We start from the raw sequence: 212,987 nt of genomic DNA, 5'->3' as shown, positions 1-212,987 counted from the left end.
CACTTTCTGCGCAGCCTACTGTTTGAAATACGGTCAGTCAGCCGGGTATTCAAAATAATCCGTACGCAGTTACTCTGAAAAACACCTAGCAAATCTTCTTACGTTTCCCTAAGCGCTCATTCTTTTGAACCATATTTGACCTCTGTCATCACGGCAGTTTCTAATATTCTAATCTTGGTTCGCAGACTTATCGTCCTATTCTTCCTGGCATTTTCAACTCTGAAGAGTGCTCAGGGTGTTTTTCAACACCCTGAGCCTTGGCTATTCTACTTTTTATATCTTCACTGCTCCCATCGTCTTTGCTAATAATACTGCCAAGGTAAGCGAAGCTGTCCGCTTGATCAATCCGCTACCCAACGTCAGCTTTTCATCTTCACTTATTCCTAGCCTTAGCGATTCACAATTTCACCTAGGATGCTTAAATCGTCAGCATAATCTAATTCTAGGAAAGTTCTTCTTCCCCATTTGATTCCGTATTCTCCCATTGCCTTTCCTATGCTCCTGACTAGATGGTCATTATTCACTGTCAAAAACTACTACTAATAATAACTCATTGTAGCACCAAGCCCCCTGAGGCCGTAGGCACACTCCTCCTTCATCCCAATCCATTCAAAGCATCCCTCTTTGCACCCTCCCAGAAAGTTCCTATTTCTCTTAAATTTTCTTTATGATTTCCTTCCACCCCAACTGTATTTAAAGAAGCAATTATTAAAGATTGTTTTTTAATGTTTGTTTATTTACCTTTAATGAAGGAACTTTAAAAATTTACATAAAGAAAGAAAAACGAGCAAAAATAGGGTTTTTAAAGGCCAAATGAAAATACTGAAAAAACACAACAAAGCGAATATTTCGAGGGGACAAACACCTCTCTTCTTCAGCGCGAAACGAAAAAATATAATCAATGCGAGTGCCGAAGAACAAACCAACAAATAAAACGCGGAAAGTCAATTTCAATGTGAAAAAAAACAATGACAAAAAAAAACCAGTTTCGTTTCAGAGTTCAGTGAGGTAACACCCAAAATTGAATATTATTCCTGTCTGGATTTATTTTGGTGAGGTCATAATTTATTCCAAGTGAGTTGTTGACCTGATTTAGCTTTAAGAGGATTATCAAATGGAATCTACTTTGCTTTTAGTTTGACCTATATTTCGATATTTATTAATTCAGTATTTTTTCTTGAATTAATATTGACTTTTTAATTTGTGTGGTGATTGCAATAGCCATGAAAAGCTCTGACGAAGCGCCTGAACTTGTATATTCTCCGGTTTTGAATTTTATTCAAAGCAATTTGCTAAGCAGAATTGAGGAGGATATTATCAAAAGACATGGTATTGTGTTTTTTGACTTGAATATAGTCAAAGAAGCTAAAAGTTTGGACTGGCAAAAAGTACACCTTAATTAGATTGCCGAGTGCATAAATGGCACAATGTACCTTGAAGTAATTTTAGTGACTTTATTTATTTGTTGAGATCTGTTGAACGTAGCGACACTTATGTGTCTATGTTTGTGATAAACTGACCTAGCGAGGTTCCATGTCTCCCTACCAATTCTTGTGCTTCTTTACTCTCTAAGTTTAATGAGCTACAAAGAGTGGTTGTTGAAATGTCAGGAAAACTTGACAATTATCAGTTGAAATTTCCTCAACTTCCCAAACCTACCACCAAAGCAATAAGTTTCTATAGGAAGAAGAGAATGAAGACTTCAATGAAGTATCTGACAGCCTCGAAAATTATACTTTTACATATATCCTTGGTTTTGCTGTTAAGAAGCTGCTCACTTGGCACAAGTGTCCTGATGTGTGCTGCAAAGCTTATTCAAGGCAATAGTGAAGTTTCCGACGAAACTTATTCTTTTATGGCAGAAAAGGCCTACGAGCAGTCAAGCTTGGATTTACCCAACCTTACAGCTCCTTCGCTAGGTGTTATTTCGTTTCTGCAAGATTGTGGCTCGATTTTCCTCAAACATTACAGAAATTCTTGTTGAAATCCAGTACTAATTCATCGAATTTGGCTTGAGTGCAAAGACCTGAACTTGGAAACTGGCTGCGAGAATTTCCCCCTTGAACAATTTATAGGATATTTTTTGGCGCACACGTGCATATTACGAAGTAAAATTTAAGGATCGGGAAATCAAGAGAGATCGCTATCAAGGAAAATGAACTAGCAAGTAATTATTTTAGCGTTAGTAGTTTAAATATTTGATTATGTCCTTGTTTTAACAAAGAGGCAAGATTTTTGAAAACTAGTGTTTGATTATCTGCTTAATGAGCTCCTCAGTAATACAGACAATAAAAATCAAACCAATATCAATGTAAAATATGTGAAAAAAGCAAGTGACTATATTTAACTTAGCTGCAAGTCTGCATTCATGTCCATCACATAATTTCCCTTTGAGAAAAAATATATGAAACTTTGGAACTGAAATATCAATGCGAAGCGCCTAATTTCCTAATCAAATGTCATCACGTTATGGCATTTTTCAAATAACACTTATTTTTAACTTGATTATCGTTATAAATTCATTCTTTGTTTTTCTTTCCATTCTTAAACCAATATTATCTTACCTTTTGCATTATTACAGCCATACCAATTATTCTCCTTTCCTTTTTTATCTCTTCAACGTATTGCATTCTTCCATATCCCCTAGACGCCCGATTCGTCTTATTTATTTTCCTGGTTTCGAATACCGATGGCACACGTGTGCCTACCCATGAAAATATCTAATGTTGCTTATGTTTCTACTTGTTTATATGTTCTTTGGAGCAGGTGTATAGCTGTCCGGCTTTGGATAATGGTTGAGATAGGGAATGAATATACTGTTTAAATTTATCTACAGTGGGTACACCAAACAAGGATAAGACATTCGCTAAAGCTGTTCTATCTACATAATCAAACGCTTGGATTTTTCTGCGTGAACAGTTTTGGATGATGTATCCATAAGAATTTTGACTTAAAATGTTCCCAGTCTTGTGGTTGGGAACTGTAGCACGCTACGACACGGCAGGGTGCAGCAAAATATCTATTCTATGGATGCTGGGAAGGCAAAAAACTTAAAAGCAGAACAGCCTTCGGGATAAAGTTTTTTTACATTTTAGGGGTTATTTGTCTATCACACTTTAAAGCTTCGGGGTCCTATGTTAGTTGGTTTGCGGATCTGTAAGGTCAGTTTCGCTTTCTTTGTAAATGGTTTTATCAAAAGGGCATGATCTTTTTTTATCACAATCTATCTTGTCCATAATAGCAGTGGTATTTCCCTTATCTGCTTTTGTGGTTATTACTTTTATAAATGACCTAGATATGCATTTACTTTAGTACACTAGCATAAAAAACAAAACGGAGCATACACATAATGTTTTTAACAAAATTGTGGATTGAGGTACGTCTATGGTTGTCCACAGGATATGAGTCAAAATGGCTTCAGCCCTGTAGAAGACCAAAAACTGTTCAAATACTTAATGCATATTATGGAAAATGTCCCTTCCGATCCACCTGGATCTTATGGTATAAATATTATAAAAAAAAAACTATTGCTTCAAACTACAGCTGAGTGAAAATTTCCTCTTAATATTAACATTTGGCCGGAAATTGAAATTAAATTTTGATTTATATTTGATATTAATTTTGATACATTTGATAATACATAATAATTTTATTAAGAAGTGGCTGAGACATATTCTGTCGTATAGTAGCGTTCATTATTTTTTGGGTCCGATACTACCACTTCTAACAACTCATTGTAGCACCAAGCCGCCCGAGGCCAGCACAGCTACGCACGCTCCTCCTTTATCCCAATCTATTTAAAGCTTTCCTTCTTACACCCTCTGAAGAAGTCCCATTTTCTTTAAATCTTTTTTTACGACCTCTTTCTACCCCATTTGCGAACAAGCTGCTTTTCGTTTGGCCCTAAGGGACGGAAAGGACGATCCGAAAAGGATGGCCAAAAAGAATAATCTTTGGCAGCCTGTCTTTGGCTCTTTACAGTAACTTCCCACTTCACTTAAATATTTCCCTACGACACCCTCCCACCCAATTCAGGGACGGTCTGCTTTATGTTTGGCCTTATACGGTTGGCTGACAAGAACAATGTCTTGCGATATGTTATCCTTCACCCGCAGAAAGTGTCCTAGCCATCTCAACCTTTCTCTCATTATAGCCCTAGAAAGCAGGAGTGAGCCTGCTTGAGATACGGTCGGTCAGTCGGGTACCCAAATAGTCCGTAGGCAATTGTTGTTTGGGGATTGACGCGTTAGGCCAATAGGTCATATTTTACGTTGCTAATTTCTCTGGAAAAGATCTAGCAAATCCGCCTCTGCCTTTCGAAGCGCACACGCCTCAGTACTATACTTGACCACCACCTAAACTTTTAGTATTCAAGCGGTAAGTTCTTTTTCAAGGGTATTAAATTGAAATTACTTTTGCTGATTGTTATAAATATTGGCAAGCCTTCATTTATTGTCAAATGAATGACTAGAAAAACCTCACAGCTTTGCTTTATGTCAGGGATTCCAGGCTTCATCAAGGTGCTTAGGCCGAGATATGTTTTTAAGACCGAAGACAGAAGAATGAGTTTTAAATTGTTGTAATTTATTTTAAGGGCTTGTTCATTAACAACATTGGTGTTCAAAATATGGTTTAAAATTTTTCAATTAACACTGGATCAGTTAAAATTTCTTCAATGTGAATTGTCATGAAAATAAACTTTCAACGGAAAGAAAAATAATCCAGTGAAACTTAAAGTCGAATAAATTAACTCTGTTTCATAAGATCGCTCTCTTTGTAGAATTTTTTTTTTTAATATCTGCACGATTTTCGGGATAATTTCAATTTTTCGTATTTAATTTTATAGAATTTCACCATTTCTACTTCCTCTACATGTCATTGCCTATTCCATTTACAAATTGTAATTTTAAACTTGGCTGAAGTAACTGGCTAGTTTCTGACACGGGTGAAAATTCGCCTTGGCAGCTGCAATGAAAGTCTGTCAATGGTTGAAACTTCAACATGTACGCGAATATTTAATTTGCTTCGGTTTTCGATACAAAAAAAAACAATGGAAGTAAAAACTGACGTTGAATCATAAAATGAACAGAAATAATTGTTTCGTAGCACATACAATATACGCCTATAAAAAAGATCGAACTAATTGACTCTTGACATTTGTATATATTCGTATAATTTAGGAAAACTAGACTAAAAAATATAATAGACTAAAAACAAAATTTGTCACCGAACCTAAAGTATGTGTCCCTTATTTAAACAACGGCTTTTCGAGATGAACTGACTTCTACATTTTAAAGAAAGTAATAGAGTCAGGTAAATAAGACTTTCTAGAATTAGCTCAAATGTGATTTCCTTAATACCTCTCAAAGTTTGAACGAATGAACGTTATCACAAATTAGAGGGCTACCGCCTCTTAAAACCCCTAAAAGACTAAAATGTCATTTACGCTTTTCTCGGTTGGATATGAATGATGAATAGTGTTTTTTGTTGGAATATCAACAACGACGAAAAAGTCACAATGCTGATCAAGTTTACAAAAAAAAGTAGTAATTACTAAGAAGTATGATTTATTATGTATTCCTGATAGTTTTATGTTACCTTACTCAACTACTTTACAGATACACATGTCAAATCTTAGATTAAATCCCTCCCTAAAAGATAGATAGACGAATCGATCCACCATTCAGTGCTCTTCCTAAGAGTAAATGTTTGAAACCCCTAAGATCTACATTTTTTAGCCTGTATAATCTTCGAAAATTTCAGATTATCTTTTCCTAAAAGTTGTTTTAATACTTGAGACTATGTAGTTTTCAAAGTCTAGCACGATTTTAAAAAAAAAACAAAGCCCCTCTTTAAAAAAGGGACGCTAAATTCTCCTAAAAAATAAAAAATAATTCTCTAATTATGCTGAAGTCATATTATAGTGTAGTGTCTAACAAGGGTAATCAAAACACAATCTAGTATTCACCAGTATTATTAAAAACAGACACATTTTGAAAAAAAAAGTGTTACAAACATTTAAATCAAAATCAAACGAAGGTTCTGCAACGTAAGGTAGGGCTTCGACGTACCAAGGCTTTTGTTGGGTGGAAAATGGGAGAATTGATAACATAGATGGCAGGAATATTCATAAATCTGAAACTTCAAAACGATGTTTTGAAGTCTACAAATGTCTAAAACTAAAAATTTAAGGGAAGATATTGGACAACAATTAGAGTACACATAAACAGAAGTTGCTGATTCCATGCTAGTTCTTGCCTCATGTCTCCGGCGGTAATTTTCTGAGGGGGTTGGCGCTGATATCCCCTTCTAAAATTCGCATTCCATTCCTGTTTTAGCCAAATCGTTGAAAAAATATTTTTTGGATAAATCAAAATTTTCCGGCTCCATTTGAAAAAGGTTTTGCTTTTTCTCTGACTGACTGCATTTTCAAAATGATTTAGTCTCTAGTCTAGAAATACCTATTATTAAAAACATGGCTTCGAAATTTTGTTTTAGGAAGTACACACCAAAACCAAGGTTATACGAACTTGGAAACTTTTTGCAGCTAAAAGATGGAGCACAAAAAAGGAAAAATAAAACAAAAAAACACAAGACACTAATTCTTCGGACACAAACAAAACCAAAATACAACAACTAGAAACAAATGCCGACTACTGCTGCCAACCCTTGACCCATGGGTGGGGCTTCACTGACAAAGTACAACAATCAAGTTGTGACAGAACCACTTCTTCATGGTACGTAACACGGCGCTGCTGCGTAACTTACCTATTGCTTATGGGGGGGGGGCAAGATGGGTCCATATCTGGATAGTCAAAGGGCATAGGATACAGAATATTTTTTTTCTCTACATTATTGGGGGAGGGGGAAAACTGCCCCCTTGCGACCCCCAAGCGACGCCCCTGGTGGTAAACGTAGCAAAAACTTAATTTTAGTCTCTCTTTAGCCGTAAAAACACGCCAAAATGGGCTAAGGTACATATAATGTGGCAAAACTAGTCTATTGATGATTTAACTGAGTATTTTCCAAAAGAACTCTTCGGTCGTTTTTCTTAAATGCTCTATTTATAGAAATAAATCTTTTAGAGGATATTGTATTTCTAATAGAAGGAACTGTGTCCCTCACAAGGCAGGATTTTTTTTCTATCTACCATTAGAAAATGTTACTTTGCCCTCTTTTAACAGAAATAACTAAAATCAGATATAATGTGAGTATGCTGCAAAGAGCCCAAAATGTTTTGAAATTTAGTACTAAGAGGAGATTTGCTCCTTTGCGTTTTTGGAATTCCAAAGATGTCATCCCTGCCAGCTGCCTGCATTATCTGTAAAATTGAATGCTTTTCTTTCATCTTTTCTAGCTGTTTTAATGTGTAATTTATTAGCTACCGGGGAAATAACTTTCGTAAGCGTTAAAATACAAAAAAAATTCCCCTAAAACAAATTTTAAATAATTACTGCGTAGGTATCTTAGATTGTCAAGATGAGCTATTGAAGACTTTAAAACTATGAGAAAGTAACTGGTTTGGGACTTAGTATTTTCGGGGTGAAGCTATAGGCCTATGTCTTTCTGGTATACGGCGAACTTTGCCGGGCTTCAGTCGGAAGGATACTGTCAAAACTTTGCTTTTCGTATGGCCATGCTGGTCAACAAGTTGAATTATGGTTGCTAAATGCAACACTTTTGGTACTTGTTGTTTTTAGGTGCCATGATGACAAAATTCTGTCAAAAGTGATCTCCTGGAACAGCAATTTTTAGGCCGAAAATGGTAATGCGTTCAGCAAATTTATGTGCAATGATTTTCATGCCGCGGTTTAATTTAATGCAGGAGTAATCTTGTTGAGCAATAAGCCAACTGAATAGGTGATTCATTTTATTAGCTTGCTTTTGTTATTAATACCCATATAAAACCCAGTTAAAGCTTTGATATTTACTGCCCAAAATGTTATTTTTAACAATTTGAATTGAATAATTTTCAACTTAAGTGTTTTGTTTCTTTGTTTATTTTAAAAAGTTACATTTCCTTAATCCATCAATAAGTAATATTTTAATCCAGTTTTTTTGGAAATGTCTTCTTTGGTGAATTTATTTTCGCTGTTTTCTTAATTGATATTAGAAATTGTTTTATATAAGTAAAAATTTATAGAACCGTGACCATGCATGTACGTACAATTTTAGCTTATAGGGGCGTGTATCTAGACGGGACACATAACTTCAAAAATAGTTAAATTGTTTGTTCCAATCGATTGAAAATCACCTTCTTCTAGCTTTTCGCCTGATTAACAAATAACGACCGACGTTGATAGATATCTAGAAAAGGTGTTTCTTGCTATCTTCAAAAGTGGTTAGGTTAGGAAAATAAAACTTTCGGCAATGAATCCAGGGCCAAAAACATACGGGAAAGTACTGCCAAGCTACTATGTTAACCCTCTTCTGATTTCCAAGTCTTAAAAATTTGTCTACTTGACATGTCTATACCTATTGGAATTTTGATAAAACAATATTATTCCTTAATTTACGGATTTCCATTTCTTTTTCCCTTGTTTTAGTTTTTAAAATCCAATTTCTGTTGTTCTTAATAGAATTCTAAGCCATATCAATATATTTTTTTTTTAATTTAGTAAATGTATTTGCAGGTCCTTGGAAACTCGTAAATTGTGATTGAGCAGAGTTATGAAGCTGAAGATACTTTCCTTGTATTTCATTTAAACAGAAGATTTATTTTGCAAGGGTCTACTTTTATAAAACAAAAGATTTTCAAATGTCATTACAGATCAGTGCACTCTAGAGAAAGAAGAAGTGGAGGTGGGTACTTCAAAATACCTTACCGGGACATAGTTTAGTCTGTAGATCTATTGCTGAAAGTTTCATTTTCCTAACCTAACCACTTTCCAAGACAGCAAAAAGTCCCTATATAGAGTTTTATCCATGTTTTTTTCTGCATTGATAAACCAGTTATCGAAGAAAGTAGGCAACTATTACCAAAATTCTGCTTTTGATCTTCTTCTTCTTCTAATTCATAGCAGGCGGGCTATTCAGTTGGTACTATTTAGCCCTCTTCTTTTTGCTTCACTCTGTGGGCTACAGAGCTACTGTCTTGGTTGTCTCTTCTTTTTTAGATACTCTCAGATATCTTTCAGTGAATCTTTTGACTCAAGGACTTCAACTATAATATGATAGATATTAGTTTCTGTGCTCTGTATGCAGGTATAGTTGGCTAGGCTCTTGACAGATAGTGAGATTTTTAGGTGTTTGAAGTATTTTAACAGTTTACAAAGCAAGGTATGTTTCGCAGATATCGGCATATTACATTCAAATAGGCAATGGTCAATTGTTTCATTATTCATATTACAATGCCTGCAAAGAGGGGACAGGGGAATTGAACCACTTGAATTAGAAAGCTTATATGAGAATGCAAGGAAATTTAGTCCATTTGTTCCAGAAAGAATTCTATGATAAATTTTAGAAAGATACTTATTGGGAAAGGGGGAAAGGATAGGATTAATCTTATTAAAATTAATATCTGATAGCCTCAATCGGTAGATATTTCTAATTGGAATTGGTCTTCCACTCGGCGGTCAATATTTATAGAATTTTTTGCAATTTCATCAACCTGATGATTACCACTTATGCCAGAGTGGCTAGGAATTTACTGAAAATAAGTTGTTATGCCACTTGAAGAAAGATTATCAATAATACTGAGACAATGATAAGTGTCAATGTCCAACTTATATTGGGGAGCTGAGGCCAGCAACTCAAGGCTTGATAAAGAGTCGGAATAGATGATAATGTTATTCGAATTTGCAATCAAAGGTTGGTTTTGCTTAAGGTGTTCTAATGCCATGATTATGGCATTTAACTCAGCAGACATTATAGATAAATTATTAAATAGTCTCTCGCCCATTACAATTTTCAGGTGAGGAAGGAAAACACCACTTGCAACCTTCTCATTCATTTTTGACCCATCAACAAATATTTGGAAGTGATTTTTATAGGTAATTGTATTAAGTTCTGCAAATTTTTTCTGGACAAAAGCAATGGGGGTTAAATCTTTATTCCATTTTGAAAATCAGTATTTATTATGGGAAATGACCAATTCCATGGAGGGGATTGGGGTAAAGTAGGTGCAATAGACTTTGCTGGTACAGGGAACTTCTTTTGAATATTGGCATACTCATCTGCAATACCTCTATACATGGCTGGATTTCTTAACCAATTATGTAATGAGTGTGAGCTATTTGATTCAATTTTTGTAAGATATTTTGTCGAGAGAAAGCTATATCTCTCCCTTATTGTTGTCAATCCACTCTCCATAAGCAGAAACTTGGTGCTTGTGGGTTTACTAAAACCAAATATGAGACGTATTATATCATTTTGTGTTGTTTCAACTTTTTGCATCTGGGTCTTTGCACATGCACCATAGACGATGAGCCCATGGTCAATATGGGGTCTTATATGTGATTTATAAAACTAGAGTAAGGTTTTCCCCTTACAACCCCAGGGTGTGGAAAAAAGTCTTTTAAGTATATTTGCTTTTCTATAGCATTTTTTTATTGTGTTTGAAATGTGGAGGTGGAAATTATGTTTTTGGTCAAGCATGAGACCTAGGTAATTAATATAATTATCTTCTGGAATAGTTGTTTTATTTAGAGTTAGTTTTGAATTAACATTGTTTCGCTTACTGTGAAATTGGATTTTTTTTGAAATTGTAGGTGCAATGGGTAAATCTTAATGTTGAGAGAATTTTTCTAACTGGAAAAGTGACTTTTGCAGATTTGACTGTGCTATCTGGAAGGTGTTGCCAGATGACCATAGCACCAGATCATCAGCATATTGTAGATTCGTGTGGGGTAGGTTCATGTCCCAGAGATATAGGGCAAATAGGAGGCAACTGAGGACTGTTCCCTAAGGTAGACCTTTGGTTATTGTCTTTTGGGGTGAAGAGGTTGAACCAACACAGACGATGACACTCTCCACTTGTATGAAGGATTTAATGAAGGATACTAACTTAAGGGGTACTCCAAGGTTTGCAAGTTTATTTAAAAGGATTTGGTGGTTCACATTGTCATATGCCCCTTCAAAATCTGGGGATGCTGTCACTAGGACATTATTTTTTGAGAAATGTTAGCAAAATGAAAGCATCTGTTGAGGTATGGTGTTTCCTAAATCCAGTTTGAGTGTGTGGGATCATATTTTTTTTTTCAACAAACCAGAGGAGTCTTTAATCTATCATTTTCTCCATTATTTTCACCATCACTGGTGTAATCATTTTTGGCCAATAAGACTCATGGTTATCTTTTGGTTTATTTTTCTTTAGGATTGGTAGGAGCGACGAACATTTCCATATATTGGGGAACCTAGAAGATGCCCAAGCGTGATTATAACAATTTAGCAGTTCTTGTTTGTATGAAGATGTGAGATTCTTTATCCATGTAGGGTGTACATTGTCATAGCTGCTGCTAGTTTTGGTCCTACTGTGATGTATTGCATTATTCAATTCCTGGATTGAAAATGGATTGGTTATGTACTCGGATCCTGGGCGTGGTTCGTAACTTGGATTCATTGGAATTTTGGACAGTTTGCTTTGATTATTTGATGTTAGCTTATTAACAAAAAGAGTTGCAAATAGGTTAGCTTTTCCATTATCATTGTCATAATGGGTATTATTATGTATAAGCTCATACAGGAGTGGGTTGGGGGAAGTCTTTTTCCCACAGATGTGGCTTATGACTTTATGTATAATTGGCTCATGTGTTTCTCTGGAGAGATTATTTGCAAAATTATTCCAGTATTTATATTTAGCATCTATTATAGTCCTTTTTACATTAGATTCTGCTTGTAATTTTTTTAAATATGTAGTAGGTGATGGTTTTTTAATGAATTCTGTCCTAGCTGCCTTTTTTATCCTCCATTTATTTAGGCACTCATTTGTCCACCATGCTTTAGGAATTTGTTTAGGCAATGTTTTCTTAGGTGTTGTCTTGGGGATAGCATGATTAGCTGTATTTATTAGTAAAGAATGTCAAGGCTTCAGCATGTGTGTCAACTGTTGTGTTAGAAATGCATGAACTTTGGGTGAAACTTGTAATTTCATCATTTAGCTTATTTTGGAACATAGACCAATTTGCTTTAGTGTTGATATATTTGGAGGTATGAGATAACGTTTCAGCAGGTTCATTTAGGGAGCAAACTATAGCAAAGTGGTCAGTACATAGACTATCAATTTTATTTATGTAAATTTTGTTCAAAAAATTTAATGACACAATTTGTAGGTCAATTGTGGAGAATCTGCCAATTTTTGGGTTGAAATATGTGTTCAGGTTTGGAGGGGTAGCAACAGCTAATTCATTATTATTTGAAGTCATATGCTCAATGAATTTACCAGCTTTATTTGCTGGTTTATTCCCCCACAAAAGGCTCTGGGTATTGAAATCACCACAAATAATGATATTTTTTAACATATTAGAATTATTTACATAATTAAAGAAATCCTTGGCATCTGTAGTTTGGCCATTAGGGTTATAAAAGCTTATTATGTAGGTTTTTAAATTATTCAGCCAAACACTGATACCAATTACATCAACATCATTTGCAAAATCTGGAAAATTGATGCCACAAAATTTTATATTATTATTAACTAATAAAGCTACCCCAACTCCTTTTCTCTCTGAAGATCTATCCTTTCTCAGGATAGTATATCCCGGAGACTTAATTTGTTGATTTTGTGTTAAATGAGTTTCCTGGAGGCAAGTAATATTGATGGAATTATTATTTATAAATGATATTAGTTCATTTAGCTTATTTTCTGTGAGTGCTCTTACATTCCATTTGAGTATTGATATATGTTGTGTTGTTGATTTATTCTTCATGTGACTGTGTATCAATGTTCAGCTTTGTTAAAAGTAAAGCAAGATCTTTTTTTGCTTGAATGAGCATATCATCTGGAATGTAGATTTTTTCCAATCCTGCAATAATTTTTGTTTTCTGTAGTTGATGTATGTTCATGGCCTGAACTGCATTACAGTTTAGAATGAATAAGCATATATTTGGGGATTGCATTTTTGGTTGTGCATCCTGTTTGTTGGTTAAGGGATTGATTCCTGGTAGTGTTTCTGGTTTGTTTCTTCTTGGGAGGGGGGCCAGGCTGACGTCATCTCACCGGACAAGGAGGCTTGTTGGCTTGGTGATTCCTTCTGATAGGGATTTGAGCTAGGGGGCTTAGAAGATGGTGTTTTATATGGGGTGCTTGATGCATTGGGGGCATTTGACTTGGGGGTTTTGTTTGGTTTCATTACAGGCTTTATTTGGTATTGTTGGGCAGCATTTGCTTCCATTGCTGCAAAGGGGTATGGGATGGCCTTCTCTGTTGATATTTGGAGTGTTAGAGCTCTTTTCTTGTATGCAGGGCATAATGATTTATTTGTAGATTCATATGGGCCTTTGCAATTGATGCATGTAGGCTGAGTGTTGTTGCAAGTTGTCAGCTCTTTAGGATGGAAAGATTTACAATTACTACACTCTTGGAGAATTTCATTGCATTTGTTTGTCGTGTGTTCCAGTTTGAAACATTTCTGACACTGGATAGGCTTAGGTTTGTATTCTTTGTGTGGTTTGATTTGCCCAAATAGGAATAATTTTTCTGGGATATCAATTTTATCCTTCATTGTGAATAAGAAGGATCTACTAGTTTTTATGCCATTAGAGTTAGGTTTTCCAAGTTGGGTAACATCCTCAACTGGGATTGTGTTTCCAGCCCTATCTGAGAGGCCTTCTTTTAACTCCTGAGTAGATATCTCTGGGGGAACATTATAAACTACCATTTTTGTTGGTGATTGTTTTGGGTTCCAATTAGATGCAATAATTGGGGTATTCAGAAGGGATTTTAGGTTAATTATTGTACCTGCTGATTTCTGATCTTCTTCAGCTATTAGCAGAGATCCATCACGGTTAATGTTAAGAGAGAACATTGATTTTAGCAATTTAAAAATTGCAACTCTTCTTGCAGTGATCATTTTTATTTCACAGGGGGTAGTGGGAGTAATTTTAAGGTAAATTCCTAAGTTTTTGGAGGGAGGATCTTGGGCAGGAAGAGGGGAAATGCTTTTGATTGGGGAGATTTTTTCCTTTTTTTAGAGCTTCTAGAGAGGACCTCTTGAAACCCATTATCATCATTTATGGTTACATTAGCCCCTACATTTATCATTGTCCTATTCTCCGAATTGGAGCTATCATTAGAACTTTGAGATAGTGTGCTTGACCAGCCAGGATGGGTATCTTTCACTGGAATTTGATTTGGGATCTGGGGGGACTTTTTTTTTGGAGGACTTCTAAACATTGCCTATTGGAAAAAGCTTTAAACACAAAAATAAAATTAAAACAAGAAGGGAAAATAGATGATATCAAACCGTCTGCACTATACAATGGGGAGGATAAACACCACAGTATAGCCCTGAGGATGAGTTGAGCAGGATTGGTTTGGTACAACTGCTGATTAGAAGCGATAATAATTCACAAGAAAATATATTTTGATTGTCTTATGAGGTTGCTGTTAACTTTTGAAATAAAACGTAAAATGGTTACGTTATAACCACAGACAAGAAGTATTATCATATTTTATCATAGAAGTATTATTACATACTTCTTGTCTGTGGACGACACCTAAAGCACTTTTGGAAGAAATTTTGACAAATTCGTACAAGCAAATACTGGCAACTATGCATGAAGCCATACCGGCACTATTCTAATTTGTTTTATGAAGAAGCTGAATATTGCATGTAGGTGAAATGAATTTTCTTTAAGACAAAAGCACTAGTTACAGGATTCTCACTTCCAAACTATATAAAACCGTCTAATTAAGCATATCAAATTCTTAGAGTCATAAGGTAGATTAGCCTACCAGGTAAGTAACATCATCCAGTAAATTTTTACCAAATCATATTAGCCTATTTACTTAGGCTACAAATAAAGTGAAAATTCTACTTTACTTACTTTTGGCTATCTTGGAAAGGGGTTGGGTTGGAAAATGAGACTTTCAGGGATGGATGTACATGCTAAGGTATGTCCCAGGAAGGTACTTTGAAGTACTTACCTCCACTCCTCCCCCCTCTATATAATGGTAAATTACTGCACATTACTAGGCCTAGTTGTTTTAACTCATATTTCATCCAATATTACTATCATAATTATAAATCACTGCTTACCTTACACAACTTCAGCTTTTAACCTTGTTCATTAAAATATATTGCAAAATCCAATTTAAATCCTAAACCATTTAATTTCCTATCATTGCTGACTATTTTTATGGCAAAGTAAAACCAGTTTTGTTGTGATGTCACAACTTTGCTTATTAGAAACCCTTACCCTTGAGGGTAGCAGGCACATGCCAGACATCTCTTTGTTGATAAGACCATTTAAACTGTATTAATTAGGGAAAGGATTTGACAAGAGAGACCAATAAAAATAACCTAATCGTTTTTAGAGGACAAATTATGTCATGGGAAGATGTTTTTGAAATCCCTCTTCCACCCAAACTCAAAATTTTCTAAAATTCTACTTTAGAAGCTTTTAAAGTATTTCTAAAGTACTAAAATAGAGTGCTAAAAACATCAGAATTGACTTCAGAGGACACATTATATCATGGGAAGAGGTTTTTTAAATCCCCCTTCCCCCCAAACTCAAAATTTTCCTAAATTCTACTTTAGAAGCTTACAAAATATTTCTAAAGCACTAATAGATAGAGTGCTAAAAACATCAGAATCAACTTCAGAGGAGACGTTATATCACGGGAAGAGGTTTTTAAAATCCCCCTCCCCCCAAACTCAAAAATTTCCAAAATTTTACTTTAGATGCTTTTTTAAATATTTCTAAAGCACTAATAGATAGAGTGCTACAAATTTCAGAATCAACTTCAGAGGACACGTTATATCACGGGAAGATGTTTTTGAAATCCACCTTCCCCCCAAACTCAAAATTTTCCAAAATTCTACTTCAGAAGCTTTTTTAAATATTTCTAAACCGCTAAGACATAGAACACTACAAACAACAGAATTGACTTTAGAGGACAATTTGTGTCATGGGAAAATGTTTTTGAAATCCCCCTTCGCCCCAAACACTTTGGGGGGAAGGAGGATTTTAAAAACCTCTTCCCGTGATATAAAGTATCCTCTGAAGTCGATTCTGATGTTTTTAGCACTCTATCTATTAGTGCTTTAGAAATATTTAAAATTCTTCTAAAATAAAATTTTGAAAAATTTTGTGTTAGGGGGGAAGGGGGATTTTAAAAACCTCTTCTCGTGATATAACGTGTCCTCTGAAGTCGATTCTGAAATTTGTAGTGCTCTATCTATTAGTGCTTTAGAAATATTTAAAAAAGCTTCTAAAGTAAAATTTTGGAAATTTTTTAGTTTGGGGGGAAGGGGGATTTAAAAACCTCTTCCTGTGATATAACGTGTACTCTGAAGTTGATTCTGATATTTTTAGCACTATCTATTAATGCTTTAGAAATATTTAAAAAGCTTCTAAAGTAGAATTTTGGAAAATTTTGAGTTTGGGGGGAAGGGGGATTCCAAAAACATCTTCCCGTAACATAATTTGTCCTCTGAAGTCGATTCTGATATTTGTAGTGCTCTATCTATTAGTGCTTTTGAAATATTTAAAAAGCTTCTAAAATAGAATTTTGGAAAATTTTGAGTTTGGGTTTAAGGGGGTTTTAAAAACCTCTTCCCGTGATATAACGTGTCCTCTGAAGTCGATTCTTATGTTTTTAGCACTCTATCTATTAGTGCTTTATAAATATTTAAAAAGCTTCTAAAGTAGAATTTTAGAAATTTTTGAATTTGGGCGGAAGGGGGATTCCAAAAACATCTTCCCGTAACAAAATTTGTCCTGTGAAGTAAAGTATGTTTTTTGTAGCGCTCTATCTATTAGTGCTTTTGAAATATTTAAAAAGCTTCTAAAGTAGAATTTTGGAAAATTTTGAGTTTGGGTTTAAGGGGGTTTTAAAAACCTCTTCCCGTGATATAACGTGTCCTCTGAAGTAGATTCTTATGTTTTTAGCACTCTATCTATTATTGCTTTAGAAATATTTAAAAAGCTTCTAAAGTATAATTTTGGAAAATTTTGAGTTTGGGGGGAAGGGGGGTTTTAAAAACCTCTTCCCGTGATATACCGTGTCCCCTGAATTTGATTCTAATGTATTTAGCTCTCTATCTATTAGTGCTTTATAAATATTTAAAAAGCTTCTAAAGTGGAATTTTAGACAATTTTGAGTTTGGGGGGAAGGGGGATTTAAATAACATCTAGCTGTGATATAAGGCGTCCTCTGAAGATAATTCTGATGTTTTTAGCACTCTATCTATTAGTGCTTTAGAAACATTTTAAAAGCTTCTAAAGTAGAATTTTGGAAAATTTTGAGTTTTGGGGGAAGGGGGATTTTAAAAACCGCTTCCCGTGATATAACGTCTCCTTTGAAGTCGATTCTGATGTTTTTAGCACTCTGTCTTTTAGTACTTTAGAAATACTTTAAAAGCTTCTATAGTAGAATTTTAGAAAATTTTGTGTTTGGGTGGAAGAGGGATTTCAAAAACATCTTTCCATGACATAATTTGTCCTCTAAAAACGATTAGGTTATTTCTACTGGTCCCTCTTGTCAAATCCTTTCCCTAATTAATACAGTTTAAATGGTCTTATCAACACAGAGGTGTTTGGCATGTGCCTGCTACCCTCAAGGGTAAGGGTTTCTGATAAGCAAATTTGTGACATCACAACAAAACTGGTTTTATTATACCATAACAATAGTCAGCAAGGATAGGAAATTAAATGGTTTAGGATTTAAATAGGATTTTGGAATATATTTTAATGAACAAGCTTAGAAGCTGAAGTTGTGTAAGGTAAGCAGTGATTTATAATTATGATAGTAATATAGGATGAAATATGAGTTAAAACAACTAATAATGTGCAGTAATTTACCATTATATAGAGGGGGGGAGGAGTGGAGGTAAGTACTTCAAAGTACCTTCCCGGGACATACCTTAGCATGTACATCCATCCCTGAAAGTTTCATTTTCCTAACCCAACTCCTTTCCAAGATAGCCAAAAGTAACTAAAGTAGAATTTTACCGTTTTTTTTTACTTTTCAGACGCTTGATTTGACCTACTCATCTTTCAGTAAAAAATTCAATCTTGGATTGGATTATGTTGTTATTACCTTAATTTTGACTTTGGGGTGAATTGGGATCCTTTTTGATCTGTGAATTGCTCTATAGTTAATGATGTGGTCAGGTCAATGAAACATCATGTGCATCCCACTGGCGCTTCTGGGGAACACCGTTCCACTTGACATCCAGTAATATCTTGAAAGCTTCATCATTGGGGGGCTGAAACTATTGTAAATGAGAGACTGCTCCAATGGCTGACTACATGGCAGGATAAAAACTGTTGACAGTGTTAGGTTTTGACTGATGACTTGGACTGCTTCTTTGAAAGTTCTCTTGCACTAATGTCAATATTTTGGTAAGTTGACAACTGAATCAGAGAGAGTTCCTTGTGAAGTTAGCTTACAGGTCATTAGCATATTGGCTCTTTGTTGTCAGTACGCCAGTGTAGATGATTTCAACTTCAAATGTTCATCATAAAACTTGTCTTTCATCCTTGTTACTACTGTAACAGCTCTCCTATGTGCTCCTTCCAGAAGCTGTACATTACCCCTGTACCCTGGTGATGCTATGCACATTCTAAAGTCAAGCACTGGCCTGACAAGGGCCTTGTATAACTTCACAAAAACTTGGGAGATCTACTGGAAATAATTCTTTTAAGAGGCCAAGGACAGAGTTTGCATGAGACACTGTATTCTTGCAGTTTGAGCAGAATTTATACTGGTTGTTGAAAACAATACCAAAATCCCTTTCTCCATCCACATTTCACAACTCTTGTATTATTTAAAGGTAGATTGAGCATAGTATAGTTTAAACATGAGTTAGACTTGCAAAAATGTATAATGCTATATTTGTCAAAATTGAAACTCATGTGCCATATTGTTGCCCAGTTATGAATATGGTCAAGATCCACTTGTAGTGACTCATGGTTGACTGTACCAAACAACCATTGTCAGAATAGAGGGTGAGACAATTTGTAGCCAATTGAAAAATATCATGAGTAACCATCTGTGCCAGTATTTTATGGAATCCAGCCATGGTTCAAAACAGCCCCTCATATGCAGTCATAGCTAAAAAGATCTTGGAGTCTTGGTTGATGATAAGCTTAAGTTTAATTTTCACACACAGTCTGTAATAGCCAGTGCCAAACAAACTCTTGGTTTAATAAAAAGACCATTCTGCTGAAGATCTCTAGCAGTGATCACCAAGCTCTTACATGGCCTGATCAGACCAAAATTAGAATGTGGGATGTGAATTGCTACTCCAGTCAATAAGGGTGAGATATCAACTCTGAATCAGCACAGCAATTTGCAACTAAGTGCAAAAAGGGATTTTCAACATCTTCCATATCTTACCCAATTACTTAAGCTCAAATTACCATCTCTCACATAGAAGTAGGCAAGGAGATGTATTTATGATATACAAGTTATTATATGGCCAGAGTGTGATCCCCAACCTGTCCAGATAGTAAGTTCATAGAGTACTAGAGGCCACCCCTTGAAGCTTTACCAAAAACATGCTAACACCAGGCTGTGAAATAAATTCTTTTGTAATTGCATAGTCAGCCTATGGAACTTCCTTAGTCAGAATGCAGTTATGTTTCCCAGTATTGAAGCCTTCAAGTCTGCAGTTGACAAAAACTGGTAGAGGAAACCTTGGCTCACAGTATGGGATGCACCTAACAAGTTGAATCATCATCTAGTAATTTAATTTGTTTAAGGATGTTTAGACCATAAATCTCAATAGGCTGCATTGGATGGTGGATTTGTTTGGGTCTAATAGTGGGTAGGTCTATATCTGATGTACTACTAAAACAGACACAAACTGGTGGTTCAGTTCATCTGCAATTTGACATCTGTTAGTTCAGCTTCTGAAGTAGTAGTTAGTTTAGATATCAATCACCAACTAGGTCTTATACTGAAATCATATTGATTCAGATAATCTGTAGTTTCTTTGATGTTTGCTAGTTCAGCTCATGAAGCAGTAGTTAGTTTAGATGTCAATCACAAACCAGGTTCTTTGCTGTAAGTTTACTGCCAAAAAAAATTTTTGGTTATGCTTGCTTTCTTTAGCTAGTATAGCTTCATGATTCTTATAAAGTTTCCTGGTTATATTTCAACTGAAGGATCAGTAGGTTAGCTGTTATTATAGGGTGAGGGATTAAAGGTTGCCTATGATATATTTATATCCTGCTCAGTGGTGGTGTTTGGCATGTGCAAACTGTGCAGCCATACAGGACCTTGCACCACTAGGAACCCCTCATCTTAGTGTAGGTATAGTCTACAAATTCAAGGCTACATGAATACTCTGCCATCTTTCTACAGCATGGTAATACCACAAAAATAGTCCCTCATACTGACAAAAACTTTTGTTGATACTTTCAGAATGGGTAAATTTGGAGACCTTTCCATTACTGAGCTACCATTACTATTAGGTGAATAACACTTGATGCCTATTTTTATGCTTCTTCCAGGTACAATAGTTGCTTTACTTTGATATTCAGTTTTAATTTTTGTTTTTGGCTATGGAAAAGGGTTAAAACATTGTTAAAAACTTACTAATTGATTATAAATCTGGCTTGTTAAAGTTATATTATGCACAGGCATTGATTTATCATGATCCAATTGAATAAACAAGTTTGTATATCTTCTAATTTTGCCATGATTAAAACACCTAATTTAGCCATGCTCAATTATGTTGTTAGCCCTCTTTATCCTATTAAAGGCTGTGTTTTCTGAACACTAAAAATTGTCTAAAATTATCAAAGTCCACAGAAGAAGATGTTGTTAATTTCAAGAGCATAAAATAAACATGGCAAGAGTAGATGATTTATAAGTTCTTTATCCAATTGGATTGTGAAAAATCAATGCCTTTGGACTATATAACTTTAATAAAATGGAATTCTACTCAAATAATAACTTTTTAGCCAATATTTTAACCTCTTTTTGAGCTTAAAAGGAAATTTCTAGGTAAATCAATTATTATATTCAGAAAGAGCATATAAAAGGAATTGAGTGGTATTTTGACCTAATTTGTAGCTCTGTAATGGAAAGGTCTCTAAGTTTACTAGATATAAACTATCAACGAAGATTTGAAGATTGAAAAAGCTTTGAGATTACTTTTGGATTTTTATACAGAATAATAGCACCCTGTCAACAATTACTGATGAAGAACTATCTGGATATTGTATGAATCTTCAAGTGGTTCTTTCAGTAGGAGAAAAACATTACATAGAAAGCATTAAACTGTATAAAGAATTGAAGCATTTTTGTAAGCAATCCAAAAAGCCAAAAAAGAATGATAAAATTAAAGTTGATCAAGACCTACCTGGTGGCAGAGGAGTTTGTCCGGAAGGATGCAAACTTTGTTTGCTGACCATGTGCCACTGGATATGGGGCTTAACTCCCTAACTAATCGCTCCGAACAAGGCTGCCCCAACCTCATGGGCGCGGGTGGAGCCCACCCCAGGGTCTCTCAGTGCCCAGGATTTCCCTGGTGTCAATCAGAACCCAGGCCTAGGGACGGTTGGGCTTGCGACCCTCCTCCTGAAAATAATTGCAATGAAGAGAAATGTTACTCAAGCTTCGGATCCTATTCGTTTTAACTCCTTACGACCTTGGCACGTCCCTGGACGTCTTTTGAACCTTGCTGACCAAGGTGGGCTTAGAATAGCCACCTGGAATGTTTTAACCATGAATAACCCCGGATCCAAAGACCTTCTAGGGCTTGAGATGTTGAGATGTGGAATTGACATACTTGGAATGACAGAAACCCACTTGACAGGATCAGGCAATGAAGAAATTGCCAGTTCTGATCACAGGATGATTTGGTCAGGCCAAACTTCTAGTAGAAACAGTGGCGTAGGCCTGCTTCTAAACAAGAAGGCAAAGAAATTTCTCATATCCCACAACCCAATATCAGATAGACTACTCACTGCCCGCTTCAACCACAAACACGGGAAGATGACGATTGTTGTGTGCTATTCACCAAGAATATCTCTCCAACTGATGAGAAAGACAAATTCTACTTGGTTCTGACAGCTGCTCTCTCTCGGATTTCCCCTCATGATGTTTTGGTCGTGGTAGGCGACTTCAATGCAACTGTATCTGACTTCAGCGGAGCTTTTAAGTCTGTAATTGGTCCAGTTACCCCTGATTCTTTGAACGAAAATGGGACCCGACTCCTCCAGCTGTGTGCCATGCACAAACTGGTCGTTACAAACACCCTGTTTCACAGGAAAGACATTCATAAGTCAACATGGTATAGCAATGACGGGCGCACGCGAAAGATGATTGACTATATTATAGTCAACCAAAGATGGCGGTCATCAGTCACAAACTGCAAATCTATCGCTGCGCCGAGATCCGGAATACTGACCATAGATTAGTTGCTGCGAACTTCCGTCTACGACTCAAAGCCCAGCCTACAGAACGATGCCAACCAAAGTTGGACACTCAGAAACTAAAAACCGAGGAATTCCGCCAAAAGTATTTAGTTGAAGTCCAGAACAGATTTGAATGCCTGAATACCCTTGTTGACCCTGACACGTTTTGGCAGACGTACAAAAACAATATATTAGAGGTCGCCACTGAGACCGTCGGTCGAAAGCTGTACTCAAAAAAGCCCTGGCTGTCGAAAGAAGCTTTGCGAATCATTGAGAAACGCAGAAAAGTGCGGCTGGCCGGAGATATGCCCTCCTACAGACGGTTAAACGGGGTCAGGAAAAAACTTATCCACCAAGACAAGCAACAATTTGTTGACAAAAAAGCTGATGAGCTAGAAGATGCAGCACAAAAAGGTGACATCATGTCGCTTTTCAAGCATATTAGATACCTCAGCGAGGTGAAACCTCCAAAGATAGGAGCAGTTAAATCCACCTCCAGCGTAAAGCTCGAAGATGAAACCGCGCAACTTGATCAATGGAAGGAGCATTTCACAAAGCTGCTGAACGCTGACAGAGTCGACGTCGATCCCGACCTAGTCGCATCCGCTGAGCAAGCAACAAGCGAAAATCTCCCAGAGCCTGAGCCTCCCTCTGTAGAAGAGATACAGAATGCTCTGAGGAGGATGAAAAACAACAAAGCACCAGGAACTTACGGGATCACCGTAGAGCTGCTAAAATTCGCAGGACCGACGATGCTACTATGACTGCACATGCTGTTTTCCCTCGTTTGGACAACTGAACTGATTCCACAAGAATGGAAGGAAGGGATAATCCTCCCTCTATGGAAGTGCAAAAGTAGCCGAAGTGATTGCTTCAACTACAGAGGATTCACCCTCCTGTTGGTTCCCAGCAAATTATTTGCCACGACGTTAATCGATAGAAGTACCCAGTTCATCCGTAAGTGCCGCCGGATTCAGCAAGCAGGTTTCATGCCGAACAGATCCATGACCAAGCAGATCTTCACAGTACGCCAGGTCATTGAGTTCCAGTGTACAGCATACCTCGCCTTTGTTGACTTTAAAGCAGCCTTCGACTCGGTTGACCGTGAGTCTCTCTGGCTGATACTAGATCGAACATGTCTCCCGGATAAATACTGTCGCCTGTTCAAGGCGCTCTACACTGGTACAAAAAGCTCCGTCCAGGTTAATGGTCGTCGAAGCTAACTGTTCGAAATAAATACCGGTGTACGGCAAGGTTGTGCTGCTGCTTCTGAACTGTTCAACGCGGTGATTGATTATGTCATGGATCAAACCACGAACCAGCTCCCCTTCGGACTAAGGTATGGCGACAGAGTTTTAGCCGATTGTGACTTCGCTGATGATATTGCTCTGATATGCACTTCTGCAGCTGAACTCGAAGAAGCCCTTAACACACTGTCGGAAGAAGCCCTGAAAGTGGGACTACACATTAGCTGGCAGAAAACAAAAATAATGATCATTGACTCCGCAGGTAACACCGCCAGCTCGCTTGCATTCAACGTATCAGGGCACACCGTGGAGGTTGTCAAGTCTTTCACCTACCTTGGATCTGTCATCACGGAAAATGGCTCAGTCAAAACTAAAGTTCAGTCGCGCATCGGAAAAGCCGCATCAATTATGGCACAACTATGCCGTTCAGTGTGGTCAAAGCCCAACATCAGCCGAAAAACAAAAATGCGGATCTACAACATCACCGTAACCCAAGTCCGTCTCTACGGTGCTGAGACCTGACAGGCTGCTGCTTCTGGTCGTAATGCGATAGATGTGGCCGAAACAAAGTTCCTGAGACGTATTGAAAGGATCTGATGGGACGACTTCGTCTCGAACACCCGATTGCTGCCACTAACAGATCAGACCCCCAACTCTCGTCAGGTCGCTGCACGAACCCTACGGTGGTTCGGCCATTTGGTCCGCATGCCAGCAGAAACACCCGCCAGCACTCTCTTCAATTTTGATCCCCCTGCACATGGCTGGAAGCGCCCCCGCGGAAGGCCCCGGTTCAGATGGTGGGACAGCCTCACCCAGTACCTCTCAATGATCAGCACTGATATACAAGAAGCAGTCACGCTTGCACAAGACCGTTCCGGATGGAGGCGAAGAGTCACGTGTCTCTCTACGCTGGACCACCAGCAGGAGCATTAAGTCAAGTCAGTAAGTCAAGAGCTACCTAAGTTGTACTATGAGTCATGACTGGGGGCCATCACTTAAAATCCTTTATATTGAGAACAATATAATATCTACTTTGACCACGCCTGCTTAATTGAAGACTTCCCCAGAAAAAAATAAGGAGAGTTCTGTTTTAAGACTCGTTAAGTGATTTAATTAAGTCCATTTATTTTACACTGATCTGAGATTTGGCATATAATGTAACTAAAAAGTGTATCTGCTTAAGTTTAAGTTCTGTTTGGACCCAAATTGCAGAGTTGGACCCAAATATTTCCTGACAGCACTCTGGTAAATATCAATTCAAATGTTAACAAACCAAAATATCTAGTTAATAGTCTCTTAACTTATAGACATTTAAAACTTTACCTTAGTAAAGCAACTTGAAGTATTGTTTTAAATCTTACATGAACTCTTGTGACACACAAGAGTTGACACTTCAAAAATTGATACAGAAAAACTAGTCAACAAACAAATGCAGCCAATGCTGTAAATGTACTGTTTTGATATGAATATATGCTCTGCCAATTTGGTGTAAGAAAGAGGATAGCCATGACTATCTTGAGCTATAATTTTTTAATCACAATAATTTAGTTATGACCAAATCAGTACTTGGTTACAAAATGGTCTACAAGTTAACAGGTTCTAACAAGTTCACTCAAGAGTTAAGTAAAAATGGGTTTTGTTCTGTTTATATGAACTAGTTTTGCAGACTTAGTCCTAAGAAGCATAATAGGTGCTATGGGGGAGCAGGATATTATTGGCATAATTAATAAATTTTGATGGGTTTTAGCTTCAGCATGTGGGGATACGTTTAAGAAGCAATATCAAGAAGGCCCAGTTTCTTAAAGTTAGAAATAAACATGGTTGAAAAGGGGCTTCTAGGTAACAAGAAATTGACAGAGTGTGTTGGTTCTATTTACCTAGGTAGCACTACTAGAAAGGATAGTGCATACAGTGAAGATTTAAATAAAAGGATCATCAAGGTGCATGGTGTTTTCAAATAGTTTTTATGAATCAGAAGATATATTATTAAACCAATATTATAAAACTTGAAGTTATGTTGAGGACCATAGACAAGATGTTTTCTAGAGAGATTATCTAAGGATGGTTTAAGGTAGTGGTTCTCAAACTTACTTAGACACTGTACCCCTTTTTACCCACAAGACATTTTAGGTACCCCTTCTCAGTTATCAGTACTAAGTAAACTGTAGCTAAATTATAAATAAAATTGCCCGTCCTAGAGTTAAAGGGTTGTTTTATTTATTTTTTTTTGGCCAGTCATGTACCCCCCAAAAATTTTTGTGTACCCCCAAGGAGTACTTGTACCACAATTTGAGAACCACTGGTCTAAGGTGTTCTTTTGAATGCTCCTGTTCCAAATAGTGAGCTATACGTAAAGCATGAATTGATCCCAGTTTCTATGCCTATAATGAAAGAAAGCTTTATATGATTAAGATTGGGGAAGATATGTTGCTAAATATTGAGTTTTTGGCAATTCATCTGCCAACAAATGAAAAGCACAACCTCCTCAAACTGGGTAAAATAAGATTGCAGGAGGAATTATTTAAGCTCTAAACCGAATTTGGTGGAGGAGGATCATAGTAATTGTTGCAGTTTAGTGCAATCTTGCTTATTTTTCATTAATACACATAAAATAAAGCACATTGCTTGTCATGATGCTTAATAATGTAATGCTTATTTTTTATCCTTAGATATCTGTAAGGGAGAATGGACCAAAAATGTCCAAGCTGTTTCAGCACAAATGTTTCTTGTGATGGAAAAAGTGGAGAACTAGTATGTGAAGAATGTGGGACTATAATTGATGCTTTTGCTGTTGATGCATCTGTAGAGTTTGTTGAGAATACTACTGGTGGTGCTTCACTTGTGTCCAGATTTGTTACTCATGAGGGAGAGGGTGCAGGTAAACGCTTTATTCTTTTCTTCCTTTAGAAAAACTTGCTTTCTTTAAAAAATTTCCACAAGCAATCTAGTTTTTGGGCACAGAATAAAGCAATAATATTGTAATATAGTTTAGATTATTCATGTAGACCAGTGATTCCCAAAGCGATCCAGGTGGACCCCTAGGGGTTCACGGGAGACTTGACGGAGGTATACGTTGGCACAGCAAAAAATAGGGGCTCACAATTCGTAAACGTGGGTCCACAAAAATTTGTCTGGTTTAGATTGTGAAGAACTAGATTCTTGACTTGACTTCGCCTGTCAGTGTAGGCAGATTATATATTTAGAAGCTCAGTGACTGTTATTTGTAAAAACAGTAATCATAATGTACTGTCATCCACCAACAATTTGCAGATAATTGATTGATTGAACCAATAGCTTTAATTTTTTAATTAATGCAGTCCACAAATAAGAAGCTATGCATTGAATATTCCATTTATTTGCACAATTGTGCAATGAGAATGATGAAGACTTCCAACAATTGCCTTTATATATTGAAGTACAGTGGTTGTTGAAAGGTGCATATTTAAAAAGATTTTATTCAATTTTTGAATTAGTTTAGAATTTCTGGAAAGTGAAGATCCAGATTTAAAAGAAAACCTGATCAATTTGAAAATAGACATCGCATATTTAACAGGTTTGTTAAAAGAATTCAATAACATTAATTTATACTTACAATAGGACAACCTCAGTTTATAAAAGACAAAGGTGTAATTTCAGGTTTTCTTTGAAAATTGAAATATATGAAGCACAATATTATTCGGCGCGAATTTTCCCGGTTTTCAAACTTATGACAGGTAGATTGCCTTGATGGGTATATTCAGACATACGTTCAATATCTAATTATCCTGCATGATGACTTTAAAATCAGATTTGAAGATATTCTCACAGTAGAAATACCACCATGGATCATAAATTCATTTGATAAAATAGAAATGAAGAATGTGATGCTACCAGAGGAGCTAGTCAAGCTTAGCACTAACGAGGATCTGAAGGTAAAATGTAAAAGAGGGTATCAATATGGCTGCAGGCAGAAATACCCAAAAAATATCCTGGACTCTGGGGAATTGCTATAAAGCTTTTGATAGCATTTCCCTTGTCATATCTTGTCGAAAAAAGTTTTATAAAAATTTTATAATCAAGCGTTTGAGATTATTTAAGTTTCCAGCTTATCTGTAACTAAATAAAAATGCAGCTTTGAACCAATGTCAGTATGTTCCGAAGCCGTAATACTCTTTTGAAATTAACAAAATGGTATATAAAAAGGAATAGTCTTGTTGCAGTGAGGCACATTTTTGATGGTTGAAATCTCACCTGAGCAAGGCAAGTGTAATCAGAAACTAGACGAAGGGCTTTTTTGTTTAGTTTGTTATATTTATCCCTGGTTTCCCAGAAATAGTAAATTGATCCCTAATGAATTGAATTTTAAATGGCACATAAGGGTCCTCAGGAACCTTGCTTTAAAACTCCTATTTATTGTACATAGTGAAACTTGTTTAAAAAAGTGCTTCTCAAAATTGCTGTGCATCCAGTTAGAATGAGACTGTTATTATAACGATCTTGATTTTGTTTTTTTACCAAAAATGGAGTATCTGACATTTTCATAATTTAACAAAGAGCGTAAATGATCCCTTGAAATTTTTTGTAGTCAATTCATTTTTCTGATTTGTCGCTAACTTGTGAGACTAGTTTTCTTATTTTTCTTCTCAAAAGCATAATGCTTTTTTTTAATGTAATTTTAGCAATAACTATTTTGACTTTCTGGCTCCTCAAATTTCGTGCAATTCCTGTCACCAATTCTTTAGAACAGCGATAAGCATATTGTACGTTGTTCAAACCGGAATCATTTAAGAATTTTCGATATATTTTGTTGGAGAACCAAATTGATCCAGCGCTTCTCCTCTTCCCCTCCACACCACAAACCTTTTACCAAAAAGGGAGGCATCTTGCATCTTTTTAAAACTGAAATCATGTAGGGAATTTAAAAGTGTCTTGTTTTGAGAACTAAATTGGCCTTCTGGCCCTTCCAACACCATCCCTCATCTACCACCAGCTTTGTAGCAGAAAGGTAGGCATGTTGTACCTTGTTTTAATTGGAAACCATATAGGGTTTTCTGTCCGTTTGATTCGAGGGATTAAGTGGCCCGTTTCCTTTCCAACCCTACCTCCACCGACTACTTTCAGCTGAGAAGCTGAATATATATATATATATATATATATATATATATATATATATATATATATATATATATATATATATATATATATATATATATATATATATATATATATATATATATATATATATATATATATATATATATATAAACAACGCTGTCACGCGTTGCTATGATGTTAAAAGAAAAGAGGTTCAAGAAAATTCACCCCTATGGAAAACTCCCCAGCCGTGGAAAATCCCCCCTGCGTGTATATAACGATTACAGTTTCAAATTTAAAAGTCTTTAAGATATTTCCTCTGCTGAAAATTTTCCCCCTGGAAAATATCCCCCCTCCCCCTCTAAGAAGGTTTCCCCTCTTATGTTTATATTTTCATTTTAACTATTTATATAAGTGTAAAGAAAGTGTTTAAGAAATCATTTTGGGACAGTGGTTGTGCAGCCTTCAAAATTTTAAGAAGTCGGAAGATTCAGACACTTTGTAGTGCTCTTGTGCCTGGGCCAGAAGGATTGATGGTCTCAAATTTATTGGAGAAGTTTCCTTGCTCTTTCATCTTTCATTTTTCTTTCACCTCCATTTCCTTTCTAATTCCTCCTGAACAAGTAGAAATACATCAAACATATCTCATGAAAGAAGATACTCTCTAAATTTTTCCTTTTATGACTTTACTTTTCTCAATAAATTCTAGTTTCAATTGGCAACTATGGATTTTGGTCAACGTGATTCTAATTTAAATTTTGTTAATGGAATTAGCCTTGTCAAGCATCAAAGTAATGTGTATTGTCTCTAGAGATTAAGAAGGCAAACCCTTGATGAGAGTTTGGAAGCAGAAAGTTGTTTGTCACCAATTTAACCAGCTTTGCATCAAGATTTGACGGTCGTCGCCACAACTTGGGCTATAACTGCACTCGAGAGCATTCAGATAGAATCAAAAACTGTCCAACTTAATTTCATGGACTGTATGCCAGAAAGGAATAATGCTATTGAACTAAATGCGCTATAGTTCTTATAGTTGTCTTTTCTATTTAAATTACTTAACAAAATGGGCGGAGTCATTTTATATTATCTCCATTTCACTCTTTTAGTGTTTCGTTTCGTTTTAGGCTCCATTTTTGTTCACGAAATATAAAAGACCAACCTTTGATGAAAATTTCGATCTGTCTACCGAGTTTCAGACGGTAAAATAATCGAAAACGTTGGAATAATGGCGTTGTGCGAGGCCGATGCCCAGAACTATGCGGAACGATTTCACTACAACGCCAAAAGTAGATTTTTTTTTTGCCAAGAGCCGGCCAAGCCCTGGATAGTAGTCCCCAAAGCATGAAACTTTAAAAAGTTCTAGCCCCTGGACTGAAAAAGTTGGCGGATTAAGACCTTGAGAAGGTCTCCTTGGCTGTAGATACATTTTTACAAAATTTCGAGCCGGTCCATACTCCTATGAAAATCCATGCGCTCTGTCCCTTTGCCCATACCTCGTGTCCCGAAATCTTCAAGAAGGTTTGAGTACTTTTGGCCAGAGATTGGAGATGACTATCCTGATAGCCAGCAAAACCAGTTAAATCAGCTGAGTTTCAAAACAAGCTTAGTCCAATCTAAGGATGTTCACAGCATTGGTTTTGACTGAACTGGGGCGCATACAAGTCGAATCCAAGCAGCGAGATCCTATATACATATTAGAGTCAATGCTTTTGAAAGTCGTAGTGTATTTTCTTTCAGCTCACAGTTAGAAAAGGGAAAGTAAACACTTTTGAAAAAGGGAAATGAGATGTTTGCCTCTATGTTTTCCTTTTCTTATTTTGTTTCATTTTCCATTTGAATTGCAAGTAATCCATTGTTATCGAAGCTTCAGCTCAAAATTTATTAATTTAAAAAGAAAATGCTTTCTTTTGAACGATAAATATATTTTTGTGTTTCAGACGTTCTACAGAAGCCACTTTCGTAGCTGGACTAAATTGCTAGAATATCATATATTTTGGTAACAGTTTGCTCTCCTAATCGTGCAAAATCTTCAGAATGTTTTTCACATCTGGGTAGCTGCGCTTAGTTTGTCTATGGATAGTACGTTAGTCGATCAACTCAATTTTGGCAATCCTTTCTTTTGCAATTAAAATCCCGTTCGTTTGCCGTCCTCTGTAAATATTCTATGAACAAAAAGGGGAAATTAATAAAAAGACTGATATAGTTCACAAAATATATGTTCCATTAGTACAGAGTAGCCTAAACTGACATATTCTCAACATGGAAGAAGAGTCTCACAACCGCTGTTTTGCGTGAGCTACATTTTAAGGAAGTTTGTTTAATTGTAATGCAATTAGGAGATCTAACACTCTACTCAATCTATTGCCTAAGTAAAAAACGATGTTGGCACAGTGTAGGACCTATTTTTTTTTTATTTTTTTTCTAGACCAGGGCACGTCGTATAGAGAGTTGTTGTAGAAACTTCGAAAAGGGCTCATTCGATTGGAAATTGGAATGGCTAGTGCCCTTTTTAATAGACGAAAGTGATTGGAAGGCAACTAACACCCCTTCTACGTCCCCCATTTCCTAAGAGACATCCAATCAATTTTTTGAGATAGCCATTTTGTTCAGCATAGTTAATTTCCCCATAGAAATTATGTTTTGAGTAGGACACTCCCCCCACTGCCGCCAAGACACGGTTTACAATTTCAGTCCTGGGGGCAGAGGAGCATTTCGGGGAGAGCTTTACCGTAGTAACTTCAAAAAGGGCTCATTCAATTAAAACGTCAATTAATCAATGCTCCTTATAATAGTCAGAAGTGCCTGGAGGGCAACTAACCCCCTTCACGTGCCTAACACTTCCCTCAAAACATACAATAAAAATGTTGAGATATCCATTTTGTTCAACGCAGTCGAAAGTTCTGGAAACTAAGTCTTTGAGGATGACGACCCCCCCTCCCACAGCTCTCAGGGCAAGGGTTGTAAGTTATGCCCAGTGGTATATAAGGTTTTTATAGAAGTTTTTGTAGTAGAAACTTCAAAAAGGGCTCATTCGATTGGAGATTGAAAGGCCTAGTGCCTTTTTAATGGTCGAAAGTGATTGGAGGGCAACTATCCCTCCTCTCACGCCCAAAATTTCTCCAAACACATCCAATCAAAATTTTGAGATAGCCATTTTGTTCAACGCAACTAAAAGTTCTGGAAATTATATCTTTGAGCAGGACATTCCCCCCATAGCCTTTAGGGCAAGGGTTATAAGTTATTCCCTGGGGACATATAAGGTTTTATTGAAAGGTTTGTCATAGAAACTTGAAAAAGGGCTCATTCGATTTTAAATTCGAAGGGCTAGTACCTTTTTCAATAGTCAAAAGTGTTGGGAGGGCAACTAAACCCCCCCACCCTCCCATCTAACGCCCACAATTTCCCCAAATACTTACAAACAAAATTTTGAGATAGCCATTTCTTTAAACGTATTTGATATTTCTGAAATTTGTATGTTTCAGAATGAAAACCACCCCAAAACCCTCATGACAAAAGTTATAAGTTATGCCGTGGGACCATATAAGGTGTCTGTGGAAACTGTTATCGTAGAGACTTGAAAAAGGACTCATTCGATTGGAAATTCAAATGGCTATTGGCATTTTTAATAGTCGAAAGTGATTAGAGAGGAACTGACCCCCCTGTCACACCCACTATTTTCCCAAATACATCCAATCAAAATTTTGAGATAGACATTTTGTTCAACGTAGTTGAAAGGTCCGGAAATTATGTCTTTGAGGACGATCCAGCCCCCACAGCCTTCAAGGCAATGGGTTTAAGATATGCCCTGGGGGCATACAAGGTTTTTTTTTATAGAAAATGTTGTCGTAGAAACTTCAAAAAAGGCTCATTCAATTGAAAATTGAAAGGGTTAATGTCGTTTTTAATAGGCTAGTCGAAACTGATAGGAGGGCAACTAACCCCCTCTCACGCCCACCATTTCCGCAAAAACATCCAATAAAAAGTTTCAGATAGCCATTTTGTGCAACGTAGTTGAAAAGTCCGGAAATTATGTCATTGAGGATGACACTCCCCTCACAGCTCTCAGCGCAAGGGTTGTAAGTTATGCCTTAGGGGCATATAAGGTTTTATAGAAATGAGGGCAATTAACGCCCCTCTCACGCCCACCTTTTCCCCAAACACATGAGGTAGACATTTTGTTCAACGTAGTTGAAAGTTCTGGAAATTAAGTTTTGGCCAGTGTTGTCGTAGAAACTTCAAAAGGGACTCATTCAATTGGGAATTGAGAGGGTTAGTGCCCTTATTAATAGTCAAAAGTGATCGGATGGCGAATGTGGGTTGTAAGTTATGCCCTGGGGACATATAGGGTTTTTTATAGAAAGTTTGGTCATATAAACTTCAAAAGGGGCTCATTGGATTGGAAATTGAAATGGCTAGGGTTCGAAGCCCTATGCATTCTAAAAGTCAGAATATAATTTGTACTTTATTTAAACAAATTCAAATGAATTTACTAAAAAAAATGTGCACTGTTTGTTTAATATACATATGCTGACAATTATTCCTTAAAACCTTAATAACTTTTTGATATCTAAAAGTTATAAAAGTGAAAACATAAAGGAATTTTGTTAATTAAAAATGAAGTTACATTCTGGCTTTCATCAAGCATTGGGTTTTAGAACCCTCCTCGTATTAATTTCTGCTCGTTTTGAGTTTGACTTATTTTAATTTCTGTTTGTTTTGGGTTTCATTTATTTATTGATACTGATTTGTGGTAGTTTTATGCTTGGTAAATTATTTGATTCTATTTTTGTTCATTTTTGGTTTACTGGAGTTCTTTATTTTTTTTTAAGAAAAGCTTATTTTGTGCAAAACGTTTTTTTGATTAATTATATTAATCAGTATATTTTCCCCTTTTAAAGTTAATTCTTTCCTTGACTTGCGCGGGTTGTATACATTATTTACTGTTATACACTGTTATATAGACATTATTTACTGTTATTATGTATCTGATACTTGTTGCAGGTATTGTTGCCTCCAGATCTGTTACATTTAAGAAAGGAGGAGATCGCATCGAAAAGGTTTCCGGACTCTTACGGATAGATGGTGACAGAAATGTTGTAGACTTTGCCAAATCTATATATCAAGATGCTGTTGAGAAAAGATTGACTTATGGCCGATCTGCGGCAATTACTGCGGCTGCTTGCGTATACCTGGCTGCCAGATATAAAAATAAAGAGCTAATGCTAATAGATATAGCTGAGAAGGTGAGATCCCAGTACTGTTGAACCAAAGGATTTTATTTTCCTTCAAATTCTAGAAGAAACAAGTTAAAATACGTCGTTTATTCAGATATTGCATTTCATTCAAACGATAATAACAGTTTTGCTACATCTCTAGATTTTACAACATGGTAATTTTGGTGTTGCTGAATGTAATGTGTATTTTAGAATGTCAAACATTAAAGGGTACTTTTCATTAATTTTCTTACTTCAGATTAAACTCTTAATGGAGTGTCGAACTAATATGCAAAACAGTAACATGAGATTAGGCTATAGATTACATTAGATATTAATTTAAATGGTACTTGGTAAATTGTTCTTCGGAATCAGATCTTTTTTCTTTTTTTTTGATGGTTGTGGTTTAAGCTCCCTGTGATGGCTGTAGATTGTTATTTTCTGTATTTCTATGGTTTTATTGTTTGGCCTATGACGCCAATTCGGCTACCGTTCGATAGCTGAGATTCAGCTTTATATATTTGCCGAATCACATTTCTAAAATTTGCTTTGCATTTATGTAGGTTAAATACGTTGAAACTTGGCTGGAAATTGTTGACGAAGGGATGTTTTCTTATTTTTAAAGAAGTTTAGGTCATTCTCTAAGAAAAGCTGAGCAATGTCACGATTCTGGCCTGATGAATGGATAAGCCTGAAACTATTGAACCTAATTTAATAAGTAGATTGTCCTTTTTGTGAAAGTTACAGCTGTGGGTTAATCGCCAATTTTAATCTTTCGTAGGTAACATAAACCTTGAACTTACGAAATCCTTTGTTCTTAATTGAAGAGAAAGTATTATTTGCTCATGTTGTGTCTTCCTTGTAATTCATAACTGGCTACAGTGGACATGTAAATTTATATTATCAACTTAACCTCTTTAAAATATTTTACATATTTCGGCATTCGAGAATCGAAACCTGTTAGGTAATTTTGTCGCGGACTTTGTATATGTTGCTAATTGGCCCTGTCGCATCAAAATGCCAGATTGGAAAAACCAGTCAATAGCTACATTTCAGTTTGTCCCTACTTAGACCACGATTTATCCCCTCATACCTAGATATAGGAAGGGGGATAGGGGAATTCCCCTAAGAATTTATCAGAAAAAATCTAAGCCCTCCTGAAAAAAATGTTGTCTAATATGCGCAAGGTTTGGACTTCCCTGCTTGTGTGTCAGCTGCTATTATGAAGAAGTAGGCAAATGTATTTTTTGCCCGTTTTTAGCACAAACCAGTCCTTTAGGTAATTCAGTTTAAAATAAAATGAAAAATTATTTTCCTCTGAAACTTTAATCTTTCTCTCCTTTTTTTTTGCTTTTACTAATACGTTTCTTTCTGTCAAATCTGAATTAACTTTGTAAACAGATCTTCGTTTTGTATAAATGCTGTTTTGTGTATGGACTTCAGCAAAAGAGTGTGATTAGGATGGCGAACAGACAACTGAAATATCAAGGGAGATTACCATTTAGTATTATTGAAGATATTTCATCATCTAGTCCTGCAATAAAATTTACCAAACTGTATGCTATATCTGTAATTATGTACAGTGACGCCAGATGACAGAAGACACTTTTCTGTTGATGGACGTTTTTCTGTGCTTGCTAATTTTTGTTTGTTTGTTTGAATTGTCTTCTGGAGAGAGTCGAGACTTTTATGATGTGTCAGTTTTCCTGACATTTGGAGTCCATTTCTTTGATGTCTGCTCTTGGTAATAATCGAATTAATTCGCTCTGTTCCCCGTCTTAATCGGTATATGGGCTTTACTTAATTGGCAAATGACGGTAATAAGGATCCTTTATTTTTGGACCATAACGTGAGTAGGGTGAATTGTGCTATTAACGTGTTTAATGTACGCTATAAGTACTTAAAAATTACTTGTTTTTGATTCAGCAACACAATATATGGTTATACCACATTAAAATTTAATCGAAGACTATTCTTTACTGATTCTAAGTCACAGAACTTTAAAACCACTAAAATTTGCCCATAGTTGTAGTCATTTGTTGATCTAAAATTAACTCTTGATTTTGATGGACTTAATCCGAGAACAAACAAAAAAAGTCTACGGCCACATGCTTGTCCACAGGGGTTCAAGAGAATCCCAACTCTCTCCGTGACTGGTTTCGAAGACTCTTCCCGGGAAAAAGCGACATTAATGCCCTAATAATGCCATTTATTCTCGATCTGATTAAAAGTGTTTACACCAAATTTAAAATACTATGTAAAGTTCAGTTTGCAAGGCCTTTTTTCCTTGAAGAGTGGGGATACTAAATGCAGCCAAAAAATTGATGCAACCTCGCAGTGCTTGCTTCGCTAGCATCAGGTGGCTTTGTGCTATGATCAGCTGTTAGCAGTAGCAGGTGTATCGTGTACAAAATTCATAATTAAGGACTGTTGCTGAACTATTTGCAGTGTTGTTGAGACTTTGGTGGCAACTACTAAACTCTAAACGGTGCTCATTATGAAAATAACACTCATTATTCTGACTCTGTAAATAATGCCGACCCTTTTAGCTCATGCTTTGACCAAGAGGGGTACTTTAAAATTAAGTATAATTTATTGTGAAATCGGATTCAATGCCATCTGTAACATTACCTCTGCGTAGGAGTTTGTAAAAACGCCAAAGTATATCGTTCATAGTTCTTAAAAATCAAGCCCGCGGGAGATAACACCCAAGAAAATTTTGGGCTTTGGAGTCAGATAAAAAATTTTGAAGACAGTTGATACATAGACAAACAAAGATTCTAGTCTTTTGTGGGTCTAAACCCTTCGAGGGTACAGTCTTCTGGCTTCCGTAGCTCATATTTAATTTCCAAAATAAGTGCATAAAGGTTATTCGTCCGGATTTTACTTTTAAGAATTTTTCTTTTCAGTGTCAACTAGATGTCACCAATGTATTCCACGTATTTTCAGATCTGTGTTTCAAACTGAACTTAAAAATACCGTTCCATGATCCTTGTTTGTTTGTTGCTCGGTTTGCTTATGCTCTGGAATTGGGTCAACAAACCAGTGAAGTTATTAAGATATCAACGACGTTCGTAAGACGAATGAAAACTGACTTTATCACTCTTGGAAGGTATCCAACTGGTGTAATAGCTGCTGCCCTGATTTTTGCTTGTAGAAGTGTTGGTAAGTTGTACATTTTTTCTTTGAATAAAACCTATATAATTTGAGAGGAATAAAGTACCCAAAAGGGGAAGGAAAGCACAAATGCAAAATAATGTGTATAGGGGGGTGGTGATTATTTCTTTTTGCTGAGCTGTAGTACTATTTTCATAAAATTAGAGATGAGAACTTGAAGGATTTTAATCGAGAGATGAGAATTATTCCAAATCTCGTGTTTTGTACCTAAAATTTTAATTTGAACCCAAGCTTGAAATCAAAACTATAGGACAGGAATTCCATTACAGCAAATGATATTTTTTCTTATAGCAAGATTTGGGATTCCAGGGCCAATTACTTCCAATTTAATCTTTGTACCACGGATCGTGGCTGATCAAATTAAAAACTCCACCTCTTTCGAGGAATCAATTTATTTTCTTGTTGCTTAGACAAATCCTCTGGTGATTAAGAAAACCCTTTCTACTTTGATTTTAGCAGATGGAATAGTGAAACACTTTTTGGTGATGATAGTGGAGCGAGAGAACTGCTCTTGTAGTCTTTACGAAGCTGAAGTTTGCCCACTTTCCTAGTGTGTCTAATAGATGGTTGAACTTTCTTTATAAGTTCCATTTTTGAGCAAAGCAAACCATCACTTAATGTTTAAAAATTTGAGTCATTGTCAGACATGAGGTCAAATAATCTTGGGGAGACCCCTATCCTATTTCTTGGCAATTTAGGAAAAGATAAGATAAAGCTTTACCGAAGAGGGACTACCACAAGCTACTAAATCCCAATTTGGGTTCCCTCCTCATACTGTATACAAAACGACGAAGCATTAGCATAAAGTAAACAAAAGGGAATTGACAATTAAAAGTTCAAGTTAAAAAAAAATAATAAAAAAGAGTCTTGATAAAAATATAAAACTTAAAGCATATAAAAACATTTAAAACATCAAACCAATTAGTGGGGCAAAACAATAAATGAAACTAAAAAAGTGACAGATAAACCTTATTTATCTAAGGAAACATGTACTTTGTGATAAAGAAGTACTTCGTAATAAAGCGATAAAGGGAATTAGACTCCTTAGAAACCCATCCGTTTAAACGATTGGGGAGACAAACCAGAGGAGACGGGGCCTTGGAGAGTTTCGAAAATTAGAGAAAATATTCGTAGTGCGGGTATTCTTCTCTTTTTTTGTTCTTGGAGCAGGACCACACGTTTTTCCGCCTCACCTGACATCTCTAGGTTGGCTGAGACTATGACAGACCTGCCATCTAGGAATGTAGGTTGGCTGAGAATTCCTACGGTTCGAAATTATACGAGCTCATGACCACAACCCTAGCCGGTTACTTTAAAGGAATACGGCTTCTCACTGGCTCCTTTGTAAGGTAAAGTGTAAGCGTATACGACGGACCTAGGAATAAGCTCGATGCAAACACTATTAATAAATATTTTGCTAGGATCTGCAGAAGCAATCCACCAATTTCCAATGTCCCCCCCTTGGCTGTTCCATCTGAAATACCTGTGATTTTCCCTCACGAAGTTTCAAAGGTTCTTGAGAGACTTGACCCCAATAAGGCAACTTACCCTAGAGACATTCCAGCAACTCTGTATAAACAAAACACAGCCTTTCCAGCTGAACCTCTGACTGCCTTTTTAAACTGATGTCTGTTGAGTGGTACCTTTCCGGATGATTAAAAAAAAAAAAAATAAACAGTTGTAACGCCAGTACCTAAAGTCTTGAATCCAAAAGAGATGAGTGACCTACGACCTATATCTTTGACCCCTATAATAGGGAGGAGTGGGAGCAGGTAGACCTACACAACTGGATTTAGATGAAGAAGTGACACTCACAAAGTGCATCAAAACCATGGACAAGTGGGGTGTTGGACAACTATCCTGAACCGATATAGTCACTCTTGTAGGCGAATATGTGAAGGTGAACAATATGAAAACTACTTTCAAAGACGGTGTTCCTGGTTGGGACTGGTGGAAATACTTCAAACAACGACACGACCAACCGACACAACACAACCTCAAGAAGCCTGAAACCAAAGAGAATTCAAGATACAAACCCGAAAATCCGTTCTTGATCTACGGATTTTTTTATGTTCTCTCAGAGACGTTGAATGAACTTGAACTCCTCGATAATCCCCACTTGGTGTACAACCTGGACAAGACGAGCTTCTGTACTGATCCTTCGAGAACCAAAGTTTTGGTACAGAAGAACTCGCCAAGTTTTCAGCGAACTGCTGGAACAGGGAGAGAAAACACAACAGTTCTCGGTTGCACCAACGCTACAGGGGCAATTCTTCCCCCCTGATCGTATTCAAAGGCAAATCTGTGTGGTCCACTTGGACATCCGATGACGCTTTGCCTGACACTTCATATGCTGCGACAGACAGGGGTTAGATGACGGCTGACGTGTTCTACAACTGGTTCAAAGGCCAGTTCATTCCTAGCGTTGGGCAAGAACGTCCAGTTCTGCTTCTTGTTGACGGTCATGGCTCTCATTTTTCGCTGCAAGTTGTGCAGCATGCAATGAACGAAAACATCACGATTCTGAAGCTGCCATCCTATACGACACAAATGTTTCAACCTTTAGATGTTGGCGTATTCAAGGTTTTTAAAACCACGTATGACCAAAGGCTAACAAACTGGGAAAGGAAAAATGTTTGAGAAACGTAACCGAAAGCAGATTTTGTCAAGAGGATAATTGAAATTTGGAAACAAGCAGATCCAGTTCTAATCTAGAAAGCGTTTGCATCAACTGGAGTTTATGATCCTAGCGTACCAGAGAGAGCCAACCGTGCGAAAATCAACAGAGAGCGGTTTGACCCGCAGAAACTCAGGGCTTACGATGCCTTTCTTGAAGAAAAGAAAGAGAACAAGCAAAGAAACCAGCACGAGAAGTCAACAGCCGATAGGATTAGTGTTAGAGTCCAGAGAGAAAGTGACAATCTGACCGTCAACATCAACATTTCTTCCCCTGAGAAGAATCCACCAACTCCAATGAAGAAGACCTTTGAAGAGCTCCTGTTAGAGAGTGTAAGAAAAGAACCGAGAAGTGAACCAGGCCAGTGGAAAAAGATCACTGAGAAAGCTGCGGAAGTGATCACTTCTAAGGTGTATTTAGAACAACTTTAGAATCACAAGAAGGAAAAGGAAAAGGTAGACAGGAAAAAGGGTGTGGGAGAGAAAACTAAAGCGAAAGAAACCGGTGATACCTAGACCTCTGGTGCCAAAAGCAAAAGATGAAGCTCTTACGAGAAGCGAACTCCCCAGTTCCCTTGTCTGACACTGAAAGCGAGTCCGAGATACCGTACGCTGACACCGATGATGACATTTCTCTTGAAGAGACGTGTGTTCTTGATGACCTCGATCAGCCTGGCCCTAGCAAGAAAAATATCAATACGAATCCCAACCATTATTATGCTGTGTATTACGACGACTCACCTTATTTTGGCAGAATTGTTGACTTTGTTGATGAAGGGGTCGTTAAGATAAAGTTCCTAAAGCTCGACTCAGCAGCGACGTACGAGTTTAGCTGGCCCAAGAACGATGACATCACAGACGTCGCAGAAGAGTTTATCTTGGGAGGGCCCCTCACTCTGAAGGGCACTGGACCCTTCACCATAAGCGAGCCTCGCGAAATGGTGAAACGCCACAAGGAAAGGAAGAAAATCTATGAAAAAAAGCAGTGATCACCTAGTTCTTCTGTGTTTTGCTTTTAAACTTGCTTTTATCAGTATTTGAAGTCGTCGTGTTTATTATTTTTACCTTATTTTTAATATACGAATTTCAAGGAAGTTAGCAGATGGATTCTGTAGTTACAGGAGATGAAGGCCCAGAATTTCAGGTCCCCCAGTCCTCCAGAAGACTATTTAAATGCTGGCTCGTGGTGGTTTAATCACTTTATTATAAAATTATCGTGATAATCCATGGTTTGACAAATTGTAAAAACGAGATTTGTTTTTCATAAAAAAAAAAACCACGACTGCAAAGCTGAATAACTCCGGTAGTTCGGAAGGTAAGCGCATGAAATTTGGAAGAAACATAGATTCTGGGGTGCTTATACCACCAACCAAAGCTAAGATTTTTTACTCCTTCAGGTACAAAGATATTGACCTCGTCTGGAATTGCCCATTTTTTGGTGGCTAATTCTAGACACCATGGAAAAATTTCAAATTAGGTCACCAACCCCCTTTATGGTTCGAATTTCGGAAGTTTCTAGTTCTTCTATGAAAGCTAACAGTCTGAACTTTCATATGAATCTGATTTTACGACAAGATTTTAAGTCTGCTGGCTGGAGGAATTTTTTGAATCCAAAAAAAAAGGTCAAAGTGTCCGGAATTACCCTGTTCACCTTATCTAAAGTTTTCGGACATTTTCTAAAGAAATGGTTACTAGAAGATTTCTGTGATAAAATAGATCCCTGTCAGTATTGATTTATCAAAGAATCTAGCACAGTACATTATATCATCAAAATTGTGGAAGAAGCCCTGGAGCATCTAGAAAATAAAGATGCATTTGTAGAAATATTGCAAGCAGACTTAGAAAAGGCTTTTGACAAATCAAGCCATCCGGATATTCTTGAGTTAATGACAGATTTTAGAGATTTTTTTAATTCGGATAGTTTATAGTTTTTTGCACGGACGGCAACAGTGTGTTAGTGCTGATGGGGTACAATCGGATTTCTTCAGCTTTTCTGTGGAATATCAAAAGGTACCAAAACGGGACCTGTTTTATTTTTAATACTGTGTAACAAAATTGCGACTTGGCTTGAAAACAGAGCGAAGTTTGCAAATGATTTATCATTGCTGATACTTCAGAAGCTAGGATTCATGATTAGTACAGATGGCATGATTCCCCGTTTGGAGGCTGACTGCTAAGAAAAACGGCTTTCAATTAATAGAAAAAAGTCAACACTTATGAGAGTCTCGTTTTTGAAAACAGAAGTTCCTAGTCAAAGTGATATAAATGTAGCAATTGTAAATAATATGACAATTTTCAACCCAAAAATGTCATGGATGGATCATGTAAATAATTGTACTAAGAAGGCGAATATAGCGTTTCGTAATCTAGTTACAATTCGGCGATTCGGTTTTAGTCGTTTTTCACTGTTGAATTTCTATGAACTGTACGTTAGGAGTATTTTAGAGTATGCTTGTCCTGTTTGGCATCTGGGGCTAAGAAAAGAGCAAAGAAATGACCCTGAGAATGTGCATAAATGTGCAGAATCCGTGTGATATTAGGTCCGGAATTCGCGAGTTATGATGATAGCCTTAAAATCTTAGGCCTAGAATGACTTGATGCTAGGCGACACCAGCTTACAATGGCCTTGGACAGAAGGTTTTGGGGTCAAGCTTGCTCCCTGAACCGGCATGAACAGGGTGTAATACAAGGCACCAGAACAAACTGGAGCCTTGTAAGCCCGTTACCAACCGATACAGATTGTCTTTTTGACAATATTTTGTTTCTCATTTTAATAAGTAAGTGACAAGGAAGAGTGAATATATAATTATATTTTGTGTCTCATTTAATTCATGTTATTTGACATAGTAAATTCGTATCGTCTGATAAATGTTTCTTGGGCATTTGTTTAACCGCGAACTCCCTAGAGTCGGTGCGAGTATTGGAAATGGCGGAATTAGCAGATGGCAAGCAAATGCTATTTTACTTTCTTTTAAGTTGGAAGGCAGGGCTTTCAGGACGAATGAGCGTGGGATTTTACTCTATTTGTGAATAATCATGGACAATTAATTTTGGACCAAATCAATTTTACAGCTAAGTTCACTGGAAAGATGCGGATGATAGACCAGACAGACGTATTGCAAATAACGGTATGACAAAAGCAAAAACGGGAGGAATTCATCCTCTCGTACTTATATTTATCCAGAACTTTAGGCAAGGAGAACGACGCATTTGCTCGTTTGTTGATATTTAAAACAGGTATATTTCACTTAAGATTATCGGAAACTGTGACGTCAAGGAGTTTGACATGTTTTCACTAGTATTTCGGGTGGGGTAAGGTCTGACAAATGGGAGCAGATTTCGGGAAGTTCATGGTCCAGATACTTGGCTTAGGAGTATTTACTTTCATGTTAAGACTCTTCGCTTCGTCCGCAGTATGGGTTAGGACTTCAAGGAGATTCCTTTAATATTTCTCTGGCAGACTTCGAGGATCGACAAGCCATCCACGTATTTCTGTCTTGGAAGGAGATTCTTTATTGACCATAAAAGGTACATTTGAACAATTTGAAGGTTGATCCCAGTAAGTTCATAAATGAAACAGCTTAGAAAATTTAAACGCACGTCCATTTCTCATTTTGATTTGAATGGGTCAATCGCCTGAAGTAAAATATCTAGTTATATTTGGTGTTCGAATAGGGAGAATGTTGCTGGATGGCCTCAGTGAAATTGCCCTGTTAAAAAAAATAAACAAATAAAGAGTGTTAGATGGTGAATGGTTTTTCTTTCGATATGTGAGTAATAAATACCCGAAAAATGAGGAATTCCTCCCCGCAGTTGACTGTGCTGATTTCTCTTCGGGTCGGCACCTATGGATTCGCAAGGTGTCTCTAGGTCCAAAATTTGGTGCCAATTAAACTCTCTCGATTTTTGTTAAAAATCAATTTCATCCATATCTTGAGTTAAAAGTAATTTTAGAAGATATTTCAAAAATATTCTCTTTGATGAAGGTGGAGAAATTTGAAGTGGCTTATTTCCGTTTAAAGTCGTTGGTTGAATGCTTTTGTGTCTTGTGTATTTTAAGTTTTATTCACTGTAGCCCAAATTCTCTTTCAGGCATACATAAAAGTGTGGACGATCTGGTAAAAGTCGTTAATTTGCATCATTCAACAATCAGAAAAAGAATGATGGAGTTTGCTCAAACTGAATCTGCCAAATTGACTACAGAAGAACTTAGACGAAGGGATGCGACTGGACAAAATCTACCTGGATCTGATGTGAGCGTCATTATTAAGCATAGTATTGTCAATGTTATAGTTTACTTGCATGTACATAATCAAATTTTCGCTGCAGGGGGTGGGGCTGAAGTGAGCAATTTTTGTTAGAGATTTGCAATACTACCATAAGCTTTTAAACGGCAAGACACCTGGCTGTTGGTTTCATGTTGACTGTTTTTAGTCTGCTTGACAAAAGCATACTTATTTGGGCATTAGTTTTGGTCTCTGTTTATTCGAAAGATAAGTAGAACCTTTAGTTTCCCTTTTCTTTGATTTTTTTTAACGGTACACTAAAAAAAAATTCGTTCGTGTTTTGTTTCAATTTGCTCAAGAAAATGGTGCACAAAGATTTGGTAATACTAACATAAAGGGGTTAAATGGGTTGGAGACGAACAATTTGGCTAATTTTTTTTTCTAAAGATGTATTACTCGTTTTTTTTCCTTTCTATTTTTACTGCAATTTATAACCATCAGTTCCAAATTTGAACTCTTGAAGGACCAGTGATTTGTTTTAATAAGCAGGACTTAGATGTGGGTAGATTAATCTTTCAGGTAATCTAAGGTCAGTGTTGCAGCCCGACTTGACTGACATACAAGCGAATGTCTCAATTTATTATGTAGTTAGCAGTGTTCTGTCAAAATGATTGAAAAGTTTTTGAAACATGGGAAAGAAATGACATAAAAGAAGAATTGGGATGGTTAATATGCAGAAGCACAGAGAAAGCTTAAAGTTTGAAAAAATCTATACTTCAATTAACCCCTTCTCACTGCGTATGACATTAATCGGTTTAGTAGGTTTTTAGGCCCAAATTTTCATTCTTTCATTTGAAAATTATTTAGATCTATTTGTTTGCGGGAACAGAAGTATGGAGCGTACCCAGCATTCAAATTACATATTTCCTACAGTTTTCTTTCTTGTCCATTTTATTTGTCTGTTAGCCTTTTGTACAGATATTATTTGAGGTTGAGAGTTATTAGATAATAAGAAAGTAAATTTCTGTCATGAAATTCAAGGGAAGTTTAAAGTTAAAAAAGAACAGAAATTGCCTCATCTGTGAAGAAGGCTGTGACTCTTGGCCTTTCGTTCTTTATTCTGGTCCCTGGAAAAAGTTTAAGTTAAATTGAGTAAATAAAAGCTAAGTTTTATTGCGAGGAGTGAGAGAGGGGATGGTAGTCCCCTAACATATAGCATGATTCCTGTTTTGTAAAGTATGATCTATCGTAAAAAGATTTGGACCTCCATGTAAGACTTACTTTGTGTGATTTTTGCGCGATAAGACCTGAGCTTTATACGGGATCTAATAAAAACAACAGTATTTTTTTCAAGTGACGTTAAAGAGCAGTATTAAAACTCAATAAATTGAAATTTTCCTTTATTTTGGGGGGGTGGGGGGTTGGCACCCCCTCAACCCTCCGTTCTCTGCGCCGTAGTTTAACTTGTAATTTACTTAAAGCATTTTTTGGTGCCAAAGATATAGCTTGTTGGTTAGTCCATTTGTTTTATTTACCGATTTCCTTTTAAAAAGCTAAAACTTATAGTTTTATTGTTTAAAGCAAATGTGAAATTAAAAAAAAAAAAAATCATTGCCAAGGTAGTGTAAAAAGTAAATAAACTTTTTATGACATTGCTTTTCTGTTAGACCAATTGTTCTTGAAGCATTGGCGGAGACAAGTCAAAATATAATCCAGTATGTAAAAGGGACGGAAGCCTCCTTTTATATGCAGAATAATACCCGTTCATTTTTTATGACCTTCACTTTCATTTAAAAACTCTTTACAAAATTTCTTTTTAATAATTTATATTCGTTTTTAGCATTCTATTCCGGGGTACGTAACCTGGAGAGAAGCTCTCGCCCCAACTGCTCATGACCTTGACACTAGAGTTTAGTTCAACAGTATTTTGAAAATAAGAATTGCCCACAAAAGGGTCGCCTACGAAATCAGAAAATCAAATATTATAATCTGGGATGAATTTACGATTGCGCCCAACACGGCATTTAAAGCTATGGATAAGGTTTTAAAAGAGATCATGAAACTTTCGAAACCATTTGGCGGTAATACATAGCTTATTTGTGGAGATTTTTGTCAATAACTTACTGTAGTGCCGCTTGTCGCTCGAGCTTTGAACTGTAGATGTAAGCATACAGTATAGTGAACATAGGAGGAAGTTTAACTTTACAGAACATAAAAGCAACGTCGAGCTTTATATTCTGAATTTAGTCAGTGGTTAGTTAAATTAGGTAACGGCCCCTTAAATAACAAATATGGTTAAACGTTTATATTAACAGATTATTCAGATCTTACTTACTTGTACTTGGAACAGGACCAGGTATTTCTGCCTCATCCAGCATCTAAACAGAGCTTCTGAATGATGGTCTCCCATGATGAGCAGTCTTGTGCCAGTTCTTCAGCAAACCTCAGCCAGCATTTGTCCCATCTTTCAGGTAGCTATGAAACAAACTTACCTCTATAGTCAGAATTTCATCCTGAATCCAAATTTAATATTCATTTGCGTTGGAAATGAACTTTACCAACATCCCTGTATATACCAATTCAGTGTATATATTTGCACATTAGGGAGGGGGGTGGGGTAAAGTTCAAACTAACCTCTATAGTCAGAATTGCACCCTGAATCCAAATTTAACATTGATTTGCGTCGGAAATAAACTTTACACCCCCCCCCTATTGTGCAAATATATGCAAATATATTCATTTCTGATGCAAATGAATGTTAAATTTGGGTTCAGGATGCAATTCTGACTACAGAGGTAAGTTTGTTTCTTAACTGGCTGAATAATCTGTTAATATAAACCTTTACCCAAGTTGGTCTCCTGATGATGCACTAGAAATTCCTTAAAAATGCTAGGCCAAGATTCTTCAATTCAAGAAAGGATTAACCATTGCGGATACTGAAGGTTATTCCAGTGGAGCTATACTGTGTTGTAGAATTTGTAACTTGAATAAATAATTCGGAAAGTGTTGTAGATACTTGAAGGCCAAGAAGTAACATATCATAGTGCAGCCTCCATTGATGAGGCAAATAATGAAGATAGGTAACATCATCCTATTAAATTTCTTAATGAACAGCTCCTTTGGGAATGCCACGACAAATAATACGGCTAAAATAAATTGCTGATAATGCTTTTATGGAATCTTAATTGAATTGAATTTAGAGCTAGAGATTTAAAATCAAAGTTGATGATTGTACAAATTTTTGAATCGGTCAGACGAAAAAGAAACTGTATTTATTCCTAAAATAGGTTTAGCCTGAATGACCACAGAGCTGCCCTTTGTTCTCTGAAGAAGACAGTTTTCAGTTAAACTGATGACAATGCTAATGAACAAATCGTAAGTGCTATCTTCAAATATGTTTGCTATACATCTATATGTCTTTAGGTATGTGTAGTTATATACAGATGACTGTGCAGATAATTGTAATCTATTAGGGTAGGCCAGATGTAACGAAGGACTATCAGCTGTTCAGGAAGGCCTCAACGAGCTTTTAAGATGATCTGAAGTCTGAGGCCTGCAGTTCAATGCATCCAAATGTAAAGTTCTTCATTGTGTCCGAAATAGGCCCAACCGATCATATACCATCGGGAACGACCAACTCGAGGTGGTACTGGAGAAAAAGACTTAAGCGTTATTATTGACAGGGACCTCAAGTTCTATAGCCGCACACGAGCTCAAGCAGCAAAATCAAACCAGGTTCTTGGGCTCATCAAGAGAACTTTTACTACCAGGAAGCCGTGTGTGGTAAGGAAACTCTATGAGGCATTAGACCGCCCACATTTAGAGATAGGTATGATATTGACGTGTCTCCAGTATAAACTGAATGCCAAGGCACTTGAGAGTGCTCAGCATCTAGCCACCAAGCTCTTACCGCACTTACGAGAAAAAAACTTATGAAGAGCGTCTTAGGTCACTAAAAGTCACAGCGCTGGTATGCAGAAGAAAAAGGGGAGAGGTCATCATGACTCGCAGACTGCTTGAAGACGCATGTCTAAGTTCAGTCGTCTCTCCACCCTCTCCAGTGCCACTAGGGAACACAGACAGAAACTGCAAGTCCCCAGAAGCCAACGACATGTGTGACAGAACTTCTCTGCAATTTGCTCCGTACCCCTGTGGAATTGTCAATCGTGACTGGACGGATGCGGAATGGAAGCTGACCTGGGATGCTGCCAACCATGATGAAGTTCACAACCCCATCAAGACTCTACTTCAATACCACCTCATCTTGCTGGACATTACGGTTTAAGGTAATTAACTTATCTTTTAGAGAATCCTCTTATTTTGAAAGTAGGTGTGGAGCTGTTATGGTTTGTAGCAAAGAATGTGTAAAAATAACTAAAAGGAGCTTTGGCACTCTGACGTAGGTTTAATAAGAATTAAAAAGACAAGCATCATTGACAGTGCAGCGCTACTATGCAGAATGAAAAAGCAAAACAATAATATAACAAAAGAAGCTTAATGTTAATTTGTTGTCTTTTGAACTGAACTGAAGGTCCAAGGCTAATTAGGTTCCAACCTGACATTTCTGGAAGTAGGTAGCTTTCGTTGTTTTTTAAATTGTTTCTTACTGAGCGAGATTTCACCTTTATGGGGGCGTAAATCTATGACTTTTCAAGATAACACTAGATAATGGTAGGTTTTTTTTTCTCGTTGACCTGGTAGGGTTTCTGTCTTTTAAGTTTTTCATTTTCTTTGATATGTACCTGAAAGTTGTTATTTAGGATCTTTCTTTAATTACTTAGAATAGTTCTCTTAATATGGAAACGGATTGACGAAATGAATTCTGAACTCTTTTTAGCTGCCACCTTGTGTTGTGGGGCAAAGAATCAAGGCTAGAATGCCTCAGCCCAAAACCCCATCACCTGAAGAAATCAATGCAGTGGTAAAAGTAATCAATGCAAAGTTAGAGAAAGCTCGAGAACGATATCAACGAATGATCATGGCAAGGTACATGACTGGCAATCTAGGTATGATGTAGCATGTTTTTCTATAGTATGGTAACGTGTCCAGCTAGATCTGCAAAGTGTTGTATTCTCTCATTATTTTTTCTTTAGGGCCATACGATACCTTGAAGAATCACCCTATTTTGTCCATTAAAAAACTTTTTAGTTCGTGTGGCCAAACTGTTTAGAATTGTTCGGGCAGGCTTTCCAGAACTTGTACAGCTTTGATAATAGATCTGGATAAACGACATAAAACTAAAAGCCGACACATTCGCGGAAATCTTAGAAAAATCACCTAACTTCCCTGTTTTGTATCGGAGCTAGAGATGTCCAATTTTGATGAAACTTACATCATCAGAATATATAAATTTGTTTTTGATTAAATAGAGCAGGATTTCTTTTTTAAAATTCAGCAAAGGTCAGTCCCAAAAAATTTTCTAGCATACACGCCTGAAAAATGCTAAAAATCAATCCAAAGGAATTATATATTTGATTAGTGTGGCCGCTTTGGGAGTTCCCTCTGGGAACTTTGAGTGACCGATTTGAGAGTACCCTCTTTGAGTTATAAACTCACCGACAAAAAGAAAAAGAATTTTACTGTCTTTTTAGTCAAATTTGACAGTCAAATCACAGATTCTCGACAGCTTCTGATGATTGCTAGTCCCCTGGGATTATCCCCTTGTCTTTGAGACGGTCAGCCATCGCTGAAGCTTGCAAATATATTTTTAATGTATCACATTCTCTTAACTGTCATGATTATTTTTATTGCAGAAGGCATAGCTATTATTTCGGGGTTTGGTGGAGCAACATATTTTATTGAACGGATTTGATGCTCCAAATGAACTTTGCTTTAAATAACTTTTGATATATATATATATATATATATATATATATATATATATATATATATATATATATATATATATATATATATATATATATATATATATATATATATATATATATATATATATATATATATATAGTCTGATTGCATATAATAAGGAACTATGATAGAATGCCAATTGGACGTCTTTTTATGCGACTTGATCACGTCTTTTTTTTAACCAGAGAATTTTGCCAATTGGTACTAAACTAGTCTAAAAAAATGAAATTTATTAATCGATTTGGTGTCAAAACGACTAAATTGAGTTCAAAGACCACAAATGAGAAACGGCGCAAATTGGCTCCATGGAAATCGATCATTTCGAAATGATCAAATGCGTAACTACCTACTGTACTCTATATTATTCTTATCTACGAGTATAATACTAGAGGTATATTATGTTCAAGTTATAATTTTAGGTGTATTGAGTTTCTTGGAGGCATATTAGTTAGTTTTCTGGTGTATTCAAGGTCAGGCTTTGCATATGAATTGCAGTAAGGAGCTGTATCTCTCTCTTTTTTAAGTTACGTTAAATGTTTTCCACCCCGTGGACAGGCTTTTGCTTTTTGGGTTTGTTATTCATTATGTTGTGTGTTTGATTTAACTGAAGTATTTCACAACAGAACGAAAATGTTGCATCCTAAATAGGTCCCTCATGTCAGTAAACAAATTTCTTAGCCTAGCTTTATTAGGATCCCTCCTATTAGAAACTGAAACCATTAGATGCATTACAGAAAGGATAGCACACTCATGGGAATTGAAAATCATTGGAAAGACAAATCTTGAAATATGCAACAAATATTTCTAAAATTAATCTCTTCTGAATTATGTTCTAAACGTGACTCCTAAAGCTGCATCTTAATTGGTAAAAGTGACTTGTTTTAGTTGTTGAATAACAGCAATAAGGATCCTTCATTTTTGGGTTATAGACGGAGACGAATAGTGTTGAAGCAGTACATGGTTACTGGTTCGGAGTGGCTATTAGTTTGGAACAGGGCTTTGAAGTCGGAGTCCTGGTGTCGGAGTTTTAGTAAATATTTGCTGAGTGAAGTCGTAGTAACAGAAATAATGTAAAGCCCTTGGGAGTTAGTGTTGGACTTGGAGTCATGGAAATACATAAAGGCTGGAGCCAGGCCAAATATTCTTAAATAGTACTAAAAAGTGGCAATAATAAAACTAACATTGTAGGCTAATTATATAGTCAGTGGATTTTTTTTTGCACCATAGTTCTACAGTACTACTGCAGAAATAATCTATTCAATTATTTTATATCACTATTAGAATATACGTATAATATTTGCTAATTCACTGCATATAAAATATAGAAAGTTAAAAAAATACTTAACAGAGATTCACAGAGATACATCTTTTGCACTCTACAACGATTCTGGCAATGCAGAATATATAATTTATAAGATAAATATTAGCTATTAATAGGGTTATTAAAAATTGTATTTAAAAAATAATTTGATGGAGCTATGTACTTTTTACGAAAAGGGAAGAAAAGGAACCTTTACGAAAGGGAAGTATTACAGCTTGGAGTCAGAGCAATTATGTTTAAAGTTTCAGGAGTGGGAGTCAGAGTTGGAGTCGGTATATTAAAAATGACTGGAGTCAGAGTTGGGGCCGTAGCCGGTATAACTTATAACCGACTCCAAAGCCCTGGTTTGGAAGGAGAAGAAGGTGCGCTCTCTTCTAATCGTCTTATACACGCATTAAGACAATGCGCAATCTGTTGGGTGTAATTTGTGTATAAGCTCCCCAAGGTTTAGAATCCTTATGAGTCTTCAATATTTTAAGCCCCTTTGGGACTAGAATCGACGGCCGATAATGTACGGGTGTTGACCGGAAGACACTATCTGTACTCATTTTGTCAAAATAGATTATCTGTATTGTCTCAGGAAAACCCCTATGCCTTCCCAAGGCCAGAACAAAATTTGCACTTTACTGGAAAAATATGAATGTTTTTACTTTTATAACTTTAATAAATCAAATAATATTAACATTTTGATTACTAAATATCAGTATATGTATATTAAACTGACAATGCACATTCATTTGTATTTTTTTTCACTAAAGTGCAAGTTATGTTCTGGCCTTGGGAAGGCATAGGGGTTTTGCGCCTGCTCGTTTTGAATTTGACTCGGTTAATTATTGTAGTTTCTGTTCGTTTTTGGTTTCATTTATTTATCGGTGCTGATTTGTGGTAGTAGTTTCACGCTTGGTAGATTATTTGATTCTTTTTTGCTCATTTTTTGTTTAATGGAGTTCTTTACTTTTCTTTGAAAAACTTATTTTATGGAAAAAGTTTTTTAAATTAATTTCTGTTTGTTTTGAATTTATATGTCTTTTCAGGGAAAAAGAAAATACCACTTTAAATCTGTTCGTTTTTTAAGAATTTATAGTTTGGCCTACTATTTGTATGCTGGAGAAAGATTTTCAGCAATTTTTAATAACATACACCCTTTTAAAAATCTGGTTACAAATAGTACTGTTTAATTTAGATTCCTCCTCTAGTCGACCTGAAATGGAAAACTTGATACCATTTGCAAAACAATCTGTTTACTTTCTTTGATAGCTTGGATACACCTACGCTATTTTGATTCGGTTAAACTTTAAGAGCAGAAATGGGAGGGTTGCCGTGGGAGGGTGGGCGTGGAAGGGGTATTAGTTGCCCTCAAATTACTTTCGACTATTAAAAAGGGCATCAGCTCTTTCTATTTTCAATCGAATGAGTTCTTTTCGAAGTTCCCACGACAACTCCTTCGATACGAAGTGCCCTGGTCTAAACAACAACAACAACAAAAAATAATAAATTATACCCACATCGATCTTTACTATAAAAATGTCAAGCCTTCCAATTACTTTCGACTATTAAAAAGGGCACTAGGCCTTTCGATTTCCAATCGAATGAGCCCTTTTGGAAACGACAACGCTTTCTATAAACACCGTATATGCCCCCTGGGCATAAATTACAACCCTTACCCTAAGGTCTGTTAGGGTGGTTGTCATCCTCTAAGACCGAATTTCCAGAACTTTCAACTATTTTAAACAACATGGCTATCTGAAAATGTTGATTAGATGTGTTTGGGGAAATGGTGAGTGTGAGAGGGGTGTTAGTCGCCTTCAAATCACTTTTGACTATTAAAAAGGGCACAAGCCACTCCAATTTCCAATTTAATGAGCGCTTTTCGGAGTTTCTACGACAACGTCTTCGATACGAAGTGCCCTGCTCTAAAGGAAAAAATTAATAAAAAATACATTGTGCCGACTTGCTTCTTATATGCCCCCATGGCATAACTTCAAACTCTTGCCCTGAGGGTTGTGGGGGAGTGTCTTCCTGTTTAGTTAGTCCCCGTTTCTTGTCTCGTTCTCGAGTGTCCCCGTTCTTTACTTAGGCAGCGCGATCGTGCTGCCTATGAATTATACAACAACTTTCTATATAAACCTTATATGCCCCCAGGGAATAACTTACAACCCTTTGACTGATGGCTCTGAGGGGGTTATCATCCTAAAAGACCTAATTTCCAGAACTTTCAACTACGTTGAACAAAATGGATCTCTCAAACTTTTGATTTGATCTGTTTTGGGAAATGGTGGGCGTGAGAGGGGCGTTAGTCGCTATCCAATCACTTTCAACTATTAAAAAAGGCACTAGCCCTTTCAATTTCCAATTGAATGAGCCTTTTTGAAATTTCTACGACAACGCTTTCAATAAAAACCTTATATGCCCCAGAACTTAACTTAAAACCCTCGCCCTGAAGGCCGTGGGGGGAGGGGTTGTCACCCTTAAAGACCTAATTTTCAATAGTGTCAACTACGTTGAATAATATGGCTATCTACAAATTTTGATTGTATGTGTTTGGGGAATAGGTGGCGTGAGAGGGGGGTTATTTGCCCTCAAGTCACTTTCAACGATTAAAAAGAGCACTATCCCTTTGAGTTTCAATCAAATGAGCCCTTCTTTAAATTTATGCGGCAACGATTTCAATGAAAACCTTATTGCCCCCAAGGCATAGCTTATAATCCTTGCCCTGAGGGTTTTGGGGGAGTGTCCTCCTCGAAAAAATATTTTCTATCTGGAAATCAACTACGCTGAACAAATTGCCTATCTAAAACTTTTGAGTGGATGTGTTTGAGGAAAGGATTGACGTGGGGGGGGGGGCTATTTTCCCTCCAATAACTTTCAACTATTAAAATGGGCACAAGCCCGTTGAATCTAAAATCAAATGAGCTTTTTTTTAATTTTCTACGACAACCCTTTCTATAACAAGCCTTATATACCCCCAGGGAATAACTTAAAACCCTTGCCCTGAGAGCTGTGGGGGAGTGTCCTCCTCAAAACATATTTTCTATCTGGAAATCAACTAGGCTGAACAAAATGGCTGTCTCAAAATTTTGATTGGATGTGTTTGGGGAAATGATGGGCTTGAGGGGGGGGCTAGTTGCCCTCCAATCACTTTCGACTATTAAAAAGAGCACTAGACCTCTCAATTTCCAATCGAATGAGCCTCTTTTGAAGTTTCTACGACGACCCCTTCCATATGAAGTGCACTGCTCTAAAGGACAAAATAAATAGTACATTGTGCCAACATCGTTCTTATATGCCCTCGGGGCATAACTTAAAACTCTTGTCCCGAGGGTTATGGGGGAGTATCCTCTTCAAAAACATATTTTCTATCTGGAAATCACCTATGTTGCACAAAATGGCTATCTCAAAATTTTGATTTGAATGTGTTTGGGGAAATGATGGGAGTGGGGGGGGGGGGGGTTATTTGCCCTCCAATCATTTTCCACTATTAAATCGGGCACTAGCCCTTTGAATTTCCTATTGAATGAGCCTTTTTTGAAGTTTCTGCGACAACGCCTTCTATAAAAACCTTATATGCCCCCAGGGCATAACTTAAAACCCTTGCCCTGAGGGTTGTGGGGGAGTGTCCTACTCAAAAACATATTTTCTATCAGGAAATCAACTATGCTGAACAAAATGGCTATCTCAAAATTTTGATTGAATGTGTTTGGGGAATTGATTGGCGTGGGGGGGGGGGGCTTGTTGCCCTCCAATCACTTTCGACTATTAAATAGGGCACTAGCCCTTTGAATTTACAATCGAATGAGGCTTTTTTGAAGTTTCTAAGACACAGCCTTCAATAAGAACCTTATATGCCTCCAGGCTACAACTTACAACCATTGCCGTGAAGGCTTTGGGGGATTTTCCTACCCAAAAAGATAAATTTTGTTAGGAAATTATCTAAGCTGAACAAAAGGGCTATGTAAAATGTTGTCCGAGCTAGGTTATAGGAACAGATGGGCGTGGGGTGGGGGCGATTGTACCTCAGATTACTTTCGACTATTAAAAAGGGCCCTATAACTTTTGATTTACAGACAACTGAGCTGTTTTTAAAATTCTTATGACACCCCCTTCCATATGAAGGACCTAGCCCTAAAGGTAAAAAAAATAATTCATTATACATTGTGCCAACATATTTTTTATTTGTCTCCTGTGCACAAATTAAAAGCCTTGCCCGGAGGGTCGTGGGAGAGTGTCCACCATAAAAATATGTTGTCCTTGCAGCAGATCACAAACACGTAACACAGTGACTCTCACAATTTTTATTGGAGAAGTTCGGGGGAAGGATGGACGTGGGGGGGGGGGCTAGTTGCCCTCCAATCGCTTTAGACTATTAAAAAGGGCATTAGCCACTCCAATTTCTAATCGAATGAGCCCTTTTCGAAGTTTCTACCACAACTCCTTCGGTACGAATTGCCCGGGTGGAAAAAAAAACACATTGTGCCCACATTGTTCTTTACTTAGGCAGAACTAGCGCGCTGCCTATGATACGCTCAAAAAAGGGTCGACATTTTCAAACAGTTCGTGTTAACGAACTGTAAGTAAGAGGCGACCCGGTTTAATAGTAACCGAAACTAAAAAAAACGGAATTTTGATACCAATAGGTGCATCCAAAGAATTGTATTTTATGCTGATTTTAAACATGTAAGTTTCATTAAATGTAGTCTTACCCATCAAAAGTTACGAGCCGGAGAAATTTTGCCTTGTTTTCGAAAAAAGAGGGAAACACTCCCTAAAAGTCATAGAATCTTAATGGAAGCACACCATCAGATTCATCGTATCAGAGAACCTTATTGTAGAGGTTTCAAGCTCCTATCTGCAAAAATGTGTAATTTTGTATTTTTTTTTTTCCAGAACAAAGATCACAGATGCGTTTATATTTGTTTTTTTGTTGTTTTTTTTCCAGGGGTGATCGTATTGACCCAGTGGTCCTAGATTGTCGGGAGAAGGCTCATTTGGACGGAAGTTAAAAGTTCTAGTGCCTTTTTAATTGAAAAACAAAACAGTTTTTAAAATAGAATAACTTTTTACAAACAAAACTGCATTTTTATGTGCAAGCTTGATATGTCTTTTCATACTGCAGTCTTTTCAAAGATATTTGATTATTCAAGCAAGTCCAATTTCTAGCACCAATTGTCTACTAAGCTTCACAATTTTGGTTTTCTTTTTTAATTATTAATCTAGTTCATCCTAAATGGTACATAAAGGATCAATATAGTTCTTTATAAATGGGGACTATGTCTAGTCTATTTAATCATAAATGGGGATCTGAAACGTAGTAAAGCACAAACCATGGCACATATTGGACTTAGCTAACTGCCTGATTCTTTGAACTTCGTCTCCTACTATTCCAAACCATAGGCTTTTTCCTGTTTTTGTTATATTAAATCTTTGAATAGAAATCAGATGAAAAGACATTAAAATACGTAAACAGGAAAAAACTGTTAATTGCAAAAATATTTTTATATATTTTAACAAGGGATTACAACAATTCAACGACCTTAAAAAAGAAAACCAAAAGTTAGAAGCTTAGTAAAGATTGTTGTTAGAAAAACATCATTGTTTCTAAGACATGAAAAAAAGTTGAAAAATTTTTAAAGTTCAGTTCAAATCAATAAAATTATTATGTAAATTGTAATATTGTTTACGGTGCCTGAGCAATAATTTTAATATTTGAATTCAAATTATCTCCGTGAAAAAAAGCGTACAGACAGGTCAGAGCATATCTGAAACAAATGTGCAAGACACTTCCATAGATGCACCAAAGACTGTCGCAGGTCAAAATGATGAAGATAAAGTAGATAATTGTGTGGATCAATGGAATTTTCAAAACAAAATGAATATTATTTCATCAATAGATAATTTTTTTTTATCAACGGAAGGATGGAGAGTCGGCTGAAAAACAAAAAGAGGAAAACCAACCACACTAAACTGAAGACCAAGATAAAAAGGATGCTTTGACTGAAAGGGAACAGCGAAAAGAACAAAGAAAAACGGAAATTGGACACAAAGAACAAACTAAACAGGAAAACCAAAACGACATCATAAGGAAGACAAAGCAAAAAAAATGCTTTGATTAGGAGTGAACAGCAAAACGAAGAAGGAAAAGGACTAGAATGGTTATGGTGGACTGTTAAAAGGTATCTCCTAGAGACGAATCCCATGGAAAGGGAAGAACATATTGAAAAAGATTTAGAAAATACCCTTAAGATTTTTGTAGAATATCGGAAACAAGTTCGGTATCATTGTCTAATCCGGGTTGTAGCGGTAGCTAACAACCTAGTTAGAGACGATCACGTCCATTGTTAAGAAATATAATAACTCCTAAAAGTAGAGTCAGATAAAAACAAAAAGTACACCATTAGAACCGACTTGTCCGAAACCCCTACATAGGAAACTTTTTGTCCCTTGGCTTGAACAGCAAGGGAAATATATTGGCTTGAAAATCAAGAAAAGTGGCAGCTACTACAGCATTCTGCCTAAACAGAATCTTTTTTTTTCTTTTCTTTTCTTTTCCACAGATAGCATGTCACTGGAACATCGTAGAGAATTTTTCAATGGCTCATTTTAAAAGAAAATTAATGGGGTCAAAAACATTTTGTAATTCAAACAAACTGTTTTAAAACAGAATCAAGTTTGTTACGAAAAACTGCATATTTCATGTTAAAGATTGATCAATGACATCATAATCGTAGGTTGTAGCCAGGTCGTCTCTTACTATTCCAATTAAGAAAGAGCCATAGGCTTTTTCCTGTTTGTAATTTTACATCAAACAATGAACAGATCAGATCAACCCGAGAACAGATCTGATCGGACCGATAACAGATCAGATCAGACCGAGAATGACATAAAGGATAGTCAAACAGTTCGTGGTAACGAACTGTATAGTAAGAGTGACTCGTCTCAATAGTAACCGAAACTCTAAAAAACGGAATTGTGATAGCAATAGATGCAGCAAAAGAATTGGATTTTTATGCTTGTTACATTAACGAGAACATCTTCTAGAACAAATCTACAACTAAAATTTACAGCAGAAATTTAAGAAATTAGAAAAAGGAATGACTTAATCAAACTGTAAGATGCAATAATAAAGTGGGTAATCATAAATGATAAAGTTAAAGGTTTCTGAGACAAGAAGCCATTGAACTCTTCTTTCAGAACGCTCAATATTTGTCAGTTTGTTTGCTAAAAGTTCATTTTGGTATGAGTAACGCTCCTAAATTGCAAAGTTGATGTATGGCAGAATATTGATAAAGATTTGATTCAACCCGCAACACCAGAACAAGAAGATATTCTTCAAGGTTTTGAAGACGTGAGTGGAGAAAGTAATAGTACCACCCAGGTGGATGAAAATATTTATGATTGTATTTTGGAAAATACATACATAAACGCATACAATAAAATTTGTGAATACGTAGATTCTATTGATTTTTTGTTATTCTTTGGACAGGAAGCATGAAGTAGACAAGGGGGGGGGTACCATTTTAAGGCATGATAATGCAAGCGATAGCTCTACTCGAGAAGAACAAAGACGTAATTATAGCAGTACTCCTCAGAAACAGCAATACGAACCACGTGATCATGTTAAACACAGACGACATGGCAAACAGCTTGAGAATGACGACACAATAAAGGTGCATGTTCAAATTAAAAAAGAAATTCTACCTGTGGTAGAAGAAACTGTAGCAATCTATCATCAGCCGGAAAAGGCTCCGTCTTTAACCACCACAGAAACATTGAATTTGCGTACAAGCTGCAAATTTAGGATACTTAGTAATTTTACTAACGTATTTAAAATCATACAGCATAACCATCGCAAATTTCAGAATTGGTCCTGTTTTGAAATGCGACGTTCTTAAAGCTTCAATAATGTCGAAACACGACCGTCGATGTGGAGCTATAATCGCTCTAGATGTTAGCGTTGACCGTGCTGTTCGAAACTACGCTAACTCTACAGGAGTAAAAATTTATCATCTCGAAATGTATTATCTATTGGAGGATGATGTCTGGTTAAACCAGCTATTGGATCTATTCAACAATCGCACATTTGCAGATATAATCAAAGACACCTTGCATATGAATGATATATGTTTTATATTGTAAGTCGATGTCTTAGAGACAAAGATCCACACAAATTTCCTTGCGACAAGTGGGATTGAACTGGTCAACCTTCGGTCAGATGGTGAAGCTTTATCCACTACGTCATCGCAAGGTTATTGACAATAATTCTTCTATAACTTTATTAATTTACTTTAATCAGTAATAATTTAATGGCTAATGTATATAGTTTAAGTAGGATGAACGTGAATACACAACATGATGATTTTTTGCCTCTTTCGTATTTTGATAATTGCTTCTAAGAACATTAAAAATATTGAGCCCCGAATGGGGCCCCAAAAGGTAAAACAGTTCTTAGTAATCCAAAATTTAAAAATAAATTCCTAAAAAAAGTTTAGCATCTTTTTTCTTTAATTTTTTTTTCTCCTCAGATAGTGGGGCACTGGAACATTTTAGAGAGGTGTTTAATAGCTCATTTTAAAGGAAATTGATGGGGTTGAAAACCTTTTGTAATTAAAAAAATTATTTTTTAAATATGATAATTTTTTACGAAATTTTCTTTAAAGCTTGAAACTCATATCCATAAGCTATTCAGTCACAAAAAAAGGTCAGTAGATCCTTTTAAACAAAAACAAAATAACTTGAAAACAAAGATTATTTCGCCGGAAAATGGTCCAGAAACCTTTTCCCGATCAGCTTTGACTCAACATTTTTTGTTTTCAGCCCAGTACCTGACTTTGAATGTTTTAACTTTGAATTTTAGTAATGTTGTCGAACAAGGAAGCTTTAAAAAAAAAAAACTGAAGAGCTTTATTAAAACCTTAGACGAGCAGGAATAAAGTCGTGTAAAAGAATCGAACTTAAAACAATAGAAATTTCTATTAGTGAATAAAGGAAACCCAAAACGCACAGAAATTAAAATGAACGATCACATCTGATACAGCCGATACAACATAACCGATACAGCTATTGATGAAAAGATGAGTCCTAAAAGGAACACAAATTAAAACGGTTCCCAAATAAAGCTTAAAACGAACAGAGGCTATCACAAACAAGAGCAGTGCTACAGCCTGCTTGCCTTCGAAAGGTCAGAGTCTCATTTGCGCTTAATCACGACAAAATATAAGTTTCTCTTTTATAATTATAACGTTGAAAGATTGTAAATTGCTAAGATTTCCATAAATTGATATTGTTATAGAATAAACAACCATTCTAAATTCATTAATTATTTTTAGTAATGTCGATTATTATTATGACTTTCGTATCTTCTCTTGTCAATGTTCAGATGAATGAACATTGACAAATCAGATTGTTAAAAATATATATTGCTTTCAATAGAAAACAAGGGACACTAGCTGTTCAGAAGGTCGTATGGGGTATCACCACCGTTATTTATAAACCCTGATTAGTCATCTGGGGCTATTTTTTCGTTGTGAACGCCAACCACGCTTTGACCTTCAAGAACGTTTATGAATACTGGATTGGTATTCATAAATGACGGCCCTGTGAGTGAAGCGTATAACTGAACAAAAGATGTAACTTTAATGGAAATAAAAAAAAATGATGTTGGTAAAGGAAAAAGTTCTTTTCTTTGTTGGATTCCTATTTTACTAAGATTTTTGGGTAAAATCTTAGTAATCTCTTTCCATGCAAAATAAAGCTAGATTTAACTGAACACAGTAATTTTTACAAATAATTTCTTCTTCAAAAGTTCTAAACGGCCCCAAAAACCTCGGGGAGATGGAAAGTTTTATTCTAAAAATCCATTTCATCATATTATCGCAAGAAATCCTGTTCAATTGGAGTTTGAAATCAAAAAAAGGGAAAGAACAAATACAAATAACTTAAAATATACTGATTAGATAGTGATTTTCAAGACCCGACCAAAAAGAAGAAAAAAACGTATCGAATAGTTTTGTGTAATCGACAGTGTGTAAAACTTTTTTTTTTTCCTTATCACTTTACAGGTTATTATTTTGAAAATTGAGCTTTATATTGACTTAGAACATTAAGCTGAGTTGGTATTCAGAAATGACGGCCCTATGACTTAATGGTCCTGCTGGTGGTCCAGCGTAGAGAGACACGTGACTCTTCGCCTCCATTCGGAACGGTCTTGTGCAAGCGTGACTGCTTCTTGTATATCAGTGCCGATCATTGAGAGGTACTGGGTGAGGTTGTCCCTACATCTGAGCCGGGGCCTTCCGCGGGGGCGCTTCCAGCCATGCGCCAGGGGGATCAAAGTTGAAGAGAGTGCTGGCGGGTGTTTCTGCTGGCATGCGGACCAAATGGCCGAACCACCGTAGGGTTCGTGCAGCGACCTGACGAGAGTTGGGCCTCTGATCTGTTAGTGCCAGCAATCGGGTGTTCGAGACGAAGTCGTCCCATTTGATCCCTTCAATACGTCTCAAGAACTTTGTTTGGGCCACGTCTATGGCATCACGAGCAGAAGCAGCAGCCGGCCAGGTCTCAGTACCGTAGAGAAGGACTTGGGTTACGGTGGTGTTGTCGATCCGCATTTTTGTTTTTCGGCTGATTTTTTTGCTGACTTGTTATTATTTAAATGACTCATACACTTTGTTTTCGTATTAATGTTTAGTTTCTTTTTTATACTATAGATGATAGAGAAGTAGAAAAAGAGACAGAAGAAGTTATTACAGAGGATGTTGACGCTATTCTGAATGAGGCTGTAAGTGATGAAAATGAGGAAGACATTGAACCAGCAATGGAAAGGAAGAAACAAAAGCAATTAGAGTACACATCAACTCTTGTAGGAACCGGTTTTGATGACGCAGATAGAGATCAGGTAGTTTATATCTTTAAAAATATTAATTTGTTTATTGATCAATATCTATTTCTTATCTTAAGTGAAGGAAGTGATGAAAAAGTTAACTTTATTTTTAATACAAAGCATCGTAATTTTCATTTGACCCTAGCTGGAATGGCAAAAAACGAAGATTTTCGGTGGTAACCTATCACCCATAGAACGTGTCTTAACCATCTTAACATTTATTTCATCTTAGCTTTTGAAGATGGTATCCAACCAAGCCGTTTACAGACTTTTGATTTATATATTTAAATTCAAATGATTGCTTAAAACTATCTTTAGACAATTCCTCTGGAAACTGTTTAGCATATCTTTCTCGACTTGTTGAATCACTAATCTTTAAGGGCCACGATTGACCACCATCATTACAGTGGCTTCTAGTGTCCCATTGTTAGTTCTTAAGCTTACCTTACTTATTTTTCAAATTTTTATTTATTGCAAAAACCGTCCTGGCCTTGGTTATTCCACCTTTTAAATCACCACTGTGTCTGTCATCTCTGCTAATCATGCTACCTAGGTGAACGGGGCTATTCACTCAGTTATTTTCATGTTTGCCCAACAAAGCCTCAAGGCACTTAGTCTCTTTGCTTTTTCAAACCAATTCTTGTATCGTTATCCCTCAAATCTTCCAAATTAACTTTGAAACATAGTAATCTCCTTCCCACAACCAGCTCAGGTTTCTCAATGCACAAACCGTCGACTATAATTAAAAACCTTAAAAAATCTTTACTTCTTCAAAAGGAAAAGGAAATTTTGGTGTTCGCATTTTAATTTCAACTTTTGGGGAGTTTTGGATTTAGCTTTTATAAACCAAATCAAGCTAACTGTGGCCCTGAAATTCCGGAGAATTCGCCCTGAAACTTCCAGAATTCTTTTAAGTTCCCAAACATTTTGGCTAGGATAATCAAAGCGCCTGTTGAATCTAAGTCTAAGAGATTTTTACCTAACAACTTAGTAGCATCTTCTTCCATAGCCTTTGCTAAGACTATCTAAATAATCCCTATAAATGGGGATAATGTGCAATCCTACCTCACTCCCGATTCTACAGCGAACTGACTACTATTGTTGCTGTCTACCTTAACCACAGCAATAAGGATTTTCTATCAGCTGGATCAAATGCTTGCTCATAATCGTTGCGTTGATGGAACTATTTGGAAAAACAAGACTGGGCAAATGCACACCCCTCCCCATCTAACCCATCAATACAATCTGTTTTTTAGAAGATTGAAACTATTCGCCCTTTAAATGTCACCTATGGATAAACGTTATTCATGGGAAAGTGCATCTCTTGTTTTTATTCGTGTATGGCTGCCCTATTCTTCATTGACGTTTCGGACATAAATGGCGCTGTTATTTAAGAGATTTTTAGATAAATTTTTGGTTTCTCGAAAAGAATCACACTAAAGTGAGAAACTGACAATTAATGATGTTACAGAAGAATTGGCTGAAAAATTCAAGGTATCATGACTGAGTAATAAACCATTGCCTGTGGCTTGTGCCTGGTCAAGCATATTGAATCTACAGGAAAATAAGTAAATTCCATTTCAAGATCCAAAGATTCAAGATGGAATAAACAAGAATCTTCAAGACTAAAATTTAGGAATTATGGTAGACGGTGAAATTTTAATTTTGTATATCCGACAGAAGTGATGGTAAATCCGTTAATAGATAACTTGAGCTTAAAAGATGTCCGACTTTTATTTAGAAAAAGAACGCTTCTCTAACCATCCTGCCCAATTGTATTTACTTAAATATTCTAATAGTTCTGCTAATTTGTAAAATTAAATATTACTCCGTCATTAATGTACAGCATGGAAGAGGTTTTTCTATTGGCAGAGTATGCTTGAGTTGATAATCTTCCTAGTTCAAACCACTTACGAATGGGATGGTAGTATGTTCATGATTATATACCTACAGTGTCAAAAATTAAGGCACCCAGTTCATTTTTATTTTATTTGTTTATTTGTGTCTTTTTTGTTTATGTGTGCCTTCTTTTTCTTTGTTTGACAATCAGTTCAGTTGTTATTAGCTATACGTCCTTTGGATCAGCTTTTGTGGTTTAGAAATCTTTTCCTTAATTGACGAGAAGCTTTCTTTTTTCCTAATGGAGGAGAGTGGAATCATAGTTGGGGATTTCTGTGAGGATCTTTTTTATGCATTTACAACTGAGTTACCATGCCGGTCTACATCACCTGCATAATTGAGGCCTGTGATAGCACACTTGGGAGAGACATCAATCCCTTGGGATGGCGCCATTGAACGGTTCATTATCCAGTCGATTAGAAAGTTAAAAGTATTGGTAAGAGTACGCGTCCCTGCTTCATTCCCTAGTTGTCGAGGAAGGTCCTGTTGGCATCGCCGTTAACTTGGACCGCTGCAAGCATCTTCTCATGATAAGTCTGGATCTGTTTGAGGAGTCTATCAGGTAATCTGACTTGTTTCATCGCGTTCCAGGTTCCGCTTCTCACTGTGATATGTTGATGTTTAAATAAATGTTTATTTATTTGGTAAACTGTGTATAGCTGATCAGTACAATCCATTTCAGGGCGAAACCTAGCTTGATTTGGTTTATACAAACTAAATGTAAAACCACCCAAAGTTGAAATGAAAATAGGAACATCAAAATTACAAAATTGCCTTTTGCTTTTGAAGAAATAAATATTTCGGAATGTTTTTAATCGGAAATTACGGAATTTCAGATGTGGTTTAGGACCTTGTACCTAGCTTTGGAATTGAAAAACTTGAAGTGGTAGTGGTAAGGGAATTACTGGGTCTTGGAACAACAAGCTGTATCTACTATTTACTTATTGACTTCGAAAAGACATTTGACTCATTCGACTGAGAATGCTTGTGGAGTATTGTGGAGTGCCAGTAAAACTAGCGATTTTGATTTCATTCCTCTATGAATAGACTGAATGTTAAGACCGAAAATGGCAAAAAGATCATGTCTGGTGTCTGTCAGGGATGTGTACTTTCCTAATTTATTTTTTTAGTTATAACAGACTACATATCAAGACAAAACTCTAGATATGGCGTAAAAGCAAGCAGTAAGCAACTCTGATTTAGATTTCACGGACGACATAGTCTTGCTAGAATATTCTAAACAGGGGTTACAGCAACTCCTCGTCGGAATTATAAAAAACTCAGAAAATGTCAGGCTAACCATCAATGTTGACAAATCAAAGAGTATGTCCATCACAAGCTCACCGCTTGCTCTGCAGTGGAAGAAAAAAAAAATAGAAAGAGTTCGGGAGTTAAAATACCTGGGTAGCTGGATCGATTGTGATGGTAAAATAATGATCGAGATCAAACGCAGAAATGGTCTGTCAAACAGATCTTTCAATAGACTAAAGCCCATTTGGAGGAGCAGCAAATATTCCCTGTGACTAAACCTACGTTTCTTCAGTAGCGATGTGCTTTCCATACTCCTCGACGCTAGTGAGTTCGGAAAAATTAACCAAAAGCTTGAAAAGAGAATCCTTGCATTCGAAAATATGTGTCGGAGGAGAATTATAAATTTAATCTTTTTAATAGAAGTCAGTAACATTGAAATCCGCAGTAAAACAGCTCAGCCTTTCATTGCTATTGTTCTAAGAAAAAAGAGGTGGATATATTTAGGACGTGAACTCCGTATGAAAGAACTCGTGATAGCCATGTACTTCGCCTTCCTCGGATAGCCTACGATTGGTAACTAGACGGCAGAGGAAGACGAAATCGTCTAAAAAACATCTTTTGGAGGATTTTTGACCGAGATCTGAGGACGGCTGAAACCTCATTAGTACCTGAATGAGAAAACGTCACCACTTTGGGACAAATGGGGAGGCTTCCTCGACGCCAAATATGCCACGAATCGTTCGAGAGAAACTAAGGTCTAAGGAAGTTACATCAGTTGGCTTTAATCAAGTAGGGTTCAAAAAAGGAATGGGCTATGACCATGCCACTGCAGCATTTGATGCAATTATAATGAGTCAAGGTCTTTTGGCTCCCCTCTTTATACACTTTCGATTGATATAAAAGAATCCTTTGACAACATTTCACATGCTTCCGCTCTTTCAGCTCTAATTAGTGGTGGGATTCCTTTTTCTGTGGTTAGAGTTCTTAGATCCTGGTATCGGGGGCTTAGAATAAAAATTGCTGTTTCTGATTCTGATTCTTTTCCTAATCCAATTCCTGTTGGCTGTTCAGTTAGACAAGATGGAGTTTTATTTCCTTATATTTTAATATATGTTTGGCAGTGTCTTTCTTCTAAAGCTAGTTTAATTGAAAGTTTTTGTACCCTTTCCATTAAGCTTAAAGATAGAGGCCTATATATCCGTGTTAAGAATGTCAATATTTTCCCATCAATGACAATAACCGAGGTGAGGATTTCATTTCTGGCTTCTGATACTGTTCTTACGGCAACGTGGTATCTATCGTTGCGGCATTTTAAGTTCTCTTTTTAATGCAGTTGCTCTCTTGTATGTTTTCTATCCTGCCCTTATTTTTCGAGATTTTCAAATCTGGGATTTGTCTTCAATTCGCGTTTGCTATTTTAAATATTGTAAATTTTTTACTTGGTTTCCAATTTGTTTTAGTAACACTACATTAGTTTTGAGATTTAGAATTAAAGAGCCGTTGTAATTAGCTAGGATTAAGAGGGACAATTTTTATCACAAGTCTGAAACTTTTTTCTTTATGTACAACTTGTCCCCCTTTCCAGATTTTAAGTAATGTTTAATATTTTTTTCCTTATGTATCTTATACAGTTATGTTCTTAAGCCTATTTTAAATCAATTCTTTTTTTCGTTTATGGAGCATATTTTTTTTTTTTTTTTTTTTTTTTTTTTGCAATTGCATTTATATATTTATTATACTCCTCGATTTTGAAGGAAGTTAATAAAGAAAAAAGTATTTAGTATGTCCTTTTTATTCAAAGTATCAGAAGATCCGTCAAGTCTAGTGCTAAAAAGACTGTCCAAAGTAGTAAAAGTTTATTTATCTTTTTGTGTTTTATTAGGCTCCTAGGCTCAAATAAAAACACAGGATGTTTTAAAAAATTATTTATATTCAAAGGTTTTTTTCCATTTTGCAGAGTGGATGTCCAAAATTTCCCAGACTGTGGGAATGGGCCCAAAGAGGTGATAGAAGAACATCCGAAATGTGTGCTAAAGACGATGGAGATCTTGATCTTACCGGTATCAATGATGAGGAATTGTCTAGTTATCTCTGTGCCAGTGATCATGAAGTTCTTAATAGAAAGCGTTGCTTTTGGAATCCAGAATATGATGTTTTCTTGAAAGAAAAAGCTAGTAAATATGCACTTTATCCTTGTCTAAGTTTGAAAGCAGAGAACCTTTTATCATGGGTTCGATATTTCGTAGGCCAAACTCACCCGTGGGTTTTCAAGTTGATTGAAATGTCAGCAGTTACCACTATCTAATTGGCAGCTACCTTATCACAGTAGCAAGCTGCCTGACTGGATACCCTCTTTCTCCACACCATATTATTCAGAGTCACTCCCTTCATTGAAGTTTCTACTTCCTTTAAATCCTTTCTAATGACCTCGTCATGCACATTTGAAGACGTCCAGTTCTTCATGGGGTTCGATGGCTCGATGAAGAGTATAGTTTTCGGTAACCTATGCCATATTGCGTCGTACGTATATGATGCAAAAGTAGTTTCAGCGGCTCCCTAAGAGCCTTCTGCCAATAGTCAACTTTTCTACCCTTCTAAGAAAGAGTGTCTTGATTGTAAAATTTAAATTTTTTGTGTTGTATGTCGTAGCATAACGAAAAAAAAGCCTTACCTCCTTCACAGTTTTACCAGAGAAAGAGAGTAAAGTTCTTAAGCTTTTCGCGGGAATATTTCTTGCTCGTGGGCTTAAATAAGATTAAAGTATTACGATTAACTCAAATAAGGTAGTCATAGTAGTAGTAGCAAAAATTGACAGACGTTTTTTTCTCTGATGCAGCTCAAATTTATATTTTTTTTTTTTTTAAAAAGAAGAAAAAAACTACTTTGGACATAAAGAAAGAATTTAATTAGTAGATTTGGTAAGAAAATTAATTTTGATAAAACCAAAAATAAGCTTTATTTCAGTGTTTATGGGTTTTATTAGAATTTCTTCTTTTAAGTTGTGACCTCTTTTCAGTTGTGACGCTTTTATCTCCATTTATGCTCTATTTGTCATTAAATAGTAATTTAAAACTTACCTAGATATTCTATCTGGGCTTTATGCAGTTTGTGCTTATCGTGGTGAGCTGAAATGATTCAATTTGTATTAGAGTTGAGGAGTACTTCTTCTTTTGCAATTTCTGTCAAAAGTAAAACAATGTAAAGTATTTTACTTTTAAATAAGCTACTCGTATCTACTAGCACCAGCGCCAGTCGGACGACGGCCATTATTCTCTGAGGATATGAGATAAAAGGTTGTGCCCCCTCCCTAGCTTTTAATCGAATATTTAATCCATGTGCGCATGCATTTTTTTTCTAGTATTGATTTTTTTACCCAAAAAACTAACCCAAAAGGAATTTATTTTCAATATTCGTAAGAAAAAGATGTTAAGTTTAGAGCTCTAATCCTCGACCCTATGATTAAGAGATTTGTCGATGTTACGCTCTGTTCTGGCAACTGAACTATTGAGGCTAGTTAGACGATTATACACCTTTGCTGTATTGATAAATAAAAATAAATGGGTGTTCTGTAGAATTATGGGCATAGCTAATTATATAGGTAAAATTGCAATCTTATACGCTTATCGCTGTTGCACTTGATAGGTGGTAGGGAAGAGCTTAAATGTGTGGGACAACTTGCAAAGCAAGTTTTAACTCGCCTAGTTTAACCACTTTTTTAGAGTATAAAAGACCTGTGTATGGAAAACAATAGTTCACTCTGCGACAATATGTCATTTACCTATTCATGTGGAATTTTTCTGTATCTTTTTCACCTATATATAAAGTAGTGTCTTAATTGCTGAATTTCCGCTTCTGTTCTTTCTTTTGCAATTTAACTTGAAAAATGTCAATATTTTGAACAAATACTTTTGCGACGTTTCGTAGCTGCCTCGGTAAAAAAAAAAAAAAAAAAAAAAAAAAAAAAAAACATCTAGAAAATATGACTAGTATGGGTTTCATGACTTGCATTGTTTTTTTCAAGTCTTGTTCTTGATTTGCCGAATAAAATGTAGTTTCCATTGACTATGCATGTATCAACAAATGCAAAAAAAAAAAAATTTCATTCACTGTATCATAATGTAACCAAGTTTTGCTAAGGATTTTCATAACGTTGTTAAGAAAAGAGCACCTCCACACGGCGGAAGGATTTTTCTTCTTTTTTTTTCGCATTTCTAGCAAACCTGTAGAATGACACTAAATATTAGCTTTACATTGATATAGTGAATAGAGACTAATTTTTTTCTTCGTTCAGTCTATAGAAGCTCTATAGTTACTTACTAGCTTACTTACTTAAGCTCTATAGTTACTTACTAGCTTACTTACTTAAGCTCTATAGTTACTTACTAGCTTACTTACTTAAGCTCTATAGTTACTTACTAGCTTACTTACTTTACTATAGTTAGCTCTATAGTAAATCAAGAAAAGGCTTAAATATTAATGTAATAATAAGTCAAGATACCCATACTGAATGTTGGCCAATCTGACGATATGTCTTCATTCTTGGTTACTCTTTAAAAGTCTTTTATTTCCTGGTTAGGGAGATTCATCATACCTATGTAGATTGCTAACAAATTTCTAATGAAACAAGCGTAACTTTTGTAGTGGAGAGGCCGCAGTAATTCAAAAAGATGTCGAGTTATGAAATACCGATTCTTTAGGCGATAGAAGGAAACTAAAAAACCCTTAAGTTGGTAATAATGGCAATTGTTCTTCTTTTTATTCTTAAATAGAAGATTATTTTAAGGTCTTCGGAACGTGGCCAAACAGTTTTTGTATCAAAGCTTCGATAGCTTACTTTAGCCCATGAGTCTAACTTCAAAGGTCGGAAAATCTTCGGTTTGCCTGAATGTTTTAAATACAAAAGTAAGTAGGAAATAATGGAAAAACCCTGGACGCTAAAAATCTATTTACAAGAAATTGCATGTACTACTTTTAGTACACAGGCATGTTAAACCTTTGCAGAAGGCTAATGTTTCAATTTCTAATTTTCAAGCTTTTAGGCTTAATTTCATTTTTGTTTTTTCGGCAAATGTTTCCTTGACAGATGAAATGATTGTTATTATTGGATAATTATTGTTCGAATAATTCGTACTATATAATTATTACTGCATTAAAGCATTCTACTAAATGATTTAGGATAAGCTGGTTGTTATAAAGTTACTTAGCGTCGATTGCCGAAACCCCCATTTAGGCAATAGTAAAAGTTTTCAATGAAGTTGTCGGTCTGGCAATTTTCATGAATATGGTAGTAAAGTTTCTGCAATAATTATGTTTTATTAGCTGTATAACTCTTATATATTATATTGTTTTCGTTTAAGGAAGAAAGATATTACGTCGGAAATTATCAAGCAAGACAAAACAGCGGAAAAAGCGCGTGCCAAAAGCAAAGCAAAGTGAATTGCGTGGCAACACTGCTGCCGAGTCTTTTGAAAAAATGGTGAAAAAAACTTCATTTGGGAAAAAAATTGACAGTGAACATTATAGAAATGTTATGAAATTTTTGGGAGAAGGTGAAGAAGTCACAGAGAAAGATTCTATCCTAGTCAATAAGCAAGGTTAGTTTGCCCCTTTTTTGTTTTCTTTTTAACATCCTTGATGTGTTAGTGGGGGTGAAGTTGGTTTTGAAAGCTGCTTCTCTTCTTTCCGAGACGTCTTCAATTCATACCAAAAACACCGTGTATATTCCATGGAGTAGCGAGCCCGTTAGTGTACTTCGGTTATTACTGCAAACTTCCAAAGTTTCCAGAAATTTTGAACATTTAAACGGGTAATGTTCTCCGATAATCAACTGTTTGATATAATAAATGGTGACCAGCTTATTAGTTGAGGTATTTATATTAATCGTTAACATTTCTGCTCAAGTGCAATTGGTGGTCTATGCTCTGCAATGTTTTAGCACCATTTACTAAAATTCTTTTTAACTTTCTTTTGTGGGCGAGACTGATCTGAACAAATAATAAGGTTTTGTTTTTGACACAGATTAACCATCCCCTAAACCAATTTGTCAATACGAACCATTTTAATAACCTGATTATAGATTTTGGTTTTCTTTCCTTCAATATTTCTTATTTTTCTGAAACAAAATATATTTTGGTAGGTTTGGCATAACGGCAGTTGCGAATGTAACACAGACTATTCTTTAAGAAGAGTTCAAAGCCATCACTCCTGCTTTAGGGTTTCCAATTCCTACATAACTGCTCAGCCTACGATATAACATAACGGCTAAGAAGACCTGTTACGATAATAACGACTCTGTTTCGTCCTAAATCTGCCTTTCAGCTGTTGAGTTAGTGGAGAAACCCAAGGGCAAACGTATTTTTGGCGTTAATCCAGCGCGCTAAAAAGCTCCTTTGTTCACATTTTTATCCTTCTGTATTATTTAGCTTTAATGTATAAGGTTTTTTTAAGGGTTCTGTTTATTTTCAGTTTTTGTTTTTGGATGTATTTTTTTATGACTTCACTGATTTTAGGTTTATGATTTCGTTAGGTTTAAGGTTTTAAGGTTATTTTCAACATACACGTTTATATTCCCCGTGAAACTTGTCATTTTGTGACAACCCTGCAGTTGTTACAGAAGGGGCAATATACTTTAATTATTATTTTCATTAATTCTAGATATGCTTATTCACCGAGCCAGAATTTTGATATTACTTATACTTTTTTCTTAAAAAATGACTTGCGTCAAAAATAGAAACGTAGACCTGTGTCTATTTTGGCATGGTTTTCGTGCCTTTTTAATGAATTTTTCAATCGAGCAAAAATGAGTTAAAAGTTTCAAATGTGATGCGGCCGATGTATCAGCTATCGATTAATAGCCAAATGATCGTCTTACACTCAAACATTCAAGCAAGCGACTGTTGAAAAACAGTATTCCAAGAACTTGCACAGGAAGCATAATCCTTGATATACGATTCATGAAATGTATGTCCCTTTTTCTTTATCTTTTTAATGGTTCTGTATTATTCGATTTCATGGCTTTGACCCTGCATTTGAACAGACATGGCTGACTCAATTAGGGGGGGGGGTATTCTCTTCTGCTCAGACATGATCCTATATTCAAGGTTATGAGAAAGTAAATATTCGAATTGAACATACTGGTGTCTGAATTCAGACTACCTATTCCAAATTTTACTTGAAAAATCAATATTTCGATAATTTCTGCTTGCCATGTATTTCTGAAATCCTTTTGTATTAAAACATTGCATTTCTTCGTCCACTGGGCTTAGTCACGCTTTCTTTCCTATAAATCAGCAATTAGGAAAGGTTCTTTTTTATGCATCATAAACTTCGGAACAGGGAAAGAAATTAAATCCAAAAAACTTATATTTTAGAGGTAGTTAATAAGAAATAAAGATTTCATATGAAGAAAAACGATAAAAAGAAAGCAAAAAAATTGAGTTTTTTAAATCTAGTTGTTATGATGAATAATATTGAATGTGCATATTTTCTAAGGCCGAACTTTTAAATAAATCATAGTAGATAAAAGATAGATAAGATATTTATTTCAAAAAAATCTCTATCACAAGCCCACAAAGGGCCGAATTCGGGCTTTCGAGTCGACAATATTAATGGTTGCACTAAAACTGGCAAAAATGCAAAAAACAACAACAAAAAAGAAAAATTATAATGAACAACCATTTAAAAGTCAATAATTACACTGTAAAAAGTCAAGTAAAAAAGTTAAAAAGATAAAAAATGGTCCAACCGAACTTACAAAAATACAAATCAGAAAAACAATTAAAAGGGACATAAGAAAAGGGGGCAAAATAAGCAACTAAATACAAACAAGAACAAGACATAAATACATATAAATTCAAAAGAGCACTAAACAAGTGTCAATAATTCAACTACACGAAGTCAATATAAGAGCTGAAAAGATAAAAACTGGTCAATAAAGAGGGGGGGGGGACAAAAATAAATAAATAAGCAACAAAAAAAAGAGAACGAAATATAAAATATATAAGAATTACAGGGGGTACTAAAACAAAAAAGAGAAGGGACAAGCAAATGAGTGCAAGAACCTGGGCGGCACCATCAGCTAATAAAAAAAAGAGAGAGAGAGAGAAAAAGAGAAAGTAGTGGGACACTATTAGTTTTTTCTGTGATGAAGGGGACAAAAATTTTTCTATATCTGGACGTAACGCAACTAATAGGGGAAAAAATAGGGAAGGGATCAGAAATAGCACGAGGCGGCCGTAATCTAGATGGGGAGCGACATTTGGGAAAATACTAGACGTCCGAGGGTTTGTTATTGCATTTTTTGCAAAACGGAGGCACAACGAAACCCTTCTTCGCTCAAGGGTTTCCAGACTAGCTTTTTTTTAGGAGCAGAGAGTATGGCACCTTGCCTTCTTTGAAAATTATTTGCAAAGCTCTTTTTTGAATTGATTTTTTCCGATTCTTCGCGAGAGATACCAGGGTGCCAAACTGGACAAGCATATTCTAGATGCGGGTGGACAAAAGACGTGTAAATCCTTAAGGAGTGGGAAGGAGGGACACTAAGTTTATTTACGAGCTTAAGGAGGGAGATAGACACATTACCTCTATGGATGATGACGTGGATATCCCACTTTAAATTTAAAGAAATTGTGACGCCAAGTAGTTTAAATGAGGACACAGAAATTTCAGAAGGGATAGGATTAAGAAAAGAGGGCGAGGATTTGAAGAAACAAATTGGCATTATCATGGACTTAGAGGAGTTTACTATCATGTCTAAGCCCAAGGCCTCGTCTCCAATTTCATTGAGGATACTCATAGGGTCGCTTATTAAATTTCTGAAGCAAGTTTCAACAACCGTTAGGTCATCAACAAATTTCCATCGGTCAGGCAATTCCTTTGTGAGGCTGTTTATCATGACTGAAAAAAGGAGGGGACCTAGGAGAATACCAGTAGTTTCATCTCTAGGTACAGTATTCTGCTAGTGCCCGGAACCCTATTACCCATAGGGTAGGGCTCTAGAAAGTCTGTTTTTTGCCATTACCTAAGGAAATAAGCAAAGAAACCAGAAACAACAGACATGTAGTCAATGGCAAGAGTTGAGGATGTATTTTTACCTCGTATAAGTCTAATTTTTCGAATTTACGTCGTTACATTCTCTCTTTTTTTTTAAATGCTTGTCTAAGAGCATGTCTCTATTATTTCCAGAATGTGTGGACAAACCAATGTCGTCCATGACAGATATGAAGAAAGAATTTACAAAAAAGGAAGATTTGAGCCTGTTAGCAGATGACTATATTGCCCAGGAAGATTTGGGAGAAACTAGTTATGGTCAACCCTTTGCTCCAGATGATATTGTTTTAGATGATGACTATTTTGAGGAAGACGACCATTTGGAAGAAGAGGAAGAAACCTTCGAAGAATATTGACTTCCTCTGTTGTATGCTAAATGTGATAAATCCTTGTTAGGTCATATTTTACCGCACTCTAGCCAATCTCTTATTTATTTTTTTACTCTATTTTAATATTTTGTGTTTTTGAATTTTGCCAAATTCCTAGTAAATCGTAATATACCTTGATTACTTTCATTTTAACTGAGCTCTTAATGCATTTTGCCATTAAATTAGTCATAGAGAAAATTGTACTAGAAGGCAAAAATTATAAATTTGAGGGTGAGTCAATAAGGATTCATCATGAAGGGGTAATTGAATATTCTATATGCATCAATTCTAATCTTATACAGGTCCGCCAGAAATGGGTAGTTAACGGCGAAATCGGTAAACAATTACCGTTTTTTACCTTCTTGTATAATATGAAGGCACGCCCGAACGCATGCTTTCTGATCTTTTAACTCTTTTTGCTGAAATAATATAATGCAACATTGATCCCAGTACTTGCATTATTATTAGCCTCTTTGTAGTTTAAGTTTGATTTTTAATAGAAAATTCGTGCTTTATGGCTTGACCTCTTCTGATTTACCGTAGCCAAGGTCCTTTTCTGAATGACGATTTCTTATCATTTTTCGTAAAGCCAGCTTTGGACAAACAGCTCTTTGTTAGCGACTGTCAAAGAGCCAAAATGCGTTTTTATTCTCCCGCTCGTCGTAAAATTTGTGTTGTGTAACATAACTCTTTTTGATTTATTGTGGTCGATCTCAAGTCTTGCTTTTTTAATTCATTTTCAGTGAAGGATGTCGTATCGGAGATAATCTGTTTACAAAATTTTCTTTGAAATACTGACTTATTTTTTGATAAGATCTTCATAAATAAACAGTGTATGAGCTTTTGGTCGTAGGATTTTGTAACAGATGCTAGCTAGTTTATTTGTCTTGTTCACTTTTAATCTTGAGAACAAACAAACTTTTCCTTTGTTTATTTTTTTGTAAAAATAAATTAAGTATTATCTCCTTGGTTTGTGTTCCCTTTCAATTTTGTCGAATTACTTGTTTTAAATAGCAAAACCATTCTGTAAGAGATTAAAGTAAAAGAATAGGTTTTTTTTAGGAAGTTGATTTGTCTAACCATGGTATCCGAAGGTGCCATTCTGGGAAATCCCGTATTTAATCCGGAAGTGCCATTCTGGGAAATCCCGTATTTTTAATTAAGCATGCATGCACTCTGAGCTTCCTTAATACTAAATTATTGAATAGTACACATGGGCGCCAATATCGGGGGGGGGCGGGAGGCCCCCCCTCGCTGAACGATGCTGCCTTATTTTTATATTTTTGTTCTGAGATTCCTATTATGTAGCATTAAAAGTGCCAATTAGACGAGGTTTGCCCCCTCCCCCCCCAGGAATTCAGCTTATGGGCGCCCATGATAGTACAGGAATATTTATTTTTCACATCAGGCATTTTATTGAAAATAGAATCGCAAGTCTCCTAAAAGTATCTGAAAATTCAGTTTTAGTAGTTGAAAACTTAATTTACAAGTAAAAATTAAAGAGGTTAAAAGCTGTTCAATAACAAAATCATTCATATAGAGTTAATATTTTAACAAAATAAAATTTATTTTGTTTATTTTCTTAATATTTTATTTTATCTGAAAGATTGCATGAAGTTAAGCAGAAACTGAAAACTACACGGAAACCAAGCATGGGCGTCCATAGGCTGAATTTTAGGGGGGGGCTTACCTGGTTTAATTGGCACTTCCAGTGCTGTATAATTGACATCTCAAGACAAAATATCATAGGCAGCGCGATAGCGCTGCCTGAGTAAAGAGCAATGTGGGCAAAATATATTATTTAGTTTTTTAGACCAGGGTACTTCTTATAGAAAAACATCTCATATGACCTTCAAAGAGAGCCCATGGAAGGCAGCAAGCTCCCCCTCCCCCGCGTCAACCGTTTTCCCAAACCTACTAGGTAAAAATTTTTAGATAGCCATTTTGTTCAGTCTAGTTTAAACGCCCGGAAATAATAACTACGAGGGTGACAACCTCTCCCCACAACCCTCAGAACAAGGTTTGTAAGTTATGCCCAGGGGATATAAGGTGTTTATAGAAAGGATGGTCGTATAAACCTCAGAGGGGGGCTCATTTGATTGGTAATCAGAAATTCTACTGGTCTTTTTAACAGTCAAAAGTGATTGGAGGTCAACCAGCCCCCCCCCCCCCGTACACCAATCATTTCCCCAAACACATTCAATCATAATTTTCGAGATAGCCATTTGTTCAGTGTAGTTGAAAGGTTCAGAGACCTTTACCATCTAGGTTGTCAAAGAGCATAAATAGAATCTTTTGGGAATAATAGTAAGTTATGTTTTTGCAGATCGAATTGATGAGGTATAAGATTACATTAAAGAATACAAATTGTCTCAGGATCATAATTTTCTGTAAAGGTTTCTTCCAACATACAAACAACAAGCCAAACTATGGATTCTTATAGAAAAAAAAATCGAAAAGATATAAAATATAATTTTTTCATGAAAAAGAATGTCAATAAAAAACGAATAGAAATTAATCTAATAAAAACTTTTTCCACAAAACAAATTTTTCAAAAAAAAGCAAAAAGTTCCATTAAGCAAAAACTGGGCAGAAATGAGGTCAAATAAACACCCAAGCGTAAAACTATCACAAATCACTATCAATAAATAAATGAGACTCAAAACAGAAATTAGAAAAAATAGTCAAGTCAAACTCAAAACGAGCAAAAATTAACATTAGTATGGCTGATAACCCCCTTGCCTTCTCAAGACTAGAACATAATTTGCGCTTTACTGAAAAAAATATGTTTAAATGTTTTAATTTTTTTTTACTTAAATAAGTAAAAAAACTTTCACTCACTTTTTTACCCTTTTTTTATTTTAAAGAATAAATATCAGTATATTTATATTAAACTGACAATCCACGGTAATTTTATTTTTCAGTAAAGCCTAAGTTGCATTCTGGTCTTGAGAAAGCATGGGGGTTGTCAGCCCTAGTAATGTTAATTTTTGCTCATTTTGAGCTTGACTCGGCTATTTATTATAATTTCTGTTTATTTTGAGTTTCATTAAATTGTTGATAGTGATTTGTGGTAGTTTTACGTTTGGAAGATTATTTTACTTTTTTTTGCCCATTTTTGGCTTAATAGAGCTCTTTACTTTTCTTTGAAAACTTATTCTGGGGAAAAAGTTTTTAAATTAATACAAATATATGACACTGTCATTCAGCCAGGGGGGCTGGCACCCCCCCCCCTTTGCCCCCGTTATGGGCGACCATGAAACCAAGGGAAGAAGAGGTCGACAGATTCATATAAAGGCAAATGAAAACTGTGCTCAAGCCAAGGCCCCTCCCACCGACGTAAGTAAATTTGTCGCTGATATAAGTAAATTTGACAGTAATTATGTGCATTTGGAAACTGATTTTTGACCTCGTTTGTTAGGGCTAATTTCCCTGATCATAGCCATAGATTTTAACGAATTAATGAAGAAGATGCGGTTCAAATTTACTTCGGTGCCTTGATAACAAGTGCAGGGGGAGGTGCAGATAAGTGCAGGGGGAGGTGACAGAATATTTAAGCCTTTATGACTTTTGGTTTTGCACTGAAGCTGCAGAGGATACAATTCACTAAAAAGAAAACATCAGCGTAAAGAGCTAATAACAGAATCACTTTATTCATACAAGCTGTCACAATCGAGAATAATTTCCAACTAAATAATACTGATACTCAATATAAAGAAAAAAAATTACTAGATTTGTACTTATTAAAAACTGACGCATACTAAGGTATAAATGATTTTAAGAATCGTTTTGTTCAAACGATGGGCCGTTTTAATCTATCTTTGCATCTTGTATTTACTTTTTTCATCATACAGGGTGGTAATATATTTTGTTTATCGCTTTTGAGAAAAAAGTGGCCGAATTTTCAGGTCAAACTAAAGCGACGCACATTAGGAGACGATAGTTATAATGGAGATAATGCCCATTTATGGCCTTTATAAACGTCACAGAATTACTTTAGTAGGTCTTTCATGTAATAACTCGAGTTGTTCACTTGAGTAGCCCATGTTACTGACTTGCTTGAAATTGGTCTGATGTATTTAAGCTAAGCCTGTAACAGTTGTGAATGAAAAACCAAATCAACGTATTAAGATAAGAGTATGGATTGCATAGTTTGCCGTTTTAATCGTGCGGCATGATGGAAACAAATTTGTCAGGTTTTCTTGGCTTTAGATTAGTTTGACACTTTTCTGTTCCCTTAATTATATGAGAGATTCCGCCCTATGTTGTAATAATTATTCGATGCTGGTTAAATTTTTAAACACTCATTTAAGATTTATTATAGGACAATTTATTTTTGTGGAGATCAAACTTTTCAGCCAACATTCAATTTCTATTCTTTTTATTACCACTTTTCGCACCTAACTGTTAAAAACCTACAAAATTTGTTTTGATTCTCTGCTTTTGTTTTCCTTCTCGGAAGAAGGCCCTGGTTTCGCACATGATCGATCGTCATGTATTGTTCGCAGTTAAACCGCTCGACTTTGTCCAATTTACTCTTTTTTGCAAGTTGTTACAGCACCAAGTGGTTGAGGTCAGCACAGCTGCGCAAGCTCCTCCTCCGTCTCAAACTATGCTTTCCTCTTTGCACGATCTCATGAAGTTTGAATTTCCTTTAAATCATTTTGTACGAACTCTTTCCACCCCACTTTGGGACGACGTACTTTTTGTTTAGCACAAGATGGGTGCTCGAAAGTACGAATTTTGGCAATATATCTTCCTTCATCCGCAAAACGTGTCCTAACCATCTCAATCTTTCTCTAATTGTACCCCTAAAAAGGGATACAGAACCAAATTTTTCGTACAGATTACTGTTGGAAATGCGGTCAGTCAGACGAGTACCCGAAATAGTCCGTAAATAATTCTTCTGGAAAACATCTAACAAATCCTTCTTCGTCTTTCGGAGCGACCACGATTCAGAGCCACACTTGACCATTGTCATCACTTGTTTCTAATCTTGGTACGTAAATTGTTCTTCCTATTCTCCAAAAAAAATTTCCAGCCCTAGGCCTTGGTTATCCACTTTTTATAAAACCTCCAAACAGTATTCATTTTGTAAATATTTTATCTAAGGTACTCAAATCTTTTGGATCCTCCAATTCTAGGAGAGTTTTACCTTGATATTTAATTCCATACTTTCCCATAGCCTCTACTGTGTTCCTTAAAACATAAACAGACGAGAAAAAACTCTATACAAAAACAAATGAAAACGAAAGAAACGCACATCTGATAAACTATACCCGCTGTCTATTTTTCCTTTAAAATTTTTACTCTAGGATTATAAACAGAACAAAATGCCTCAATCCTATTTTGAAAATTATCAATTATGCAAATTTGGTCTTCATTTCCTATCGGAACAAAGTTCATTTTCATTTATTTATCCATGTTCATCAACAAACAAAGGAATTGCCCTCTAAATTTAGATGTTTATAAAAGAAATTGTCGACTAAAATTAATATTAGTTTCTTCTTGGAGCTTGAATAAAAATGTTGAAACTCTTCCTTCTGCTTTGCGTTTCGTCCCAGGTATTTGATTTTGTTATGATTTTTTTTTTTTTTTTTTTTTTTTTTAGTTCAAAGCACAAACAGACTTTCCAATATACCACTAGTCCTTTAAGTATTTAGTTTTAGACATTTTTGAACCTTCACTTAAAGGCGTGCATAGGTGACTTGATGATCCGAGCCCCTCGGGGGGGTATGCTTCCAGGTAAATGCGTGGCACAAAATAAAGCCATTTCCAAGTTCTCATGCCCAAGATGCTTCTTTATTAAGCAAACTATATATCTATATGTCTTGAAAAACGGTGACAGAAGAGAAAGCTATTCAGAAAACGGTGATGCTTCCAGGTAAATGCGTGGCACAAAATAAAGCCATTTCCAAGTTCTCATGCCCAAGATGCTTCTTTATTAAGCAAACTATATATCTATATGTCTTGAAAAACGGTGACAGAAGATAAAGCTATTCAGAAAACGGTGAGCGGATGTACTTGTAGAAACTGGTCATTTATTAGCTCATGCTGTTAAATATAGAAATTTCTCTTTGGCTGTGCTACAATCAGTTCCGCTAGCTTAGTTCCAGATCTACTGGCGTGGTGTCAACTGCATCTTTAAGAAGCAATGAAATTGATGTCATTGTTATTATTATAGATGCAGTAATAAAAATAAGTCGAGGTTCACCTCAAAGTCACATCAGCCAGTGGCTATTGCCCTCCCCCCCCGGTATATTAATTTAAGGTAGGGCTCGAGTCTCCTTTGGTAGTTTCAAAATGTCCAGCATGGTTTTCTCCATCCCGAGAACAAAACCAACTTTGGGCAGGCTGCACCCGCTTCGCAAAAAGAGGCGAGAATCATCCACTGCTCACCAGCCATCAGTACCAAGTGGCACCTGATCCTCAAAATCAGTCTAGCAAGAGAAATTCCTTGCACAATCAGTTCTTTCTCCCATCTCAGATTGTTCCTCAAAGGATCTTATGTTGCGCCACGGTCGGCGGTTTGTATGTCCGGGGAGATTGACCCTCAATATGATTTTGGCACTGTTACTGGCTTCAATCACATCCATTCTCTGTAGCGGGTTCCATAAAATACCGTGACTCAAAGTCAGGGACGGGGCAAGTTAGCCAGTGGCTGGACTGTGACTAAAATCGGTAGTAGTATGTCCCTTTTAGTGCCTACTGCTCTCAGTGGCACCCCGAGAAGGTTGCCCCACTATCCCCTAAAAATAATGCTGGTAACAGAAAGTTTTAAACATTTTATAACAGAAAGGTTGAGATCCATCAATAGTTCGAGAGGGAGGGAGAGAGAGAGAGGGACAGGAAAGAATAGAACTAAAGCAGATCACTCTAAAAATGTTTATGCTTTTAAAACGATTTGGGCAAATGGGCTAACGTCTTACAGCAGGATTATTAGCCCTATTCTTTTTTGTAAAGATCAGAGGGCATTTGACGTAATCAGGGAATTCTCAGGAACTTATCATCGCGCAAACAAAACTTTCCGATAAAACCTTATTTTCGGGTTTTTGATCTAACGATACTGAAATGCATTTTTTTCTTTCTTTTTTTTTTAAGAAGAAGAATAAGTTTATTTAACAAACAAATTACATGAATAAATAATTTTCTAAACTGGCCGACGGGGAGCAGGGCTCGATTTGTCGGCGAAAAACATAAAAAAAAATATGCCGAAATAACAAATAAAGCATATCAATAATTAAAAAAAAAGACAAACATGTTAGGAGATAACAGAGGAGGCCACCCCAGCGCGAAAACACCACAACAAATTTGCAATGCGAATTTGCAACAAATTGCATTGATAAGCTCATTTGTCGATGAGTCAACAAAACTGACTTGTTTTCTTTTGATTTTCTGTTCTTTTGCCTGTATAACCAAGCAGTGAAAATACATTTCAACATGAAATTTTCTAAAAAAAGAAGAAGGAAAGTAGAGGATTTCCACTAAGATTCTAAAGTTTTGATGCAAAACTTGCATGCCAACATTTGATATTTAGATTCTTCCCCCTCCCCATCGAAAAAAAAATACTGTCAAAGTCTAGGGGGAATTTTTGAGAACAAATAGGAAAAGGTTTTCCGACTGACTTTTTATTTTTATCGACCCCCTCTCCTATCTTTATTAGCTATACGATTAGGGCGGTTTTAATTGACTGAAAAGAACATACGCAGAGAGTAGAACTTTTGGACCTCCTCCGCCCGAAGGTATTCTAACGATCTATTACATTTTTCCTATCATTCGCCTATTTTTGATTATTTTTTTTTTCAAATACTGTATCCCCCACCAGATGTGAATTCACGCTGACGTGCCTGGCTGGTAATACCGCAAGATCTATGGACCGACAATGACATTTTAACAGCTATCAAGTCAATATTTTTATATCCTTAAATCTGTTTCATTTTACGAATAATATTTAGGTATAAGTAAGTAGAAAACAGAGTTGGTGGAGTTAATAGGATTTTAACAGTGATTTTCACCATCGATGCCACGATTGGACTTACTGTATTTTTTTTTATTACTATTATTGTTATTATTATTACTAACAACACACAACGAGAAGGGTAAGGGTGTTTAGGAAGCCACGCCCCTCTACCCTGAACGTTGCACTTCAAGTCATGAAAGTTGAAAAAAGAAATGTTTGCCATGTATACCATCTTAAAAAACAAGATGGTGCACAACAATTCTGCTAAAAGGGATTACATTTCCCTTTCAATTGAACGAGCTTTTGAAACAATTCGCCTATTTTTGTGGGTTTCTTTTTTCAAACTTGTGCACCCTCTCTCCCGAAATAGACTTGTGCGTACGATCCTGATTGGCAGAACTTTTAGATTGACTGACCAAAATTAATAATTTGGTAGATGTCACACCGACAAGGTCATCTTCTTTTACGAATCTCATTCACCTTATTAGTGTCAATTGCTTAATTCTATCACCATCAATAAATATCAATTCTATCAGCGTCAGTAAAATTAGTTTCAGCTTAATAATTTTTAGCATAATCAAGACTGCCCCCCTCCCCCCTTAGGGGCAACCTAGTCGAGACCGAACCCTAACCCATAGTAACCGAAAATCTTGAGAAATGTTTCGAAAAAACTGTGAGGAAGAATCACCATTTGAACTCAATTCAGGAATTTAGAATTATCATTAGAAATTAAACTACACATTTTAAGTTGTATTGTAACAAATATTCTTCTTCCGTTGTTTTTCATGAAGTAGCTATCGTATAGATTGGCTTGATTTTTTTCATTTTGATTCCATTCTTTTTTAAGTTGTTACGGTTTAAATTCTTTCTTTCTTAACATTGAGGACATCTTGTTGTATACAAACGAAATATCCATTTAGTTATTCAATTTTTTCTTCCTATTGGTCATAGATTTATTGTTTTTCAAGATTTTTGTATCGCAGTGCATTGATTAGTTTACATTGATTCTATATATTGGTTCGACTTTAACTTTTGATTCTTTTTTTTATTTTATAGTCCTTTTTTTTAAGCTGGTGTGGTTGAGATTCGTTCTTTTTCGGTGCTGAACTTCCCTTGTTGTCTACAGGGGGGATATTCGTTTGGCTGTTCTTCTTTTTCTTCCTAATGGCCATAGACCCGTTGTTTTTCAAGATTTTTTTTTCTTTGTTAGGGGAGGCCAGTTTGCCTTTAGATCTTTAATGTTCTCCATATTAATCACAATGAATTACAATAGAGAGGCTTACAAAACAGATGAGCTATGGAATATGAACTTTCAACGTCATTGAGAAAATGTCTTCGAAAAATCATCCCTTGCGTGACATTCGCTAAAAAAAGACAAATTAGACTTGTAACATAAAAAGCTTTATTTCGACAAAAATTGCTTCTTTTTTGAATAGGAGGCTGGATAACATAAATAAAAATAATTGTCGACCTCATACCTCACAGTCAACACTTCGAATTCAGATTCGACAGGCATCAGCATTGTTTGTTTATATTTTTTTACCGTAACATCATCACTTATAATACTAAAAAAGCAACATAAAATGAAACAGGTGTTGTTTCAGAAAGTTTCTAATTGGGGTAAGTGCTGACACTGTTTTCAAATCGGTCAAGAGGGAAGTCTACGGTTATCTTTTTTTTTTTTGAGTGGTCATGAAAACCCTAAATTTTGCCTCCAAGCTCAAACTCAAGGGCCTGAAATTCAGAGACCAAATTGACTTATTGAAGATATTAATCATTTCAGACCTAAAAAAAGAAAAGAAAAATGTTATATATAGTTGTTTGCACCTGACCGTTTTTTTAGAGGGGGGGGGGGGGGAGGGTCACGACTAACATGCTTTCAGTTTCAAAATTTTCCATATAAATTTGTGGGGAAATTTGAAAACAAAAGAAATTACGTAATCCCAGCCGCAACGCTAAGCTGAGTACTATCTAATTTAATAAATTGGGTATACCTTTCTGAGAAATAAAACCAAAATCTATGAAATACTTCAATGAGCATACAGACTAGCCCTAAAATAGCTTTCAAACTAATAACTCCATTTTAGGTATTATCTATTTGTATCGATTAGACGATTACCGTCATTTTGATTTCAGGCGTTTGCGAGGGACTTCGATTTTGATTTCGACAAAGTTCCGTCTGTAGAGCCTATTGTTGTTCCGAATTACAACCCAAGTGCTGTATACAATCCCGAAATAAGGAAAGAATCCGTTCCAGAGTATAAGAAAGGAACTAAAAGTTACAGAGGTAGATAACAATTTTCAAAACTAAATTAACAATTTATCGGTTCTTCTATATCTCAAAAGGACTACCTCTTTTTATTTAAGGGGTTTCTCTTTTTATTTAACTTTTAAACATTAGTTTATGTAATAATGCAGTTTCGCTCTGTTCTTAAAAAAATGTAAGAAAAAAACTAGTTCATATTATTAATGTGGCTTCATTTAATGTTAATGTGAAAGTGTTTCAGAATCTAATCTTATTTAATTGGTGAAAATTGGTTTCAAAATTCACTTTTTGCCAATCATTTTCCACGTGTCATGCTTTTAAATAATTTGTTCTGGTGCTTAAAAAAATTTATAAACGACAATCTATGTGGAGAGAAAGGATGAAAAAATTGTGGAAGCTGTGTAATTCCACGATTAGCCAAAACTGTTCAAACAATTCTACAGCCAAATATTTGCGAAAGCCAAATTTAGCCAAAGTTATATAATTAGCCAAAACCAATAAAATTTCGATTACATTAATAAAACCTATAAAAGATTATTAAAAAAATATCTACCGATAAGAAATAAGTAAGAATTAGTTTGTTTTACAAATTGTCTTTAGAGAAGGAAAAGAATAGCATAAATACTGAATCTTTGTATGTGAAGGTGTTCCTTCTACTTTCTCAGGAAAAAATGATAAATTCTTCTTGTAGATTTTTATTCTTGACCACATGCGCAGAGGCAGATTTACTTCATTAGGAGGTGGCAGAAACCAGACATAACGGGAACACCAAATATTTCAGGACCAGTGGCTGAAAACTATTTGGCACTTTATGTAGTCCACTATTTACCGAAACCGAGCCGCATTATTCAGCCACATACTATAATTTTTGTATTAATTTCAAACTTAAATGATTAAACAAAAATTAAATTCATTAAATCTAAATTCAAATCTAAATTTTAAATATGTACTTAAGTTCAATTTAAATTCATTAATTTATTAATCATTAAAAAATACTTAAAAACTACATTTTTACTGTGATACAAGAGTCGGAAAAGCTGATTGAGCGTCTTTATACAAAAGAGAAGTGAATAAAAAGCGGCCAATTGAAATTATTCATTAGCAGGCTGGTTGCCAATAAATTAGAAAGGATACAAAGCTACTAACATATTAAGACGTATACAGAGCTGAGACGATAGAGGACCTGATGCTCATTACCAGAAGTTAGTTTTCAATTGCAGCTTTGAGCTAGAATTTACTTTCTAGAAAATTTACTGTCCAAGCAGAATTTACTTTCGGTTTTCTTACAACGCCTCTAAAAAGTCGAATTTCACAATACGGACTGTACACCAGACGACCTGGAAAAATACTGCTTTTGACTAATTTTTAGCCCCGGTTACATGGAGAGGGGAAATATTGGGATAGATTTTCCAAAAAGGCACCAGCTTTGAGAAATTTTTGTTTTTCGTGCTAATCATATTTTCAGCTGTCTCAAAATTTTGCACTCTTTGTACATTTTGGTCTTTCTGGAAGGCGAGGTCCCAAGATAATTCTCCTTGTGCAAATCCATGACATAAGAACTGTTTATCTCTCATTCTTAATTGGTAATCCATGAGTTGTTACAATATCCCGGTGGCTTCTCTTTAAAACTGAATTAAAAGACGTCACGTTTTTTTTTTTATCAAGTTGTCATCGTGTTCTTAGCCTTATCTGCGCTTTATATCTAGCCTGTGTGGCCTTAGAATTTATGTAAAAAATATTTTTTTAATTTAAATGGAAACTTCGAACTTCTGACAAAAACAGAACCAGGAAGTTAATTCAGGATTTACACAATTTATTCAATTAGTTAGAATTTCCATTTTTTTCAATTGTTTTAATTCAAATGGAAACTTAAAACTCTTGATAAAAAGAAGACAAGGAAGTTAGCTACACATTGTTAGTAAATCTTAAAAAACCTATAAGTCTTCTCCAATCAAATCATAGCCAAATGGCCAATATAGCCAATCATAGCCAATCAAATCATAGCCATAGTAAATCTTAAAAAACCTATAAGTCTTCTCCAATCAAATCATAGCCAAATGGCCAATATAGCCAATCATAGCCAATCAAATCATAGCCATAGTAAATCTTAAAAAACCTATAAGTCTTCTCCAATCAAATCATAGCCACTGACACAATTCTTAAATAAAAACTGTCACTGCCCTGGGAAAAGCCTATTTAAATTACTTAAAAATATTTACTATAGACATCTGTGGCTACCCCAACCTTGAAGGGAGAATTACAAATGGTGAAGAGACCTTGCCACACGAGCTTCCATGGATGGTTGGTATGTTCATGGATGAAGCATATTTCTGTGGTGGTACTTTGATCAGCGAAGAATGGGTTCTTACAGCTGCCCACTGCGTCGATGGGTGAGTTTTTTTTAAAATAAATAATCTCTAGTTTTTGTGCTATAAAGTATTTTAACGGTATAGTCAGGGAAATCTGACCAAACAGTCGTCATATACGCGGGACTAAACTCATCTCTTTAGAAGCCCAAGTTACTTATTTACGGTTAAAAATACTTTTTAATGTTAGGGAAGGTCCTGAAACTAGGGATGAACCATAGAGGTCTCATTCTGTAGGTTGATGATTGGTTTTATTTTTGTGCATGATATTAAGCGCCGTCAATTTTCGTTAATTCCTAGTCTGTAACCAGTGTAGAAGTATAAGTAGTCATTAATCTGTAAACAGCAGTCTGTGATTTGTAATTAGTATGAACAAAATATAACAAAGGATACGCATCAACTTCAGTAGCTCTCAACTTTTCTAGACGGCTAAAACCAAACTCGAGAGTAAAGAACAAAAGTAGTTTGAACGATGAGAACTACTTGATGGAGTAAACTCTAAAATAGAAGTCTCCTGTAAAAGGGAGTTAGGGAAGAGTAGGTGGAACATTTCATAAAATATTTTCAGAATCCTAACTAAATATAAGGGTAGAAGTCTTGTGGTGGCGAAGTGGAATTTATATCTGCTTGGCAATACAGAACCCAAAGTTTGAACTCAGTTGCAGCATTGCTTCTGTAGGGCCCTCAATCTGGTGCCGGTGATGAGATTATGCAAAAAAGCTTCCATAATAATCCAATCAAGAAGAAGAAGAATAAAAAAGGATATATGTCCTACAGTGGTGCAATGGGATTGATCTCTTGTCAGTAATAGGGGGAATAGGAGTTCGAGCCCATTTACAGTATCCCGTCAGCCTAGAATTTGATTTCAGTGATGAGCTAATGCAAACATTTCTCCATAACAGTCCAAACAAAGAAGAAGAAAAAAGAGGATAGCTATTTATGGTAAAAGGAAAAATAAGAATTATTTAAAATTTATGTTAGTAAGAAAGTAACACACATAAGTAATGAATATATTACATTAGTAAAAATCTAGATAAGCAACTTATATTTTTCTTAGTATTTCTCTGGGGCTTGTAGTCCAAACCTGCCGTCGCAAGGGGCTTCTTCCTCGAGAAAAGGAGTCCTCTGAGGTGGGTATAGCGAACAAAGTGATTTAGCTTTGTGGTGATTGACCTTAGTCGGCTGTGTCCTGCAATGAGTTGTTGCTTGTTTGCAAATATTTTCAGTGTCTGTTCTGTTTTATCGTCAGTACTGCATTTAGTTCTTATTATTACCATTACCAATAATTTCCAAATTAACTCTGAACTATTCTAATCAACATATATTCTTAAAATTACGAAATAAGATGGAGGACCAATGACTCAAAACTTATGGGATTCTTCATTAAAAACAAGAAAAAAAGAGATTTCGGCGATAAATTCTAATGTAGTTTTGTAAATGAGTTGCTCATTGAGTTATGACGAGTTACTTGACAGTTATAGTGGGACCATATTCCTCTCATTAACAGAAATAATGCACTGAAGTAAAGATGTGGCAAATGTGACAGTCTTTGGAAAGAAAAAGTGTCTAAAACTGCCGCTCAAAATAAAACAAATCATGAAATTTTTTAAACCTTCATTTCTATTTATTAGAAGTTTCCAGAATTGAAGCCTTTCTGAACAGTAAAACATAAAATACTGACTGATGTAATCGAAACTACAAATTTAATTTAAACCACACAAAAAGAAACAAATTTAATTTAAACCACACAAACAGAAACAAATTCAAAATAATTAAAGAATGCTTTTATGCTGGAATTTAAGAGTGTACGGCTCCACTTTAAACAGTCAACTGCCATTAATGAAAACACAAATTTAGTGTAAACCATTTAAGAGGCACAAACTTCTAAAAGTTTCAAGCATTTGTTTTTTTTCTAATGTTGAAAGTGAACACTCGTACTCGCAGATTTTTATGGTTGTTTTTGGGAAAGCAAGCTTTCTTAAACGGTTTATTTTTAACTCCAGATTTTACAACTGGACCCTTAACATTGGTGCACACAGAATTCGAGATGAAGAAGAAGATGGAAGAGTCATTCAGGTATCTTATTACACTGTTCCTCATTTCGATTGGCGACCACTGCTCATTCAGAATGATATTGCTCTTGTTCGTCTTGTAGAGCCAGTGACATTCAACGGTAAGTATTTTTCCGCTTTCAAACTGAAGGAGCTTTTTACCAACTTTCGAAGCGTAAGCGTGAAACTGACAAGTTGGTCTTTTCAAGGAAGACCATTTTTCTCGCACAACTTTTTTCAGAGACATTTTGAGTAAAAAAGTGAGGCCTCAAAAAAAGAATTTTTAGACACAAATTTTCTAACTGTCCGTAAGTCTTCAGACCAGTACGGAAGGGGGCCAGTTGATCCAAGAGCCTTTGTTCATTTGAAGGAATAAATTTAAATTAAGCGTCCATTATAAGTGGATAGGTGATGGCAGGTATCCCCTCTGAATACTGAAAAACTTAGTTTAGAATCAAAGATAACATACACACGATTACTTAAAAAGAGTATGAAAGCAGTGGAGCATCTCTCTAGAGCAATATCATTCAAATATTTGACATCTAAGGCACCAACCACGGAAACTTGATTTTCAAACCTTGTTTTTCGGAAGTGACTGAATTGAGCTGACTGGTTGTAGAAAATAGGGAAATGGCTTATTGAGACAAGCATATGAATGCTATTACGTAGATAATTTTGGTATTTTCGGAAATATCTGGTATTTTTGTGAATTTCTATCACTGTTATCATCATCACTGTCTATTAAAAGGATTTTATCCCTATTTGAACTTTTATTTATCGTAATGCTATTACTATCATAAGAAGCACAAAACACCACACCTAAATAAAGTACCGTTATCTGACATTCTGGAAAAAAAAGACTCCAAATTCTACAAATTTCCCATAAGACAAAAAAAAATAAAAAATGATGAGATATGTATTTTATTAAGAATATTGAGTGCTTCTTTTGGCTACGCAAGCACAGTAGCGTCAATTCATTAAAATTTAGGGGAGGAAAAAATACATTTGTGAAATCTATGGGAGGGGGGCGGGAGACAAATTTGTCGTTTTTTTTTAATTTTTTAAATGAAAGTACAAAAAGGCAATTCTATTGAAAACAACCCCTCCATTGCCGCCACTGTGCAACAAATATGACGAAATTACCATAACGAGTAGCGTCTCTCATATTTAGAATGCCTTCTGTTTTGTTTTTTTCAAGTTTTAGCATTGTGCTTCAGTTTCATGCGATTTTTTAATTTAACACAGCTAAAGTTTACGAAGTATGGAAAATTTTGCAACAAAAATGTTAATTTAATTGCTGATTATCTAAATGCATTAGAAAAGGTGAAAATTAAATCAAAACAAAGTAAAGAAAATTAATTAAAATAAGTAAACTCCAACGACAAGGATATAAAACGTATTTAAGCTTAGAGGTTAAATAGACAAGGATAGCCACTGAATAAATAACTGAGACCAGAATAAACCCGAAAAACCCACAGAATTTAAGATTGGCAAAATCTGGACTCGCAACCTATAATACATTATTTTAAGGACCCCGCACCGCTGCCTCTCACTTGGGACTTCTTGGAGCCAGTAACTCATCAATTCATGAAATTCATTTCCATTATCGTAAAATGATCTGATAATAACAAACAAGGAATATAAAACATTTTGTTTCGGACCGATGCTCCCGGTCTGGCCGAAAGGCTGGAAAAGAACCAAACACTGAAAAACTTCAAACCGAAATATTAATATTAAAACTGATAAATGAAAAACGAGAAAAAAAAGTACAATTACTTATCTTTACAACTTAAGCCATTCACAACTTACTTATTTCCAAGTAGGTCTATAGGTAACTAAATTAAATCATTGTAGATTATACAGGATTCAAATTTCTTTTTCTGAATGGCTGCTTTATTAGCCCAGTTGAGGAGCAATGGTAATGAACTTGGGGTCCAACACATTCTCAGAAACAAGGGAATCAAATGGGAGGAATTAGTAGATTTACTAGCACATAATGTAGCAAGTATCCCACAGACAGGTCATCCTTGGACGTGGAATATTCAGAACGCTTTTACATAAAACCACAGGGAAAAATTTTGAAAAACAACTGCTCTATGTCCAGTAGGAAGAAAAATAAGAAAAATTAAACGGAGATTTCGTCTGTATACACCAAGACTTACTTAGCGTTGAGATAGAAAGAACCCAAAACTATAACAGCCAAAAAAGGGAGAAATTTAAAATCAAAATAAATATAAAAAAGCATCGAACCATAATTGTGTAGCTACCTCATGAAAACAAAATCATAGAAAAAAACCCAATGTAGCTACTTGTCTTAGTACTTAGTATTGTATCTAATATAATCCGTTGGCGATTTTGCGTGACCGATTTCCAATGTTTGTCAATAGGTTACTATTTTAAAATAATATCATAGATTGAATCGATATTCAAACCAACTGTATCTCTGTTGCAAAATCTGCAAAAGATGTTTTTCTTTTTATTTCTATGGCTTTCATAGCCTATCGTGTAAAACCTTTATCATTGAAAATAGATATCACTTTTACAAACTGTGCCAACACAACTGCGCACGCTCCTCTACAGCAAAACTGCCCTGACGACTACAGATGGGATATAAAAGGTAGGAGATGCTAAGGTGTGGTGAGATGGTTGTGGGTCTCCACTCTACTGTAAGTTCCTTCCTCCGACCCTATTCACGGAAGAGAAAACCTTCTTATGCAGCTTCATAGTAACATCAGAATGGACCTTTCACTCCTTTGGCTAACAAATAGCGTTGACTCTGATCGGTGTTATAAATCTTACATCGTAGTATGATATAAGAAGGAAAAGGTGTTAAATTGTTCAATCGTCTTAACCCCTGATCCGATTTGATTTTTAATTTTGATAAAGCTTGGCTACATATGCAAAATTGTATTATATAAAACGTTATTGTGCATGCTGGTGGGCTTCCCAATTGTAGTTAACATGATTTAATGGTTAATTTTTTCAGATAAGATTCGTCCTTCATGCCTTCCTAGAAGAAGTCAAGCTGACGAAACATTTGCAAGCCTTACTGGTACAGCTAGTGGATGGGGAAAACCAGCAGATAGTAAGTGATTTACTCTAAGCGTTAAGTTCACAAGGAATATGAAAACACATAGTGAAAGTGAGAGAAAGAAAGACAGAGAGAAGGAGAGAGAGAAAGAGACAAAGAGAAAGGAAGAGAGAGAGGGAGAGAGAGAGAGAGAGAGGGAGAGAGAGAGAGAGAGAGAGAGAGAGAGAGAGAGAGAGAGAGAGAGAGAGAGAGAGAGAGAGAGAGAGAGAGAGAGAGAGAGAGAGAGAGAGAGAGAGAGAGAGAGAGAGAGAGAGAGAGAGAGAGAGAGAGAGAGAGAGAGAGAGAGAGAGAGAGAGAGAGAGAGAGAGAGAGAGAGAGAGAGAGAGAGAGAGAGAGAGAGAGAGAGAGAGAGAGAGAGAGAGAGAGAGAGAGAGAGAGAGAGAGAGAGAGAGAGAGAGAGAGAGAGAGAGAGAGAGAGAGAGAGAGAGAGAGAGAGAGAGAGAGAGAGAGAGAGAGAGAGAGAGAGAGAGAGAGAGAGAGAGAGAGAGAGAGAGAGAGAGAGAGAGAGAGAGAGAGAGAGAGAGAGAGAGAGAGAGAGAGAGAGAGAGAGAGAGAGAGAGAGAGAGAGAGAGAGAGAGAGAGAGAGAGAGAGAGAGAGAGAGAGAGAGAGAGAGAGAGAGAGAGAGAGTAGAGAGAGAGAAGAAGAGGAGAGAGAGAAAGAGAGGGAGTAAGAGAAGAGAGAGGGAGAGAGAGAGAGAGAGAGAAGAGAGAGAGGGAGAGACTCCTTACGCTAGATTCAGAAACGTATCGTTTTTTATGGCATGTCACGATTAAAATACAAATTAAAGTATATCTTTTTGTTGTGATATCCTGTCACATATGGTAAACTATTCGACCGTATCATACAAAACTCACCACAGAAGGCATTCAATTTAAAAAAAAACATAGACAAAACTATAAATGTTGGACGTGACGCATCAAACGGCGTTAATAGTCAATTTATAGCAATAGTCAGACTCGTAATTACTGGTCACTTTCATACGTCGAGATTTGATATACTAAAATGAAACTGAAAAATATACTTTGTCATTTTGTATGAACATTGGCGCGTGTTTGGCACATCTCACGTCGAATGATTGGCCCACTAGTGTACCCCGTCAATGCTAGAACACTTTTGCTTTTTTTCTGCAGAAGCAACTGTAATTGCGGCAAAAACAGTAAGATATGTTAAAAATAGGAAATACTTGGGATGTTGTTTCAACCTTCTATTGGCTATAAAGGAAAGTGAGTGAATACAATATTGAAATTTCATTCCCAAATGTACTGTACAGAATATGTTACGTTACTATCTTCATAATCATCTTGACAATTGAGATATTTTTTCTATTTGTGAACAAGTTTTGTACTACCCTCTTCTTAAAATACAACCATCCTGTGTTTAAATTATTAAGACAAGGTAAACTTTATTCATAATTAATTAAACATAAAATGAATACATGGTACTGATCCCCAAAAGGTTCCAAGGTTTGTAAAGTAGGGGTAAGATATAAGATTCATTGAAGCACTAAATCAAAAGGGAAAAAAGAACATAAAAGTTAATTAGCAGATTCTTATTGTCAAATCTTGCAACCTCTAAAGAGAGATTTTCAAAACAGAAGAAAAGGCTTGCTGACTTCAAGAAATTTTCGGATCCATGACAATTGCCTGTCCCCACAGTGCCCATATAATCCAATGAACCCTTAAACATTTTAAACGAAATGTTTTCAATGTCTTAGGGCATAGTCCCTACTTAGATCTCAGTGAATTCAATCTCTTAATGAATTAAGGGTGAATAAGGGTGAATTAAGGGTTTTGTTCGAAATGTAAAAAAGTTCTAAAAAGAAAGTGGCACTGTATAAATATAGATATAGAAAATATATTTCATTGCTGGCTTATATGCTCTTGCAGATGTTACGTCAATCTCTGAAGTTTTAAGGAAAGTGTCAAATCCCATTATGAGCAACGAAGATTGTTTTAGAATTTATCAGGATGTTATCCAGCCAACTAACATCTGCATGAAAACTGTTGGAGGGGGAAGCACCTGTTCAGTAAGTTCCTTTCTTCTATTTGATCAATGAGTAGCAAATACAATAACGTAGATTCAACGTAGTAGAAAATACAATCTTCCTGTCTAAAATGGAAGGATACGTTTTGCACTTTTTTTCGAAATGCGTTGGAAAGTGAAAAAAGTTCTTCTAATAAATGTTTATACATGTATTGGGTGTATAGTACGGGTGTCACCACTTATTAATACAAAAATGGCACAAAAAGGTTGGTTGCTATGCCACTTACTCGAAGGGGAGAACCCCTTGTCGGCCCAAATGTTAGTGGGATTCCCGCTCTTACCCCAACGGTTCCGTAAATAACGGATTTACTGATAGGACCTTTTCTGGCTCCCACCAGTGTTCGTGGTGTTTAGCCGCTGACGGTAATACCGGTAGGCCACAACGCCACTGGCGTAGTAATATACGGGTGTCACCACTTATTGGAGGGGAAAGCCCCGGCCCCAAATTATAATGCTATGCCCGTGTCTACCACACCGGTTCTGCAAATATCGGGTTTGGTCATACCCGATTTACAGTACACCCTATCCCAGGGTATGATAACGCGATCGAGTGGTCAAATGGCCACATTCTAAAGCCAAATGTACCCGCCTTGGGTTACGGCTAGAAAATCTTTTAACTCTCTCTTTGGAGTTAGCAAATCTTCCTGTCAATATAATAATTACGGTACCTCGTATCTCTGTTCCTACCCTGCCTGGGATACGGAAACTAGTACACAGTTTGTAGAAAATACCTTACTTGTATTCTTCCAAAAGGGTCACACATAACAACACAAATATCCTTCCCCAAACGGGGTCTAAGCGCACACTAAAAAATAATAATATTTTTCACACAACTATTCATAGGGGTGGACCTCCACTTGGCCCAGCCAATCAGCTACATCCCCATTCAAAACCAATTCTACCTCTTAGATTTATCTTTCAATGACTCCCAAAGCAGGAAGTATAAAAAAATAAAACTTAGTTCAAAACTTACTTATTGCGACACCTCTAACTTAACAACGAGAATTTAACCAGCCTTTTAAAATTATACTATAGGCAAATGTAATAAAGAAAACGAAAACAGTTCATTCATCTGAAAGGAAAAAAAACAGGGATGGAAACCCAACAACATGTATCAAATTTGAAGTAGTATATTTACTTCATTTAAAGTAAAAAATCCGGCCATATTTTGAACGTACTAAAAGTTGCCCTGGACAAAAAATAAAATGTCGAGGTTACATTTGACAAAAAATGTCAAACGACTTATATTTTGAAAAGAGGACTATAGATTATTCAGCATGAACTATGAGGAGTAAAATTTCTATTAGAATCACGCAGTTATCTTTTTAAAAGACAGAAAGAACTTTTAAAATGTAGATTACTGCGTAGATTACTTTACCTTTTTTTTACCTTGAGAGTCACCATTCATTGACCAACTTTTAAAAGAGAGGTTTTAACTGAAGCTCCAACTATTTCCAGGTGTGGGTTTATCAATTACGCTGTCACTAGCTTTTCGTATGTTTTACTTAACTAAAATTCTTATACATTAAGCTGATGTAACTGTATCTCAATCATTCAAGGACTATTACAGGCCTTAAATGCTACCCTGAATCCATGACTAAGCAGCCTCTATGGAGATTTCCCTTTAACCGAGTTTTACTTTACTTAAGGAAAGCGACGTTAACTAATGATCTCTAAGAAAAATTATAGTGAAATACATTACTAGGATTTTAGATCCTATAGTAAAACATTATTGTTGAAACAAAGTTTAACATATTTACACAACGCTAACTTTGTATTTGTAAAAGAAAATGTAGGATGTTTTCTAGAAACTTAATTTTTTTCTTTTGTATTTTCATTTTTTTAAATGAAACAGATGGGAAATTTAACAAAGGAGTAACTTTCAAAGGGGCAAGGGGGACTGCTTCCCCATAACCCAGTTTACCCCCCCCCCATCTGAAATTTACGTCTCTAAAAATATTGTCTAAACTAAGATACGCCTACATAATTCATGTATCCACAGAAACAGATCAGTTTTCTTTAGTATACCTTCGCCTTAATGGTACTATATGGCTCATTTCTTTTCACTTGTCTTGGGAAAATTGACTCCAAATTTGCCCCCCCCCCCAGGATTTTGACAAAATTGCGCCCCTGAGAAGGAAGTAGACTTTCAACAGTTTCAAAACTTCATAGTCAACAAGCAGCTATGTTTAAAGACACGTCAATAATGTCTACTTGACGCATAAGCTTCTTTTTTATAGATATCTCTATTTATGCGTGCTTAAGAAGGTATGCAAGATTGTACAGTTGAGATTTACTAGGCAAAGTGAAATGCAGTGTATACCCACGGGTGGAGTATACTTTTTCACATTATACTTATTCAGGTCACTTGGAGATTATTAATTTCTTTCATTATTTATCCCCGAGCTTTGCCAAACATGAAGTTTCCTTCGAATATTCTTCAAGTTATCAATTCTTCATTTCACGAGACAAGGTTAATTTAAAAAAAAAGAACAAAATAAAAAACCTCTTGACGCTCCAGAATCAAAAGAATGAATCATGTAACGAAACAAACTAAAATTGATTGTTGTAGACAAAAACTAGACGATTTAGTATCAATTGATTGAATAGGATGAGAGGTGGAAGTAACAAAGTTCATTCAGCCACCCATAGCTATAGTAAGGTGGTTTTCCAACTTACAAAGACCAATCCAAAAACCTCCAATACAGTCACAAAATCTGAAACATAGTATGTTAGAATCATGTGCCTATTTCAAGTAAGGCTATCATGCAACTACCATACGTATGGAGTTTTATCCAGTAAGTTCCATTTTTCTGAACATTTTCCAATACTCTTCATTTACGCTTGTCTTAAACTACGTCAAAACTTCTTAAATTTCTACTACGTCAATCCAACCTTTTTAATCCATTCGGCCTACATTAGTATTACAAATGTTTTAATTTTGCCATTTTGTACAGGGAGATTCTGGTGGACCACTAGCCATCATGGAAGAAAATGGCCAGTACACCCAAGTTGGTGTAACCTCATTTGGCGTTAGCTTTGGCTGTGAAGTGGATGCCCCAGCTGGATTCACAAGAGTGACCTCCTACCTAGACTGGATTGAAACTATAACTGGAATTATGATTGACCCTTGAACAAATTTTTATGCTTAGGCAAATATTGTATAACTTTTTTGAAAGAAGAAAATAAAAATACTTTCAGCTAAAATAAGCGTAATATATGGTAGAGTAGAGAATGTTACGGTGGCTACTTCAAGCACACAGCACTTCAGTTTCAGACACTTCCTAAATTAGAACTATTGCTCCAAAAAGAGAGATAGGTGAGCGGAGAGATACGTTACCACTAGGTGGGTGAGCGGTACAAGACCTCCTCGTAGATTTCAAAATCACAACTTGATTGGTTACAGCAAGCAAACTTATTCTGATCCGTCATATCCTTTCCTAATTTTCGAACCAATTATCTAGAAAGGAGAAAAAAAAAGAACGATTCACACATAAATAAATAAACTACATATAAAATGCAACGGTTGATGATAACAAACAAACAGCAAAGTGAACCATGATCTATGGTAAATAGTCCTTTATAAAAAGGAAGTTCAAAAGTAATATGAACCTTATATCTAAAAAGTATAGAAAATAGTATTTATAAAATGTGTTTTTTCCTTTCCCCAGCGAGATCGTAGCTAATTGGGAATTGGGAGATAACTCATTTTAACATAAACTTTGAGCTCTAGTGATATTTTTCAGTAATACAAAAGATCGCGCTAAAAAAGTGCCTCCTTGAACATTTTGTGATGAAAACTCGCCAATTTAATTCTAATGAGGCAAAAACAGACAGATTGAAAACTGAGACAGTACATGAGTTCAAACCATTAAAAAGCTTCCATGAAGCTTCTTTGTTTTCAAGAATACGCTGCTATGCGGTGGCGCAGGTCGTACCTAAACATATAAGCTGTTCATTAATAATGAACGGTTTCTACAGATGATAATTTTAAAACTTAGAATAGGTGAACGCATACTGTTGCATACATTTACGCATACTGTTGCATATCAAGTTTTGGAAGGAGTTCAGGGAATGTTTTGGCAGAGGGAGGTTGTCTTAAGCTTTAAGAAAAAAATTAGCTGATGGAGGGAGTCCTATGTTAAAAAAAAACTAAGAGCGAGTCATCAAAAGCATAAGTAGGGAATTAAATCCTCGACCGAGTCCGTTGATTTTGAATTGAAGTTATCAAGCATTTTGCAGTAGGTTGCATAGGTTGCATCAAGACAGGGCTAATTGTAGACGAATTGAGAAGCAAATGTTTAAATGGCTGGGGCACGGGTAAATGGCGGGAGTATGCATGAATCTCATTGGACACATACTTGTTTGTTAGTTTTTGGAAAGGCATGCCTTCCTAGAGTCTCAGGCATGTTGACCAAGAATTCAAAATTGACATTGACTTTACATGAGTTTTTTGCAGGGCTGAGACTGCCCAGGCAAATGCAAAATTTTTTATTGGGAATAGAAAGGGCTAAACGTCGATACTAGAGACCGAAATAAAAAAAAAATAACAGGAAAAATTATATGAAACATAAATTAACCTATCAGAAAAATCAATGAATATCAAAACTGTAATGATGTGGTGGGACGAAAGACAGTTTAGTTGGCATATGTGCCTACTATATCAAGCCAATGGTAGCAAAAAATAAAAAGATTGCTCAGATAAAAATGAAAGTTCCTTTCATCAAAAAAACAAACAAACAGACAATATCAAGATAAAAGACGATTTCTCGCAATTCTGGGCTACAAATATTATGTTTAGCCCAAATCAAGACAAATTCGAAGGGAAAAAATGTTGGAAGATATTACGAGATCTTCCAGCCTGCAGCAAAAAGCTACCACTCAGTGGGACATCTTATTACCGAATCTGTGTCATTAAATAAAAATTCAATCAAAATGCTGGTAAATTTGTTATAGAATAGTGATGCATTGAAATTTAGCTTAAAAAAGAAACTGTAATATAAAAACACATAAAATAACGTTAACCAAAAAACAATCGAATAACAAAAATAATAATAATTTTATTTTTGCCTGCTCACAAAAAAAAAAAAAAAAGCGGAGTGATAGAAAATAAGAAAAAGGAAAATAAGAACACTTCAGTAATAAGGAATAAAAAAAACTTCTCCAGTGGCGGTCATAAATCACGTGTAAAAACAAATACGTGAATAATGTTCGAGTAAATACTCGAAACACCTTTTTGGCACTTTTTTCGACAGACGGCACAACAAAAATTGCGTTTACCATATTTTGATATCTTAAAACGAATGTGTTTCTCTCGTATCCGGGGTATCAAAACATAAAACTTGAGGTATTTACTGTAAATAGACTTGAATTTTAGTCTATTAGTCTGCGTAAACCAGTCTTATAACGACATATTTGTAAGCAGGTGAAGGAGAGCAGCAACTGCACAAGGCTTCGCAAGAATCATCCTGTTCAGACTGAATTTTAGAGAGACAAGCTTGTCATAACTTCAGCAAATACTGTTAGTAATTTGTGCAGTTTTCAGTAAACTAGAACTAGATAGCATGACCATGCGCTGTTTCCAGGTTCTTTCTAAATTTTTCAGGATTTTTTTTTGTTATATCAACCCTCACATATGCAAGACTACTCCTTTACTGCTTGCTTGCCGAAGGACTAAATTCCAAGAACCAAATTTTAATGCATGGAGTCTTAGACCGATTGTTTCGTATCCAGTTATCAAGCGGTCAATTTTCTGTTGCAGCTAAACATTCGCAGGTCGTCTGCACACAGAAGCCGACTTAGGTCACATAGATTGATGCTGGATCCTCCATTAAATTTTTTTTGTTAATTCAGGGGTCAGGGTACAAATTATTAATACAAATTATTGCTGAAGACCTTGAATAAATCTAATCGGTCTGCTAAGGCAATCCCCTGTCAGTCTAACTTTTATAAAACTGGTCATCGATCACTGAAAAAGGAGTTCTGAGGGGGAAGTGGTTACTCACAATTCTGTGGCGTTAAGCAAAATGGGCGTAAGTCCACTTTTCTTCCGAAAAAGAATTAAGCGTATGGTTTAAAGGGCTCGAAGAGATCTATCGATTGGTCTACTCAAAATGGGCTTATCTTCAATTCTGACCGAGTAATAAATTGTTCCAAAAGGGCGTAACAAAGAGTGTAAATCTCTTATTGTCCAAGTAATAAGCAATTCAGCAATTTGGACATTTCCAGCGAAATACAAGCAAAAAGTTCACTAGGAATCAATGTTTAAAGTTTCAAGTTTATTAAAATCTGATTTCTGAGTAAGACTTTTTCATTGTGCGTTTTTATTTTCATTTTGCTCTCCGGTAAAATCGTAATAAGTGGACTTACGACCATTTTACTTAAAGCCACAGAATTGCGGTAAAGGTTACATCGATATTAAAAACTAAAATATTTTCTCACGATAATTTTTTCGCCTACTGTTTCATTAGCCTGTTGATTTCAAACCATTTAATAACTGAGAAACAATTAGAAAGCCTAATTTTAGCAAAAATAGCGGGAAGTTCACTGGGATCACAGTTTTGACCCCCACTAATTTGAACCAAACCATTCATTTGAATAAAAAATATAAATAAACCGTTTCAGAAACATCTCAAACTGATAACAAAGCAAAAACATGTTTAAACAAAATATTAGTTTTATATAAAATTGCGGCAGAAAATTAAAAAGGACTAAATATCAAATGAGAGTTGGAACCGCCGTAGTAATCCGCTTTAATTAACGTTCAGACTGTATTGTAATGACTCCTTACTAGAATGCAATAAGCACAGCCAGTCGACAACTACAGGTGATCATGCACTTATTGCCTTTCTAAATATTTAGCCATTTCAGTCCTACCCAGAACCCTAAATCCAATATGTTATCCTAAATAGTCCCGATTAAATGTGGTCATTCTTAAAGTACTGAATGCTGAAAGTAGAGGTTGGCAGCATTGCAATAAAAAAAAAGAGTTTGAAATATTTTCATAAGCCAGAATTCAGACTTAATCGTGAGGAGCACAAGATCAATGGTGACGTCTGCCCCCCTCATATGTCAGCATACTCTGCTCATTATACGTTTTAATACCATCCTTTACTTTCATTAGTCTAAATAATAGTTACGATTCCTGACTTAGATTCAAATGGCGATTCTTTCTCACTATACAGTTTTTTTAAACCTGTTTTTAAATTTTCGGTTACTATTGGCTAGAGCTCGTTCTTTACTAGGCTGCCTTTAAGGGAGCAACCGTGATATATGAAAAAGTAGTAAGCATTACTTCCATTTAATATAAATAACATATAAAACGAGGGTAATCCAAAGTCATGGTGTTATTTTAACGGTAACAACTTTTTGACCCGCATCATAGGCAAATAGTTGATTAACTCGTTCTTTTAGCTCTTCATGCCGCAAACCATTTGCTCCTAGAAAAAAAATAATAAAGAAAGGGTACTAAAAAGATGAATAAATTACTGCTCAAGTCAGGTATAAATAACTTTAGTATTATTAAAAAGTATACTTGTCAAAGCCAGTCCTACAATTATAGGCTATTTACTGTTGGCTATTATACTGTTGGCTATTATACAGTAAATATATGCTTACTGTTGGCTATAGGCTATTACAATTATAGGCTATTGCTGTTGATTAAAGTGAAAAGCTTTAAAAGCACGGAATTAAACAAAACAGATGTAATCGAATTTCAACGCAGTTAATGCAATCGAAGGGGCTTGTTAAGCATATAACACTTAACCTCTGAGCTTAAGTTAATGAGAATACACCTATAGAAAACATTTCTTATTGTTATTCTATAAGAATAACACCCTAAATAAATTGGATGATAAGACACACCATGGTTTGACTGACCACCAAAAAGTTAGTTGATGCTATGTTCCACTAATGCAAAAAAAGTTCACTCATTACACAACCAAATTATATACTAAGATACATAGTTTGAAAGTTAATAGTCTAAAAGTTGAAACGTTATTTTAATTAAAATAGGTAATATCGGTTAAAGGAAATCTTTTTTTACCATATGGCCCACAAGAAAAATATTTAGGAAGGTTTGTCTTTTTGAACAGCACGCGGAGATGCTTAATTTCGTTTCATATGTGGAGATGGTTCATGGAGATACTTCATACTTGAAGGTTTAGTTCATTTTCTTGGTCTTTTACAAGGAGTTAAACGAGTCGGGTGAGTAAATTTTTCCGGGGTGATTTGAAATAGAAGAGTGTGATGGACATTATATTAAGTGATAGAAATTTTCGAGCAGATAAAGAGATTAAGAAGTTTGGCTGGTAGAGACTATTTTCTTCATTAATACATTTAGTGGAAACTAAGGGTGCATTTCCGTTTTTAAATTTATATTGAATGAAAAATTTTAGTAATCATGATCCTTATAGGCTTTTAGTGTTGACAAAAATCACGTCATAATACTTTAGTAGAATTTGGATGGAGGAGTGTGAATCTAAGCTCCGGGTATATATCAAAGAAAAATTGTAGAAACAAATTGGGCCATGCAAATCCTGTCACACTTTGTCTAGCAAAATCTTCTTCTTCTTCTTTTTTTCTTGTCTAGAGCATATAATTTAGTTTAAAGCATATAATTATTATTTAATTATAATTAAATTATAACACTTTGTCTAGCAAAATCTTCTTCTTATTCTTTTTTCTTCTCTAGAGCATATAATATAATTTCAAGCATATAATTATAATTTAATTACAATTAAATTATAAACTTTGTCCAGCAAAATCTTCTTCTTTTTTCTTGTCTAGAGCATATAATTTAGTTTCAAGTATATAATTATACTTTAATTATAATTAAATTATAACACTGTCTAGCAAAATCTTCTTCTTATTCTTTTTTCTTGTCTAGAGCATATAATATAATTTCAAGCATATAATTATAATTTAATTACAATTAAATTATAAACTTTGTCTAGCAAAATCTTCTTCTTTTTTCTTGTCTAGAGCATATAATTTAATTTCAAGCATATAATTATACTTTAATTATAATTAAATTATAAAACTTTGTCTAGCAAAATCTTCTTCTTCTTCTTTTTTCTTGTCTAGAGCATATAATTTAATTTACAATATCCAACGATTCATGAATTAGACAAAAAGGAAAAATTTGTATTTAAAAGATTGGCTTCTTAAAGGCTGTATCATCTTTTAAGAATAATGGTTGCTAATATCCTAAATGGGTTTTCTGCTGGTACTTCCTTTTGCAATTTATCAAGTAAATCCTGCCTAAATTGAACATCAAACCCAGAATTGTAGACGAGAACAATGTATAGTACTACATATATATTGCCTTAAAAAATCGGCGCCAAATTTTATATGATCTAGTGGTCGGTGTGATAATATAATATATTTTCCAAATTTAAATTAAATCTACACCGGTTACTTCAAATAAATTCTAGTCTATAGAAGTAAATAAAGTAAGAATGTAAATAATGCCAGAATCGGCTTTTTTAAACATTAAACTTAGTCCAAGTTATGAATTGGGATGCACGGAAATGTCTATTAGTTTGTCTTCGACAGGTCAATCGAGACGAAAGCCATCGAGACTCAAAGCTTAAAAAATTGCAAAAATTACCCTTGATTTGAATGCTAAAAACAAAACGTATTGCAAAGAAGCTGTTTCCAAGGGCTTCTACTTCAAATTCAACTTTTCATCAACCATATTCATATTCACAAACAAAGTTTAAGCTCAGCACAGTTCAGCCTCTGCAATACACCAGAGAAAGCATTTTACAACAAAGAGACTCAATCTCTCTCTCTTTCTCTAAATAATCAGAATTTATTAGATCAACCAACTCTCTCGATTCAGCAATTGGAGAAAAGCCTCAAGGAGAGAAAGTCGCTCTATTACTAGGTCGTAAACTTTTAAGGTCGGATTACTGTCGAAACAAGAGATGACATATTTCAGCAAAATGGTTAAAGTTTGAAAAGAAATCGATTTGGAAGATCAACATCCTGAAATATTTTCCTAGAAGGATAGAATTATTTTATTTAATGTTGAAATATTATCTAAGTTGAGTCTTGCGGTAGGTAAACTTTATATAAAAATATTGAATAAACACTTAACCGAAATACATTAATTACAGAAACAATTAAAGAGCTGGACAGAGGTAGCCAAAATCTGCGCAAATATTTCTACTTCAGTGTCTAAACAGAATTAAAAGAAACAAAATGTCAGTGTAGCGAACATTAAAAGAAAGACATAAAAAACATCAAAATAGTCATTATAGTGAATAGTGGGTCATTACAATAGCAAAGATCAGCACTGATTTGTCAAATCGAAACAGCGCTGATTTAAAAAGTAGAACATATTTTTGCAAAGAATCTGCACAAGCTTTCTTTCTTGTAATTCTGCGTGTACTTTGAAAATTAGCGCTAATTTTGTCTACATCTGTTCAGCCATTAAAAAAAGATAAGACAACGTTGAAAATCGTGACACATTTTTTGAAAATACATGACTGTTTTATTGTTTACAAGCCATTTCATTTTTTAACGCCTATATTGATTATGATCTTGTAGAGTTTTCAATTTTGGTAAAGCAAGAGTTCATCATTTGCACCTAAGAATTAAATTTTTAACTGAGAAATATATCTTGAGATAGTGCATGTCAAGTGAAAGCAAGACCGAGTTCTCCGCTCCGCTCAGACCAGGTTACATGAGTTGTCCAACTCCTGCTATTATAATTTTTCAGCCATTTCATGCTTTTGCTCTAGTTGACTTTTTTTTGTTTTATTTTGGTTTCTTTTTTTCCTTGTAATTCATTACTCCATTTTTGTATGGTTGTTTATAGTGCGTTAAAAATAAATTGTTGTTATTTATTGTAAAAAACATTTTAATTTAGATGGATATTGTTATTTTACAGTTAAATGTCCGAATTTTCACCAGTCAGGTTATGTTCGTTGTGTTTGACCCCCCAATTTTCATGAATCCAAAACTAACAGTTTCATATGACAATAAGATGGCTTATAATTGGTTGTCACTTTTCTGGTACCATTCCAAGACAGTCCACACCCCACCTTTGTCACACATAGTCAAACAAATTTTTTATTAGCAACAACATAATGAATTTATTAAAATTCAAATCATTTCCTTTTTGTTAGAGATGACTATGCAGTTGTTAATGTCCGTTGTCCATGAACATAAAGCATGCCAAAAAATTGATTATAAGCAATGAAGAGAGAATAGCTGCACCTCTTGCCCTTCATCTCGAGATTTTTGGAAATATTATATTCTATCAGACCCGTTGGAATTATTAGAACTTATCACTAACGTAGCAGCAAACACAAGTACAAATCTCCGTGGAAATAACCATCAATTTCATAAAATTAGTAGACACATTACATTTAGTCAAAATTAGACTGGAATAATATCACAAGCTGTTTATTGACTTCCCTAACTAACTTGGCCTAATTAAAATTCAATTGGAAAAGCAATGGACTTTCATGGTAATTTTTTTTTCCAGAGATGCATCACACTCATTTGTCAAGAGACTGCGATTTAAAGATTATTTCAACTTACTAATAGATGCAAGGAAGGATTGTAGAGTATCTTCATTGCGCACAACACACGAAACAATGGCATATTGTACAGACAAATCCATAAAAAATCGAATTACTCTTAAAAAAGGTCCAATAATTGTTACGTCATAAACAACATCTAAAACAGAATAAGGGAATTAGAAACATACACACACAAAAAGAAAATTAATACCTAGGCTCCTAAGTGTAATAACAAGAGCGAAATACGACTTTCGGTCTGCTAAAAACGATGCTCATTCTTTATATTGATAAGGTTGTGTCATAAAAAATTGGCGTATGGCAAAATAATAACAAACAAATACCCATAGAACAGTATCGTCTATATAAGATATTAAAGACATGTCCGATGATGTTTAAAGAATACCCCCTCAAATAGGAAATTGAAGAATTGTAGATTTTACTTAAAATGCGATAAATAAACTTATTTTAAACGGATTTCATTGGACAGGAAAAAATCAAAAAAGAAAAAGTAAGCGAAAAGAAAAGGGCTAAGTATAAAATAATCTGAAAACTTCAAGGATAGAGAAAATACCAATTTTTTTTCTAGTAACTCAAAATTAATCATTTTAAAATATACAAAAACTATTGAAAATTTTAATGCTAGGTTCACCATTTTATTAAAATTGTGATGTCTTTCTTTTTGCTTAAGCAATAGGGCTTTTTTAAGTATAAAAGTGCACGAAAAGAGCATGAAAAACTATTGAAAATTTTAACACTAGGTCTTTCACAATTTAATTAAAATTGAGAAAACTTTCTTTCTTGCTTAAGAAATAGTGTTTTTTTTTTAAAAAATCAAATAGCGCATGGAAAGATATCGAGAGCAATTACACTTCGCTTAATTTTACCTAATAAGTATATGTAAACATCTCAGTTTAAGTTCAGTAATAAGGATAAGTTGGATATAAGGATATGTTGGGTATAAGGATATGTTGGGTTGGGTATAAGGATAGTTGGTAAATTTTACCTAATAAGGATATGTAACCATCTTAGTTTGAGTTGGGTTGGAAACAGCAGTAATAAATAACTTTCATACATATCCTCTAACAATTTTGAAGATAAAATGAATTCTCTAGAAAATCAGAAAAAAAACTGTCCAGGCACTTATTATACCAGTGTAGGTGAGTAGCACAACGACTATAGGATAGTAAGGAGTATTTCCTTTATTTTTTGCCCAGGTCCCACAGGTTGTAAAAAGAATCTCATATATTGAAGCATTTGGAATCATTTAGTTATAAACTTGTATGAATATTTTTCCTCTTTTAATCGACTAATTATCTGTATGATCATGCATATATTATCATAGTTAAACTACTAAAGATTACTTCTCTAGTAAAACTGGAATTAATATTGATAACCTTTAAAGCTCACCTGAAAACAAACTCTTAGCACCCAAGCATTTCAAGCAATATGTGGTAACTAACTTGTAAGTAAGGAGTGACTCGGCTCAATAATAACCGAAACTCTAAAAAACGAAATTTTGATATCAATAGATGTATAAAAAGAATAGTTTTTATGCTTATTCAAAATATATAAGAATCATTAAGTTTAGTGTTACCCATCGAAGGCCTAAAGCCTGAGGAAATTTGCCTGATTTTTGAAAAAGAGGGAAACAGTCACAAAAAGCCAAGGAACATTAATGATATCGCACCATCAGATTCAGCGTATCAGAGAACCTCATTGTAGAAATTTGAAGCTCCCATCTCGAAAAATGTGGAATTGCGGTATTTAAAATGTGGTATTTTTTGCCAGAACAAAGACCATGGATGCGTGTTTATTTGTCTTTTTTCCCCAGTGTGATCGTATCGAACCAACGATCCCGGAATATCGGGAAAGGACTCATTCTAGCCAAAATTAAAAGTTCTCGTGGCCCTTTTAAGCGATCAAAAAATTAGAGGTCAACTAGCCCCCTCCCATGCCCCTTTTTTCCTCAAAGTCGTCCGATCAAAACTTTAAGATAGCCGTTTATTCAGCATAGTTGAAATGTCCAATAACTATGCCTTTGGGGATAACCTGTCCCCCACAGCCCCTGGGGGAAGGGCTGTAAATTATGAAGTTTGCCCATAGTTTACGTATAGTATTAGTTATTGGGAAGTATACAGACATTTTACGCGGGAGGGGGTGAGAATTTTTCTGAACTGGGAGTTGATGGAGGGGGGCATTTCTACGGGGATATTTTTCCATGGGGAGGGGAGTTTCTGCGGCTAATCTTTCCAGAATTCCTATATGAAATTCTTTTTAGTCGTCTTATTCTGTCTTTGCCGACTCAATTCTACAGGTGGAGATGTTCCGGGGTGATTTTCTGATGAAATTTTCAGTGGAATTGAAATTGTCTTGAGAATTTTTTCATGGAAGGGATTTTCCACGGGAGAATCGTACAAGGGGAAATTTTCTGTGGGAGAAATTCTCCATGGGGGAATTTTATGCGGAAGCACCTGTCCTCGGGGGGGAGGGGAATTTCTGGAAAAAAATCCCACAGAGGGGAGATTTTCGGCATGATTTGAAAAACGGTCAGGAATCACTCTTTTTCAAACGAAAATATGTTAAGGAGAATTTTTCAGGTGGAATTGTATGCAAGAAATTTTCCAGGGAATTTTCGGCGAGGATGGAATTATGCGGGGGGATTTTGCGTGGGAGGAACTCTACGTGGAGCATTTTTTGGGGTGAGAGGGGGAGTTATTTTTTTCATAGAGTGGGAGCAAGATTTTCCAGAATTATTTGAAAACGATCAGAAAAAAACAAACAAGTTTTTTCAACTGAAAGTGAGCAGCAACATTAAAGCTTAAAACTAACAGAAAATTTTCCGTATATGAGAAGGTGACCCCCTCCTAAATACCTAGCTCTTTACGCTAAAGTTTGACTTTTTGTCCCAATTGTTTAAGAACGACTCTTGATACACAAGGACCGTTTAATTAGAATAAGATACTTTCTGTTTGTTTTAAGCTTTAATTTTCTCCTTACTTTCAGTCGAAAACAATATTTTTTTATTTAATCACTCTCATAAGACTTGGTCTATTCTGAGGCCTGAGAAGTAAGAAGTAAGTCCTCTTTCCTCTCCTATAAAAGCCTAACCTTTGAAGAAAACTAACATAGCAGAAAAATATAAGAAGAGACTGACCTAATTTATTTTGCAATGGATTTGATAGCCGTATCTAAGTTGAATTTGGCATTATTACATTTATACTTCAAAATAAAAGCGTGAGTGCCAAAAAAGAAAAGTTTTTCCTTATTCTTCTTTTTTTAATCAGACAATAACCTTAATAGTTTGACGACGGACAGACAAGCTTATCTGCTAACAAGCACCAAATCCACATATTCAACTTTAAAACTAATTATTTTCCTTTTCACTAGATTACCACATTTAAAGGAATTAATGAGTTAAAGCTGTATTAATAACAAAACCCTCTGATTACTCAATACTCCAAGTGGGGGAGATAAAACATTATTTTAACAACAAAGAAATTTTCTAGGCCCTCTTCAGAAAATTGCAGTTCCTTTTCTTCCTAGCCTGAAGTACTATTGCTCAACGAGAGAGTCAAGGGACATTGATAATACTAGAATAAAGCCAAAATACACAGAGAGACTGCATAGGCTCTAAGCTAAAAAAAGGGGCAGATAGGGAGACATTATAATTCTTAGCAAACATCAGCAAAATGTTTAACATACATGATGTTGTCTCTCACAATCGTATATATACGATGCCAATAATTTATGCCTGGGATTGCCTCTTTTCTTTAGCATACCTGAATTTCCCCAAAATACTGAAAAGTACGACCAAGATATAATAAAATCTATTAATTTAATAATTTTTGAGTAATTTAGGAAAATACTAAAATAATAAATATAGTAAAAACACAGTTAAAATAGACATAGTAAAAATAATATAATATGAATACAAAAATACAGTAAAAACTAAAGAATATTTACATATAGTAAAACTCAGTAAATTTTGTAGTAATTTAGGAAAATAGTAATTTTCCAATAATCCAGCTTTTATTAAAAAAAAATTTGAATATTTATATCCTTATTGTTTTAAATATTTATAGCACACATTTTCAAGATATAAAGATTATAAAACACGTTAATTCGGCTGATAAACAAGAATTTTCCATACATGGTTCAATTTAAAACACAGCTTATCAAATTCTTCCATTTACAGAAAAGCTTAATTTCTCTTTTAAACTTGTGTTGTGTTTATTTATACGGTGCTCAGATCTCGCTTATTTCGTTATTAAACAGTTCATCGTAACAAGCTCTCAGTAAGGAATGACAAGGCCCAATAGTAACCGAAACTCTAAAAAAATGAATCTTAATAACAATTAATACATAAAAAATTGGCTTCTAATACTGATTCCGAATATAATAAATTCACTAAGTTTTATGTTACCCATCAAAAACTACGAGCCTAAGAAAATTTTCCTGATTTTTGAAAAAGGAAGGAAAGGGAAGGATGAAAACCACAGCATCAGATTCAGCATACCAAAGAACCCTAATGTAGAGGTTTCAAGCTCCTATCTACAAAATGTGGGATCTTGTATTTTTGCGAGAAGAAAGATCACGGATTCATATTTTTTTTTTTTCCAGGATGACCGTATCGAACCAATAGCCCTAGAAGGTTGGAAAACCTCCTCATCAGCCGAACTCTTTATAATTTATAGCACTATTCCCGGATGCAAAGCAAGGGAGGGTATTTTTGTCCCAGAATTTTGTGCCGTAGTTGAAGAACATAAATAGAAACCTCTCAACAATGATGGAGGAGGTCAACAAAAGAATATATACAGGAAACTAAAAAAAAGCCCCAAATAACACAAGTAGGAAAAACAACGCATATTGAACTTCATTTCATTTCACTGGGATATTACAAATACACCATTTGACAATCTGGATGCACATAGAACCTTAAAGATTTAGTTTTAAACCACCTCAACTTTCCCTGAAAATTATACTTAATACCCTATTATGTTCCGAGGACATGGTATCTATACTATTTTGACAGCATGGATGTGCCTAAGCCCTCCTGGTTTAGTTTAATGGTAGTAGTATAAGTACGAATAGCAGTAGCCCTGTTTCAGTCTAATGCCCTCAACCGTTCTGAAGATACTGCTGATACGTCCTATTGACAACCAGCATGCAAAAAATGCCTTTCAGTTTAGTTTTATACCGACTTCTCCCTAAAAGTTTGTATTTTATACCCTATTCCAGTCCTAAGATATTCTGCCTATGCCAATTTGGACTCCTGGATATATTTATACTATTTTGATTTCGTTCAATAGTAATGGTAGTTGTAGAAATGGTAACAAATTTGGTAGTAGTCCTAGTAGGCCTAGTTGATTTAGCTAAATACCTTGAACTGTAGCTGAGATATTACTGATACATCCTTTTGATAACCCACATGTGAATAGTGTGTTTTGATTCAGTTGAATATCACCCTCAAAATGTACTGAAAGCTCCACCTTAATACCCAAAGCCGTTGTTCAGATATTACTGATACGCACTTTCGACAGCCTGCCTTATCATAATGTGTGTTGATTTAGTTTAACCCTTCCCTTCACCCTACCCTAAAAGTTTTACCTAATACCCTTAGGATTAGCAGTCGTAGTAGTTGTAGTAGCAGACGTATTAGTGGGAGCATTAGGAGGAGTAGTAGCAATAGCAGTTCAGTATCCCATCATCACGCCCCGACAGTTTTGATTTAATACGTTAAGCCGTTCCTGAGATATTACTGACATGGGCGTAGGCAGCATCTTGTGTAGAGGGGGGCAGCCACTTCTGTGATGGAGGGGGAGGGGTCTTACTAATACTTCCCGAGGTCCTTTGAATATAGGTCTTTAGAAACTAGTCATTCTATATTTCGCTAAAACTCGGCCTTTAACATTTTATATGTTCTACTTTTCCTGCAACAGTATAATATAAGAGACCCACTATCCTACTTCCAATTTCCAGAATACATAAACACCACAAAAGCGATTTGACACAAATCAAATTAAGGTTAGATAACAGCTTCTTCTAAGAATTCAACTCAAAAGTTTATAGTTGGGCAAACTTAAATATCAAAATTGGTATAGGGAAGACCGACCCTATAAAAGCTCTGACAGATGGCAGTGTATGTTTTTAAAATGTCTAACCTTAATTAATACTTTTACCAGAAATATCAGATTGGATCACGTTTTATGGTGATTAACTCTGAAATTTTGTTCAATTTTGTCTGAAAGCCTACGCCTAATTACGAATACTAGAAAATTCGCGTTGCAAACTCACATTGTATTCTATTATTATTTGCCAGTTTTTGGCAGCTTCCGAGACGTGCCATCTTCACGAGTTTGCTGTTAGTATTTTTTCACCCAGCGGGATAGCGAACTCCCATGTTCGGCCACAATACCCGGGGCAAATTCAGCTTGCCGTGCCAAGGTGTCCAAAAGTGGGCTATCCTTGTAAAAGCTGTGTAAACAGCATATTTAAATGTTGAAGGCAAGCTCAAAACCCAAAACTGTTTTAATTCTGACGTTGTTTAATCCTGTCAGAACAGTAGGTGAACTGAATTTCTATTTTTTCCTGTTAAATTTCATTCAAGATAAAATGCTTAAAAGTAAATCAGAAGAGAAAAGAAAGGGGGGTGGCTGTGATCCAGAAGAAAATAAAACAGCAGTTTTTTCTGTCTTATTCTACAAGAAGTCAGTTGGATTCTCAGGAAGTGCCATGGGTGTCCCTAGAGGAACGCCACAAGACTACATAAAAAAAATTGAGAAGCTGAATATCCCTCTAAAAAGACTGGACCTGAGTTTCTTTACACCCTGTTACAACACATGATAAATATTTACAGAGGAACAAGAAAAAAGACTAAAAACTTACTTGAAACCAATAGCTGATATGCTTTCGACTGTATTTCTCTAGAAGCGCGTAAACTTGCATACACTTATGCCATTATTAAGAGCTTAAAAGTACCAGATAACGTAAGTGCAAAGGCAGTGGAGACAGTGGAGAAATTACAGGTAAAGATTGGTGCCGTTGTTTTATGGATTGTCTTAAAACTCTATCAGTAAGAACGCCAGAAAGTACAAGCCTATGACGGACAATTGCTTTCAACCGTCACAGTGTAGGAGCTTTCTTTAGCAACCTGGCGCGAGGCCTATATAAACATATGTTCAGACTACAAGACATTTGAAATGTTGACAAATCAGGTTTGATAAAATCCACAAACCTGGGAAAATTATTGCGCAGGGAAGCCTGAAGTAAGTAGGGAGGGTCACGTCAGCAGAAAGAGGTCTTTTGACCACGATTTGTGCTGGTGATAATGCGATGGGGACACAGTCCCTCCTCTACATATTTTCCAACAAAAATAGTGTCCGGAAATTTTACTCAAGGGAGCTGTACCTGGAACCACCATGATCAGCACAGAAAATGCTTCTAGCTGGATGACTTCCTCTCATTCATTGTTTTACTCGCAGCATTTTATCAATCAAGTCAAACTCTCCAAACAGTCACCTCTACTTATGAAAATAGAACACCAGGTCAGCCGATACACCATTGAATTGCTTGGTCTAGCTAAAAATAATGGTGTTGTACTTTTAACTGTCCTTCCCCACACTACTCACAAACTCCAACATCTAGAAATGATAGTCATGGGTGCCTTAAGGACTACTAAAACCAGGAAGCCACAAGTTTTATGACTGCCCACAAATGTAAAACTATATCAGTGTAAAAAATTGTTGAGTAGCTTGGGAAAGCATATCCAAAGGTTTTCACTCCTGAGAATGTAATCAGTGGATTCAGTGTAAGTGGTGTCTACCCCACAAACAAAGATGTTTTCAAGGATTATCAGTTCCTCTCGTTATATGTCTCAGAGAGAATACCTACTACATCTAGTGAAGCACTTACCAGAGAAGTTTCTATGCTCAGCGCAAGTTCTGTGCGACATTTAGACTCCTTTAACATAAACCCTGAAACAGACGCAGAACGGGTTCTGTCTCTAAATGAGAAGCAAAGGTCAACAGATGATTCGTTAAAGAGATCGTCCATGCAAACCCCTTTCCAAAAGGCTCAACACGAAAAATCAACAGGAAATTTTTTTTAAAAAGTCAGAAGTGCTCACTGACACCCCCATGAAAGAATGCATTACTGCTAGGATAAAAACTGTATCTGTCAAAAAGCCTTAGTCCTGGAACGGAAGAAAGTCAGACAAGTGAAAAGACTAAAAAGCAAAAGGCGTGTCTCTCGCAACAAGAGTTACAGTTAGAGTGACGATTCTGACGTAGATGATCCTGTATACATTCACTCTTCAGACCCCAGCATAGACATTGAAGACGAGCCCCCAACCAGCAACTTCTAATTTGACACTGAGAAAGTCAAGGCTGGTGATTACATTCTGATTGAGCTGAAGAGCAAGAAAGGGAATTTTGTTCACAATATTGTCATTATCAAAAAGTAGCAACTGAAGAACTTAAGGTCCACTTTTGGAAGGAGACTAGAGCAAGAGACTTTGCGCTAACTGACGAGATGGATAGTGTCTTAAAGACAGAAATTGAAATAAAACTGCCACCACTGACAGGTAGAACACCAAGATTAGCGTAGCGGCTTACTTTTGGTGTTGATCATTCAATGTATAATTTGAAATTAATACTCTTTAGTTTTTTTTTTAAACTTTAATGATATTCATTTTGTAGTTTTTTATGCTGACCATATTCTTTCTTAATTTTATAGCCGAAAACAAGCTTTAATGTTCCCCTGGTCACTTTTCTTTTTCTTTTGTCCGGTGGCAAAACGTAAGCCAGAGACGGCCGAACAAGTGCCGGGGTGGTCCAGGTTTGGCACTTTTGACCACTTGGATAGAGAGGCATCCAGGTAGAAAAATGGCGGAGTATTTCTAATTGTCTTTTTCAAGGATGGTATTGAATGAGTTACTTTTGCTCTGGCATGCTCAGCAACTTCTTATCGCTTGAATCAATTCATAGAGAATTAAACAAGTCAAAATCAGCCGATCGTGGGCCAGTCTCCTATCTATGTATGAGAACGAAAATGAATATTGAAGATCGAAACGTAAATGTTGATATCGAAATCGATATTTGGAAATTTCTGTTTATTTCCAGCTTTTTTAACCATCTACCAGGTAACATCCAACAAAAAATTCCAACATACGAAAAGTTCTTCTTCTTCTTAAAATGCCAAGCCTTCTGGAGTCAACTTTGGTCTCCTTTTGGCTTCATGACGATTTTCAATCTGCAGGGGGTGATGGGTCAGGAATAAGTCTTGCTACCATCTATGTGAACTACTCGCAGATATTGTTATGTCTTAAGAAATCAAAAGTAATTTTGTATAGATGTCTTTCAGTGTTAGCTGGTAGGTTTGAGAGCAGCAACACGTTCATGTCATATTAACAGTTCTTGTTAATATCTAGCCTAAATTTGGAGTTCTAGGGAGGGGGCAGCTGCCCTGCCCCCCCCCTTCCCTACGACCATGATTACTGATACGCTCTATTGATCGGCTGCATGCAAATAGCTTGTTTCGGTTAACCCAATATCCACCTAATTTTTCCACCTAAAGTTTCCACCTAAAGTTTATCCAAAGTTTATCCACCACCAATATCCACCTAAAGTTTCACCTTATTACCATTAGCCTTAATAATAGTAATACTAGTAGCAGCAGCAGTAGCAGTACTACTACAAGTAGCGGTATTAGTAGTAGTATACACAATATACACATAGTGTTTTTTTTATTAGTTGAGGAACCCCCTCAACATGCCCTGAAAGTTTCAACTTAATACCCTCAGTTGTTCCTGAGATATTGCCAATACGCCCTTTTGGTAGTCTGTTACGTTTGGTATGTTTAAAATTTCAGAGCGTGTTATTAGAAATATTTAACTAAATAAAAATTACTATGACCATCCAAGTTTGTCATAAGAACGTATTTGTGATATCTTAGGAACGAATAAAGGCATTATAACTGGAGGTATTCAGGGCATGTTCAGAGGGATGTTCAACTAAATTTGGATTTTAAAATTACGTATCTACTATATATCTGTAATAGCTAAGGACATTCATTTGAAAATTTCAGGGGATGTTGGGAGGTATGTCGAAAAAAAATTCAAAACATATTATACGCATACAAGTTGTAAAAAGGGTGTATCAGTAATATCTCGGGAACGGATGAGGGCATGAAATTGAACCTTTCAGGACTACTTCTACCACTACTTCTGCTACAACTACTACTTATGCTATTGGTATTACTACTGCTTCTGCGACTATTTGCGACTGTGGCTGCTTGCGTTTGTGACTTAGACTCAAAACAAGCAGAAACTATCACAAAGAGGTGTTGCAGTAGTAATTTGCACTTTACTGAAAACAAAACACATTTTAAACGTTTCTTCTTTTTTAACTTAAATAAATCCAAAATTATTAAGACTGTCAGGAATGAATACCGATATATACATTATACTGTCAATCCTTAATAATTTGTTGTTGTTTTTCAATAATCTTGGGCATGATGCTGATTTTTTAAATTCATATAATGAAACTTCTAAATCGTCTTATTTATATCCTACATTATTATTAAAACAATTAAATCATTGAATAACTTGGAAAAGAACGTGACAAATCTTAAAAACCTTAGTCAATATAAAGAAAAAAGGATACGGTAAGTAGTTTGCTGCTCCTGTGCTGTTTTCTCTTTTATTAGTATAATTATTACTACTCCCTATATTATTAAGCATTATTGTATGTTACTTCTCATAGATACTTTAAGAATACTGAATTGAAACTAATTCTTTCTTTATTCCTCGTAAGTTCAACATTTTGGTTTTGGGTTTGTCTGAAAGATTTAATTTATTTGTATGTAGATATTTCTCTTTTGGTTAAATACAAATATCAAGACGGTTGGTTGTGTTATGTCCATAAGAATGTCAGTTCAAGAATACAAACTGTATTTCTCCAGGAGAATTGAAACTCCAAAATCTAATCGTTGATGAAAAAAGCCTTAAATTTGGATGACTATTCGTATTTATATGATGAAATAGATTTCATTTGTAATGCCTTTTAATATAACTGACAGATTCAGCCTTGTAAATGGTCTATTATAACGATACGTAGTTTTTAAAGAAGGCTTGCTGTAGCAAAAAATGAAAGGGAAGTATTATCCGGGAACAAAGGTAAAGCGAAATCAAGTAGAATATTGGAAATGCCACAATATATGGTCCTTCAATAATAGCTTTCTAGAGAAGTTTTTCTAGTACATATGTTGCAATTTAAAAGTGACTTTTACGTGCGATCAAAGTTATACATATACAAGTCAAATGCAATAAAATACAACTTAACAGATGGGTTCACATAAGAAAGATATGAACCGATTACAAGACGAAAAAGTCGAAACACCGATAAGCATCTGGTAGAAACTAAGTATGTGGTTCTTTACTTTCATTACGACCCCATGTCCCCCTAAAAATGAAGAATAGCATCGAAAAATGAAACAAAATCTTCAGTATCGAACAAAAAAAAGAAGATAACTTGAGCAGTCGGAAGCACCATAACACAAATACAGCTTTAGAAAATATACTTCAATCAGAGACAAGTAATGCACAATGTAGATCTTAATTCTTTGAATTAACACTTAATTGACAAGTGTATCTTAATGAGTGGCCCACATGCAAACATAAAGAGGAATTAAGAAGCTTTTTCAGAGATGTAGCCAATTATGGCTACACCAGCCCACACTACTTCCTCTGAATTTTTTCAGAAGAAGATCCGACAATGATTGTTATTATACTAGAATTTAGAACATATTAAAAACTTAAGCTCCTGACATGTGTACAGAAAATGTAGAGATTTAACCAGCAATATACTTTAATTGATTTATCATATCAGAACTTCGACATCTTCTTCGTCAGATTTACCTTTTCTTTTTTTTATGAAATTAATTAATTTTTAACTGAATGGCTCACCTAAAAACAGATGAGTGGCTCACATGAAAACATAAAGAGGAATTAAGAAGCTTTTTCAGAGACGTAGCCAATTATGGCTACACCAGGCCACACTACTTCCTCTGAATTTTTTCAGAAGAAGATCCGATTATGATTCTCCCATAATTTAGTGTTGCGCCTATCAAAGTTGCTTAAAATGTCTACCTTGAATTGTAGGAATATGTGTAAGTATATTTAATCTGTACTCTCCTTTTTGATTACGAAGCTACGATTTCCGCCACATTAAGGCACTCAAAATACCACTACTACTAACAACTCACTGCAGCACTAATCCACCTGAGGCCAACACAGCTAAACACGCTCCTCCATAATCCCATCTATTTAAAGCCTCCCTCTTTAATCTCTCCCAATAAGTTCCAATTTCCCGTAAATCCTTCCTTACAACCTCTTCCACCCAATTCAAGAACAACCTACTTTTCATTTGGCTCAAGATGGTTGGCCAAAAAGGACAATCTTGGGCAATCTGTCATTCTTCATTCCCAGAACGCATCATAGCCATCTCAACCGTTTTCTCATCATAGCGCTATAAAGCTGAATAGAACTAAATTTTTAGTACAGCTAGCTTTTTGAAATAAGGTCAGTCAAAATTACTCAAAAATCCGTATTCCCTTTTTGATCATCTCCCTTATCATTTCCTGAAAGTTCCCAATTAATATACCTAGTCACCAATGAAAGGCTCATCTGAATTCCCTTCGGCTTTTGCAAAAAAAATCCTGCCTGAAATCCTAAAATCAGGCTCCAAAGTTTCATAACTCTTGCTGAAAAACCTACCTCTGCTAGCGAAGAACACTGTCACGGTTGTCAGACGACTGAAAACGAGTCCATGGCATTTCTCTGAGAAAATATTATCCAGCAGAGGATAGCATTTTTTACTCTCAACTTTCAAAACATTTTGCGCTGCTTGCATTTTCACGGTAATATCACCAATACCAACATGAAAGGACATACCTAGTATATCATTTGTTTTGCAAGCCACTTGTCATTTGTTTTGTTAGGTTAAGTAGGATGCTAAGATCTTACTAGCCTACATCTAGGTCAGTGCAAAATCACGGTAATTGTTGCTATATACTAATGTTAGCTTATTCCAATGGCGATTTCTCATGACAGATTAAAATGACAAAATATGCATCAGGCACTAGAATGTCAAATGATGTGTTGGTTTTCTACAGTCTAATTTGTCCCTAAATCCTGAATTTTTGCTGAAGGCAGCAAAAAATAAAAAAAAAATCCTAAGAATCATGGGATATTTCAGACAAGGGCGGATCCAGGATTTTTTTTTTCGGGGGGGGGGTTTACTAATGTTTGACTCAGTTTTCGACTAATTTTACTGATTTTTACCTAGGTTTTACTAATTTTCAACTTATTTTCGACTCGGTCAAAAATTTCGGGGGGGGGGGGGTTCAAACCGGGTAACCCCCCCCCCCCTGGATACGGCCTTGATTTCAGATTTCAAAATTCTGAAAGAAATCTCAACTAAGTCAAAATTCCCTAATTTCACGGCAAAGCTTGAAAATTGGAAGCACTGGCAGAAATAGAGGCAGTATCTTTGAACACGTGGTGACTAAGAGAAAAACAACTCCCGAATAATTTTGTGGGAAAAACCTTAAAAGTTCAGAACCTAGGTAGATTCAAAGACTTGTAAAGAAGAGACATAATGTTGGTGTGAGGCACTTTAAACAAATTGCCATATGACAATTTTTAAGAAAAGAACAGTACGGTTTTAAGAAGAGAAGAAGATTTGTGGGTCAAATTTCCACTCTTATATTAATATATGAGAAATGCTAAATCATCAAACTCCTTCAGTCCTCATTTTTATGGATTCAGTTAGTAGTAAAGCTTTGGTGAAGGTCCTATACTTGTATGGTGTGCCAAATAACTACATTACACTGAGTAGTGCTATGTACTTAATTAATATTGCTGCGGTTGAAGTAGGAAGTGAGGTTAGAAGTTAGTTCAGTATGGATTCAGGATTTAAACTGGGTTGTGTATTAACAACTTTTGTATGCATTATGTTGATGGACTCTGTCCCAAAGAAAACGACAAGTGCCTTCTGAGAACATGATATCAAATGGGAAGTTAAAACTCTCCTAGACTTAGATTATGTACAGGATTCGAGTGTCCTAGATAAAATATTGGCGAAATGAATTAATTTTTGGAGGCTTTGAAGTTCGGGCTGCAACAATAGGTTTAAAAGTTAATGAAGAAAACGAAGTCGCTTAATAGAAAAAATCTTAGAAACAGCGCTCGGATTGGCTATCTGATTCAATCTGATTCAATCTCTGCCAACTCATGCCATAATCTGATTCAAGTTTGACATCATCTGATTCAAACTCTGCCAACTCATCTCAGAATAATCAATGAACTGGAGTCTTACTAATTTGTCACTCGGTTTTACATTTATATTAAAAGACAATAAACAACCGTATGGTTTAGAGAAAAAAAATGTATTATTTTCGACTTCATTGAGCAGCACAAAAGTAAATTTATCAGCTGTAAGGTCGTCCCTTAAAAGTTTACAAGTTGCTCAAAAGTTTAGCGACCATTGTAGTAAGATATTACACAAGTCTGAAAGGGTTAAAAGACAGTGATTGAAACAAAACGGGGATTTGAGGGCTTCCTGATGGCGTCATGGTAATGATCACCAAGGAAAGATTGGTATTGGTCTATTGTAACCAAAAGCAACATAAAGGAGATCACGAAGAGCACAGTACTGGAAGGTATATTATACATTTTCATATTGATTCTAGATATTCCACTTTAGCTTATGATCTACTGTCTCAATCCCCCTATTTAAAAAATTACATATTATCTAGTCTTTCAGCAGCAAAATCATTCTAAAGGGGGCTTTAATACTTCGGAAACCAGATTCATTGCGGCACCAAATAGCCTACAAGACAACAATATTTTCAGTAAAATTTCAATTGCAACTTTTTTTTTTCAATTTCTGGGAAATTTACTTTATCCCTTCAAAATATATACTTTTTTTTCTCACGTCCAACACTACGATAGAGATTATTGAAAAATGGTAAAAAAAAAGAAAACTTAGACGTACATCAGTGATAGAAGAAGCCAAAAATACCCAGTGTTGGCCAATAAAGCCGGGCTTTCCACAAAAAGAAAAATTTCTCGCGGTGACAATTGCTAGCCGTGAACGCTTGTTCAGCAAGTTAAATTTAATTCTCATATATCTATGATCTACAATGGGACTGAATCGCTTAAATAGTTAAGCATTTTTGAATGTGAGAAAGAGAAAAATTGATCGACTTTGGTGAAGTGACTGATAAATATACTTTGTCAAAGGCCAACAAAAACTTAGGATTTACAATAATGTATTATAATATTACTAATTTGAATTGCACTTACTTCAAAAACCCGCCACAGGAAAAAAAAGATGGAAAAATAAACAAGAAGGAAAAATGATAAGCGAAGACACAAAATTACATTAACACATACTCCCGGCTGAACTTGCCGGACAGTCTAATACAAACTTCAAGTCTAGTGTAGATATCTTTCGAAGGTCTAGCAATCGCACGATTTACTCCCACTTTCATCAATTCCAGCATATTCTGAGAATGAGTGCCTGAATCAAAAGGCAGTCGCACATCACATCCTCTGACAACTAGACTTCCTTTAGAATAATAAGCGTCAAGCAGACCATTTGCTACTTTATGGAGGACAAGAGCAGAGCCTAGGCCAGAGTTGAATTGAATCTGACGGAAGGGTAGTTTACACCAGTTTTTGATATCAAGAACAATTAGCTTTTCAAAAAGTTTACAAAATACAGAAGAGAAGGACTGGTATGTAGGAAGATGAATCATTTAGAGGCTTACCATTTTTCAACAGAATATGCCAGAAACAATACTTTGGATCAGAACAATGTGGTATATGATAGCTAGATGCTGAACAAAAAGCCACCATTCAGCAAGTCAAACGCACAAATTTAATCAGAACCGTTGGATAGCTTTTTTTCAACATTTGGCAAAGGATCATTACTATTAGTAAAAATATATATATGATAGAATACAGGGAGCAGAGCATAAGGGAAAGCATACAGCAAAGCTTTAGCAAAGCATATAAGGAATTTTACGCTTTAAAAAAAATTATACAGAAAAGCAAAACAAATATTATCGTTTAAACGGTTTCTATGGGTACAATATTTTCCACTGGCACTTTATGTTTCCAAATATAATCCTAATTTTGATTTTTTAACTAGCTATATATATATATATATATATATATATATATATATATATATATATATATATATATATATATATATATATATATATATATATATATATATATATATATATATATATATATATATATATACATATATATATATATATCCTATATTCCTATTTTTGGTTCAAGAGGCGGACATAAATAGAGTATCGTAACCCAAGCATCAGTAACATTCGCTACACAAACTACCAAATACCATCATTTTGAATTATAAGTTGCCAAAAAACTTTATGCTTCGGTTTGAATCTTCTGTCTAAATGAGTATATTTATTTTGTTTCTTACCTGTAGCAATAAGAACCTCTGGTTGTAAATCACAAAACTGGTGATACAAGAGGTTTGTCCAATCAATTTTCATGATTTCGACGTCAGTTTTTCCACTCGTATAACCAACCCTGGAATTTCCCTGCCAGAAATACTCCCTTTCACGCCAATTGATTGGTCTGCTAGCAGTTCCAGTCTCTTTTCTTCTGTCATCATTAAAATCTAAGCAATTATAATAAATAGTTAGTGTGACTTTTTGTTAAAAAGTTTGAATAATATTAGATTAAAAACGGGGGTTGCCCTGTAAACCTTTTCTAAAAGGAAGTAAGCATATAAGAGGTAAAGTCATTTTTCTATACGTCCAAAAAATTCCCAAAAGTGTAGTTATTATTGAGAAACCAAAACAATAACAATAGTATCGATGATACTTTGATAATTTACTTTAATTTAATTAGTTTTAATGATACTTTGATTGATACTATGATAACTACAGTATCAATCCCAAAAATTTATGTACCTGCTGTGGGTGTAAACTGTTTGAGTAAGACGCAATATAATATTTAATATTTAATGCGAATTGAACCAAAAATAAGCAATACAACACTACGTTAAATGACTATATCAATAAAAAGTTTGTTTTCATGGAAAGGTTTTAACCGGAAAAACCGCAGGAATGTCGGCTGCATGCTATATTAACCAAGACCAATTATCTTAACCTTTTTGTAACTACAGATTACCAGCAGATTATCCATGGTTGTTAAGAATGGATCATCTTGACCCTGTAGTATTACTGAAAAAAGAGTGTCAATTAAGATTTGTTCAGTTACTACTACTACTACTACAAGGAACTCATTCTTGCACTAAGCCGGCTGAGGCAAACCCAACCACGAACGTTCATCCTAGTCTCTGATGAAAGAGATCACTGCCAAAATTATCGTTCAGGTACTGCTCCGTTCACTAACTACAATATTGAATAGAACAAAAACCAATACCCAGATATCGAGTCACATTTTAGCTCGTATTTGGGTCCCACTGGCATATGGCATAGTTATCCCTGTTTGACAAAAAAAAAAATGAGTAAGGGACAGTTTCAGGCATATACAAATAAAAAAAAGAAACAAACAAGAAGAAAAAGTCAGAAGACGAAAAGCAATTGAACGATAATACACACCAGCAACTTACTTTCATCATGTGTCAGGATTAAGGAGTAATTTTTCATGTTTTGACTTAAATCAAGAATTCGTCCTAGAACCCCCTAATTTTTTCTCGAAGGCTGTTCCTTAGTGTTACACCCAAGGGGCGAAAAACGTGGCCATACCTCACTTTATTTCTTTGCTCATTTAGTAGCATATCCGAGCAAAATCATTAGCTTTTTTAGAATAGCTACTGTCTTTTCTACCTTATTTACATTTCCTTAACCTGTCTTAATTGTTTCAATATTCTTTAATTTAACTTATTTGTAACAGGTGGCATCACTCATTTGAACATATTGGCTTAGGATTTTGCACACAGATATTAAAAACTCATCTAAAAGTAAACATCAAACGTATTTAAATATGCACACTTTTTACAAGGGATTGGATCTAATTTCTCCGATTTCAAGAATATATTTGTTATGTAATGTTTTGATAGTATCTTAAATAATCTTGTATTTTAAATATACCGCCTTTTGCTCCTGGTACACATCACCCTTCCCATCAATTAATGACGTCCCGTCATTAGTAACTGCTCATTAGGAGTGCTTAAAATTTTTCAATTATTTTTCTTATTTTATTCTACATCCCTATCTAAAATTCATCTACAGGACTAAGATTATTTATGGTTCTAGGTTAGCTACTATACTAAGGATTTTCTTTTTTTTTTTTTATATATCTAGCACTGATTACTTTTACATTTCCAACAAAGTTGGGGCTATTCTACTTTTACATTAGTTTTTTTTTTGATTTTGCTGTCTATATGACGTACTACATACTATCTACACAACGTTAAGTGAAAAACTTGATAATATTGCACCTAATTCCACTTGGGATACATACATGAATGATTTATAACATACAGTATTGGGTTCACCATATTCACTGATAACATTAGACTTCTTTCACTGTTGGGACTTTTGAATTGTCAAAGTTATTAGGAATAAACACATGTAGCTTCACATCTATTCATCACCTTTCGTGTCCTTAGTGTACTACACCCTTCTGTTGTAAATTATTGTCCTTCACTCTTTTTGTCTTGGCAAAAATTTAAGTAGCTAACCTAGAACCATAAATAATCTTAGTCCTGTAGATGAATTTTAGATAGGGATGTAGAATAAAATAAGAAAAATAATTGAAAAATTTTAAGCACTCCTAATGAGCAGTTACTAATGACGGGACGTCATTAATTGATGGGAAGGGTGATGTGTACCAGGAGTAAAAGGCGATATATTTAAAATACAAGATTCTTTCCTTCTAAAGATGATTCGGGCAGAAATTAAACGTCCCCTAATTGAGTTAAAATACCTCTTCCAAGATTCTAAATTCTTAATCAGCAAAAATATAAATTGCATTCTAGCTTCAGTCAAACAACGACGCTAGTCGTTCGAATTTCGCTAAGATAATTAGTAGCAAAAAAATGCTATGCACAACATTTCAAAAAAAGTTTAAATGGCAAAAAAACCGTGTGAATGCTTGAATCATCAAAAACATTTAAAAGAGACTATTGGACGAGGATTCGCGTCCTTGTGCCACGTGAGCCAATGGCAAGCAGTCCTTACAGCGCAGGACGAAAGAACTGCGTTTGGAGGTGGGGTAGATGTGTTTTTTAATTAGAATCGCAAGTCTGACTTGAGAAGATCCATTGAGATAGAAGTTTTAACTCTTTCATCTCGGTCACCATTATTGTCAATGAAGTGACCCGTTGCTGTACAACTAAGCATGTAAGTTCAATAAATCTATTGTCTTTCTTATCTGTGTTTATTTCATTTATATGTCTGCGTCTAGTCTAATAATAGGTAATTAGTTCGTAAGTTTTTCTCCAATTTCCGACTCGCGCCATTTGTTATGTAATGTTTTGATAGTAATTAAGGATTATTGAACTATAAGTTTTGACGTCTCAAAGCTTTGTTTCCATGGCACAATCAGATCTGATTTAAGAGATACGAATTCTTATAGGCTAGCAGGGGTTAGAAACATTTTTCTAAGCCGTGGCGATAACAACTTTTGGTGTTTGCAGGGATGAAAAAATGTGGCCTCTTCTTCTCGGGTTATCTGGAGATCAGATTCCTTTGGGAGCATTTACCTTGGAGACTTACGAACTAATTACCTATTATTAGACTAGACGCAGACATATAAATGAAATAAACACAGATAAGAAAGACAATAGATTTATTGAACTTACATGCTTAGTTGTACAGCAACGGGTCACTTCAATGACAATAATGGTGACCGAGATGAAAGAGTTAATACTTCTATCTCAATGGATCTTCTCAAGTCAGACTTACGATTCAAATTAAAAAACACATCTACCCCACCTCCAAAAACAGTTCTTTCGTCCTGCGCTGTAAGGACTGCTCGCCATTGGCTCACATGGCACCAGGACGGGAATCCTCGTCCAAAGGTCTTTTTTAAATGTTTTTGATGATTCAAGCATTCACACGGTTTTTTTGCCATTTAAACTTTTTTTGAAATGTTGTGCATAGCATTTTTTTGCTACTAATTATCTTAGAGAAATTCGAACAACTACGTCGTTGTTTGACTGAAGCTAGAATGCAATTTATCTTTTTGCTGATTAAAATTTTAGACTCTTGGAAGCGGTATTTGAACTCAATTAGGGGACGTTTAATTTCTGCCCGAATCATCTTTAGAAGGAAAGAATCTTGTATTTTAAATATATCGCCTTTTACTCCTGGTACATATTTATTTCATTTGTGCCACTTTTGAAAAATACATTATTGCAATATAAGCCGGTATTTAGCGCAAACTTATGCTATACCCCGGAAGTTATTTTCTCAAATAATAGTAAAAAGTGTTGAAAAGGACATCAGCTTGCTTGATTATAGGGCGATTTCTGTTTGTTCTGAGCTTTAGCATCGCTGTTTAATTTCGTTTGAATATTTTTTTTCTGCACTTTTTTTTATATCATATTCAAGGTTATCATAAACATTAGGGAAACTCAACCACACAGTCGCCTCATTTACACTAAAGGTTTATTTTTTAACAGTAATTAAAATTTCAAACATAAGCTTTTTCGGTTGAAAACTACAATTTTCTCAGTAGGCTAAAGAGGGAGTAGTCGCTCCTTCAGCACAGATATTACACGGTTGGTCTCAATATATTTCTCCAATTAAAACAGAATTGCGAGGTGAATCCTCCCTCCATATTCATCTGAAAGACCTAATAATAAACACCTTTAATTTGACTTGCGCACAAGAGGAAGAACACTAATAGTTTAATATTTTTATATAGGAGGTGAAAATATCAATATATAAGAGAATCCATTCATGACCCATTACTATGTATGTCATTCATTGTCTATGTGCTGGATATACAGATATATTAAAAGGTAACTGTGCCACCACCCGGCAACAAAGTTAATGAATCTAGGAGGTTTTATAAATATTGTTTACATAATAGTAAATATTATACCCAATAAATCAATATCTTTTAATTTTTGTGTTTAGCATTTTGGCACAATTCGGGCCGAAATTTTGTTGTGCAGCCCAACATGGCAGAATCAGTGCTTTGCTATTGTGCGATCACTTAGGATTTGAAATAAGGTGAGTTGCTACCTCGTTTGACTGAGGTATTATTCCCAGTATTTGTTCCGGCAAAGACAATGTATCAAACAGTTCGTGGTAACGAACTGTAATTAAGGAGCGATTCGGCCCAATAGTGATCGAAAATCTAAAAAAAGAAATTTTTATAACACTTGATGCATCAAAAGAATGGATTTTTTTTATGCTGATTCGAAACATGTAAAAAACATTCAGTTTAATGTTACCCTTCAAAAGCTTCGAGCCGAAGAAAATTTGCCCAATTTTCGAAAAAGATAAGAAACATCCCAAAATCCGTAACCAATCTTAACAAACATTACACTATCAGATTCAGCATATAAGAAAACCTTCTTTACGAGGTTTCAAACTCCTATATACCAAAATGTGGAATTTTGCACTTTTTGCCAGAAGAGATATGACAGATGTGTGTTAAGTTATTTTTTTTTTGCCCTCAGAAGCGACCGAATCAAACCAATGTTCCTAGAAGATTGGGAGAGAGCTAACTTGGCGGAATCTAATCAAAATTCTGACATAACCATTTCATTCTACATAGTTGAGGGGTCAAATAACTATGCCTCTGGGGATGACATGACCCCTCGCAGCCCATGGGGAAAGGGCTGTAAGCTATGCAATTTGCCCTTTGTTTGTATATAGTATTTGCCATTGAGAAATACATGGAAATTTTTTGGGGGGAATTTTCTGCGGGGTGAATTCCTACGGCGAGAATTTTCCGTGGGGACAAACGTTTCCGGGTGAATTTTCCACGGGAAACTTTACACGAGGGGGGGGGGGAGGTCTGTAAGTTATGCAATTTGTCCACAGTTTACATATAGCCTTTGTTATTGGGAAATATACTGAACATTTTTCGAGGGAGAGCTCTCAATGGGGGGGGGGGAATCTTCCGAGACAAATTCTCCATGGAGGGGGATTCCTGGCATATTCGAAAAACAACCGGAAATTAAATATAAAAGATAAATAAATGAAAGTAAAGAGAGTTTTGCTTCTCTCCGTTCCTGGTAAACATTTCGCCATGTCACTCCCGGACAGGTGTTCCACCTTTTGGCGTAGAAAAAGAAGAGTCAAGCAAGCCGGATTCACGTTCGGCAGGTCAACAACGGAGAAAATTTTCACTATGCGCCAGTTGATCAAGAAGACGGGAGAGTTCCACCGGAAACTGTGCATTGCATTTGTGAACTTCAAGGTTGCCTTCGATTCTGATGATTATCGTTCATTTTGGCTGATACTGAGATCTACGGGCCTACCCAAGAAACATTGCTTACTTTTTGAAAATCTGTATGAGGATACGGATAGCTGCGTGCAAGTCAATGGAAGACGCGTCAATGGAAGACGCAGTCCCACATTTTCGGTGAAGACTGGCGTCCGGCAAGGTTGCGCCGCCGCTCCCGATCTTTTCAACTGCGTCATAGACCATGTTATGACCAGCACGACGGATCGCCTTCAGTTCGGAGACCGGCTACTCTTTGATACTGACGTCGCCGACGACATAGGGCTAGTTGAGAACACCGTCGAAAAGGTCACCAAAGCTCTCCAGGTTCTCTCAGAAGAAGCCTCGAAAGTTGGACTGAAGATCAACTGGCAGAAAACCAAAGTTATGCTCCTTGAGCCCCCCACGTCCCATTCTACTGTAAAGGAAGTAAACATCGGAAGTAACCAAGAAGATGTGGTTGAAGACTTCACTTACCTGGGATCTATTCTGTCGAAGGATGGCTTGATCACAAAAGAGCTTACATCTCGAATAGCCAAAGCGTCAGCACTTGTTGGGAGGCTTAGCAGCATCTAGCAAAAGCCACACATAACCCGCTTTACCAAAATGCACATTTACAATGCGTCAGTCAGCACCGTGCTGCTGTATGGAGCGGAGACGTGGCCGGCTGCAAAATCTATCCTCAGCTCCGTCGATGTAGCACAGACGAAACATCTCCGAAAAATCGAGGGACTTCACTGGACTGATTTCGTTAGCAGCCAGACCCTCCTGTCACGTACGGCACAAACTCCTTTCTCGACGCAGCTCGCCCAGCGTCCTGTTCGGTGGAACGGCCACCTCCTTCGGATGTGACGCGACGCCCCAGCACGGGTCGCATTCAACTTCGACAGCACCCTACACTGATCGAAACGACCCAGAGGACCCACCCCCCCTAGGTGGAAAGACAAAGCCGATGAATTCCTCACCCAAGCGTACATCCCGGTGGAAGAAGCTGCGAGCCTGGCAAGCGATAGGCCAACCAGGAGGCGTCTCTCCGCCGAACCCTCGGCAGAAGCCTTAAGTAAGTCAAGAGTATTCTAGAGGGAACTGTCTGGGGGAAATATTCAGCGAGGAGGGAATGGTCCAAGAAGAACTTTCCGGATATGAGGAGGGGGGATTTAAACAGAAGTGAATTTTCCACGGGGGAAATTTATCATAGGGGAGGGATTTTCAAAGGAAAGTTTTCCCGGAGAGGGGAGGCGGATTTCCCGGCATGATCTGAAAAACATAAGAAATTAAATAAAAAAATAGTTTTTTCAATTAAAGTCAGAAGCAACATTAAAACATAAAACGAACGGAAATTATTCCGTATATGAGGGGGGCTACCCCTTCCTCAACCCTTGATGTTTACGCTAAAGTTTGACTTTTTGCTCCGATCCTTTAAGAACGACTCCTAAAACCCAAGGGCTGTTTATTGAAATAAGAAGCTTCTTAAAGCACTAAAAAACTTTAGGGTAACGAGCGGGGGTTGAGGAAGGGGCAGCATATATGGAGTAATTTCCGTTCGTTATCAGTTTTAATGTTGGTCCTTATAGTTAAAAAAAAACTTTTTTTTTAAGGAAGCATTCGTTATTTCGTCCAAATTTAAGCCAGGAAAATTTTCTTAATTTGATTGAAATAATACTTAATTAAACAGCATTAGCCAATCTCACGACTTCATTACGTCGAGGATCCAGTTTTTTTTTTACCTTGGGAAACAAATTTATGTGACGATTCTTTTCTCTCTATCTCCAGGTCCTTGTTTTGCGGATGGTTAAGCAAGAAGTTAGTTTCCAACAAGGAGAGAACAGTAGGATGGCAGTCAGAGAATATGTATCCAGCGAGGTGGAAGCCAGCTTTCAAAATTGTGATCCCAAGAAATCCAATTCCGGAGCCAAGTTCTATAACTTTTTTTCCTTCTAGGAATCCAGAATTCTCAGCTAACCACTCATACAAATTGAACGCAGCCTAGAAAGAATACTCTCAATAAGAAAACACAAAAACTTTGAAAATGTCTAAGGATGTCACTTATTCCTCTGAAACAAGATGTAGGAGAGCAATTGAGAAACTAGCTTACATTTAGGAATAAAAAGAAACCAACTGAAGAGAACATATATAACTATACAACTTTAAAAGATGCAATCTTAAATGACAGCCCTTTAAAAGCTCTTATTCAAACTGAGACACTTATCACAACGGTACAAAAGCTTGTTGATAGCTGCTTTTTAGAATTCTGCCATTTGGGACTTAAATTACTTTGTCTTAGCGTAGAGGCTAGAGCGGTTAGCGCTACTTTTTGTGTATGAACCTCTGCCTTAAAAGGTCTATGCTATTTATATTCTCACGTTTGCCAAAATTCCCTTGCTAACAGGGAGGAATTTTGTGACTTCACTTGATAGACATTGCTTGTCGAACATTTTTTAGTACAGGAAAATGAGCTCCAAAAAGAGGTCGACCCGAAACAAATTGCAACAGAAATGATTTTTACACCATCTTGTAGAGAAAAAAAACCTGAACAACATATAAATTTTCGCATATTCTGAGTCGACGCAAAATAACCGTTTTTTGGCTTTTAATGCTATTTTTTTCGTTATTCGAATAAATATCGCAATTTTTGTGGACATCGGTTTTTCTTGAACGGAAGTATGATTCTAACCCAAAATAACATGGCGAGACCGAAAACGAAGTCGGATTTAGCGTAAGAAGCACCATAAAAAAAGTAACTGTATTTTTTCGACTTTTTTCGCCTAAAAAATACAATTTTCGTTGTAGCCCGATTTTCTTGAATGAAAGTGTGGTTCTGACGTAGAATCACGAGCTGAGATCGAAAATAGAATCAAATAGGTTGTTCACTGAACCAGAAAAAAAAAATCGTAATCATTAATGAATGATCTACATTTTTTTAGAAAATAATTAGGGAAAGTGAATTACAAACCGAACTGGTTTTCAGTGGTCAGTATCGTAAATCACACTTAAAACACTCTTCGTATACAATTTAGGGTCAACCCATAGTGTCTAATCTTCACAGTCTATTAAATAGAATCAATCTTATAAAAAATACAAAATAGAGAATCAGATTCCGACTAGTTTCACAACTTTTTCATTTGTAATGGATTAACGACTAGGATTCTAGGTTCTCTTCATCATTGTTGCTGTCGATTTTTGGGGAGTTTGAACACATTGTTCCCTTGCAGGTTCTGCATGCTGAAGTACAAATTAAGCCGTTTTTAAAACAGCTACACCTCGCTGAACTACACAGTACACGACAGGAGCACTTCACGATCTTTAGGAGCATACGCGGGGCTGGTGGGAGGTCAGTTGTTAATGGGTACAAGAAGTCATCTTTATTCTTCCATCCCCATTCCTCGGCTTTCAGTTCCGGATCAGGCTCCCGGTCCATACCTGAACTTGATAAAAAACTCTATAGCTATGAAACTTGGCTGCATCAGAAGTTGGTGGCAGATGTTCTGGGTGAACAAAAGAGTTTGCCGTTGTCACTTTCTTTTCAAAAACTTCTCTGCGGAGTTTGTTCAAGTTCCCTCCTTTCGACGAACCGTATATGATCAGCAGGGCGTCTTCACCAGCGGTCTTGATTTCCTCCTTCGAAGCGGACTTCTGCATGAACACTGCAGCTGATGTTCGGAAATCATTGTCTTCTATCAGCCTCTTCAGTGCAAGACCTTTTCCCACACCGTGGATTCGCGAAGTAGAGTCACAGCCTAACAGGGCGTGAGCAAAAAGGATCAGATGACAAGTATCTTGTCCCAGCTTCTCTTTCAGGGTGTGTATGTCCCATATTCGGGGAGCTTTATTCGACTTTGGCTCAAGTGCGAAGAATAGTTTCTTGCTTGACAAGTCACAGTGGTAGCATAAGAGAACCAATAGATCGGTATCGTCCCCAACTACGGCAGTGTCGTGATACCGTGAAGAGGCAACATCAGCTTCCACAATCGGGACATCTGCGTCACCTGATGCCTGGGAGACAGAGACACCATTTGCACGGAGATGATCAGCCAAAGCGCAGATAAACCTGGCTTTATTTTTCTTGCAAGATAAGAACTCTTCTTTCTTCAGCTTGAGCTGCATATCTGCTGTGAAGAAGATCTCACGGCCAACTGTACGACTCCTCAACGAGTGAGCCATATCTTTTATGGAAGCCCCACCATCGTAGCCGTCGAAAACGATAGTGGCAGAAGGGTACTTTCCTGTCACGTAAGTTGCATAATGGTCTAGAATCTCCAGGTATCTTTCATTTTTTGTCCATGGTATCCTGTGCAGCAGAGCTCCTCCGTCTAGGATATATCGAGTGCCTTCGGGGAGGGGAAATGAATGCTTCTCAAGGTTGCACGCCTGGGCTATGGCCTTCGCAAGTTCTGGTTTGTTCGCAGTCCGGAGCATGCAGGAGCTGTCAAAAAGTGACGCTGGGTAGGAACACAGTTCGTGTTGAAAGTACTCAGTTTCCGTAAGATTGATCCTTTTCGCGATCATGATAAACCTCTGAAAAAGAAGAGTCGGGTCTAGTCGTTTTCCGTCTCCCCTTTGACTTTTCTTTGTGGTAATCTGGTTTGCCAGTTCTTTTAGTCGAAACACAAAGTCAGAGACCACCAGTACAGACATGGCGTCAATGACTTTTAGGCCAACATCTTTGGCAGAATCAACGTTGGCAGACGGATAGGCAGTTAGACCATTTGCTATGCTTCTTAACTGAACATCTCCCTCAAATGGTGAACCCCTTTCCAGAAACTCGATAATCGTCTGCGTATCTTTGCAGTATCTCAGTTGCATCGGCTCTGACATCTCCTTGTGCTGATCGCTTGTAACGTACAGAATTTGTGAGATACGTTCCATCAGAAGGTTTACTGTAGAGCAGACTGGTCGCGACAAAACCCATAAGGACCTCTGAGCCTCTGTCATGCCGCTGCCGTTGGTAAGGCCACCACAGGTTTTAAGAGAGCGCATAAGCTCCTGTTCAATGACAAGATCTGTGGAGAGTCCAGCCCAGAATCTATCAGAACGTCTTACTACATGCATGCCACTCTGGAAAGCCTGGTAGACCGTAGGATGGGTATCGTGGAGCTTGTCCATTCGCTGGAGGTAAAGATGGCATGATTTCGTATAGTGGTTGTGTCCTGCAGCCGCCAGGTAAGGTAACATGTCTGAGGTAGACTTCAAATGGAGCTCCCATGACCCAGATCGTTCTCCTTTTACAAAGTTTCGTAGAATCGCAACCATGTCCAAATACTGGAACCAAAGCTTTGATGTTCGACACTGGAGCAGTTCCAACCCGGCATTCCAACCCGGTCTTGGAGTTTTCAGGTACCAGGAGGAATGCCAGAGGATTTCAAGGGTAGAGTTAACAACTGGTTGAAAATCTCTCAGACCTTCATATCTGATTCGCGAGAGTATGGAATCGTCTGATTTATGGTGCACAATGCGTATCTTTTGAGCATTTCTTATGTCATCGGCAGTGGGATTAATCCTAGGAATGCGTATTCTAGCAGAAGTTGACGCTGGTGTCACAGAGGCAATGATACCCATACCGTGGAAAGTATTGTTGCCATCGAGAGTGCAGATATCATGATCCACGTTGTCGGCAACGTGGTGAATAAACCCGCCAGGGAGAATTTCATCCAGATCCTCAACTGCGCTGATGGCTGAACATCTTTCGAATCGCCGAACTTCATAGTACGACGAACAGAATCCCATTGCGTTCAGAGTGTCGATGAGATATCGCGACGCAAAGTGATGATGCATCTGTACACCCAGACCTATTTGCAGAGGTGCAATTACAGCTTGTGGTCTAGCTGCTTGTATGATCGCATGACCAATACTAGCACTCTTGAGGTCTACGGTCTTCCCAACAAATATTTCCCGAAGAAAAAGTCTGAGGCTGTCAGGTACAAAGTTCACAGTTTCTGAAGTGGTTGACAGTTTTTCTAAAACGTCGTAGTCGTCTTTGTTTGTCTGTAGGCCTTTTATGTCGTTTTTCAACAGTTTCGCTGCAGCGCAAAGCAACTGTGCTTTTTCCTTCTCGGGATCTGCAGATCTTGCTTCCACATGATACTGATTTAAGATTGATGACGCAGTATCCATGAAAGTCACTACATTCGACTTTCCGTCGACAGTCGAGATGAGAATTCTAGTACCGAAGTGCTCGAGAATCTTTTTCTTCATATAAACATTGCTGTAAGGTTCAACATCCACTTCAAGAGCGTCACGCATCTTTTGAACTACATCACTGACTGTTGTCTGTTCTTCGTCATTCCTTTCAAGAAACTGCATCGCTTTTATGAAAGCATCCGTTTTCACCTCGTCCTCTGGTCTGCCTGACCTTCTTCTCTTTTTCTCAGGCTCACAGTTCATGTTCTCGTATTTGAATGGAATCCCTCGGCTTGTCCGAAAGTTATTGCTGCAAAGCTGATGGTACACGGCATCAGCGGCATGAAGGTCTGGGACGGTGCATATCCTTCGGTAAACACTGACTGCCCAGTCATCATTTCTCAGTTCGCATGTTTCTTTAATTGTTTTGTCAAAGTCTATGGTCCGAACGCAGAAAACATCTGAGCCTTTCCGGTGTGAAGCTGAGAGGTCAACAGGGCAGCCACAAAACAAGCAAAACTCGTTAAACCTGAACTGTGAAGTACTCGACCGCAACTCGCACTTGGCAGTGGACATTTTAGCTAGCCACTCATCCTTTCGCCTTTGAGTGTCATTGTCAATGTTACGCCTGTGTGTATAATTTTTTCTGCATAACTCATGGACCTTCTGTCCGGCAGTGACCACAACGGTATCCCTTCGCATCTGACTAGATTGGTTAATTCCGGCATCTCCTTTCTGTGTAATAATCGTGTACTTTTATTCGTAATAGAAATTTATTTTTCATATTATGCATTGCAACCACTGTTTATAAATCTCGCTATAAAAAAAAAAAAAGAGTTATTAATAAAAAAAAATCTTATAGAAATTTTAATATATTTATTTTTTTAAGCCGTTTTTAAAGGTCCAGTAATAATGTATATAGGGATGTCAACGTCCCCAAAGTCTTCAATACAACGGCTATAGGCAAGGCAATTGCTTCATTGTTGCACATGGATACGTTATTGAGAGGGCTATGTTTGTTTGAACTTTACTTTCCAAGAAGACGAGGGATATTCAAATGAGCCTTACAGAGAATGTTGAGGAAAGTGTTGAACTAAATGAAAACACGTTATGTTTACACAGATTGTCAAAAGGGTGAAACACAGGAATAAGTAAGTATATTAATTGGGAAAATTCAGGGAATGATAAGGGATATGATCAAAAGACAATATTTGCATGCTACCAATACTACTTGAGCTACTACTATCATACTTCTCCATTTACAATACTGAGGGGAAAGTTGAACTAAATAGCTCAAGAATTAATTGGGGTATTAAGTTGGAACTTTCAGAGAATGCTTAAAGGGGAAATATCGTCTCATCAAAAGGCAATATGCGCACACTACTGCTAACGCTACTGTTAGTGCAACATTTACTACTACTACTTCTATTGCAACTACTTTTAAAGTTAACCTGTCGTGATGATGAGGTCACCTGTTGGTACAAGGTGTATTTCAGGGGACGATTGTCTTCTCAATAGATGTCGCTGTAAAACAAAAAAAAAAAAACAAAAAACTTAAAATGAAATGAAACAAAAAATAAATTTAAGCAAAGAAGTAAATTAAAAAAATTTATACTTTAAACTTTTAAATTATTCAGTTCCGAACCACCATTATAAAAACCGACTTCTTACATGCGCTAATCATTCATCAGAACACTAGCAGATTCACCGGAAAGTATTACTCGACTGTTAGATGGCGGAATTTCGAATAAAATTTTTTCTCGGGGTAGATGGCGAATTTAAATAAAGGTTATGACTGTCACTGACCGGAACTAGTTTTCTACTCGACTTTCTGGCATTACTTGAGGTCTTCGTCTAATTGATTTCTCAGTCAAATCTTGGGAATAAACTTTGAAATCTTTAAAACACTGAGTGATGAATGTGACGATTTTCATTTTTATTGCATTACGTAGCCTTCGAAGTGTCTTATACTAGTGCCTAGTTCAGGTATTTTTACGAACAACTGATCATTTGTTGAATAACAAGTGCCGATTGATTGTCTTTACAAAAATTACCGCAACGCATATTGATGATAGTGAAACTTTTTTGTTTTGCACCAGACACCCAATCGGACTTCATTTTCTGTCTCAGCTTGTCATTCTGCATCAGAATCATACTTCATTTCAAGAAAAACGGTCGGATACTAAAATTATATTTTTTCCGGAAAACGTAAAAAAAATCGCATTAAAAGCCAAAAAACCGTTATTTTGCGTCGACTCAGAATATGCGAAAATGGATATGTTGTTCAGTTTTTTTCTCTACAAGATGGTGTAAGAATCATTTCTGTTGCAATTTGTTTCGGGTCAAACCTCCATTTGCCTGTACTATTTTTCAAGATTCAAGATTCTTTATTTAGCATAAAATATAGATAAACAAAAAAATTTTCAACTAGAGTCAACAGAGACCTAAGCTCGAATCGAAGGATAACCTATTATCAAAATAAATGTTGTGATACACCAAAAGACACAAATAAATGAAAATAAAGAAGACTAGGGAAAAAGAACAAAAAATGAAAAAAAAACATGACAACTCAGCAGTGGCGGATCCAGGGGAGGGGCGAGGGGGCACCCCCCCCTAAAGTAGTGTAATTTACTTAATTAACGCAAGTTTGCGTCAAATAAACTTACTCCTAACGCAAGTTTATCAGATCAACCAATTTTGCCCCCCTCCCCTAAAAGAAATCCTGGATCCCCCCCTGCAACTTAGAGCAGGAGAGGGACAAGGGAGGCTACCCCGTAACAGCAAATTCACAATATATAATGCAAACAAAATTATAGAATAAGAAGTACCTGTCATGAAGAGTAAATAATATATTCTGTTAACTTTTTCTTTAAAAGAGGTCAGCTATTCAGATTAAAAAAAAAATTATTTAGTTTAAGCCTATTTACTGTAGAAGGGATTTTGAAAATCTCACTAAAAATCTAGTTCTTTCACAATTTACTGAATTAAGAACAGCACAAATATTTTCCTGCCATATCTGGATAATGACTGAACTGGAAAACAATGAGGCACAAAAAACTGCGGTGCTTTTCCAACCGATCGCACCACCCTTCCAAAACAAAGTCTCTGTCGGCAACGTTTTCTCAAGAGGGCCCAGATAAGCTGTTCCAGCGTCAACAGTCCTGATTTCCAACAGGGACTCTAAATTATTATCTAAGGGCAAAGCTTTCAACCGCATAGAATACAAAAAAGTCCCATTCATCCTTTCCTTTTTATGTTAAAATACAAGTTACCTTCTGAGTTGCTTGTTTGGTTATTTTCAAATTGGCATCTCTGCATTTAATGTGCGTAGACACACAATGCGCGGATATAAAACATTTTGAAACATAAGTATTTTACAATAAAGCACAAGTGACAACATACATAGTTCCCATTAGAATGATCCCTCCCACACATTTCACTGACCACTGGTTCAATACAATCATCTCTGCGAAAAACAAACAAACAAAGAAACTTATTCCTGACCATAGTTTTCGGGTATGACGGAATTCGCTTTTTTTCGAGACAGAGGGCTAAAATTTTCGTTAGTAGACATGTTGAACTTGATGGGGTAAGTAAGCCTGTCAAAATTATTCGAAGGGTGAAAAAGGTTAAAAAAACTTTCTACCCTAAAGTTTTATATATATTCCAAACTTTACTTATAGAATACTCTTAAGGTATATGTTCTTTCTGAAAGAAGCAATTTTACGACAAGCCTGCAGCTGTAACTTGCAGCAAAATGACAAGATACTTATATCATTGCATTCATTAGTCACAGATATGTCCATTTTCTTAGCCAGAATTATCACATTATTTAAGATTTTTCTTAAAGACGGATATAAACTAACTTAAAAAACAGGAAAATTTTTTTTTTTTTTTTTTTAGCGATTTCCAACCAATTTTCAGCGTATTTTAATCTAAAAAACTCTGTACACCAAATTTCAAGAATTTACGTCGGTAGATGGATAGAAATGAATCTTAGCAATAGAGAAAACTTTCCTCTTCCGTTGATATAATAAAACTGTAGGAGAGAAGAAAAATAACATACCAAAACTAGCACAGGGAACATAAACCTTAAAGTTTTGCACTGCAAGTGCAAGTGAAATGGAAATGCAAGCTTTGTAAGGTAAGGACCGGCGTTTTTAATTGCATTAAAACAGTTTAGGTATGATGTTTTGTATTTTAATTTATGCTGAAAAAAGCGTGCTATCTTTACAGCATAGAGGTAAAAATGACAACAAAAATTAAGACCATAAATTCTATCCCCTTTGCAAGAGCCGCCAGGGAGCCGTATATCCTATTTAGGATAATACATTTTTATCATCCTTTTTACGGGAAAAGAGCTTGAGAGAAAATTGTCTTTATCACCCAAAGTTAAGACAAACATGAGAGAAAATCTTTAAATATAATTCATCAGACAGAAGAAAAATCCAACAATCATTTCATTTGCAAGCCCAGCGAAGTTTGTACCTTTTAATAGTAAGTGGATTAGAAGAACCTGGACTGATAAAAAATTTTGGATATAAGAAATTTTTTTCTCTTCATAATTGTTGAACGAAATGAACTTAAAGCCAATATTGTAAATAGCTTAAAAACAGGAACAGAAAAATCTTTCTCCCCCTAAGACAAAATGATAAAAAAATTTGGGTTGCTTTAAGAGGAGAAAGAATTTCCCGTTCAAAATCACTTTCTTCAGCTTTTTCATGGATGAATCATTGTAACAAAAAAAGAAGGAAATTTCTAGTCTAAAAGATTCAGATGAATAGGAAGTTCTGATTATTTATGGGTTACAAGTCAAGGTTAGATGACAGGTCACCATGGCTTGGTGATTAAAATGCCAAGACGATCCAGTTCATGGGTCATGACTTCAAAATGTTACTGACGGTGGATTTCTTTCTTCTTTTTTTTTGCAAGTTTAGCTGCAAAAGGTACGCAACTGGCCAAACGTCATGGGGAATCGCCCAAACATCCAAAAATAGGCTTGGATGAGCCAAGCAAACAGGTATCTTAAAGTGATTTAAATATTCTTCATATTGTCAGTCTTTCTGGATTGGCCGGTTTACCATAAGAGCGATGAGGGAGCAATGTCGAGCTGTAATCAACTTATCTCTCGATTTTTTAATTGCTCAAACGAGAAGGAAAGAGAGAGGCATAGGGATCAGAGAGTGAGAAAGAACAAAAGAAATGAATAGAGGGGAAAAGACAGAAGAGGGAAGGGAGAGAAAGAGAGAAGTAGGGAAATATAAAACAGTTTTTACCGTAGGGAAGAAGATTTTATGTGTCATCTATCTGTATGGATTATTACAGATGGTAATATGAATTACCATCTGAAGGGTTAGTTATCCATACAGACCAACGATAATCAACATCAAAAGTAAGATTACAACTTTTGTACTTCAGACCAAGGCCAACCTCAGCACTACCATTTTGGCAATAATATATCGTTTTCTTGACTTCTCTTTTTTTATTTTTTCGCTTCCTGAGCTAGAGCTTAATTGACTCGTGTATCTTATCCCTCCTTTACAGGCCAAAGAGCCATTGTGGGGATTAGTGCCATGTATTTATCTTTTATGGATAAATCTCATCTTATGTCAAGTCCTTGATGCTGCAATTATCTTGATAATTGCTCAGAAAAGTGTTAGTGTAGTTACCACTAGATTGATGAGGACGAGATTTGAAAAAAATAAACACACGCCTAGAGAGTAGTCCCTGAAGCCGCGCCACGCGGACACGACGGCGGCGAATGTGTGATTTAGTATCGGCGGCGGCGCGCTGAAACTTTTTTGGCGGCGCGCCGCCAATTTCTGACCGGCGGCGCGCCACGGCACGCCAATTTTTCTGATTAAAAATAATAATAAAAATTCCACTTCACCAAGCACGTTCAACCTCAACTTTATTCTAGTTAGGATTTTTAATTGGTTGGCTAAAAACATACACGAACAATATCATAAAACAGGAATTTGTTGGGCCGTGCGGAAAGTGTTTATGTTCATCGTCGATCAGACCAAGTAGCATTCTCATTTTTAGCAACTACACCCAGGGAAACCTATGTTGTGTTTATGTTTAACATCGCATTGTTCCTATAAAATCCCGTGTTTAGTCATTTTCTTCCTGTTAGTGATTTAGGCTAATGTGTGTATAACTTTCAAAGTTTGAAGTTCAAACATCTCCTGTTCATCAAATACATACGAAAAGGAAGTGAAAAAAACAAATAAAAACATCGAAAAATACTGTATACAAGTCAGATACCATGGCTTAACAACACCAACAGTTTTAAATCAGCGGTTACATCACTTCAGTTACAATTGATGTAACAAAAGTGAGTTTGTTCACTCTGCCAGGAGCCATTGATCTTTTTGCAGTCACTATCAGTCCTGTCGTGCTAAAAAGCCGTTTAGCTGGGAAACTTGTGGCCAGTACAGCCAGATCGTGACGAGCATAAACTGCCACTGGCGGGATCTGATACTTGTGGCCAGTACAGCCAGATCGTGACGAGCATAAACTGCCACTGGCGGGATCTGATATTAGCATTGGACCTTGGGGTCCCACAGAATGCCGCAAATGGGCTTCTTCTTTGTATCTGCTGAAATAAGTTGTTTTTATTAGGGAGAACTAACCTGCATCTTTACTATAGGGCTCCTGCGCCCTACACTACAGGGGGAACTAAACTGCACCTTTACCCTCTTTTCTTATCAACACGGAATAACCCTCCAAAATTTTTTTCTGAAGGAAGTGGTCAAGTTATGAAGTTCCAAGTCAAAGTTTAAGGCTACTTCAACTTCAGTGTGCACTGCTCACTGTGCAAAAAAAAAAAGAGGGAGATGGCGGCCTCCCTCATCTATAGGATAATTTCTATTGGATCCAAATCTTAACTTCACTTTTAAGTTTCATAAAAAAAAAGTTCTAATTTGTATTCCTTTCGATATCATGTTCGGGATTAAAAACCAGAATGCTACCATCTCCTTGACATTCCAAACTTTACGCTAAAATTTAACTTTTGTGCAGCAAAGCTTCGAGAATAATGGCGCAATTAAGAGTATTTGCTTGACATAATAAAATAAAACTTTTATAAATGTGAGTTAGGGTGTTGCCCCTACGAATGAGGCATATACAGTACCATTTAAAGCAAAAAGAAAAATAAAAACAATAGGGCTAGACAGGAAGGGGAAAGAAAAAAGGGAAGAAAAAAGAGAGAGAGAAAAAGAGAGAGAAAGAGAGAATCAAAATTTTTGATTTTATAGCGAGTCCACGTAAAGTTTGACAATCCAATATCCCAGCAAATAAGCACTACATCCGACTAAATCAACAACCGAGACACAAACCTATTCCACATACTGTTTTCCTACATGTGAGCCATCCCGTGGCGTAATCACAACCAGACGTTGATATTAAGTACACAAGAATAGCTATAAATACATCTAGAATTTTATTTGAGTCTTTTCTCCCTCAACACACTAAAGAGTAGAAAACATTTGTTTTCCTGCTTCCTAGAGACAGTGATTTTTTTCAATGTTAAGAATTAAAGCGTGGGGGAGGGCATGACATAGGAGGTCACCCTTGAATAGCTGCAAGATATGTCTCGATTGCCATAAGCTTCCATTTTAAGTGTTTAAAATGCATTTTTTTCCAGATGGCAGGACAAACAATTTAATTTTTAGTGCATTTGAAAATAAACACCTTAAGCAAATTCTTTTTTAATATTTTCATTTTAACCTTTATCTTTGGAAAATCGTCTAGGATAAAAAACTAAGACCAAACAATATGGAAAGGCAGTGTGGTCTTCGTCAATATTTGTGAAAAACTAAGACGTTTCATATCTCCTCATATTAATGATTCATAGTCTATTTTACGCTAATAAATCATGCTCTCACAACTTCAGAACATGGCTACGGCTACCTCTCCTTCAAACAACCAATAGCCAGAGCATTACTTTTATATGATGGTATTTTTGAATATGACTTTAAGGATTTGATAGTCTGACTAACCAGAAAAAGTTAAATACGAATTGAAAAAGAAGCATAATTAACTCTCTAACACATATATTGTCAAGTACTGAAGAACAAACTTCAGTCTCATTTAGAGTTTACTTTTTTCTTCAATCTTGAAAAATTTATAGATGGCTAAGCTTGAACAAACAAATTTTGATTTTACAACCGTCCCAAATGCTTTTAACAAAACCGATAAGGATTTGGGCATAATATTTACTAAGTTGTGTCAACTAACTTGTGGTGCAGCACATTGATATTTTCCATATTTGATGTCATAGGCAACCCCTTTGAGCAATTTTCGTTAAGGATAGCATTGTAAAGTTAGAAGTCAGAAATCAGAAACCATTCATTTCAGTCTCATTCGGTAGTTGCTGTTTCTCGACTCCGAAAGCTTTCATTTCTCAGAGAGACATCTAATAGAGCCTGCATAAATCTCCAGCACAAGCGGCTAAAATTTCTCCCCATAAATAAAACAGACAAGCTAAAATATCCATGTCCATTCTCTGGTTCACGAGAATACGTCACTGTCGTGGTTATCGCACATCGGATGCAGCAAACAATTAACGCCGTTTACAACTGCTATCATATTATAAATGTGCATCAAAAATGACTTTTAAATTTTTCTTATAATTCTTTACTAATTTTCATAACCAAAAGGTAAAAGCAAAATTTCGCAATGTTTTCCAAAAATAATAAGACCTGTCTAATGGAGTCGTAGATTGACTGTAAAGACAGGATTTGCATGGAATTTTTAAATCTAACATAGAATTTTCATAAGAATGATTTCTACAAATCGAAAGTAGAGCGGGTCTGCATGCCTAATGTGTTAGGTACAATTATTCTGCATATTATGAAATAAGAATTGTTTTCCAATTTAACACTGCCCAAATACTTAACCCCCTCCCCCAATGTGCAAATATATAGCCCAAATTATATATTTCCCATCTATTCTGTCACTTCTCTTTGTCTTGTCTCACGCTAAGTTAAAAGAAACTAACGAAGAAAACCAGTTCTACAATGCGTCAATGGATGCCCAACTTGAGTGTTCGGGGCTATATCATACACGTACCGAAACAATAATCGCGAACAGGTTACAAAAAGAAGAAATTGTCAGTTTTGTTCTCCTTTAGAATTCTTAAAATGACACTCGTTTGCTTTGGGAATTATTAGTTTCCTAAATAAGACTGCTTTTGCTTGCACCTAATTTGCCTGATATCAGGGGAAATAGGGTTCAGGCCGAGCTAAACTACAAAACTATCTTAATTTCATGCAACGACGTTTCTGATTTTTTTTTTTTTTTTTTTACTTTGCTTTGAAAGAGGTAAATAAAATAAGTAAATTGCCATTATACCAAATTTCGGTGCTTTGCATCTACAATTCTCTTTTTTGTGCGTGCGTGGTTAATCTCAATTTTATTTTCGATACTTAATATAAAGAATAAATAGTCTTTTGTCTTTTATCTTTCATTGTCGCTATGCAACGCACCTACTAATATTCTTAATCTTTCAATACTTTTTTTTCTATGAGTTTCTTCACAAAGAGTTTCTTCTGTTTATATCAAAGGATTTTTTTCTAGCGCTGGTTTTCAATGGAGGCAAACAAGTTTTAGCCTTTTTTTTAATTTCCAGCTAAATTTCTTATTAGCATATCCTTTCTTGTATGAGTTGCATTTCCACAAAAACCTCAAGGGAAGACAACAAAGGCAGCCAGATATTGGAAGGAAACCTCCACTTCTCCCAAATAAAATTGTCTCCCCCTCTTTAGAATTCCAATGGATTTTTCATTGCATTTTCAACTTCGATGAAAACGCAAAAAAAATGTGAATTGTATGGAGAATACAAGAAAATATAAGAACAATAGTAAAATTTTGGGATTTCCAAGGAGGTAGAGAGGCACGGGCCAGAAATATCACCCTAGATATGTGCCTGGGCCTTACCTCTAACAGAACGTGACCATTTGATCATAGACCCGATAGCAAGGTATGCATATTCTTGATATCCCCTTCAAAATCAAAGACCATAAATAGCAAAAGAAAGTATGGTACAGCGGAAGAATCCTATACAAATCATAGGCAGCGCAAAAGCGCTGCTTAAGTAAAGAACGATGTTGGCACAATGTATTATTTATCTTTTGGTTTTAGACCAAGGCACTTCGTATCGAAGGAGTTGTCGTAGAAACTTGAAAAAGGGCTCATTCAATTGGAAATTCGAGTGGCTTGTGCCCTTTTTAATAGTCGAAAGTGACTAGAAGGCAACTAATACCCTTCCACACCCACCATAGTTCCAAACACATCCAATCAAAATTTTGAGATAGCCATTTTGTTCAGCGCAGTTGATTTCAAGATAGGAATTATGTTTTTGAGGAGGACACTCCCCCCACAGCCCTCAGGGCAAGAGTTGTAAGTTATACCCTGGGGGCATATAAGGTTTTTATAATAAGCTTTGTCGTAAAAACTTTAAAAAGGGCTTATTCGATAGGAAAGGGCTAGTGCCCTTTTTAATAGTAGAAAGTGATTGGAGGGCAACTAACCCCCCATTTACGCCCACCTTTTCCCCAAACACATCCAATCAAAATTTTGAGATAGCCATTTTGTTCACGTAGTTGAAAGTTCTGGAAATTAGGTATTTGAGGATGACAATCCCCCCACAGCCCTCAGGGCAAGGGTTGTAAGTCATGCCCTGGGGGAATATAAGTTTTTTTTTATAGAAAGTGTTGTCGTAGAAACTTCAAAAAGGGCTCATTCGATTGGAAATTGAAATGGCTAGTGCCCTTTTTAATAGTCCACGCCCACCGTTTATACAAACACATCCAATCAAAGTTTTAAGACAGCCATTTTGTTCAAAGTAGTTGAAAGGTCCGGACCTTATATTTTTGAGGATGACACTCCCCACACAGTCCTCAGGCCAAGCGTTGTAAGTTATGCCCTGAGGGCATATAAGGTTTTTATTGAAAGTTTTGTCGTAGAAACTTGAAAAAGGGCTCATTCGATTGGAAATTCAAAGGGCTAGTGCCCTTTTTAATAGTCGAAAGTGATTGGCGGGCAACTAACCACCCTGTGACGCCCACTTTTTCCCCATACACATCCAATCAAATTTTTAGACAGCCATTTTGTTCAACGTAGCTAAGTTTTGGGAATTAGGTCTTTGAGGATGATACCCCCCTCAGAGCCTTCAGGGCAAGGGCTGTAAGTTATACCCTGAGGGCATATAAGGTGTTTATATACAGCGATGTCGTAGAAACTTCAAAATGGGCTCATTCAATCGCAAATCGAAAGGGCTAGTGCCCTTTTTAATAGTCAAAAGCGATTGAAGGGCAACTAACCCCCCTCTCACATCCACCATTTTCCCAAACACATACAATCAGAAATTTGAGTTAGCCATTTTGTTCAGCGCAGTTGTAAGCTCTAGAAATTAGGTCTTTTAGGATAACAACCCCCCAAAGCCCTCAGGGCAAAGGCTATAAGTTATGCTCTGGGGGCATATAAGGTTTTTTTTATAGAAAATGTTGTTGTAAAAATTTCAGTAAGGGCTCATTCAGTTGGCAATTGAAAGGGCTGCCCTTTTTAATAGGCTAGTCAAAACTGATTGCAGAACAAATAACCTCCCTCTCACACCCAACATTTCCCCAAACACATCCAATAAAATTTTTTAAATAGCCATTTTTTTCAACGTAGTTGAAAGTTTAGGATATTATGCCTATGAGGATGATCAACCCCCCCCCCCCTCCCCAACCACACACACACACATACACCTAAGGGCAAGGGTTGTATATTAGGCCCTGGGGGCATATACAGTTTTATAAAGCGTTGTATAGTAACTTCGAAGGGCTAGTACCCTTTTTAATAGTCAAAAGTGATTGGAGGAAAACTAACACCCCTCCCATGCCCACCATTTCCCCAAAAACATCCAATAAAAATTTTGATATAGCCGTTTTGTTCAAAGTATTTGACAATTCCGGAAATTATGTCTTTGAGGATGACACTCCTCCCACAGCCCTCAGCGCAAGGGTTATAAATTATGTCCTGGGGGCATATAAGGTTTTATAGAAAGCGTTGTCGTAGAAACTTCAAAAAGGGCGCATTCGATTGGAAATTAAAAGTGCTAGTGCCGTATTTTTTTATATATAGTCGAAAGTGATTGGAGGACAACTAACGCTCCTCTCACGTCGATCATTTCCCCAAGCACATCCAATAAAAATTTTGATATTAACATTTTGTTCAACGTAGTTGAAAGTTCTGGAAATTAGGTTTTGGCCAGCGTTGTCGCAGAAAATTCAAAAACCACTCATTCAATTGATAAATGAGATGGCTAGTGCCCTTATTCATAGTCAAAAGCGATCGGAGGGCGAATTCCTCCCCCCCCCCTCATACCCCTCATTTCCCCAAACACTTCCAATCAACATTTTGATATAGTAATATTGTTGAACGTAGTTGAAAAGTCTGGAAATTATGTTTTTGAGTATGACAACCCCCCAACAGCCCTCATGGCTAAGGTTGTAAGTTATGCCCTGGGGGCATATAATGTCATATAGAAAGTGTTGTCGTAAAAACTTCAAAAAGGGCTTTTTCGATTGGAAATTGAGAGGGCTATTACCTTTTTAAATAGTCAAAAGTAATCAGAGGACGAATCGTTCCCTCCCCCCCCCCCCCCAACGCCCAGCATTTCCCCAAACACTTCCGATCAAAATTTTGATACGACAGGTTTGTTCAACGTAGTTGGAAGGTCTGAAAGTTATGTGCTTGAGGATGAAAACCCTCCCCCCATAGCCCTCGTGACAAGAGTCGTAAGTTATGCCCTTGGGGCATATAACGTTCTTATAGAAATTTTTGCTTTAAAAACATCAAAAAGCGTTCATCAAATTGGGAACTGTGAGAATTAGTCCCTTTTTTATTATCGAAAGTGATCAGAGGGCAAATGTCTCCCTCCACGCCTAACATTTCCCCAAACACTTCCAATCAAAATTTTGATATAGCCATTTTATTAAGCCGATCAGAAAGGTCTGAAAATTATGTCTTTGAGGATATCAAATCCCCCCAGGGCAAGGGTTATAAGTTGTGCCCTGGGGACATATAGGGTTTTATAGAAAGTGTGGTCATATAAACTTCAAAGGGGGCTCATTGAATTGGTAATCAGACGCTCTAGTGCTCTTTTTAAGAGTCAAAGTGAGCAGAGGGCAGCTACCCTTTCACCCATGGACACGTGTCATATTGTCCCGAAATGCGTCTAATAGAAATTTTGAGATAGCCATTCTATTCAACGTAGTTGAAAAGTCCGGAAATTATGTCTTTAAGGGTTACACTCCTCCCACAGCCCTCAGCGCAAGGGTTATAAATTATGTCCTGGGGGCATATAAGGTTTTATAGAAAGCGTTGTCGTAGAAACTTCAAAAAGGGCGCATTCGATTGGAAATTAAAAGTGCTAGTGCCGTATTTTTTTTTTATATAGTCGAAAGTGATTGGAAGGCAACTAACACCCCTCTCAAGCCTAACATTTCCCCAAACACATCCAACCAAAATTTTGAGATAGACATTTTTTTCAACGTAGTTGAAAGTTCTGGAAATTAGGTCTTTGCCAGCGTTGACGTAGAAACTTCAAAAACCACTCATTTAATTGGGAACTGAGAGGGCTAGTGCCCTTATTCATAGTCAAAAGCGATCGGAGGGCGAATTCCCCCCCCCCTAATAGCTATCATTTCCCCAAACACTTCCGATCAACATTTTGATATAGTAATTTTTTGTACGTAGTTAAAATGTCCGGAAATTATGTTTTTGAGTATGACAACCCCCAACAGCCCTCATGGCTAAGGTTGTAAGTTATGCCCTTGGGGCAAATGTCATATAGAATGTGTTGTCGTAAAAACTACAAAAAGGGCTCTTTCGATTGGAAATTGAGAGAGCTATTGCCTTTCTTAATAGTCGAAAGTAATCAGAGGGAGAATCGTCCCCCTCCCCCCCCCCCCCCCCCCAACGCCCAGCATTTCCCCAAACACTTCCGATCAAAATTTTGATTAGACAGGTTTGTTCAACGTAGTTGAAAGATCTGGAAATTATGTCTTTGAGGATGAAAACCCTCCCCCTGTAGCCCTCAGACAAGGGTCGTAAGTTATGCCCTTGGGGCATATAACGTTTTTATAGAAAGTTTTTTCGTAGAAACATAAAAAAGGGCTCATTCGAGAGTAAACGATAAGAACTAGTGCCTTTTTTATTAGACAATAGTGATCAGAGGGCAAACGCCTCTTACCATATCCAACATTTCCCCAGGCCCTTCATTACGACGTGGTGATTTGGCCGTTTTGTTACGTCTATTAAAAATGTCTGGTAACTAATGTCCCTAGTGATTACAAATCCCCCCAGCCCTTAGGGCGAGGGTTGTAAGTTGTGCCCTGGGGACATATAGGGTTTTTATAGAAAGTGTGGTCATATAAACTTCGAGGGGGGATCATTGGATTGGTAATCAGACGCTCTAGTGCTCTTTTTAAGAGTCAAAGTGAGCAGAGGACAGCTACACTCTCACCCATGGACACGTGTCTTATTGTCCCGAAATACATCAAATATAAATTTTGAGGTAGCTATTCTATTCAAAATAGTCTAAATATCATGTAACAAGACCTTTGGGGTTGAAACAAACCCCAAAGATTTGGGACAATGGTTGTAAGCTATGCCCAGAAAGTATTTAAGGTTTTTATGGAAGGGATGGTTGTTTAACTTCAGAAGAGGCTCAGTCTTTCTCCCTGAAAAAGACTGTCAACATAAAACGAACAGAAATTAAGTAAACAAAAAACTTTTTATACAAAATAAGTTTTTTCGAAAAAAAGGAAAGAGCTCCATTAAACCAAAAATGCACAAAAATATATCAAATAATCTACCAAGTATACAACTACCACAAATCAGTATCAATAAATAAATTAAACCGAAAACAAACTGAAATTAAAATAAGTCAAACTCAAAACGAGCAGAAATTAATCTGAGTAGGGTTCTAAACCCTATGCTTTCTCAAACCCAGAATATAATTTGTACTTTACTGAAAAAAAAACTATTTTAAATGTTTTCACTTATAACTTTAAGAAAACAAAAATTAATTAAGATCGGTTGTTCGGCCGAATTTTCAGTTATTCGGCTTTTCAACTATGCTGAACAAAATGGCTATCTCAAAAATTTTTATTGGACGATTTTGGGAATAAAAGGGGCGTGGGAGGCGGCCTAGTTACCCTCCAATCTTTTTGGTCACTTAAAAAAGGTGCTAGAACTATTAATTTCCCTCCGAAAGAGCCCTCTCCCGATATTCTAGGACTACTTGACCGATACGATCGCCCCTGAAAAAAAATAAAATAATAAACACACATCCGTGATCTTTCTTCTGACAAAAAATACAAAATTCAACGTTTTGGCAGATAGGAGCTTGAAACCTCTACAGTAAGGTTCTCTGATAAGCTGAATGTGATGGTGCGATGTCCATGAAGATTCTATGAGTTTTATGGGGTATTTCCCCTTTTTTCGAAAATCAGGCAAATTGTCTCAGGCTCGTAGCCTTTGGTGGGTAAGACTAAACTTAATGAAACTTATGTATTTTGAATCAGCATAATAAGCTGATTCTTTTTATATATCTATTGGTATCAAAATTCTGTTTTCCAGAGTTTCGGATACTATTGAGCCGGGTCGTACCTAACGATTTTAGGAAAACCTTAATTAAGCCACTTTATAAGAAAGGTGATAAAAGTGAGTGTGGTAATTATCGAGGCATTAGTCTGGTCTCTGTAGGTAGCAAATTGCTTAGTAATATGATACTTTTTAGACTGAGAGATGCCGTAGACAAAGTTTTAAGAGAAGAGCAGTGCAGTTTTAGAAAAGGTAGAGGATATGTCGACCAAATTTTCACTCTTAGGCTAATAATTGAGAAGTGCCTGAGTTTTCAAACACCTTTGGTTCTCAGTTTTGTAGATTATGAGCAAGCGTTCAGTTATGTTGACAGAAGAGCTTTAGTAAAGGTTTTATCCTTGTATGGTATACTAGACAAACACATTAAAGTGATTAGTGCTATGTACGAAAATAACTCTGCTACGGTTAAGGTAGGAAATAAGGTTAGCAGCTGGTTTTGTATTAAATCAGGAGTTAAGCAGGGTTGTGTTCTATCCCCCATTATATGGATTATTTTGATGGACTTTGTTTTAAGGAGCACAGGAAAGGCAATGGGAGACCACGGAATCAAATGGGGAGGGAAAAGTCTCCTGGACTTGGATTATGCTGATGATTTAAGCATCCTAGATGAAAGTGTTAGCAAAATGAATGAAGTTTTAGAGGTTTTGCGAGTTCAGGGTGCTATTATTGGTTTGAAAATTAATGTTAGGAAGACTAAGTCACTAAGGCTATGAATAAGTGAAGATGAAATGGTTACGTTTGGTAATGAAAAGAATGATCGGGTCGGAAGTTTAACTTACCTAGGTAGAATCATTAGCAGAGACGGTGGGACTAGTAAAAATGTTAAATGTAGAACAGCCAAGGCTCAGAGTTTTTTTTCACAGTTAAAAAAAGTTGGGAAGAACAGGAAGATAGGTCTACAAACCAAGATTAGAATATTAGAAGCTACAGTGATGACAGTGGTAAAATATGGTTCTGAAGCATGGGCGTCGCTAAAAGTGGATGAAGATTTGCTAGATATTTTTCAGAAAAATTACTTAAGGATTGTTCTGGGTACCCGGCCGATTGACCATATGTCAAAAAATCGGTTGTACAAAAAATGTGGTTCAATACCGCTTTCTAGGTCTATAATGAAAGAAAGGTTGAGGTGGTTAGGGCACGTTGTGAGAATGAATGATGATAGATTGCCAAAGTTTTTTCTTGTCGGCCAACTATCTAGGGCGAAGCGGAAGGCAGGTCGCCCCCGTCTGGGATGGGAGGAGGTCATAAAGAAAGATTTTAAGTAAATGAGAACTTCGTGGGCGGATGTAAAAAGGGAGGTTTTGAATAGATTGTGATAGAGGAGGAGCGTGCGTAGCTGTGTTGGCCTCAGGCAGCTTGGTGCTGCGATGAGTTGTTAGTAGTAATAGTAGTAGTCCTTACTTACAGTTCGTTACCACGAACTGTTTGATAACGTTTATAAAGCCACATACAATTTTGTTCCATAATTCTAACTTTGCTTACAAACATAGAAAATAGAAACGTTGACAGAAAGGCCTAGGAGCTGTTCTGGTTTGTTCCAGTAGGGGTGAGATAGCTGTGTTGGCCTCAGGCGGCTTGGTGCTGCGATGAGTTGTTAGTAGTAGTAGTAGTAGCTGGTATCTATGCTGAGGATAAGTACAAGGCAGAAGGCCGCTGCTCGTCTCAAAAATTAATACTGTCCTTAGAGCATTCATCTTTGTTGTCGGGGCACAACACCCATATTACACCCATCTTATTGACAAGACTTCCGACAAATCTAGTAGGCTAATTGGTGACACCTCAGACCGCATAAAGCATATATCTTTATGCATAAAGCATAAAGATATAAAAAAAAGGACTCAAGTGGTTTTGTCAGTCATGCCGTGTCAAGCCCAAAAGCTTGACCCCAAGGGACGAAGGCGAGCGAATCAAACCCGCTGGACTTTCCAAGGTAAACTATAAGCATACCTCAAATCCTAATCCTGATGAAAAAAACCTTGCCAACTCATGGTAAATATACAGAGAAAGACAACTCCGTAGGTGGCACCTAATTAATTTTTTTTTTGTCGGAGCGCAATCTAGAAGAATTTTTGATGCACTTGACTTGCAAATCAGCTCTTACATTTGCCGTTTCACAATCAACACTATAATCAACAGGACTCTCCCTGCTTTTCCCGCGAGCCGGTCTTCCAAGATCTCAACAATCAGTACAGATTCGTCCACAAATTCTTGAAATTCTTCTTGGCTGAAAAAAGTACTAGAGCCTCTCACTAGTATAGAAAGCCACTCCTTATCATGGGATGAAGTAGGAACGACACCCTTTTTGAACTCTACAAGAAACAGGATCAGATCCCAGAAGCATCTACACCCGTGAAACGGGATAATACAGAATCACTAGCATTAGATCTGATCGATATTCTCTCAAAAAGAGTTCAAGATCAGAATCAAATCATAAATGAGCAGAAATCGTTTATTGCTCAACTTGGCACAACCAACGCAGCATATCAAGCCATCATAACGGACACCACAAACATCCTACACAGCAACAACGATGCACGACAATGCAGTATTAGCTAAAAGCTAGGAGAGGCCACGAAATCCCCCACGTCCTCAAGTGTGGGCACAATGACTGAACCGCTCGAACTTGTATTTACTAGAAAAGTTTCGCGAATTGTTCAGTCAGTAGCTCAAACCGAGTCACGTGAAGTAGAAGCCAAAACAGATAATTCCCATGCGGTTCAAAACTCCCACTTTGACCCCTCTTTAAGGAAAAAACCAAACTGAAATACCCTAATGACAAAAGAATTGTGCTTTTATTTCAAAAAAGGTCACTGTAAATGGGGATCAAAATGCCGACTCAGTCATGAAGAAATACTGCCGCCAATCTGCCAACATCACCTAACAAGTAGAGGCTGCCTCATTGCTCCGGGAAATCGCGGAGGAATCCATCCTGAAAAGTGCAAAAAATTCACGGCAGGCGCTTGCAACAGGGTTTTATGCTGCAATTACTATCATGCAGACATCAAACCTACCCCGAATCCAAAAAATGACCATCATAAAACAATCATATCAAAAACCTGGAGACGTACCCTAGACCACCACCACCCGGAAACGAAAGAATCAACCAAATGGAGGTCGCGAGTTTTCTACAGAACTGGCTCAGACACCAACAGCAAGAACCTCTACCAGGATTTTCTCCCACAAAAAAATGGTTGGAGAAACACAAGAACCCCCCACCAACCCGATCGAAAACAAAATCACAATCGAAGACGAAGCTGCTGGATCCCATCTCGTTCAACTTACCAGCCAAGAGATCCCCCTGGTCACAGCTTCTCAAACAGTCACCAATCGACGGGGAGACCTTATCTAAAACCAACCAGCATTCTAGTACAGGAAACACTTGTCTAAAGGTGGAGACAACAGCAAAATCTAATTCAAAATGCCCCACTATCACTCCCATCTCAACAGGTACTCCCGATCTGGGACTGGAGACTCCTGATCCTTCTTCCTGCAGCCTGGAAAGCGGGAAAAAGAAAACAAGTTTTAAAATAAGACCAATCCAGTCTTACTGTTTTCCAACAATAACCCTGTCAAATGTTCGATCTCTCAATAACAAGGCAGAGGATATGGAAGTTTTCCTAAGGAAACATGACATTGACACCATGTGAAGAACAGAAACATGGATCCCGTCTCCTACCTTGGCCATGATTGATGGATATTCTTGTTACATTTCCCCACGCTGCAGTGCATTGGGAGAACCCAAGAGGCATGGTGGTGGTGTCGGTTTCTATTGCAAAATAGAAATATTGTTTCTATTGCTTCGTGGCTGTGGGCACGACCAAAAGGCCTACCTCGGCAAGTGTCGTCATTGATATTCGCCACGGTACATTTCCCACCAAGAGGACCATATCGGCGACAACTAATGGAATACCTCCAACAAAGTTGCGACTTCATCAGAACAAATATCCATATACAGGAATCTTTCTTTGTGGGGACTTCATCGACCTCAAGGCAAACTGGATCGAAAGATCTACAGCCCCGCATCAAATAATTAACATGAAAACACGGGGAGAAAACACCCTTGACTTGATCTTCACTACACTTGGTGATTTTTACTTAGATCCTTTGGCGGAAGCACCACTCTCAACCAGTGACCATGCAACAGTTATATTACGGCCAAAGTCAACAATGAAACCTACTAAACCAACCCAGTTCACCTACGGTCCACTTACAGAAGAAGGTATAATTGGCTACAGAGAATGGCTCAACTCAGTATGCTGGTTCCGCCTTTTCCAAAACAAAGACGCAAACATCATGACTGAACTCTTCTATGAACAAACAATTCGAGAGTACAAACGTTTCTTCCCTGAAAAGCGAGTTATAATTAGGGCACAGAATAAACCATGGGTTACTCAGACAATTAAAGCAGCAATGGCAGAGCGGGACAGGCCTTATGAGACAAAGCCAAACTCTGACGAATATAAACGGAAGAGAAACATAGTAGTTAGACTACTAAAGCAAGCTAAACGTCTGTATGGACACCAAATTTTTGCTAAGTTGTCGGCCAGTGACCCAGGAAAGCTCCATACAACTTTACGGAAACTAATGGGACAGTAGAAGTCTAAATACATCCTGAGGGAATAGTAAAGAGAGACAGTAACCGCAGAAGCACTTAATGCACACTGTTCAAATATTTATGGTCAATAGCCTCCACTCAACACTATGCCACAGAATGGTCCAATCAAAACCATCCCCATTATTACAGTTTCCCAGGTCCAAGAAAAACTCGAAAACCTAGACATTAGAAATGTCTCGAGCCCTGATCAAAATTCTGCATGCCTGAAACATGGTTGCTCCCCCCTACTGCCTTCAGGATCGACTGCGGCTAATAGTTAATGCCCACTCGATGGCACGTTCCGAGATCAGTTGAAAAACGCATTTATGACACCAATTTTGTGGAAAGCAATAACAAGTTCACCATCCAATATCAGGCCAATCTTAAAGACGCCCATCATTTCAAAAGTCTTCAAAGATTTTATTTTACAATGGCTACTAGCAGAAGTAGAACACAAAATCGATCCTATGCCAGTTCGGTTGTCGTCAAAGACAAAGTACACCTCAAGCTCTGGTTAGATTACTTAATGATATGCTAGAAAAAATAAAAAACACCGAGGTACTTGCTAAAAATTTTCTTTCTGAAACTTTAAAAGCTGCTGATTGGATTGATCATGCTGATGTAATCAACAAAGCCTTTGCCCTGAACGTCTTGCTGTTTCTCTTCAAATTTTTTCAAATTTTCAAATTCAAATTAATTTATTTAACATAAAAAATACAAACAAATTTACAGCAGCCATCTACAAAAACCCGAAGGTTTGTTTACGATGGCTGCAAATCCATTATTATAAAGCTCTACATTCACATAACAACTATGTCTTTGCGGGGAAAAATCAGCATTTGAATTAAATCAACATAAAGAACATCTCCTACTTTAAAAGGATTACACTCTATAAATCGCAAGTGAGAGATATCACCCATCATCCTTAAAACATCCACTAAAAAAAAAAAAAAAAAAAAAAAAAGAAAAAAAAAAAAAAAAAAGAGAGATACTTCTAACTAAATCAACTATGACAAAATCAAACGAAACTTGCAATGTACCATTGCAAGTTTCCTTTCTGTTCGCCAAAAGTGTGTACGATTCCACAACGAGGACGGATCTAACTACCAAGACATCACGTATGGAGCGGCCCAAAGGACTCAAGTTAGTTCCCATCCTATTTTTTATAGCCATCAACCAACTGATGAGGCAACATAAACAGAGGTGTAAATTTGCAGATGATCTTTCGTTAAGCCTGCTGCACTTCCTGTCACAAACACCCAATCAGCTCATACCCCTTGTTGCAGAGCTTCAACATGAAGCTGATAAAATGAAGCTCCAGATAAGCTTCAAGAAAATCTGTGCACTACATCTCAAATTCCTGAAGAAGAAGAAGAGCATAAATAAATCTGCACCTCTCCAAACAAAAAAAAATCAGTAAAAATACTTGGTATCACATTAAGTGATGATCTCTCGTTTGGAGATCACATCAGCCAGATCACAGCAAAGGCAGCTGGTTTTCTAAAATCCTTTTCAAATCTAGGAAGGTTTGGAATGACAGATCAACTCCTTCTTTCATGCTATAAAACCTATGTAATGCCCGTATTGATGTACGGCTGTCCTGTCTGACAACCTTCGCTTACAGAGAAGCACAGAAACAAATTGGAAACAATTCAGAAGACAGCCTGCAAAATAATTCTTGGGCCGAATTATAAAAACTATGAACAAAGCCAGGGCCAACTCAAGCTCCCAACCCTGGAGGAAAGGAGGCATGAAATGCTGATGAAGTTTGGAGCTGACATTCTGAAGTCTTCAACACACCAAGGTATACTTCCTCCATTTACTTAAGAGATCCATGCACACAAAACAAGGTTGGCAACTCTGAAAGAGGGAAAGAAACTGTTGGAGTGCCCGCCTACATACTCGACAACAAGATATCTAAAATCGTTTGTGCCCTACTACTTCAGATGTTATAACAAGAGTGTCCTGAAGTAGAAGTGATGGTTCATCATTTGTGTTTTTCTTGGTGCTGTGTATTTTTGTGCTTAAATACCCATTTTATTGCAGTGTGATAAAGGGAACGAATAAAGATTATATTATATATATATATATATCTCAAAATGCATTTTCATACATAAAATATATATTTCAGAATATATATATTCGTATATATAAATATTTATTCTGATGTTTTGGCAACGAGAGAACATGCCCTTCAGCCTCACTGAGACCACAAACCCTAAAGGATCTGGAGACAGCTAAAAATATATGCAGCATCACCTGTCCTGGTTAAATGATGAGATAGAACAAAAAAACCTCAGCGCCCAGATTAGTGTTTGGATTAAAAGAGTTCCTCTGTGAGTCATAGTTCCTCTGCTTGTGTAGTGAGAAATTTCCAGAAACTGTCCTTAAAGGTCCAAACTTAGTCTCACTGAAGAAAATCAGAAGGGTTTTCATCAATGGTAGACCAAGACTTGTTATAATAGAGTTAGTAACTTCCATATACGTCAGCTACTGTTACACCGAAAGAAATACTCAAAAGGATCTGGTACACGTATATCTCAAACCTTAACAAAACCCTGGTAGGAACTGCTGTCCTATGCTAAATCAAAGCTAGGACTGGGAAATGGATGGTCCCAAAATTAGAATATTGTACATAAGTTACCAACTGGCCCTACAACAAGTTTTGCTGACCCCAGTAGTTTTGATACCCTACGTTCCTCTGCCTAATTATGTATACGTTTGTTCAGTTTATAAACCCCCTAATCAAGTTATGGCCAATATTATTTAGTTTAAGATGATCAAGAATTTTTCTTTCCTGGAAAAATATTTTCTTGTTAATTATGCCGTTAATCCTAGCAGTGCTAATAATGTACAGATTCAGTGCGCAGATTTCTCTCCTGTTAAACTCACTATCTAATTGTATTGTAATTACTTCAAATCTTCCGATTTTTACAAGTATTTTTAATGTTTTCTAATTAAACATGTGCAGCATTAAAGACAGACGGGAGCCCTTGAAGTCTTATGCGATGCGCTATACATGGATGCACCGGAAATGAATTACTGTCTGCATATGAACGGGAAGAGTACACAGCAAACCAGATACCCTTGTGGCATTTCATCTTACACCAGACCTGCACTGGGAGTTACAAAGCAGACTCGACCTTGAGCATAGTCCAAGCCAGTAGTAGACACTAGTCCTGTATATTCGTTGATAATAGACGAGAAGGACACGACTTGAAAGTATGATATAGTTTGCCTTTTCTATTAACTACCCCTAATTCTACACCCTCCCAGGAAGTTTCCATTTCCTTTAAATCTTTCTTTATGACATCCTCCCACCCCAACGCGGACGACCTGCTTTCCGTTTAGCCCTAGACGGTGGGCCGAAAAGGACAATCTTCGGTAATCTGTCATCCTTCATCCAGAACATGGCCAAACCATTTCAAACTTTCTCTCATTATAGCCCTAGAAAGCGGGATTGAACCACACTTTTAGCACAGCCTACTGTTTGAAATACGGTTGTCAGCCGGGTACCCAGAACAATCCGTTGGCAATTTCTCTGGAAAGCATCTAGAAACTCTTCATCCGCTTTTCGGAGCACCCACACTTCAGAGCCCTATTTGACCACTGTCATCACTGTAGCTTCTAATATTCTAATCTTGGTTTGCAGACTTATCCTCCTGTTCTTCCAGACTTTTTTTTAACTGTGAAAAAACACCCTGAGCCTTGGCTGTTCTACTTTTAACGTCTTCACTGCTCCCGCCGTCTTTACTAATAATACTACCAAGATAAGTGAAGCTGTCCACCTGATCAATCTTTTCGATGCCCAACGTCACCTTTTCATCTTCACTTATTCCTAGCCTTAGTGACTTAGTCTTCTTAACATTTATTTTCAAACCTATTTTTTCAGCCTGGACTTACAAAACCTCTAAAGTATTTTAGAAGTTTACAAAGCTCTAATGTATTTGTCTGGTATACCATACAAGGATAAGACCTTTGCTAAAGCTCTTCTATCATCAGAATCGAAGGCTTGCTCATAATCTATAAAATTGAGGACCAAAGGTGTTTGATAACTCAGACACTTATGAATTATTAACCTAAGAGTGAAAATTTGGTCGACACATCCTTTTCTAAAACCGGAATGTTCTTATCTTAAAACTTTGTCTACAGCATCTCTCAGTCTAAAAAGTAACATATTACGAAGTAATTTGCTACCTACAGAGACCAGACTAATACCTCGATAATTACCACACTCACTATTATCACTTTTCGTATTCAATGGTTTAATTAAGGTTTTTCTAAAATCGTTAGGTAATTCCCCTTTTTCAGAAATCATATTCACAATCTTCAGTAACTTATTTCTAACCTCAGAGCCACCATATTTAAGAAACTCATTCACCACACTATCAGCACCTGGAGACTTATTATTTTTTAATCCTTTTAGTGCTGTCGCTAACTCTTCCTCGCAAAACAAATCTTCCTTCACATCCAAGGAATCACAAACTTCCTGCAATTCTATCTCGGTTAAGCATATTCTCAAAATGTTCTGCCGCTCTCTCTTTAACTCTTTTCCGATCACTAATTGTGGCCCCATTCCTAGCTTTAACTGAGAGTCCAAATTGACTACTACTTCTGAATTTACAAACACAAAAGTACAATATTGTTCTATTTCGCCTTTTAGCAGCGTCTTTCAGATCCTCGATAGTTCTATCCATGGCCTCCACTTCACACCTATTTAGTTAACATTCTAATGCTTTCTCCGTTTTATTTAAGTTCCTTTTGTTTTCGTATGATCTATCACTCAGATAATTCTTGTACAAGCCCCTTCTCCTCTCTATTAAACACAAAGCTTTTTTCATTTATATTCTTAGCTGCGTTCCAAATTTTCTTCCCTAAGACACCATCAGCAACTTCACAAATTGTTTTCCTAAAGTTATTCCATCCACTTTCCACATTGTCAAATTTTAAACTCTCCACTTTATTATTCAACTATTCCTGGAAAGTTTCTCTCAAATTTTCATCCTGGAGTCTACCAACATCATAACATCCCGGGAGGTACTTACCCTTCCGAAATCTCAGCTTTAAATTAACCATAGACACTACAAGTTGGTGATCTTTACTTTTAGCATCAATAACAGCACTCCTGTATACCCTAGTATCTTGTATTGATCCTGCTAGTCTTCGGTTCACAATAACATAATCAATAAGTTTTGCTGTCTTACCATCATATGAATACCATGTTAACTTATGGACCATTTTATGACCAAACACCGTATTAGTTATAACTAGATTGTTATGCCTACAAAATTGCAACAGTCTGTAGCCATTACTGTTTTCTTTTTCTACGTCAAATTTACCTAGGCTAGGATACCATCTATCCCTATTTCTACCGACCTGTGCGCTAAAATCTCCTAACAAAAACACCACCCTTCTACCTGGAACCCTGTCTATTTAAAATGAGCGATTAATATTCTATTATTAATACCTTCCCAGCCTAAACAAGACTTAACAACTTCCTTATTCATCATGAGACCTACTCCCTGTCTATATATCCCATCCTTCCTGCCTGACTAAACAAAGTCTATATCAAGTAATTTCATGCTTCCTACTCCTGGGATATGAGTTTCTGAAATTCCTAATAAGTCCAGTTCGAATCATCTCAATTCGTCAAGCAAAATGTTGATATGATAGTTATTTTGTAATGTTGTAACATTCCAAGTTCCAATTTTCATGTTCTTTAAATCATTGAAATTATTTTGGCCTCAGGAAAAGCAATGGTCGCAGATACCAGAACAGGACGTACACCAAGACATCTTCTCAAGTCTACACCGAGGCACTTAAGCCGGCTTAGAACTGGATAGCGAGAAATCCCCGGGACCTCCAGAATGAATGGAGGCTTTATGCAATCCTGGGCCAATCTTGGTCACAGCATGGTTTTCAGCACTTGGTGATGCTCTTCTATCAACAAGAGTCAAAATCCCACACAGACAGTCTCAAGCCTATTACCTCCGACTCATTATATGATCATGCCTACAAATATTATGCTACTACGGGGAGGCAACTCATAGTAGATAAATTAGCTAGAAAGAGGTTTTTCAGCCCGAAAACACCCACTGAAACCGACCAAGCCCAGAAGAATTATCGATTAATCAGAATCCTGTGTGAATGATGTGTCGTTTACTAGACTATAATTTCTTCGAGGAGAACCACTCCTCAAGTGGGAATAGAGTTGTCCGCAAGGTTCCGAGTCTTGTAGGTACCCCAAAAAGGTCGAGGCAGCCCTTTGCAGAGGCCGTTCTCCATAGATCTGGATCTTACGCACTGCCGCAATTGTCCTCCTATAGAGGATCCTCCCACGAGTGTTCTGCATCACCATGCAATTTAACCCATTACTGGGAGAAGGTTTATATAACTCACGGGACGTAAGCACACGCCGGTGGACTTCAACGTTAACTGCAAAATCTAAGAGGAGCCTAATACGAAAACGGGCACTCCCAGCCCTGTAGAACGTCTGCATCGGAAGTTGCATCTATCCTGCTCAGCCTGTTGAAGTCAAGTTGTCAATAAATTAGTTATATAAAAGCAATATGAAATATTTTGACTAGTTTTTTAGGTCAGCAAAGAAGAAGTATTTTGACAAAAAAAAAATCCAGGATTGTAAGAGAAATTTACGTTAGGCATAGGCAGTCATTGACGAAGCTCTTTCTTGCAGAAAACGTTGCTTTCCCTACATTATGCTTTTGTATTTCCATATCTATCATGTTATTGCTCGGTGTATGGGAACACTGACTCTCTCTTGCGCTCTTTCTTCAAAAATCATGTAAAATTTTCTCACTTAGTCTTTTCTGATTTATTTGTAAAAAAAAATCCCGAAAAAGAAATTTCCCAAAGAAAAGTAAATAACCATATTAAAACTTAAGATGAGCAGAAATCAAGCCCTATAATAATCCAAACTGAAAATAACCAGAAATAATTATCAAAGAATAATAAAACCCAAAACAAAAAGAAATTAAAATAAATAATCACATCAAACAAAAAGACAGAGACAACATAAAAAACTTCTTTTGGGAAAGTTTTTAAAAAATTAATTTCTGCTCGATAAGATTGTGAGGTTTAATTATTGGTTAATGTTATGAATATTTCTGGTCTTTTATTGTTTTTTTTCTATTTTTTATTTGTTTCTTATACATTTTTTCCTACCAGTGTATTTTACTGTACTATAGGGTATATTTCCTATTTTTCCCTTTATTCTAGTGCATATTATCTGTTTTTCTTTTGTTTATTGTATATGTCATGCTTTTTAACTTCATTTGTGAGGCACCTAGCAAACTAAGCTTCTTGGCCCAAACAGCCGTTAGCACTGCTTGTTAATTTTTTTTGTCCAGGATCAATAAAATAATTGATCATAGCATGCTATCAATTATTATTACTAAGCTTTCAGGTTTATAAATAAAAAACAAAGAATAATTTTCTTTTTCTAAATGAAAAAATGCCGTCCAATTATATACTAATTTTTGTTCAATGTTTTTGTACACTTTGTTACTTAAATAAGAGCATAACCTTAGTCCCATGCTCAAATCTATCCCTTCCATAGTAGGCTACATTAGTTTTCAGAAACGTCTTCTAATACCTCAGAGACTAATAGCCGCTGTTTCCGCAGGAATTGTACTTAACCATTCTAAGAGCCAGCCAATTCAGCGATTATTTTAGATGGAATGCTGATGAAACTTTCAAAGAAAAAGAAAATATAAAAAGAAAAATTTATAAAAAGAAAAAAAAACAATTTTCTATATAAAGAAAAAGAAACAAGAAAAAATATAAAAAGAAAAAAAAAACAATTTTCTAATTTTCAATTTTCTTTTTCTATAAAAATAAAAATAAAAATAAAAAGAAAAGATAGAAGACAATTTAAGATTGAGTTTTCCTTTTTCTGTTTATAATCAGAAAGAAAAAAAAACAATTAGATAATATCAACACCTCCATGTATAGAGATCGTAAGTTACTATGACTTTGGTGCAAAACAGTACGGTAGTCTGAAACAGTAATACTGGCGAATTTCCTTCTGCATACCTCCAGTTTAAAGCTCTTACTTATGGCCACCTTTTCATAAATCTCCAGAGGCATTAATTCATTTTAAAACAGATCTCAACCCGAACCTGTGACTTTCAGCTTTTCCCTTAGACTCTTACAGGCTATTTATAAAACTATTGCTCCTAGTTAGAATTTCAGAGGATTTAATTATTATGATTCTTGAAAAACATGTTTACTTAACCTACTCTATGGAATTCTCGATAATTTTTAAAAGCTATTTCTCAGTTCTCTGACGAAACAAATTTATTCAAAAAAAAAGAAAACGAAAAAAAAAAACAGGGATAAAAATGTTTTTCAGACTGACAACACTTTCTAATCCGTAATGCAGGGTGTCCAAAAATTTATCATGCGACTGGAAATTTACTTATATCCAATATGTCAAACAATTAAGCCAATGTTGTAACACAAGGACGCTCCACTAATAACAACATTTCTGTAAGATACATGCAAGTGCAGGGTTTACATAGTAATTTTCCAAGGATACGGAGAGTCCTATTTCTCTCGGTATTTGAGCGCAGTCAAAATTAGTGTCAAATCTTGGAGCTAACGTCTGGCAACTGCGAAATCAAACACGCATCTGCAGCTTAAAAAACGGGTACTCTATCTCCCATCCGAAAGTACCCTCCTCACGTAAAATTAGAAAACAATGACCGAAATGATTTAAGTTTGATCCCCCCATTCCTCTAGTAAAAACACCCCCCAACCCAAAGGGTTAGTCCTGGACGCACAAAACATTTTCAAGAACTTCGTTTTGAATGAACATGCATAAATAAAGTTTATCTGTAGGGTTGGTATAAGTATACCAACTTAGTACTGGAATACGACACTCGATGGCAAATAATGCCTTTTATTTATTAGAATTTTGATTACAATTTTGTCTTTTTGTTGCATAGAATTTTATTCTGATAGATCACTTTAGAATTAAAACATTATTTTTAAGAAATATACAAATGAAAAAAATACACCCTATAGCTGAATAAGGAAATGCTTTAACCGTCAAAAGAAGCTGAAAAACAAGCAAAATATAGGGCATTCAAAGTCCATCTTGGAAGATATTATTTCTCCAAAAGTTCACACAACAATGTAGGAAGTAAATCTCACATAACTTTAAAAGGGATACAAAACTTTTTTCAAGGAAATGAGAGTCAGGTGCTTAAAGGAGCATATTTTCACGTTCAAGTTCTAACATTAGCTTTGTAGGGATTGACGAAGGAATGTGTACGTTATTCTTAGAAGCAATAAAAATATGGAATTTCCATACTTGTACATTTTATTTACATTACCGTACTTATTTATTTGCATTTCATCATACGCTAGGCTATTATAAACAGCCCCTTCAATTTATAAATCATTATCTTCTCAGCCACAGCCACATCCAAGCCACAGAATAAAAGGAGCAAATACTACTACCACTACTACGAGCTCATCGCACCGCCAAGCCGCCTCAGTCTACCACTACTACATAAGCTCCTCTTCCACTCCAATCTGTCCAAAGCTCTGCTCTTTCCCCTTCCATGAACTTTCAATTTCCCTTACAGCGTTTTTTATTGCCCCTTCCCACTGCATTGGGGACTCATCTGCTTTTTGTTTGGCCCAAATGGTTGGCCAAAGAGCACACTTTTGGAAAGCAATCATACTTCATCGACAAAACGTGGTTTAGCCACCTTTCTTTCGTCATTTCCCTAATCAGTCAATAGCAAATAACAGAGACGACCTTCAAATAAGGAATTAACTTTCTTTCAAATAGCAAATGAATCAACTATATTTAAACAAACTTACTGGCCAAGTTCGAAGTCCTGTACTACCATGACTAATAATGCTCGTGCTTTCCAACAGCGTCACGGTTATAACATCACTGAACATATAAGTTCTATAGCAGTAGTCTTGAACATCAGGCTGAGATACGTAGTATCCGTATAGTTCGAACAGTTCATCACTGGCTTCCCAATTCCTTGCTTCAATCTTGAAAATAAGATTAGTAATTCTTCCTAAGCTTGTTGGGAAGTCTTGACCCAATTCTAGGTTCTTTTTTAAGTATATTCAAATTGAGCACTAAGGAGAAAATGTAGAATATGTCAGGTACTTAAATAAAAGAAGAATATGAGGTTTTATCCATTCTCCAGAGAAATCACTACTTAACGATTTCTCTGAAATTCTTAAAGTGCTTTAATAAAATAAGAATATAAGGTTTTAGCCATCCATCAGAGAAACTGTTTCTTAACGATTTATACGAAATACTTAAGGTACCTGTACTTAAATAAAAGAAGAATATGAGGTTTTAGCCATTCTCCAGAGAAACCGCTACTTAACGACTTCTCTGAAATTCTTGAGGTACTTTAATAAAATAAGAATATGATGTTTTAGTCATCCTTCAGAGAAACCATTTCTTAATGATTTCTACGAAATACTTAAGGTACCTGTACTTAAATAAAAGAAGAACATGAGGTTTTAGTAACCTTTCAGAAAAATGTTACTTAATGATTTCTCTGAACTACTTAAGGTACTTAAATAATATAAGAATATGAGGTTTTAGTCATCCTTCAGAGAAATCGTTCCTTAATGATTTCCCTCAAATACTTTCAGGAATTTCAGGTCGGAACCAAACAGAGAACTGTATAAAACCATTGTGAAAGTGCCATTCTCTTAGGATAATGACAAGATGCTGTACGCTACGTACAGCACGTACTAAGTCGACTTAGTACGTGCAAGATGAAAGAGTTTTTCCTAACCAGCTTGGAAAACCCCTCAAAAAGCACAAATACCATGACTCACTGGTGGATCCAGGGGTGCCCCCCAAGATTTTTCTGGTGCCCTCTTTCTCTGTGTTTTTTTTCACTAGTTTTAGAAGAAATTTGTCAATTTAGTCAGTTATTGGCACCTTAGTCATATTGCCCCCCCCCCCAAGATTTTGCTCATTGGCACCCTTGTCACATTGGGCCTTCCCCAAGATTTTGCTCTAGATCCACCCCTCATGATTGTAGCATATATTTAACTACATAATTCCACAAGGAATTCCCAGTAAAAATTAACCAAATTAACAATGGAAGAAAAAAAAAATCCTGATATAATGCAAAGATCAACTTTCCTAAATTTCAGCATTAACTTCAATAAAAATAACCGGTCAAAGAGTCAATTTGTATTAATTTTTAGATTCAGAGAGTGTATTTCTAGCCCAAAGAGCAATCTGATATATAGCCGGCTTTAAACTCTTGGAATATTTGAAAATGCATAAAAGAAGTCTTATATTTCGATGGTTATGCTGTCTGTTGTCTTCGAAAAAAAAAATGTATATATAAAAGTATTTCAGCATATTTTAGCCACTTGAAGCAAAGTGACATAATTCAAATGCAAACAAGAAAAAACAAATATAATTATTTAGCTTATACTTTACTAAAACAAACCCCAACATGGTAAACAATAAGACACAGATGAAAGAAAAAAACACATATAGTAGAAATCAGAAGCTTAATAATGAGTTTGAAGTTGTAGATTCATCACGAAAACCCTAAAATTAATGAATACAATCACAGTATAATCTACACTCTTCAAGACAACCAAGACTTTTCATGTGCGCGCATAGAACATCCTATATAACAGTTCACTGTGACTGATAACTCCAGCTCTGTCCAATTGTGTGGCGTCATACACTGGAGACCTGAAGCTGGAAGCTAAGGATGGCTGGTAGTAATTGTGTATGTTGGGTTTTGTAAAGGGTGATGTCTGCCCATACAAGTTTAATAAACTTCGGGTTTTGTTGTTAACGTGTTTTATTCTTTTTTAATAAAACCTTTTCTCTCTCTATTCCTGGCCAAGCAAGTCTTTATTTGAATCATTATACAGTAGGTTCCGTTAAAATTGCGACGGATTTTATACATAATTCTGCGAGTGAAACATAGTGAAACAGTTCCTATGTACAGGAATATTCAACCTTTATCAAACTCAACCCAAAAATACAGGAAACACAGATAAATATATGAATAAATATTACTAAAATCATGAAATCGCGCGATTTTATTAGAAAAGAATTTTAAAAAAGAGAGATCCCCAGCAAACATACAAATGCCTGAATGAGGACAAAAACTTGTATAATTACCATCCAATCTCCTTGATTTATACATGATTAATAAGTTGAAACGTTGAAAAAACAAAAATTGGAGTAATATCCCATACAAGACAATCTACATTTAAAAATGCCAACAATTTATAAACAAAACATAAAATTAAACAAAATGTAACAAGTCTAAATGGCCACAAACTTAAAACAAAATTAAAGAAAATGGTCAAGTTATACCCAATATGGCTCATCAGAAAGATACCATGAGCCAAAATGGATTTAGTGCTTGGAATCTTAAATGCAAATATCCCTTTACCAAATACAAGAAAATATTACTCGACTTTTACTAGCCACTTAACATTTCCATTTTCTAGTTTATATTTTGACAGGGTACTAGAATTCTCTTTAGGAATATAAGGTAATAAAGAAGCACTTAACTCTAACCCTAGGCTACTTCAATCTCTTAAATAGAAACAAAATTCAGACAATTAGATACTATTTGTCTCCAAGCTTTATTAAAGTCGAATTAATTTGAAATCTACGGGATCTAATTTCGACTTCTCCCAATCCTTAATTCAGTAACTACGATAACCAAATCCGAAGGATAGAAATTGAATTGACTTAGTCAAATTAAAACAACAGTGAGGCTTCTGGCATAGACTAATATGTTTTTGTGTCTTTTCTTGATGTTCTTTATTTTGCTTTTACCTGCTTTTTAATCATTCTTACAGATAGTCATGATTGACATAGGCTACTTATGCTAGCTTAAAGCATTGCTAGTCTCGTGCTTAAGCTTATTCTGAAAACAAGCCATACTTTGAAGTACTTTTTCTTTATTTAAAAATATGAAAACGAAAGAAGCAACCTCATACGTTAAGGAAGTAATTTTTTATTCCATAGTAAATTCTAGTTTAATCTCTTTATTCATGGCAGTTGCTGTTCATTTTCGGTTTAAATTTACATATAAGTTAAGTTTTGTTTGTTTTAATTTTGATATCAATCGCTATATTAATTTTCCATGCATAGTTAATATAATTAATTAGAATACCTTAGCCACCCCCCCCCCCCCAAAGTATCATAAAGAGTTTACGAGAAAGATGTACGCAGGCGAGTCTTAAGAGGATGATATCAGATGACTATTTTTGGGGAATTAAATGAGAAAAAAGAATATTTTTTAGTCCAAATTTCTCCATTTTTCCTGGACGAGAAGTACTTCACAGTGATCTTGTGGGTTAACAACTCTTCCCCCTCTGTGGAAAGCACATACCAACCTAACTACTTAAATGATGGAAAGAAAAGAAAAATAATTTATTACCTCCTTAATTATTGACTTTAAAAAGATTCTAATGTATTCATTTGCTGGTGAATAGCAGCTGTGTAACGGATGTTTGATAGTCAGTTCAAATACTTTCTTCTGAAACTTCAGACATGATTCGCAAGAAAGTCTGTCAAAATCGACCCTTGATTCCTAAATTAAAAGAAATGCAGAAATAAACATAAAACTTGTGAGGCGTTTTAACAGGAAAACAAAAAAAATATGCTCAATGGAAATAATGGCAACTCTCCGTCGCTGAACTAGCTATGGATTGTATACCACAGTATAGCCTCGCTACTTAAAACTATCTTTAAAATATAAAATAGAGAGTCAATAAACGTTCAAATGGGGATAAATCCATTCATTTAGACAGTAAAAACAAAACAGGTACAAAAGTCTAGATATTTCGATCACATATACAGCGATCGTCATCAGTAGAAATGCCGAAGTTTTAAAATTAAAACTAACCTATTTATACAAAACAAAATGATTAACTTCCGGTTCATTCACTACATTTTTTTTTATGAGAAAGTTCAATAAACAGGGTTCATTCAAAGTCTTCAGATGTAAAGTATCTTCTTTAATCTTGCCTAAATGTAAAATAAATTTCCAATGAAGGCGGCAAAGTCTACTATTTTCTAATTGCAAAAGAAATATTGAATTTATAGCTGTGTTCTTGATTGATCTCGTCTTCCCATATATAAGACGCATTTTCGACGTAATACCTAAAAGGATACCTAATAGAGAGTTCTTTTTCAACGTTTGATTCCAAGAACCCTCTTTAAGAATCTTTGCTTAAAAACGCACATTTTCGACCTTCCTTACCTCATAAAATTCCTCTGTTATAAAAACCGCCATAAAAATACTCTGATACCTTTCCCCTAGTATTGGACCTATGACCTTGATAATCAAGGGCGAAGCTACAGTATTTTTTATTGGGGGCAAGAGGGGGTGCTATTGAAGTAGGTGTTATTCAAGCCGTAGTGAAGAAAAGTAACTATCTAACAAACATGCAACTTAAAACATTGTGAATTTAAAAACATTATGCAATACATTATAGACAATAAACGCATATTAAACAATCGTAAATATAAGTACTGGTGCTTGACTTTTACTAAAATTGCCAGCAATGAGCTGCTGCAGACGACACTAGTATAGCATAAACAAGATTTCGGATGGGCGAAGGTGAATGTCGTACACACTCGGCTTTTATCAGCCAGATTCACCACAAATGCTGCACTACATATCCCCCTCTACTCCCCCCAGCCCCAACGCCCAGCACAGGAAACTCAATCTCATAATTGAACCAAGCTCTATTCTAATAGCCCCGGGTATCGCGCTATTTATTTGCTAGTAATTTTAAACGGATTTTGACCCTGTAAGATTTAATTTATTGTACAAACTTTTAATATACGTGATTTATTGAAATATTATTTATAATTTTTTATTAAATTGATTTGTTTGTGGATTAGCCTATTTATATTTTAAAATAACATTTATATCAGCGGGCCACATAAAGCAAAAAAAAAAAACAAATCATAGGCAGCACAATAGCAGTGTCTAAGTAAATATGTGGGATAAGTCAAAGTATTACCACATATTGTGTAACATTATATTGTGACAAATTCCGCACATTTAGATAGCGACCCTATTGCAAATTTGAGAGCATTTGAAAATTAAAGTTACAATTATTAACTTAGGGGTAAGTGGTATGTGCAGGGACGGGATATAAGGTGGGACAGGGTACTTATCTGCCATCTAGCATTCTTTAAAAAATTCAATTAAGTCACCTAGTATAGTTCATTCAATGGCGGACATGACAGTTCTATCATTTTGGTAAGTTTCTATTTTCGTTTTTGAGAAAATCGACTTCAAAGTTTCTGCTATACCCCGCCCCCCCAAAAAAAAATATTTGGGCAATAGTTTTTTGTATTTTATTTTGTAATGGTTGGCAGAAACTGTGTATGTAAGATAGCAAACGAAAGCTAAAACATCAGGCCATGTTATGTGGCCATCTTGTGGAAAAACACGCAACAGTAAAATGAAATCGGACACAATTTGCAAGTAGAGGCCGCATGGTATATACCAGGATAAGGACAAGTGGTATGCGGTGGGACATGATATACCACATGTTGGAACCTTTGGTTCTTGTTTTTAAGATAAAAGTCTTTTTTTACAGTTTTTTGGTTTGTAATTATCCCCTTTCCTCGTTGTGGCAATCTTTAATTTTCTCTTAGTAGTGGTAACACCATTTTGCTTTGCTTTTATTGCGTAAGCAGTTAAAGTCAAAAATTGTAACTGCGTAGCTATATAGGTGAGTCAATTTTGGTCGAAACTGACAGGGAGAGAAAGGGGTAATAAAGTTGATTCATTTGAGTTGATGTTGCAACTGGTGAGGGCTTTGATTGGCTGGAAATAGCATGTTTACGGATAGTATCCATCCATAGCCCACAGGCGGCTTAGTCGTTCTAGGGGCAAGGTTTCGTAATTATCTACAGTTCTTATATTGAGTTCAGAGAATACAGTAGGAGTTCTTTTCTCTCTCTCTCTCTCTCTCTCTTTCTCTCCCTCTCTCTCTCTCTCTCTCTCTATCTCTCTCTCTATCTCTCTCTCTCTATCTTTATCTCTCTATCTCTCTATCTCTCTCTCTCTCTCTCTCTCTCTCTCTCTCTCTCTCTCTCTCTCTCTCTCTCTCTCTCTCTCTCTCTCTCTCTCTCTCTCTCTCTCTCTCTCTCTCTCTCTCTCTCTCTCTCTCTCTCTCTCTCTCTCTCTCTCTCTCTCTCTCTCTCTCTCTCTCTCTCTCTCTCTCTCTCTCTCTCTCTCTCTCTCTCTCTCTCTCTCTCTCTCTCTCTCTCTCTCTCTCTCTCTCTCTCTCTCTCTCTCTCTCTCTCTCTCTCTCTCTCTCTCTCTCTCTCTCTTCAAGACATGCCACAATTTTTAAGAGCTAAGTGGGAGGAATATTCCAAATTGTTTGCTAAAAAAAAAGTAGAACAGCATTTATGATGAAAGCAGCTATTGTAGACCTAGAGGCTGGCTTACCAATTAGGCCAGTGGCGGAGAAACACGGAGTGTCCCACTTAGCCTTCATAGACACTGCCAAGGGTATTCAAAGCTCAGTGATGACAATAAAGCGAATTAAAGTGGTGCCCAAAAGTTCAGATTCGCTACTATTTTTACGTCTGAAGTAGAAGCATCACTCTCTCAATACCTGCTGTAAACGAGCAGAATGTGTTATGGTCTGACCAGTTGAGACACCAGAACCCTTGCTTACAACTACACTGTTGCAAACAACAAGACTATTCCAGATGCCTGGACAAACTCCAAAGAAGCTGGCAAAGACTGGTTGGCTGGATTTCAGGCTTGAAACCCACAGCTTTCACTTAGAAAGCCAGAGGCAACAAGTTTGGGGCGTACCACAAGCTTTAACAAGCACAATGTACAGAAGTTTTTCTCAAACTTGCAGTTAGTATTCAAGAAAACTCCATTTACAGCAAGCATCATTTTCAACTGTGATGAAAACTCAGTCACCACTATTCCTGTTCCTCCAAAAGTTTTTGCCAAGAAGGGCAGGAATATAGTTGGCAAAGTAATCTTAACTGAGTATGGTATGCTTGTGACTAAGGTTGGAGCCATCACTGCCAGTGGACAGTACCTTCCCCCTACCTTACATTCCCACGCAAGAAATTTTAACTTCACATAATGACTGGTGCTCCTGCTAACTCTGCTGGAGGAGCTTCACCTTCCAGATGGGTAAACCAAGAACTGTTTCTGGAATATCTCAAACATTTCAAGACTTACTCACATGCTTCCCCTGAAAGCCTGAAGCTTCTGATAATGGACAACCACGAGTCCCACATTTGTTATGCAATTGTGCAGTTTGCAAAAGAGTCTGGTATCACTTTACTAATAATACCACCTCACTGCAGCCCTAGGTTGCAGCCATTGGACATTTGTGTGTATTTTCCAGTTAAATGTCAATACAACAAGGTTATGGACAACTGGATGCTATCCAATCCACGGAAGACCGTGACAATATATGATTACATTTCTTGTTGACCAAAGCCTCCCCGTATCTTTCCCACCAAACAATGTACTGGAGGGCTTTAAACAGCTCTGACTTTGGTCCTAAAACCCAAGCATCTTTAAACTAAAGGATTTTCTAACCTCTGCTGTAACTGACAGACCTGCGCCTGATGCTTTGGATTCAGTTGAAACTGGAAACAACCTGGCCGAAACCCACTAAAAATTGGATTTTGGAACGTTAGGACGCTAACACAGCTGTCGAAGGTGAAACAGCTAGAGAATGAGATGACCCACTATCGGCTAGACATCATGGCCCTCTCAGAAGTGCGATGGCCAGGAAATGGAAAGCAACTACTCAGCGGTGGAAACACTTTAATCTTCAGCAGCCATGAAACACGACGAGAAGCTGGAGTGACCGTAGTCATTTCAAAACCTGTGGCAAAATCACTGATTAGCTGGAAACCCGTAAGCAACCGAATTATGACTGCTCGAGTTCGTGGGAAAAATGCGCAAATGAGCCTAGTCGCGCAGTATGCACTCACTAATAACGCTGAAGACGAGCAGAAAAAGGTGTTCAACAATGTACTGACATCTGTCTATAAAGATGTACCCAGACATGACATTCTGTGTGTCTTGGGGGATTTCAACACATAGTTCGGCACGGACAGAGATTCCTTTGTCGACGTCCTGGGAAACCACGGTCTTGGAGAACGAAACAAGAATGGAGAATTCCTTATAGAAATGGCTCAGTCGTTCGGCTTGATTGTTGACGGCACTCTCTTCGTCCATAAAGATATACACAAATACTCCTGGACTTCAGCTGATGGACACACGAAAAACCAGATCGACACCTTTCTTATTGGTAAGAAGTGGTAGATATCGCTATTTGACATACGTGCATTTAGAAACGTTGATATCTTCTCTGACCATAGTCTGATGGCTCCAAAAACTAGTGCAATGTTGTCGGCCACGAGAAAACTGATGGCATGTACGCAACGTCCCTAAGATTGCAAAAATCTAAGTGACTTAGAAATTCAGTCACAGTTTGTGTTAAAACTCACCAACAGATTTGAAACCCTGGGTCTGCTACGAGATGAAAGTCCAGAGACAGCTTGGACTGCTATCAGAAAAACCTACAATGATACTGCCTACCAAACGCTTGGTATGAAAAAGTCGCCAAAGGATGAACAGAAAGCTCAGAAGGCTGAACAACCTGCTAGACAGGGAGACTCTCGGTCAGTGTACCGCATCACCAATGAGATAGTTGGAAAACGTCCAAAAACAGATGGACCTGTCAAAGATGAGTTTGGACGACTTCTTACGGGTCCTGATAAAGTGAACGAAGCCTGGGCGACGCACTTCGAAAAACTTTTAAATAGACCACCACCTGCTGATCCTCCATATATACCAGACACGCCATTTCTAAATCTAGCCGTCGATATTAAAGTACCCTCTGGTGAGGAGATACTAAAGGCAGCCAAGAAGCTGAAGTCTGGAAAGTCCCCTGCGGAAGACCAAATTGCGGCTGAAATGATTGAATGCTCAGTAGCTGCATGCATAAATGTGTGGACTGCGTTTTTCTCTTTAATTTTGAGAACAGAAGAAATTCTTAAGGATTGGACAAAAAGTACTCTCGCCAAAATATTCAAAAAAGGCAACGCTGCAAAGTGCAAAAACTGGAGAGGTATCAGCCTTGTATCTACACCTAACAAACTATTGATGACTATACTACTTAACAGAATCCAACCGGCGTTAAACGAACATCTCCGAGAGGAGCAGCATGGATTCCGGCCAAACCAATCATGCGCTGATCTTGTATTCAGTCTTAGAATGCTGCTAGAAGAAGCGAATGAATGGTGCAATAAGCTTTACTTGGTCTTTATAGACTTGAGAAAACTTTCGACTCGGTACATCGCCAAACACTTTGGAATGTTCTCCAATACTGCGGTATTCCTAATAAGCTCATTCAAATCATTGAAGCCTTCTGGAAAAACACAGAATGCTGCATAAAGACGAGTGACAGGAGTACCCTTTACTCTCGTATCATGACAGGGGTGAAACAAGGCTGTGTGCTATCACCACTGCTATTTATTCTTATCATTGATTATATTCTCTAGACCTGCGATGGACATATGATCCAGTTAGATAATAAGAGACTCAAAGATGTTGATTTCGCTGACAATATCAGCCTCCTGGAGTCCTGCAAACAAAATCTCCAGCACTAACTTAACCAAATCAGGTACGCTGCTGAACCTTTTGGCCCTAAAAAATGCCAACAAAACAAAAAGCATGGCGAACACTGGATCTACACTTGACCTATGATACAATAACCAGACAATAGAGCAAGTCTTAGAGTTCAAGTACTTAGGAAGTACCATCCACAATTCAGGATCGTGTCAGCAAGAAGTCAAGTTATGAATCTACATCTTTCAGGACACTGTCTCAAATTTGGCGCAGCCAGAAGTACTCTCTCCAACTCAAGCTGAGGCTGTTCAACAGCAACGTCCTCTCTACGCTTTGCTATGGTTCTGAAACTTGGCACATAGATCAAATACTTGAAAAGAAACTTCTTGCGTTCAAAAACATTTGCTTAAGGTGCATTCTAAATATTCACTGGTCCCAAAAAGTAACAAACGGTACCATACGACAGAAGAGATTTCAGCCACAGGTAACCAAAGTAATCAAAGATAGGAAGTGGAGATACCTTGGACTTGTGATCTGCATGTCTGAAACTCGACTACCGAAGGTCGTCCTTCACTGGCAGCCACGTGGTACCAGAAGAAGAGGACGCCCCAAAAATACCCTACAATGCAGCTACCGGGCTGACCTCGCACACCTCAATGTCTCAATCCAACCTGAATGGGAAGATTTCTGTACGGCCGCAGCAATGAGAGATGACTGGCGACTCTTCTTGGATGCCCTAAGCGCCTCTGGAGGCACAGGAGGATCTAAGATCTAAGGTAATACAGAAATTTTAAATACAGATAAGATTATTAAGCTGGAGAATTTAGTTCAAGTAACTGGGGCCTCAATAGTAGCAGTAACAGAAGTTCATAGGCAAAATCTGGATCTGCTTGGTTTGTTTGGTTATAGTGCACCCAGACAACCTCTCACCTGGAAAAGAGGGAGAAGGTCTTGCAATAAATATTAATATTAATAAGAAAATTCTGACTTTTAAGATCAAGTTACCTGTGCTTGATGATTATGATGAGATTTGTTGGGTGTTTGCAAAGCCCAAACGCCTGCCCTCCCATTATAATGGTATTGCTATTTGTGTTTTTTATTACTCACCAGGACAAGACGTCAGGTCTCAAAAAGCTTTTTGGGAAAAACTTCAATTAAGTGCAGACTACATACAGGACAAACACTCCATAGGTAGTACACTCCTGCATGGTGACGCTAACGAACTATGACTAAAGTCTTTAGAAGCAGAAATTAGGTCTAAAACAGTTATTCAATTTCCCAACAACAAAAGGTGAGACAACTCTGGACTGCATAGCTACTAACATGTCTCAATCTTACAGCAAACCATCATCAGACCACCCAATAGGAAGAAACTATCACTTCATCCTCAATCTACAGCCTACAAGTAAAGTCCAGGTCATGTACACAACTGAACAACAACAAGTTGACCAATCACAGATGATGGATTGTTTGGTTTTGGTAATTAGCTCATGACTGAAAATTGGGACAGCATAAATTCAACTACAAATACTGATGAAACGGCCACTTCTTTTCCAGAAAAACTTCTTGGCAAGTACCATTTCTATTTTCCTGAAAAAATTAACAAAGGTTTTTCAGCAGATCATCCATACATCACAAAAGAAATAAAAGCATTAAGCAGGAAAATGAGTCAACTTTTCAGAGAGAAAAACAAACCCACAAAAACAGCAGTTAGCCTGAAGAATAAAATCAGAGGAGTTACCCTGCAGTGGATTATTACCAGAAGGTAGTATCTCATTTACTGGATTCTAAGCCTGGACAGAGGTACAAAAGGATAAAGAAAATGACAGGTAAAGTGCAAATTGGACTTGATTTTGGCTATGATGAGCCAGATAAAAAAAATGCAGATTGCCTAAACACTCACTTGGCAGCAATTGTTCAGACATTTCCACCACTAAACATGGAGGATTTCCTGACTCCATCTCCAGATTTTATGTGTAACCCAATAATCACAGAGTCCTACGTTTGTCTCAAAATGAAGAAGCTGAAGAGGATCAGCATTACACTACTCAATATTCCTGTTGACCTCCAATCTACTGTGGACTTCCAATTCCTGACCCCCAGCCAATCTACTGTGGAGCTTCTGTAGGGAACAATTTTGAACCCTCTACTTTTTTAGTTATGGTAAATGAGTTGGTAAATGATGAGTCAGGTCACTTGAAGTTCATTGATGATTTATATGTGCTGGAAATGGGTGAAAAGAATGCTTCAAGCAATGCAGACAGAATCATGGTGGGTTTGCCATGCTAAGCAGAGGAGGAAAGATGATCGTCAATCATAAAAAACGCTTGTATTAACTTTTTCTTTTCTTGCGTACAACTCATCTCTTTCTTTACAGTATGTTTCAGGTTGCAACATCACAAACATCAAACTGACCACTTCAGGTCATCATAAATGACCTGAAGTGGGAAAAGCAGACACAGGAGATGATCAAAAGGCAAACCTGGGTATCCTATCTTTAAAATTCCTTGCTTGTCATGGTGTCCTAACACTGACCTATTGCATGTTTTCCTGTATTTGGAAAGAGCACCAAATTGGAAATTGAATTGTATAGTTATATTGTTCTATCTGATTTCTGTCCAGCAATTAACTTAAAATCTAAAAAATGGTGAAAAACCAACAGAATGAGAAAGCTCTTACATATGTCCTAGGCTATACCAGGTCCCATTAGGCAGTGGATGGTGGGGGGGGGGAATAGGAAACAATTTTCATGGTAACAACTATTATATTCAGAAACTGTGTTGAATAGAGAATAGAACAGTGCTAACTCTTTGGTTATTGTAGTGTACACTTTATAAGAAACCATGCACAAGACTGTTACCAGAATTTTACTTCTATTAGATTACTCAGTTGTAACCATCACTGTGAATTTTACCTCTATTAGATTACTGCAGAGTTACCACCACTGTGAAGGAAACATTTTGAAACAAAAAGAGTAGTACCATTACATTCCTTCTTTTGAGCTCTTTCCCCATGTCATTCTTACTTTTCTGACAATACATCCTAACTCCCTGATGATCCCATATACAGACTTGAAATTAGACCCCAGCGCCACGCCGGCGGATCGACCGAACGCCACCGACGAGAGGCCCGGTCGAACACCGCCGGCGCGCCGCAGGCGCGCCGCCGCCGGGAGAGGCGGCGGCGTTTGGTCGACTTTAGATTAATTTTGCGGCAATTCTCTATTGCGTCAACCGCAAAGTCGGAGCTTTTCCTTTTCGTGTGGTTTAGTATTTCGATTTTCCTGATTAGAAATCAAGCAGGGCTTGCACTATCCACGAATTTTTGGGTATTACCCCGAAAAAAAAAATTGGTTCCCCATATCCCCGAAAATCACGCAATCATGGTGCCACCCCTAGCGATTTATCACCAGTGACTTTCCCTGCCATATATTACTTTGCATACCATAATTCTTCAATTCTCTCTTGTTCATTAATTTTCGCCTCTTTTGTTACTTTGCATAAAAACCAGACAGATGCAATATGCAATTACAAATATTATAATATACACAGTTCTTAATATGTTGACAAAAAAAAGTATTGTCTTTATGAAATGAGTTAAAATCACTTCGAATGCAGTTTCCCAATCGCTATTTCTTACATCATTCGTAGTCAAGAATTTTATTTTCAAGTTGATTAGAATCATAGAATGCATTCACTACTATACAGCTTCAGCCTTCAGTTGCATTTTGAAATTGACAGCCGACAGATTGTTTCTACAGCTGAATTGTAAGTTTGCAGATTTTTTATTTTTTTTTTTTTTGCTGTTTTTAGATAAGATTTTCTTAATGTTTAACACTCAGTTCTTGAACGCCTGATAGAAAATGCAATCTTGTTTTTGAAACATGTTTGCTCCCCCCCCCCAAAAAAAAAAAACCTTCTATTGAGACAAAATTTAGCTATAGACTAAGCTATGTACAAGGTTAGAGAATTAAAGTTGAAGTTACCCCAAAAATATGATTCATAAATAAATTGTAAATTATTGCTTATATGGGGGGGGGATAGGGGGCTATCATTTTCAAATGATAATACCTCATTTTTTTTTAAGCAGGGATGCCAAAAAGATAATTATTTTTTTCATTTAAAGTGGAGACAGAAGAAAATGATATCAAATTCCCTGGGAAACCATTAAAATATTTTGATAGACCCAGGCCCCCCATTAAGACTTGTTTATTGTCTTGTGTATTTTGCGATTTCTCATAGGCTACTGGCCTAATTTGGGTTCTGTGTGTGCTCCCTTTTAATTAGATTATTTGGATCTTATTGAATGCCACGGCGAATCAATGACTCAGTTTGCCAATAATTTGAGGTATATCTGAATAATTTCGACATTTTTGTTGTTGTCTTTGTACCCCTTTACTCATTCACTCAAGTTTTTTCAAGGAACACTAAGCTGTTTATTGTTATTTTGCGTGTTTGTTTGAACCATCTAGTGACCTAGTTAATTATTTAGTACATTATTTTTCTAATGAAAGCTGAGACTGTATCCTATCAAGGTGGTAACCACGAGGGGGGGGGTAGGGAGGTATTACATTTAAATTATAATATCTTGAGATTTGTTTACTGAAAGCAGGGATCCCAAAAAGTTTTTTTTTTAATTTAAAGAAGAGACGGCATCCTATCAAGGTGGTATCAAGAGGGGGGGGGGGGGTAGTGAGCTATCATATTTAAAAGATAATATCTCAATTTTTTTTGAAAGCAGGGGTGTCAATAAGTTAATTATTTTTTTTTATTTAAAGCAGAGACGGTATCCTATCAAGATGGTATCCAGAGGGGGGGGGGGATAGGGAGTTATTATATTTAAGTGATAGTACCTTGATTTTTTTTATTGAAAGCAGGGATGCAAAAAAGTTGAAAAGTTGAAAAAAATTAACAAGATTTTCGTGAGTTATACTTGATATAGCACTTGCATGGTTTTATTGTCCAAAGGGAAAGGGACATATGCGTCCAACCCGTTTTTTTCTTATTGATGAAACGGGTTTACTTTGAAAACATTAATTCATAAGTACCAGGCAGATTCACACTAAAACAAATTGGTGTGACGAAAGCAATATTGACATCCCCACCTAACGTTTCACTCGAGTGACAATGGCGCCCTTGGTCCAGTGCCCAAGTTACATTAAAAAGCCAGGTCATAGTAAAAGCTTTCAATTTGGCAGGTTCAAGGAGGAGTCTTTGACAGTCTTATGACCTCAGGGTACTAGATGTTGCAACGTTCTTACGTATCTACAGTGGTTTAAAAAATTCGATCATCCCACAAATGATTACCAAAAATAAGCACAAATATAACAAGTGTAACATTGAGAATATTATGACTCTTTTTTCAAATGTTTGACGAAAAGCAAAAAGGCTAAATACCCCTAACTCCGCTTGAAAGCTATTTTAAAAAGAAACTCTTTGGAGATCTCCATGGAAATGACCATAGCAGAAACTATGAACCTGGGTGGGGATTAAAGAGGAGTCTTTGAGCATTTTGACCTCAGCTGACTTATTGTGGCGACTTTCTTAAATTTTGTAATTTTTATGAGCATTTGTAAATCAAAGCTTAAGCTGAATAGCTGATGCTAAGTGTCGAATAATTTTGCTTGTGTTAAAAATGACAAACCAGGAAGAAAATCTCGACATCTTCCTGGAGGCACTTCAGTCTGCTTAATATTTCATTTAATTCCGTTTACAACGGATGAGTTTTGTAGTTTTTACCCGAGGAAAAACCTGGAATTTTATTTTTCTTCATACCGAATAAACCATTAAGTGTTTTTTGTTTATTTTAAATGAAGAGTTATCATGTGAAGCGTTCACCATGTATTTTTCAATTTGATAAATTTACTCATTTTAGATGTAGTTTATAATTTGACTGATATTAGGTATTTATCAGTTTATAATTTGGAATGAATCCCCAAAAGAAAAATGAATAATATTCCAAAGAGCAGCCAAAAGCAATAAAAATGCAGCAGTTCAGCCTTAGCCTACATGACATATATTCTACAAAGGAACCAAAAAAACTTTAAAATGTATTTTTTTTTCAAGTTGTTATTAAAAACCAGTTTTTAATACAAGAAGGCTTTTTAGGAATCCGAAAGAGCAAAAAAACAAACAAAAAAAAACAATCAATATCAAAGTCGCACATTTCAACTGTTTTAAAGGTGACAAAATAGATATAGGCAAAGAGCATCATGAAAAAATTAAGCTTCAAAGTTCAAAGTTATATTCAAAGTTTTTACCCAGATAACTGACGAATTTTGTGATACAGTATTAGAAGTTTTGTATGCAGTAACACTTGATGAAAAAAACTACTAATTTTGATAATTATTTATGTTAAGAATACATAGCTAATAGATACTTTAACTATTCGTATTAAGCAAGGGTTCTGAAACGCCACAGCCATTTTGTTTCTACCAGATTTCTACCTCTCTTGATGAGTAACAAAGAAGACCAGTTTCCAGCCAGCAACTTGTAAATTTTTGAACTCATGAGTAGGCTCGAATCTGTTGTAAATTTAAGCTGTGATTTGAGAAAGACTGATGAAAACATTAATGTTTGCAGTCAACATTGATTGCCCCAGCGGCACGCCGCCGACATCATACCGGCGGCGCGGCGCGGCGCACTATTTTTGGCCCCACCGCCGCCGGTCTTCCCTCATCGGCGCGGCGCCGGGGTCTACTTGAAATATATACAAAAATAAAAGAAAAGAAACTCTTAATTTATTACATGCAGCATGTTTCTATTAATCAGATTATTATGTTTCCTTCTATTGTTATCTATATTCCAAATCATCTCATAAAAATATTTTGTATACAATTCTATTAAATTCACTTAAGCAAAACTGAATTTTATTGAGTCTAGACTGGAACTACCTGATATACAATGCATTAAGAGATGAAACAAGAAACAAAGAAATAGATTATCAGGGCATGGATTTAATCATTGGCTCCTCTAGAGGGAAACACAACAGAATTATGAAAACCCCTTTAAATAATTTTAAAATGCCTACTTATACTATTCCTAAATGTACATCACATTACTTTACCCCCACCCTGTAATGGTTACATATATAGGCCTACACTAAATTGTATACATGTAAGGAATTTTCATGCACAAGTCTTTTCTTTGAATTATTTTAACAGCAAAGAACCAACATCAACTGCATCAAGAAATAGGAAAATTCATGGAGACGGGATAAAGTAAAGTGACATGCTAGTATTACTGCTACTAGTACTAACAACTCTTTGCATACCCAAGCTGCCTGAGGCCAACACAGCTGTTCATCCTCCTTTTTCATCCCAATCTATTCAAAGCCTATCTCTGTAAAGCCTCCCAAGAAGTTTTAATTCCCTTGAAACCCTTTTTTACAACCTCTCCCCACCCCATTTCAAAACAACCTTCTTTTTGTTTGGTCCAAGATGGATGGCCAAAAAGGACAATCTATGGGAATCTGTCATCTTTTATCTGCAAAATATGTCATAATATGCTAGTCATTCAACTTTTCTCTCAGGAATGATATAAACAAGTATTTTAAAATTTCTTGAAGTGCTAAAATTCTTGTTTGGGAGCCTTTTGGCTATCTTGGAATGTTGTCAAGGTAGGTGAATTAAAATATCAGGAATGTATCCAGAGCCTTAGTATTCTCAAGAGAAGATATTTTGAAGCACATATCTTTACTCCTTTTCTCTTTAGAGGGTACTGAACTTTAACAATCTGTGTGTTAGAAAAGCAGAATTTACAAAAAATATTTTCTGCTGTAATAAAGCACAAGAAAACTGTTCCCAGCCTTGTATCCTATCTTAATTTAAAAGGTTTTAAAGATCCATAAATCTATTTCTTCAATTTTGAAAAAAAACCTTGATGTGGCTTAGAATTCTACTGAAATATTAGGAACTACATTTTCAAAAAGTAAAGCAAAAGAAAAAGAGATTGAAAACTGACTAGTGTTTTTTTTTTTTTTTTTGTCAGAATTCAGGGTAAAACTCTAGTTTAGGGGCTTCTTGCTGTCTTGAAAGTAGTTTAGTTAGGAGAATGAAGCCTTCAAAATTTATCCTGGGTCAAAAATATACCCTGGGAAGGTATTACCAAGCAACTATATTTATCCTTTTCTGATTTCCAGAGCTTAGAAGATTGTACACATGTCAGGTCTATTACCTACCTGAATTCTGACAATAAAAAGCTCTTCAAGCTTGAAGAGCTTAGAAGATCTCTTTTTCATTGGCTTTAGTTTTTGGAACTGCAATTCCTGTTATCTCAGTATAAGTTCAAGCCATACATGGGTTTTTCCTAAATTTTAGAATTAGATTTACAGATCTTTAATCTTTTAAATGGGAGTTGAGCTAAGGTAATAGGCTCAAAACACTTTTCTTGTACCTCATTTGAGTGGATCTTACTGTTAAAGATCATAAAGGGTCAGTGTCCTCTATAGGGAGAAGTAGTGGAGGTACAAGCTTGAAAATACCTTCCCAGGAGATTTTTAAGACTTTGGAGACATTTCTGAGAATTTTCTTTGCATAAATCAACCAAGATAACAAAAATCTCTTTCCAAGCTAATAAAAATCTCTTAAACTAGAATTTTAGCTATGTGCCCAAACCCCCTTAATGTGTAAATATAAACCATGAATTGTATATATGCAAAGAAATTCCCATTATTTTGACAAAATGTTATGTTAGATCAATTTGAACATTATTTGACATATTTGCACATTAATGGAGGGGGGCTTGCAAAATCATTTTCAATGTAAATGAATGTTATATTTGGATTTAGGATGAAATTTGCATTTCTAAAGGTATATGTTTTACATAGCCATCTCATTAGTGAGTTAATTAGAAAATTTACTAAGATCTCTTCAAAGTGATCTTACATACATGCTTTATTCACTCATATTATATATATTTGTGTCTGTTTTGTTTAAATTTAGTTCACAATACATGCTTAAGGTTTGATGTCAAAAGCTTATATGTTGTTACTTACTACTACTACTACTACTAACAACTCACTAAAGCATCAGGCATGGGTGCCCATAAGATGAATTCCAGGGGGGCAAACCTTGTCTAATTGGCACTTTTAAGGCTATATAATAGAAATCTCAGAACAAAAATATAAAAATAAGGCAGCATCATTCAGCCAGAGGGGGGGGGCAGGAGCCCCCCTGCCCCTCCATATGGGCACCCATGGCACCAGGCTGCCCAAGGTGAACACAGCTACATACACTCCTCCTCTATCACAATCTATTCAAAGGCTCCCTCTGTACACCCTCCCAGGAAGTTCCTATTTCCTTTAAATCTGTCTTTATGACATTCTCCTACCCCAGACAAGGGTGGATATCAGCCTAGATATTTGAGCAATCCATGTACTAAAATTTTTGGAAAAATCTAGCTACACAGCATACTTAACAGTAAAACATGGTAAAGGTCTATATTAGGGGCAATTGAGAAGGACACATGTTAAGAATACAATTCTTGCTTCATAGCCTAGGCTATGCAGAATAACTGTAGCTAACACATTTTGCCTGCAGCCCTAGTATAATTTACAGTCCTATTAAATATATTATACATATATATATATATATATATATATATATATATATATATATATATATATATATATATATATATATATATATATATATATATATATATATATATATATATATATATATATATATATATATATATATAATTTCGGCGATATATTTGCATATTAGGGGGGGGTGTAAAGTGTAGGCTAGCCTAGAAGAGCTGTAAGAATTGTTTTTTATAATTTTTCCTTCTCAAGAGCCCATAACATTAGCCTCTACATAAAATATGGTATAATATGCTAAACCTCTAGGATCTTAGACGCAGGGAACTGACCAGAGAAGTATAAAACGCTTAGTCTCTTCAAATTATTAAAAACCTCGGTATTCATAGTTTGAATTTTATATTTGACATTGCCACTATCATCGAAAATTCTGCTCAGATAAGTACATAATTAATTGAAATAGTATGTACATATGCTTCAAAATTTTTATGAATGAGAAAGAAGGAAGTTTAAGTGAACTTCATTTATAATATATTGTCTAGAGAGATAGTGACCTTAGTTTTTCCACTGCTTCAGTTGAAACACGAAAATGAATTCCATTTGGCAAGTCTAGCAAATAGATCAGCCTGAAGATTGAAACGGAGTCAGTTTTTTTTTAATTCTGATTCTATCAGTGATTTAGACTTTTCTCTGTTGACTGTTTTCCTGGGCGCAGAGGGAAAGTAATCTAAATACCGCAGTTTAGAATGGTAGTATCCTAGGTAGGTTAGACAAGACGAACCTTGATGTCGCAAAGTCTATTGTTGTCATAATCATCCGTGTTATAATTCAAATTCATTTAGAATTTTTATATTTCCTAAGTTGAAACTTTTTCAACTTTTTAAGCGACTTATGTTACAAAGCGTATGAAGCTTACAGACCTTACGTGTACCATTGTGAAAGGTCAACTTCGTAAGTAGTACTTACCAAATTTAAAATCTGCATAAGAACTTCTGTAATAATGCCGGATGCACATTGGTTTTTCGTCCTGTTCACATTGGCATGGAAAACCCACTTAATTTACTTTACATAAATTATACTTTCACTTAGCCCACGTAACTTAGACTACTTGGGAAGTTGAATATTTTTCAACAAAGCGATAATCACTTAACAAATTTATCACAGCAAAACATAAAAAATGACCTCGATTGAAAACTTTATAATTGATTTTATTAGGAATTAGTTATAAAAATTTTTCCGAAAAATAAGTTTATCAATGAAAAGTAAAGGCTATTTTAAACTTAAGCTTAACAGATACAAATAGCGGTTAAAATTAAAAATCAAAACGACTAGAAATTACTATTAAAGAATAAATAAAACCTAAAAAGAACAGAAATTAAATAAATAATTATAGCAAAAAACATACAACAAATAATACAGGGGCGGATCAAGGATTTTCTTAGGGGGGGGGCAAAATAGGTTGATTCAAAAAAAATTTTTAAGGGGGGGGGGAATAGCTTGATCCGATAAAATTGCGTTAGGAGCAAGTTTAATTAACCCAAACTTGAGTTAATTAAGTAAATTACACTCATTTAGACTACGCTAGGGGGCGCGCGCCCCCCTCTGGATCCGCCACTGAAGTCATAGTATGAATGAATGAATCTATATTAAAGCGAGTAATGCTTAGATTGAATATGAAAACCAAGCTTAAAACGAAAAACTATTTTGCTATTGAAGTATAAATGAAACTTAAAACAAATAGAAATTAAATAAACAATCAATACAAACAAACATACAATATATATTACTTTAAATGAATAAATATATCTCAAAACGAGTGAAACTTAAATTGAATATGCAAATCATGCTTGAAACGAACAAAAATCACTACAAACAAGAGTTTGGGCATTGTTTCCTTCTCTCAATGTAAAAGTCTAAAACCTGCTGCGTCATTGGCACATCACTGAAAACCAATTTTTATCACAAATATTTTCTTTTGTACTTAATATTGAAAATAAACATTTAAATTATAGTAAAATTTTGAACTGATGAGCTTTCGGCAATTGATATCTTTATACATCAAATGTTCAGTTTAATTTATTAGTTCTTTTTAAAGTTGTTCAAGACGAATATAGTTTCACTTCAAACAAGAGTTTGGATACTGCCCCCTTCCTTAACTGTAAATAAAAACCAAAGGCCTACTGCGTCATTGAAGCTTCACTGAAAATGAATTATATTACAACTATTTTATTTTCCTGTTCTTACAGAGTTGAAAATAAAAATAAAATTACAGTGAAATAAATTCTTGTACTGATGGATCTTTCAACAATTAATATCATTATATATCAAATATTCAATTTGATGTTGTTTATACTTTCCAAGACTGTTCAAGACGCATATAGTTTTCAGTAAAGCGCCAATGACGGAGTAGGTTTTAGACTTTTACCAGTGAGGGAAGGAGACGATACTAAAACTCTTGTTTGTAGTGATTTTCGTTTTATGGACTTTAAAGATCCGCTTTAAAGAAAACACATAAAAAGCTTGTTTCTTATTCTATTATTTACACTATTATACATGACGAAGAAGAGGCTATCCTCTTCATATACAGAATAATTTCTGTTTGCTTTAAGTTCTAATATTGTTCCTTACTTTCAGACGAAAAAGCTTGTCTTTTTTTATAAAGCTTCTGACATTTTTGTAAGTCTTGCAAGGAAATGGCATAATAATTGGACCTTTTAACTATACTGAATCGAATGGCAGTATCAAGATTCTGACCGGAGTATCTTTGGAAAAACAGGTATCGGGGGGGGGGGGTAGTTGCCCTCCAATCGTTTTGGTCACTTCAAAAGGAAACTCGAACTTTTGATTTACGTTTGAATGAGCCCTCTCCCTATCTCCTAGGACCATTGGTTTGATATGATCACTCCTGGGAAAAAACACGCATCCATGATCTTTTGTCTGGAAAACAATACAAAATTCCATATTGTCTTAGATGGGAGCTTTCGGTTAGATCGCTTGACTTTTGGGGATGTTACCCCTCCCCCTTTTTTCGAAAATCATGCAAACTTTATTAGACCCGTAGCTTTTGACGGGTAACATTAAACTTAATGAATTTTATATATTGGGAATCAGTATAAAAACACAATTGTTTTGATGTATCAATTACTACCAAAAATTTCTTTTTTAGAGTTTCGGTTATTCTTGGACCCAGTTCCTCTTTATTTACAGTTCGTTACCACCAACTATTTGACTTATTCCCATTTTTTTTTATCTTTGAGAGACATAACAAAAATTAAGCTTTAGAACAAATATTTACATTCACGTTTTAATCAGTATCCTCATCTTTCATGATCGAAACTGATTCATTGCTTTCATTGTTATTTTGCTTTTTAGCTACAGTATGCTCATCACGAAAGGCAAACGTGGTTATTTTTATCATTTTTAGTTTCATAAAAGCTGTTGTTCTATTTTTTTACTCTTGCAAGGCTGAATTCAGCCATTGCAATTTAAAGCTAGGGTAAGGGCAACTAGTAAAGACTTTTTACTAAATGCTTTCACTTTCAGTGCCATTGGAATATATACAAGAAACTTTCATGAGAGTACACTTAGAAGGCCTCCATTACTGGGAAAGCGCAAATAGACATTACAAACATTCTGGAATCCTTATGATCAAATTTACAAATCATAAAATATTTGTGAAACTCTACCAAGATAGCCATTTCTTCACTTTATAGATAATTTAAGCCATGTCATAAGGGTTCTGTGGACAGTTAATATAGTCCTTACTCCTTAAGTAGGTCCGTATAATATTGTTATATTTTTAAGTTCTCGGTAAATTAGTGTTTTAACACCTTTTTTCATTCGAGAAAAAAGACTTGATCCATATTTCTCTATTCGTCGGTAAGTAATTAATCATAATTGATGCAGGAAAATATGAAACTGCCTGTATTTATTTTTAAAATTCATTTTTATAAAAAGAAGAAATTCTTCTTTTTTCCGATATATGGTTTTATTTTATATCGACTGTGTTTTGGTATACAATATTGCGATACTCTGACCACATTGAATTTCCTAGGATACATGAAATGAAATGTAAACCCACGAAACGGCTGAAATTTTAATTCAAACATTGGAAAAATCTACACAAATCAATTCTCAAATGTTTCGGCTTCACAACTGGAGAAAAACATGACAAAAAGCTGAATCATGCAAAAAAATAACATAACGAGATGGAAGCATAAATACGAAGAAAAGAAGGGAAAACCAAAGAACCCACATCTGAAAAAGTATAGTAGATGTTTTGTAAAAGTTTTGAATAAGCCCACTGTGGTAACAAAACTGTGCACAAATCCAATCAAAATAGGGCTTTATAACATTTTCATCCGAAATACGGGATATTGCCATTTGATATGAGATTCTAACAAAATTAAATCAGTCTTTGTTCAAACATATTGTGCTTAGGCTAGTTCAACGCAATTAATAAGATTGATAGAAATATAAAAAGCTCAAAGGTTTCAAATACATTTATGATCTTAAAGTTAACTTGATCATATTGACCTTCATTAAGTACGGTCAAGGTATTTTTTGTGTATTGATTCTCCGAACTTCATTTTATTATTCAGTATTAGGTTTAAATGAGGATACACAATGTTTTTGAGTTTTAATTTCGTTTGATTTTGAAATTGTGATTGCAATTTTGGCTTTTACAGCTGGTTCACTAATGTAGATACAGATTTTAGGTTTAAAAGGTTAATTTAACGGATTTACCACGAACACCATAGAAGAAAAGCGACACTGGGACTTCAAACCCTGCCCAATACAAAAAAACCTCTAAGAACTGGGCTAGATAAAAAAATCTTCTTGGTCCAGAGCAATGCCGTAGGGATGATTCTTGTTCGGGGGAGGATTCTACAAAAGAAAACTTTAAAAAAACGCACCGCAAATTTGTTCATTCACGTTTTTGTTGCATTTTAAAGAGTCAGATAATTTTTTGGGGAGGGGTGGGGCTACCCCAACTTCCCCATGGTTCGATCCAAGGTTAGATACCCCAAGGTTCGATCCTAGGACCGCTATATTTTCTTAATATATGTTTCGGATATTAAAGAAATTATAACTAATTGCATACTAATAACATATGATGATGAGACAGTAATGCTGTTTAAGTCATAAACGATAGATGGCTTGTTTGCTATTATGGAGACTAATTTAGCTCAATTGTCTAGTTATTTGCAAATGAATCATCTATCATTAAATATTTCGAAAACAAAATATAGGATATTTTCAAATATATAACATTTTGAAACAAATAAGATACTTTCATTTGGAAATGTAGTGACTGAGAGGGTAACCAATTTCAATTATCTGGGAATGATTATTGATGAAATCGTTACATGGAAACTTCGTTTTTTTTTTCAGGAGTATAATTTTATTTACACAAAATTACAAAAAACAAACGCCAAGGAACCTTTCGGTTCGTCAGGCTAACTCCAACTTCCAACACATAATTCTATATAAATAAATAAAAACAAAGTATTATCCCCCGCCGACGGGCTAACAAAACAACACAACCAAAAATTCTATTATGGCACTACTAAAAAAAAAAAAAAAAAAAAAAAAAAAAAAAAAAAAAATCAAACAAATTGATTAATATTAATACAAAAATCCCTCAATTTTCCCCGGAAAATACTTCGGTCATGCTCACGCACAACTCCAATTGGTAAATGACTCCAGGAGCTCGGCATAACATGCGGAGCAGAAAGATGTGACCAGGTTGTTTTACACTGCGGCCGGCGAAAAGCATCTGCATTTCTTGTATTATAATTGTGAAGATCCACACCAGTTATAAACATGCCATTAAAACATTCTGAGGTAAAGTTATTAATAATATCATACATTAGCATAGACCGATAAAAAAGGAATATACCTGCTAGAGGAAGAGGAAGTGCACATTCAAATACACATTTCTCACTGAATCTCTCGGTCCATAATTTGCTAAAATCCTGATGGCAGAATTCTGCAAAGCTCTAAGTCGTTTCAGATGGGATTGAAATGTTGAAGACCATACCGAACAACAATATAAAAGGTAACAATGGACAAGTGAAAAATACAAAAGTCTAAGGACAATTTTCGGACAAATATGCTTCAATTTCCTAATAATTCCAGTATTACGGGCAATTTAAATGTTATACAGTTTATATGATCCGAAAAACTAGGCGTCTCATCTACAATAATGCCTAAATACCTAGTCGAGTGTACTCTATTAATAAATGAATTCCCACACCTCAACTTATCTACCCAAGGATAATACTTTTTAGAACGAGCAGACAACACAAAATTAAACTTCTTAAAATTTATTTTCAGCTTATTCCTAGTCCACAACCTAGTCCACTTTTCAATCAAACCTATATCATGTTCAACTGTTCGGATCAACTCTTTTTCAGTTCTCGCGCATACCGTTAAACTAGTATCATCAGCAAATAAAACTAACAATTTTACAGGGATCACATTTAGATCCCCACTATTTACCGAATCAATAATATTAGATAAAACTTCAAAAAGATTAAAGATCATTAATGGATACAACAAATTATAGTGGAGCAAGTGGAAATCCCTATGGGACTCCAGACTCAACATCATATTCATATGTAGATGGCTTTCCATCATACAAATATAATTTTGTATCAGTTAGGTAAGACTTCAACAGATTCAGAGCACTTCCTCTGATACCGGCATTATCTAATTTACACAATAGAATTTCATGGTCCACAGAATCGAACGCTTTTAAAATATCTAAAAATACAGTTATGACTTTATGATGTTTATCAAGTCCATCATTAACCAACGTTTTTAGAAACTACATTGTATGCTCTGTAGAATGTTTTTTCTGGAACCTAATTTATTCTTAAAGAAAAAACTTTTTCTAGAAGTGTCTCAACCATTAGGCAGAATATCTTCTCCATTGTTCTAGCTATATTCGCAAGCAGTGATATTGGCCCATAGTTGCTAGGATCTTCTAGGTCACCTGAATTAAAAATTGGTACTATTTTTGCATCAAACGACAGAGGGAAGATTCCATCCTTAAAACACCCATTAATATGTTCGACAAGTTGATCCTTAATAACTGGAAAAATTTCTTTCGGTACACGGAGGGATAAAAATCTGATCCAGCGGAATTATTCTTTATTCCAGAAATCACTGTTAAACTTCACTTTCATTCGTCTTTTGCAGCCACATACTGGTTTCACTAGCTGGCCCAATATACTGGTGAAACAACCCTTCGTTTTGATGTATACTTACTGACTGTCTAATTTCATTACCTGCGTTAGGAAAATTATCGGCCAGTTTTTCATTAAAATCTGCCTGGTATTGTTCACTTCCACATGGCTTCTTGTCACTTCCTCCAATTATCGACTGAATAACTTTCCAAGTCTTCAAAGAGCTATCTCTACACGAATCAAATATTCTCGAGTAATAATCCTTTTTTGCTTTTCTTAACAATTTATTGAGCGCGTTATTATAATTCCTATAAATATTTCGGTCTAATTCTCGGTCAGTAATTTTACTAACCTTATACAATGCATGCCTCCCCTTGATGCTAGCCTAAAGACTGCGGGACATCCATGGCTTTTTTGCACTTCTTTAATTTTTTTTCTTTATAGTTATCTTAGTAATACACACTTCATTGATCAAATTTGTAACTTTTTCATACCACATTGCAAACCTGTCACCATAATTCGCGCATTCACTCAAGCAACTTCAATCAAATTCCTCAAGTCGCTCTTTCATTTCATTAATACTGGATTTATCAAAATCAGAGTATTGTCTATTTCTATTCTCAGAATCATTATGCATGTCTTTTCGATATCTATACATACCATGATTGAACAGTGATCGGACACATCATTTGGGATTACAATTGGGCTATCATATTTCACATTCGAAAAAATATTCTCTATCAAAGTTTCAGACGTCTCAGTAACACGAGTACACACATCAATATCTGGGTGAAGATTAAAAGTAAACATAAGATTACAAAAATTATTACGAACCACATTTTCCCTATTCTTCATATCAATATTAAAATCACCCATCACAAAACAATGGTCCAAAGATGGCCCATTTCCTCTTCTCTGCATTTAATCTCTCGCCACTAGTAGGGAACTAAAACATCATAGGGAGACACTTTAGGGCTCAATTGTAAAGAAATCACTACAGCCAGTGTCTTTTGTAAGTAATATATATATATATATATATATATATATATATATATATATATATATATATATATATATATATATATATATATATATATATATATATATATATATATATATATATATATATATATATATATATATATATATATATATATATATATATATATATATATATATATATATATATATATATATATATATATATATATATATATATATATATATATATATATATATATATATATATATATATATATAAACATATAATAAAACACAACTACTTAATCAAAAAAAAAAAAAAAAAAGCTCCCCAGAAATACGGCAGCAAAATCAGACAAATAAGAAATTATAACACAACGACTAAATGAAATAATAACGAAAATAAACACTTATTATTTCCATCTCATAAATTAAAACTAAGAGAGAAAAAAACTTATAACCTCATTTGATAACCACTACAATAAATAAATAACAAAAATAATAATAAATAACAAAACAACCAACTTCATTTTTCACAACACAATTCAGTTTTATTTTCTTCCAAGCATCCCCTGATGCACTCCCCTCGTGCATACTTTCATAAGGCATAGGCTATTCTGGTATTTGAACATTTCTACTGTTGATCACTATATTGCTTAGAAAATTGTCTGGGATCTGTTCCATCGTATACTTATCCACAGCAGCATTTGCATGACGTCGAATGCACAAAAGAGGTGGTAACGACTTTGTAACCCAAACATCCAATTCACGATTTGGCAATCGTCAATTTTCTTTCTAAGTGCCAGGAATTAGAAAGGGCACTTTCCATTAAAATTTTAATGGAAAGTTTGAGGGCACTTTCCATTAAAATTTCATGAGGGACAGGTATTCTAAAAAGACTAAAGCACTTTATTTCTCATGAAGCACTTAAAACTTTATATTATACTATCGTTTCTTCATATTCAGAGTATGGATGCGCTCTTTGGTCTAATTCGTCTAATTATAATGCATGTAAAATCCAAGTAATGCAAACTCAGGCAGTAAAAACTCTTTTTTTTATATATAAATCTTCTACAAGTGATTCATTTCGCCTGGCAAAAGCTCTGAATGTTTACAAAATATCTAGGATCCAAGTTGCAAGTTTAGTTTACTCGTGTATTAATTCTTTACCACCACTTGGACTAAGACAACTTAATATGTTTGAAATGGCTTCAGAATATCATTCGCACTCAACAACCTCATCTGAAAATAATTTACTCGTATCAGAAATGCGCCACAGCCATAGAGGTGCACTGTCATTACATGTTGGTGTAGAGATGTGGAACATGTTGCCCAATTATATTAAGGAATCAATTTCGTTAAGTTCATTCAAAAAGATAATTAAAAGATATCTTAAAGAGTAAATTAATGTTGTTTGTTTAGTTTTTTCGGTTAATGTTTTTTGAGTAAGGTATATGCGATAATCTTGTGAAATGACTTATTTCCTTTCTTATGTGGAATATATGGAATAATCGTATATAGCAAAGCTTCGAAAGTTTATTGAAAGTTTTCCGTGCTATTTGTTGTTTCTTGTCAGTTGGTAATGCTAATAAATGATTGTCTTAAGTCAGGTATTTTCCCCGATATTGTCTGAAGATTGCGAAAGTGACACCGCTTTTTAAAGGGGGTGATAGTGGAATTTAGATATTTATAGGTCTATTTCGCTTCTTCCTGTTATTTCTAGAATAATAGAGGGACTGATAAATGTAAGAATAATTAAATTCCTAAAATCGAAGTCTTTTTCGGTCTAGCCATTTCGGATTTACAACTGAGCAAGCAGTGATGTTCTTGAAGATATTTGTGAATGATCATTAAGATCGTGGTCATAAAGTGGCATCCATTTTCATTGACATAATGAAAGCATTTGATTGTGTTATTATGAAATTGTAGTAAAGAAGTTAGATAGTTGTGGTATCCGTGGAAAATTTTTGGAACTTAATAGATCATTCCTGAGTGAACGTATGCAGATTGTGCAAATTGAAAGTGAGACCTCTAGCCCGCAGAGAGTGAAGGCGGGCGTTCCTCAAGGGTCAGTTTTGGGACTTATTTTATTTTTTATTTATATTAATAATATTTACGGGTGCATTGAAGATATAACGATTTCGGATAAAGAGGATCGTGGACCCGAAACTATAATTCCTAATTTTGCTGACGATACATATTTTACAGTTGCTGTGAGGACGGAAATTGAACTTCTACTAATTCTGAAAAAGGGAATGGAACAAATAGAAAAATGGATGAGAGTTAATGAACTTAAATTAAACAACAAGAAAAGTCAATTTGTGATTTACGGGAGAAGCGTAAATTACTACCCCTGGATTGAGAAACTAGAACTCGATGGGAAGGCTATAGAACGTTTTAGAGCATTTAAGTTTCTTGGAGTGATACTTAATGAGTGCTTGAGTTTCAAAGACCATATTAATCAAATTGCAAATAAGGTTGCCTGAAATTTGGGAATTATAAGGAAGCTAAAGCGTACGTTTACAAGACCAGTTCCCAGAATGCTTTATTTTGCCCTTATTCATCCGCATTTGATTTATTGTATATTGGTTTGGTCTTCAACATTTGTGGGTCATCTATCGCAGATTAGAGTATTACATAATAAAGCTGTAAGAGTACTTACTGGAGATGATAAGCGTTTCTTGGTTAGAGCAAGGTATGCTGAACTACAAATTGTTGCATTTTTAGGATAAAATAAGTTTTATTAATGTTCTTTTTATGTTTAAACATCAGAATAAAATGCTACCAATTTGCTTTCAAGATTTTTTTATGCCTGTTTATAGTGTACATTCTTATAGTGTATATTATAGTGTATATTCTTATCTCTTGTACAAGCTTAGCATTTGGATTTTGTTATTTTTGGTTCATTAATAAGCCCTAGTTTAATTAATAAAAACTTGCTCAATTATATAGAAGAATTGATTTCGATAATCTCGTTCTGAAGAAAATACTTAAAAATATCCTATTGAGTAGATGAGAAAAGTGCTTACATTATTTGTTCTTTAGTTTTTGTTTGGTTTTTGTTTGTTTAGTTTTTCTGCTTAATGGTACTAGAAAAAGGATGTTTTTGTTTGATGATATTTTTGTCAAATTCTTTGTGATATTTTCATAAATAATTAATTTCTTAAATCCCCGTATTGGCCGTTTATAGCCTCTGGCATGTTGGCAGTGCGGGAATAAGTGTATGTATTGTTTTTTTATTTTGTCAATAAATCAAGTCAAGTCAAGTCAAGATACTCCGAGTTGAGTTCCCTTAATAAAAATTATGGACCTGATCTCGAGAACTTTTACTCCTACTTGAATAATGGTCCAAAATCTTGCCTACTTTCCTATTATTGGATTTCCATATTTAATGGTTCGCTTACTTGAAGTATGAGTTCTATTTTAACCTAGAGGAATTATTAGATAGTTCAAACTATTTTAAATATCTGACACACTTCTTTGAACATATTCTGTATTAAAACAACAACAGAGAAAATGAATAGGTCTCTCAAGTCTGAGAGTTTTAAACTATGGCTTATACTAGCCTATGGGGTATATCCAGCATTTTCTTTAAATTAATTAAAAAAAACTATCCGAAAAAGAAGTATTTCAAAGAAAATTAAAGGCCATTTTAAACTTAAGCTCAGGAGATATGAATAAATGTTAAAATTAAAACTCAAAACGACCAGAAATTAAATAAACAACCATAGCAAAAAACATACAACAAGTAATAATATAAATGAATAAATAGATTTTAAAGCGAGTAATGCTTATACTGAATATTAACATCAAGCTTAAAACGAAAAAAAAAAAATATTTTGCTATTAAAGTATAAATGAAACTTAAAACGAACAGAAATTAAATAAACAATCAATGCGAACAAACATACAATATATATTGATGTAAATGAATAAATAAATCTTAAAACGAGTGAAACTTAAATTGAATATACAAATCAAGTTTGAATCGAATAAAAATAACTACAAACAAGAGTTTGGGTATCTCCTCACTGCAGAAGCCTAAAACCTACTGCGTCATTGGCGCCTTACTGAAAACTATATGAGTCTAGAACAGTCTTGGAAGGTATAAACAAAATCAAATTGAATATTAGATATATAATGAAATTAATCGTTGAAAGATCCATCAGTTCAAGATTTTTTTTTTCACTGTAATTTTTATTTTTATTTTCAATGCTGTAAGAACTGGAAAAGAATAAATTTGTAATAAATTTGTGAAGTGCCAATGACGCAGAAGGCTTTAGGGTTTTGCAGTTAAAGAAGGGGGCAGTATCCAAATTTTGTTTGTAGTGAAACTATATTTGTCTTGACCAATCTTGGAAACAACTAATAAATTAAACTAAATATTTGAGGTATAATGATATTAATTGCTGAAAGCTCATCAGTTCAAAATTTTACTGTAATTTTAATATTTGTTTTCAATATTAAGTACAAAAGAAAACATTTTTAACATAATCCGTTTTCAGTAAAGCGCCAATGGCGCAGTAGGTTTTAGGCTTCTGTAGTGAGGCGATACCCAAACTCTTGTTTGTAGTTAGTTTTATTTGATTCAAACTTGATTTGCATATTCAATTTAAGTTTCACTCGTTTTAACATTTATTTATTCATTTACATTAATACATATTGTATGTTTGTTCGCATTGATTGTTTATTTAATTTCTGTTCGTTTTAAGTTTCATTTATATTTTAATAGAAAACTATTTTTTTTTCGTTTTAAGCTTGATTTTCATATTCAATCTAAGCATTACTCGCTTTAAATATTTCTGTATATAACTTATATATTCAGTGAGTGATATATATTTATAAGTAGTGGGTTAAATATTTCAGTGAGCTCTATATTTCTGAGTAAAACTACTGAGAACTTCAGAGTGATCAGTGGGGCCTTTCCCAGGCCACTCAGCGCGTCCCCAGGTGGCGGATAGGGGAACGTCCTGTAGATATGCAGGGCACCTCCCGGTAGGGAGGTGCGGACCAAGGGAGGACCTTGTCTCTGGGGATCTTGAAATATAGCTGGAGCACCCACGTCTGGGGGCCATAAGTTCAGGCGGAGGAGGTGGAAGGCCCCTCTTATGTGCATTGGGCAGGGCCCATCGGCGTATGGATACGTCCCGCCAGTCACAAAACTTCTCCCAGCAATGGGAAAATTGCAGGTGATGCAGGACGCCAGAAGGGCGCATTATCGGTAGTAGATATAGCCGACCCCTGCTAGGGATGGAGAGGAGTGGCTTACCGCCGTCCTGAAATTAGCCAAGAAACCTCTTTTCCTATAAAATATGAAGTACAAACGATCAAGAACGAGAACCAATACTACCGCATCCGGGGCAACCGACGAAGTTACCGCGTCCGGGGCAACCGACGAAGTTACCGCGTCCGGGACAGCCGACGAAGTTACCGCGTCCGGGACAACCGACTAACTGACGACCCAGAATCTTCCTTTAACAGTGTTGACAACTCCAAACCCGGAGGCTATGCTTTCTCCTAAATTTATTTTATCTGTTGGAACCCTGAACGTTAGGACGCTTGCTAAACAAGGCAAAATAGATCTTGTCCTAAATGAACTAAACCGATATAAATGAGATAGTGTGGGACTTTCAGAAACACACCTCCCTAGTACTGGCGAAGAAAGGATCGGCAACACTAGTCTGATAGTTTCTGGGAGAACCGATGGCGTCCATCGCCAATGTGTTGGCTTTTTTATTTCGAGTAAGGCACGAAGATCACTGATTTCCGTAACGCCTGTGTCAGAACGGTTGATTATCATACGAATGAAAGGATCCCCGATCAACATCACGATCATACAAGTCTACTCTCCTGACTGCAGCAAACCAGATGAAGAGTCTGACAATTTCTACCTTCAACTGCAAAGCTTAATTGACGCAGTTCCTAAAAAAGACCTTATTGTTGTCATTGGCGACTTCAATGCTATTGTTGGTAACGATTCTGCTCGAAATGAAGATGTTATGGGTAAATTTGGCCTTGGACGACTTAACAAGAGGGGCGAACGCCTCATTGAATTTTGCAGAGACACTGATATAGCCATTACCAATACTCTTTTCAAACATAGAGAACGTCGTAAGGCGACATGGACTTCACCGGATGGAAAAACCCGTAATCTTATTGATTACGTGCTCGTCTCTAGGCGGTGGAAATCATCTGTGCTAGATACTGTCACCCACGCAGGTGGCGATTTCGACAGCGACCATTCCCTGGTTATGTCTGCACTAAAGATACGCCTGAAATCTTCCGCAAAGCTGAATAATAGACCCGCTCGTTTCAACACACATCTTCTCAAAGACTCTCAAATTCGCCAAACCTACATCGATGAACTGTCTACTCAAATATCGGACCTTCTTTCTAATATTCCTGTAACTCTATCTAAAGAGGATATCGATAAACTGGTCACAGACTCCTCTAAGATCATCAGCAAAGTAGCGATGTCTACCCTAGGAACCAAAAAGGGTGATAAAAAGCCTTGGATAACAAATGAAATCATTTTATTATGTACTGAGAAACGAAAACACAATAACAGGTCAGACAGAGAGAGCAGGGACAGATATAAGCAGTTGAAGCGTGCTGTAGAAAAAGCCACCCGTAGAGCCCATCGCACCTACATTAAAGACAAATGTGAACAGTGTGAGGCTGATTTTAAGAGAGGCGATTCATACTTCATGAATAAGAGAGTTCGTGAGCTAACAAGCAAGAAAAGCCTCAGTTCTTGTACACTGCTAGATAAAAATGGCTCTCAGATACAAAGCACAGAAGGTATCCGATCGAGATGGATGGAGCATTTCAAAGAAAAGCTTAATCCTGATATCTTTCCAAACTCTGCTGTCCTGGACCTCTTGCCCGTTACTGTCTCAGATCCCAGCCCACCTCCTCTCCGTTCTGAGGTCGAAAATGCCATCCAAGCGCTGAAGACTAACAAGGCCCCTGGCCCGGACAGGATACAGGCAGAACTGCTGAAAGTCCGGTGTGAACCACTTATAGATCTTTTCCACAAGATTGTATCCGGTGCCTGGCAAAAGAGTCATTTCCCAACTTCTTGGTGCGAAGCCACAATTGTTCCACTACACAAGAAGGGGTCAAAGGCGATATGTGATAATTACCGTCCTATTAGCCTAACAAGTCAAACTGCCAAGATCTTCACCCGAATTATACTCCAACGGATCAGAGCCGTGTCATCCTTAGTCATCCAAGAATACCAAGACGGTTTTCGCCCTGGGAGATCGACCATTGACCAAATTTTCACTGTTTGCCAAATTTTAGAGGACTATCTGGAATTCGGTCGCGACCTGTATCAGCTCTTCATCGACTTTAGGCAAGCATTTGACCTTATTTGGAGAAATGGCCTATGGCATATCCTTCTCCATTACGGAATCCCACGAAACCTAGTAGATCTTATCAAGGATATGTACTCAAAATTTGGGAGTCGTGTGATGACTAGTGAAGGTCTCACTGACAGTTTCCAGACTTCCGCAGGTGTCCTTCCAGGATGCCTTTTGTCTCCAGAGCTGTTCAACCTTTTCCTCACAGCAGTCTTATCCCTGGTGGAGACAACTTGTGGCGCACATATAGGGGGTGTTCAGATAGATAAGCTAGCCTACGCCGACGATATCAACGAAATGGCTGAAACACACGAGGATCTACAAGCCGTTCTTAACGACGTCTTCGAAGCCACTAGTTATTTTGGAATGATCATAAATGTATCAAAAACAAAGGCTATGTGCTGCTCACGAAAGCCGCAGGATATAGTTAAGCCAGACCTGAAAATTAATGGAGAGAGTATCCAGTGGGTTGACGAGTTCCCTTACCTCGTTAGTGTGATCACCAGAGACACCAGTTCATCAAAAGACATCAAAAGACGTCTCGCCCTCGCGAGTTCCAGTTTCAAGGCCCTTATGCCCATATGGCGAAGCAAGGATTTGTCTCTGCGGCTTAAGACACGACTTTTTGATACCCTGATCATCCCCATCGCAATCTACTCATGTGAAACATGGACACTGAAGGTAAATGACAACCGTCGACGTGCAGCATTTGAAACTAAGTGCCTCCGCCGCATCGGCGGGATCACTTACCTTGATAGAATCTCAAATGTCGAACTTCTCGAGCGCCTTAAAGTACAACAAACAATTCTCATGAAGATCCAGCTCCAGCAACTTCGATGGCTCGGTCACGTACAACGGATGAGTCGGTCCCGTCTCCCAAAATTCACTTTCGAAGGCCAAATTCACGGTTCTCGTCCTCGTGGTCGTCCCCCAAAAAGGTGGAAGGAAAACTTTTTGCACCTCACCGCCTCTCGGACCTTCTTCGCCTAGCAAAAGACCGTGAAGCATACAGAAGGCACATCCACGCCGTTACGAAGAAAGAGGCCCCAAGACGACCTTCAAGGACGGATGGGACTTAAGTAAGTAAGTAAGTATATTTCTGTATATAACTTATATATTCAGTGAGTTATATATATTTATGAGTAGTAGGTTAAATATGTCAGTAAGTTATATATTTCTGTATATAACTTATATATTCAGTGAGTTATATATATTTATAAGTAGTAGGTTAAATATATCAGTAAGTTATATATTTCTGTATATAACTTATATAGTCAGTGAGCTATATATATTCATAAGTAATAGGCTAAATATGTCAGTAAGTTATATATCTTTGTATATAACTTATACATTCAGTGAGTTATATATATTTATAAGTAGTAGATTAAATATTTCAGTGAGTTCTATATTTCTGTATATAACTTATATATTCAGTGTGTTATATATATTTATAAGTAGTTTTCGTGTTTCGGTACCTCTATAGGAGGCACGGACCAAGGGGGACCTTGTCCCTGGGGGTCCATCATAAAAACTTTGACACCCTCACCCGGCGTCATGAATACAGATAGAGGAGGAAGAAGGCCCCTCAAATTTACACTCCAAAGGGCCCACTGGTTGTTCACATGTCCCCTGAGTTGCAAAACTTCTCCCAGCAATTGGTTAAATTGCATGGTGATGCAGAACACTATCGCGGGAAGATCCTCGATAGGAGGGCAACTGTGGCAGGGTGTAAGATCCAGGTCTATGGACAACGGCTTCTGCAAAGGGTTGCATCGACCTTTTCAGGGTACCTGCAAGACTGGGGACCTTGCGGCCGATTCTATTCCCATTTGAGGAGTGGCACCTCTCGAGGAAATAATAGCCTAGTAAGCGACACAGCATTCGCACGGGATTCTGACTAATGGACAATTCTTCTGGGCTTGGTATGTTTTGACGGGCGTATTTGGGCTGAAAAGCCTCTTCCTAGCTAATTTATCTATTATGGGTTGCCTCCCCGTAGTAGCATAATATTTGTAGGCATGAATATATAATGAGCTGGAGGTAATAGGCTTGAGAATGTCTGTGCAGGATTTCGACTCTTGTTGATAGAGGAGCATTGCCAAGTTCTGAATACCATGCTCTGACCAAGATGGGCCCAGAATTGCCAAAAACCTCTATTCATTAACTGGAGGTCCCACGGGCCTCTTGCTTTCAAGTTTTAAGCCAGTTTAAGCACTTCGGTGTAGGCTTTAGAGGATATGTGATCCCCGTCCTGCACTGATATTCGGGATCATGGCTTTTCCTGAGGCGAAAATAATTTCAATGATTTAAAGGACATGAAAATTGGAACTTGGAATGTTACGGCATTAAAAAATGACTATCGTATCGACATTTTGACTGACGAATTCAGACGATTCGAACTGGATTTATTAGGAGTTTCAGAAACACATATCCGAGGGGTAGGAAGCATGAAATTAGGTGATGTAGAATTTGTTTACTCAGGCAGGAAGGATGGGGTACATAGACAGGGAGTACGGCTCATGATGAATAAGGAAGCTACTAAGTCTTGTATATGCTGTTAAGGTATTAATAATAGAATACTAAAATTGCTCATTTTATGACTAGAAAGTTTAGGGTATCAGTTATAGTATTAAACGCTCCTGTAGAACCGACTGACAGAGATCCTAGTGACTCAGATGAATTTTAATTACAGTTACAAGAGCAAATAGACAGGGTCCCGGGTAGAAATATGTTGTTATTACTGAGAGATTTTAACGCCCAGGTTGGTAGAAATAGGGATAGATGGTATCCTAGCCTAGGTAAATTTGGTGTAGGACAAGAAAACAGTAATGGATACAGACTTTTGTAATTTTGTAGGCATAACAATCTAGTTATAATCAATACAGTGTTTGATCATAAAATGGCTCATAAGTTAACACGGCATTTATGTGAGAGCAAGACAGCTAACTTAATTAATTATATTACTGGAAACCAAGAACAGGCATGATCAATACAAGATACTACGGTATGTAGGAGTGCTGTAATTGATATTAAAAGTAAAGATCGCCATCTAGCAGTGTCAAGGGTTAATTTAAACTGAAATATTGAAAGGGTATATAACTCCCGGGAAGTTATGATGTTGGTAGACTTCTGGATAAGAATTTTAGACAAACTTTCCATGAACAGTAGAATGCTAAACATGAGAGTTGTAAAATTGGACAATGTAGAAGATGGATGGAATAATTTCTGTAAAATAGTTTGGGAAGTCGCTGAAGGTATCTTAGGGAAGAAAGCTAGAGATGCAGCTAAAAATATTGGCGAAAAAGCTTTATGGTCAAAAGAGAGAAGAAGTGACGTGTACAACAATTATCTGAGTAATAGATCGTATGGAAACAAGATAAATATATATAGAGTTGAGAAAGCATTAAAATATGAACTGAGGAGTTGTGAAGTGGATGCCATGGATAAAATTGCTGAGGATCTGGAAGAGGCAGCTAGATAGTATAATAGTAAAATATTGTATTGGAGTGTTAAAAAATTCAGAGGGAGCAGTCGATCGGGACTTGGCCCAGTTAAAGATAGGAATGGGGTCGCAATTAGCAATAAAGAAAAAACTAATGAGAGGTGGGCCGAACATTTTGAGAACTTGCTTAACCGAGATAAAGATGCAGGAAAAAATATAGAGTAAAATGAAAAAGTTTGTGATACTTTGGATGTGAAGGAAGATATGTTTTGTGAGGAGGAATTAGCAACAGTACTAAAAGGATTATAGAATAATAAGGCTCCAGGTGCTGATAGGGTGGTAAATGAGTTTCTTAAATAGGGTGGCTCTGAGGTCAGAAATAAGTTATTGAAGATTATGAAAATGATTTTTGAAAAAGGTACCTAACGATTTGAGGAAAACCTTAATTAAGCCACTTTAAAAGAAATGTGATAAAAGTGAGTGTGGTAATTATCGAGGCATTAGTCTGGTCTCTGTAGGTAATAAATTACTTAGTAATATGATGCTTTTTAGACTAAGAAATGCGATAGACAAAGTTTTAAGAGAAGAGCAGTGCGGTTATAGAAAAGGTAGAGGATGTGTCGACCAAATTTTCACTCTTAGGCTAATAATTGAGAAGTTCCTGAGTTTTCAAACACCTTTGGTCCTCAGTTTTATAGATTACGAGCAAGCGTTCGATTCTGTTGATAGAAGAGCTTTAGTAAAGGTTTTATCCTTGTATGGTATACCAGACAAATACATTAAAGTGATTAGTGCTATGTACGACAATAACACTGCTGCGGTTAAGGTAGGAAATGAGGTTAGCAGCTGGTTTTGTATTAAATCAGGAGTTAAGCAGGGCTGTGTTCTATCCCCCTTTATCTGGATTATTTTGATGGACTTTGTTTTAAGGAGCACAGGAAAGGCAATGGGAGACCACGGAATCAAATGGGGCGGAAAAAGTCTCCTGGACTTAGATAATACTGATTATTTAGGCATCCTAGATGAAAGTGTGAGCAAAATGAATGAACTTTTAGAGCTTTTGTGAGTTCAAGGTGCTAGAATTGGTTTAAAATTAATGTTAAGAAGACTAAGTCACTAAGGCTAGGAATACGTGAAGATAAAAAGGTGACTTTGGGTAATGAAAAGATTGATCAGATGGGCAGCTTCACTTACCTTGGTAGTATTATTAGTAAAGATGATGGGAGCAGTGAAGATGTTAAAAATAGAATAGCCAAGGCTCAGGGTGTTTTTTCATAGTTAAAAAAAGTCTGGAAGAATAGGAAGATAAGTATGCAAACAAAGGTTAGAATATTAGAAGCTACGGTGATGACAATGGTCAAATATGGCTCTGAAGCATGGGCGCTCCGAAAAGCGGATGAGGATTTGCTAGATGTTTTCCAGAGAAATTGCTAAGGATTGTTCTAGGTACCTGGATGACTGACCGTATTTCAAACAATAGGCTATACGAAAAATGTGGTTCAATACCGCTCTCTAGGGCTATAATGAAAGAAAGGTTGAGGTGGTTAGGGCACGTTGTACGGATGAAGGATGGCAGATTGCCAAAGATTGTTCTTTTCGGCCAACCATCTAGGGCTAAACGGAAAGCAGGTCGTCCCCGTCTGGGGTGGGAGGACGTCATAAAGAAAGATTTAAAGGAAATGGAAACTTCGTGGAATGGTGTAAAAAGGGAGGCTTTGAATAGATTGGGGTGGAGGAGGATCGTGCGTAGCTGTGTTGGCCTCAGGCGGCTTGGTGCTGCGGTGAGTTGTTAGTAGTAGTAATAGTAGTATTCATTTATATTATTACTTTTTGTATTTTTTTTGCTATGATTGTTTACTTAATTTCTGTTCGTTTTGGGTTTCATTTATTCTTTAATGGTGATATCTGGTCGTTTTGAGTTTGAATTTTAACAGGTATTCATATCTCCTGACCTTAAGTTCAAAATGGCCTTTACTCTTCTTTGAAAAACTTATTTTTCGGATAGTTTTTTTTTAAATTAATTTTTGTTCGTTTTTGATTGCAAAAAGTTACAAGTTGTTATTGCATGGGGCGGGGGGGGGGTTGCTTACTGTCCCATTATTCTTGACTTTAAAAAATGGATCTAGAACTTTCAATTTAAATCGAATGAGGCTTTTTTCAAAGTCTGTACGATCACCTCTTTGATAAAAACCTTATATATGAACAATAGACAGCTTGCATAACTTGTGGACAGCGATTGGCAACAATGAATGGATTGAAAAAATAGCTCCAATAAGGGTGTTTTGACCATTTCACTTGCTGACAAAAAGGGATCATGACTGTTTGGAATTGACCTTAATAGGATTTTGAGTGCCAAAGCAATTTTGCATCTATCACAGAGTATGTATTTTAACCTTATAATTGGATAATTATAATAGGTTTACTTAGTGTTCTTCCCATACAACACTTTACCTTATTAAAGTCTTTGGGTTGGGGCCGGCGTAGTTGGCAGAAGGAAGAAAACTTTAGCGTAGACAATAGGGGAGGGGGAGGGGGAGGTTGGAGACTCATCCAGGGGTGGAACTTCTCTTATCTCCTCCGTTCCCGATTTAGGAGATTAGAGAGACTCATCGGGCTGTAGAATTTTGGACCGTTTGAGTTCTGGAAGACGTTAAAATACTCAAAAATATTTTATATTTTCAGTTATTGCAGGATTTATTTCATAGATTGTGGACTGGTGAGCCCCCTGGGTTATCATTTGGGTGAACATCAACTCATAATATGCAATTTTTATTAATTGTTCTGTGTTATGTGCATATATTATTCTATATATGCTATTTTGAGTTATATTTTCATCGCATTACGTTCATTTTTAAGGCTTGAGATAAAAACTGAAACCTTAACGGAGACAGTTGTGGGAGGAAGTCTCCCCCCTCACATAGCACAATTGAGCAGCCACAGAGAAAGTAAAACAAATGAAACTAATCTGTCTTTTGAAAATGTCTTTTTTCAAAAGACACGAACAAAATCGTCTAAAGGAACCTGAAGTGCTATCTCTGACATTTCCGTTGATTCTTTATTCCCGTTACTTTCAGATGTAAAATTTAGAATATTATCGAATGGGTTTAGTCGTCCCCTCCCTGAAAAATTCATATTCGGAAAACCATCCTCTGGGAAATTCCTCTCCCATCAAAAAAAACTTTCGTTTCCAGCTGATAATTCCCCCAAATTAAATTCCATCCAGCAAAAATTTCCAAGCCGTGGAATATGCTCCCAAAACATACTACCCTCAAATAATTTTGGATATTCATAAAAATGGAAGCTGAAATTTCTACTCAACTTTTTAGGTCAGAAACAATGCTATAGTGTCACCTAAGTAAAGAGCAATAAGGGTTCAATGAATTAATACTTATTTATTTTTCCAGGGGCACTTTATGTGGACGAGGTGGTCGCATAAACTTTGGAACGGGTTTCATTTAATTACAAATTAAAAGTTATAGTGCCCTTACACCAGGGGCGGATCCAGGTTTTTTTAGGGGGGGGGTGCAAAATAGGTTTATCCGATAAAATTGCGTTAGGAGCAAGTTTAATCAACGCAATCTTGCGTTAATTAAGTAAATTACATTACTTTAGACTACTTTAGGGGGGGGTGCCCCCTCGCCCCCTCCCCTGGATCCGCCACTGCCGTACACTCTCTGTTTCTTTCCTTGTTAGGGAGGAGAGCAGATGCCTAATAGGTGTGTGTTAATACCAAAACATTCTAACTCTCATTGGGCCTTCAGGTATAAACAGAATTAGTTCAAATTGAGGGGTGGGGAAAAAGGGCGTGGGGCGAAATTAGCCCTTCGATCATTTTGCCTCGTAAACTGGACTAGAACTTCCAGTTTCCAATCAAATGAGCCCTCTCTTAAGTTTATACAAGAATCCTTTCCTGCCCCCGGGCCCTGGGGGGTTTTGTCGACGCCAGAGTTTTGTTACTTAACCTTTAAACTAATTTAAACAAACATTTTATCTGATGTATTTAGGATATGGAGGAGGGGGGCTAGTTACCCTCCAATCTCTTTTGACTCTTAAAAAGTGAACAAGAACTTTCAATTTCCAATCAAATCAGCCTCTCTAAAGTTTATACGAGTATCCCTTCCATAAAAAAATATGAAGGATTCGGAGAGTCCTTAAATTACAACCCTTGCCCTGAGGGCTGTGGGAGAGTTGTTATCCTCAAAGACCTAATTTCCAGACCTTAAAACTACGTTTAATAAAATGGTTGTCTCAAAATTTTGATTGTATGTGTTTAGCGAAAAGGTGGTCAAGAGAGGAGGGTTAGTTGCCCTCAAATCACTTTCGACTATTAAAAATGGCACTAACCCTTTGAATTTCAAATCAAATGAGCCTTTTTTGAAGTTTCTACGACACCGTCTCCTATAGAAACCGTATTTGCCCCCAGGGTATAATTTAAAACCCTTGCCTTGAGGGTTGTGGGGGAGTTTCCTTCTCAAAAACATATTTTCTATCTGAAAATCAACTACGTTGAACAAAATAGCTGTCTCAAAATATTGATTGGATGTGTCTGGGGGAATGATTGGCGTGGGGGGGGCTATTTGCCCACAAATAATTTTGACTATGAAAAAGGGTACTAGCCATTTGAATTTCCAATCGAACGAGCCTGTTTTGAAGCCTCTGCGACAACACCTTCTATAAAAACCTTATATGCCCCCTGGACATAACTTAAGACCCGTGCCTTGAGGGTTGTTGGGGATTGTCCTCCTCGAAAACATTTCTATCTGGAGATCAACTACGCTGAACAAAATAGCTATCTCAAAATTTTGATTGGATGTGTTTGGGGAATGATGGGCAGGGGGGGGGGCTAGTTCCCGCCAATCACTTTCGACTATTAAAAAGGGCACTAGCCCATTTAATTTCCAATCGAATGAGCCTTTTTTGAAGTTTCTACGACAACACCTTCTATAGAAACCTTATATGCCCCCAGGGCATAATTAAAACCCCTGCCCTGAGGACTGTGGGAGATTGTCCTCCTCAAAAATATATTTTCTCTCTGCAAATCAATTACGCTGAACCAAATGGCTATCTCAAAATTTTGATTGGATGTGTTTGGGAGAATTATGGGCGTAGGGGGGGGGGCTAGTTGCCCTGAAATCACTTTCGACTATTAAAAAGGGCACTACCCCTATGAATTTCTAATCGAATGAGCTTTTTTTGGAGTTTCTACGACCACGCCTTCTATAAAAAACCTTATATGCTCCCAGGGCATAACTTAAAACCCTTGCCCTGAGGGTTGTGGGGGATTGTCCTCCTCAAAAACCTATTTTCTATCTGGAAATCAACTACGCTGAACAAAATGACAATCTCAAAATTTTGATTGGATGGGTTTGGGGGACTGATGGGCGTGGGGGGGGGGCTAGTTGCCCTCAAATCTCTTTTGACTATTAAAAAGTGAACAAGAACTTTCAATTTCCAATCAAATGGGCCCTCTCTAAAGTTTATACGAGTATCCCTTCTATGAAAAAATATGAAGGATTCGGAGAATCCTTAAATTACAACCCTTGCCTTGAGGGCTGTGGGGGAGTTGTCATCCTCAAAGACCTAATTTCCAGACCTAAAAACTACGTTTAATAAAATGGCTGTCTCACAATTTTGATTGGATGTGTTTGGGGAAAAGGTGGGCATGAGAGGTGGTTAGTTGCCCTCAAATCACTTTCGACTATTAAAAAGGGCACTAACCCTTTGAATTTCCAATCGAATGAGCCTTTTTTTGAAGTTTCTAGGACACCGCCTCCTATAAAAAACCATATATGCTCCCAGGGCATAACTTAAAACCCTTGCCTTGGGGGTTTTGGGGGAGTGTCCTCCTCAAAAATATATTTTCTATCTTAAAATCAACTATGATGAACAAAATGGCTATCTCAAAATTTTGATTGGCTGTATTTGGGAAAATGATGGGCGTGGGGGGGGGGGCTAGTTGCCCTCCAATCACTTTTGACTATTAAAGAGGGCACTAGCCCTTTGAATTTCTAACCGAATGGGCCTTTTTAGAAGTTTCTATAACACTGCCCTCTATAAAAACCATATATGCCCCCAGGGCATAACTCAAAATCCTTGCCCTGAGGGTTGTGGGGGATTGTCCTCCTCGAAAACATTTCGATCTGGAGATCAACTACGCTGAACAAAATAGCTATCTCAAAATTTTGATTGGATGTGTTTGGGGAATGATGGGCGTGGGGGGGGGGGCTAGTTCCCTCCAATCAAGTTCGACGAATAAAAAGGGCACAAGCCCTTTGAATTTCCAATCGAATGAGCCTTTTTTGAAGTTTCTACGACAACGCCTTCTATATAAACCTTATATGCCCCCAGGGCATAATTAAAACCCTTGCCCTGAGGACTGTGGGGGATTGTCCTCCTCAAAAATATATTTTCTCTTTGGAAATCAATTACGCTGAACAAAATGGCTATCTCAAAATTTTGATTGGATGTGTTTGGGAGAATTATGGGCGTAAGGGGGGGGGCTAGTTGCCCTTCAATCACTTTCGACTATTAAAAAGGGCACTACCCCTATGAATTTCTAATCGAATGAGCCTTTTTTGAAGTTTCTACGACCACGCCTCCTATAAAAAACCATATATGCTCCCAGGGCATAACTTAAAACCCTTGCCTTGGGGGTTTTGGGGGAGTGTCCTCCTCAAAAAGATATTTTCTATCTTAAAATCAACTACGTTGAAAAAAATAGCTATCACAAAATTTTGATTGGATGTGTTTCTGGGAATGATTGGTGTGGGGGGGGGCTAGTTGCCCTCCAATCACTTTCGACTATTGAAAAGGGCACTAGCCCTTTGAATTTCCAATCGATTGAGCCTTTTTTGAAGCTTCTACGACAACGCCTTCCACAAAAACCTTATATGCCCCCAGGGCATAACTTAAAACCCTTGCCCTGAGGGTTTTTGGGGATTGTCCTTTTCGAAAACGTTTTCTATCTGGAAATCAACTACGCTGAACAAAATGGCTATCTAAAAATTTTGATTGGATGTGTTTTGGGGATTAATGGGCGTAGGGAGGGGGGGGGGCTAGTTGCCCTCCAATCACTTTCGACTATTAAAAAGGGCACTAGCCCTTTTAATTTCCAATCGAATGAGCCTTTTTTGAAGTTTCTACGACAACGCCTTCTATATAAACCTTATATGCCCCCAAGGGCATAATTTAAAACCCTTGCCCTGAGGACTGTGGGGGATTGTCCTCCTCAAAAATATATTTTCTCTCTGGAAATCAATTACGCTGAACAAAATGGCTATCTCAAAATTTTGATTGGATGTGTTTGGGAGAATTATGGGCGTAGGGGGGGGGCTAGTTGCCCTTCAATCACTTTCGACTATTAAAAAGGGCACTACCCCTATGAATTTCTAATCGAATGAGCTTTTTTTGGAGTTTCTACGACCACGCCTTCTATAAAAAACCTTATATGCTCCCAGGGCATAACTTAAAACCCTTGCCCTGAGGGTTGTGGGGGATTGTCCTCCTCAAAAACATATTTTCTATCTGGAAATCAACTATGCTGAACAAAATGGAAATCTCAAAATTTTTATTGGATGTGTTTGGGAGAATGATGGGCGTGGGGGGGGGCTAGTTGCCCACCAATCATTTTAGACAATTAAAAACGGCACAATCCCTTTGAAATTCCAATCGAATGAGCCTTTTTTGAAGTTTCTACGACAACGCCTTCTATAAAAACCTTATATGCCCCCAGGGCATAACTTAAAACCCTTGCTCTGAAGGTCGTAGGGGAGTGTCCTCCTCAAAAACATGTTTTCTGTCTGGAAATCAACTACGCTGAACAAAATGGTTATCTCAAAACTTTGATTGGATGTGTTTGGGGAAATGATGGGCTTGGGAGGGGGGGGGGGCTAGTTGCACTCCAATTTCTTTCGACTATTAAAAAGGGCACTAGCCCTTGAATTTCCAATCGAATGAGCCCGTTTTGAAGTTTCTACGACAACGGCTTCTATAAAAACCTTATATGCCTCCAGGGCATAACTTAAAACCCTTGCCCTGAGGGTTGTGGGGGAGTGTCCTCCTCAAAAATATATTTTTATCTGGAAATCAACTACGCTGAACAAATAGGCTATCTCAAAATTTTGATTGCATGTGTTTGGGGGAATTATGGGCGTGGGGGGGGGCTAGTTGCCCTCCAATCATTTTCAACTATTAAAAAGGGCACTAGAACTCTCGATTTCCATTCGAATGAGCCCCCTTTGAAGTTTATACGACAACCCCTTCCATGTGAAGTGCCTCTGGGGAAAAAAAATAATAATAATAAAACATTGGGGCCGTATGGCCTTTACTATAGGCAACGCTATAGCGTTGCCTCTGACAATAGTCGCAGCGAAGATTCAAACTTTAAGATAAAGCACTTCTTTTCCAGGACGTGGTTTATAACATGTTTTGTTTCATTTTACAATGTAAAATCATTTTAGAATTATTAAAAATTCAAGGGAATCTTGATTAATAAATATGATTTATCTCTCTGAAAAAATTGTTTAAATTTGGGAGTTTTTTCATGCACTTATGTGAAATTCAATTGTTCACAAAAGTTAAAACTGAAAATGCTTTCTTACAGCCTAATTTTCATGCTTTTCCAAGAACGCATAAATTCACTTTCGCAATTTCCGGTATTTTTCACAACATTTCTAACGATTATTGTCTCAAATTTTACTTGTCAGAGTGTAAAATTAACTCCGCATTGTTATACCATATCCCCTTGGTTTTTCATGTTTCGTTTAACCTTACTTTTTGATTTTCAACGATAAAATATCAGTCTAAAAACTATAAACCTAAACGTTTTCCTCGCTCAGGAGATCTTAAGCCAATTCACAATAAACTTTAGCTTGAATTTCATTCACTTCGAAATAAGGACCCAAGAGACAAGCACTATAAAGCTATTCAATTTAAAAAGAACCTGTATGGATAGAAAGCCATCCTCGTGAAAAAGAAGAGAAAATAGAATCTGACAATCTTACTTGGGAAGAATATTAAAGATAGAAACGAGCATGATTAAAAATGCTCCTGGAATATTATATTCCTTGAACTTTATAACAACTGAAATTTTTGAACTTTGAGCCTTCCCAGTTGCACGATCCTTTACAAAAAATAAAAACAACTAGCAGAGGGAAAGGGAGGCCAAGCTGCGGAAGAAGGGTAATTTATAAGGAAATGACAGCTTATATCGATAGTTACTTTCAATTTGATGATCATATACAACAATCAAGGCCATATTCAGGAAGGGGAGTAGGGGGTTTGGTCTCCCCCCAAAACTTCTGTTATACACGTAAAAATGAAACAAAATACATATATACAAATTTTTGATGCGTTTCTAAGTTTTTTGCCCGCCCCCCCCCTCCCGACAAAATAAACTTCTTCGGAAAAAATCTTGGATACGGCCCTGATAATAATCTTTTCCGTTTTTTGATGCTTTTCCCTGCGGAACATCATGGTTAGCCTAGTAAAAAAGTTAACCACAGCTTGTAATAAAAAGTTTAAAAATATTTTTTTGAAAAAAAATTGTTTAGTTTGAAAGCTTTTTTTTATTTAAAAGTGATCGTTTTTTTAAAAGTGAAAGCTTTTTTTTATTTAAAAGTATTGGTAGAGGATATATATAAATTGAAATCTTAATAGTTAATACCCCTTTTAAATAACAAAAGTGATCACCCCATCGCAAAGTGCATATTCTCCTGTCTTGTCCCACAAAGGTTTGGCCCAATGAGAGCTAAATGCTGAAGGATATCAATTCCAACATAATCAATTTATTTTCATGGTTAATCAAAAGTTTAAAAATATTAAAAAAAAACTGTTTAGTTTGAAATTTCTTTTTATTTAAAAGTAATCCAGG

General features: G+C 36.3%; 4 protein-coding genes across 9 annotated transcripts; 3 read left to right on the top strand and 1 right to left on the bottom strand.

The window, feature by feature from the left end:
• The first annotated feature begins 14,744 nt into the window (after positions 1-14,744).
• On the top strand, positions 14,745-75,741 carry LOC148954583 (uncharacterized). Of its 2 annotated transcripts, none has more exons than XM_089087160.1 (10): positions 14,745-14,771; positions 26,450-26,658; positions 33,855-34,096; positions 36,976-37,231; positions 44,012-44,172; positions 48,983-49,151; positions 62,038-62,225; positions 67,318-67,534; positions 70,718-70,954; positions 74,544-75,741. In XM_089087160.1, the coding sequence occupies exons 2-10, from the start codon at positions 26,466-26,468 to the stop codon at positions 74,762-74,764; spliced, it is 1,884 nt and encodes a 627-aa protein (XP_088943286.1). In that variant the 5' UTR covers positions 14,745-14,771; positions 26,450-26,465; the 3' UTR covers positions 74,765-75,741. The 2 variants fall into 2 exon arrangements, with proteins under 2 accessions (XP_088943286.1, XP_088943285.1); XM_089087159.1 differs by lacking the exon at positions 14,745-14,771 and adding an exon at positions 14,787-14,896.
• On the top strand, positions 22,467-23,297 carry LOC148954584 (uncharacterized). The gene has a single exon (XM_089086352.1). It carries the CDS (start codon positions 22,467-22,469, stop codon positions 23,295-23,297), a length of 831 nt encoding a protein of 276 aa, XP_088942478.1.
• Positions 75,742-80,215: 4,474 nt separating the features above from the next.
• Positions 80,216-97,761, top strand: LOC148954582 (brachyurin-like). The gene is made up of 7 exons (XM_089086614.1): positions 80,216-80,340; positions 84,873-85,023; positions 87,227-87,392; positions 89,372-89,541; positions 92,406-92,504; positions 94,398-94,537; positions 97,512-97,761. Exons 1-7 carry the CDS (start codon positions 80,302-80,304, stop codon positions 97,686-97,688), a joined length of 942 nt encoding a protein of 313 aa, XP_088942740.1. The 5' UTR covers positions 80,216-80,301; the 3' UTR covers positions 97,689-97,761.
• Positions 84,184-184,532, bottom strand: LOC148954581 (protein-lysine N-methyltransferase EEF2KMT). Of its 5 annotated transcripts, none has more exons than XR_016141534.1 (8): positions 184,441-184,532; positions 168,388-168,540; positions 164,798-164,980; positions 130,302-130,560; positions 122,618-122,818; positions 106,108-106,245; positions 97,895-98,014; positions 84,184-84,521 (listed from the first exon to the last, which is right to left on the bottom strand). XR_016141534.1 is itself a non-coding variant. In XM_089086613.1 (7 exons), exons 1-7 carry the CDS (start codon positions 184,522-184,524, stop codon positions 97,995-97,997), a joined length of 1,038 nt encoding a protein of 345 aa, XP_088942739.1. In that variant the 5' UTR covers positions 184,525-184,532; the 3' UTR covers positions 97,813-97,994. The 5 variants fall into 5 exon arrangements, 2 of the variants coding, with proteins under 2 accessions (XP_088942739.1, XP_088942738.1); XR_016141535.1 differs by lacking the exon at positions 84,184-84,521 and adding an exon at positions 88,525-88,557; XR_016141536.1 differs by lacking the exons at positions 84,184-84,521; positions 106,108-106,245 and adding an exon at positions 88,518-88,557.
• Between the last annotated feature and the right edge of the window lie 28,455 nt (positions 184,533-212,987).

Source organism: Artemia sp. Qi Xiang Cuo, chromosome 3 (assembly GCF_049724085.1).
Source record: "Artemia sp. Qi Xiang Cuo chromosome 3, ASM4972408v1, whole genome shotgun sequence".
Taxonomy (NCBI): Eukaryota; Metazoa; Arthropoda; class Branchiopoda; order Anostraca; family Artemiidae; genus Artemia; species Artemia sp. Qi Xiang Cuo.
This window is presented reverse-complemented; position numbering and strand designations above follow the sequence as displayed.

Bases quoted from the DNA above. Each gene is read 5' to 3' on its own strand.
- LOC148954582 (XM_089086614.1), top strand. From the start codon at position 80,302: ATGTTGAAACTCTTCCTTCTGCTTTGCGTTTCGTCCCAG. The intron at 80,341-84,872 runs GTATTTGATTTT...TTTTGATTTCAG, and splicing joins TGCTTTGCGTTTCGTCCCAG to GCGTTTGCGAGGGACTTCGA. The intron at 94,538-97,511 runs GTAAGTTCCTTT...CATTTTGTACAG, and splicing joins GAGGGGGAAGCACCTGTTCA to GGAGATTCTGGTGGACCACT.
- LOC148954584 (XM_089086352.1), top strand. From the start codon at position 22,467: ATGGCGGTCATCAGTCACAAACTGCAAATCTATCGCTGCGCCGAGATC.
- LOC148954583 (XM_089087160.1), top strand. From the start codon at position 26,466: ATGGACCAAAAATGTCCAAGCTGTTTCAGCACAAATGTTTCTTGTGAT. The intron at 34,097-36,975 runs GTGAGATCCCAG...TTTTCTTTTCAG, and splicing joins TAATAGATATAGCTGAGAAG to TGTCAACTAGATGTCACCAA. The intron at 70,955-74,543 runs GTTAGTTTGCCC...TATTATTTCCAG, and splicing joins TATCCTAGTCAATAAGCAAG to AATGTGTGGACAAACCAATG.
- LOC148954581 (XM_089086612.1), bottom strand. From the start codon at position 184,524: ATGAATACCGAGGTTTTTAATAATTTGAAGAGACTAAGCGTTTTATAC. The intron at 168,541-184,440 runs GTTTAGCATATT...CTTTTAATTTAG, and splicing joins CTGCGTCTAAGATCCTAGAG to GAATCAAGGGTCGATTTTGA. The intron at 122,819-130,301 runs GTAAAAAAAAAA...ATAATTGCTTAG, and splicing joins ACATAAATTTGTTTCCCAAG to ATTTTAATGATGACAGAAGA.